Raw genomic sequence first — 288,358 nt, 5'->3', positions numbered from 1 at the left:
TGATCTACCCATCTAATCTTCAGCATTCTTCTGTAGCACCATATTTCGAAAGCTTGTATTCTCTTCTTGTCCAAACTATTTATCGTCCACGTTTCACTTCCATACATGGCTACACTCCATACAAATACTTTCAGAAACGTCTTCCTGACACTTAAATCTATACTCGATGTTAACAAATTTCTCTTCTTCAGAAACGCTTTCCTTGTCATTGCCAGTCTACATTTTATACCTTCTCTACTTCGACCATCATCAGTTATTTTGCTCCCCAAATAGCAAAACTCCTTTACTACTTTAAGTGTCTCATTTCCTAATCTAATTCCCTCAGCTTCACCCGATTTAATTCGACTACATTCCATTATCCTCGTTTTGCTTTTGTTGATGTTCATCTTATACCCTCCTTTCAAGCCACTGTCCATTCCGTTCAACTGCTCTTCCAAGTCCATTGCTGTCTCTGACAGAATTACAGTGTCATCGGCGAAAAAGTTTTTATTTCTTCTCCATGGATTTTAATTCCTAATCCGAATTTTTCTTTTGTTTTCTTTATTGCTTGTTCAATATACAGATTGAATAACATCGGGGATAGGCTACAACCCTGTCTCACTCCCTTCTCAACCACTCCTTCCCTTTCATGCCCCTCGACTCTTATAACTGCCATCTGGTTTCTGTACAAATTGTAAATAGCCTTTCACTCCCTGTATTTTACCCCTGCCACCTTCAGAATTTGAAAGAGAGTATTCCAGTCAATACTGTCAAAAGCTTTCTCTAAGTCTACAAATGCTAGAAACGTAGGTTTGCCTTTCCCACATTGAATGAGTTTACATTTTATAGTCTGTCTGTAAACTCAAGAGCGAGCAGCACTTTTGGTGGGGGGAAGTGGCCTTTCCCAGAAGAAACTTGCCACCGGCCTACAGAGCCACCCAAAATCAGTTGCCCCTTACCTGTCTAGCGGCATAGATCGGAGTGCTGGCAGTGTCAGACAGTTAACTTAGTATACTCACTGATATACTGCGGTACCCAGAAGTGATGGATAATCGCCTAGCATTGCAAGAAAATGTGCAGAATACGAGGAAGTGGAGGTATTTGCGGAGTAACGAGCGTTCGATCGTCTCTAATGTTATTACAGGGTGTGTTAAGGGAACCTGGAACCTAAAAATGATGAAATTTTGGGTTTTCAGTTTACTGTGAAATAAAATGCTACAGATCTTCCTCATTAAAATGACATATTAATCTTACCTGTAGCTCAACTCCAACTATTGAAAATATTATTTTCAATAATGTACTATAGAGGGCATGTCGCGACATTGAATTTCCATGGATACATCACTGAAAACATCGTTTTTCAAAACTTCCGGTCTTTCCAAAGACTTTATATTATGAAACTTCCTGGCAGATTAAAACTGTGTGCCCGACCGAGACTCGAACTCGGGACCTTTGCCTTTCGCGGGCAAGTGCTCTACCAACTGAGCTACCGAAGCACGACTCACGCCCGAGTACTCACAGCTTTACTTCTGCCAGTACCTCGTCTCCTACCTTCCAAACTTTACAGAAGCTCTCCTGCGAAACTTGCAGAACTAGCACTCCTGAAAGAAAGGATATTGCGGAGACATGGCTTAGCCACAGCCTGGGGGATGTTTCCAGAATGAGATTTTCACTCTGCAGCGGAGTGTGCGCTGATATGAAACTTCCTGCCAGGGTGTTTCATATCAGCGCACACTCCGCTGCAGAGTGAAAATCTCATTCTGGCAATTTACCTGTGTCCTAGGGTTAAGTAGATAAAGCTTGCGCTATGGAACACATCTAACAAGAGAGGGCACTAGTGTTTTGCGCGAGAAACTCGCGTAACGTAAACAGTAAAATACATACTAGCGAAAACAGCCAAAATGTTAAAGTAAAAGGAATCCATCTGTCGTTGTGAGTAAAAACATAACAGTCAATTAACCACACAAACACATCGAAAATCACAAACAGCAAACATCAAAAATACGTAAAATCCCAACAAGACAGGAAAAGCGCGTTTCACCGGCATCAACAGGCAATAAGACTAACTTCTAGTCAGCCAGACTATATTACGTTAAAGCAAGGAGGGGTTTGAAACTGTCTAAAGAATTTTTATTTCTAAGCTGCACCTGTTCATTAAGAACAAAACCATCATTTTGAGACATATGTTTGAAAAACTCTAATTCTTAGAGCAGGTCCAGTTTGTAACCCTTACTCGCCTCGTGAAGCAATTCTACGTCATCCAGTTTACGTAGCGTTTGCTGTAAGAGACATAGATGTTCTGGACTTTATATTATGTTGGCATCACGATTTGATAGGCAATTGTTTTGTCTGTGTATTGTAGTCTTTGGATACTGTTGTTTACATTGAGCATTTGGTGATTATTGCACGATTTGTGTTATATTTTTATTGCGTAACTGGAACTTATCAAATATGTCTCGATTTAGTAACAGAGTTTACAAGAGGAAGAAGCCTTCTCCGAGGTACACTAGTGGAACTGTGATAATTTCTCCGACCTTGCGAAATGATTCCGAAAATAGTGAGGTTATTCATGAAGTGAAATATATTCCTGTCTCTAGCACAAGCAAGAAGTTGCATGGATCAACTGAAAAATGCTGCAGTTTATTGGAGAAGTGTAGTGAGGATAATGTGAACGAAATAATTAACATTTCATTGCTCTCAAAGGTGATTGAGAGTTCAGTACTGTGTAAGGAATGTTGCAAATTGACTATGTCAGTAAACGTCAAGCAACACATAGGAATTGCAGCAGAAATCTGTCTCCATTGTACTAGTTGTCATTACAGTGTTTCATTTTGGAACTCAGAATATGTCGAAATAAGCCAAGGTGAAACTGATAGTGAGAAAAGCAAGTACTATGGTGTAAATATGGGATGTGTTTATGCTCTAAGGTCAATCGGTAAGGGATACTCTGCTGGTCAAATGTTTTGTGGTGTAATGAATCTACCACCACCACCAACGAAATTCTCAAAATATAACTCGGTTGTTGGATCCTGTGTTGAAGATATTGCCCAAGAATCCATTAAAGAAGCACTGTAGGAGGCTTTGGCGGTGAATGAAGAAATTCAAGATGTTCAGAATCCTCGGGACCTGACTGTCGCACTAGATGGTACGTGGCAGAAGCGCGGGCACACTTCACATAATGGGGTAATAACGGCAAGTGCTGATACTACAGAAGTTATAGATGTTGTAATTAAATCCAATCACTGTAGGTGTCCTACAAGAGTGAAGGATGAGCATGCAGAAAACTGTCGAAGGAAGTACAGTGGGTCTAGTGGGGCCATGGAAGTTTCCGGTGCTCTCTTCTGTGGTACAAGGTCAGATACCTATAGTTCCTGGGTGATGGTGATTCAAAGTCTTTTGCTGCTGTATCTGAGCTGAAACCTTATGGAAATGATGTTACCATTACCAAACAGAAGTGCATAGATCACGTTCAGAAACGTATGGGAACAAGGCTGCGTCGACTGAAGACCACAATGAAAGGCCAAGTACTCAGTGATGGAAAACCTTTGGGTGGAGCTAAAAGATTGACAGACGAGGTAATCAACAGATTGCAGAGAGACTATGGACTGGCAATAAGACAAAATACAGTGTTGATGCAATGGAAAAGGCTGTAATGGCACTTTACCACCACACATTATCGACTGACGAGGAACCACTACATGGACTATGCCCACAGGGACCCAATTCCTGGTGCAAGTACAACAAATATCAGGGATCTGAAGGTGTATAGAAGCATCATCACAGTCTACCAGAAACTGTCATGAAGGCTATAAAACCAATTTTCAGAGATCTTTCTGCAATTGAACTTTTGAAGAAATGTCTCCATGGACGTACACAAAATCAAAATGAGAGTGTGAATAATGTAATTTGGACCAGAATCCCAAAAAATGTGTTTGTGGAAATTGACTCTCTTCATTTTGGAACATATGGTGCCATTGCTACGTACAACAAATGTAACACTATAAAGTGCAATATGCTGCAGGAGTTGGATGTGATGCCCGGAAAGTACATGGTGAGTGCAATGATGTTGATAGACAATGAGAGGAAACGGGATGCTGAAAGGAAAGAAAAGGAGTGTGAGAGGCAAACAGACAGAGAATGAAAGGTGTGAAAAGAAGGCTAGATGGGGAGATGTCTAGTGGCAGTGAAAACCCCTCTTATGGTGCTGGACTCCACTAAAATGTTAGTGAAACTTTGAAACTCGTTTTCCACAAGTTCCCTTTTTTGCCATATAAAGAACATTTTCTGCTAAACTATTAGAAATAAAGACTTAAAATTTTCAAGGAATGTAAACAGTGCTAATATACACCTTGTATCAAAGCCTTTTTGTGACACATAATTGATAACAGATTTTATTTCAAAGGTACTATGCCAAAAAATGTGCCAATTATTTTCAGTAACAAAATAATTAATATCTTCCCTAAAAACACCAATAAATTAAAATCTATATGGTACATGGTATTAAATATATGTAATATTGTACTGTAAAAGTTTCATCATTCTGATGTTAATAGTTCATAAGAAAATGTTCCTTACATTTAACATTGGAGGTATAGGACGTTCCGGGTCCCCTTAAGGAGGCGGCACAAAAAGAACTGTTGGCTAATATTACCAGTCCAAATCAAACGGCTGCAATTTTATGCAAGGGTAAGCCTCGCCACAATAAGAGGCATAAGGAAGGAACGCGAAAATAAGCTGCTTCGTTTACTGGAATCGTCACGAAATAAAAATAAATAATTTTGGGAGGAAACCCATCGTTATAGAAAGTTTCACAATCACGTAAAACCTTTGATGGTTGTGGAACAGCAGCATTTGAATGTGTTGTCACTAAATCTCTATCTCTGTTACTACTCACCTGATTCTAAGACATATTGCTTAAAACATGTGCGCATTACCTGCTCTAAACACTGCTGAAATTTCCTTCGAAACATGTACACCGATTCTGGACATCTAAGTAAGAGGTTTGACATACGAGTTGCGTTCACACATTAATTTTTATTTTTCGGTAAGAAACAGTTCAAATGGCTGTGTGCACTATGGGACTCAACATCTGAGGTCATCAGTCCCCTAGAACTTAGAACTACTTAAACCTAACTAACCTGAGGACATCACACACATCCATGCCCGAGGCAGGATTCGAACCTGCGACAGTAGCAGTCACGCGGTTCCGGACTGAAGTGCCTAGAACCGCACGGCCACCACGGACGGCTTTTGGTAAGAACTTTGTTTGTTAATCTACAGCAATGTTGTCCACTTCAAAATATTCCCCATTACATACTATACACTTATGCCAGTGCTTTTTCCAACTCCCGAAACACTTAAGGAACAGTTTCCTCGGAATAGTTTATAGTTTTCTTAACTGTGCATTTTTAATCTCATCCACGCTTGTAAAATCGCTGTCCTTTAAGGCCTACTTTGAAATGTTTATACCACTTGTAAGCCCTTGGTTTACTCATAACAGACTCACCAAAAGTAATATTTAACATTTCTAAAATTTTCATACACTTTATTCCATTCTTACAAAAAAAATTAAATACAGATTCTCTAATCTGTTTTTTTACAGAACAAATAATCGATGATGCTACCAAAACACATATAACCTTTTTGACATCTAACAAAAGACTAAATACCCAATACGCATAACATTGTACACATAGCTTTCAGACATGTTTACCAAGACAGTGACAAAAGGTAGTGCAAATCAGACTAACACAAGAAACAAAATTGTAAATTCCTGGTATTTTTTAAACAATCTTCGTCTTGTAAGAAGTGTTGACTTTCAATGCATCCCTTCAAAGCAAACTTCTGCCTTTTACTAGAAACACAAAGTAAGAACAATCAAAATGGTTCAAATGGCTCTGAGCACTGTGGGACTTAACTTCTGCGGTCATCGGCCCCTATACTTAGAACTACTTAAACCTAACTAACCTAAGGACATCACACACATCCATGCCCGAGGCAGAATTCGAACCTGCGATCGTAGCGGTCTCGCAGTTCCAGACTGTAGCGCCTAGAACCGCTCGGCCACTACGGCCGGCTCAAGAACAATCCTTAAATTCTACAGATTGCTTGCATTATAAGGGGTTCGTTTTACAAAGAGCAATAGAGGAACATACATTTACATGAACAGGCATTCGGTTCTATGTTTGTAGTAGAGTCCAGACTTCCGTTCTTATGTTAATATAAATTACTCTATAATGTTGTGTTTCGGAAGAAGGTATCGTTTTTTGTGTTCCTTATGGCCTTAATACATTTGTCGGAAACTGAACGCAGCCGAGACGTATCTGTACACGGCGTCGCCACAGATTTAAAGCGCGCGCCGCGGCAGGAGCGGTATTACGTTGTGAAACAGCCTGTAGAAGCGCCCTGTGACGGGTTGGCAGATTGGGGACTCGCTCGCTCGCTCTTCAGTTTACCAACAGACTATAAGCCCGCTTTACACGAACGACTTTCTGGTCGGAACCGACTACTCAAAGTGCGTGAGCCTCTCGTGCTTGCGTGTAAATCAGCAGTCAACCATGACGCGAGTGTGTCTGTGACGTCGACATGGGGGCTCTCATGGCCGGATTCCGTAAACCGATTTCCCTATACCGCATCTGGATGGTCATGTAAACCAAAATCGATTCTGAAAAATCCGCTTCTGGTTGCCGGTTTTCCAATTCCGCAATCGATTTTTCCCTCCCACGTAAACGCAACCGGTTTTGAAACGTGCTTGGACTGTCAATTTTCTTCTTGTTTTTAAAACTCTTAGACTCTAATGCACGGAGTGGCTTTTTGTACAGTGAAGGATAAGCAGAATTATTACACTGAAGCAGTTTACACCTCGTCTGACTAAAGAGAAATAGCGATTGTGCTGACTAAACTGTAACAGCTATTTTCCAGGCGCTGTATATAACTACAGAGACGGACGGAAGTTCAAATGATTCACATGGCTCTGAGCACTATGGGACCTAGCATCTGAGGTTGTCAGTCTCCTAGAACTTAGAACTACTTAAACCTAACTAAACTAAGGACATCACACAAATCCATGCCCGAGGCAGGATTCGAACCTGCCACCGTAGCGACCACTCGGCCACCGCGGCCGGCAGTTGTAGGGGAAGTAGCAGAAGAAAAGGTTACAGGAGAATATGGAGTTGGGACAAGAAAGATTAATTGAGTTCTGTAAGAAATTTCAGCTGGTAATAGCGAATACTCTATTCAAGAATCAGGAGGAGGTATACTTGGAAAAGGCCAGGAGATGCGCGAAGATTTCAGTTAGATTACATCAGGGTCAGGCAGAGATTCCGAAATCAGATACTAGATTGTAAGGCAGTCAGCAAGAATCAGTATGCAAAGAAGTGGTATACGAAAGTGCTAAGGAACGACGAGACACGCTTGAAGTTCTCTGAGGCCTTAGATGCAGCAATGAGGAATAGCTCAGTAGGCAGTACAGCAGAAGAAGAATGGACATCTCTAAAAAGGGCAATCACAGAAGTTGGAAAGAAAAACATAGGTAAAAAGAAGGTAACTGCGAAGAAACCATGGCTAACACTAGAAGTACTTCAGTTGATAGGTGAAAGAAGGAAGTACAAATATGTTCAGGGAAATTCATGAATACAAAAATAGGAGTCCTTGAAGAATGAAATAAATAGGAAGCGCAGGGAAGCTAAGACGAAATGGCTGCATAAAAAATGTAATGTCGCAATTGTACCAGCAATCCGACGGTCTCGCTATAGGAAGGATAGCTGGTATCTTTGCTGACATTTTCATTAACTCTCTAGAAGAGTTTTTCAACTCTTTCGCAGCTACAATGCTAGGCATTCTCTCCTATTTCAGATGTGTCGATGATATTTCAGTCATCCACAAAGGACCTGTTGATGGTATTGACCGTATTCTCAATCTCTTTAATGAACTTAACGAGAAAATGTCCTTCACCAGCGAACTCGAAAACGATGCCCGTCAATTGAACTTTCTTGACTTGACGCTTACAATAGAAGAAAACAAAATCTCATTTAATGTTTTTCGTAAAGGAACATATACCGATCAGATCGTACCTGCGCGTTCGATGCACCCACAATCTCATAGAAACGCTTTCTTTCACTCTGGTATTCATAGAGCTACTTCTATTCCACTCTCGAAAGAAAAATTCGAGGAAGAAATTAATTTAATCAAAACGATAGCAGTTAATAACGAATACGAACCTGCCATAATGGATGACATCTTTAAAAAGAAAAGTGTTAAAAGAGCTACTACACTCGAGGACATCTGTTATTGAACCCAGCCTAAAGAAGTTTTTTTCTATTCCTTTCTCAGGGCCCATCTCCTATCAGATTCAACAAAGCATTAATAATAATAAATACAATTCTAATGTCGTCTTTTCAACCAATAACAGTTTGAAAAAATTGTATTCACAATTTAAAATCGACCCGTTCCCCTTTGGAAAACTCTAGCGTCTATAAGATTTTTTGCGACACCTGCTCTTCTTACTACATAGGACAAACAGGACGTGCCTTTACAGTCAGACACAAAGAACATGTTTTAAGAAGAAATGGCCCTAGCACCCAAAATTAGTCTTTCACCGACCACCTTCTGATTACAGGTCAGGCGCCTAAAGCTATTCGCGATATCAACATTTTGCACACTGAAAAGAAAGGGCGTAGATTAGAAGTTCTCGAAGAAATGGAAATGTTTAAACATATTTCTCATTCTTAATGAGCAGCTACAATTACGTAATAAAAGCTTCTTCAACAATATAATGCCGTTACTTGATATTTGATTCCGCGTTCCCTCGTGCAGTTACCGAAATATTTTTTCTATCTACGTCGACTCATAATTTTTGTTTATTAACTGGTTTATATTGGCTGCATTTCATGTTATACCCTTTTTCTACTCGCTGAGCTATTCAGCTCCCTTTGTAATTCTATAATGGCTTTTTCAGCCTTTAAACTGTACTTCTAAGGTCTCATGTACACAAAATGTTACCATGTCTGCTGCTGTCAGATGAAAATACTGCCTTTTACTTCATGTACTAAGCAATGTTCGTCATAATACTCATCTGTCTATATTTTGAATGTTAAGTAGGCTGTTTGTATTTGCGACTGCTAGATGGCATTCTTGGTGTAATGTTCACCTGCCCGCAATTGCTAACGCGGGAACCTCAGTCTGATGCCACCTACAGCTCGACATAGGCCATTGTGGCTTGACTTACATGTTTTCCATTTCAAAAATTTTGTGACTAAAGCTTTATCACTTGATATTATTTTATAAGTTACATGTAACGACTGTTTCTTTCTTGTACTGTTAGTCAGTACTAACACTTCAAAAAAATATTCCCTATAATTTTGTACTTACACTATTGGCCATTAAAATTGCTACACCACGAAGATGACGTGCTACAGACGAGAAATTTAAGCGACAGGATGAAGATGCTGTGATATGCAAATGATTAGCTTTTCAGAGCACTCACACAAGGTTGGCGCCGGTGGCGTCACCTACAACGTGCTGACATGAGGAAAGTTTCCAACCGATTTCTCAAACACAAACAGCAGTCGACCGGCGTTGCCTGGTGAAACGTTGTTCAAAAAATGGTTCAAATGGCTCTGAGCACTATGGGACTCAACTGCTGAGGTCATTAGTCCCCTAGAACTTAGAACTAGTTAAACCTAACTAACCTAAGGACATCACAAACATCCATGCCCGAGGCTGAAACGTAGTTGTGATGCCTCGTGTAAGGAGGAGAAATGCGTACCATCACGTTTCCGACTTTGATAAAGGTCGGATTGTAGCATATCGCGATTGCGGTTTATCGTATCGCGACATTGCTGCTCACGTTGGTCGAGATCCGATAACTGTTAGCAGAATATGGAATCGGCGGCTTCAGGAGGGTAATACGGAACGCCGTGCTGGATCCGATCGGTCTCGTATCACTAGCAGTCGAGATGAAAGGCATCTTATCCGTATGGCTGTAACGGATCGTGCAGCCACGTCTCGACCCCTGAGTCAACAGATGGGGACGTTTGCAAGACAACAACCGTCTGCACGAACAGTTCGACGACGTTTGCAGCAGCATGGACTATCAGCTCGGAGACCATGGCTGCGGTTACCCTTGACACTGCATCACAGACAGGAGTGCCTGCGATGGAGTACTCAACGACGAACCTGGGTACACGAATGGCAAAACGTCATTTTTTCGGATCGGGCCAGATTCTGTTTACAGCATCATGATGGTCGCATCCGTGTTTGGCGACATCGCGGTGAACGCTCATTGGAAGCATGTATTCGTCATCGCCATACTGGCGTATCACCCGGCGTGTTGGTATGGGGTGCCTTGGTTACACGTGTCGGTCACCTCTTGTTTGCATCGACAGAACTTTGAACAGCGTACGTTACATTTCAGATGTGTTACGACCCGTGGCTCTACCCTTCATTCGATCCCTGCGAAACCCTACATTTCAGCACGACAATGCACGACCGCATGTTGCAGGTCCTGTACGGGCCATTCTGGATACAGAAAATGTTCGGCTGCTGCCCTGGCCTGCACATTCTCCAGATCTCTCACCAACTGAATACGTGTGGTCAATGGTGGCCGAGCAACTGGCTCGTCACAATACGCCAGTCACTACTCTTGAAGAACTGTGGTATCGTGTTGAAGCTGCATGGGCAGCTGTACCTGTACACGCCATCCAAGCTCTGTTTGACTCACAATCAGTGCCCAGGCGTATCAAGGCCGTTATTACGGCCAGAGGTGGTTGTTTTGGGTACTGATTTCTCAGGACCTATGCACCCAAGTTGCGTGAAAATGTAATCACATATCAGTTCTAGTATAATATATTTGTGCAATGAATACCCATTTATCATCTGCATTTATTCTTCGTGTAGCAATTTTAATGGCCAGTAGTGTATGTTATAGGTCACCGTGAGTGCTTTACTTCTCATGAAGGCACTCATAGTAGTGAGGGAACCTAGGTCAAAAGACTTCTTTGACCGAGTGCTGTTATTGCTTCAATTTTATTTTGCATCAGAAATTGCCGTCGGGGACCATATTTAGCGTAACTAAAGAGACGAAACTGGGGGAGATAGTTATGTTGGACACTGGGGTCTGGAGCGAAATCGACGTTGTAACTCACCCCAGAGGAGTTCAGGTCGGCGATCTGGGAAGGCCAGTTTATTCAAGGAATGTTTCAGCACACCAACCGTTCCCTTAGAGAGGCTGCTTTATGACAGTGTTCTTTGTCCGCCTCTGAATTATCCTCTACTGTACGCAGCACACTATTCCGTAAAATGTATTCATATCCCTCCGGGTTTGGTTGGTTGGTTCATTTGGGGTGGCGGGGGGGGGGGGGGGAGGGGACCAAACAGTGAGGTGATCGGTCCCATCAGATTAGGGAAGGATGGGGAAGGCAGTCGGTCGTGGCCTTTCAAAGGAACCATCCCGGCATTTGCCCTACGCGATTTAGGAAAATCACGGAAAACCTGAATCAGGATGGCCGGCCGCGGGTTTTAACCGTCGTCCTCCCGAATACGAGTCCAGTGTGGTAACCACTGCGCCCCTCACTCAGTCCTCCACGTTTACCGATTTATGAAGAGCAATAAGGAGACCAAACCGCAACCACGAAAGCACTCCCATTCCGTAACACCACCTCCTCCTGTTGACACTATACTTGATGGCGCGTAACGATCTTCAAGCATTCGCCAAACCCAATCCCTTTCATCCTATTGAGACAAGGTATAGCGTCATTCATTTCCAAATCGCTCGTTCCGGGCCATCCACCGTCAAGTGGCGTCGTTTTTTCATCCCCTCAAGGGTCCCTTAGGCTCCTGCTGCTCAGGCTGCTCGACCACTGTATGTCGCCGGCCGGAGTGCCCGTGCGGTTCTAGGTGCTACAGTCTGGAACCGCGAGGCCGCTACGGTCGCAGGTTCGAATCCTGCCTCGGGCATGGATGTGTGTGATGTCCTTGGGTTAGTTAGGTTTTAGTAGTTCTACGTTCTAGGGGACTGATGACCTCAGAAGTTGAGTCCCATAGTGTTCAGAGCCATTTGAACCACTGTATGCCAGTCTTTGTAACTTCCCATGCACAGTCGTTGCACCTGGGCAGCGTTAGAAGCGCTGAAGTGTCCCTGGTACATTAGTTACTCGGGGTGACATCCAGTTACTAGTCTACATTCGAAGTCGTTTACTTCTCCTAATCGACCCACGCTACAGTGCCAGCCATATAAACCGGAATTACGAGGGCAGTTCAATAAGTAATGCAACACATTTTTTTTCTCGGCCAATTTTGGTTGAAAAAACCGGAAATTTCGTGTGGAATATTTTCAAACATTCCCGCTTCGTCTCGTATAGTTTCATTGACTTCCGACAGGTGGCAGCGCTGTACGGAGCTGTTAAAATGGCGTCTGTAACGGATGTGAGTTGCAAACAACGGGCAGTGATCGAGTTTCTTTTGGCGGAAAACCAGGGCATATCAGATATTCATAGGCGCTTGCAGAATGTCTACGGTGATCTGGCAGTGGACAAAAGCACAGTGAGTCGTAGGGCAAAGCGTGTGTCATCATCGCCGCAAGGTCAAGCAAGACTGTCTGATCTCCCGCGTGCGGGCCGGCCGTGTACAGCTGTGACCTCCTGCAATGGCGGAGTGTGCGAACACACTCGTTCGAGATGATCGACGGATCACCATCAAACAACTCAGTGCTCAGCTTGACATCTCTGTGGGTAGTGCTGTCACAATTGTTCACCAGTTGGGATATTCAAAGGTTTGTTCCCGCTGCGTCCCTCGTTGTCTAACCGAACACCATCAAGAGCAAAGGAGAACCATCTGTGCGGAATTGCTTGCTCGTCAAGTGGCTGAGGGTGACAATTTCTTGTCAAAGATTGTTACAGGCGATGAAACATGGGTTCATCACTTCGAACCTGAAACAAAACGGCAATCAATGCAGTGGCGCCACACCCACTCCCCTACCAAGAAAAAGTTTAAAGCCATACCCTCTGCCGGTAAAGTCATGGTTACAGTCTTCTGGGACGCTGAAGGGGTTATTCTGTTCTATGTTCTTCCCCATGGTCAAACGATCAACTCTGAAGTGTATTGTGCTACTCTTCAGAAATTGAAGAAACGACTTCAGCGTTTTCGCAGGCACAAAAATCAGAACGAACTTCTCCTTCTTCATGACAATGCAAGACCTCACACAAGTCTTCGCACCCGAGAGGAGCTCACAAAACTTCAGTGGACTGTTCTTCCTCATGCACCCTACAGCCCCGATCTCGCACCGTCGGATTTCCATATGTTTGGCCCAATGAAGGACGCAATCCGTGGGACGCACTACGCGGATGATGAAGAAGTTATTGATGCAGTACGACGTTGGCTCCGACATCGACCAGTGGAATGGTACCGTGCAGGCATAGAGGCCCTCATTTCAAGGTGGCGTAAGGCCGTAGCATTGAATGGAGATTACGTTGAAAAATAGTGTTGTGTAGCTAAAAGATTGGGGAATAACCTGGTGTATTTCAATGCTGAATAAAACAACCCCTGTTTCAGAAAAAAATGTGTTGCATTACTTATTGAACTGCCCTCGTACTTTGAGTCATAATATCTGAATCAATACTTTGAAATAATGATAACTTTGGAAGATGATAATATCGACTGGGAAATCACATACATACATAATACGAAATCATCACAGAAAATGCTGAAAGTGTCTTCCACCAGCACCGATACACAACTGTACACGTTTCACCACATCTGTGAAGCTTATCCTCGCCACTGTTGCTGATTTTGGTGTGTAATTGCCTCAATTATGCAGTTGTTCGTGGTGTATTGTTGTACACTCTGCTTTTAAGAAACCCCCACAGGAAAAAAATCCAGGGCCGGGGGGGGGGGGGGCGGGGGGGAGGCGAGGGGTTGGTTGGTTTATTTAGGAAACGGGACCAAACAGGAGGTTGTTGACCCCATAGGATGGAGGAGGAAGTCGACCAAGGCATTTCAAAGGAACCATCCCGGCATTTGCCTCAGGCGATTTGGGAAAATCACGGAAAACCAAAATCAGGACGGCTGGGCGCGGGTTCGAACAGTAGTCCTCCTGAATGCGAGTCCAGTGTGCCACCGATTACGCCACCTCGCTCGGCGGGGAGGGGGTTTAGTTCATGTGACCATGGGGGAGGGCATACATTTTTTAGACTATTCAGTCAACACAGAACAGTTGTTCCCAAACTTTCTTAGACCACTTCCCCTGAATCAATCAGATACTAGCTAGTACCCTCACCCTCCCCTCCGTGCCATCTGTTGCCCCACCCCTTCCCGACATTATCGCCAACTTTAGCACCAACTGAACTGTAGAAGGAAAGACCTTTCTTGGAACACTTATTTTTAAAATGATGAAAGATAGTCAATGTGTGTGTGTGTGTGTGTGTGTGTGTGTGTATGTGTGTGTGTGTGTGTGTACAAAAATTAGACAACTTCTGGCTATTAACCAGTCTAATAATAATAATAATAATAATAATAATAATAATACGTACAGCCTTATGTATAAACATCAAAAAAAGTTTTGCATCTCCCCAGTTCCCAGAACTCCTGAAGACAGACGTTGACTGTGGATATTGTATCACAGACACAGCCCCTTTGACTGTTCGGAGTTGTCACTAAACCTGCCCAATGATGTAAACAACCATGCATGAGCAGCGCCTATCAGACGGAGGATGTCCGACAGCCGTTCAGTTCCAGTCATTCCACCAGGAAGGAGGTAGACGGCTCGTGTTGTCTCTAGTTCAACCATGCCTAAACGGTCAATACCGCGGTTCGATCGCGTCCGCATTGTTGTGCCAGGAAGGGCTCAACAAGGGAAGTTCCCAGGCGTCTCGGAGTGAACCAAAGTTATGTTGTTCGGACATGGAGGAGATACAGAGGGACAGGAACTGTCGATGACACGCCTCGCTCAGGCCGCCCAAGGGCTACTACCGCAGTGGATGATCACTGCCTACGGATTATGGCACGGAGGAACCCTGAACGCAACGCCACCATGGTGAATAATGCTTTTCGTGCAGCCACAGGACGTCGTCTTACGACTCAAACTGTGCGCAAAAGGCTGCATGATGCGCAACTTCACTCCCGACGTCCATGGCGAGGTCCATCTTTGTAACCACGACACCATGCAGAGCGGTACAGATGGACCCAACAACATGGCGAATGGACCACTCAGGATTGGCATCACGTTCTCTTCACCGATGAGTGTCGCATATCCCTTCAACCAGACAATCGTCGGAGACGTCTTTGGAGGCAACCCGGACAGGCTGAACACCTAAGACACACTGTCCAGCGAGTACAGCAAGGCGGATGTTTCCTGCTGTTTTGGGGTGCATTATGAGGGACCGAAGTATGCCGCTGGTGGTCATGGAACGCGCCGTAACGGCTGTACGATACGTGAATGTGATCCTCCTACCGCTGGTGTAAGCATATCGGCAGTATATTGGCGAGGCATTCGTTTCATGAACGACAATTCGCGCCCCCATCGTGAACATCTTGTGAATGATGTCCTTCAGGATAACGAAATCGCACGACTAGAATGGCCAGTATATTCTCCAGACATGAAACGTATCGAACATGACTGGAATGTGCTGAAAAGGGCTGTTTATGGACGACGTGACCTGCCAACCTCTCTGAGGGATCTACGCCAAATCGCCGTTGAGGAGTGGGACAATCTGGGAAAACAGTGCCTTGATGAACTTGCGTATAGTATGCCACGACGAATACAGGCATGCATCAATGCAAGAGGACGTGCTCCTGGGTATTAGAGGTACCGGTGTGTACAGCAATCTGGACCACCACCTCTGAAGATCTCTCTGTATGGTGGTACAACATGTGTGGTTCTCATGAGCAATAAAAAGGGCGGAAATGATGTTTATGTTGATCTCTATTCCAATTTCCTGTACAGGTTCCGGAAATCTCGGAACCGAGGTGATGCAAAACTTTATTTGATGTGTGTAGTTACTGCAGTGTCGTGCTCTCAATTAATTCATTTATCTGTTTCGAAGCGAATACTGAGGCAATTTCTTGTACTATCTACAAAGTGGAGAAGACATTTTCTTGAGACACTTAGCATTTAGTATGTTCAAATGGTTCAAATGGCTCTGAGCACTATGGGACAACTGCTGTGGTCATCAGTCCCCTAGAACTTAGAACTACTTAAACCTAACTAACCTAAGGACATCACACACATCCATGCCCGAGGCAGGATTCGAACCTGCGACCGTAGCAGTCGCGCGGTTCCGGACTGAGCGCCTAGAACCGCTAGACCATCGCGGCCGGCATTTAGTATGTATATATGTCACTTTATCATTAGCAATGTACGGGACAATGCACAACATGTGTGTGCAGTGGGTGGACTATGTGACGAACCTGTAACTCCATCGGATTAATGCTGCTAATTGAGAAAAAGTAATTATTGATAACTTCTATAAACAGAATTAGAGTCTCACAGAGATGTGATAATAATAATGATGTGAAAATAATTTAGTTTCGTGCCTGAAACAGAATGGAATAATTTAGTTTTTACGCCACAGAAAATTTCATTTTACCCCTCAAGGGGTTAGTTATCCCCAGGCTGGGAACCACTGCCATAGAAACTGGTTACAAGTTGCATGGAGGCGTTAGACGTGTGATACGTTGCTTCAATAGTTGGAAATTACCTTCTGTAAGTTCGATGTCATTTAGCAGCACCACAAAGGTATTCAAGATGCCCGTATAAACTGTAGTTTCTACTGTCGTATCAAAGAAAATGCGCCTGAGAATCCTGGGAAGTGACACCACGCAACACACTCCAATCTTTTCATCAAGCAGTGGTGCTTCGTGGATGATATGGTGTTTACAACAGTCCGGTACCTGCAGTTTTGTGTGCTCATGTAACATGACAGGTGGGACCATGAAATTATGGACAGACTGACTGGATGCTGAACAAAAAAACCTTGAAACCATCGACAGTACCGCATTATTTTCTCATGATCTGTCTCTTGCAATGCTTGTATTATGTGGATTCCGTCAATGCCGATTTCTTCGCAGCTCTCTAACATTTGCCGTATGGAATGCCTGTCTCCTGGCTCAGTCAATGCAGCGATTTCCTAGGCGAGTTCTCCAAGCCTCTTCGAACATCATCAATAAGCCCTGTGCCCAGTAGTGGTATACTTTTACGACTGTCACTGTTTAGTACACCAGTTGCCTGCAGCTTCCTTACAATCGATAAAATTATTGCCTTTGTTGGAACATTGCGTACATTGAATTCTCTCCACAATGCCCGTTATGTTGTAACCAATGAGTCTGTCTTCCAATACGCTTTCATAATGAAAACCCGCTGTCGAAGTGTGAACTACAAGTTTCTGCCAGCTAAAGACTCCGAACGAATCACTAATTTGCTCGTTATCATCATGCGGCCAAAACTACATACTGTCTTCACAAAACACGATCTACGATGCTACGAACGAACGCGAGCCGAACAAGCGCGGCATTATCCAGGACAAAGGACCTCATGCGCAGAAACAGCAGTCAACTTTTCAATAACTGGAGGTACATCTTGGTAGGAATGGCGGTTGCCTCAGAAACTATCAGTTTTCGGTTCTTTTCGTCTCTACATCTACATCTACATCCATACTCCGCAAGCCACCTGACGGTGTGTGGCAGAGGGTACCTTGAGTATCTCTATCGGTTCTCCCTTCTATTCCAGTCTCGTATTGTTCGTGGAAAGAAGGATTGTCGGTAAGCTTCTGTGTGGGCTGTAATCTCTCTGATTTTATCCTCATGGTCTCTTCGCGAGATATACGTAGGAGGGAGCAATATACTGCTTGACTCTTCGGAGAAGGTATGTTCTCGAAACTTTAACAAAAGCCCGTACCAAGCTACTGAGCGTCTCTCCTGCAGAGTCTTCCACTGGAGTTGATCTATCATCTCCGTAACGCTTTCGCGATTACTAAATGATCCTGTAACGAAGCGTGCTGCTCTCCGTTGGATCTTCTCTATCTCTTCTATCAACCCTATCTGGTACGGATCCCACACTGCTGAGCAGTATTCAAGCAGTGGGCGAACAAGCGTACTGTAACCTACTTCCTTTGTTTTCGGATTGCACTTCCTTAGGATTCTTCCAATGAATCTCAGTCTGGCATCTGCTTTGCCGACGATCAACTTTATATGATCATTCCATTTTAAATCACTCCTAATGCGTACTCCCAGATAATTTATGGAATTAACTGCTTCAAGTTGCTGACCTGCTATTTTGTAGCTAAATGATAAGGGATCTATCTTTCTATGTATTCGCAGCGCACTACACTTGTCTACATTGAGATTCAATTGCCATTCCCTGTCTCTAGTTTAACCTGAGTGTTAAAACCGTCAAAATAACCGGTTTCTGAAATAACCGATTTTCGGTTTTTTACTGCAGTTACTTCCAATAATAAACATACGCTCCCAAAAAAAAATTGAAAAACTCTAATGTAGGTGAAGGAGTAGGATATCTCGATCGATATGGTGTTGAGGCTGCGGCAGAAATCGGTCTCACTGTCTCCAGCAAAGATTGGGAAGGTGAATGGGGTGGTTGCGGTGACCGCGAGATCGGAGGGTCTCAAGGTGACTAATTCCCAAGCCGTCACTTTTGAATGATATAAGTTTTTTGTCCCGCAGCTACTACAAAATAAAGGACTCAGTTATCATTCCAAGTTTATAGCATGTCAGTAAAATTATAGGCATAACAATAAATTTTATCCTTTCTTCGAAGGAACATTGTGGACGTTGTTGATGGTGCTGCAAGTCTGTTGTGCGTCCACCCGATTTTCATCTTTTAAAGTGTACGGAGCGTTGTAGTTTACTGCTATTCCACTTTGCGAGATACTTCCAAACAAGGTTGGTACCATTCGTTAATATTACTGATGCACGAAGACGACATCGAGAAACGATTTTATGGGCCAGGTGGGGGAAAGTCTTGCACTGTACTTAAAAAAAAAAAAAAAAAAGAATTGAGCCCCTCCACGCCCACACCGACGGGGTGATCATCTCAAAAGGTCTGCTGTCATCTCCGTATTTGTTAGTTGCTAATCGGGGCCTTCACGGGATGTGGGGGCCATCATTCCTCTACTCCTTTCAGCCATCTGTCTCTCGGTCTTCCTCTTGGCCTCTTTCCTTCCAGTTTCATCTCGTGTATTCTCCTGGGTATCCTCTTCTCCTCCATTCTGTTAACGTGTCCATATCATCCCAGCCTTGATTTCTCTCTCCCCTCCTGTAATTGTTCCACCTTCATTAACTCTCTGATCCTCTCATTTCTTAACCTGTCTATCTGTCACTCCAGTACTGTTTCTCAAGAATTTCATCTCACTAGCTCGTACTTTGCTTCTCTCTCTTCCTTTCATAACCCAGGTTTCTGATGCATATGTCACGATCGGGACATAGTATGACTGATGTACGAGGTGTGGCTAGAAAAAAACCGGACTAGTACTGGTGGAACAATAAAACGAATGCAATACGGCTGAAAGTCGCGTGGCCTGTCACGTGACTCTCGCTCCGCCTACTGCTCGAGTTTCATCTGCCTCCTGCACTCAGTCTGCTTGTGGCGTCTGTTTTAAGTAGTTGACGTTTTGTCTGTGCGTCGGAAAATGTTGAGTGTACAGAAAGAAGAGCGTGTTAACATCAAATTTTGTTTCAAACTAGGAAAATCTGCAAGTGAAACGTTTGTAATGTTACAACAAGTGTACGGCGATGATTGTTTATCGCGAACACAAGTGTTTGAGTGGTTTAAACGATTTAAAGATGGCCGCGAAGACACCAGTGATGACACTCGCACTGGCAGACCATTGTCATCAAAAACTGATCCAAACATTGAAAAAATCGGTAAACTTGTTCGACAAGATCGCCGTTTAACAATCAGAGCAGTGTCTGAGTTAACAGGAGTTGACAAGGAAAGTGTCGAACAAGTTTACCGATTTTTTCAATGTTTGCATCAGTTTTTGCTGACAATGGTCTGCCAGTGCGAGTGTCATCACTGGTGTCTTCGCGGCCATCTTTAAATCGTTTAAACCACTCAAACACTTGTGTTCGCGATAAACAATCATCGCCGTACACTTGTTGTAACATTACAAACGTTTCACTTGCAGATTTTCCTAGTTTGAAACAAAATTTGATGTTAACACGATGTTCTTTCTGTACACTCAACATTTTCCGACGCACAGACAAAACGTCAACTACTTAAAACAGACGCCACGGGCAGACTGAGTGCAGGAGGCAGATGAAACTCGAGCAGTAGGCGGAGCGAGAGTCACGTGACAGGCCACGCGACTTTCAGCCTTATTGCATTCGTTTTATTGTTTCACCAGTATTAGTCCGGTTTTTTTCTAGCCACACCTCGTATAACCTTGCTCCATATCAGGCTTCTGACACTCTTCCGAAATGCTTCTGCTTTTCTCCCCCGCTCCTTTATTTCTCTGTCGCTTTTTCCGTCTCTTGTATCAGGCTTCCAAGGTACTTGAAACTCTACACTCTCCTCAATCGTTCCCCACCAAATGTTATTCCAGTTGTTCCTCTCTCCTCCTTCCTTGCTGTCATAATCGTCTCACTCTTACTTGTACTAAATTTCATCCCATATTCTTGTACTGTTCGTTCCCATGCGTCCAACTGCTCTTGTACTTCCCCCTCCTTATTCCCCCAAATCATCACATCATCTGCAAACACCAGAGCTTTCATCTTCCTTTCACCAATTACTTGTGTTACTGTACTCATTATATCATCCATCACTACAATGAAAAGTAATGGGGAAAGTGCACATTCCTTGCTCAAGCCATTCCTCTGTTCAATCCAAGCTGATCTCTCTCCTCCCACTTTCACACAGCTCACACTTCCAGGGTACATTTCCCTTATTCTCCAAATAATCTTTTTTGCTACTCCTCTGTTCTCCAGGGCCTTCCGTACTTTGCTTCTATGTACACTGTCATACCCTTTTTCAATGCCCAGTAGATCTATTCCATATTCATAATGCTGTTCCTGCAGTTGTCTTACAGCAAAAATTAGATCCCCAGTGGACCTTCCAGTTCTGAAGCCATGTTGCTCTTCTCTCAGTCTTCCTTCTAATTTTGCCCGAATTGGTGCTTCCAAAATTTTCTCAAAAATCTTTGCACAATGACTCATCAATTGTAAGGTGGCTATAATTTCGCACCTTACAAAGCACTCATCCACATACTTTGCCGTGATCTACAACCACATTAGGTATTATTCGATACGTAGTACATTGTATATATGAATATTTAAAGGAGACTGACGTTGTCACGTACGCCTTGTAAGTAATTGTTAACGCTTATTGCATGAAAGGTGATGGAGTGTCTTTATTATCATACTAGTAGAGCTTGGAACGCCAGTGGAAATGAAACAGCAGACGGAACGCAAGCCCTGGGTGGAAGGCCCACACAGGTGTGTTGGTCCTGCTTAAACACAGGAAGTAGCAAGACGGACGTCGTAGCACCTAAGCGCTGGAGCACAATAAAGTCGCGACGGCCGGTTTTGTAGCCAGATGGGAAGGATTATACTTCAGAAACTACGAAAATCTTGGACGCAGGTGAGAGGAACGAGGAAGTGTCACCTCGGAAACCACGCAGGCTGGGTTATTTCCAAGGATTTTTACTCTGAAGCCTACCATTGAACGAGTAAAGGTTTTTCCTCACAAACTTTCCGCGCTGGACGACAAAAGACTAAAATATGGTTGGTCGGCGTTCGGAAGAATCTGTAGAGAAGAAAAATATTCCGTGGTTTCGGGAAGATGATTCGTTTTCGGAATTACGATGGTGGAGGGCTGAGCCTTGCTGGGAAGCCAACGTTGGAGAGACGAGTTCTTCCGTTGTGAGCGGCCGTGTGTGACGGTCGCTCGATATCAGCTTTTGTTGGTACAGACGGACTTGCTGTCTTTGCTCTCAGTAGAGTTTATAGTTAGAACAGTTACGCACTGTACTGTTGCGAACCTATACGATTCTGGACTTCACCTCCGGGTTGGAAGTCGTCGTTGAGTACGCAGCGTTCGGTTATTGAGAGCACTTCTTCTGCCTATACTTACGTTGAGACGTTATCTGAACTCCGTCCTTGTGGTTGGGAGTTCTGTAGAACACAGAGAGCAGAAGACAGTATTAGAGTATGTTAGTCAGAGGACCGCCTTGTACTGTCCTAGTGTCTGAAAGAGTTTATTTGTGGCTGGAGTTCTTCCATCGTCGCAGGCGAGTACGAGAACCATCACTTCGACGCACCGGACGCAGTACATTCGGTGATATCGAAAATTGCTTCGGCTTATTAGGGCTATAAAAGCTGAACAGCTCTGATCACGTTAGTTTATTTCGACTGAGGTTCCACACCACCGTAGATCATCTTTGAAAGGAGTGTCTTCTAGTGTTTGGTACGTAGATGATGTCAGTCATTTCGCGTTATTGATATTAGACCGCGCAGTCATAATAAGGGGCAGAGTTGGGCAATTTATCAGTAATTTACTTCGGAAATATAAACTTTGTAATATAAAGGTTTTTTTTACTCTACAATAAATATATAAACAGGAACAACTTTTATCACTTAGTAGGATTAGTGCCTTCACTATTCATTTATGTTTAGATTGTAAGTTACAGAATTAAGAGATCCTAAGATCTGCTTCAAGGGGTAGTCAGACAGGGCCAAATCTTCATTTTAGCGTTTATTATTTTCCGTTGCGCACATTCAATTTGCACCCGCCTGGGGTAGCATCTTTGACAATGTTATCCCCCGATAGTTCTTGCACTCTCTTCTGTTTCCCTTCTTAAAGATCGGGACAATTATTCCCTTCTTCCTGTCTTCTGGGATCGTCTCCCAGTCGTGGGAGATGGGCAACGGCCAGAAGTAGGGGATTGCCTGTAGGAGCGAGGTACAGTGGGGACTGTGTGTGACCCGGGACTGCCACGGTAGCTGTGTAGGTCCCAAAGGAACCGTGAAAAGTGACGGCTAACGGGGCTCTGATAAAGCTACGATAGGCCCAGCAAGTCAGTGGTGGATTATGATTTCTGCTTTCAAGAACAGAAGGAAGAGGAGTATTTCTAAAAATGTTAGCACGCGCTTTAGTGTTACCTCAGACGCAACGACGCGCTGTAAACAACACGGGAACTAAGAGCGACAATCGCCCGAGTTCTTGGACCCAACGCACCCGAAGAACAAACACCAGCGCCTGAAGAAGGAAGAGAAAAAACGGCTTATGCCTGTGACGCGCGCAAAAGGTCTATTTGTTTACAATGTGCTACATTTCAATGCAAAAACTGCTGCTGCTGATGTGCTCTTTTAATATTTTTCGCTGTGTGGTCAAAAATTCTATACTATGTGTTAAATTACTCAGATTATCTTATATTTCACTGTTCCAAAGAGCGATTATATGAACAAATTTTGCTGGTTCAAAATGGTTCAAATCGCTCTAAGAACGATGGGACTCAACGTCTGAGGTCATCAGTCCCCTAGAACTTAGAACTACTTAAACCTAACTAACCTAAGGAGATCACACACATCCATGCCCGAGGCAGGATTCGAACCTGCGACCGTCGCGGTCGCGCGGTTCCAAACTGAAGCGCCTAGAACTGCTCGGCCACTCTGGCCGGCAAATTTCGTTAGTTATTTTCGTCACATTGTCTCGCTTCTGCTCAGATTATTTTCGAAATACATTTTATGTAACATAACAAGGAAAGTTTGTAAAAAATGTTTTATAAATAAATTAGTATTTCTCTTAGTTGTTTTATTTGAAGTAGTTATGAATGTAAAATTAAATAACACATATTGATCCTTATGCAACAGATACCATACAGCTTTCTCTCAGACCGGATCTCAGCGTTCGTGCTACAAGATCGGCACGTCGCCAGTTAAAGGTTAAAACAAGTTTCCCATTTCTACAACATTTCGGAGTGAAATTACGACCCATAGAAGTAGTTCAGGTTTATAGAGATCATACAATGAAGGCATTCACTACCGGATGTTTCAGCTGCCGAGAATCCTTCAGGGTTGTATGGCCGTGGTCCATGGAACTCTTCTATACCTGACGTTTCGTCAAAAGCTACGTTGGACATCTTCGAAGGTGCTCCTGATTGTGCTGAGTCTTGCCGACTGACGAGTCGGACGTCGAACAACGACCTAAGTACCCTGGAAAGTGGGCGTGGTCTGGATTTCACATGATAGCAGAGATGAACCTTGTCAAGGATAAAATATAACTATCAATCATAGTGCGTCATAAAAACTTCTTATCGAATCTGTAGCGCCACTGTCCATATATCGCTGAGTTTCATAGCTTCTTCTTTTCTATTAAAATTATCCCCACGTTTATATATTTCGATAGCTTCACTATATAGCCGTCGATAATAGTTCGTCATAGTACATAAAATTTCAGTTTCCGAAAATTTCAATACATGGTCACCCGACTGCAGAGCATGTTCCGCCACGGCTGACTTGTCTGTTTTCCCTAGTCGGCAAAGACTTTTGTGTTCCTTCAACCGTGTATTCACACTTCTCTTTGTAGTTCCAATGTAGACCCTTCCACATGTATACGGAATCTTCTATACACCACCTGCAGACAGAGGGGAACGTTTATCCTTAACTGAACGAAGTGCTTGGCCTATTTTCTTAGTTGGTCTGCCGGCCGAAGTGGCCGTGCGGTTAAAGGCGCTGCAGTCTGGAACCGCAAGACCGCTACGGTCGCAGGTTCGAATCCTGCCTCGGGCATGGATGTTTGTGATGTCCTTAGGTTAGTTAGGTTTAACTAGTTCTAAGTTCTAGGGGACTAATAACCTCAGCAGTTGAGTCCCATAGTGCTCAGAGCCATTTGAACCATTTTTTTTAGTTGGTCTAAAAACCGGTCGAGCGTTATGTTTCCTTAAAATCTCGCCGATTTTGATGAAGGGTAGAGAAACCGTGTTCTTCCATCACTGTGTCCTATCGTTGTCCTTAGGCCTCCTGTTATTAGCTAGCAAAACTCTATTTCCTTACTAGAGTACCCATTCTTCTCAAAAGCCTGCTTTAGATGTTTTAACTTGACGTCCAAGTATTCCGGCACACAAATCCTAGACTTTCTGTGTACTAGACTTTTAGTTACACCTCTTTTCTGTTGTGGATGATTGGAATCCTTATGCAAGTATCTATCGGTATGTGAAACCTGCCGAAAGACTTTATTTTTCAAGCATCCATCAGTCTGCCTCATAACGAAGACATCCAAGAAGGATATTGCACTGTCTTTCTCCATTTCCACGTTAAACTGGATTTTAGGATTTATACTATTTAAATAACAAAACAATTCCTCTAAAGCTTTTTGCCATGTGACCAAACCACAAATGTTGTTGTTGTTGTTGTTGCTGTTACTGTTGTTGTGCTCTTCAGTCCAGAGACTGGTTTGATGCAGCTCTCCATGCTACTCTATTCTGTACAAGCTTCTTCATCTCCCAGTACCTACTACAACCTACATCCGTCTGAATCTGCTTAGTGTATTCATCTCTTGGTCTCCCTCTACGATGTTTACCCTCCACGCTGCCCTCCAATACTAAATTGGTGATCCCTTGATGCCTCAGAATATGCACTACCAACCGATCCCTTCTTCTAGTCAAGTTCTGCCACAAATTTCTCATCTCCAAATCTGTTCAGTACCTCCTCATTAGTTATGTGATCTACCAATCTAATCTTCACCATTCTTCTGTAGCATCACATTTCGAAAGCTTCTATTCTCTTCTTGTCCAAACTATTTATCGTCCACGTTTCACTCCCATACATGGCTACAGTCCATACAAATACTTTCAGAAACGACTTCCTGACACTTAAACCTATACTCGATGTTAACAAATGTATCTTCTTCAGAAACGCTTTCCTTGCCATTGCCAGTCTACATTTTAAATCCTCTCTACTTCGACCATCATCAGTTATTTTACTCCCTAAATAGAGAAACTCATTTACTACTTCAAGCGACTCATTTCGTAATTAATTCCTTTAGCATCACCCGATTTAATTCGACTACATTTTATTATCCTTGTTTTGCTTCTACTGCTCATAAAACTCATCCTCCCACTGGAACTGACTAGAGGTGAGACGGTGTCTGAAAAGAGCAGTCAAATCTGCTGGGAAAACATCCGCTATGTAAACCATAACTTCGTTAGGCGGAATCATCGTAAATAAAGACAGTATGTAAAAACTGACAAGAATATCCTCGGTAGCAAAAGTTAGTCCCTTCAGTTTCTCAATGAAATGATATGAGTCTTTTACTTAAGAATCAGTTCGGCCAATATATGGTAGTAACCAAGATGCTAGATATCTTGCTACTTGGTACGTTGGGGAATTAATAGCACTGACGATGGGTCTCAGAGGAAGGTTAATCTTATGAACCTCAGGTAGGCCATAAAGTCTGGAACACATAGCTACACTCCTCAACAAACCTTTCTTCTCCTCCTTTTGAATTAAAGTAGATATTCAGCGCATTTAATTCCTCAATATAGAGATCGTCGTGTACTACATTAGTGCCCATTAAAATTGCTACACCAAGAAGAAATGCAGATGATAAACGGGTATTCATTGGACAAATATTATACTAGAACTGACATGTGATTACATTTTCACGCAGTTTGGGTGCATAGATCCTGAGAAATCAGTACCCAGAACAACCACCTCTGCCCATAATGACGGCCTTGATACGCCTGGGCATTGAGTCAAACAGAGCTTGCATGGCGTGTACAGGTACAGCTGCCCATGCAGCTTAAACACGATACCACAGTTCATCACGAGTAGCGACTGGTGTATTGTGACGAGCCAGTTGCTCGGCCACCACTGCCCAGACGTTTTCAATTGGTGAGAGATCTGGAGAATGTGTTGGGCAGGCCAGCAGTCGAACATTTTCTGTATCCAGAAAGGACCGTACAGGACCTGCAACATGTGGTCGGCATTATCGTGCTGAAATGTACGGTTTCGCAGGGATCAAATGAAGGGTAGAGCCACGGGTCGTGACACATGTGAAATGTAACGTCCACTGTTCAAAGTGCCGTCAGTGCTAACAAGAGGTGACCGAGACGGGTAACCAATGGCACCCCGTAACATCACGCCAGATGATACGCCAATATGGCGATGACGAATACACGCTTCCAATGTGCGTTCACCGCGATGTCGCCAAACACGGATGCGACCATCATGATGCTGTAAACAGAACCCGGATTCATCCTAAAAAATGACGTTTTGCCATTCGTGCACCAAGGTTTGTCGTCGAGTACACCATCGCAGACACTCCTGTCTGTGATGCAGCGTCATGGGTAACCGCAGCCACGGTCTCCGAGCTGATAGTCCGTGCTGCTGAAACGTCGTCGAACTGTTCGTGGAGATGGTTGTTGTCTTGCAAACGTCCCCATCTGTTGACTCCGGGGTCGAGACGTGGCTGCACGATCCGTTACAGCCATGCGGATAAGATGCCTGTCATCTCGACTGCTAGTGATACGAGGCCGTTGGGATCCAGCACGGCGTTCCTTATTACCCTCCTGAACCCACCTATTCCATATTCTGTTAACAGTCATTGGGTCTCGACCAACGCGAGCAGCAATGTCGCGATACGATAAACCGCAATCGCGATAGGCTACAATCCGACCTTTATCAAAGTCGGAAACGTGATGGTACACATTTCTCCTCCTTACACGAGGCATCACAACAACGTTTCACCAGGCAACGCCGGTCAACTGCTGTTTGTGTATGGGAAATCGGTTGGAAACTTTCCTCTTGTCAGCACGTTGTAGGTGTCGCCACCGGCGTCAACCTTGTGTGAATGCTCTGAAAAGCTAATCATTTGCGTATCACAGCATCTTCTTCCTGTCGGTTAAATTTCGCGTCTGTAGTACGTCATCTCCGTGGTGTAGCAATTTAATGGCCAGTAGTGTAGTACTGCATTTCTAACGACAATACTGCTCTTTTATACTGGCGGGTCCGCCTTCCTGTGTGGTCAACTCCGCATTACACAGGTATGTCCGGACACATTATTTGCCAGATCTCTCTGTGCCTGGGCTGAGGCAGGACAAAAGAGGCTCCCAGGCAGCGCAGGGTGGCGGCCGGCTGCTCACCCCTGCGGCTGGGAGCTCGTTAGACACGCCAAGCCGCCGGGGTGCGCCGACTTCCCCCACTGACTGGGGTTCGCAGCCTATCCCAGAGTGCGGCCCGCCTGCGCCTGTTCTTCGTCGCCTTCTCGTTAGGGGCGGCTCTCCAGATGTGTCTGGCAGTCCCTGTGGCAGCACTCAGCACGTCTGCCTCTGTTTATCTCTGTGTCCCTGTCTCCCGTCGTGGAGTACCACAGGGCTTCATCCGAGGTCCAGCTTTACTGTCCACTTCTATTCTGCGCAAATCAATGCAGCTTTCCCCATTAGATTGAAGTTAAATTACTACGACAATAATATCTACGAGGGTGGTTTGAAAACTTTTCGAAACGAAATAGAAAAAAGTACTTACATCACTGAAACTGTTATTCTTTTTCAATGTAGTCTCCTTGTGGATTAATGCACTTGGTCCAACTATGTTCCAGTGCCTTGATCCCATTTCGAAAATGAGTTTCCTCCAGGCCTGCAAAATACACTGCTGGCCATTAAAATTGCTACACCACGAAGATGACGTGCTACAGAAGCGAAATTTAACCGACAGGTAGAAAATGCTGTGATATGCAAATGATTAGCTTTTCAGAGCATTCACACAAGGTTGGCACCGGTGGCGACACCTACAACGTGCTGACATGACGAAAGTTTCTAACCGATTTCCCACACACAAACAGCAGTTGACCGGCGTTGCAGTACTACACTACTGGCCATTAAATTGCTACACCACGAAGATGACGTGCTACAGAAGCGAAATTTAACCGACAGGTAGAAGATGCTGTGATATGCAAATGATTAGCTTTTCAGAGCATTCACACAAGGTTGGCACCGGTGGCGACACCTACAACGTGCTGACATGACGAAAGTTTCTAACCGATTTCCCACACACAAACAGCAGTTGACCGGCGTTGCAGTACTACACTACTGGCCATTAAATTGCTACACCACGAAGATGACGTGCTACAGAAGCGAAATTTAACCGACAGGTAGAAGATGCTGTGATATGCAAATGATTAACTTTTCAGAGCATTCACACAAGGTTGCCGCCGGTGGCGACACCTACAACGTGCTGCCATGAGGAAAGTTTCTAACCAATTTCCCACACACAAACAGCAGTTGACCGGCGTTGCAGTACTACACTACTGGCCATTAAATTGCTACACCACGAAGATGACGTGCTACAGAAGCGAAATTTAACCGACAGGTAGAAGATGCTGTGATATGCAAATGATTAGCTTTTCAGAGCATTCACACAAGGTTGGCACCGGTGGCGACACCTACAACGTGCTGACATGACGAAAGTTTCTAACCGATTTCCCACACACAAACAGCAGTTGACCGGCGTTGCAGTACTACACTACTGGCCATTAAATTGCTACACCACGAAGATGATGTGCTACAGAAGCGAAATTTAACCGACAGGTAGAAGATGCTGTGATATGCAAATGATTAGCTTTTCAGAGCATTCACACAAGGTTGGCAGCGGTGCCGACACCTACAACGTGCTGACATGACGAAAGTTTCTAACCGATTTCCCACACACAAACAGCAGTTGACCGGCGTTGCAGTACTACACTACTGGCCATTAAATTGCTACACCACGAAGATGACGTGCTACAGAAGCGAAATTTAACCGACAGGTAGAAGATGCTGTGATATGCAAATGATTAGCTTTTCAGAGCATTCACACAAGGTTGGCACCGGTGGCGACACCTACAACGTGCTGACATGACGAAAGTTTCTAACCGATTTCCCACACACAAACAGCAGTTGACCGGCGTTGCAGTACTACACTACTGGCCATTAAATTGCTACACCACGAAGATGATGTGCTACAGAAGCGAAATTTAACCGACAGGTAGAAGATGCTGTGATATGCAAATGATTAGCTTTTCAGAGCATTCACACAAGGTTGGCACCGGTGCCGACACCTACAACGTGCTGACATGACGAAAGTTTCTAACCGATTTCCCACACACAAACAGCAGTTGACCGGCGTTGCAGTACTACACTACTGGCCATTAAATTGCTACACCACGAAGATGACGTGCTACAGAAGCGAAATTTAACCGACAGGTAGAAGATGCTGTGATATGCAAAAGATTAGCTTTTCAGAGCATTCACACAAGGTTGGCACCGGTGGCGACACCTACAAGGTGCTGACATGACGAAAGTTTCTAACCGATTTCCCACACACAAACAGCAGTTGACCGGCGTTGCAGTACTACACTACTGGCCATTAAATTGCTACACCACGAAGATGACGTGTTACAGAAGCGAAATTTAACCGACAGGTAGAAGATGCTGTGATATGCAAATGATTAGCTTTTCAGAGCATTCACACAAGGTTGGCACCGGTGGCGACACCTACAATGTGCTGACATGACGAAAGTTTCTAACCGATTTCCCACACACAAACAGCAGTTGACCGGCGTTGCAGTACTACACTACTGGCCATTAAATTGCTACACCACGAAGATGACGTGCTACAGAAGCGAAATTTAACCGACAGGTAGAAGATGCTGTGATATGCAAATGATTAGCTTTTCAGAGCATTCACACAAGGTTGGCACCGGTGGCGACACCTACAACGTGCTGACATGACGAAAGTTTCTAACCGATTTCCCACACACAAACAGCAGTTGACCGGCGTTGCAGTACTACACTACTGGCCATTAAATTGCTACACCACGAAGATGACGTGCTACAGAAGCGAAATTTAACCGACAGGTAGAAGATGCTGTGATATGCAAATGATTAGCTTTTCAGAGCATTCACACAAGGTTGGCACCGGTGGCGACACCTACAACGTGCTGACATGACGAAAGTTTCTAACCGATTTCCCACACACAAACAGCAGTTGACCGGCGTTGCAGTACTACACTACTGGCCATTAAATTGCTACACCACGAAGATGACGTGCTACAGAAGCGAAATTTAACCGACAGGTAGAAGATGCTGTGATATGCAAATGATTAACTTTTCAGAGCATTCACACAAGGTTGCCGCCGGTGGCGACACCTACAACGTGCTGCCATGAGGAAAGTTTCTAACCAATTTCCCACACACAAACAGCAGTTGACCGGCGTTGCAGTACTACACTACTGGCCATTAAATTGCTACACCACGAAGATGACGTGCTACAGAAGCGAAATTTAACCGACAGGAAGAAGATGCTGTGATATGCAAATGATTAGCTTTTCAGAGCATTCACACAAGGTTGGCACCGGTGGCGACACCTACAACGTGCTGACATGACGAAAGTTTCTAACCGATTTCCCACACACAAACAGCAGTTGACCGGCGTTGCAGTACTACACTACTGGCCATTAAATTGCTACACCACGAAGATGATGTGCTACAGAAGCGAAATTTAACCGACAGGTAGAAGATGCTGTGATATGCAAATGATTAGCTTTTCAGAGCATTCACACAAGGTTGGCACCGGTGCCGACACCTACAACGTGCTGACATGACGAAAGTTTCTAACCGATTTCCCACACACAAACAGCAGTTGACCGGCGTTGCAGTACTACACTACTGGCCATTAAATTGCTACACCACGAAGATGACGTGCTACAGAAGCGAAATTTAACCGACAGGTAGAAGATGCTGTGATATGCAAATGATTAGCTTTTCAGAGCATTCACACAAGGTTGGCACCGGTGGCGACACCTACAACGTGCTGACATGACGAAAGTTTCTAACCGATTTCCCACACACAAACAGCAGTTGACCGGCGTTGCAGTACTACACTACTGGCCATTAAATTGCTACACCACGAAGATGACGTGCTACAGAAGCGAAATTTAACCGACAGGTAGAAGATGCTGTGATATGCAAATGATTAACTTTTCAGAGCATTCACACAAGGTTGCCGCCGGTGGCGACACCTACAACGTGCTGCCATGAGGAAAGTTTCTAACCAATTTCCCACACACAAACAGCAGTTGACCGGCGTTGCAGTACTACACTACTGGCCATTAAATTGCTACACCACGAAGATGACGTGCTACAGAAGCGAAATTTAACCGACAGGTAGAAGATGCTGTGATATGCAAATGATTAGCTTTTCAGAGCATTCACACAAGGTTGGCACCGGTGGCGACACCTACAACGTGCTGACATGACGAAAGTTTCTAACCGATTTCCCACACACAAACAGCAGTTGACCGGCGTTGCAGTACTACACTACTGGCCATTAAATTGCTACACCACGAAGATGATGTGCTACAGAAGCGAAATTTAACCGACAGGTAGAAGATGCTGTGATATGCAAATGATTAGCTTTTCAGAGCATTCACACAAGGTTGGCAGCGGTGCCGACACCTACAACGTGCTGACATGACGAAAGTTTCTAACCGATTTCCCACACACAAACAGCAGTTGACCGGCGTTGCAGTACTACACTACTGGCCATTAAATTGCTACACCACGAAGATGACGTGCTACAGAAGCGAAATTTAACCGACAGGTAGAAGATGCTGTGATATGCAAATGATTAGCTTTTCAGAGCATTCACACAAGGTTGGCACCGGTGGCGACACCTACAACGTGCTGACATGACGAAAGTTTCTAACCGATTTCCCACACACAAACAGCAGTTGACCGGCGTTGCAGTACTACACTACTGGCCATTAAATTGCTACACCACGAAGATGATGTGCTACAGAAGCGAAATTTAACCGACAGGTAGAAGATGCTGTGATATGCAAATGATTAGCTTTTCAGAGCATTCACACAAGGTTGGCACCGGTGCCGACACCTACAACGTGCTGACATGACGAAAGTTTCTAACCGATTTCCCACACACAAACAGCAGTTGACCGGCGTTGCAGTACTACACTACTGGCCATTAAATTGCTACACCACGAAGATGACGTGCTACAGAAGCGAAATTTAACCGACAGGTAGAAGATGCTGTGATATGCAAAAGATTAGCTTTTCAGAGCATTCACACAAGGTTGGCACCGGTGGCGACACCTACAAGGTGCTGACATGACGAAAGTTTCTAACCGATTTCCCACACACAAACAGCAGTTGACCGGCGTTGCAGTACTACACTACTGGCCATTAAATTGCTACACCACGAAGATGACGTGTTACAGAAGCGAAATTTAACCGACAGGTAGAAGATGCTGTGATATGCAAATGATTAGCTTTTCAGAGCATTCACACAAGGTTGGCACCGGTGGCGACACCTACAATGTGCTGACATGACGAAAGTTTCTAACCGATTTCCCACACACAAACAGCAGTTGACCGGCGTTGCAGTACTACACTACTGGCCATTAAATTGCTACACCACGAAGATGACGTGCTACAGAAGCGAAATTTAACCGACAGGTAGAAGATGCTGTGATATGCAAATGATTAGCTTTTCAGAGCATTCACACAAGGTTGGCACCGGTGGCGACACCTACAATGTGCTGACATGACGAAAGTTTCTAACCGATTTCCCACACACAAACAGCAGTTGACCGGCGTTGCAGTACTACACTACTGGCCATTAAATTGCTACACCACGAAGATGACGTGCTACAGAAGCGAAATTTAACCGACAGGTAGAAGATGCTGTGATATGCAAATGATTAGCTTTTCAGAGCATTCACACAAGGTTGGCACCGGTGGCGACACCTACAACGTGCTGACATGACGAAAGTTTCTAACCGATTTCCCACACACAAACAGCAGTTGACCGGCGTTGCAGTACTACACTACTGGCCATTAAATTGCTACACCACGAAGATGACGTGCTACAGAAGCGAAATTTAACCGACAGGTAGAAGATGCTGTGATATGCAAATGATTAGCTTTTCAGAGCATTCACACAAGGTTGGCACCGGTGGCGACACCTACAACGTGCTGACATGACGAAAGTTTCTAACCGATTTCCCACACACAAACAGCAGTTGACCGGCGTTGCAGTACTACACTACTGGCCATTAAATTGCTACACCACGAAGATGACGTGCTACAGAAGCGAAATTTAACCGACAGGTAGAAGATGCTGTGATATGCAAATGATTAACTTTTCAGAGCATTCACACAAGGTTGCCGCCGGTGGCGACACCTACAACGTGCTGCCATGAGGAAAGTTTCTAACCAATTTCCCACACACAAACAGCAGTTGACCGGCGTTGCAGTACTACACTACTGGCCATTAAATTGCTACACCACGAAGATGACGTGCTACAGAAGCGAAATTTAACCGACAGGAAGAAGATGCTGTGATATGCAAATGATTAGCTTTTCAGAGCATTCACACAAGGTTGGCACCGGTGGCGACACCTACAACGTGCTGACATGACGAAAGTTTCTAACCGATTTCCCACACACAAACAGCAGTTGACCGGCGTTGCAGTACTACACTACTGGCCATTAAATTGCTACACCACGAAGATGATGTGCTACAGAAGCGAAATTTAACCGACAGGTAGAAGATGCTGTGATATGCAAATGATTAGCTTTTCAGAGCATTCACACAAGGTTGGCACCGGTGCCGACACCTACAACGTGCTGACATGACGAAAGTTTCTAACCGATTTCCCACACACAAACAGCAGTTGACCGGCGTTGCAGTACTACACTACTGGCCATTAAATTGCTACACCACGAAGATGACGTGCTACAGAAGCGAAATTTAACCGACAGGTAGAAGATGCTGTGATATGCAAATGATTAGCTTTTCAGAGCATTCACACAAGGTTGGCACCGGTGGCGACACCTACAACGTGCTGACATGACGAAAGTTTCTAACCGATTTCCCACACACAAACAGCAGTTGACCGGCGTTGCAGTACTACACTACTGGCCATTAAATTGCTACACCACGAAGATGACGTGCTACAGAAGCGAAATTTAACCGACAGGTAGAAGATGCTGTGATATGCAAATGATTAACTTTTCAGAGCATTCACACAAGGTTGCCGCCGGTGGCGACACCTACAACGTGCTGCCATGAGGAAAGTTTCTAACCAATTTCCCACACACAAACAGCAGTTGACCGGCGTTGCAGTACTACACTACTGGCCATTAAATTGCTACACCACGAAGATGACGTGCTACAGAAGCGAAATTTAACCGACAGGTAGAAGATGCTGTGATATGCAAATGATTAGCTTTTCAGAGCATTCACACAAGGTTGGCACCGGTGGCGACACCTACAACGTGCTGACATGACGAAAGTTTCTAACCGATTTCCCACACACAAACAGCAGTTGACCGGCGTTGCAGTACTACACTACTGGCCATTAAATTGCTACACCACGAAGATGATGTGCTACAGAAGCGAAATTTAACCGACAGGTAGAAGATGCTGTGATATGCAAATGATTAGCTTTTCAGAGCATTCACACAAGGTTGGCAGCGGTGCCGACACCTACAACGTGCTGACATGACGAAAGTTTCTAACCGATTTCCCACACACAAACAGCAGTTGACCGGCGTTGCAGTACTACACTACTGGCCATTAAATTGCTACACCACGAAGATGACGTGCTACAGAAGCGAAATTTAACCGACAGGTAGAAGATGCTGTGATATGCAAATGATTAGCTTTTCAGAGCATTCACACAAGGTTGGCACCGGTGGCGACACCTACAACGTGCTGACATGACGAAAGTTTCTAACCGATTTCCCACACACAAACAGCAGTTGACCGGCGTTGCAGTACTACACTACTGGCCATTAAATTGCTACACCACGAAGATGATGTGCTACAGAAGCGAAATTTAACCGACAGGTAGAAGATGCTGTGATATGCAAATGATTAGCTTTTCAGAGCATTCACACAAGGTTGGCACCGGTGCCGACACCTACAACGTGCTGACATGACGAAAGTTTCTAACCGATTTCCCACACACAAACAGCAGTTGACCGGCGTTGCAGTACTACACTACTGGCCATTAAATTGCTACACCACGAAGATGACGTGCTACAGAAGCGAAATTTAACCGACAGGTAGAAGATGCTGTGATATGCAAAAGATTAGCTTTTCAGAGCATTCACACAAGGTTGGCACCGGTGGCGACACCTACAAGGTGCTGACATGACGAAAGTTTCTAACCGATTTCCCACACACAAACAGCAGTTGACCGGCGTTGCAGTACTACACTACTGGCCATTAAATTGCTACACCACGAAGATGACGTGTTACAGAAGCGAAATTTAACCGACAGGTAGAAGATGCTGTGATATGCAAATGATTAGCTTTTCAGAGCATTCACACAAGGTTGGCACCGGTGGCGACACCTACAATGTGCTGACATGACGAAAGTTTCTAACCGATTTCCCACACACAAACAGCAGTTGACCGGCGTTGCAGTACTACACTACTGGCCATTAAATTGCTACACCACGAAGATGACGTGCTACAGAAGCGAAATTTAACCGACAGGTAGAAGATGCTGTGATATGCAAATGATTAGCTTTTCAGAGCATTCACACAAGGTTGGCACCGGTGGCGACACCTACAATGTGCTGACATGACGAAAGTTTCTAACCGATTTCCCACACACAAACAGCAGTTGACCGGCGTTGCAGTACTACACTACTGGCCATTAAATTGCTACACCACGAAGATGACGTGCTACAGAAGCGAAATTTAACCGACAGGTAGAAGATGCTGTGATATGCAAATGATTAGCTTTTCAGAGCATTCACACAAGGTTGGCACAGGTGCCGACACCTACAACGTGCTGACATGACGAAAGTTTCTAACCGATTTCCCACACACAAACAGCAGTTGACCGGCGTTGCAGTACTACACTACTGGCCATTAAATTGCTACACCACGAAGATGACGTGCTACAGAAGCGAAATTTAACCGACAGGTAGAAGATGCTGTGATATGCAAATGATTAGCTTTTCAGAGCATTCACACAAGGTTGGCACCGGTGGCGACACCTACAATGTGCTGACATGACGAAAGTTTCTAACCGATTTCCCACACACAAACAGCAGTTGACCGGCGTTGCAGTACTACACTACTGGCCATTAAATTGCTACACCACGAAGATGACGTGCTACAGAAGCGAAATTTAACCGACAGGTAGAAGATGCTGTGATATGCAAATGATTAGCTTTTCAGAGCATTCACACAAGGTTGGCACCGGTGGCGACACCTACAACGTGCTGACATGACGAAAGTTTCTAACCGATTTCCCACACACAAACAGCAGTTGACCGGCGTTGCAGTACTACACTACTGGCCATTAAATTGCTACACCACGAAGATGACGTGCTACAGAAGCGAAATTTAACCGACAGGTAGAAGATGCTGTGATATGCAAATGATTAGCTTTTCAGAGCATTCACACAAGGTTGGCACCGGTGGCGACACCTACAACGTGCTGACATGACGAAAGTTTCTAACCGATTTCCCACACACAAACAGCAGTTGACCGGCGTTGCAGTACTACACTACTGGCCATTAAATTGCTACACCACGAAGATGACGTGCTACAGAAGCGAAATTTAACCGACAGGTAGAAGATGCTGTGATATGCAAATGATTAGCTTTTCAGAGCATTCACACAAGGTTGGCACAGGTGCCGACACCTACAACGTGCTGACATGACGAAAGTTTCTAACCGATTTCCCACACACAAACAGCAGTTGACCGGCGTTGCAGTACTACACTACTGGCCATTAAATTGCTACACCACGAAGATGACGTGCTACAGAAGCGAAATTTAACCGACAGGTAGAAGATGCTGTGATATGCAAATGATTAGCTTTTCAGAGCATTCACACAAGGTTGGCACAGGTGGCGACACCTACAACGTGCTGACATGACGAAAGTTTCTAACCGATTTCCCACACACAAACAGCAGTTGACCGGCGTTGCAGTACTACACTACTGGCCATTAAATTGCTACACCACGAAGATGACGTGCTACAGAAGCGAAATTTAACCGACAGGTAGAAGATGCTGTGATATGCAAATGATTAGCTTTTCAGAGCATTCACACAAGGTTGGCGCCGGTGGCGACACCTACAACGTGCTGACATGAGGAAAGTTTCTAACCGATTTCCCACACACAAACAGCAGTTGACCGGCGTTGCCTGGTGAAACTTTGTTGTCACGTCTCGTGTAAGGACGACAAATGCGAACCATCACGTTTCCCACTTTGATAAAGGTCGGATTGCAGCCTATCACGACATTGCTGCTCGCGTTGGTCGATATCCAATGACTGTTAGCATAATATCGAATCGGTGGTTTCAGGAGTGTAACACGGAAAGCCATGCTCGACCCAACGACCGAGTACCACTAGCAGTCGAGATGACAGGCATCTTATCCGCATGGCTGTAACGGATCGTGCAGCCACGTCTCGATCCCTGAGTCAACAGATAGGAACGTTTGCAAGACGACAACCATCTGCACAAACAGTTAGACGATATTTGCAACAGCATGGACTATCAGCTTGGAGACCGTGGCTGCGGTTACCCTTGACGCAGCATCACAGACAGGAGCACCTGAGATGGTGTACTCGACGACGAACTTCGGTGCACGAATGGCAAAACCTCATTTTTTCGGATGACTCCAGGTTCTGATGGTCGCATCCGTGTGAACGCACATTGGAAGCGTGTATTCGTCATCGCCATACCGGCGTATCACCTGGCGTGATGGTATGAGGTGCCATTGGTTACACGTCTCGGTCACCTCTTGTTCGCATTGACGGCACTTTGAACAGTGGACGTTACATTCCAGATGTGTTACGACCTGTGGCTCTACCCTTCATTCGATTCCTGCGAAACCGTACATTTCAGCACGATAATGCACGACAGCATGTTGCAGGTCCTGTACGGGCCTTTCTGGATACAGAAAATGTTCGACTGCTGCCCAGCCCAACACATTCTCCAGATCTCTCACCAATTGAAAACGTCTGGGCAGTGGTGGCCGAGCAACTGGCTCGTCACAATACACCAGTCGCTACTCTTGATGAACTGTGGTATCGTGTTTAAGCTGCATGGGCAGCTGTACCTGTACACGCCATCCAAGCTCTGTTTGACTCAATGCCCAGGCGTATCAAGGCCGTTATTACGGCCAGAGGTGGTTGTTCTGGGTACTGATTTCTCAGGATCTATGCACCCAAATTGCGTGAAAATGTAATCACATGTCAGTTCTAGTATAATATATTTGTCCAATGAATTCCCGTTTATCATCTGCATTTCTTCTTGGTGTAGCAATTTTAATGGCTAGTAGTGTACATACAAACGAGTGGGATGCTGAAAAGTAATGCTTCCGAATGTTTTATGTGGAGACTCATAGAGCCTTTTAATTAAAACCAACTTTATTGACATTCTACATTGTTATTCTTCATGTCTATTTATTTATCAACATAGTCACCCTGGCGACTAATATATTTCTGCCAACGAGAGATTACTTTGAAACTTCCTAGCAGATTAAAACTGTGTGCCAGACCGAGACTCGAACTTGCTTCTGTAAGGTTGGCAAAAGAACTTCTGGAAGGTAGGAGACGAGGTAATGGGAAAATTGAGGCTGTGAGGACGGGGCGTGAGTCGTGCTTCGGTACCTCAGATGGTAGAGCACTTGCCGGTGAAACGCAAAGGTCGCGAGTTCAAGTCTCGTTCCGGTACATTGTTTTAATCTGCTAGAAAGTTTCATATCAGCGCACACTCCGCTGCAGAGTGAAAATGTCATTCTAGAGAGATTGGTTTGTTGCTAACGTCACCGTGGAACGTTTGACGTAGCCAGAACGTAGCCCAGGGCTTCACAACATACGTGCTCGCGGAGCAAGCTGTGAGCAGCAAGGCGTGAGCACGGAGCAGCGCGAGCACGCTACCCCCACTACCGGACCAGAGCGGAGAGTGGGGAAAGTCACGTGGGGCACACAACAGCTGCCGCCAGTCAATGTAAATCCGCGGCCACCTGCAGGGATATCACTCACGAATTATTACTGCCACAAACGAAACAAATAAAGGAGAATGTACACATGCCACATAATTTTATTAGCTTAGTGTATGCCTCTACATTCGCATTAATTTGTGAACTGTTACACAATAAAAGGTGTCACTGAAGTGTGGGATTCTCGGTTATCTTGTACTTTTTGCCATTTACAATTGCGTCTATGTTCGGAGTAATTGTTCTTGTGCATTTTAGGCGCAGCGTGCAGTTAAATTTCGATCAGAGAATGCGTTTCTCATGCGCGTCTTGTTACATTTCATTGCAGAGAACAGTTGTTCACAAATATACCTGGAACCGAACATTGATATTATTGTAGCCGCCAGTTTGTGCAAACGAGGAAATCTATCCTGAGGGAAGTGTCTGTAGAATTCCAAAATGTTTTTCTTGTTTTGAAATTTGTCTCTGTATTCTCTGCCACACTGCAGGTCAATAATTTCTTGCTGCGGCTCAGGACGAATCTCTTAAATATTCGCTGAATATGGAGAGAACAGATCAAAATCACTGTCTAGTGCTGTCAGATCTTGAAAACGCTGATCAACCAAACTATGTGAATAATGTTCACAGTCTTTGTGAACATCTTGCATGGATGATAATTTAGGAAAATGAGCTAGGTTTCCTGTTTCCAGCTGACTCACCCAAAGTGTCAATTTCATTTTAAAAGCTCGTATTCGATCTATGAAATGAGTAATTAGCAGATATTTACCTTGTAGTAAAATGTTCAAAGCATTCAGATGGCTAGTTAAATCTGCTAAGAACGCGAGATCACATTCAAACGTGCGCGCGCTTTTCCCCTCCCTCCCCTCCCTCCCTACTCTGCGACCTTGCACCTGCTCGCGAGCACATGCCTGAGCAGACGCGAGTACTCGCGCTCAAAACCTGCCAGTTGTTGAGCCCTGACCTAGCCTATGCGTGCACTGCTTCATCACTATTAAAGCGATATCCTCGAACGTCTTCTTTACGTTTTGGAAACAGATGAAACTGTGACGGGTCCAAGTCGGCAGTGCATGGAGGATGATCGCTGACAGTGAACCCAAGGCATCCGATTGCTGCGAATTTCACAGCGCTCGTGAGTGCTCTGGCATTTTCATACTGAAGGGGAGAGTGCTCCGTGTGCGACGAACTCTTCTGCAGCCAGAAATTCGATTACTACACCTTGTTTCGCAGGCAAGGACATACACTGAAGCGTCAAAGGCTTGTGTATTCAAATACAGAGATATGTGAACTAGCAGAATACGGCGCTGCGGTCGGCAAATCCTATACAAGACAACAAGTGTCTGGCGCAGTTGTTATATCGGTTACTGCTGCTGCAATAGCATGTTATCAATATACAAGTGAGTTTGAACGAGGTGTTATGGTCGGCGCACGAGAGATGTGACACAGTATCTCCTAGGTAGCGATGAAGAGGGAATTTTCCCGTACGCCCATTTCACGAGTGTACCGAGAATGTCAGGAATCCGGTAAAACATCAAATCTCCGACATCGCTGCGGTCGTACAAAGATCCTGCAAGGACGGGACCAACGACCACTGACGAGAATCGTTCAACGTGAGAGAAGTGCGACGTTTCCCATTGCTGGAGACTTCAATGCTGGGCTATCAACAAGTGACAGCATGCGAACCATTCAACGAAACAACATCGATATGGGCTTTCGGAGCCGAAGGCCCACTCGTGTACTCTTGATGACTGCACGACACAAAGCTTTACACCTCGCCTGGGGTCGTCAACTCCGACAGTGGATTGTTGATGACTGGAAACATGTTGCCCGGTCAGACGAGCCTCGTTTCAAATTGTATCGAGCGGACGGACGTTGTACGCGTATGGAGACAACCTCGTGGATGCATGGACCCTGCAAGTCAGCAGGGGACTGTTCAAGCTGGTGGAGGCTCTGTACTGATGCGGGGTTTGTGCTGTTCGAATAATATGGGACCCCTCATACGTCTAGATAAGACTCTGACAGGTGACACGTACGTAAGCTTCCTGTCTGACCACCTGCATCCATTCATGTCCATTGTGCATTCCGACGGACTGGGGCAATTTCAGCGGGACAATGCGACACCCCACACGTCCAGAATTGCTACAGAGTGGCTCCAGGAACACTTCAGCTGCCCAACAAACTCCCCAGACTTGAACATTATTTAGCATGCTTTGCAATGTGCTGTTCAGAAGAGATCTTCACCCTCTCGTAATCTTACGGATTTATGGACAGCCGTGCACGATTCATGGTGTCACTTTCCTCCAGACTTTAGTCGAGTCTATGCCACTTCATGTTGCGGCACTTTTGTGTGCTCGCTTGGGCCTTACGCGATATTGCACTGGTGTACCAGTTTCTTTGGCTCTCCAGTGTAATACACTGGTGTCTAAAATTAAAGAAACAAACGGAAATGTTGCAAGGTTGCGTTTATTTTGCCACAAAACAGTGTACACGTGTGACAGTAAAGCAGAAACAAATTAAAGAATACAGAACATAAACAACTGCAACATTCCTAACGGCCGGCCGGTGTGGCCGAGCGGTTCTAGACGCTACAGTCTGGAACCGCGGGACCGCTAAGGCCGCAGGTGCGAATCCTGCCTCGGGCATGGATGTGTTTGATGTCCTTACGTTAGTTAGGTTTAAGTAGTTCTAAGTTCTAGGGGACAGATGACCTCAGAAGATAAGGCCCATAGTGCTCAGAGCCATTTGAACTATTCATAACGAGAGACAAAAATGTTCATCGTTTTTTCCAACTTAACAGATTTATACAAATATTCCGACAACTGGTTAATGCGCTCAGTACGGGGTGTGACCCCCTCTGGCAGCAGTATAGGCCTCATAAACGACGGGGTAGGATGTCATCAATCTCATGTTGAGGCAATAGCACCCGTTCTTCCTGCAGAGTTGCTCGCAAGTCTTGGAGAGTGATTGGTGGATGCTGACGTCATGCAACCCATGTCCGTAGTGATCCCACACATGCTCTATTGGATTCAAATTGGGAGAGCGAGCAGACCACGCCATGGGTGCAATCTCTTCCAAGAAAACATTATCCACGCTAGCTCTATGAGGTCGACCATTACCGTCAATCAGTACGAAGTCTGGGCCCACAGCATCTCGCAACAACCGCACAAGAGGTCTCAAGATCTCGTCAGGATACCTGGCAGCAGTTAAACCTCGCCGATTCACCCGTACAATTTCGTGAACACAGGTGTTCGTGTGGTTAACATAATCCCTACCCACACCATTAGCGATCCTCGATATACACTACTGGCCATTAAAATTGCTACACCAAGAAGAAATGCAGATGATTAACGGGTATTCATTCGACAAATATATTATACTAGAACTAACATACTCTCCTGGAAATTGAAATAAGAACACCGTGAATTCATTGTCCCAGGAAGGGGAAACTTTATTGACACATTCCTGGGGTGAGATACATCACATGATCACACTGACAGAACCACAGGCACATAGACACAGGCAACAGAGCATGCACAATGTCGGCACTAGTACAGTGTATATCCACCTTTCGCAGCAATGCAGGCTGCTATTCTCCCATGGAGACGATCGTAGAGATGCTGGATGTAGTCCTGTGGAACGGCTTGCCATGCCATTTCCACCTGGCGCCTCAGTTGGACCAGCGTTCGTGCTGGACGTGCAGACCGCGTGAGACGACGCTTCATCCAGTCCCAAACATCCTCAGTGGGGGACAGATCCGGAGATCTTGCTGGCCAGGGTAGTTGACTTACACCTTCTAGAGCACGTTGGGTGGCACGGGATACATGCGGACGTGCATTGTCCTGTTGGAACAGCAAGTTCCCTTGCCGGTCTAGGAATGGTAGAACGATGGGTTCGATGACGGTTTGGATGTACCGTGCACTATTCAGTGTCCCCTCGACGATCACCAGTGGTGTACGGCCAGTGTAGGAGATCGCTCCCCACACCATGATGCCGGGTGTTGGCCCTGTGTGCCTCGGTCGTATGCAGTCCTGATTGTGGCGCTCACCTGCACGGCGCCAAACACGCATACGACCATCATTGGCACCAAGGCAGAAGCGACTCTCATCGCTGAAGACGACACGTCTCCATTCGTCCCTCCATTCACGCCTGTCGCGACACCACTGGAGGCGGGCTGCACGATGTTGGGGCGTGAGCGGAAGACAGCCTAACGGTGTGCGGGACCGTAGCCCAGCTTCATGGAGACGGTTGCGAATGGTCCTCGCCGATACCCCAGGAGCAACAGTGTCCCTAATTTGCTGGGAAGTGGCGGTGCGGTCCCCTACGGCACTGCGTAGGATCCTACGGTCTTGGCGTGCATCCGTGCGTCGCTGGGGTCCGGTCCCAGGTCGACGGGCACGTGCACCTTCCGCCGACCACTGGCGACAACATCGATGTACTGTGGAGACCTCACGCCCCACGTGTTGAGCAATTCGGCGGTACGTCCACCAGGCCTCCCGCATGCCCACTATACGCCCTCGCTCAAACTCCGTCAGCTGCACATACGGTTCACGTCCACGCTGTCGCGGCATGCTACCAGTGTTAAAGACTGCGATGGAGCTCCGTATGCCACGGCAAACTGGCTGACACTGACGGCGGCGGTGCACAAATGCTGCGCAGCTAGCGCCATTCGACGGCCAACACCGCGGTTCCTGGTGTGTCCGCTGTGCCGTGCGTGTGATCATTGCTTGTACAGCCCTCTCGCAGTGTCCGGAGCAAGTATGGTGGGTCTGACACACCGGTGTCAATGTGTTCTTTTTTCCATTTCCAGGAGTGTATAATTACATTTTCACGCAATTTGGGTTCATAGACCCTGAGAAATCAGTACCCAGAACAACCACCTCTGGCCGTAATAACGGCCTTGACACGTCTGGGCATTGAGTCAAACAGAGCTTGGATGGCGTGTACAGCTACAGCTGCCCATGCAGCTTCAACACGTTACCACAGCTCATCAAGAGTAGTGACTGGCATATTGTGACGAGCCAGTTGCTCGGCCACCATTGACCAGAGCACGAGTCGTAACACGTCTAAAATGTAACGTTCACTGTTCAAAGTGCCGTCAATGCGAAGAAGAGGTGACCGACACGTGTATCCAATGGCACCCCATACCATCACGCCGGGTGATACGCCAGTATGGTGATGACGAATACACGCTTCCAATGTGCGGTCACCGCGATGTCGCCAAACACGGATGCGACCATCATGATGCTGTAAACAGAACCTGGATACATCCGAAAAAATGACGTTTTGCCATTCGTGCACCCGTGCACCGAAGTTCGTCGTTGAGTACACCATCGCAGGCGCTCCTGTCTGTGATGCAGCGTCAAGGGTAACCACAGCTGTGGTCTCCGAGCCGATAGTTCATGCTGCTGCAAACGTCGTCGAACTGTTCGTGCAGATGGTTGTTGTCTTGCAAACGTCCCCATCTGTTGACTCAGGGATCGAGACGCGGCTGCACGGTCCGTTACAACCATGCGGATAAGATGCCTGTCATCTCGACTGCTAGTGATACGAGGCCGTTGGGATCCAGCATAGCATTCCGTATTACCCTCCTGAACCCACCGATTCCATATTCTGCTAACAGTCATTGGATCTCGACCAACGCGAGCAGCAATGTCGCGATACGATAAACCGCAATCGCGACAGGCTACAATCCGACCTTAATCAAAGCCCGTAACGTGATGGTACGCATTTCTCCTCCTTACACGAGGCATCACAACAACGTTTCACCAGGCAAAGCCGGTCGACTGCTGTTTGTGTATGAGAAATCGGTTGGAAACTTTCCTCATGTCAGCACGTTGTAGATGTCGCCACCGGCACCATTCTTGCGTGAATGCTCTGAAAAGCTAATCATTTGCATATCACAGCATCTTCTTCCTTTCCGTTAAATTTCGCGTCATTTTCGTGGTGTAGCAATTTTAATGGCCAGTAGTGTAGGTCTCTTTCCACAATGTTCGGCACCCGAAATCGAGTTCCACGTTCCCTCCAGATGCGAATCCGTGGAGAAGCACTCTCCAGACCAAATCGGGACTCATCTGTGAAAAGAACATTGGCCCACTGTTCCACTGTCCAGGTTACATGTTGACGACTCCACTCTAGAAATTCCACTCTGTGAAGGCGCGTCAGAGGTACACTTATAGGAAGTCTACGACAATAAAGGCCCCTCTGCCGAGGTCTTCTGTACACCGCTTGCCCTGACACAACATGTCCACTGGATGCTGCATTGTCAGGTGCCAGTTACCGTGTAGTACTAAGGCGGTACCGTCCTGCCCTTAACAGTCCTGTCTTTGTGATGTCACAAATGGTTAGCCCTGGCCTGGTCTTTGGGACGCAGTTTCAGTTTCTATAAACTGTTGCCATGTCCGGGAGACAACAGAACGATTCACATTAAGCTGTCGGGCCACATCAGTTTGCAAACGCCACCTAGACTATGTCATCACAGTGTATTCTTTCTTTCTTTCACTGGGACCTTTGTTCCGCAACGGTCGTAGGTTACAACGGAATTGGCAAGGTTAATTGAAAGGGGTGCCGCCACTCCATACCTCTCAGGATGGAATCAATGTACCTCAGCTGTCGCGTCTAGTGTAAACCATGAAATAGTGTGGAAGTATTAGAAACGTCTGCATGTCGTGTAACTGCGGCGGGATGTGGGGACCAGCCCGGTATTCACCTAGTGGGATGTGGAAAATCGCCTAAAAACCCCATCCAGGCTGGCCGACATACCGGCCCACGTCGTTAATCCGCCGGGCGGATTCGATTCGGGGCCGGCGCTCCTACTCGAGTCCAGGAAGCAGCACATTAGCGCTCTCGGCTAACCTGTCGAGTACTATGTGATCAAAGTGTAACATCGCAATAGGTGTCATTACATGAATAAAGAAATGAGTGATGCAACTAATTAACTCAGCCCCAAACACCGCATGCCCGTAGAAGCAATATGGGTCTGCACATTCCTTTTTTCATTCTTATGTGCATGTCCTGTGACCTGATTTCCATTTTTCACCCTTCCTGAAAGTGTGTGGTCAAGAGTGAATCGAATCCGCCCGGTGGATTAACGACGTGGGCTGGTGTGTCGGCCAGCATGGAAGTGGTTTTTAGGCGGTTTTCCACATCCCACTAGGTGAATACTGGGCCGGTCCCCACATCCCGCCTCAGTTACCAGAGAAGTGGTGCGTTTCTTAATCTTCTTCCAACCTAAACGGTGTCGGTGGAAGGCAGAGAGCAGGAACAGGAGGGCTTAGCCAAAGATGAGTAATGCAAAACGTTTTCCTGGCAGAGGTTGGTCATGGGCCTCCCCCACCACCTGGGGCTGTTCGGAGAGAGCTCCGCGCGACGGTTACAGGTGGAGTTGTTCTGAAGACAGGTAAGCGACCAGACGTTCCCTCAGAACGTCTATGTCGAACAAGGGACAAAAGGTATTTGAATCTGTTAATAATAATTTGTTTGTTGTTGTTGTTGTCTTCAGTCCTGAGACTGATTTGATGCAGCTCTCCATGCAATGATTTGTTAATCTCAACAATTTCTTCTCCTAGCCATTCTTTGAAATACCATTTAGGATCTGGTTACAATTTTTTTTTTTTTTTTGTTCAGATAATCAGTGTCATAAGAGTGTGATTTCCGTTAGGCGCGACCACACGGTCTACAGATTCAAAGCGCAGCCCAAGCCTTAAAAGTTACTGTCTGCCATTTTATTTTATTTGTGAGGGACATTTTAAATTATCAATAAAACTGTACCAAGCGTATATTCGGCAAGATGAATCGATTTGATTCCAAGCGGTTCACGCAAAGATATGCAGCCACCAAAATCTTGCTCGATGCCAGCCACGAGGTTCATACAATTCTCCCCACTAATAAATGCTGTCGACATTTTGTTTGCCGTGTGAATTAGTGCATGTGAATGTCTGTGTTAGAAACTTGAGCAGTGACCACGTGCTCCCCAGATTTTCCCACCCCACAGGACTCTACATATTAGGGCCAACGTGGCGTGTTATTCTCGTATGAGAAAGCCGTAGGATCGTATATAAATCTACCAGGAATGTTTTGTCCATCTATTACAAACAAGAAGATTACTTTTAACATCCGAAATATTAGTCAAAAAATGGATATTTTATCATTTGAAGCTATTTCCGTGATGGTTAATTTATTTTCAATACATCTGAAAATAGTGTCACATTTGTAGTATCGACGATTACGCTCCTAAAATCCAAAGTGCTTGGCTCAAGTTTAGCTAACGGTACGTAGCTTTCTCTGACTGCCCCATAGGATAACCTTGCGTTATCCGTTGCGACCTTAATAAATTCAATCAGTGAAGGAATTTTTCCTAAAATTTAGATGGGCCTAAATCTATTTCAAATAACGGGCAAAACTATTGAGGTGACGTCACCAAAGAAAAATAAGAGCGAATATGGACTAAAAATGTCACCATAGCAGGCTGGAACAAAAGAAATGATAATAACACTCAATGGACTGACTAGATTTAGACTCTATGATGTGCCGGGTGATCAAAAAGTCAGTATAAATTTGAAAACTGAATAAATCACGGAATAATATAGACAGAGAAGTACAAATTGACACACATGCTTGGAATGACATGGGGTTTTAAGAGAACCAAAAAATACAAAAGTTCAAAAAATGACCGACAGATGGCGCTTCATCTTATCAGAATAGCAATAATTAGCATAAGAAAGTAAGACCAAGAAAAGATTATGTTCTTTACAGGAAATGCTCAATATGTCCACCACCATTACTCAACAATAGCTGTAGTCGAGGAATAATGTTGTGAACAGCACTGTAAAGCATGTCCGGAGTTATGGTGAGGCATTGGCGTCGGATGTTGTCTTTCAGTATACCTAGAGATGTCGGTCGATCACGATACACTTGCGACTTCAGGTAACCCCAAAGCCAATAATCTCACGGACTGAGGTCTGGGGACCTGGGAGGCCAAGCAGGACGAAAGTGGCGGCTGAGCACACGATCATCACCAAACGACGCGCGCAAGAGATCTTTCACGCGTCTAGCAATATGGGGTGGAGCGCCATCCTCCATAAACATCGTACGTTCCAGCAGGTGTTTATCAGACAGGCTGGGGATGATGCGATTCTGTAACATATCGGCGTACCTCTCACCCGTCAGGGTAGCAGTTACAAAACCATAATCACGCATTTCCTCGAAGAAAAAATGCCCGTTAGCGGTAGATGTTTTTATGTTGGCTTTAAGAAAAATGGTACCGATGTTTTTAGTGGTATAGTCGCCATTTGGAGTGGCAGGACGGTCCGCTAGTTTCACCGTCAGATGGGGACTCTGCTGGGCTTCGAACGGACATCTCCCTAACCGGGCTTCCGCCGCGGTCGGATGTCAACGCGCTTACGAGCCGCGTCGCAGCCACCGCCCCGGCGACGCAGATATCGACGTCCGACGCAGCGGCGCCTGTGCGAGGCGACGCCTGGCGCCGGCTTCGATCCCACCGTGTGACGTCACGGTGGCCCCATTCAACGCTTCGCCCCCTCCTCTGTTCACCTTATTTACATCTCGCTCCCCGTGGCGCTCCATTAAACAGCACTTTTCTGCATATCTGCTTTGTAAATGCGCCAATTGTACATCGCTCGCTGCCGTGAATATTTGCGATACAACACACACACGCACACATACATACATACATACATACACACACACACACACACACACACACACACACACACACACAAACACACACACACGACACACAACGAATACAAGTAACAGATAAATCAAAGCCGTTTATTTACCTCCGGCTTCCGCAAATCAGAATATATTTCCCTTCTCTCTCCTTTTTTTAGCTCCCAAACATTCAAAATTCGCGCGTCACTAGATAGAAAAAACAATAAACAAATAAGCGGCATCAGTAATATTACGTTTCTTGATGAATGCTCCGACATGTCTTTTTCCAAAAGTTGTTTTTCCGCATGAAAACTCACGAAAGCAAATGAGAGCGAGGTGAAAAGACAGTGAAAAACAGCTAACCCAGAAAACAGACCAGAAGCGTGCAACATGAAGGCAAGCGTAAGCACACATCATCCGCTGTCATAAGCCGTTGGGGAGAGAATATTAAAAATAATTAACTTTGAACAAAGATAGGTGTTCTTCAGACTATTTCGCAGATTTTATTTATCCGAGTCCAAAAAGAGCTCAAACACAATTCTGTTCCTCTTTTTCTGCACTTTCTGTATTTTGCCTATACTGGCCTCTCACGTTTCCCATCTTTTTCTCGGTCTGCCACGATCTTTTTCCCCTTTTGGTTTAAAATTCTGTAACTAATCTGGAAGTATCTCTGGACTCAACTTTGTAGATGTTCATTCCTTTACTATTTCTTCCATCAAATTTCTCTTCCACAGTCCAGGTTGACGCTTCAGTGTATATTTACCTGGTGCGCCAACGTCCAAGGTCTTCTCCGCTGTCGTTTCCGGTGTGGTTCTCCTCTTGCTACCAGCAAACGGTCATTCGCTGCAGCACAGAAATCCAGGATCCTTCACGTTTTGTTCTTTGTTGTTGAAGCTATTCTCTTGTTTGTGTATTTCTATAGTGTCTCTGGATAATCAGGTGTTATAGCTCTTCTCTACAGCCGTAACTCCAGTGTTGGCGAATTTTACTATGTGGTCGGTCTCACACAATGCGTGCTCTGCCATAGCCGATTTGTCCACCTGCCCCAACCTACAATGCAGCTTATATTCTGTGATCCTGGTGTTGGTTGATCATCCAGTCATTCCAACATAACCTTTGCCCATGTGCATGGTATGCGGTTGTAAAGTGGCAGAATAAATGAAGGTCAGATTCGCACCTTACATGAGAGCTTTTTACATGGCAATGGGAAAGTGAATATGGTACATTACTTAATTCGGTGGTAATGCGAAAATTTGCCTAGCAGTATGTAATGCAAAAAGGAATGACAATCAATTGACGGTAATTAACAGCCCACATCTCGTGGTCGTGCGGTAGCGTTCTCGCTTCCCACGCCCGGGTTCCCGGGTTCGATTCCCGGCGGGGTCAGGGATTTTCTCTGCCTCGTGATGGCTGGGTGTTGTGTGCTGTCCTTAGGTTGGTTTGGTTTAAGTAGTTCTAAGTTCTAGGGGACTTATGACCACAGCAGTTGAGTCCCATAGTGCTCAGAGCCATTTGAACCATTTTTTTGGTAATTAACACACCGTTCCTATAATGCATGTTTGAGCAGGAGGTGAAACCAGCAGCGAGAGGCGTTTCACTCTGGAATTCAGAGGGATGACGCAGAGGCAAGTCCGCACTACAGGGGGTACCACGGAAACCACTTAAAGGGGTGTCCCAGGCGGAAAGTCAGCGACCGACCAGGTGACTCAGACTGGGAGAGCGGGTGCAACGGCCCATCTGAGAGAGGACAGGAAAGAAAGCTTTTAGAAAACTGCATTTCGGAATTCCAAATGGATCACGTCTCCAGCGAGTGGTACACACATGAGTCAATGTATGTATTTAGGGGTCTGGAACAGACACAAAACGTCCGATTGGCGGAAACGCGCTAGGAAGGAGAAAAGGACCAAAGTTTCGATACAGTTTAGTGGTAGGGACCTTGCGATTGGTAGAGAGAGTTTCCACAAAGTAAGAGGAACGCTCCTATTGGTCGAAAAAAGCAGTGACTTGAAGAACAAAATAACCCAGATGGGGAGACAGTTCGGCTATGAGTAAGACAAAGCGGAAATTTTTGTGGGACTCTTCTCTGAACTGGCGTCAAGTGTAGGACAGAGTGTGTAACGCTCTGTACGACGCAGAGGAGTAATTGGTGCGAACACTGCGTTCACAGCAGCTGACATCCAGATAGAAATTAGCTGTAGCATCGTTTAGCTCCAACTGTGGAGAAACGAACTAGCCAATTAGTTAATTGTTCTTGCGAGAGCTGAGACTGCATTATAATATGCATGCTGCTCCAACCATGCACGTGTATATCACCACATTCTAGGACTAGGGATGAGTACAAGTTATATCGCATAATGAGAAAAATAGGGAAAGTTTCTGCTGGAAAATTCAGCAAAGGTGTAATTAGTTTTATAAGAATTTCAGCGGAAGAGAGCGGCCAAGCCGACGACAGCTCATCGCAGCTTAAGGTAAATACCGCGTGCAGAGGCGTAAACTTGTTGGTTCACCAGCTTGCGTCCACTCGAGCGACTTTGGGTAATCTTTTGCTCAATTTGTCACATAACTAACCATCCACCACAGACTTGATTGTCATCCTAAAAATAGTACCAAAATTTGAAACGGAATCGGACGATTTTCATAGTATGCCAACATCATAACGTAAGTGTGGGAACAGTTTTGTAAAGAAACTTAAACATGAATATTTTCATGTTAGGAAAATTTAACATTCTGAGAGTTAATATTTAATTAATTTATAATTTTGATGTTGACGAGATGCGTTATCCTGACAACTGTTTTTTTGCTGTCACATTGAAAACTGTGTAACAGCGTGTATTTTTGTGCTAATATTGCGACATTAAACATGGTATAACAGGTGTAGGATTCGTTATGAATAGGAAGGTAGGGCAGAGGGTGTGTTACTGTGAACAGTTCAGTGACCGGGTTGTTCTAATGAGAATCGACAGCAGACCAACACCGACAACTCTAGTTCAGGTATACATGACGACGTTGCAAGCTGAAGATGAACAGACAGAGAAAGTGTATGACGATATTGAAAGGGTAATGCAGTATGTAAAGGGGGACGAAAATCTAATAGTCATGGGCGACTGGAATGCAGTTGTAGGGGAAGGAGTAGAAGAAAAGGTTACAGGAGAATATGGGCTTGGGATAAGGAATGAAAGAGGAGAAAGACTAATTGAGTTGTGTAACAAGTTTCAGCTAGTAATAGTGAATACCCTGTTCATGAATCACAAGAGGAGGAGGTATACTTGGAAAAGGCCGGGAGATACGGGAAGATTTCAATTAGATTACATCATGGTCGGACAGAGATTCCGAAATCAGATACTGGATTGTAAGGCGTACCCAGGAGCAGATATAGACTCAGATCACAATATAGTAGTGATGAAGAGTAGGCTGAAGTTCAAGACATTAGTAAGGAAGAATCAATACGCAAAGAAGTGGGATACGGAAGTACTAAGGAATGACGAGATACGTTTGAAGTTCTCTAACGCTATAGATACAGCAATAAGGAATAGCGCAGTAGGCAGTACAGTTGAAGAGGAATGGACATCTCTAAAAAGGGCCGTCACAGAAGTTGGGAAGGAAAACATAGGTACAAAGAAGGTAGCTGCGAAGGAACCATGGGTAACAGAAGAAATACTTCAGTTGATTGATGAAAGGAGGAAGTTCAAACACGTTCCGGGAAAATCAGGAATACAGAAATACAAGTTGCTGAGGAATGAAATAAATAGGAAGTGCAGGGAAGCTAAGACGAAATGGCTGCAGGAAAAATGTGAAGACATCGAAAAAGATACGATTGTCGGAAGGACAGACTCAGCATACAAGAAAGTCAAAACAACCATTGGTGACATTAAAAGCAACGGTGGTAACATTAAAGAGTGCAACGGGAATTCCACTGTTAAATGCAGAGGAGAGAGCAGATAGGTGGAAAGAATACATTGAAAGCCTCTATGAGGGTGAAGATTTGTCTGATGTGATAGAAGAAGAAACAGGAGTCGATTTAGAAGAGATAGGGGATCCAGTATCAGAATCGGAATTTAAAAGAGCTTTGTAAGACTTACGGTCAAATAAGGCAGAAGGGATAGATAACATTCCATCAGAATTTCTAAAATCATTGGGGGAAGTGGCAACAAAACGACTATTCACGTTGGTGTGTAGAATATATGAGTCTGGCGACATACCATCTGACTTTCGGAAAAGCATCATCCACACAATTCCGAAGACGGCAAGAGCTGACAAGTGCGAGAATTATCGCACAATCAGCTTAACAGCTCATGCATCTAAGTTGCTTACAAGAATAATATACAGAAGAATGGAAAAGAAAATTGAGAATGCGCTAGGTGACGATCAGTTTGGCTTTAGGAAAAGTAAAGGGACGAGAGAGGCAATTCTGACTTTACTGCTAATAATGGAAGCAAGACTAAAGAAAAATCAGGACACTTTCATAGGATTTGTCGACCTGGAAAACGCGTTCGACAATATAAAATGGTGCAAGCTGTTCGAGATTCTGAAAAAAGTAGGGGTAAGTTATAGGGAGAGACGGGTCATATACAATATGTACAACAACCAAGAGGGAATAATAAGAGTGGACGATCAAGAACGAAGTGCTCGTATTAAGAAGGGTGTAAGACAAGGCTGTAGCCTTTCGCCCCTACTCTTCAATCTGTACATCGAGGAAGCAATGATGGAAATAAAACAAAGGTTCAGGAGTGGAATTAAAATACAAGGTGAAAGGATATCAATGATACGATTCGCTGATGACATCGCTATCCTGAGTGAAAGTGAAGAAGAATTAAATGATCTGCTGAACGGAATGAACAGTCTAATGAGTACACAGTATGGTTTGAGAGTAAATCGGAGAAAGACGAAGGTAATGAGAAGTAGTAGAAATGAGAACAACGAGAAACTTAACATCAGGATTGATGGTCACGAAGTCAATGAAGTTAAGGAATTCTGCTACCTAGGCAGTAAAATAACCAATGACGGACGGAGCAAGGAGGACATCAAAAGCAGACTCGCTATGGCAAAAAAGGCATTTCTGGCCAAGAGAAGTCTACTAATATCGAATACCGGCCTTAATTTGAGGAAGAAATTTCTGAGGATGTACGTCTGGAGTACAGCATTGTATGGTAGTGAAACATGGACTGTGGAAAAACCGGAACAGAAGAGAATCGAAGCATTTGCGATGTGGTGCTATAGACGAATGTTGAAAATTAGGTGGACTGATAAGGTAAGGAATGAGGAGGTTCTACGCAGAATCGGAGAGGAAAGGAATATGTGGAAAACACTGATAAGGAGAAGGGACAGGATGATAGGACATCTGCTAAGACATGAGGGAATGACTTCCATGGTACTACAGGGAGCTGTAGAGGGCAAAAACTGTAGAGGAAGACAGAGATTGGAATACGTCAAGCAAATAATTGAGGACGTAGGTTGCAAGTGCTACTCTGAGATGAAGAGGTTAGCACAGGAAAGGAATTCGTGGCGGGCCGCATCAAACCGGTCAGTAGACTGATTGGGAAAATAAAAAAAAAAAAATGTCATTTCAACTTACACAATTGTCGTCAGTCCTAGAATATGTAAACCCAAAATATTCCACCTTACACGGTATATTCCCGCCATTGATGGTGCGTCCGTTTTCTCCTTTGCCGACCTGAGACACCCATCTATGTCGGTTTGTAAACAGCCTATACGCCGTGTTTGCCCAATGTACTGCCGATTCTGGCCGATTCTCTGGGAATGTTTGGCAAATGTATCACTTCGCCGAGTGTTTGACTCCGTTGTACTTCTAACATAACTGGTGGAGTACCCATTGCTCATCAGAACAATTTCCAGGTGTTGCATTTCTCGTCTGAGGTGCTGCGGCTCACATATTCGTCTTGCTAGCATTACGAGCGTATTAATCATGCCTCTTTCATGGCTCAGGTGCTGATTTGAAGGTTTGTGCAGGTATCGGTCCGTGTGCGTCGGTTTTCGATATACGCTATGTCCCAGGTTTTCGCCATCCCTTGTGACCAGCGCATCTAGAAAGGTTAGCTGTCTGTCCGTTTCTACTTCCATGGTAAATTTTACGTTACCACTGAGGCTGATCAAGTGTCTTAGGAAGTCACCGAGCCGTTCCTCACCATGGCTCCACACAACGAAGGAATCATCGATGTATCTGTACCAGCCTTAGTTTTACAAGGTGAAAAATCCAGTGCCTGTACTTCGAAATGTTCCATGAAGAAGTTGGCCACCATTGGACTAACCCATGGCGACGCCTTCCAGCTGTTTGAAGAAGATGCCGTTCCATGCGAAATAGCTCGTGGTAAGACATGCATAAAAGAACTTGGTGATGTCTTGCGGCAAAATGGAACCGATGTGCTCTAGAGTGTCACTGAATGGCTCTTTCGTAAACAAAGAAACAACATCTGAGCTGACCGGGATGTCGTTTGGTACAAGTTTTAGTTTCTTCAGCTTCTCAGTGAAGTGCTCTGAGTCCTTTACGTATGTGCCAGTCTTCCCCACCTGCGGCTGAAGCAGAGAGGCCAAGTGTTTTGCCAATTTATACGCGAGACAGTACTGACCCTACGACTTCTCATTGAAGATGGGTTAAAGAAAGGCATTTGTAGACTTAGAGAAAGCTTTTGATAACGTTGACTCTTTAAAATTCCAAAGGTGGCATGGGTAAAATGCAGGGAGCGAAAGGCTATTTACAGTTTGTACAGAAACTAGAAGGCAGTTATAAGAGTCGAGGGGCATGAAAGGGAAGCAGTGGTTGAGAAGGAAATGAGACAGGGTTGCAGCCTATCCCCAATGTTATTCAATCTGTGTATTCAGCAAGCGGTAAAGCAAACAAACGAAACATTGGGAGTAGGAATTAACGTCCATGAAGAAGAAATAAAATATTTGAGGTTTGCCGATGACATTACAATTTTGTCAGAGACAGCAGAGAACTTGGAAAAACAGTTGAACGGAATGGACAGTATCTTGAATGGAGGTTGTAAGATGAACATGAACAAAAAAAAAAAAAATGAGTATACTGGAATGTAGTCGAATTAAATCAGGTTATCACCTGAAGGAATTAGATTAGGAAATGAGACACAAAGTAGTAAATGAGTTTTGTTATTTGGTAAGTAAAATAACTGATGATGGCAGGATAAAATGTAGACTGGCAACGGCAAGAAAAGCGTTTCTGAAGAAGAGAAATTTGTTAACATTGAGTACAGATTTAAGTGTCAGGAAGTCCTTTCTGAAAGTATTTGTTTGGAGTGTAGCCATGTATGGAAGTGAAACACAGGCGATAAACACTTTAGACAAAAAGAGAACAGAAGTTTTTTGGTAGGCGGAATGGGGAGTTTCCCTTGTAAGCAGTGTATATTCTTCCCAGTATTTTACACTGAACATTCTTTAGGCACAAGCGAATTCAGTAGGCGACGTAGGAGGCCTAAAGCTACGTACCTCTTCTTTACAACCCAGTTGAAAAAAAGAAATGCCGTAGGCACTAATATTAATCCCTGTGGAACACTTCTTCTGTTTCTGGGCTTGTGTAACACATAATTCCCAGGAGTAATTTGGCACTTGAGGAGTCTATTTTTCATAGTGATTTTTCTGCAGTATTATGAAATATTATAAGAAAATCAGCGAGTGGCTCTTCCAGCTTGCCGTTTTCCTCTGGCTACTACCGGAGGGTCACTGGAGCGAACCTCGGCGCTCTTTGCCGCTGGAGTGGCGGGAGAGAGACTCTCGGTCGTAAAACTGAACGTCGTCCTCCGTCGAGGGTACTGGCAGGTCCTCGCAGGGCCAGCCGGCCCTTATCCCCCTTTCCCCCACACAGCCCCCCCCCCTCCTTCCCACGCTCACGGTCTGGTCCTCTCCCTGGACCTCCTCGACCGGCCGAAGGGCTTTTTACAGCCCCGAGAAGGATTTTACAGGCAATCTCCGCCCCTGGGGGTCCCCGAAAGCGATCACGATTTTTCCCGACGGCAGTAATGGATCTTTATAGCTGACAAGAACTGAGGTAAAAGGCGCTATAAAGCGGAAGAGCAGGAGAAGCGGGCAGCATCCGGCTGTTCCGTGCTGGAGGTGAGCGCTCTGTTTCCAGGATGACATCGTAATTATCACAAAGTGTGGAGCACCTTTGTTTGTGACTGTCTGTGTCCGTAGTGTAGCTTTCAGCAGCAGTGGAGGAAAAACGCTTATGTTTTTTTCTGTACACAGGGCCTGTTCCAGAATGTTTTGTTACACCACTGACGTGAAGTTTACTCCCCACTCTTACCCCCCTCTCACCCCTAGAGATCTTAGCTGCCTTTCCTCGGGTCCTCTGTAAGGTTTTTAAAAATAAATTTAAATTCAGTAATGTGGAAATGCATTTTTTCTTTTAACTTAAATTCTGAATAGATACTCCTCTGTAACAAAAATAAACTGCTGAATCTTATTCCAGCGCAGAAAGGACTAAATAAAAATGTGCTGTCTATTAAACTGTGTGGCAATAATCAAAATATATACATATGAGAGATTTTTTTCACCGTGTACAAACTCACCACGACCGATCTGAAAGGTAACCAGCGCTCAAGACTGTCACAGCGTGTGTTTAAAGCGAACCTGATTTGTGTTCTCTTCGTGGCGCTACTAGTGCCACTCTTAGGCGACTGGCGCGGAATTTGAATAGATTTCATGTTTCAGATGCGGTAACAAGCCTGCCAACTTTTTGTACAGGGTGGTCCATTGATCGTGACCGGGCCAAATATCTCACGAAATAAGCGTCAAACGAAAAAAACTACAAAGAACGAAACTCGTCTAGCTTGAAGGGGGAAACCAGATGGCGCTATGGTTGGCCCGCTAGATGGCGCTGCCATAGGTCAACCGGATATCAACTGCGTTTTTTAAAATAGGGAACCCCATTTTTATTACATATTCGTGTAGTACGTAAAGAAATATGAATGTTTTAGTTGGACCACTTTTTTCACTTTGTGATAGATGGCGCTGTAATAGTCACAGACATATGGCTCACAATTTTAGACGAACGGTTGGCAACAGGTAGGTTTTGTAAATTAAAATACAGAACGTAGGTACGTTTGAACATTTTATTTCGGTTGTTCCAATGTGAAACATGTACCTATGTGCACTTATCATTTCTGAGATCGCATGCTGTTACAGCGTCATTACCTGTAAATACCACATTAATGCAATAAATGCTCAAAATCATGTCCGTCAACCTCAATGCATTTGGCAATACGTGTAACGACATTCCTCTCAATAGCGAGTAGTTTGCCTACCGTAAAGTTCGCACATGTATTGACAATGCGCTGATGCATGTTGTCAGGCGTTGTCGGTGGAACACGATAGCAAATATCCTTCAACTTTCCCCACAGAAAGAAATCCGGGGACGTCGGATACGGTGAACGTACGGGCCACGGGTATGATGCTTCGACGACCAATCCACCTCTCATTAAATATGCTATTCAATGCCGCTTCAACCGCACGCGAGTTATGTGCCGGACATCCATCATGTTGGAAGTACATCGCCATTGTGTCATGCTGTGAAACATCTTGTAGTAACATCGGTAGAACATTACGTAGGAAATCGGCATACATTGCCCCATTAAGACTGTCATCGATAAAATGGGAGCCAATTATCCTTCCTCCCATAATGCCGCACCATACATTAACCCGCCAAGGTCGCTGATGTTCCACTTGTCGCAGCCATCGTGGATTTTCCGTTGCCCAATAGTGCATATTATGCCGGTTTACGTTACCGGTGTTGGTGAATGACGCTTCGTCGCTAAATAGAACGCGTGCAAAAAATCTGCCATCGTCCCGTAATTTCTCTTGTGCCCAGTGGCAGAACTCTACACCACGTTCTCTAAGTCGTCGCCATGCAATTGCTGGTGCATAGAAATATGGTACGGGTGCAATCGATGTTGATGTAGCATTCTCAACACCGACGTTTTCGAGATTCCCGATTCTCGCGCAGTTTGTCTGCTACTGATGGGCGGATTAGCCGCGACAGCAGCTGAAACACCAACGTGGGCGTCATCATTTGTTACAGGTCGTGGTTGACGTTTTACATGTGGCTGAACACTTCCTGTTTCCTTAAATAACGTAACTATCCGGCGAACGGTCCGGACACTTGGATGATGTCGTCCAGGATACCGAGCAGCATACATAGACCACGCCCGTTGGGCATTTTGATCACAATAGCCATACATCAACACGATATCGACCTTTTCCGCAACTGGTAAACGGTCCATTTTAACACGGGTAATGTATCACGAAGCAAATACCGTCCGCATTGGCGGAATGTTACGTGATACCACGTACTTATACGTTTGTGACTATTACAGCGCCATCTATCACAAAGCGAAAAAAGTGGTCCAACTGAAACATTCATATTTCTTTACGTACTACACGAATATGTAATAAAAATGGGGGTTCCTATTTTTTAAAAAACCCAGTTGATATCCGTCTGACCTATGGCAGCGCCATCTAGCGGGCCAACCATAGCGCCATCTGGTTTCCCCCTTCAAGCTACACAAGTTTCGTTCTTTGTAGTGTTTTCGTTTGATGCTTATTTCGTGAGATATTTGGCCCAGTCAGTAAAAATGGACCACCCTGAATAAAGTGGTGTGGCTTCTGCGGACATGGCTTACTTTGTCTCGCGCACCAGATGACAGGAACCTTTCATTATGAACGCGGTTCAGATATGGGCGGAGGAGCCGAGCGAAAAGGTCTTCAGGGCCTGTCTCTCTCTCTCTCTCTCTCTCTCTCTCTCTCTCTCTCTCCCCTAGAGTTGCTACAACCGCCAGAGTGGAGTGCTCGAGTCCACACGATGAAGCACGCGAGGTGAGGCCAAAGTGTGTACCACAGGCGTAAGCCGCTAGTCGTGTTGGGGAAGGAAACTTGCGGTGTACTGCAGCTAAACCCGGGCAAAACTTGGCAGCACGTGTCGGCTGGGGGAACAATGCGGCGGGCGGAGGGCTTCTAAGTGCGCGTCGTCAGTGTCGGAAGGCGGCCCCCGTCCTGAGCAGACCACAACACGTCAAAGCCTTGGAGGAGGACCTTAAGAGCCTAACCCTTTTAGGGACACAACAGGGAACCGCCCAGTGTGCTTGTGAAGCAACGTGTGAAAAGCTGTGGGGCTTGGAAACGAATAAAACCCTACTAACCTGCCCTGATCGTACCTAAAGCGTCAACTTTATCTCCTACTCCAGGTATGATTCGACGTTGTCTTCACAGTCACAGCTGAGTAAATAAGCAAGACGGAAGGGGGTTGCACAACAGACAGTACGCACATATGAGGTCTGTTCAACAAATTCCGAAACACAGTCCACAATTTTTTTTCCACGCTTGCCTTTTACTTATTGTGCATGGTATACTTCGAAATCCGCGTATAGGCTTGCTCCATTTGTGAAGCTCTTTCTCTTGAATGAATCAGTCGATTTTTCTGAAATTGTAATCATTTGCTTGTCTGTACATGTACATTACATCTACCGATTTCCGGCTCATTGTGATTATTCCTTCGAGTGCGTCGTTTTTTGTCTGAGAGTGTACAGGAAAAGATGTACGGGCCCTAAGGGGGAACGTTTCGGAACACCACATGCAATTAGTTGCTCTGTACAGAGGTTCGTAAATAATTTAGATGAATATGTAGATGCATGGCGAAATACATTTGAGGTCGCAGCGTTCTGTGTTTCTCACGACGTCTCCCATGTAACAGCAAACGGCACGTGTCCTCTATAGCACGGAGCACTGCTTGCTTATCGCAGCGGTCCCCTGAACCGTAGGCATCCCCGCACAGCATGACTCCTTTCTCTGGCTCCGCCTGTGCAGTAGCTTAGCACCACACCAGCCTCACCCCACAACCCACTTCCCGCAGCTCCCTGTGCATTACTAGCCTCTGTTCCTCCAACTCCCCCAACTCTTCTCCCTCACCCACCGCCCAGCATTTCCATTTCCCGTCCCCCTTCCCACCACATCGCGCGTTCCTCCCACTGCGTGCGCTTCGACCTCCGTGCAGAATTGAGTCTGTGGGACAACACAGTGCAGTGGGGTGAGAGGAAGTGGAAGGGGAGAAAGAGAACAGATAACGTCTCTGAGCGGTAAATAATGGCAGGAAATTAGCACGCCGCCTCGCCGGTAACTAACAAGCGGCTCCAGTGTAGTGATACAGGCAACGCACTGCGCCACAGAACAAATGTCAGTATTGACCAAAATAGTATCCCACACTTTATCCACGACTAGACGATTACCTGGAATTTGACACTTACTTTTCGTAGTCTAATATTACATAGAAAAAGGAATTGTCATCATCTCTTATAAGTACTCTACAGTACTCAAAATCTCAGAGATCGGCGGTCTTTCACAGGAGCTCGAAATTTAGCTCGGATATCAATGTGATATGCTTGTAATAGTTTCCACAACGAAACTATATTTCGAAACGTGGCAGAATACCCGAAGAGATTCTGATCATATGTAAAGTACGCTATCGGCAAGACACAGTCAGTGCCTTCTCTGCAAGAGAACAATGGAAAGACTGTCAAATGGTTCAAATGGCTCTGAGCACTATGGGACTTAACATCTATGGTCATCAGTCCCCTAGAACTTAGAACTACTTAAACCTAACTAACCTAAGGACAGCACACAACACCCAGCCATCACGAGGCAGAGAAAATCCCTGACCCCGCCGGGAATCGAACCCGGGAACCCGGGCGTGGGAAGCGAGAGGAAAGACTGTCGACGACAGTGCTGCGAAAGCAGAATTACTAAACACGGCCTTCTGAAATTCAATCTATTTTTTTAAATTGCATTTTTGGATCCATAAAAGTGTTTAGAATCCACCCCTGAAACAGTTTTTCCGAATACGGAACGGAAATGTTTGTTATTCGCGGTTGAACAAAAAAAGTACCTGCCTGAAATCGGCCTTTTCCACGCACCAGTTTTTCTTCTTCGGAGGACGAGTTATTGTACCGGTGCTTGAGAGTAAACACACAAAATTCAAATGAAAGTTTGAACGCATGTGTTTGGAAGATAGCCCCCAAGCATTTGCATTCTGGTGCGAAGACTGTGGATACTGCGACTTTGCTGGCAGTGAGCAGCTTCAACGAAGGGTATTCTGCAATTCTGATGATCAAGACAACGATGGATGTCACCCTGTGACTCTATTCGACGCAGTTCGCCAAGCATTCGGACGACCACCGGATTCGAGCGGCCGGAAACCGCTTGTCACTGGCCGTACGAGCGGCCCTGGAGCAGCGCAGGATGGCCCAGATCGAGCAGAACTCCCTCTATGAGGAAAAGGAAGAACTAGTTTATGGACCCGGAATAGCATATTGAACGTACGTTCCATAAATTGCATTTATATGTAGTCAAAACTTCAAACGCGTTTTTCTCGAAATGACTGTTTTTATCGCGCGGTATGGTAACTTCAAATCTACTGAACCTATTGGCATGATTCTTTGTTTCCGACTAAGCTAACTAAATTGTGTAGGAGTTGTACCACTTTTACTCCGATCCGTCAACAAAGACGAAAAATCATTGAAAAAACCTATTTGTTTTCAAATGGTCGCCATTTTGTTTCCTATGGTCCAAATAACTTAAGCGAAGTACAACTCCTAAAGAATCGTATATTCTTCGCTAACGTCAACTTAATTTTGATTTCAGACGAGTCGGCTGACCTGCGACATACCGCGCGTGGAGGTCTAAATCGAAATTTTGTTTCGTTCCGACGGCACTTCCGCCTTTGCTTTTCGACATTTTCTGTCGAAAAAATTCCAGTTTGTAGAGGAAATATCAATAAACATTTTGACCATATTTGACACTGATATATATAACACACCCCGATAAAAAAATTCTCAAAGAACATGCTTTTTCGGGTCAAAGATAGTAAACCTCCCCTTAAATCACTTAATAAAAGCAAGTCTTCTGGTCCAGACTGTATACCAATTAGGTACCTTTCAGAGTACGCTGATGCAATAGCTCCACACTTAACAATGGTATACAATAGCTCGCTCCACAAAGATCCATACCCAAAGACTAGAAAGTTGCACAGGCCACACTAATATTGAAAAAAGGTAGTAGGAGTAATCCACTAAATGACAGGCCCAAATCATTAACATCCATGTGCAGCAGGATTTTGGAACATATACACTCCTGGAAATTGAAATAAGAACACCGTGAATTCATTGTCCCAGGAAGGGGAAACTTTATTGACACATTCCTGGGGTCAGATACATCACATGATCACACTGACAGAACCACAGGCACATAGACACAGGCAACAGAGCATGCACAATGTCGGCACTAGTACAGTGTACATCCACCTTTCGCAGCAATGCAGGCTGCTATTCTCCCATGGAGACGATCGTAGAGATGCTGGATGTAGTCCTGTGGAACGGATTGCCATGCCATTTCCACCTGGCGCCTCAGTTGGACCAGCGTTCGTGCTGGACGTGCACACCGCGTGAGACGACGCTTCATCCAGTCCCAAACATGCTCAATGGGGGACAGATCCGGAGATCTTGCTGGCCAGGGTAGTTGACTTACACCTTCTAGAGCACGTTGGGTGGCACGGGATACATGCGGACGTGCATTGTCCTGTTGGAACAGCAAGTTCCCTTGCCGGTCTAGGAATGGTAGAACGATGGGTTCGATGACGGTTTGGATGTACCGTGCACTATTCAGTGTCCCCTCGACGATCACCAGTGGTGTACGGCCAGTGTAGGAGATCGCTCCCCACACCATGATGCCAGGTGTTGGCCCTGTGTGCCTCGGTCGTATGCAGTCCTGATTGTGGCGCTCACCTGCACGGCGCCAAACACGCATACGACCATCATTGGCACCAAGGCAGAAGCGACTCTCATCGCTGAAGACGACACGTCTCCATTCGTCCCTCCATTCACGCCTGTCGCGACACCACTGGAGGCGGGCTGCACGATGTTGGGGCGTGAGCGGAAGACGGCCTAACGGTGTGCGGGACCGTAGCCCAGCTTCATGGAGACGGTTGCGAATGGTCCTCGCCGATACTCCAGGAGCAACAGTGTCCCTAATTTGCTGGGAAGTGGCGGTGCGGTCCCCTACGGCACTGCGTAGGATCCTACGGTCTTGGCGTGCATCCGTGCGTCGCTGCGGTCCGGTCCCAGGTCGACGGGCACGTGCACCTTCCGCCGACCACTGGCGACAACATCGATGTACTGTGGAGACCTCACGCCCCACGTGTTGAGCAATTCGGCGGTACGTCCACCCGGCCTCCCGCATGCCCACTATACGCCCTCGCTCAAAGTCCGTCAACTGCACATACGGTTCACGTCCACGCTGTCGCGGCATGCTACCAGTGTTAAAGACTGCGATGGAGCTCCGTATGCCACGGCAAACTGGCTGACACTGACGGCGGCGGTGCACAAATGCTGCGCAGCTAGCGCCATTCGACGGCCAACACCGCGGTTCCTGGTGTGTCCGCTGTGCCGTGCGTGTGATCATTGCTTGTACAGCCCTCTCGCAGTGTCCGGAGCAAGTGTGGTGGGTCTGACACACCGGTGTCAATGTGTTCTTTTTTCCTTTTCCAGGAGTGTATTTTGTTCTAACATTATGAATTACCTCGAAAAGAACGGTCTATTGACACACAGTCAACACGCATTTAGAAAACATCGTTCTTGTGAAACAAAACTAGCTCTTTACACACACGAAGAGTTGAGTGCTATCGACAAGGGATTTCCAATTGATTCCGTATTTCTAGGTTTCCAAAAAGCTTTTGACACTGTACTACACAAGCAGTTGCAGTGAAATTGTGTGCTTATGGAATATCGTCTCAGTTATGTGACTGGATTCGTGATTTCCTGTCAGAAAGGTCACAGTTCGTAGTAATTGACGGAAAGTCATCGAGTAAAACAGAAGTGATTTCTGGCGTTCCCCAAGGTAGTATTATAGGCCCTCTGCTGTCCCTTATCCTTAAAAACGATTTAGGAGACAACCTGAGCAGCCGTCTTCGGTTGTTTGCAGATGATAATGTCGTCTAGTAACGTCATCAGAAGATCAAAACAAATTGCAAAACGATTTAGAAAAGATATCTGAATGGTGCGAAAAGTGGCAGTTGACCCTAAATAACGAAAAGTGTGAGGTCGTCAACATGAATGCTAAAACGAATTCGTTGAACTTCGGTTATACGATAAATCAGTCTAATCGAAAGGCCGTAAATTCAACTAAATACCTAGGAATTACAATTACGAACAACTTAAATGGGAAGGAACACACAGAAAACGTTGTGGGAAAGGCTAACCAAAGACTGCGTTTTATTGACAGGACACTTAGAAAATGTAACAGACCTACTAAGGAGACTGCCTACACTACACTTGTCCGTTCTCTTTTAGAATACTGCAGCGCTGTGTGGGATACTTGATCCTTACCAGATAGGACTGGCGGAGTACATCGAAAAAGTTTAAAGAAAGACGTTTTATGATTCAGGATCTGGGATGGACACCATTAAAACAAATGCGTTTGTCGCTGCGCCGGAATCTTCTCACGAAATTTCAATAACCAACTTTCTCCGCCGAATGCGAAAGCATTTTATTGACGCCGACCTAAAGAGCGAGAAACGATCATCGTAATAAAATGAGGGAAAACCAGAGTTCACACAGAAAGATATACGTGTTCGTTTATTCCACGCGCTGTTCGAGAGTGAAATAATAGATAATTATTGTGAAGGTGGTTCGATGAACCCTCTGCCAGGCACCTAAATGTGGCTTGCAGAGAATCCATGTAGATGTAGATGAACAGTGACGTATTCTCTGCGAATTGATTACTTTATTGAAACGTTATGTAAAAAATCCAGGTAGCTGCTGTAGTAGTGTAACGTTCTCTATAAAAGTGTTTGTAGACCGAATGCTTCAGTTTGAAAATTGTATTCAAAATAAAGTTTCTCCTTCACAAAATCTAATATGAAACATTTTACATTAAGTTCGAAATCAGTGAACTTCTCAACTGTTCTACAATTCTCACTTACTGTCGTAATTAAAAATATTTGGACTGTTACATGACAAAAAGTCTGACATAGTTTGACAAAATAGATTCCAAAATGCAACTCCTCTCTATCAGGATGACAAAACCAAGAAGTATTACAAATCGGGTGTACCTAATCAACCTATACGTTAAATCCGAAGGAAAATATTTGGTTCCAACATTCAAGGGTCAGCACTGTAAAAATTAGCGAAATCCACACTGCGTTGCTGCATACTTTAAAATAAATAAACAAAATTTTATTACCTTACAGATTTGTGCCAGTTGCTTTCCCCTTGAGTTACAGTATCAATCCATTACCCTTCTCTAATTGCCATGGGCAATGGTCAATATTTGTTAACGGTCAGTATCACTTCAATTCTTGATAATCTTACAGCCTCACAAATTAATAACACACTTTACGCTTTTATATAAATAACTACGACTTAACTTTTACTTGCTCTGTGTGAGTACAAACAGTATCATTCGTCAATAGACCAACAACTAAATTTTCCCGGTTTGCCACTTACTTTAAGTCTCACATCCTACCTATAACAGAGTGCCACGGCAACTGCTACTGCGCTCTGTGCGCACATATTTACAATCTTTTCTGGCACTCAGGCAACATCTTTGGTTCAGTGGTGTCAAAAAATACAGTCTCTTCTACCGATGACAATCGTTTCTGGTCATTTTTCAGGAGTTATACTACAAAATCGGGCTCCACGTACAAGTGGACCCCTCACAGTAGTTTAATGTTTTTATTATGGTGGGTCCATTTCGGGTAGATTGCCATCTTCAGACTATCTCCATATATCATCAGTGGTTGCTATCACTGTGTTGTATTGCAAGTACATTTAGCATTCTTATGGTGAAAGTTACAAGGCTGCTGAGTCAAAAACTGCTATAAGCTGTTTTGTGGTTTTCTGAGAAAAACGTACCTGAATAATGAAAATGATAATTCTGAAGAAATACTCTTTAAAGTTGAACTTACTTTTTCCTTGCCATGCTCCAGAACTGCTCGAAGCATCCTCCTTTCCTTTAACACTTCTATTCTGGCTTCTTCTTTTCTGTCTTTTGTGTGTGTTCTCTTCAAGATGTCTCGAGTTCCTGCTCCAGTCTTCAAGCCCATTCTCTGCAATACTTTCATTCTCTCCTTGCCACCATTAATGCAATCATTGCGTCATAAACTGCAATTTTAACTATCTTAGCTGAGCAGAACGTTGTTTTGGGGCTGCGTTTCCAAATAAGGGCGTTTAGAGAGTCATTAGGATTCTGCGTTTTGCCATGAACTCACTTTTTCAGATGCTCGAGGCTGGACAGAAACCTGAATGTTGGCTTGATGACGTCCAAATCGATTCAAGAAGTCTTTCCTTGTGATTGTAAGGAATGCCATCCCTCTGTGCATGCCAAAAATACTGAAGAATCTCTTCGCCAAGTGGTCGTGGCAGGATGAACACATTTCTTTTTTTGTGTGGCATTTACACTACTGCCCATTACAATAGCTACACCACGAAGATGACGTGATACAGACGCGAAATTTAACCGATAGGACGAAGATGCTGCGATATGCAAATGATTAGCTTTTCAGAGCATACACACAAGGTTGGCGCCGGTGGTGACACATACAACGTGCTGACATGAGGAAAGTTTCCAACCGATTTCTCATACACAAACAGCAGTTGACCGGCGTTGCCTGGTGAAACGTTGTTGTGATGCCTCGTGTAAGGACGAGAAATGCCTACCATTACGTTTCCGACTTTGATAAAGGTCGGATTGTAGCTTATCGCGATTGCGGTTTATCGTATCACGACATTGCTGCTCGTGTTGGTCGAGATCTAATGACTGTTAGCAGAATATGGAATCGGTTGTTTCAGGAGGGTAATACGGAACGCCGTGCTGGATCCCAACGACCTCGTATCACTAGCAGTCGAGATGACAGGCATCTTATCCGCATGGCTGTAACGGATCGTGCAGCCACGTCTCGATCTCCGAGTCAACAGATGGGGACGTTTGCAAGACAATAACCACTGCACGAACAGTTCGACAAGGTTCGCAGCAGCATGGACTTTCAGCTCGGAGACCATGGCTACGGTTACCCTTGACGCTGCATCACAGACAGGAGCGCCTGCGATGGTGTACTCAACGACGAACCTGGGTGCACGAGTGGCAAAACGTAATTTTTTTGGATGAATCCAGGTTCTTTTTACAGCATCATGATGGTCGCATCCGTGTTTGGCGACATCGCGGTGAACGCACATTGGAAGCGTGTATTCGTCATCGCCATACTGGCGTATCACCCGGCATGATGGTATGGGGTGCCATTGGTTACACGTCTCGGCCACCTCTTGTTCACATTGACGGCACTTTGAACAGTGGACGTTACATTTCAGATGTGTTACGACCGGTGGCTCCACCCTACATTTCAGCGGGATAATGCACGACCGCATGCTGCAGGTCTTGTATGGTCCTTTCTGGATACAGAAAATGTTCGACTGCTGCCCTGGCCAGCACATTCTCCAGATCTCTCACCAATTGAAACCGTGTGGTCAATGGCAGCCGAGCATCTGGCTCGTTACAATACGCCAGTCACTACTCTTGATGAACTGTGGTATCTTGTTGAAGCTGCCTGGGCAGCACGCCATCCAAGGTCTGTTTGACTCAATGCCCAGGCGTATAAAGGCCGTTATTACGCCCAGAGGTGGTTGTTCTGGGTACTGATTTCTCAGGATGTATGCACCCAAACTGCGTGAAAATGTAATCACATGTCAGTTTTAGTATAATATATCTGTCCAATGAATGTCCGTTTATCATCTGCATTTCTTCTTGGTGCAGCAATTTTAATGGCCAGTAGTGTAGTATGTGATTTGGATTATGATACTTCAGGGCGTATTGCCAATGAGTTGTACCAGCGAATAAAAAATAACTCTGTTTGGCATTTTTTCCACATTTTCATGCACGTCCCCCCTTAAGGAAGGAGCTGCAGCAGGTTGCTTTGCTTCATCGCGGGTGGAAGAATTCCTACGCGCACCCACCGTCTGTCACTCCAGTTATCCAACGAACGAAAATCGAACGCCTGCCTCCTCGGGCGCTGTCGGTGTCTTAATTAAAGCAATCTTCCCTTTCACCCTCCCTAATTTACCCCCTCTCCACCCCCCCCCCCTCACCCCACACCCCACACACACAAACAGCCGAGGCATCTCGACTTGGCCCCTCCCGCTAATTCAGCCGGCACCCGAACAATTTTCTGTCGTGTCAGTCAACAGCCAGCTCTGATAACTCCCGGGTTCTCTCTCCCATAACAGAACTGTCCGCCCCTAACAAAGACTTGCTGTCTACCGTCTTCATTAAGACAGTCAAGACTTCTTTCTTAAGCTCCTTCCTTAAGCTACGTTCCTCAAGGGATTAAATAGTGATGCTACAGAGTGACAATTACTGAACTACGTGGTGCACACACTTTATTCAAGATCTCAACGTCACTACAGATTTTCGGATTTAGATTGTGACATGTTCGATATGCCTGGCACAACGGACTCATACGCAAGCTAAGCGAAGCTGGTTTCCCGGACGGACTCGTACGTCTCATACACTCATATCACACGAACAGATGTTTCAACACTAACGTGCAGGATAAACAATCAACACAACACGGTATCCAAGCTGGAGTACCCCAAGGAAGCATCCTAGGGCCCATCTTGTTTAACCTGTACATTAATGACTTCCCAGCGACACGAAACACGACGTTAGCCGTCTACGCGGATGACACAGCCATCCTCGCGCAAGACTGGAAACCGTCGAACATCAACTCACGAATACAGACAGCACTCAGAACAGCTGAGCCTTGGCTGGAGCGATGGCGTATTAAAGTAAACGTCGATAAGTGCGAAGCCTGTTCACACGCAGACCGAAACTACTGCGCAAACACCAACACTGTAGACCGATAACACTACACACACGCCCAATACGTTTCCGAGAGAAAGTCAGATACCTTGGTGTCTGGCTGGACCGGAAACTTACATGGGGGGACCACATCGAATACGTTGCCAACCGAGCGCACGCGAGGCTCAAACAGCTCTACCCAATGCTCAACAGGGAAAGCACACTGAATAGGAGGGTGTCGAGGTCCTTATACATGACACTGATTAGACCTCTGATGACGTACGCAGCTCCCGTCTGGGGATATACAGCTCCCACACGACTGCGCCGCCTGCAGATCATACAGAACAAGGTGCTACGAATCATTAGCAATGTTCCACGCTACACACGCACCGTGGATCTTCACCATGAATACCGCCTCGATACCCTCAAGGAAGTATTCAAGAAACACGCCACACGACTATACAGGAACTCGAGACACTCGAACAATCCTTTCATCCTCACTCTGGGAAACTACGATCACAACCACAGGTGGAAACACAAGCGGCCAAAGACACTGCTAGCTAGGGCATAACCACCTATGGTAAACTAACATACGCAAACAGCGACAAACGTCGGTAAGCCCCTGCATATCAGCAACACTGACTGGCAACTACCAGCTGCTATTAGAGCCGACCAACAGGCCACAGCAGGGACACCGACGAGCTCGCCCACAGACGCACGAACAATCTGCCAACACTCCCTCACACTGTGCCTCCGGTATATGACCTATCGGACACAAGACCGATAACAAACCTAACTGTTGCAGGTTGCTGACGCTGAACGAGGACTCTGTACCAGCACCCAGCGCCAGCCGCCGAGCAGCACAAACGCACAACGTCAGAGGTATCGACATGCATGATACCCACTACTAACAAAGCCTATCCTTGCACGACCTATCGCAGGCAGCAAGACAACCGCTACTGCTCTTGCCGCCCGACCTAACTTTCGCAGAGGTTTTTTTCCCTTGGCTCTTGCTTTGGCACTTTTTTTCCTCTGCCCTTCAAACCGCTACCCTTCGTCAGATTTCGACCAATCTATCTCCAGATGACCGCGTATTAATGGTTAATGCTAACCAGACGTACGCAAACATCGCAGTACCCACATCCTGCGACACCTCACTTTAGTGAATACTAACCCTTATGCAGAGATGGCAGTAGACCTTTTGTGTTGGCCATCATGCCGGTGTGGGCGTGGAGGGGCTCCACCTCTATAAAAAGATATGGCTGACATCATTGGTGATGAAGTGGCGCAGACGGATAGCGGAATCCTGCATGACTCGCTGACGTGTCGGAACATCGATGCTGTCGATGACGTGCTGAATGGCTGTTTTCAGCTCAGCAATGGTTTTGGGGTTATTGCTGTACACCTTGTCTTTAATATGGCAACGGCCTTGCCGCAGTGGATACACGGGTTCCCGTGAGATGACCGAAGTTAAGCGCTGTCGGGCGTGGCCGGCACTTGGATGGGTGACCATCCGGGCCGCCATGCGCTGCTGCCATTTTTCGGGGTGCACTCAGCCTCGTGATGCCAATTGAGGAGCTAATCGACCGAATAGTAGCGGCTTCGGTCAAAGAAAACCATCATAACGACCGGGAGAGCAGTGTGCTGACCACGCGCCCCTCCTATCCGCATGCTCAACTGAGGGTGACACGGCGGTTGGATGGTTCCGATGGGCCACTTGTGGCCTGAAGACGGAGTGCTTGTCTTTAATATAGCCCCACAAAAAGGAGTCTTATGTGTTCAGACCTGGAGAACATGGCGGCCAATCGAGGCCCATGCCAATGACCTCTGGGTACCCCAGAGCCAGAATGCGGTTCCCAAAGTGCTCCTCCAGGACATCAAACACTCTCCTGCTTCGACAGGGTCGAGCTCCGTCTTGTATGAACCACATCTTGTCGAATTTATGATCACTTTGGATAACAGAGATGAAATTATCTTCCAAAATCTTCACGTACCATTTGGTAGTCACTGTGCCATCAAGGAATACCGCACCGACTATTCCGTGACTGGACATTGCACACCACACAGTCACCAGTTCATCGCCAAATGCAGATTCTCAGTTCCCCCAAATGCACCAGTTTTGCATATTGGGGCAATTCACATGGGTTTCCCTTTGTAAACGAACATTTGCTTTGCTACCCTCAATTTCAGTTCCTATCGTATTCACCATGGACTGTACACTAACTTTGGTGCCACTAACAGCCTTTACATTCGACCAGAATTTCTTTGGGTCCTGCGAAAGATCACTCGACAATATTCTGCTACGGTAGTCACTGAAGGCAGCAAGCATTGCTCTCTTGACAGGCAAATGCCTTTCATTCAGTGTCTCTCTACCTATAGCTCTACGCTTCGTTTTACGCCTATGTCCGTGGCGTACCTTTGTCCATCAGAGTCGCCTGCTGCAACCTAAGTCATACAAGATGGATCCCCACACTGTAACCCCAGAATTGGAAGACTGAGACCATAGATGGGCATGCGGGGTTCTGCAAAACCGCGATTCATCGCTGAACAGCATACCACGCCATTCATCAACTGCAGGTTACGCATAGGATGGCTATTCCCTAGGCTGGTTGCTGTTTCTCTCTGACCAACGTTGTGAGACGACACAGAATGTTGCAGGGAGTCTATTACTTTTTCTCGAATTGCAGACGCAGCTGTCAAGGCATTAAAACGTGCCTGGTTCATGAGAATGTGATGCTTCCTTGAGGTGGTTGTACATGGTCGACCAGAACCTTGACAACGAGCTTGTCTGCCCTCATGCCCCCATGCGGCCCAACATCTGGCCACTGTCACACCCAAATGCCCAACAAATCCGGATACTACAATATTCGACCAGCCGACCAAATGGAGGCCCTTTCAAACTCTGTCTGGTGCTGATGATGCTGCCTCACACAATTATGGAGCATCTGTGTCCTGCACAGTGATCATTCAACAACTGATGATGTTCATGCCCTTGTATCCAATCAGGTCCAAACTGTGAACAACACTAACGCACTCTGGTGGCCATACTACCTGTGACAGAGAATTGCAACTTTAATCATTGCCATACATGCTGATGGTGTGTACATGCATGAAGTTATGCGGTATGTGACCATGCCTCCTGCATCCTTCAATTTTTTTGTCAGGCTGTGTGAAACGTAGCCAATGAATGCCCTTGCCACAGTGGTAACACCGGTTCCCGTCAGGTCAGCGAAGTTAAGCACTGTCGGGTTTGGATAGCATTTGGATGGGTCAATGTCCAGGTCTGCTGCGTACTGTTGGCAAGCAGAGCGCACTCAGATCCTTATGAGGCAAATTGAGGAACTATTTGACTGAAAAGTAACAGCACCAATAACGAAAACTGACAATGGCTGGGAGAACCCCATGCCCCGCCGTATGCATATCCGATGACACTTAAGGTCTGAGGATGACACGGCGGTCGGTCGGTAGCGTTGGACGTTCAAGGTGTGTTTGGCCTGTACTTGTTTTTGTTTGTGTGTGTGTGAAACATATCTGCTACTATTAAAATGTGGAAGTGAACAATGTAATAAAATAATTTCAATTTAGAGAGAGCTCCTTTCCCTTATGGGGCTCCGGAACGCCCTATACTTGCAATGTTAAGATAACGCTTATAAATTACATCTTTCCTCACAAAATATTTGAGGTAGGAAGGTGAACTTTTTACAGATTATTTATTGGAATATGGGCTACAACTTAACACAGGGATTTTACAAAATTTTAGTTCAGTTATTAAAGATGATTTTTTTTCAATTGTAATGAAAATTCACATTTTTTTGCAATTTTTTATTTATATATTCAAAAATATACAGTTTTTTGGAAAAAGGCTGTGTTAAATTATGCAGAAGGTACTGTGTAACATTTACTGAAAGTTTGAAACAAATATGTTTGGAAGATCCTTAGAAAACATGTAATTAGTATGAGAAAATAAAAGTTTTGGGAATCGAGCGACAAAGATTGGATTAACTTTTTAGTGCATTCCAGGTCCATAGGATGGATTATCTTCATCCTCTGCAAACTCCTCCTCCAGCTTCCTCTTGTTCCTCCTCCTGTTTACTCTTGCTTGTATTTCTAGACTCTTTACAGCCCTGTCTGCAGCCCGAAGGCGTTCCTTGTCTAAAGCAAGCATCGCTCGTACCATGTTAGAACCTATCTTCATTCCCATATTTCTAAATACCTTGCATCTTACAATGTTGCCATCATTGAAAGTCGCAACAGCATCATACACACCAAAGTGAAGTGTTTCTATTCCAACAAATACAGTCTTGGGGATTCTCAACCATATAACACTATTTACACTTTCATTGGGGTTTTGAGTTTTTCCGTGAATACACTTTTTCAACAGTTCAGGTGCTGCTAAGTCGCTGAAAACAGGTTTTATCACCTCCATTATTGCATGAGGCAGACTATGCTTATGAGTGTACACTTCACCACTTAGCAATCCTTTGTTATATTTACACCAGCTGTCTTCTTCTTTGGAACACAAGCTATGTTGGGGATTTTCATCGTCTTTATTGTTTACATTAATAACACATGCCTTTGGCTTTCCAACATTTCTCCTTTTCTTAAAAGCCTTCAGAGGATTTCTAATAACTTTACTTTTACTCATTATTATACTTCAACAAAACAGAGACTCAAGAAACAGAATTAATTACGAATATTTTCGAGATAACGACAGAGTAAATAAACATGAAACAATCGACAATCACACCAGCGATATATATTGAACCATCACAGGTTAGCCACAACACATACTTTATCTCACGTCACTAAAATGTACCTGATGAACACGGACGTTAATAATAACACCATTTGACAGCAGTTTAACAACGCCACAGTGGGTCACGCCCATGTAGAACACATTTCAAAAAAAAATTTAAAAATAGTTGTAGTCTTCGGAATTGAATAAATTATATATCTATTAAAAGGTAATAGTCTGCAGATTCAGAAAACGCAAAAAAGTAAAAATTGAACTTTTCATGATTTTGAGCCTTTCCGGAGCCCCTTAAGATTTAACTTTAGATCCACTCACTGTCAGAATATGATAATCATTTAAAGGAAGCGCAATGAATAACTATCTTTTACGTCTAACATGTCAACCATGGAGACAGAGCAGGACTTCTGATTTATTAATGAGACTTCCATCTTATTCTTCCCCAAGTACACTAGAGAAAAGGGATGGGACTGCAATATAGAAATCGTGAGTTACTGTTCAACATATGGTCTGAATGATTTATTAAACAATTTGATTGAATACGGACCAAGTACAGGCAAAACAGCAGCATTCACAAAATGATAAGTAGGTGTGGTCCCCTACTTTACACGCAGATTGAGTGAAATGCATCAAGGCACCAAATCGAACAATAATGTGGTTTGTTTGGGAATAGGAAAACGAAACCTAGCACTTGTACACCCGCTTATGCCACGACACACCAACATACCGAAATAAATATTGCATTTTTGTTATCAAAACTACCGCAAAACACAATGACTACTCAGCAGAGAGTATCTTGGCTAGAGATGAGACAGAACGTGTGCTGATGAACACATGGTAGCACATGGCACAAAACATAGGAAGAAAAGACCCTGTTGTAGCTTCGGCAAAACATACAGATATGTAGTAAAGCCAAAGATGCAGACGTCTTATCTGCCTACCTAACGCTTTCATGTGCTATTGTACCAGCTCCGCTGACCAAAGCTGACATCTCTGCCTTTCTGCTTTTCCCTAAAGCTGTTGGCAAAACTGGAGGAGCAGACGAAACTACATTAGCAGACAGCTGCTGGCTACTCTCACGAAATCTCACAGTCATTCGTTTCAGTCACGCATCTCAGATAATGGAACAAGGATGTGGGGTAATTCTAGTGGTCACTTATTTGTAACATAATAAAAAAAAAGAGAAGACATATCCATGTAAGCGACACACTTCCTTCTGAGAGAGTAGTGGCGCACAAGCAACAGATACCATTATATAGGCAGAGAGACGAAAACAGTGTTGTGGGTGTAGCGTAATGAGTAGCGTCACTATTAAAAATTGAATTGTTTGTTGGGGGTGGTGGTTCGTGTCTTGACCCTTCCAAAATTTTTTTCCTAGCATTCGCGTTTTTATTAGGGCCTGATACTTTATTATTAGTTTAATGTAAGTATATACTATAATATTTGATATTATGTAAATATAAGCTTACCTTTTTTGAGGGTAACTTTGTTCGATTGGCTTAATCTACAGGACAGCTCGTGCTACTTGTATGAAGATGTTTGCTCCTTATTCTTTTACGCTTCGTAATTCACGTGTTGCAAAGGTTCTGGGTAAGAACAGTGATCAAGTAAGACTGACCTTGGGGTTTTACTAAAATGTTGTTGTTGTTGTTGTTGTTGTTGTGGTCTTCAGTTCTGAGACTGGTTTGATGCAGCTCTCCATGCTACTCTATCCTGTGCAAGCTTCTTCATCTCCCAGTACCTACTGCAACCTACATCCTTCTGAATCTGCTTAGTGTATTCATCTCTTGGTCTCCCTCTACGATTTTTACCCTCCACGCTGCCCTCCAATGCTAAATTTGTGATCCCTTGATGCCTCAGAACATGTCCTACCAACCGATCCCTTCTTCTGGTCAAGCTGTGCCACAGACTTCTCTTCCCCCCCAATCCTATTCAATACTTCCTCATTAGTTATGTGATCTACCCATCTAATCTTCAGCATTCTTCTGTAGCACCACATTTCGAAAGCTTCTATTCTCTTCTTGTCCAAACTATTTATCGTCCATGTTTCACTTCCATGCATGGCTACACACCATACAAATACTTTCAGAAACGACTTCCTGTCACTTAAATCAACACCCGATGTTAACAAATTTCTCTTCTTCAGAAACGCTTTCCTTGCAATTGCCTGTCTACATTTTATATTCTCTCTACTTCGACCGTCATTAGTTATTTTGCTCCCCAAATAGCAAAACTCCTTTACTACTTTGTCTCATTTCCTAATCTAATTCCCTCAGCATCACCCAACTTAATTCGACTACATTCCATTACCCTCGTTTTGCTTTTGTTGATGTTCATCTTATATCCTCCTTTCAAGACGCTATCCATTCCATTCAACTGCTCTTCCAAGTCCTTTTCTGTCTCTGACAGAATTACAATGTCATCGGCGAACCTTAAAGTTTTTATTTCTTCTCCGTGGATTTTAATACCTACTCCGAATTTTTCTTTTATTTCCTTTACTGCTTGCTCAATATACAGATTGAATAACATCGGGGATAGGCTACAACCCTGTCTCACTCCCTTCCCAACCACCTTTCATGTTCCTCGACTCTCATAACTGCCATCTGATTTCTGTACAAATTGCAAATAGCCTTTCGCTCCCTGTATTTTACCCCTGCCACCTTTAGAATTTGAAAGAGAGTATTCCAGTCAACATTGTCAAAAGCTTTCTCTAAGTCTACAAATGCTAGAAACGTAGGTTTGCCTTTCCTTAATCTTTCTTCTAAGATAAATCGTAAGGTCAGTATTGCCTCACGTGTTCCGTTATATCTACGGAATCCAAACTGATCTTCCCCGAGGTCAGCTTCTACCAGTTTTTCCATTCGTCTGTAAAGAATTCGTGTTAGTATTTTGCAGCTGTGGCTTATTAAACTAATTGTTCGGTAATTTTCACATCTGTCAACACCTGCTTTCTTTGGGATTGGGAGTATTATATTCTTCTTGAAGTCTGAGGGTTTTTCGCCTGTCTCATACATCTTGCTCACCAGATGGTAGAGTTTTGTCAGGAGTTACTCTCTCAAGGCCGTCAGTAGTTCCAATGGAATGTTGTCTACTCCGGGGGCCTTGTTTCGACTCAGGTCTTTCAGTGCTCTGTCAAACTCTTCACGCAGTATCGTATCTCCCATTTCATCTTCATCTACATCCTCTTCCATTTCCATAATATTGCCATCTGAGCTCTTGATGTTCATACAAGTGGTTCTCTTATCTCCAAAGGTCTCTTTAATTTTCCTGTAGGCAGTATCTATCTTACCCCTAGTGAGATACGCCTCTACATCTTTACATTTGTCCTCTAGCCATCCCTGCTTAGCCATTTTGCACTTCCTGTCGATCTCATGTTTGAGACGTTTGTATTCCTTTTTGCCTGCTTCATTTACTGCGTTTTTATATTTTCTCCTTTCATCAATTAAGTTCAATATTTCTTCTGTTACCCAAGGATTTCTACTAGCCCTCGTCTTTTTTCCTACTTGATCCTCTGTTGCCTTCACTACTTCATCTCTCAAAGCTACCCATTCTTCTTCTACTGTATGTCTTTCTCCCATTCCTGTCAGTTGTTCCCTTATGCTCTCCCTGAAACTTTGTACAACCTCTGGTTCTTTCAGTTTATCCAGGTCCCATCTCCTTAAATTCCCACCTTTTTGCAGTTTCTTCAGTTTCAATCTGCAGTTCATAACCAATAGATTGTGGTCAGAATCCACATCTGCCCCTGGAAATGTCTTACAATTTAAAACCTGGTTCCTAAATCTCTGTCTTACCATTATATAATCTATCTGATACCTTTTAGTATCTCCAGGGTTCTTCCATGTATACAACCTTCTTTCATGATTCTTAAACCAAGTGTTAGCTATGATTAAGTTGTGCTCTGTGCAAAATTCTACCAGGCGGCTTTCTCTTTCATTTCTTAGCCCCAATCCATATCCACCTACTACGTTTCCTTCTTTCCCTTTTCCTACACTCGAATTCCAGTCACCCATGACTATTAAATTTTCATCTCCCTTCACTATCTGAATAATTTCTTTTATTTCATCATACATTTCTTCAATTTCTTCGTCATCTGCAGAGCTAGTTGGCATATAAACTTGTACTACTGTAGTAGGTGTGGGCATCGTATCTATCTTGGCCACAATAATGCGTTCACTATGCTGTTTGTAGTAGCTTACCCGCATTCCTATTTTCCTATTCATTATTAAACCTACTCCTGCATTACCCCTATTTGATTTTGTGTTTATAACCCTGTAGTCACTTGACCAGAAGTCTTGTTCCTCCTGCCACCGAACTTCACTAATTCCCACTATATCTAACTTTAACCTATCGATTTCCCTTTTTAAATTTTCTAACCTACCTGCCCGATTAAGGGATCTGACATTCCACGCTCCGATCCGTAGAACGCCAGTTTTCTTTCTCCTGATAACGACATCCTCTTGAGTAGTTCTCGCCCGGAGATCCGAATGGGGGCTATTTTACCTCCGGAATATTTTACGCAAGAGGACGCCATCATCATTTAATCATACTGTAAAGCTGCATGCCCTCGGGAAAAATTACGGCCGTAGTTTCCCCTTGCTTTCAGCCGTTCGCAGTACCAGCACAGCAAGGCCGTTTTGGTTATTGTTACAAGGCCAGTCAGACTGTTGCCCCTGCAACTACTGAAAAGGCTGCTGCCCCTTTTCAGGAACCACATGTTTGTCTGGCCTCTCAACAGATACCTCTCCGTTGTGGTTGCACCTACGGTACGGCAATCTGTATCGCTGAGGCACGCAAGCCTCCCCACCAACGGCAACGTCCATGGTTCATGGGGGGAGGTAGTAAAATGTGGGAATGATGAAATAATGTTTGTCTCATGCGGAGAAGTATTCCAAATTTGAACCGCACTGTTTGGAATGGAACGTTTATAAGCCTGTGTCCTTATTGATTGGACATGGTACTTTCCTTTTCGTGGACAATGGAGGAAATGTGCGTTTTAATAGAGCTAATGTGGGAATTTTACGCGCGCCCGTTGAGTAAACAGTGTGATTTACGAACTAGAAACATCCCTCAACTGCCTCTGGAGTGCGTTGCGATCACGTATCCACGTTGGCGCCCACGTACCGTACGCACAAGGCGAATCGTTCCTGAGCGTTCAGCAGCACGTTGACCTTGGCACGCTCAACGTTCACGTTCGACAGCACGGTCCGTGTGACGACGGCTTAAGGGCAATTGAGGAGCTGATTCATTGAGAAGTATAGTCTGTCTGTAAACTCAAGAGCGAGCAACGCTTTTGGTGGGGAAAGTGGTCTTTCCCGGAAGAACGTTGCCACCGGCCTACAGGGGGACCCAAAATCTGTTGCCTGTTACCTGTCTAGCGGTGTAGATCGGCGTGCGGTGATGTACGTCGTTTCTGTTCGTGGGATCTTAGTTGCCAGTGTCAATCAATTAACTTTGTATACTTACTGATATGCTTCGATATCCGGAGGTGATGGATAATCGTCTAGCATTTCAAGAAAATGTGCAGAATACGAAGAGGAGGAGGTATTTGGGGAATAACGAGCGTTCGATCGTCTGTAATGTCATTGCAGCGCGTATTGAAGAGGCGACTCAAAAAGAACTACAACTATAGTAACATTACCAGTCCCAATCAAAGGGCGGCAATTTATGCTAACGTCAGCCTCGCGCAATCGGAAGGAAAGTGAAAATAAGCTGCATGGTTTACTGGAATCGCCACGAAGGAAAACTAATTATTTTGGGAGGAAACCCATCGTTATAGACAGTTTCAAAATCATGTAAAACCTTTGATGCTTATGGAACACTAAATCTCTATCTCTGTCACAATTCAACTGATTCTAAGACAAATTGCTTAAAACATGTGCCCAATAGCTATTCCAAACACTATTGAAATTTTCTTCGGAACATGTACACCGATTCTGGACTTCCAAGCAAAAAGCTTGACCTACGAGGTGCACTTTATTTGTTAATCTACAGCAATGTTATCCTCTTCAAAATATTCCTCATTACATACTGTACACTTATGCTAGTGCTTTTTCCAATTCCCGAAACACTTTACGAACTGTTTCTTCGGGATAGTTTATAGGTCTCTTTAACTGTGCATTTTTAATCTCATCCATGCTTGTAAAACCGCTGTCCTTTAAAGCCTGCTTTGAAATTTTTGTTCCAATTGTATGCCCTTTGGTTTACTCAGAACAGGTTCACCAAAAGCAATATTTAACATTTCTAAAAATTTCATACATTTTATTCCATTCTTCTAACAAAATTTAATGGAGGTTCTCTAATGTATTTTTATACAAAACAAATATTCGTTGCCGGCCGCGGTGGCCGTGCGGTTCTGGCGCTGCAGTCCGGAACCGCGGGACTGCTACGGTCGCAGGTTCGAATCCTGCCTCGGGCATGGGTGTGTGTTATGTCCTTAGGTTAGTTAGGTTTAAGTAGTTCTAAGTTCTAGGGGACTTATGACCTAAGATGTTGAGTCCCATAGTGCTCAGAGCCATTTTGAACCAAATATTCGTTGATGCTACCACAACACATGTAACCTTTTTGACAACTGACAACAGAGTAAATACCCAATACGCATAATATTGTACACATACTTTTGAGACATGTTTACGAAGACAGCGATAAAAAAGTAGTGCCAATCGAACTAATAGAACACACAAAATCATAAATTTCTGCTTACTTTTTAAACACTCTTCGAGTTGCAAGAATTGTTAAGTTTAAATGCAGTTGGGTCGGGGTTGGGTTGTTTGGGGGAGGAGACCAGACAGCGAGGTCATCGGTCTCATTGCATTAGGGAAGGACGGGGAAGGAAGTCGGCCGTGCCTTTTCACAGGAACCATCTCGGCATTTGCCTGGAGCGATTTAGGGGAAATCATGGAAAACCAAATCAGGATGGGCGGACGCGGGATTGAACCGTCGTCCTCCCGAATGCGAGTCCACTGTGCTAGCCACTGCACTACCTCGCTCCGTTTCAATGCAGTCCTTCAAAGAAAACTTCTACCTTTTAGTAGAAACACAAAGAAGGAACAAGCCTTAAATTCTAAATATTGATTGCATTGTATGGGGTTCGTTTTACGAATAGCAATAGGGGAACATACATTCAATTCACATGAACAGCCGTTCAGTCCTATGTTTGTAGTAGAATCCTGACTTCCGTTCTTATGTTAATATTATTTGCTCTATAATGTGTTTCGAAAGAAGCTATCGTTTTTTGTATTGCTTATGGTCTTAATTCATTTGTCTAAAAATAAACGCAGCCGCGGTGTATCTGTACACGGCGTCGCCACAGATTTCAAGCACGCGCCGCGGCAGGGTCGGTAGTACGTTGTGAAACAGCATGTAGAAGCGCTTTGTGACGTAGCTGAGTTGACGGAGTGGGGACTCGCTAGTTCGCTCTTCAGTTTACCGACAGACTATAGCAGCTCCGGTAATGAAAATTGACAACGGCCGGGAGAGCAGTGTGCTAACCACGTGTCCCACCACATCCATTGAGGACGACACGGCGGTTGGTCGGTACCGTCGGGGCTTCCGAGGCCTGTTCTGATGGAGTGTGGTCTATACTCGTGCAGGTGAAATCACAGTCCCGCAGACTGGTGACCTAAATTCGGACGAGAGGCTGAAATTACGACCTCTCGTCCTCGCTGTTCGCAGAGATTCGGCGTTTCTCCCCGGTCTCGCAGGACTGGCGCGTGATAAGTCTGGCGGGCTCTGCAGACAGCGCTGCTCGGCTCCCTCCTACCTCCCGCAGGAGGTCCCGGGACTTCCGGCTGACGACGTCTTCTCTCGGCGGGATCCGCTACGTCCCCGGGGACCCCTCTTCCGCCTCCTCGCCACCTCGGCGGCCGTGATTAATGGTCCTGCGGGAAGCGGGCCCGAGTCCCGGATTCTCTGCCCCCTCTTGTGTGTGTGTGTGTGTTGGCTGGGAGGGAAGCAGTGTGTGGAGTAGCAGAACCAGGCGGGAAGTGTCGCCGCGCCGACAAAGGCGGTGGGTAGGAGAGAAGGCTGTCGATATGGCGCTGAGATGCGGAAACGCCGACGGAAGCAGCTCTAGCCTCGCCACCCAGCTATTGATCTTCCTTTTCCGTGGTTCCCCTAAATTACTTCAAGCCAATGCCGGTATGGTTCCCCCTGTAAGGCCACGGCCGACTGCCTGTCCTTTCCTAATCAGTCTAGCGACGTGTGTAAAATCTTCTAGGTGTCGAAATGTACGAGGGCAGTTCAATAAGTAATGCAACACATTTTTTTTCTGAAACAGGGGTTGTTTTATTCAGCATTGAAATACACCAGGTTATTCCCCAATCTTTTAGCTACACAACACTATTTTTCAACGTAATCTCCATTCAATGCTACGGCCTTACGCCACCTTGAAATGAGGGCCTGTATGCCTGCACGGTACCATTCCACTGGTCGATGTCGGAGCCAACGTCGTACTGCATCAATAACTTCTTCATCATCCGCGTAGTGCCTCCCACGGATTGCGTCCTTCATTGGGCCAAACATATGGAAATCCGACGGTGCGAGATCGGGGCTGTAGGGTGCATGAGGAAGAGCAGTCCACTGAAGTTTTGTGAGCTCCTCTCGGGTGCGAAGACTTGTGTGAGGTCTTGCGTTGTCATGAAGAAGGAGAAGTTCGTTCAGATTTTTGTGCCTACGAACACGCTGAAGTCGTTTCTTCAATTTCTGAAGAGTAGCACAATACACTTCAGAGTTGATCGTTTGACCATAGGGAAGGACATCGAACAGAATAACCCCTTCAGTGTCCCAGAAGACTGTAACCATGACTTTACCGGCTGAGGGTATGGCTTTAAACTTTTTCTTGGTAGGGGAGTGGGTGTGGCGCCACTCCATTGATTGCCGTTTTGTTTCAGGTTCGAAGTGATGAACCCATGTTTCATCGCCTGTAACAATCTTTGACAAGAAATTGTCACCCTCAGCCACATGACGAGCAAGCAATTCCGCACAGATGGTTCTCCTTTGCTCTTGCGAGGTGCCGGGGCTAGTAGTGTATTTATCACTAAATTCTACTAGAATCCACATGTGTAAATCATGCTCTAAGCCCCCCCTATTCTAACTCCGACTTTTGCTGTTGCACAAGGATAAAACAAATACGCGAACTGACTCTAATCAACCCTGCTAGTGGAGTAGAAGAGAGTTTGGCACCTGCAATAATTTAATTTGATAAATAAGTTAAATAAACAAAGGTTTCATTAGCATAGTGAGGAATGATAGGGTTGCTCTATTGATTAACAGAAAGAAAGTTCTGTCCAAAATAACAATATGATTTATTAAGATTAAACGCAGAATAGTAAAAGAGACACAGGAAATATAAAACATCAAATTGGCTAAAATTGGAGATTCATACAAACACAGTAAAGGTGAAGTTGTCCCTAACTTAGATCGTGAGGTTTAAGACGAAGTGGTATGTGGAGCCAATTCCTTTCCACTCAAATCTCAAGAGAGACACACAGCTAACCCAATAGTAATTGCTGCTACTCGAAACTGAACAAAGTTAGAAAAGGATGAACAGGCGCGCTCTGCTGAGCTCTGATTATCACCTAGGAAAATCCCTATCTGCCGGTGCTGCGGACGTACATTACCAACAGTCTTCTTATCTCCCAGAACACGATCTGGCGTACCGCAGGCGAGGGCTGGTTGCTCCGACGTCCTCGACCGAAAGGCGACTGCCGACTACCCAGAGCACCCGCACAGGCCGAACACCGAACATTCCCGCCCCCACGACAGTGGCCGTGGTTACGTTCCAATCAGCAACTCGAAAACCGGCGGAAATTCCACTCCATTGCCGGAGCACTACCATTCCACCAATGGAGATTCTTGGCGCCAATTTCTGTGCTGATTTTGCAGAAAGTGCGGGAATTTTCCCGCCACAACTGCGTGGGTACACAAGTCATTCCCACGCCTCGCTGGTAGCCCGCCAGAAAGTGTTTTCGCCAAGTTTCTCTGAAGTAACGGAACCTCTAGCCCAGCCGCTACTTCACACCCCAGCGGGCGTGTCTCTTGACAATGTCGGCGTCTGAAAAGCATTCACTCGACTGCCTCACACACGTCGGCTTAACTCTCTCCAGTTCCACAGAGCCCGCCTGTCACCGGCCCACCCGGGTGACGAGAGACGCTGCGTGGGAAGTACGCGTGTTAAGGAAAAGCAACCCTCCACCGCATGCAACTAGAGAGGAGAATCGTAAGATAGAAATATGAGAGGGGGCTCATGCCACCTCTCACTCTTTATGGCGTTCGGTTAGACAACGAGGGACCCAGCGGGAACAAACCTTTGAATATCCCAACTGGTGAACAATTGTGACAGCACTACCAACAGAGATGTCAAGTTGAGCACTGAGTTGTTTGATGGTGATCCGTCAATCATCTCGAACGAGTGTGTTCGCACGCTCCGCCATTGCAGGAGTCACAGCTGTGCACGGCCGGCCCGCACGCGGGAGATCAGACAGTCTCGCTTGACCTTGCGGCGATGATGACACACGCTTTGCCCAACGACTCACCGTGCTTTTGTCCACTGCCAGATCACCGTAGACATTCTGCAAGCGCCCATGAATATCTCAGATGCCCTGGTTTTCCGCCAAAAGAAACTCGATCACTGCCCGTTGTTTGCAACGCACATCCGTTACAGACGCCATTTTAACAGCTCCGTACAGCGCTGCCACCTGTCGGAAGTCAATGAAACTATACGAGACGAAGCGGGAATGTTTGAAAATATTCCACAAGAAATTTCCGGTTTTTTCAACCAAAAATGTGTTGCATTACTTATTGAACTGCCCTCGTATCTCGTGATAGGTAAATTTGAAACCTCCCCTTAGAAAAATTTATGAATAATTGTGCTGATAAACCCCTTACGTTATTTGATTTTCAAACAGCTGAGCAAAACTGAACGTAATCAGACATTTCTCTCTTTACTTATTCTGATCATCACTAAACTGACACACAATATTTTTAGCGCAACGCAATCTCACTTGCGATAATCCCTACAAAAGAATGGGCCTGACTAACAATAACCTATATCTTTCATGAATCACTTACCTCACAAAAATCTTCGTTACGGGATCTACTGCAATATAGCGAGCGCCACTACTGCCAGCTAAATAAAAGATTCTAACTACTGAAGGCACTAACTACTGATAGGCATAGTTAGCAAATGAATGATTTTGGTAGAGAACAAACAATGTAGTCATTATATATATTACAACAATGCCAACCAGCCACAACTGCACACAGCACAGCCAGTGATTTTCATACAGAGCGCTACGTGGCGTTACCAATATAAAAACCTAAACAGCCCACTTCCGAATTTCTATTACTGCAGTAACCGAAACCACTCTTTAAAATTTCTCTATACTAACTTCTACGTGTCTAAATTACTTCAAGCAAATGCTGGGATGGTTCCTTGCGTAAGGCCACGCGCAACTACCTGCTCCAGCCCAGTCACACCAGACCTGTAAATTGTGTAAAATCTCCTAGGCACTGAAATGTTGAAAGGTGGCTACACTGAGCTACAGCGCCAGAGATCGCTAGAGAACATTGTTCCGCCGCCTCCACTGGCAGTGATTATTGAGATGTCGTAGTGGGCAGTGCTTGTCGAGGACTCGTAGTAGTCAGTTCGTGTTCAGATGTGCTAGTAGGGAGTGCTTGCTGAGATGTGATACTGAAAAGTTCTTGTTGAGATGTGGTAATAGCGAGTCGGTGTGGAGATATATTGTAATGATTAGAGTGATTTTGGTCAATATATGAAGGTAACGAAACTTGATTTATTTTTCATTATTTCCATGTTTTAAATAATGCGTCATTATAGGTTCAGTCAACAAAGCATCTGGCTTGTGTTCTTGTATTAGAGTGTAATTCTGGTTTTCTTGAGTAATTATGGTATTTTTATTTTCTTTAATTAATTCAGTATAAATGATATTTAAAATTTCTTGTGTTATTGAAGAAGAACCGTGCCAGATGCGTACGTTGAGTCATACTTCCACACACAGAACAGTTACACTTGTGCTTTGATTTCGTAGGTTTTTATAGTTGCTGGGGACTTAATTAATTAATTGTGTTAATGAAAATTTCCATTTCATTCTTTGTTATTGTTCTATGCAGTCAGATGGCGTAATAATACTAGTCAGGGCCAACCGTTACGAGACTTCGTAACCGAACAGACAGCTACTGAAGCAAAAAATTAAAATTATTTGCATTTTATTTTAATTAAGCCCCCATGCACGTGGCGACCGCTGCTTCGGATCGTCCCTTGGAATTCTTCTGATTGTAGAAATAGTAGACAGTAGGATTGTTGTAGTAATTTGTAGTTTAGTAATTGTAGTCTATATTACATGTGTAGATTTGGTAATTGTCATTCTTCTAATGGTATTTTTTTTTTTTTTGCAAAATTTCATTTCTGTTGTCTTGTCTACGGGTTTGACAATTAGTGCAATTATTTCAATTGTTCGATGATCGTGTTTGAGGGAAACATCTCGTGTGAATGATATTGTTGATGATAAAGTGTTATTGTGTGTAATTTTTTTATAGTGACGAGTTTTGTATATTTTGTAAATGATCACGCGATCAATGAAAAAGGCAAAAATGATGGATAGTGAGAATGACGAAATTGTTAACATGGCGAACTCGCCAACAGAGGAAAACAGTATGATGGATAATGAAGTGGAAAACAATGTAATAAGTCGGGAAAATAGTCCGGAACCATTTCAAAATTTTTCTCAATCAGAAAATTCACAGAATAAGAGATTAACGACAGAAGATTCTGTAATAGTATCGAACACAGATAGCTTTACAGCTATGACGAAGGAAACTGGTTTTGCGAGAAATGTTAGGGGCGAAAAGAATTTCGAACCAGATCATACGGAGCAGTTGATGAGTGCAATATTAAATTTGGGATCACAGTTACGATCTGAATTAAAAACAGAGATGGGAACTTTGGCAACACGGTTAGACTCACAAATGGAAACACGGATGGGAACAATGGAAACTCGGTTAGGATCTGAATTAAAAACAGTGGCAACACGTTTAGAAACAGAGTTGGAAACAATGGAAACACGGTTAGACTCACGAATAGGGACATGTTTCAAAAATATGAAAGATGAGTTAAAGAAAGAAATCAGAGAAGAAGTACAACCGATTTTGAATTCTCACAATAATAGATTAATTACAGTAGAGATTAGACAAAGGGAACAGGATAGAGAACAGGAAGAAAGAGATCGCGTGATAGTACAAAAATTTTCAGAGTTAAATTTACAACGTGCACACGATAAGAAAGAAATATTTGAGAGAATCGAGGAATCCGTACCAAATGACAGAATAAATAATCTAACACAACAATATGAACAGTTAACTACCAAATGTGTCAACACTGAAACCCGAGTCGCGACACTTACGGAAGACGTAAATAAACAGAAAGAAAAAATAGGTGACTTATCGGAAAGAGTTGAGGAGATTTCAGATAAATTGACAAATCTTAGTTTACATGGGGACAGAGATTCAGATGATACAGCACCATTGCCATTTGCAGAAACCGAAGAGTATCAGAACATAAATAAGCATGTTGAAAATCAGGGAAAATTTAATGAACGCGTGAAAAGGGAATTTGAGGCATTAAAAAAGCAAGTCAAACAAATTGAAGGCGAAATCGTAGGAAAAGACGGCAAAGGAAATTTAGAATCGCAGATACCAGAGGGGTTTGAAGAAAATAATTTGTTTCATTTACGGGACGCAACAAGAGAGCGCCAGGCGCGCGAACTTGACAATAATCGTCATTGTGACTGGGACAGACGCGGTAGGTCTTTGTCGCCGCGAGGCGGAAGCTTTGACTATAAACACTTTTTGACTGTTCGGAAATTTAAGATCTTTTGCAATTCTAGGAATGACATATGTCCATGTTCATGGTTGGATCGATTTACGTGAGCACTTCCGCCAGATTTGCCACTGAGTCACAAACTGAAATTTATGTGCAGTTATTAAAGTCCTCAGGGGATTCACTATACTAAGTGAATATGTGCCGTAGCGATCACAGGGCCCCGAGCTGTAGTGGTGCTATTTCCCTTTTAGTTTTCTGCACCGCTGCCTACTCTTTCACTATTCTTTGCATCTATAAAAACAAATCTTCTACTATCCATCTATCTAGACAGTAGGTAAAAAATAACCGGATATGACGATTTTACCCAAAAGTGACTTTGGAAATTACCGTTTGGACTTACTATATTTTCTGCAGCATTCATTCGTAGTTTAAACGAAATTTTACCTGTTTATCTTCGTGACAATATTACTTCAAATGTTGACGACATTCTTATTGCTAAACGTTCTTGGAGTGAGCACAACAAAATTTTGGATTCATTATTACGTATTTTTGCAAGAGTTGGCATTACAGTGAACTTGGAAAAATCTGAATTTGGTCGTTCTCAGGTGAAATTTCTCGGTCACATTATTTCTACAGAAGGTATTCTTCCTGATCCAGAAAAATTAGACGCTATTCGTAATTATGCGGTTCCTTCCACAAAACGTGCTGTTCGTAGTTTTCTTGGTGTTTGTAATTTTCTTAGACGCCTTGTTAAATTGGATGATTTGGCCACACCTCGTTTACACATTTCAGTTATGCACACTTTGGTCCCAGAAAATGCTTTCATAAATTACGAGAAAATTGCTACTTCAGTAATATGGAAAAACGTATTCGATCTATTCTTGCCAAATGCAAATTATGTCAACAGGCTAAGCCGCCAACTGTTTCTCACAGAGCACCGTTGTTTCCTATCATTCCAGCGAAATTAAAGGACATGGCTGCAGTCGATTTGTTCGGTCCAGTGGTTCGTTCTACTAATGGTTTTGCGTACATTTTCGTAGCAGTGGAGTTGACATCAAAATATGTGTGTTTTACACCTTTACGCAAAGCAACAGCTCGTTCAGTATCTAACGCTTTCATCAAACATTTTCTTAAAGAAGTTGGTCATGTTGATAAGGTTATATCAGATAACGGATCACAGTTTCGCTCTAAAATTTGGCTTCGTACTCTACGGCATCGTAAAATTAAACCAATTTTCATTTCACTTTTTCACCCCCAGTCTAACGCTTCAGAAAGATGGATGAAGGAAATCAATAAATTGTGCCGTCTTTATTGTCATCAGAATCACAGAACGTGGGATCAGTATCTTCATATTTTTCAAAACATTCTGAATGAACTTCCTAATGACTCAACTTCTTTACCGCCTCTATTGATATTAAAAAACAAAACACCGACTAATCGCATTTCTGAAATTGTTCCTTTTCCGCCTTCACGGAAACTGCGGCATTCTGAAGTTGTCAACCTGGCTCTACGAAATATTGCATCTGCGGCTGCTAGAAGAGAAAAATCAGCGAAGCGTCCTGGTCGTTTAAAAACTTTGTCAGTTGGTCAGAAGGTGTTAATTAAGTCTCATCGTTTGTCTCACAAAGGAAAAGGCTTACGTCGCAAATTTTTTCTGCTTTATAACGGTCCATATAGAGTTCGCAAAATTATTCATGATAACACTATTGAAGTAGAAACTCTTAAATCTCGGCGCTCTAAGGAAATACATCATATATCGAACGTAAAAATTTTTGTGGAATGACATACTTTTGAGAAACCAACAGTTATAAGTAAACATGCGGAGAATGCAAGGATACCGCGCCGTGTTCCGGCGGCGGCAGATACTCAAAGCAACAGTGAAGTCGGCGCGCCGCACAAGGCTGTCGTTGACCGCAAACGATCACCTTCTACGTCACGCACGCGTCTACAGCTGATCGAGCGCTCAGTGCGAACGCACTGACAGACGTAAATAAATACACAGTCTAATTTCTCCGACTAAATTCTGTATAAAGCTATGGTGACTTTATAAATTATGTTATTAACGTTCAGTATTTTTCAGGATACGGTTGTGTAAAATATTTAAGAGCTTAAGGTAAATTCTGTGTGTGTCCGACGTTAAGAGGACTTGCTATTGAGAAAATTTCAGGAAGAATGTCATTTCGAAGAAGAAAGTAATAAACAAAAAAGGTAACGATTAATTGAGTTTATTTTTCAGGTAACATATTTCCACTTAGGTACGTACTTTAGACGTAATTTGCTGCTTGCGATTACGTGACTCATACTTTGTGCTAAATTTCATGTTCTATGAATTTACTTGTGAAGTGACGTGCTTACGCACATTAACTGATTTTGACGATGATTGATTAATGAACAGGCTTGTTATTTGTATATATTATGCATCGCTTGGCTGCACTGCTTTTTCACTGATGTCATATTTTTCTATTATGTGCCTGCTGTGCTTATTTATTTAAATTATAATTGTCACCTGATTAATTGTGCTGACTGTAGTTAGGTATGTAGGTTACACTTTGTGATTTATCTGCTTGCGCCTTCATGTTTACTTATTAAGATTACATATGAACATTTATTTGCTTATGCTGAATGATGCTAATGACTTGTTTATTACGTAAGATATATGTTTGCTGCTGTGCGTATGGATTGCATATTTACACACTTCTGTTTTGTTGTCATAACTACTCTTTAATTTAGAATATAGAAATGCTGATATACTGAGTACGAACATAGAGTTTAGGTTACACTGTGGTATTAATTATAGATTGTTCACTTGGCAGAGCCTCGTTGTAGGGATTGTGCTGCATCCACTTGTTGACATTCTGTTCTCTACTGGTATATTTACTCGCTATTGCATGTTTTGCTTACGCTCAGTGCTTTATATTTTTAAGATAAGAAAATGAACTGCTATAATTCGACGAACATTAGTACGAGAAACTTCATAGAAGTCACATGAGCTGGAGGTTTTATGGAAGCTGTATAAATTTATGCTAATAGGAAGGAAGATAACGACATGACATACCAACACTAGGTTTAGACCATCGATAGTTATTACACTGCATTTTTCGTGAGTAATTGCAATAGGAAGTGACACTTGACACAAGAAATACTCCACATGTTTGCTTCTGCCATGATTCTTGAAGTGGTGTACACACTGTGAAATATTATGATCATTCACACTCCGTAATCGTAATTAATTACTGAGAGTTATTCGAACTAAGTCTGTTAGAGGTCATGTACGCATTTCTTTTATTTAATGATGGACAAGGTAAACAAAATGTATCTTATAATTTATAATGAGTAGCAGATTTGGATCAGATGGATTACACGAGAGGTTGTGTGTTGACATTGTGTCTTCGGATTGTATGGGATGCTGAATTGAAGTTGCACTAGGATTTTGTCTGTACTTGTTCGAGGAGACTGACTAGAGGAAAGAGTTGTTATGGAAGTGAAATGATATTGGTGCTGAGGTTTATATATATCGACGTAGTGAAGAGGTATTATTGAAGTATTAAGATTAAGTGATGATTATTGGAGTTTTCGTGGACAAGAGGTAAGGTAAATGATATTGATGATAAGGTTTATATGTATCGACGTATTGAAGAGGTATTAGTGAAGCATTGAGATTATGCTGATGATTATTGGAGTTTTGGTGGATAAGAGGTAAAGTAAGTGAGGAGCATATTTTTTTTGTTGGTCCATATGGAACAAGGAGGATGAAGATGGCGGACTAGAACACTCAAGTAGAAGGAAGATTGTCTACACACACACTTTGTCAAATCACAAAGCAGTATATACTTTTTTTTGAGAGAGGAAGCATTTGCATATCTTGGTACACTGGCAGTTGTTCAGCAACCGTACATTTTGATCTGGCTTGGCAAACATTGGTCTTGACATGATGACTATGACGTTGACTTAACTATTATTGACTGTTGTACATTGCTGCCACTACTATTTGGTACACATGATGAACATCAAATCTTGGACAGAGTTACATTTACACAGTTAACACTATTCAATTACACAGTAGTACTTAATGTGGATGAAAGATGAGTGAGTGTGTTTTGTGTGTTTTCCTTTCCTAATCCTACCCACCTATCTCCTAAATATTATTTTATTTGTTGGTAGTGGCTTGCACTGACACCCATAAATATTATAGGTTTACTGGTATTTGTGTATTGTAATAGTTAATAGGACAATTATCTGATATCATTTGTGTGTTTGTTATGATTTGTATGTTTAGTGTAAAAGCATTGTATGTGTATTCAAACTATTGTTCATGCCTGAACTGTCTGATTAGTGATGGTGCTGCACTTTTCAACATGATGTGTGACATTTAGTCATGTTTAATTTCTGCTGATGAACTGTGTGATCAGTGATTGTAAAAATTATGGACTGTTACTTGTACCTTTTCTACATGATTGGTGCCACTAGGACATGTTTAATTTCTGCTTATAAACTCTGATGAACAGTGTGATCAGTGAAAGTGAATTTAATGGAACTGCTTCTGCTGAGAAATGTGACTTGTTGCTGTGTGTACCTGCTCAACATTGCTGGGTACCACTGATGGACTGCTTCTACTGAAATGGTGTTACTTGTTGATGTCTGCACCTGCTCAACATTGCTGGGTGCCACTGATGGACTGTTTCTACTGAAAAGATGTCACCTGTCGCTGTCTGCACCTGCTCAACATTGCTGGGTGCCACTGATGGACTGCTTCTACTGAAAAGATGTCACCTGTTGCTGTGAGCACCTGCTCAACATTGCTGGTGCCACTAATGGAACTGCTTATACTGAAATGGTGTTACTTGTTGGTGTCTGCACCTATTCAACATTACTGGGTGCCACTGATGGACTGCTTCTACTGAAATGGTGTTACTTATTGATGTCTGCACCTGCTCAACATTGCTGGGTGCCACTGATGGACTGTTTCTACTGAAAAGAAGTCACCTGTTGGTGTCTGCACCTGTTTAACATTGCTGGGTGCCACTGATGGATTGCTTCTACTGAAAAGATGTCACCTGTTGCTGTGTGCACCTGCTCAACATTGCTGGTGCCACTAATGGAACTGCTTATACTGAAATGGTGTTACTTGTTGGTGTCTGCACCTATTCAACATTACTGGGTGCCACTGATGGACTGTTTCTACTGAAAAAATGTCATTTGTTGGTTTTTGCACCTGTTGACCATTGCTGGGTGCTACTGCTGGAACTGTCAACTACTTGTTTCTTGGGCTATGGAAAGCATTTATGTGAATATTTGTAGAAACTGATTCTTTGTGTATTACTGTTTGTGAAAAGTTATGAGACTCTTACCTGCACATATTCGTCATTGCTGACGCTATTGATTGAACTGTTTAACCACATAATACTTGTGTAAACTGTTATGTAAAGTCACATGTATGAAAGAATTTGTATTGCTTACTGTATTTTATATATTAGGTTATTGAAAGGTCAGTGCAAAGCCAAAATTTTATCTAGTTATATGATATTTACGTATTAATATTATCTTTTATTTTTGTCTGTATTTTTTTGACGAATTTGGTGGTATTTTCACCACCAATGCTGGCAAAAATACCATCAAATTCTAGCCGTGGAGGAAGGGCATATGAAAGGTGGCTACACTGAGCTACAGCGCCAGAGATCGCTAGAGAACATTGTTCCGCCGCCTCCACTGGCAGTGATTATTGAGATGTCGTAGTGGGCAGTGCTTGTCGAGGACTCGTAGTAGTCAGTTCGTGTTCAGATGTGCTAGTAGGGAGTGCTTGCTGAGATGTGATACTGAAAAGTTCTTGTTGAGATGTGGTAATAGCGAGTCGGTGTGGAGATATATTGTAATGATTAGAGTGATTTTGGTCAATATATGAAGGTAACGAAACTTGATTTATTTTTCATTATTTCCATGTTTTAAATAATGCGTCATTATAGGTTCAGTCAACAAAGCATCTGGCTTGTGTTCTTGTATTAGAGTGTAATTCTGGTTTTCTTGAGTAATTATGGTATTTTTATTTTCTTTAATTAATTCAGTATAAATGATATTTAAAATTTCTTGTGTTATTGAAGAAGAACCGTGCCAGATGCGTACGTTGAGTCATACTTCCACACACAGAACAGTTACACTTGTGCTTTGATTTCGTAGGTTTTTATAGTTGCTGGGGACTTAATTAATTAATTGTGTTAATGAAAATTTCCATTTCATTCTTTGTTATTGTTCTATGCAGTCAGATGGCGTAATAATACTAGTCAGGGCCAACCGTTACGAGACTTCGTAACCGAACAGACAGCTACTGAAGCAAAAAATTAAAATTATTTGCATTTTATTTTAATTAAGCCCCCATGCAATGTATCTCAAGGGGTAGGTTAATTTCCATTACTGTAGTAGTCGACACCATTGTTTACAAAAGGTCTCAATACTAACTTGCATTTCCCGAAATTACGTCAGACAAACGTCCGGGTTGATTACACTACAATGCACCAGCTGACTATCTGTCCAATGCTAGTCACACTACACCTGATGTTCGTGTAAAGTGTCGTATGTGTTGAACTGCATCTGGAGAGGAGGAGGCAGTACAGGTAAAGTTTGATTACTGTACTAGTTGACACGGGTGTTCCTAAACGCTCTCGATACGAACTTGTGCACTAAGATGACGGACGTCGTAGGATAGGGATATGCATATATACACTACTCGCCACTAACATTGCTACACCACGAAGATTTCGTGCTACAGACGCTAAATTTAACCGGCAGGAAGAAGATGCTGTATTTCGCAAATGATTAGCTTTTCAGAGCATTCACACAAGGTTGGCGCCGGTGGCGACACCTACAACGTACTGACATGAGGAAAGATTCCAACCGATTTCTCATACACAAACAGCAGTTGACCGGCGTTGCCTGGTGAAACTTTGTTGTGATGCCTCGTGTAAGGAGGAGAAATGCGTACCATCACGTTTCCGACTTTGATAAAGGTCGGATTGTAGCCTATCGCGATTGTGGTTTATCGTGACATTGCTGCTCGCGTTGGTCGAGATGCAATGACTGTTACAGAATTTGGAATCGGTGGGTTCAGGAGGGTAATACGGAACGCCGTGCTGGATCCCAACGGCCTCGTATCACTAGCAGTCGAGATGACAGGCATCTTATCCGCATGGTTGTAACGGATCGTGCAGCCACGTCTCGATCTCTGAGTCAAGAGATGGGGACGTTTCCAAGACAACAACCATCTGCACGAACAGTTCGATGACGTTTGCCGCAGCATGGACTATCATCTCGGAGACCATGGCTGCGGTTCCCCTTGACGTTGCATCACAGACAGCAGTGCCTGCGATGGTGTACTCAACGACGAACCTGGGTGCACGAATGGCAAAAGTCATTTTTTCTGATGATTCCAGGTTCTGTTTACAGCATCATCATGATGGTCGCATCCCTGTTTGGCGACATGGCGGTGAACGCACATTGGAAGCGTGTATTCGTCATCACCATACTGGCGTATCACCCGGCGTGATTTCTCAGGATCTATGCACCCAATTTGCGTGAAAATGTAATCACATGTCAGTTCTAGTATAATATATTTGTCCAATGAATACCCGTTTATCATCTGCATTTCTTCTTGGTGTAGCAATTTTAATGGCCAGTAGTGTACATATGGCGGTAGTATTGTGTGCACGAGGTATAAAAGGGCAGTGGATTGTTGGAGCTGTTGTTTGTACTCAGGTGATTCATGTGAAAACACGACGTGATTATGGCCTCACGACGGGAATTAACTGGCTCTGAACGCAGCATGATAGTTGAAGCTGGACACCCATTTCTGAATTCGATATTCCGAGATCTACAACGTCAAGAGTGTGCTGAGAATACCAAATTTCAGGCATTAGCTCTCACAGCAGACAATGCAGTGGAGGACGGCCTTCACTTAACGACCGATAGCAGCGGCGCTTGCGAACAGTTGTCGGTGCCAACAGACAAGCAACACTGCGTGGGAAAAAAAACCGCACAAATCAATGTGGAACGTATGACGAAAGTATCCGGTAGGAGAGTGCGGCGAACTTAATGGCCTATGGCAGCAGCCGACCGACGCGAATGTCTCTGCTAACCGCACGATATCACCAGCAGTGCCTCTCTCGGACTCGTGACCGTGTCGGTTGAAACGTAGACGACAGGAAAACCGCGGGATAGTCAGATGAGTCCCAATTTCATTTGGAAGAGATGATGGTAAGGTTCCAGTGTGCAGCAGAACCCACGAAACCATGGAACCGAGTCATCAACAAGGCATTGTGCGAGCTGACCGTGGCTCCATAATGGTGTCGGCTTTGTTTACATGGAATGGACTGGGCCATCTCGTCCAGCTGAACCGATCATTGACTGGAAATGGCTATGTTCGGCTTCTTGAAGACCATTTGCTGTCATTCATGGACAAATTTTTTTTTTTTTTTTTACGACAGTGCACCATGTCATCAGGACGCAGTGGTTAACGATTGGTGCCGGCCGCTGGTGGCCGAGCGGTTCTAGGCGCTTCAGTCTGGAACCGCGCGACCGCTGCGGTCGCCGGTTCGAATCCTGCCTGGGGCATGGATGTGTGTGATGTCCTTAGTTTAGTTAGGTTTAAGTAGTTCTAAGTTCTAGGGCACTGATGACCTGAGATGTTAAGTCCCATAGTGCTCAGAGCCATTTGAACCATTTTTTTCACGATTGGTTTGAATGAGATTCTGGACAATTCGGACGAATGATTTCGCCTTACAGATCGCCCGACATGAATCCCATCACACGTTTATAGGATGTAATCGAGACGTCAGTTCGTGAACAAAATCCTGCACCGGCAACACTTTCGCAGTTGTGGACCGCTGTAGAGGCAACATGGTTCAGTGTTTCTGCAAGGACTTCCAACGACTTGTTGAGTCCGTGCCACGTCGAATTTCTGCGGATAAGCCAGGCAAGAAGAGGTGGGACACGATATTAGGAGGTATCTCTTAACGTTTGTCACCTCATTGTACGAGGGCAGTTCAATAAGTAATGCAACACATTTTTTTCTGAAACAGGGGTTGTTTTATTCAGCATTGAAATACACCAGGTTATTCCCCAATCTTTTAGCTACACAACACTATTTTTCAACGTAATCTCCATTCAATGCTACGGCCTTACGCCACCCTGAAATGAGGGCCTGTATGCCTGCACGGTACCATTCCACTGGTCGACGTCGGAGCCAACGTCGTACTGCATCAATAACTTCTTCATCATCCGCGTAGTGCCTCCCACGGATTGCGTCCTTCATTGGGCCAAACATACAGAAATCCGACGGTGCGAGAGCGGGGCTGTAGGGTGCATGAGGAAGAACAGTCCACTGAAGTTTTGTGAGCTTCTCTCGGGTGCGAAGACTTGTGTGAGGTCTTGCGTTGTCATGAAAAAGGAGAAGTTCATTCTGATTTTTGTGCCTACGAACATGCTGAAGTCGTTTCTTCAGTTTCTGAAGAGTAGCACAATACACTTCAGAGTTGATCGTTTGACCATGGGGAAGGACATCGAACAGAATAGCCCCTTCAGCGTCCCAGAAGACTGTAACCATGACTTTACCGGCTGAGGGTATGGCTTTAAACTTTTTCTTGGTAGGGGAGTGGGTGTGGCGCCACTCCATTGATTGCCGTTTTGTTTCAGGTTCGAAGTGATGAAGCCATGTTTCATCGCCTGCAACAATCTTTGACAAGAAATTGTCACCATCAGCCACATGACGAGCAAGCAATTCTGCACAGATGGTTCTCCTTTGCTCTTTATGGTGTTCGGTTAGACAACGAGGGACCCAGCGGGAACAAACCTTTGAATATCTCAACTGGTGAACAATTGTGACAGCAGTACCAACAGAGATGTCAAGTTGAGCACTGAGTTGTTTGATGGTGATCCGTCGGTCATCTCGAACGAGTGTGTTCGCACGCTCCGCCATTGCAGGAGTCACAGCTGTGCAAGGCCGGCCCGCACGCGGGAGATCAGACAGTCTTGCTTGACCTTGCGGCGATGATGACACACGCTTTGCCCAACGACTCACCGTGCTTTTGTCCACTGCCAGATCACCGTAGACATTCTGCAAGCGCCTATGAATATCTGAGATGCCCTGGTTTTCCGCCAAAAGAAACTCGATCACTGCCCGTTGTTTGCAACGCACATCCGTTACAGACGCCATTTTAACAGCTCCGTACAGCGCTGCCACCTGTCGGGAGTCAATGAAACTGTACGAGACGAAGCGGGAATGTTTGAAAATATTCCACAAAAAATTTCCGGTTTTTTCAACCAAAATTGGCCGAGAAAAAAAATGTGTTGCATTACTTGTTGAACTGCCCTCGTATATCCCTCAGTTACTTCACGCAAATGTTGGAGCTGTCTACACTATAAGCTCTCCACCAACTGTCTACCCCGTCCTAGTCAAACTACGCCTGAGATTTGTATAAAATCTTCTACGTGTTGAAATGAAGGGCAAGTAAATTTCCATTACTGTAGCAGTCGATACCAAGATTTATAAATGTTCTCAGTACTAATCTAAATCTGAATTATGTGATACATGTGATCCCATTTAAGTAAATACTTGGATTGGCTTTGAGATAATCATCTTGCTTGGTTTGGAAGCTCCTGTTGATGTTTGTTACCCATGTTTGTGAACTAAATTTGAGTTTATATCCATACATGTTTCGACACCTGTGTGTCATCTTCTGTGGATCTCGATTTATTTTTTTTTCTATTATTCTATTATTTCTATAAAGTATCGATGCAGAAGTAATGGTTGTTTTTCTGTTTTAGTCCTAAAAACTCTAACATATCCATTTTATTTATCTTGTTCCGATTTCTGATGTGCAACTACATTACTAATGAAGGTTAATGTACACTAGTCGGCTTGTTTTTATGCCTTTCACAGTTTGACAGCATGTCATCAGCAAAGTAGTTGTAAAAAATTTGCTTATTTTAAAAAAAATACTTTATCGTGAGTACTGGTTGTGGCTGTCCTATGCTTACGTTTTCTGTCCCGTTCTGCAAAATTTTTTGTGGTGTGTCTGATGGAGTAGAACTCATTTGGTGTGTGTGTGTGGGGGGGGGGGGGGGGCGAGAGAGAGAGAGAGAGAGTTCTGGGGATCGGAGTGGTCATGGTATCGAGAAGCAGGTGCTTTTGGATGTTCAAGGGCAACTGTCTTCGTATAATTCGTTAAGTTTTCCAAACAAATAAAATATAAAATTGGAATATCGTAAAATAACGGAAAACACCCCCTATGGTCGTGCTTAGATTTTGTAAAGTGTCTCCAAGATTTGATCCATGGCATCTCACTGCAGAACTGAAAGAGCAATGCGTTGGCAACTGTGAAGAACCTCTTTGGCTCTTCGAAGCGGAATGTACTGGCTTCCTTGCGAGAATCGATATAGGAGGAGAAATATGCGTCCACTATCGACAAGATGAAAGCAAGAGAGCAAGCCACTGCTTATCACCAACACCTAATGATCTAGGCGCAGCTATCTGCATGGAAAGTTACTGTGACAACCATCTTCAGCCTGCTGTCAGGTCTCAGCAATGTCGATATCTGTAACTTTGTTACGACGAAGAGATACATCTAGCGGTGCGCGAATGGCTGTGGTAACAACCACGAGATATTTTTTGTAATTTTTGTTCAGGAGAATCCGTGCACTTGCTCTGCGCTGGAGGAGATTTGTTGAATGTCAGGGTAACTACGTCGAAAAAAATAAACTTATGTTCTTCTTTTGTTCAACAAAACACTCTTAAAAACATTTAAGGTTTTCATTTTACACACTCTGGTATAGATATGGAGGGCAAGAGGGGGTAGACAAATACCGCTGCAGAAAATGGCTCTGAGCATCTTAACATCTGAGGTCATCAGTCCCCTATACTTAGAACTACTTAAACCTAAATAACCTAAGGACATCACACACATCCATGCCCGAGACAGGATTCGAACCTGCAACCGCAGCAACTGCGCGGTTCCGGACTGAAGAGCCTAAAACCGCTCGGCCACGGCGGCCGGTTTTATCGCTGCAGAATTGTCGCGCATTTATAGAAATGTTTAAGATTCTTAGTATTGCTCAGCGCGTCGGGAAGTACTACTACTGTAACAATCACTGTATAATGTGATGTTTGATTGCTCTTCAGACTACCCCCGGGCTATTATACTGTTTCCTTGAGGCCGTAGCGGCTTTGGCACTGTCCTGCACTCGGGGTAATCCTTTGCAGAGCATTGCCAAAACAGAGTTCTCAATCTTTTCCCTGCTTCTTTCTCGTAAAACTCGTACTGGCCTGCGGAAAAGGGTCGTTCCGACACCATGACGCACCAATTCCAGCGCCAACTTCCAGCGCGAAGTAAACATGGCTGAAGTACACTGCCTTACATCTGTCCCTAATTGACGGTCCACACCTCACAAGGGAACCTCCCCATCGCACCCCCCTCAGATTTGGTTATAAATTGACACAGTGGATAGGTCTTGAAAAACTGAACACAGATCAATCGAGAAAACAGGAAGAAGTTGTGTGGAACTATGAAAAAATAAGCAAAATATACAAACTGAGTAGTCCATGTGCAAGATAGGCACCCCTGCGGAGCGAAAGGTCCTCGGTTCGAATCCTCCCTCGAGTGAAAATTTTACTTTCTTTATTTTCGCAAAGTTACGATCTGTCCGTTCATTCATTGACGTCTCTGTTCACTGTAATAAGTTTAGTGTCTGTGTTTTGCGACCGCACCGCAAAACCGTGCGATTAGTAGACGAAAGGACGTACCTCTCCAATAGGAACCGAGAACATTTGATCGCAAGGTCATAGGTCAACCGATTCCTCCACAGGAAAACACGTCTGATATATTCTTTACGACACTGGTGACGGCATGTGCGTCACTTGACACGAATATGTTGTCGACCCACCTAACTTGCACACTTGGCGAATGGGTAAAAAGGTTCTTCTACCTTGCCCGATTTAGGTTTTCTTGTGGATGTGATAATCACTCCAAAAAAAGTGATGGAAACATAAGAGTTTGTCACATAAACTGCATCAAATGAATGCAACAGTTTCAGAGTCGCACAGTTTTCCCTGTGCTCTGTCAAAACATATGTTTTTTACTTTCTCAAATGTTTCCGTGCGTAGACCGTCTAATTCTGTATATGTCCAAGCAAATCTGAACATGTCCTGGAATTTTGGAGAGCGAAGTTTATTATGTGTGAGTGCCTGAACTTTGATAATTATCTGAAAATAAAAAATTAAAACTTTCACCCGAGAGAAGATTTGAACCAAGGACCTCTCGTTCCGCAGCTGCTCACGCTAATCACGGGACCACGGCGCTCGTCAGCTCACACTCTCCTTTGTTGACTATCTTGCGCATGGACTACTCAGTTTGTATATGTTGCTTATTTCTTTCATAGTTCCACACAACTTCTTCCTGTTTTCTCGATTGATCTGTGTTCAGTTTTTCAAGGCCTATCCCTGTGCCAACTTATAACTAAATCTGAGGGGGGTGCGATGGGGAGGTTCCCTTGTCAGTCTGTAAAATCGGATCTCTTACAGGATCACTTCGTTGTCCGCCTGCCTGTCCGAGTGTTCAAAACCTTTTTTCTCAGGAACGGGTAAACGTGTCAAGTTGAAATTTATGTCACGTACTAAGGTCTAGGAACGGGTAAACGTGTCAAGTTGAAATTTATGTCACGTACTAAGGTCTATGTTTCCTTTGCGGTATAGCAAACGTCTCCATCTACATGGATACTCTGCAAATCACATTTAAGTGCCTGGCAGAGGGTTTATCGAACCACCTTCACAATTCTCTATTATTCCAATCTCGTATAGCGCGCGGAAAGAGTGAACACCTATATCTTTCCGTATGAGCTCTTATTTCCCTTATTTTATCGTGGTCATCGTTCCTCCCTTTGTAGGTCTGTGTCAACAAAATATTTTCGCATTCGGAGGAGAAAGTTGGTGATTGGAATATCGTGAGAAGATTCCGTCGCAACGAAAAACGCCTTACTTTTAATGATGTCCAGCCCAAATCCTGTATCATTTCTGTGACACTCTCTCCCATATTTCGCGATAATACAAAACGTGCTGCCTTTCCTTGAACTTTTTCGATGTACTCAGTCAGTCCTAGATGGTAAGGATCCCACATCCCGCAGCAGTATTCTAAAAGAGGACGGACAAGCGTAGTGTAGTCAGTCTCCTTAATAGGTCTGTTACATTTTCTAAGTGTCCTGCCAATAAAACGCAGTCTTTCGTTAGCCTTCCCCACAAAGGGCCTATAACACTACCTTGGGGAACGCCAGAAATCACTTCTGTTTTACTCGATGACTTTCCGTCAGTTACTACGAACCGTGACCTCTCTGACAGGAAATCACAAATCCAGTCACATAACTGAGACAATATTCCATAAGCACGCAATTTCACTACGAGCCGCTTGTTTGGTACAGTGTCAAAAGCCTTCCGGAAATCCAGAAATACGGAATCGATCTGAAATCCCTTGTCAATAGCAATCAACACTTCATGTGAATAAAGAGCTAGTTGTGTTTCACAGGAACGGTGTTTTCTAAACCCATGTTGACTGTGTGTCAATAGACCGTTTTCTTTTCGAGGTAATTCATAATATTCGAACACAATATATGTTCTAAAATCCTGCTGCATATCGAGTTTAACGATATGGGCCTGTAATTTAGTAGATTACTCCTACTACCTTTCTTGAATATTGGTGTGACCTGCGCAACTTTCCAGTCTTTGGGTACGGATCTTTCGTCGAGCGAACGGTTGTATACGATTTTAAGTATGCAGGCAATGCATCAGCATACTCCAAAAGGAACCTAACCGGTATACAGTCTGTACCAGAAGATTTGCTTTTATTAAGTGATTTAAGTTGTTTCACTGCTCCGAGGATATTTGCTTCTACGTTATTCATCTTGGCAGTTGTTCTCGATTCCAATTCTGGAATATTTACTTCGTCTTCTTTTGTGAAGGCATTTCGGAAGGCTGTGTTTAGTAACTCTGCTTTGGCAGCACTGTCTTCGATAGTATCTCCATTGATATCGCGCAGAGAAGGCATTAATTGTTTCTTGCCGCTAACATACTTCACATACGACCAGAATCTCTTTGGATTTTCTGCCAGGTTTCGAGACAAAGTGTCGTTGCATCTCGCATTGAAGTCCGGGCTAAATTCCGAGCTTCTGTAAAATATCGCCAATCTTGTGGATTTTGCGTCTGTTTAAATTTTACATGTTTGTTTCGTTGTTTCTGCAACAGTGTTCTAAACCGTTTTGTGTACCAAGGAGGATCAGCTCCGTCGTTTGTTAATTCGTTTGGTGTAAATCTCTCAATTTCTGTCGATACTATTTCTCTGAATTTAAGGCACATCTGGTCTACACTTATATTATTAATTTGGAATGAGTGGAGGCTGTCTCTCAGGAAGGCGTCAAATAAATTTTTATCTACTTTTTTGAAGAGAGATATTTTTCGCTTTCAAGGATTTGGGGATTACAATTAGCTTCTAACGCAGTTGAGTCAAAAGATGTGGCCATTTATGTCACACACTCGCAAAGCCACTCATTAAATCCTAGATGGCTCTCCCCCTTGGCACAGAATCATAAAATTTGGCAGCAAGAAAGGTTTCACAGTACAAGGAAAAGAATTAGAAAATTGTTAATCTCTAACTGTATCACACGAAAGAAATACTTGCTTTACAAAATTGTTGAGGCTTTCGTGGCCACTTGTTGACAAACTGCCTATTGGCTTCTGTCTCGGGTTCTTCGGCCGGCAATGTCAAAGCTTCACCCTCCATTGCCGGTGGTGAACTGTCAGATGTTATCCCACTTCAAACTTGAAATAAAAAGTTCTCGAAAGTCTTGGAATTCCTTGGACCGATATCTTGCCAGTATCGATGTCGACAAATTACGCAGATATCCTCGATTCCCGGAATGGATGAACTCTCTATATACATAACTAAGTTTCTGCGAAACCCTCAATGCCCGAGTATTAATCGCACCTGGACAACTTTTTTCTCACAAGGACACCCTCCTCCTACCCTCTACTGCAAATTTAGCATTTGTCTAGAGGGTAGGGAAAGAAGTGGGTAATTTCGAAATCAAACATATGTCCTCCCCAGGAGTTGCAGACTTTTCATACTCTATAGTGTGGAACACAGGGCAACAGTTATAGAAGTCCAGTTGTCAGATTTTCAAAATAAAATGTGTCTACAGAGACAGGTATTATGTTTGTACTGTCATCGTCACCACTGTAGAGTCTTGTACCGTAGGGAAGCAACGGAGAGGATGTTGATATGGGTGGCCAGCATCCTCTTTCTACAACACAACAAACACACCATTCTTTATTTACAGGAATTGGCACATTTACTTATCCTGCATAGAGTCCATGTGGTACAAGCTCATCACCAACAGTCCTCTTGCAGACAATATTGGCAATTCTGCTATTACAAACTGTAGTCTCACTGTTAGTCTCGATCTGGTAGTTATGCACTATCGTAGCCTGAATGAGTTAGTGAGTTAGTGACTGAGGCCCTCCGGTCAGCGGCGGTGTCCTAAATACTTGCTGTCGAGAGGGCGTTGGCGGCATGTTGCTTGCGAGTCTGTCTCTGGTCCCTCTCATGATGGGTGCACTTCATCCAGCGCCTATTATCGATATTCTCGCTACATCTTTGCCGACAGGTGTTCTGGCGACAGTGTACGCCAGCACAATCTTGGTTAAGTTGTAAGCTATTAAGAGCTAATTTGACATTTCTTTTGGGAGGTTCTAATACCCACAAATAATCACAACTTACTCAAGTAACAGAAAAATTAGCGTCCAATTGTACTAGTCAACATAAAACAATAGATGGCCTAAAAAAAGCCCAGTGATTCCATTAACTAATCAGGCACAAAATTTTGCAAGCAAGATAAATTATAGATGGCATCAAAGTTGAATAAAAGTTTTTTTCAAAAAAATATTACTTCCTGCTTCTTCTCTATGAGCAATATTAATCAATGGCATTTTCACTCTTTGTTTTTGATGATATACAACAGGATTTTCTCATTCAGTCTTCTGGTTTCTTTCAGTTTCAGATTCTTAATGGTCTGTCTCAGAAAACCTTACCGTAAATGAATCAAATCCGATTAATGAATATTTTCTAGGTTCATTTACCAACTCCTCGAATTCGCTGGACTTAATCATATGAATATATTATTTCAGCTCGTTAGATCAAGGAGATAGGACCCATATTCGTATTAATAGTACAGAAAGCTCTACTTTTCATATGCTAATAAAATATGCTTACCTTTTACACACACCTCAACAAAAGTTTGGAATATCATAGAGCATGTTTGTATGTATGTATGTATGTAACTGGGGACCTAGAAACGAAGGCTTTGTCCTTGCTGTAGCCCCCACAACAGACTACAGCAAGCAGTCCACTCACCCCACCGCCGCCCCACACCAAACCTAGGGTTATTGTACTGTTCGGCCCCCAGTGCCCCCCCCCCCCAAACCTAGGGTTATTGTACTGTTCGGCCCCCAGTGCCCCCCCCCCCCCCCAGGAACGTCTCACTCCAGATGAGTGTAACCCCAATGTTTGCGTGGTAGGGTAATTATGGTGTATGCGTACGTGGAGACAGTGCTTGCGCAGCAATCGCCGACATAGTGTAACTGAGGCAGAATAAGGGGAACCAGCCCACATTCGCCGAGGCAGATGGAAAACCGCCTTAAAAACCATTCACAGGCTGGCAAGCACACCGGACCTCGACACTAATCCGTCAGGCCGATTTTTACTGGGGACCAGTACACCTTCCTGCTCGGGAAGTAGTGCGCTGGCCGCTGTGGCCGAGCGGTTCTAGGCACTTTAGTCCGGAACTGCGCTCCTGCTGCGGTCGCAGGTTCGAATCCTGCCTAGGACATGGATGCGTTTGATGTCCTTAGGTTAGTTAGGTTTAAGTAGTTCTAAGTTCTAGGGGACTGATGACCTCAGATGTTAAGCGCCATACTGCTTAGAGCCATTTGCATTTTTTTTGAAGCAGTGCGTTAGACTGCACAGTTAGCCGGGCGGATCATAGAGTATACTACAATGACTTCTTATAGTACACCCACTGACGTTTGTACAACAGCTTATTAACCAAATAAACATAATTCCTTCTGAAAACAGGAACTGTTTTATTTAGTTTAAAAAAATCATTACAGACCAAAGCAGGCTGTCTCCTAAATGTAAGGCCCTGAAAACATCAACAGCGGAAATCTTTATCTTATGACGATGATTACCAGACTTTAGTAGTGAGTATGTCATCCCCGTACCTGGGCGAGTTCCTCCATTCTGTGAGGCATGCTCTGGATGAGATATCAAGTTCATCTTGGGGTGTGAGGTCCCACTCCCCAACGGCAGCTTCAGTGAGGTTCTGAAGATTGTCAGGTGGATTTGGACGCTGTACAAAGGCCACCTTCAACAGGTCTCACGCATGCTCAGTTGCATTTATGTCTGGGGACTGTGCTGGACAATGCATTCGGTTCATGTTGCATCTTTGAAGATATCGAGACACTGCTAGAGTACGGTGTGGTCTTGCACTGTCATCGACTAGGATGAAGTTGTCACCTACTTCAAGTCTGTAGGGCCTTACAGTCGTTTGTAGGACCGGTTGGAGGTAGTGGGGACCAGAAAAATTGCCATTGATGTGAATTAGAGGGATCCGCCGTCCCATAGCTATTGCCGTCCAAAACATTGCACTTCCAACTGCAAACGGATGGACTTCCCGAACATATCGGCGTTCTAGGTGTCGTCTATCGCTTCTCCAAACCCTTACACGTCTAGTGTTCGGTCGCAGACCAGTCCTGGTCTCGTCAGCAACCGCGACATTACTCCACTCTGCAATGGTTCAAAGCCGATGTGCAAGAGCCCAGGTTCTTCGAATACGTCGGTGCTGCTGGTTCAGTGCGAAACTTCTCATTAATCTTCTGGGATAAAAACAACCCTAATGAAATATTCCAAGCACTGTTTGCTACGACATATGAATCCCTGTTGCCTGGAAGAAGTCATTTCCAGTATTTCTGGCAGATGATGTTGCGAGACGACAGTTGGAGGAAACGATCCTGCATCGATGTTGTCATACGAGGACGACCACTGCGAGGTCTATCGATCACATTTCCCATCTCTCTGTACTTTCTCCACACCTTAGGCACAGCATTTCCAGTGACGTGTAACCGATCTGCAACATCTTGCTGTGTATGCCCTGCTGAAAGTGAAGCCACTATCCTGACTCTATCAAAGTGTTGTATGCCTCTACGTTTCCGGGCGGGCAGGAGCGTCTGGTCCCCGGCACGAATCCGCCCGGCGGATTTGTGTCGACGTCCGGTGACCCGGCCAGTCCGTGGATGGTTTTTAGGCGGTTTTCCATCTGCCTCGGCGAATGCTGGCTGGTTCCCCTTATTCCGCCTCAGTTACACTATGTCGGCGATTGCTGCGCAAACAGGTTCTCCACGTACGCGTACACCACCATTACGCTACCACGCAAACATAGGGGTTACACTCGTATGGTGTGAGACGTTCCCTGGGGGGTCCACCGGGGGCGAACAGCACAATAACCCTGGGTTCGGAGTGGGGCGGCGGAGGGGTGAAGTGGACTGCGGTAGTCGTCGTGGGGTTGTGGACCACTGCGGCTGCGGCGGGGACGGAGCCTCTCCGTCGTTTCTAGGTCTCCGGTTAACATACAATACAATACAATACAATACATACAATGCCTCTACGTGGCATGTTACTGCTGTGCTGAACACAAACTGAATGAAGCTGTTGTTGATAGTGGAATGCTCGCGGTGTGCCGCTGCGGCAGTGGTATATTTACAAGACTGGATGACTGGGAAATGGCCACAAAGCATGCCAGTAATAAACACCGTCCAATATTGAGCTCTTTCGCGATAACGCGTGAAGTGTCTGTGTCAATGGGATCTCTAGCATTGTGGACTACATTTTACGAAACTATTTCAATTTTTTGTTGAGCAGTGTATGTCAAAATAATACAACAAAAAAAAAACGCACTCGTCGTGCAGGCCGCCACGTTACCCTACGTCTTGCGGCGTCATGCGAATACGGTATGGAGAGGCATGTGGGTGATCACATCTCTCTCCCGGCCGGTTTGCAGACTTGTCACACCGTTGAGCCGCTACTATTCGGTCAAGCAGCTCCTCAGTTGGCGGCACGAGGCTGAGTGCACCCCGTATCAAGGAAAAATCCTCGGCAGTGCCGGGAATCGAATCCGGATCCTCCGCATGGCAGCCATCCGCTGACCACTCAGTTACGGGGGGGGGGGGGGGGGGGGGGACTTCGAAGTAACGTAGCTTCCAAAAAATATTTTTGGTGGACAACTCTGAATCCTTTGGGATAAAATTTCTTTGTGTGTGTCAGAATTTAGTCGCGGGGCATGACATTTTCTCCACTCTTCCAAAGAGCTATATATGGTCACAGTTCCAAAAGCCTTGAGACTGGATTTATAAAAAACAGAGAAAAGTTCAGATGGTGATTTTAAAGCTTCAGGAGCTGTACATATCCCCCACCCCACTTGATCGCAACGCACAGAACGTTGATACAAACATACGAAACTTTCAGTAAAGTCCTTCTTTGAGACATGCGGAAAAGTTTATGTTGGAATGACTGGACGATCAGTCAACACCAAGATCAAAGAGCATAAGCGACATTGCAGGTTGGGGCAGGTGGAGAAATCGGCCGTGGCAGAGCACGCACTGAGTGAGACAGACCACGTAATAAAATTCGCCGACACGGAACTTCTGGCTGTAGAGCAGCACTATCACACCCGCTTGTTCAGAGAAGCTGTAGAAATACAAAAACACGCGAACAGCTTCAACAAGAAAGAGGAAGGCCTTAAGGTAAACGGATCCTGGCTTCCCGTACTGCAGCGAACGACCGTCGCAGGTAGCAAGAGGTGAACCGCACGGGAAATGACCGCGGAGAAGCCCTCGGACGTTGGCGCGCCAGGTACATATAGTCTGCGGCCGCGAGCTCGGTTCCAGTTCACTAAAGGCAATGGAGGGTGAAGCTTTGACAATGACAGCCACTCGTGCTGGCGAAACGTCAGTAAAATCATCAGATGAACGTCGGCCGAAGAACCCGAGACAGAAGCCAATAGGCAGTTTTTCAGTAATGAGACGGTTAACACAGTGAGCAATCTGACAACGCTGTGCTGTTCTGTATTTGTAAACCGGTGTCTTCATTCCTTCCGGATGCTCAGTCCGAGTTTATGCTCTGTACGGCCATCGCATGAGTTTTGAGAGCGCCGTCAACGAAGATGTGTTTTTGTTGTGTGTTACGAAAACGGAACAGCGAAATTTAGAGCACCGTTATGCCATCAGGTTTTGTGTTATTTAAACTGGGAGAATCCGCGAGTGTGACCTTTGAAAAGTTGAAGCAGGCCTATGTGGAATTTTACTCACCAAGAGCACGAGTTTTTCGCTGGCACAAATCATTTGTGATACGCCGCAAACACGCTCACGATGAACTCGCTCAGGGAGACCAAAAACCTACGGAAACGTAGAAAGCGTGAATGCGCTTTTGAGATCAGACCACCGTTTAATAATATACTTACAAACTTTCAATGTACTTCAAATTTTGACCGAAGTTTTGCACATGCGAAAGGTTTGTGCCAGAATGGTGCCGAAAAAACTCACGACTGAACACAGGAACAAACGAAGAAACGTCTGCGGTGGTCATCATGAGAGGAGTGCCAATGATCACGAATGACTCATTCCTGTCACCGCAGGTGATGAATCTTGGATTTCTGTGTACGATCCTGAGAGAAAGCGGCAATGTTAGGTGTGGCACACTGAGACATCATCTCGATCGAAAAAAGCTCGAATGAACACATCAAAGATCAAAGCAATACTGATTTACACTACTGGCCATTAAAATTGCTACACCACGAAGATGCCGTGCTACAAACGCGAAATTTAACCGACAGGAAGAAGATGCTGTGATATGCAAATGATTAGCTTTTCAGAGCATTTACACAAGGTTAACGCCGGTGGCGACACCTACAACGTGCTGATATGAGGAAAGTTTCCAACCGATTTCTCATACATAAACAGCAGTTGACCGGCGTTGCCTGGTGAAACATTGTTGTGATGCCTCGTGTAAGGAGGAGAAATGCGTACCATCACGTTTCCAACTTTGATAAAGGCCTATCGAGATTGCGGTTTATCGTATCGCGACATTGCTGCTCGCGTTCGTCGAGATACAATGACTGTTTGCAGAATATGGGATCGGTGGATTCAGGACGGTAATACGTAACGCCGTGCTGGATCCCAACGGCCTCGTATCACTAGCAGTCGAGATGATAGGCATCTTATCCGCATGGCTGTAACGGATCGTGCAGGAACGCCTCGATCCCTGAGTCAACAGATGAGGACGTTTGCAAGACAACAACCATCTGCACGAACAGTTCGACGACGTTTGCAGCAGCATGGACTATCAGCTCGGAGACCATGGCTGCGGTTACCCTTGACGCTGCATCACAGACAGCAGCGCCTGCGATGGTGCATTCAACGACGAACCTCGGTGCACCAATGGCAAAACGTCATTTTTTCGGATGAATCCAGGTTCTGTTTACAGCATCATGATGGTCGCATCCGTGTTTGGCGACATCTCGGTGAACGCACATTGGAAGCGTGTATTCGTCATCGCCATACTGGCGTATCACCCGGTGTGATGGTATGGGGTGCCATTCGTTACACGTCTCGGTCACCTCTTGTTCGCATTGAACAGTGGACGTTACATTTCATGTGTGTTACGACCCGTGGCTCTACCCTTCATTCGATCCCTGCGAAACCCTACATTTCAGCAGGATAATGCACGACCGCATGTTGCAGGTCCTGTACGGGCGTTTCTGGATACAGAAAATGTTCGACTGCTGCCCTGGCCATCACATTCTCCACATCTCTCATCAATTGAAAACGTCTGGTCAATGGTGGCCGAGCAACTTGCTCGTCACAATACGCCAGTCACTGCTCTTGATGAACTGTGGTATCGTGTTGAAGCTGCATGGGCAGCTGTACCTGTACACGCCATCCAAGCTCTGTTTGACTCAATGCCCAGGAGTATCAAGGCCGTTATTACGGTCAGAGGTGGTTGTTCTGGATACTGATTTCTCAGAATCTATGCACCCAAATTGCGTGAAAATGTAATCACATGTCAATTCTAGAATGTATATTTGTCCAATGAATAGACGTTTATCATCTGCATTTCTTCTTGGTGTAGCAATTTTAATGGCCAGTAGTGTACTTTCTTGACAATAGGGGTACTATGCATAGAGAATTTGTTGCTCGAGTACTATCAACCAAGTGTTTTACGAAGATGTCCTTGAGAAGTTCATAAAAAGGGTGAATCGCGTGAAACTGGACATACAGACAAGTGGTTGCTCCATCATGACAACGCCCCATGTCACATGGCCACTTCTATCATGGAATTTTTGATCTCAAAAGGCATACCTGTTGTTCGATAGACCCCCCCCCCATATGCACGTGACCTGAGTCCTTGTAACTTTTCTTTTAGTGAAATTGAAAAAGTCTTAAAAACGATGTCGTTATGGTACTCTGGAGAACATTGAGACGAATTTGATAGACATGTTAAAGGCTTTATCAGCTGAAGCCTTTCAGCGCTGCTACCAAAACTGAGTACAACTGCAGAGTATAGCTACAGAAGGGAACTACTTTGAAGGGGACAATGTTGTTGAAGCTTCTTGGCAGATGAAAACCGTGTGCCAGACCGAGACTCGAATGCTCGGCCTTTGCCTATCGCGGTCTCTACTGACTGAGCTACCCAAGCGCGACCCTCAACCCGTTCTCACAGCTTTACTTCCGCCAGCACCTCCCCATGTTGTAGCTAAGCCATGTCTCTGCAATATCCTTTCTTCCTGGAGTGCCAGTCTTGCTTGTTCCACAGGAGAGATTGTATGAAGTTTGGAAGGTAGGAGACGAGGTACTGGCGGAATTAAAGCTGTGAGGACAGGTCGTGAGCAGTGCTCTGGGTAGCTCAGTCGGTAAAATAAAAAATAAACAAATAACAAAAAATGAAAAATGTCGGTAGAGCACTTGCCCGCAAAAAGCGAAGGTCCTGAATTCAAGTCTTGGTCCAACACACGGAGTTAATCTGTCAGAAAGTTACATATCAGCGCACACTCCGCTGCAGAGCGAAAATTTCATCCTGGAAAATACTGTTGATTGAAAAAAAAATGAAAACTTTGGTAGACAAAAATCAGTATCATTACTTTTCTCACACGCCTCGTGCGTAATCAAAAAACATTGAGGCGCTGAAGAAACTAGTATAGACATGCGTATTCAAATACAGTGATACGTAAAAAGGTACGAGTAAAACAGGGCACTGCGGTCGGCAACGTCTGTATAAGACAATACGTCTCTGGCGTACATTTTAGATCGGTTACTGCTGCTACAATGGCAGGTTATCAAGATTTAAGTGAGTCTGAAGGAGTGGTGTCACGGTCGGCGAGCAATGGGGACACAGCATCACCGAGGTAAAGATGAAGAGGGGATCTTCCCGTACGACCATTTCACGAGTACCGTGAATATCAGGAATCCGGTAAAACATCAAATTTTCGACATCGCTACAAGCGCAAAATGATCATGCAAGACCGGGACCAACGACGACTGAAGAGAATCGACCAGCGTGACAGAAGTGCAAAACTTCTGCAAATTGCTGCCGATTTCAATGTAGGCCATAAATCATCCAACGAAACATTACTGATACAGGCTTTCGGAGCCGAAGTCCTACTCATGTACCCTTAATGACCGCACGACACAGAACTTAACACTACGTCTGGGCCCATCAGCACCGACATTGGACTGTTGATGACTGGAAACATGTTACCTGATCGGACGAGTCTCGTTTGAAGTTGAATCGAGCAGATGAACGTGTATTGGTATGTGTTGTGTTGGCAGAAGAGCCAACACCGTGTTACTAGTTGAGGCCGAAATGCACGCGTTTTAGCTCACGCAGGCTTGCGTGAGGAGGCTAGGACTATACTGACGTGAGGTCTGGAACATGACAAGGAATTAGAATTCAGAAGGCGGACGAAATTAGTTTGATACTTAACTTTAATCCATTCATGATGAACGTCGCTCTTGACGGTACATGATTCACAATATTATCTGTTTAGAATACATTCATAGTAACTGAATATGGCGCCTTGCTAGGTCGTAGCAAATGACGTAGCTGAAGGCTATGCTAAACTGTCGTCTCTGCAAATGCGAGAGTATGTAGCCAGTGAACCATCGCTAGTAAAGTCGGCTGTACAACTGGGGCGAGGGCTAGGGAGTCTCTCTAGACTAGACCTGCCGTGTGGCGGCGCTCGGTCTGCAATCACTGATAGTGGCGACACGCGGGTCCCACGTATACTAACGGATCGCGGCCGATTTAAAGGCTACCACCTAGCAAGTGTGGTGTCTGGCGGTGATACCACAGTATGGAGACAACTTCATGAATACGTGGACCTTGCATGTCAGCGGAGGACTGTTAAAGCTGGTGGAGGTTCTGTAAAGCTGTGGGGCGTGTGCAGTTGGAGCGATATGGGACCCCTGATACGTCTAAATACGACTCTGACAGGTGACACGTACGTAAGCATCCTGTCTGACCACCTGCATCCATTCATGTCCAGTGTGCATTTCGACGGACTTAGCCAGCTCCAGCAAAACAATGCGACACCCCACACGTCCAGAATTGCTACAGATTGGCTCCAGGAACTCTCTCCTGAGTTTAAACACTTCCGCTGGCCACCAAACTTCCCCCCCCCCCCCTCCAACTCCCCCCCCCCCCACAGATAAAGACATTATTAAGCATATCGGGGATGCCTTGCAACGTGCTGTTCAGAAGAAATCTGCACTCCCTCGTATTCTTACGGATTTATGGACAGCCCTGCAGGATTGATTATGTCAGTTCCCTCCAGCACTACATCTACATTTATACTCCGCAAGCCACCCAACGGTGTGTGGCGGAGGGCACTTTACGTCCACTGTCATTACCTCCCTTTCCTGTTCCAGTTGCGTATGGTTCTTGGGAAGAACGACTGCCGGAAAGCCTCTGTGCGCGCTCTAATCTCTCTAATTTTACATTCGTGATCTCCTCGGGAGGTATAAGTAGGGGGAAGCAACATATTCGATGCCTCATCCAGAAACGCACCCTCCCGAAACCTGGACAGCAAGCTACACCACGATGCAGAGCGCCTCTCTTGCAGAGTCTGCCACTTGAGTTTGCTAAACATCTCCGTAACGCTATCACGCTTACCAAACAACCCTGTGACGAAACGCGCCGCTCTTCTTTGGATCTTCTCTATCCCCTCTATCAACCCGGCCTGGTACGGATCCCACACTGATGAGCAATACTCAAGTATAGGTCGAACGAGTGTTTTGTAAGCCACCTCCTTTGTTGATGGACTACATTTTCTAAGGACTCTCCCAATGAATCTCAACCTCGCACCCGCCTTACCAACAATTAATTTTATATGATCATTCCACTTCAAATCGTTCCGTACGCATACTCCCAGATATTTTACAGAAGTAACTGCTACCAGTGTTTGTTCCGCTATCATATAATCATACAATAAAGGATCCTTCTTTCTGTGTATTCGCAATACATTACATTTGTCTATGTTAAGGGCCAGTTGCCACTCCCTGCACCAAGTGCCTATCCGCTGCAGGCCTTCCTGCATTTCGCTGCAATTTTCTAATGCTGCAACTTCTCTGTATACTACAGCATCATCCGCGAAAAGCCGCATGGAACTTCCGACACTATCTACTAGGTCATTTATATATATTGTGAAAAGCAATGGTCCCATAACACTCCCCTGTGGCACGCCAGAGGTTACCTTATCGTCTGTAGACGTCTCTCCATTGAGAACAACATGCTGTGTTCTGTTCGCTAAAAACTCTTCAATCCAGCCACACAGCTGGTCTGCTGTTCCGTAGGCTCTTACTTTGTTTATCAGGCGACAGTGCGGAACTGTATCGAACGCCTTCCGGAAGTCAAGGGAAATGGCATCTACCTGGGAGCCTGTATCTAATATTTTCTGGGTCTCATGAAGAAATAAAGCGAGTTGGGTTTCACACGATCGCTGTTTCCGGAATCCATGTTGATTCCCACTGAGCAGATTCTGGGTTTCCAGAAATGACATGATACGCGAGCAAAAAACGTGTTGCTACCATGGCGATGGACTGTTTCTATCGCCATCAGTAAGCGTGAAAGGAAGCTACCATACAGAGAGAGAGAGATCTATGTTATAAATATTTTGATTTCGGAAAAGAAGCTCTGTATTTGGCCAAGATATCTAAGAAGAAGGTCCCTTACGTACTGGTTGTATCGAGTAAGATGTAGAGACGGCGGTTTGAAACCGGACAAAGTAGTACGAGGAAGGGCGTCCCTTACCTGAGGGATCGCTACTCAAGCTACCTGGCGAAGGGGTAAGTGTGGCAAATTTCCGGCGTGGCATGTGTCCGGCATTCTGAGAACGAGGCCTGGGATTGAACACCGAAGGAGGAGCCACCGCAATGTCAAGGTACCAGAGATAGGACGGAACCACGCTGAGAATCGAGTTATTAATGGCCTTCCCAGTGCAGGGGACGCAAGACGCGCGTATCTGCCGTGCGACTCGACTGCCCTGGGATAGGTGGGACCACCGGCGAAGGCGCGGTGCTGCGTGTCGAAACGGGCAACCCAAAGGAGAAGTGGCGCGTCTTCCTTTATCTCAGACCTGGCGGCGTGCGCCTCTGATGTCGCCGACAACGCATGCGCACTCACGCACTGTTTGCGTGGGCGGCGTGTCGCGTCCCCACGTATCAGTGTTTCCACTTCTAGGGTTTCCACCCTGAAGGGCTAAAAGTCTTACGTTATAGGTTTAGGGCTACTTTATTTTACATCTACTTCTGGACTCTGCTACCGCCGTGAGGTGCATGGCAGAGAGTACGTCACATTCACCAGTTTCACTCACGTATGGAACGTTGTTCTTGAGGACAATATTATAGAAATAGGAGAGAATGTAGAGAAGATGAAATCGGAGATATGATCCTGCGTGAAGAGTTTGACAGAGCACTGAAAAACCTAAGTCGAAACAAGGCCCCGGGAGTAGACAACATTCCATTAGAACTACTGACAAATGGTTCAAATGGCTCTGAGCACTATGGGACTTAACATCTGTGCACATCAGTCCCCTAGAACTTAGAACTACTTAAACCCAACTAACCTAAGGACATCACACACATCCACGCCCGAGGCAGGATTCGAACCTGCGACCGTAGCGGTCACGCGGTTCCAGACTGAAGCGCCTAGAACCGCACGGCTACACATGCAGGCAACTACTGACAGCCTTGAGAGAGCCAGGCCTAACAAAACTCTACCATCTAGTGAACAAGATGTATGAGACAGGTGAAATACCCTCACACTTCAAGAAAAATATAGTAATTCCAATCCCAAAGAAAGCACGTGTCGACAGATGTGAAAATTACCGAACTATCAGTTTAATAAGTCACGGCTGCAAAATACTAACGTGAATTCTTTACAGACGAATGGAAAAACTGGTAGAAGCCGACCTCGGGCAAGAACAGTTTGGATTCCGTAGAAATGTTGGAACACGTGAGGCAATACTGACCCTACGATTTATCTTAGAACATAGATTAAGGAAAGACAAACCTACGTTTCTAGCATTTGTAGACTTAGAGAAAGCTTTTGACAAAATGGTTCAAATGGCTCTGAGCACTATGGGACTCAACTGCTGAGGTCATTAGTCCCCTAGAACTTAGAACTAGTTAAACCTAACTAACCTAAGGACATCACAAACATCCATGCCCGAGGCAGGAATCGAGCCTGCGACCGTAGCGGTCTTGCGGTTCCAGACTGCAGCGCCTTTAACCGCACGGCCACTTCGGCCGGCCAAAGCTTTTGACAATGTTGACTGGAATACTCTCTTTCAAATTCTGAAGGTGGCACGGGTAAAATACACGGAGCGAAAGGCTATTTACGATTTGTACAGAAACCAGATGGCAGTTATAAGAGTCGAGGGGCATGAAAGGGAAGCAGTGGTTGGGAAGGGAGTGAGACAGGGTTGTAGCCTATCCCCGATGTTATTCTATCTGTATAGTGATCAAGCAGTAAAGGAAACAAAAGAAAATTTCGGAGTAGGAATTACAATCCATCGAGAAGAAATAAAAACTTTGAGGTTCGCCGATGACATTGTAATTCTGTCAGAGACAGCAAAGGACTTGGAAGAGCAGTTGAACGGAATGAACAGTGTCTCGAAAGGAGGATACACGATGAACATCAACAAAAGCAAAACGAAGATAATGGAATGAAGTCCAATTAAATCGGGTGATGCTGCGGGAATTAGATTAGGAAATGAGACACTTAAAGTAGTAAATGAGTTTTGCTATTTGGGGAGCAAAATAACAGATGGTTCAAATGGCTCTGAGCACTATGCGACTTAACTTCTGAGGTCATCAGTCGCCTAATTAAACCTAACTGACCTAAGGACATCACACACATCCATGCCCGCGGCAGGATTCGAACCTGCGGCCTTAGCTGTCGCTCGGTTCCACAATGTAGCGCCTAGAACCGCACGGCCACTCCGGCCGGCAAAAAATAACTGATGATGGTCGAAGTAGAGAGGATATAAAATGTAGACTGGCAATGGCAAGGAAAGCGTTTCTGAAGAAGAAAAATTTGTTAACATCGAGTATAGATTTAAGTGTCAAGAAGTCGTTCCTGAAAGTATTTGTATGGAGTATAGCCATGTATGGAAGTGAAACGTGGACGATAAATAGTATAGACAAGAAGAGAATAGAAGCTTTCGAAATGTGGTGCTACAGAAGAATGCTGAAGATTAGATTGGTAGATCAAATAACTAATGAGGAGATTTTGAATAGAACTGGAGAGAAGAGAAATTTGTGGCACAACTTGACTAGAAGAAGGGATCGGTTGGTAGGGCAATTTATGAGGTATCAAGGGATCACCAATTTAGTATTGGAGGGCAGCGTGGAGGGTAAAACACGTAGAGCGAGACCAAGAGATGAACACACTAAGCAGATTCAGAACGATGCAGGTTGCAGTAGGTACTGGGAGATGATGAAGCTTACACGGGATAGAGTAGCATGGAGAGCTGCATCAAACCAGTCTCTGGACTGAAGACCACAACGACAACAACAACAACAACAAGAAGAACAACGTGGAGCGTGGAAAGATTGATTGTTTGAATGCTTCTGGGCGTGGAGTAATTATTCTGATCTTATCCTCAAGATCCCAATGTGAGCCATACGTAGGCGGTTGCACTATATTCCTTGAGTCATCATTTAAAGCCGGTTCTTGAAACTTTGTTAACAGACTTTCTCCTGATAGTCTACGTCTATCTTCAAGAGTCTTGCAGTTCATTTCCTTCAGTATGTGTGACACCCTCCCACGGATTAAATAGACCTGTGACCATTCGTGCCGCCTTTCTCTGCATACGTTCAATATCTCCTGCTAGTACTATTTTGTATAGGTCCCACACATTTGAACAATATTCTAGAACGGGTCGCACGAGTGATCTGTACGCAATTCCTTTGTAGACTGATTGTACTTCCCCAGTATTGTACCCATAAACCAAAGTCTTACCACCTACTTCACTCACGACTGAATCTGTTTGATCATTCCATTTCATATGTCTACAAACTCTTACACCCAGATATTTGTATGAGTTGGCGTATTCCAACAGCGGTTCATTGACATAGGATACTACACTTTTTCGTTTTGTGAAGTGCACAGTTTTACATTTCTGAAAATTTAAAGCAAGCTTCCAGTCTTTGTACCATTTTGATATCTCGTCAAGATCTGACTGAATATTTATGCAACTTCCTTCAGACGGTACTTCATCATAGATAACTGCATCATCTGCAAAAAATCTGAGGTTACTATTAATATTGTCTGCAGGGCCACTGATATTCGACATGAACAGCAAGAGTCCCAACACACTTCACTGGGACTCATCTGTACTTAAATGGCTCTAAGCTCTATGGGACTTAACATCTGAGGTCATCAGTCCCCTAGACTTAAAACTACTTAAACCTAAGGACACCACACACATCATGCCCGAGGCAGGATTCGAACCTGCGACCGTAGCAGCAGCGCGGTTCCGGACTGAAGCGCCTAGAACCGCTCGGTCACAGCGGACGGCCATCTGTACTTACTTCTACATCTTACGATGATTCTCCATCCAAGATAACATACTGCCTCCTCCGTACCAAAAAGTCCTCAATCCAGTCACATCGCTTGATACCCATTACGATCGTACTTTTGACGATACGGCACTGAGTCAAATACTTTTCGGAAATCAAGATATATAGCATCTGCCTGATTGCCTTGATCCAAAGCTTTCATTTTGTCACCTGAGATATGTGCGAGTTGGGTTTCACATGATCAATGTTTCCGAAATCCATACTAGTTGCCATTCAGGAGGTCATTCTGTTCAAGATACCTCATTGTGTTTGTGCTCAGAATGTGTTTTAATATTCTACAAAAAATCGATGTCAAGGGTACTAGACGATAGTTTTGTAGATCACTTCTGCTACCCTTCTTGTAGTCAGCTTTTTGTCAGGGATTTAGGGAAATTTGGGGTGCAGTCGAACTGAAGGTGGTAACCAAGAAACACTCGATAGCCTCATCTACTTATTAAAGGAGATTGCCTCGAACTGTTATTGAATGTAATCCGTCTAATTTTAGCTTTTATCATTGTTAATGGCGTCTTCAAAACTTAATCGTATTTACTTGCAGTAATCGCACGAAAAGTTGACCGATTACACTGGAAAAAGTCTGTGATAGATGCGTTTAGCCATTGTCACTTTCTTATGACAAAACTCAACATGCAAAACGCAAATAATGAATGGAGACATCAAGCTCTCATTGAAGCCAAGAATTTTGGGGTTGAAGATGAGGAAGAAATAAAGAAATTGCCAGTGAAATGTACTCGAATAAGTTACTTAGCTTGAAAAATCGTCATGGCTATTTTACTCACGAAAACCACAAACTTGTCATTTCACTAATACTAGCGGTTCCATCGTCAAATATTGAGGTAGAAAGTTTATTTAATGTTCTCAAAAATGTAAAAGCAGACAAATGAGATAGACATAACAGAGAGAAACCGTTAACGGGTTGCTTCATAGAAAACTGAGAACGCTGGCAAACAATTGCTCTGTTTCAGAATCTAACAGTGCCACGCTAAATGCAAAAATGGTTCAAATGGCTCTTAACACTATGGGACTTAACATCTGAGGTCATCAGTCCCCTAGACTTAGAACTAAGTAAACCTAACTAACCTAAGGACATCACATACATCCATGCCCGAGGCAGGATTCGAACCTGCGACCGTAGCGGTCGCGCGGTTCCAGACTGAAGCACCTAGAACCGCTCGGTCACAACGGTCGACGCTAAATGCAGTGAAAGGTGTAAGAGTAATACGGTTATTTTCTGACCCTATAAATCTATGAATATTTTATATACAGTACTGTAGGTATTTTATATTACTACCTTCATGAAATACTATGTAACTTATTATAACTGTTGTTGTTGTCTTCAGTCCAGAGACTGGTTTGATGCAGCTCTCCATGCTACTCTAACCTGTGCAAGCTTCTTCATCTCTCAGTACATACTGCAACCTGCATCCTTCTGAATCTGTTTAGTCTATTCATCTCTTGGTCTCCCTGTACGATTTTTACTCTCCACGCTACCCTCCGATACTAAACTGGTGATTCATGGGAGTCTCACATTGTGAGACATCTCCTGGTCAATTCCTGTAGTCAGGTTATGCCACAAATTCCTCGTCTCCCCAGTTTTATTTAGTACCTCCTCAATAGTTACAAGATCTACCCACCCGGTTTTCACCATTCTTCTGTAGCACCACATTTCGAAAGCTTCTATTCTCTTCTTGCCTAAACTATTTATCGTCCATGTTTCACTTCCATACATGGTTACACTCCATACAAATACTTTCAGAGAAGACTTACTGACGCTTAAATCTATACTCGATGTTAACAAATTTCTCTTCTTCAGAAACGCTTTCCTTGCCATGCCCAGTCTACGTTTTATATCTACTCCGACCATCATCAGTTATTTTGCTCCGCAAATAGCAAAACTCATCTACTACTGTAAGTGTCTCACTTCCTAATCTAATTCCCTCAAGATCACCTGATTGAAGTCGACTACAATCCGTTATTCTTGTTTTGCTTTTGTTGATGTTCGTCTCATATCCTCCTTTCAAGACAATGTCCATTCCATCAACTGCTCTTGCAAGTCCTTTTTGTCTGTGAGAGAATTACAATGGCATCGGCAAACCTCAAAGTTTTTATTTCGTCTCAGTGACCTTTAATTCCTACTCCAAATTTTTCTTTTGTTTCCTTTTCTGCTTGCTCAATCTATAGATCGAATAACATCAGGGATAGGCTATAACCCTGTCTCACTTCCTTAACAATCACTGCTTTTCTTTCATGCCCCTCGACTCTTTATAACTGCCGCGTGGTTTCTGTACAGTCATTATAATTATATGCCCTGAACCTAGGCATTTTTAAAGTTTTCAGGATATTTTATGGATAGTCCCGAAAGAACTTCGGGTAAAACCAAAATCGTAAGTGGAAACACTGGCACATAAGGCAGCACGGTACGCACCCGAGGAGGTGAGTCACTAACTTTACACCGAGCGAAGTGGCGCAGTGTTTAGACACTGGACTCGCATTCGGGAGGACGACGGTTTAATCCCGCGTCCGGCCATCCTGATTTACGTTTTCCGTGATTTCCCTAAATCACTCCAGGCAAATGCCGGGATGGTTCCTCTGAAAGGGCACGGTCGACTTCCTTCCCCATCCTTCCCTAATCCGACGAGACCGATGACCTCGCTGTCTGGTCTCCTTCCCCAAACAACCCCAACCAACAAAACCGGATTTCGTAACCCGACTTCACAGTACCGCTCCTGGTTGGTCGTGTAAGCACTCCAGAATCGATTCTGGTCATGCGGTTTTAGCTGTCGGATTTCCTCTTCCATAATCGATTTTCCCACCCGTGTAAACGCCCTATCATTTTTTGAAATGTGCTTTAGCTGTCACGTTACGTCTTGTTTTTAAAAATTTTTGGTTAGTCTGAACAGAGTGGCAATTTGTGCAGTGAAAGAGAAGGAGAATTAGACATAAGATTGAGCACGAAGTTATCTATCTCCGACATTTAATCGAAGAGAAACAGTCATTGTGCTGAATAAATCAGGAACCGGAGCAGCTGATCTCTAGAGGCCACTTGTGTAAAATAACTAGCGATAAGAAAAACTATATTCGACCGGTCTAGCAAACTTGTTTCAGGCCTTAACATGTAAACACGACAGCTAAAACCAGTACCCGAAATTCGGTTTTCGTTTTCCAGAATTTGTGTTTGGTATACACGTAGCACATGTGGTGTCCTGAAAACAGCGCCCAGTGAAATTCCAGAAAAGATCGAGGAAAGGCCCACTAATCCTCTTGCCCGAACTCCAGAACTTGTACTGACGAACAAAGACTGTAGATGCTCAAACAAGAATTGGAACGCCACATATTTTTACAATCGGAAATGATTGGAATTTAGTCAGACGCAACCACAGAAATTTTACGCTAAAATACTAAATTAAAAGTACGCACTTCAAAAATGTTTTAGTGCCAGAAGCAGACATTACACGTGAAACACACTGTGCAAAATTCCTTCGTGTCCACACTGATAAGTTAAAATGTAGTTAACACACAAAAAAAAAAAAAACACAAGAAGCTCAGTTTAGCCCTACGAAGCACTCCCACTGGGTTGACCTAAAGACAAGAGTATTGATTCAAATGGGCGAAGAGTCTCTGTTGCAACTGTGTAATTGTTTTATTAATTGCAGAAACGCGTTTCACATATTTAGTACTTCATCAGACGGGAACAATAAGGAAATAAGTCTCAAACACGTGAACCTAGTGAGCAACAGATTCATATCTCTAAAAGTGAGTAAATTTTAAAAACTATAAAAATTTGCTTGTTTTAATGCTCAAAGTTTTAAGTACGGGGCGCGCTAGTCATGCAAAGCAGCAGTGGAAAACACGCTTGTCATGAACTACAAGTTAACGAAACGGAACTCTAAAAAAAGGTAAAACGATATACATGGCGCAAATTTTAAGTTGACAAACCAGAATAACTCGAAAAATAAGCTTCACACGAAAAAATGTGTAGAGTCCAAAGTTCATTATTTTCGAGGGGGACATCTGTTGGTGCTAAAATTAGCCCGCCACCCCAGCTCCCTGGGCGTGGGGCAACTTTAAAATTTCAAATGGAGAACCCCCATTTTTTATTGCAGAATCAGATTCTACGTGAAAAACTACGTGCATATTGTCTTAAACATTTGGTTTGATTCTTGGTAGTTGGCGCTGTAATTCAAGAAAATCCGTGTCCTCATTTTTGCATAGAAAATGTTTACGGATAAATAAAAAATACTAATTTACTTCGCAAATTTTTATTCGCTAAAACTAAATCTCACCCTCTCTCGCCATAGGGTGAGGTTTGAGAGAGAGGAATTTACAAATGTTGACCCAAATCGTAATTTTTTTCCGCAGATTCGGATAAGTTTTGTTTGTTTCGCGGTCATGAGGCCACACAGCTTTTAATTATCTAACAATTCATCTGACTAGCTAACAAGTACCCAAACATCCTACTTACTAAAGAGTGAGCTCATTAACTCACGAAACAAAGTAAAAGACTGAGGAAAAGACTAACCCACTCGCTAACTAAAGATGAACGTATTCCCGTTTAAGATTTGCTGGTCGTGAAAAGGAACGATTGGTTCAAAAATGGCTCTGAGCGCTATGGGACTTAACATCTGAGGTCATCAGTCCCCTAGAACTTAGAACTACTTAAACCTAACTAACCTAAGGATATCACACACATTCATACCCGAGGCAGGATTCGAACCTGCGACGTAGCGATCGCGCGGTTCCAGACTGAAGCGCCTAGAACCGCTAGGCTACAGCGGCCGGCGGAACGACTGGTTTCGTTTTATTGTTGATTATTTGCAGATACTTGCAAGTAAATAAATTACGAAGTAAATAAGTATTTTTTATTTACCCGTAACCATTTTCCGCGCAAAAATGAGATCATGGATTTTCTTGAATTACAGCGCGAACTCCCAAGAATCAAAACAAATGTTTACGACAAAATGTACGTAGTTTTTTATGTATAATCTGATTCTGCAGTTCTGGCGGGATACTTTTAGCACCAGCATATGTCCCCCTCGAAAATAATAAACTTTGGATTCTACACATTTTTTTCGTGTGGAGCTTATTTTTCGAGTTATTGTGGTCTGTCAACTTAAAATTTACACCCTGTATAGTAAAAACGATGAGTATAACGTGTTGGGCGAGTGGGAGACTGATAAAGTATAAAAGTAATGAAAAAAAAGAGATGTCGTGTAATTAAAACTCACCATAGCAGAAGGAAGAGCCCGTGCAGCGGTAGGTACACGTTTACTAGCATTAAACTGAATGAGGTGGAACTGCAATGCCCTCAGCGACCGTAAACACGGAACTGGTGCAGCGGGCTTAAGGAATGCAAACTGCGTGAGTTGAGGGCTAGCCAGCTGGCAGTGCTGCACGTGAATTATATTACCGCTACTTCAGCTCTTAACGTAAAGCAAGAAAATGGGAATTACCATCAATTCAATAGAAAATTAAAAGTATATCTATATTCTGGAATAGAAAAGTTTTGTTAACTACACGGTATGTAGTACAGCGTGGGGCAGATAAAAGTATCACGTGTATAAGTATAAAGGAAATGCTGTGAAATTACAAAAAATGGTTCAAATGGCTCTGAGCACTATGGGACGTAACATCTGATGTCATCAGTCCCCTAGACTTAGAACTACTTAAACCTAACTAACCTAAGGACATCTCACACACCCGTGCCCGAGGCAGGATTCGAACCTGCGACCGTAGCGGCAGCGCGGTTCCAGACTGGAACGCTTAGAACCGCTCGGCCACTTTCTTTGGCTACAGCTATACAAAACATTTTGAAAGGTTACCCAGTAATAATTTGCTATTTCATGTCGATTGGTAATGAATGTCCTAAAGCCATTAAGACATTGTTATCCATTACAACAGACGATGAAAGCAACGTGGAATCGCATATATTTAGTAGGACGTCTTAATACTTGCATTTTTGTGCCAATGTATGTATAATGTTGAGAAAAGAAAAAAGGAAAAAAAAAAAAAAACAGCGTGGCGTTGCAGGACTGACAACCGCTTCGACCCAATTAAACAGAATTTTAGGAAATGTGGCAGAAGGTCTGCAGACAAGAATTTATGAAAATTTTTTGGGTCGTATTTATATGAAGAGAAAACTTATGAAGGATGTGTTTTGGATTTTAAATCATTTTATCAAAATGCACTTGCTTATCTCCAAAGCCACTTTGATATTGATGAATCAAATCCATTAAAAAAAACTGGAACCATTATCACTCACATGTGAGTTGACGTTTACAGATCTTTGTGATGCTGCTTCTGTTTTAGGATTCGATTCAGATGAAGGATTTTCAATCGATGAACTATTTGAAGAATATAGAATTTTAAAGAAAATGTTGACGCGCATCGATCAAAATCAAAGGGTAGCTTAAAATGGGTACAAATATTTAAGACAAAAGATCATACGATAAATATGTTACTCGCTTTGAGCATACCGCTTTCAGCATACCGCTCTCAAATCCATATATGGAACGGGTTTCTTCTTTAATGATCATGAAATGAACAAATATCCGTAATCGCTGTTTTGTGGACTTAATAAAAGCAGAGTTACAAATTTCTCTGAATATTTCATGTTCGTAGTTTATTAGTATCTTCGAAAATGACGCCACATTGTTGAAAGAGATTACTAGTAACAAAAAATATTCATGGAAAAATAATAAGTAAATATGTTTATGTAATAATAGTAATAATAAAATAACACATAAGTATAAACGCGTTTTTATTTATTTTCCTGCACTCGATGGTCCATATTTTGCTGAATGTCTAATTTCGCTGAGGAAATATATTGAAATGGTGAAGGTAGAGCGGTGTAATTGGTTACTGCATAAAAATGTCCATTGTTGTAGCTGTTTACTTCAGAAGTCGAAGTATTCGCGTTCAAAGGGGAGGCGGCTACTTTTAACTGCGCCGTACTGATATTTTTGAGGAACTAAACATTCTTAACACTTCACGGTAATCAGGCAACTGTATTATCTTGGAATGAAAAGGTGAAGGCGTTCATAAAGAAATTAGAGCTGTGGCAAAACCGAATGGAGAGTGGCATACTAGATATGTTCCCTACTATAGTGCCACTGTTAGAGGACACAGACAATCTGATACTTCCAATGGCGATTAAAGTGTGCTTTCTTCATCATCCTGCAGCATTAAAAGTTCACTTCGAGAAATATTTCAGCAACGATTTTGATAAATTTAATTGGATTAAAAATCCATTCATAAATGCTCCTGGACCGTCGTTTCTAAATATAGAAGAGCAAGAACAAGTTATTGAACTCACTTGTGATTCTTCACTGAAGAGTAACTTTAATGAAGTGTCTTCGTTGGAGTTTTGGATACATATTAGCAATGACTTCCCAACACTAAGCCAAAATGTAATGAAGATCCTGATTCCTTTTGTAACAAAATACTTGTGCGAGACAAGCAGCTTTGTCAGCTATAAAGTCGAACTACCGTTCAAAGCCAAATGTAAACAAAGAACTTCTAGTGGCTCTTTCTGCTAGTCCTCCACGTCTTGAGAAACTTTGTTCTCATAACCAGGCTCATCCATCACACTGAAATTTTTAATTTAAATTTTTATTGCTCTTGTAATTCTTATTTGCTGAATTGTTAATAATATTCATTTCATAGTTTTTGAGTAAATGAAAATGAGATAAAGATAAAAAATTTGTTCTGCATATTTATTATAATAAGTCATGCTATTTTTTTGGTTTCTGCTGCGTAAAATCCTTTTAAATTGAGTTTGGTAAACCTAATAAGGAAAAAATATAAAATACGACTATTTTTGTTAACAACAATAGGCTGGGGGAGTGGCATGATACTATTTTTCCTAGTGATGGGGGCCCCGAGGAAAAGTTAGAGAACCACTGAGTTAGAAAAACTACTTTTCACCCGACTCCAGTGTCCAACATCACTACCTTCTCTGGTTTCTGGCCCTGAGGAACAATGGGCTGCCATTCCTCCACAGACATTCAGACAACCAGCAGAATCCAAGCCATCATAAAGGCAAAGGGTGGACACAGTCCTTATTAATGTGCAATAAATATGCTGTGGTTCTTTGGATCACATAGTGTGTATAATAAGATTGGTGTTCATAAGAAAAGGTACAAAACAGCATTGTGGATATACCTGAAGGTTTTATTCGAAAGTAATCACTAGAGGTCTGAGCACAACTATCCCACTGTTTCACGAGCTGAAGCATTCCCTGCCCCAGAATTCCTGCATTTGCGTCAGGAGCCAGTCCTCCATTGTGTCTTTAGGTTCATCGTCTGAGTTGAAATAAATCCCTTTGAGATGTTTTTTAGCTAACCAAACACATGGAAGTCACAGGATGACATGTTCAGGCTGTAGAGCAGATGCCCCTGCTACTCCTACTTGAACTTGGCCATTGTACTTCATGTGACCATGGAAAAATGTGGATTAATGTTATCAGGGAACAGAATCACTCCCTCCATTAGCAGCCCAGGCTGTTTGCTCTTGATGGAATTGTGAAGGCTACTGAGTGTCTCACAATACATGTCACTGTTAATGGTTTTCCCATGCTTAAGGAATTCAATGAGTATCAGACAGTGAAAACGAACATCATCACTTTGCCTGCTGAGGGCACAGGATTGAATTTTTTCGGAGGAGGTGACAACACATGCTTCCACTGCATGCTGTCTCCCTTCTCTCTGGCTTGAACTGATAACACGAGCACTCATTACTGGTGATCATCTGCTCCAGGAAAGAGGGGTCTTCATCATAAATAAATGTCGTGTGACTAGGGCCTCCTTTCAGTTAGACCGTTCGCCGGGTGCAAGTCTTTCAATTTGACGCCACTACGGTGACTTGCGCATTGATGGGGATGAAATGATGATGATTAGGACAACACAATACCCAGCCCCTCAGCGGAGAAAATCTCCGACCCAGTCGGGAATTGAACCCGGGCCCTTAGGATTGACATTCTGTCATGCTGACCACTCAGCTACCGGGGTCAGATGTCTTCATGATACCAGAACAGGTGTTGCAGTGCTGTCCCCATATGCAGTTCCTTTTGCAGTTCACTGTGTTTCTTTGGAACCCACTGTTCACCCACCTACCGGTAACCCAATCTGTCATGCACAATCGTCTACAGTCTACACTGTTCCAAGACAGGCCACCACCATCAGAGCCAACATTCGCATTGTGACATGCACACCACTTCTCACTAGGTCGTTCACCTTATCAATGAGTTCAACTGTGAGTACTGCATTTGTCTGGTCTGGTCCCAGGTCATCACTCAAACACTCCTGGCCTTCACAAAAATGGACACTCCACTTTCTTACTGGACACACTAGCTCACACTAGCTCACTGGTACACAGTTACCATCCAGTGATGAATATCACTTTGGTTTGACACCTTCCACAATCAAGAATTCGATAACACCTTGCTGCTCTTCAATCGTCAAATTTTGTCATGTGGACACAGCAATGTCCTCACATACACTGCCACATCAAACAGACTGAATGCACAGCTACCTGACTCTCTCCTGCTTCGTGTCCCTGCACATTTGCACAACTGTGTTAGACTCTACATTTGCATCCCTAGATGTCTCATTATGTTATCCCAGAGGAGCATATGTCATATCAACCTGTCTGATTTAGTTGTACCTTTTCATTTCAACACTCCTCAGAAAGGAGGCATCAGTCCCCCCCCTCCAGCTTTTTTTCCAAAGTAGCCATTTTCTTTTTAATTTACTCGGTTAAGTTTTACTATCATAAGTTTGAACAGCTTTAACAGCATTTGATAGTGTGCTGCTAATATAGATACATATCAACTTTCTATGATTTCCTTGTGTTTTGTTAATGTATGCCATGACTCTCCTTAATGGAACCAACAGGATACAGTTAATCAAGGAATGAATGTAATAATATCTAGGTCTGATAACATATGGGGGTTTGAAATGGAAAGATCGCAAAGACTCAGTTGTAGGAGAAGCACCTGGCAGGATTTGGTTCATTGGAAGAACACCTAGAAATTGCAATCAGAGTACAAAATAAACTATTTACAAAAAACTTGGGCATCTCATCTTATAATATTGATGATGTGTGTCAGACCCATACCAGGTAGTTCTAAAGGGATATTGGATATATGCAGAACAGTCACAGGTTTACTTGGCTCATGGGATTGCACAAAAAATATTCTGAAAAATGTGCCTTGAAATATGCTTGAAGACAGATGCCAGTTATCCTAAGAAAGCCTATTGGGGATATCAACCTCAACAACCAGTATGGGAATCTCTTTGGTGAAGCAGATAGCCAGGTCGTTGACCACCATTGAAGAGTCAGTGCATAGTAGATGATGCTATTGTATGGACATGTTAAAGGTAGCTCATGCTAGTAAAGTTTTATATCACATAATGTACCATGTACTACTGGTGGTATTCTGCCAACCCATAATTCAATACTTCTTACATTGGTAACACCAAAAATGACATGAACAAGCAACATTCTGATCTAGACATGCTACCATTGTGCCACGAGGTCTGGTGACTCTCTTGAGTAATCTGGACAATTCTGCTATTGGTACAGTACTGCAATGATTACTATGTGGTGAACCTCTCGCCCTGCCAGCAGACTTTGCACAACCTTCAACTGATCGCATTCAGGTTGCCCTCCCATCACTGGTTTGTCAGGTACACCTGCATATTCACACAGTTTGCGTCCCACTGTCAACGTCTTTCTCCCAAGGATCTGGAGCACTGAAATTACATCGTATTGTGGGATGATTCCATATATGCCACCTTGCAGCCTCCATACTCAGGCCTGCTCAAAGTCATCAGCCGAGGGCCACAAAGCTTCATCATGCTACCATATGGTACACTGAAGACCACTCCCATCACCTGCTTGAAACAAGAATGGAAACTACATGATGACCACACCATGTCCCAGGTAGCTGATCAGGCTTTGGTGGGGGGTTCCTGGATGACTCATTCGAGCCCTCTCCACTCCATTCCATTACGGATTCCTCCCATGATGAAGCAATGTCTTTTGCACAAACTGCACCTGTCACACCCTAGGAATTGTGATATGGTTGCCTTCATCATCTTCCTGCAAACTTGGCTCAGTACCAACTATGTGGCATTTGGGTGACACCCACATTTCATCGAGAAGTGGTCTGGTCGCATCCCGCGTTCCCTCCAATCACAACGAGGCTGGTCACGTGCATCTGTGTGCACTCACTGCCATCATCTACATCTCACCGAGAAATGGTCAGGCCACATCACAGATTTGCACAAGCCATGAACAGTGCAATATCTCTTTATATTCTACTAATTATCCCTGCACAATTCTATGAGTGAATTACGTTTCCTACTTGACCATCTACATACTCGCAGAATCGATGCGCAAAGTAGTAGAGTACTATTACTATTCCATGAGCACATAATTACTCTTTGTAATATTCTCTCTGGTGTGTTGAGGGAACTTCTAGGATCTTCACCATGCCGAATAGCCGCACGGAATATTTTTATTTTTGCTATCGAGATTATTGGAAGAAAGAGATTGAAAATATATTGTATGCTACTCAAGAAAATATGTACTGAGCATTTACATCAAAGATGTGTAAGGAATTTCATTATATATGTATTCTCTAATTGGAAATTTGCATGGAGGTGTCATTTTGTTGGTAATCAAAAGGAAATTCCAATGAATTGGAAACAAACCTGCAATTATTAGATCCAAGAGCTCCATTATTTCATCAGATAATTAAACACTATCAAAGCAAACTTTCCACTTGATCTGAGGTTTCTCGACTGACTACGCAATGCAAGAAAAACAAGACATTTTATTTACACAGGATTGCAGATCGCTTCGAATCATCGAGACTACGGACAAGGAGACTCATCGTCCGATTCTGATTAAACAAGTAAAGCTTAATTATAACTTTCTTGAGCAACTGTGATATGGCTGCTTATGAATGAGATCATTAATAAAATACTAATAACTAACTTTCCTCCTCACCAGCAACCAGTATAAACACAATATTAATTAAAATTATAACAGCTGGTCATGTGCACCTGCGCACGTTGGCACGGTCTCTTATGACCCACCACAGTACTCCATACTCCTGCCTGGGGCTATGTGGGTATATCAACCTCAACCATTATGGAAACTTCTCTGATGAGGCAGCCAGGGAGGTCTTTGATAAACAGTGAGGAGGCAGTGCATAATACAGGATCCTATTATACAGGTGCGTTAGAGGTAGCTCATGCCAATAAAGTGTTATACCACATAACCTAGCATGTATTATTGGTAACATCCAACCGATCTGAAGTTTGATATTTCCTACACCTATTAACAAAGACTCAAGAACCAGTATGAACTGAAGAATATAGGAACATATTACAGCCCCCAACACTCAGTTTCTTAAGAATGTCAAGTACATGATTAAACTAATTACAGTGTGCACAGGGGGCATGTAAGCCATAGTTCTTTCCAGGCTCCATACACAGATGGAACCGGAAGAAAATAGAAACCCTTATATCTAATACAATGGACAGTATCCTCTGCCACGCACTGCAGTGTGATTTGCAGAGTAGATGTAGAAACTGTAGATATAGATAAAATATACACAGCACCACAACAATATCTATACATTTCATCTGAGAGTTGAAACGTTACTTATAATTCTGCAGAGTTCAGTAATCCATATCATTAAAGGCAACAGCACTTCTTTTTGTCCAGTTGTGCCACAAATTTATTTTTCCTTAATTCAATTCAGTATCTCTTCATTAGTTATTCAGCCTAATCTATCCATCTAATCTTCAGCATTTTCCTGTAGTACCACATTTCAAAAACTTCTATTTTCTTCTTGTATGGCTTTTTACCATCTATCTTTCACTTCTAAACAAACACCTTCAGAAAATAATCCCTTAACACTTAATTTATATTTGATCTCTAGTGCTACATTAACAAAGTTCCCTTTTTTTTAAGAAAGCGCGTTTCTTGCTACAGTAGCAGAGATCAGTATAAAGGCATGGGTATTTGTAAGAAAATTAACATTGTCAGCTGGGACAGTTGTGCAATAGTAGAAGATGCACAACAGTAACAAATGCAGTCACCTGTTATTGCATTTGATGTCAGTAGTACAGCGTATAGCAAGACATCAACGATTCAGGTGGTAGAGGGCGGAGTCGGTATAAATGCAGTCAGCTCTGTGTGATGTTACTGTGTGTGTATGTGCCTTTACTGCAGATAGGAAATGGACACCATTAGTGACATTTAATGAAAAAGCAAAAATTGGTGTGTACAAGGAAATGGGACACACTAATCACTGAATTGATGAGAAGTTGAACCTTTCAATAACAGTGATTGATAATTTTGTTATATTGGGTGCACGATATGGACAGAATGGAAACATGGGCAAAGCAGAAAATTATCTGAGGCTTCAAAATGGTTACTTTTGCACAAATCAACATTACTCTTCTCAGCTTGTTGCTGATTTACAGTTGCCAGTAACATATACGACAAATTTTATCACATGAAAAACATCTTGTGTTCAAGAAGCAACAGCAGATATCTGCCCTGTCAACAAACATAAACAGGCTAGATAGAAGTTTGCTGAAAAACATATGTCATGGATGGCAGAATGGGATAAAATGATCTTCAGTGATAAGAAGAAGTTAAATTCAGAAGGGTTGCATCGATTTCAATATTATTGTCGATCTGAGAACACACCAGCAGATAAGAAACATAAATTTTGTGATGATAGTGTTATGAATTTGGCAGACTTCTGCACTAAGGGGTAATCCTGCATTGCTTTGCTCAACACTAGAATGAACTATAACATGTGCACTGAGATGCTGGAGACAGAACTGATCAGAATGTGTGAGGACCTAGGAGACAAAAGTCTAATGTTTCAACAAGATAATACATATATGTATGTTTCTGCTGCAACCAAACACCGGTTTGAAGACAAAGGTTTGTAGCCAGGACATTAACCCACGGAAAACATTTGGGTAATACTTGCAAGGCATGTTCACTGCAATGGAAGGCAATTTGAGACCATGTATGAGCTGAAAAGTGCAGTACAACACGAGTGGGTGACAATTTGACTGCAAAAACTACCAACCCAACAATATCAACACCGAAGAGAATTCTTGAGGTAATTAGAAAGATTGGATGTTGGACAAAGTACTAACAATGCAATAATGCAACAGGACAGTGAGTGCCTTTGTATCAGTTTCGATCCAGAAAATGCAAATGCCTTATTTTGTTACTCAAACTATGAAAGAATCTACATAATTCCGTCATGACTGTTATGCCTTATATGTATATATTACTTTCATAATAAATTCGATACACCTATGCTTCAGTCATTGCACTATTACTTTCACAGGAACCCTGCCTTTGTTCTGATTTACACAATTCTATCGCAGTCTATATCCTCTCTACTTTGGGCATCATCATATTTTCCCCCTACCCAAACAGCAAAACTCATCGGCTGCTTTTAGTGTCTTATTTCAAAAACTAATTTCTTCAGCATTGCCTAATTTAATTTGATTACATTCTATTACCCTTGTTTTACTTTCTTAATGTTTGTTCATCTTATAACCTCTATTCAAGGTACTATCCATTTCATTCAACTGCTCATCCAAGTCTCTTCTCCCTGACCTTTAATTCTGTTTCCAGTTTTCGTCTTGGTTTCCTTCTCAGCTTGCTCATTGTATCAATAGAATAACATCAGAAAGAGGTTTCAGCCCTTTTCAACTACTGGTTCTCCTTCATGCCATTTGGCTCTCATAACTGTAGTCTGGTCTCTGTACAATTGTGAAAGATCTTTCAGTCCCTGTGTATTATCCTGCTCTCTTCAGAATCAACTTTGATTCCATAAGGAACTGCTGGGCGTAGCAACTGTGGTTTAGTATAAGGAAGGATAAGCACATAGCAATCAGTCGCAATCCCAATGATTTCTTATTATTCTTGCGTATCCAGACTTCAGTTGTAAATAGCCATCTTCAGTGCATTTGAATGAGTTATAATCCAACCAATTTGCAGGAGTGAATGTCACCATATGACAACCTATAGACCAGCAAAGTCATATGGTGACATGTACTGCTGTGAATTTGTTGCATCATAACTCACTCAAATGCACTGAAGATGGCTATTTATTGCTGAAATCTAGATATGAAATAATAATAATAATAATAATAATAATAATAATAATAAACAATAGGATTGCAATTGGTTGCTATGTTCCTGTCCTTCCTAATCTCTTCAGAATGTCAGAGGGTGCATTCTACTCAAAATTGTCAAAAGCTTCTCTAAATCTACAAATGTTATGAATATGGATTTGCCTTCCTTCAGTCTACAAAAAGTTGTATGATTACTATTGCCACACATGTTGCTATCTTTCTCCAGAACACAAACTTATCTTCCCCAAAGTCATCTGCTACCAGTCTTCTGTAAATAATTTGTGTTAGTATGTAAACTGATGGCCTCAATTGACTAAAAAGTAGCATTACTAACATAGTTGTTTAGCAAGTTCTAATAAGGTGCTCATCGTCGTATACCAATGCTATCACAAAGTAGTGAGTAATTTGCTAATAACTAATGTTATTTATACCATAAATCACAGACAAAATTAGAGAAAACTGTGTGTTAAATGTGATAATGCACATATAATATGTATGAGAATGTAACATCATACAAATAAAATATGAAAATTTAGTCCTAAATATACAGTGTGAGTACCTTGAGCATCAATATAGTGGTGTGTGATGCAAATGATGGTCCACAGGCTCTATCAGAAATGAATGGAATTATTCTTGCAAAATTCGGCAAGGGGCTGGGGAGACTACTAGCAGCAACAAACCATCCAGATTTTCTCTGTTGGATTCAAGTTAAGAAGTGGAGATAGACGCTCAATTCATGCAATTACATATGTTACTGTTTAAGATACAAGGGCTGTTTAAAAAGTATACAACTTTTATTTAGGAACTAAAACTTTATTGACATATGACTGTCTGACACTATATAGGGTTAGTTTTCGTTGTTTGATAGGGTTGGTTAATTGTGAATATAATTTTTTTGATTTGGTTGTCTTGTTAATGTATACCTTCACTCATTACACAACCTTGACATTTCTCCTTGTTGGTATTATCTATGGAACACGATGAACAAATGAATTCCTCATCAAGCTGCAAGTGTGATTGAGTGACAGTTTCTTTATGTTGGCAATATTGATTTTCACCATACTGAACTGTTAGACAGTATCAGTGTTTATTAAAACCATCTCAGATCTGTAAATAAGCAGAAAAAGAAATCGCCTTAGAAAAATTCTGTACAAAGTAATATACAGTTTAAAAAATGTTACTCCATGAGTAAAATGAACATACATCACAATCGAATTTACAGCATTTTATGTATAGCAACTTCCTGGTTTTAAAGTAACCCACCATGCAAACTGTAAATGTAGATTGAACAGTACCTAACCATCATCCAGAAACATTCATTCATTTTAAGAAGCAACCTGACTAAGGCACTTTTAACAAGATAATAATAAGTTGTTGTCCCTTCCTCTACGAATAGATGATGAAAGCAGCTAGCCACTAACTTTGTGTAATGTCTTGTCTGTATAGACGTGTATCTGTTGCCTTTAAGATCCCTTCACCTTCACACATAAATCTATACAGTAAAGTAAGGGCCTCCCATTTGTTGGCTGCCTTGCTGTAAGAGATCTTTACATTTATTATTACTGTTAAACACTGTATTCAGTCGGGAGAATCAATCGTGTGGATAATTTGTTCCTTTTACGAAAGATTGCGAATTCCAGATGTGTACGAAGCCTTTTTGGATGATTTAACACAGACTCAGTGATTGCAGGCTCTCTTCGACACAGCTGAAACTTCCCCACTAATTACAGGGCCAACGTGATCATCAAATGGTTCAGAAAAAACTCATTCATTCATTCACTCCGGAACAAAAAGTCACAAACCTTATTTATGAAGGAAATTGTGTATTAAATCCATCTCCGTTACATGTCCAGATCTCCGGTGATTCCACATCTTAATTATTTTCCGTTTACACTCTCTTTCTATTCAAACAAACCGCTAGTGGCACAAAAGTTAATTCGCTCGATTTAGCGAGAAGAAAATCAGAATATGTAATTCTCAGAAATACGTCAATCCCTCAATCCCTACTCCAGAAACTGTCCTAGTTTCCACTCTAACAACCATGGAGAATGCATATATGCATCTCTGTTATTTCAAAGAATAAACGCGCTAGAAAATACTTTGGCGTCATCTAGCTGTCGCCGCATATGTTACGAGAAAATCAGATCAGATACTTTTCCAAAGTGAATGAATGTGGATGGTTTGATTGACAATGATTAATTGGTGCGTGGTATAGGGTATTTTCTGTGGGGACATTACACACTGATGTCAAAAGCATCATGAAGAGTCAGTCAGGTCATAATCCTGCAGAAATAAACAACTAATTTAACAAGGAAATATACTGTACATGAATCCAAATAATCTTGGAATAGGATAAGGAGACACAATTATAAGACTGGGAACCCATCCTATATGATAAAATGAGAACATGCCACATGGCAATATAGAGTCTTTTAAACCTCATTAAGGAAAAAAAGTGGCAGGATGTTTATGTTGTTGTTGTTGTGGTCTTCAGTCCTGAGACTGGTTTGATGCAGCTCTCCATGCTACTCTATCCTGTGCAAGCTTCTTCATCTCCCAGTACCTACTGCAACCTACATCCTTCTGAATCTGCTTAGTGTATTGATCTCTTGGTCTCCCTCTATGATTTTTACCCTCCACGCTGCCCTCCAATGCTAAATTTGTGATCCCTTGATGCCTCAAAACATGTCCTACCAACCGATCCCTTCTTCTAGTCAAGTTGTGCCACAAACTTCTCTTCTCCCCAATCCTATTCAATACCTCCTCATTAGATACGTGATCTACCCACCTTATCTTCAGCATTCTTCTGTAGCACCACATTTCGAAAGCTTCTATTCTCTTCTTGTCCAAACTGGTTATCATCCATGTTTCACTTTCATACATGGCTACACTCCATACAAATACTTTCAGAAACGACTTCCTGACACTTAAATCTATACTCGATGTTAACAAATTTCTCTTCTTCAGAAACGATTTCCTTGCCATTGCCAGTCTACATTTTATATCCTCTCTACTTCGACCATCATCAGTTATTTTACTCCCTAAATAGCAAAACTCCTTTACTACTTTAAGTGTCTCATTTCCTAATCTAATCCCCTCAGCATCACCCGATTTAATTTGACTACATTCAATTATCCTCGTTTTGCTTTTGTTGATGTTCATCTTATATCCTCCTTTCAAGACACTGTCCATTCCGTTCAACTGCTCTTCCAAGGATGTTTATAGTGCTGATAACATAGGTGACAAATATAATGCTTTCCTTAACACAGTTCTCATGCTCTTTGAGATTTGCTTTCCTTTAGAACACTCTAAGCAGGGTACTAGCAGTAAAAGGCAGCCTGGATAGCTGACTAGTGGGATAAGATTATTATCTAGAACGAAGTGGGAATTATATTAAAATGTTGGAAGTGACCACAATTAAGTTACAGTAGGCCATTACAAACAGTACTGTAAAGTGCTTAAAAATATTATTAGGAAGATAAAGAGCATATGAAACGCAAAAAATACCTAATTCACAGGATAAAATTAAAACCATATGGTCAGTTGTGAAGGAAGTATCTGGTCAGCAGTATTAGGTCGACGATATAAATCATTTTCTGAGCACTGTTAAAGTGCGCGTCATTTATGACGGCGGCCGATTTTAGGTTCATTCTGCGCATCTGACATCACAAAACACAGTCAGCCAATGAACAGAGAACGACGTTGCCAGAGTTCGACTGCAGTGCAGAGCATGGACAAGTGTCTTCAGTTTTAGAAACGTTCAGTCATAAATAAAGTAATAGAACAAAAGCAATGTCTTGATAGCAGACTTTCTTTTATAGAAAGTTTGGAAAAAGCATTCTTTAGACCAATTGCTTCATATTCTATTAATTAATTAAACCAAACAAGCAATAAGCCTCCTAATTCAGGCGATAGCAAGGAAAGGTGTTTGTATCATTCTCACTAACCGCTTTTTCGCAATAAAGAACAGTGGTAATTGTTTATTTCCTGTTGTACTTCGACGAAACGTGAGTAATTCATAATCATACCAACAGTGTTTGTCGGTATTTTGCGTGATATTTAAAGTCCTCCAGGAGGTATATTGAATGACGAGCTGCGTTAGTGTAATCATTAAAGTGTATGGCTGCTAATTGAAAGGATCTGAGTTCAAACCTAGATCAGCACTTCATATTTTCTTTATTTAAAAACAATATAGAAGTGTCTTACTTCATGAATTTCATTTGTTTGAATGTAATTTTTTGAAATTTCTAGTGGCAACTAAAATCAACCATACGGAAAGTACACTCTATGGACTTTTACCCCTGCAAACTCTTCAAAATTTCGTGCAATGGTTTACTACATCTAGTGCTGCACAATAACTGCGTTGAACATCGAAACAAAATTAAGTCATTTATGGGGGGACGGTATCAGTCAAGATGATGTGTAAAAATCAAATTTTTGGGTCAAATAGTTTTTGTGAAATCGAATGATAAAGTGTGTCAAAGCAGTGGAAACACCATGTGTCTGCACAGGCGAGCAGTGCAATGATGACAAAATCACGCACATCGTGGAATGCGGGGAGCACGTCTCTGTAGCAGCAAAGGGTTAATCTGGCCGTGGTGGCTCTACTTCATAACCTGCGCGCTCCCCCTCTAAACGTAAGTTTGCGAACTAGATTATGGTGCTGCTTCTCTTGGCGCGTACAACTGGCAACGCAGCAATCTCCCGCGTCTGGGCGGGCATGCGCGAACCTCCAAGATAAAAGAATTGAACAATAGTGAATTAAATAAAAACGCAGTTTCTAGAGGGGATCATATAATTCTTTTGAAAGATGCTTTTCCAAGACTGATGTCTGAAATACTCTTGTGTGACACTGACAAGGGTGAGATTGAGTCAATAATTAAGTCACTTAAGACTAAAGATTCTCAAGGACATGATGGAGTGAAGTACTGTGCTGCTCAGTGACTCAGTGAGGAGTGAACCACATTGAGGTAGGCCCTCAACATCTGCAAATGAGGTTGTTATTGATCACGTAAGGATCCTGGTGATGCAAATCACTAGCAGAGGACTTTCAGATAAGGTTAAAATTAGTATTGGATCCATTCACTCCATTTTAATGGAATATTTGGACCTCAGGAGTATCTCAGCAAAATGGTGCCAAAGTTGGTAAAAACTGAGCAGAAGCAACTCAATTTGAAGATTGTACAGGACATGCTGGATACTGTGAACAGTTATCTCAACATTCTTAACACAGTGATCACTGGCTACAACCCAGAAAGAAAGTTGCATTCATTGCGGTGGAATCATTCGTCATTTCCGAGACCCAAAAAATGAGGCAGATCTGCAGCAACATGAAAATCATGCTGACTCTTCTTTGACTCCAATGGCATGGTCCATAACAAATATGCCCCAGAAGGTACTAATGAAAATGAGGATTACTACCAAGTGGTTCTAATCATCTTCATGAAACTGTGAGATGCAGGCAGCCTGATTTGGACTTGTCGGCTCCGGGCAGTTCACCATGATAACTTGGAGACAGGACTGAGATTTTTTGGGCCACTGCTGCAGTTAAGACAACTTAATCAATTCAAAGAGCTATTTATTTCTAACAAGTCTCCACCATCAGGTGGTATCTTGGAATAAACTATTGGAAGCTGTAACCCATAACATTTATTTCTCATCAGGAATAAAAGGTCACTCGATAAATATTAATAACAAGAAAATGTTCAAATGCGAGTGAAATCTTATGGGACTTAACTGCTAAGGTCATCAGTCCCTAAGCTTACACACTACTTAATGTAAATTATCCTAAGGACAAACACACACACCCATGCCCGAGGGAGGACTCGAACCTCCGCCGAGGCCAGCCGCACAGTCCATGACTGCAGTGCCTTAGACTGCTTGGCTAATCCCACGCGGCCATTAATAACATTTGGCCTAATTTCTAAATAATGAAATCAAAAGCAAAATGATGATTCACCTGATGACAGCTAATCGAATAAACACATGTCAAATGATTGGAGTCGCACCACACCTATGTCTTGTTAATAATAATAATATTATGATTTATTTACAGTGAAACACAATTTTGCTTTAAAGGAAGAGAACTTGTGTATGAGTACCTGAAGCATCTCCATAATACTTCCACATTGTTCAAACCTACTGGTAACAAACTTACTGGTAACAAATTTAGTGGCCCACTTCTGAATTGCAGCTACATTTTCCTGGTGGGCATCCCAAACACTAGAATAGTACTCAACAATAGTTTGCAGTCAAGTCCTATATGCTGTCTCCTTTACAGATAAGCCACACTTTTCTAAAATTCTCCCAATAAACCTAAGTCAACCATTCACCTTCCCTACTACAATCCTTAAATTCTCATTCCATTTCATATCAAATTGTACCATTTTGCCTAGGTATCTAATCAGTGTTACTGTGACAAGCAGCAAATGTTGTATTTGAACATCATTGTGTTATTTTTCCTATTCATCTGCATTAACTTACATTTTTCCACATTTAGAGCTAGCCATGCCAACTAGAAATTTTATATAAGCCACCTTATATCCTCCTACAATCACTCAACCAACACCTTCTCGTACACCACAGCATCATCAGGAAATAGCCACAGATTGCTTCTCACCCTGTCTACTGATCATTTGGGTATATAGATGATAGTAGTAGTCCTGTCACACTTCCCTGTGGCACTCCCGGTGATACCTTTGTCTTTGATGAACACTAGCCACTGAGGAATACATACTGGATCATATTACTTAAGAAGCCCACTTTTAATCTTGCTGTAGTAAGTTATTTTTTAGTTGCTGAAATTACTACAGCTAGACAATACAGTGCCATCAAAAAAACAGTATTCATTCAAATATGTGCATTTAATATGTTTCTTCATTGTTTTCTCCCTTTAATTACCTGAAAAGTTCATTTAGGGCTGAAGAGAACACTTCTGATGGAACTGAACCTTCCTGCTGGATTCCTCTTTTGATACTGAATGTCTCACTATCCAGATGAAGTCTAATGATGCTTACAGCTGGGTATTCCTTAGTTATTAACACAGTTTGAGCCAAGGCCTTTCTTTTCAAGGGTATTTGGTATAGATTTTGTGGACCCCATGTTAAAATTATTTCAAAATCTATGAATCTCAGAGAAAGCGGAAATTTATGCTCAGTGTTAAATTCTATAATTCTGTTAATGACTTGAACCTTCTGTGGTATACAGTCAGTATAAGAAACTTCTAAAGGAACAGAGACTAGAGCATAAAGTCTGTAAATAGACAGTGAGATGGTACACAAAACATGTTTACATGGTTATTACAAATGATTGAAGCGATTTCACGGCTCTACAATAACTTTATTATTTGAGATATTTTCACAATGCTTTGCACACACATACAAAAACTCAAAAAGTTTTTTTTAGGCATTCACAAATGTTCGATATGTGCCCCTTTAGTGATTCGGCAGACATCAAGCTGATAATCAAGTTCCTCCCACACTCGGTGCAGCATGTCCCCATCAATGAGTTCGAAAGCATCGTTGATGCGAGCTCGCAGTTCTGGCACGTTTCTTGGTAGAGGGGGTTTAAACACTGAATCTTTCACATAACCCCACAGAAAGAAATCGCATGGGGTTAAGTCGGGAGAGCGTGGAGGCCATGACATGAATTGCTGATCATGATCTCCACCATGACCGATCCATCGGTTTTCCAATCTCCTGTTTAAGAAATGCCAAACATCATGATGGAAGTGTGGTGGAGCACCATCCTGTTGAAAGATGAAGTCATTGCTGTCGGTCTCCAGTTACGGCATGAGCCAATTTTCCAGCATGTCCAGATACACGTGTCCTGTAACCGTTTTTTTTCGCAGCAGAAAAAGGGGCCGTAAACTTTAAACTGTGGGATTGCACAAAACACGTTAACTTTTGGTGAATTGCGAATTTGCTGCACGAATGTGTGAGGATTCTCTACCGCCCAGATTCGCACATTGTGTCTGTTCACTTCACCATTAAGAAAAAATGTTGCTTCATCACTGAAAACAAGTTTCGCACTGAACGCATCGTCTTCCATGAGCTGTTGCAACCGCACCGAAACTTCAAAGCATTTGACTTTGTCATCGGGTGTCAGGGCTTGTAGCAATTGTAAACGGTAAGGCTTCTGCTTTAGCCTTTTCCGTAAGATTTTCCAAACCGTCGGCTGTGGTACGTTTAGCTCCCTGCTTGCTTTATTCGTCGACTTCCGCGGGCTACGCGTGAAACTTGCCCGCACGCGTTCAACCGTTTCTTCGCTCACTGCAGGCCGACCCGTTGATTTCCCCTTACAGAGGCATCCAGAAGCTTTAAACTGCGCATACCATCGCCGAATGGAGTTAGCAGTTGGTGGATCTTTGTTGAACTTCGTCCTGAAGTGTCGTTGCACTGTTATGACTGACTGATGTGAGTGCATTTCAAGCACGACATATGGTTTCTCTGCTTCTGTCGCCATTTTGTCTCACTGCGCTCTCGAGCACTCTGGTGGCAGAAACCTGAAGTGCGGCTTCAGCCAAACAAAACTTTATGAGTTTTTCTACGTATCTGTAGTGTGTCGTGACCATATGTCAATGAATGGAGTGACAGTGAATTTATGAAATCGCTTCAATCATTTGTAATAGCCCTGTAGTTGTCAAGAGGGCAATGCAGAAGCCTTCAATGCCTGCCAGAGCAGAATATTGTTGAAAAATGTTTCACAGAACTCAAATAAATTCTGGTTATATGTAAAGGCTGTTAGCACCAAAGTCAGAATCTAGTCACACAGGGGCAAGACAGGAACTAAAATTGAGAGTAGCAATATAAAAGTAGAAATGCTTAACTCTGTTTTCAAATGTTCCTTCACAAATTAAAACATGGGAGTATTGTCCCAATTTTATTTATGAACCAATGAAAAGATTAATTAAAGAGATATTAGTGTCAGTGGCACTGAGAAACAGCAAAAACAGTTGAAACTGAACAGAGCTCCAGGTGTTTATGGAATCCCTTTTAGATTCTACTAGTGGCAGAGTTAATTATAATCTTTCATAGAGCCCTGAAGCAAAGAAGTGTGCCCAGTATGTGGTAGGAAGCAAAAATCACATGAATGCACACGAAGGGTGGCAGAATTGATCTACAAAACTAACATTCAGTACTGTTGACACCCAGTTATTGTAGAATTGTAGAACATATTCTGTGTGGAAATATAATGAGGTATCTCCAAGAGTATGCCATCCAGCATGTATTCAAAAAAAAAAGTGACCATACGAAATTCACCTGCACTTTTCTCACAAGGAATACTGAAAGCCACGGATCAAAGCAGCTAGGTCAACGTAGTATGTCTTGGTTTCCAAAAAGCATTTGATTCAATACCACACACGTTTAGTGTAAAAAGTATGACCATATGGGTTGCAAACAAAATTTATAACTGGATTAAGGATTTTTTGGCTAGGAAAATGTAACAAGTTATCTGAGATGGAGTGTCATCGGCAGATGTAGAAGTAACTTTGGGTATGTCCCAGTGAGCCGTGTTAGGACCCTTGCTGTTAGACAATTCAATTCAAGCTGTTGAATGCTCATTCTCCATCTGTATATAAAAATGTGCGTATGGATATCCTGTGAAATGTGTAATTATATTTTAGTTTATGATAATAGTAGCTGTTACCCGCAGCTGCACTTGCATATCAGTAGTTTTGTTATGATGAGTGGAAGTGAGTAAGTAAGCTACTGTACATGCAATAACATTAGCTGCCCTCATGGCATGCACCGTCACACCTCCACCATAACTGCCCCGATACACGACACAGTGTAGAGGCAGTTTTGCTCCTGAGCAGCGATTTGGGTAGGAACATACATCTATTCATCGTGCTGTTGCAGTAGGTATACCTTATACAATCCATACATTATACAACAAAATTATCTGCCAGGTTAGCCGAGGGCACTAATGTGCTTCTTCCTGGGCTCGGATAGGCGCACTGGCCCCAGATTGAATCCACCAGCTGATTAACGACGAGGGCTGGTGTGCCGGCGAGCCTGGATGTGGTTTTCAGGTGGTTTTCCACATCCCACTAGGTGAATACCAGGCTGTTCCCCACGTCCCACCACAGTTCCAGGTCTTCCAGACATTTGAAAATGTTCACACTCTCTCATGGCTTACACTGGATGCAAACAGCTGGGATACACCAATTCTGTCCCAGGGGGGTGCGGGGTGGTGACAGGAAGGGCGTCCTGCCACCGCTGACACTACCATTGCCAAACCCATTATAACACAGCCAACCCCATGTTGCAGTGGTGGGACAAAGGCCCAAACAAAATGATGATGGCATTATACAAAAACGTAGGTTATGTTTACTGACCCAAAAAAGCATGTTCATTCTCTACTTCACACTCTTAGGGGGCCTTTCTTTTTACTTTCTAAAGTAACCCATTGCCTTCCTCAGGATTCAAGCTATCTCCATACGAAATTTCATCAAAATATGTTCAGTGGTTTAGCTGTAAAAACGTAACAGGCGGAGCTACTTTTGCATTATAATATTAGTATGGATAAGGAACAAAATTAGTTGGAATGTCATTATGTTGTATCATGTAGTATTTTTGTTTGACTGTATGCAAAAAAATGGATTATCTGGTTCAGAAAAATTAGGGTACCAGCAATAAAAGTGTAATAGCAAATCTGGGAAATAAATAAGCTTACGGGGGTCAAATGATGAAAGTGTTTTTGAATGAGGCAAAACTTTAACTATCAATAATTAATTACTTAGCAAGTTTTCAAAATAAATAAACTAGTTACTGAAAAGCAGAAAATGAGGCCTATCCACTGATTTAGGTCTATTGTGAATAAACTGTTATTAGTTCACATCATTCTGATGATTACCTGATAATGGAAAAATTTCAATTACTGATTTATCCTAATGGAAAATGTTCTATGGAAATCTAACAATTCCACTGGAATCAACAGATAGTAAACTACAGTTTACTGTGAATTAATCAGAACATGGAAAGTAATGCATGAACACTAAACTGATAATTTTGTGTAAGCATGGTATGTGCATTATGTGTATACATGGAGTCAGTTGACAGACAAGAAATAAAATGTTATTTAAGGAGTAGAAATGTGGCTTATTGAATGAATCCACATTTTTGAACGACTATAATATCAAAGAAATCAAACAATGGAAAATCCAGGATGGAATGTGTGTGTGTGTGTGTGTGTGTGTGTGTGTGTGTGTGTGTGTGTGTGTGTGTTGACGAAGGCCTTAATGGCCAAAAGCTTTACTTGTGAGAGTCTTTTTGTTGTGCGTATCTGCGACTCAGAATCTCCGCTATATGGTGAGTAGCAACTTTCCTTCTCATAGTATTATAGTATCAATGAATCACAAACGAAACTGGTCAACTCACACAAATACCTAGCTGTAGCATTTTGTAGCGAGATGAAATGAATTTTCTTCATCCCTCTAATAACTTCATACACCTCATCTAGCTTAATACTTAAATGTAATTAGCTTCATTATTAACTACTTATGTTTGTGATTTATCCTTTGAACTATAAACATTTACAGAAGCATTGCATAGTAGTAAAATTTTCTCTCTGTAATTAGTTACTGTGCCATCTTCCAGCTTAGTTTCTGTTTTTCTACATACTTTTAATTGTTTCCGGTTGTTACTCTTACAATATTTTCACCGTATGTTCTCACATTCTCCCTATGACATTTCTGAACAGATCTGTTTATTTTGTCACATTGTATCATATTCCTATTGTTGTTTGCCATGAAATCTCACTTTCCTACTTAATAGTTCTCTTCTTCCAGGAGAGATTTTCTTCCCTTCTGTTCTTTTCAAACATCAAAAGATGAAAACAAGATACCTATATACCAGGTAAACAAAAACTCATCCGACAAACTCTCTAAGGTTGTTTGGGGATACCTTCTGAGTATTTTGGTATAACGGATGGAGCTTTCTATATGCCGAGCAGTGTAGAACAGGGGTTAGCACAATGGACTCGCATTCAGGAGGACAGTCTTTGAAACCAGATTATGGCCATCCACGTTTAAGTTTTACATGATTTCCATAAATCATTTAAGACAAATGAAAGGATGGTTCCTTTGAAAGAGCACAGCTGCTTTCCTTCTCCATCCTTATCCAATGACTTCATTGTCAAGCGCCTCCTCCAAATCGATGCTGATTTGTGGACAGAAAGTCTTCAGTCTCAAAGAAACTTATTGTACTTGAACTCAGAACAAGCTCAAGAATTCTGCACCAAACCGATGTTAAGCGCATCAGTCTATAATTTTGCAGTGCCTTTCTTTTTCACTTCTCATAGAAAGCAGTCATTTGCTCATTTTTCTAGCCACTTGGGACTTTTCACAGGGGGACAGCTGTGTGATAGACACAAGCTAAGTAAGATGCCAATGCCGAAGCATTCTTTCTGTAAAAGCAAACTGGGATCCCATCTGAACCTGGCAACTTATGTTTTCATCTTTTTCACCTCTCAGTAGTTTTGCAGAGTATGGATGTATATGTACGTGACAGACAGCCTTTGTAGTGGCATATATTATTAGCAATATTAACAAGTGCAGCTTGTCACTAGCCCACCTGGTCCATTTCGACACACTCTTTTAGCCAGTTCAACATTCACTGAGCCAGGCAGACAATCACAGTCTACAGCCTGGAAGACCATAATTTTGGTCACCACTGAAGAATGTCAAGTATGGTGAATGCTGGTGATTGTTCTAGTTCTGTGGGAAAAGTATTGGTAGCAGAGGTGGTCCCCCTGCAGGCAGCTGTAACATGACTTACCTTGAGTTGCTTGTCACGAACATTGTTAACAGCTCACATTGACAAGTCTTATGACTACATACTAAACTTCCAAGAAATCCTCATCCCAAATGTGTGGCTCAATCCAAGTATATCCTCTGACTCTGTTCTTCTCTTAGGTAATCTGATTTTAAAGATTGATCATGTAACTCATTGTGGGGGTAGCATAGGTGCATTTGTTTGCTGTAAATTAAAACTGAAGATCAGATGCTAATGGCAAAAGAGAAGCAGAGTTCTTGTTTCTCAAAATAAGTAGATCGTATCAGAAAATTTTCTTTAGAATAGACTATATAAAGCACTAAAAGTTTGCAAGATATTACCCTTCCAATGAGCATTGTCCATGCTCATGTCACAGTATGAATATGTTACTGTTGTGGAAGAGACAAATGTAGATCTGCAGCTAAGATCTCACTCCACAGAGAGTTGAAGGAGATTGTTTCATTCCAACAGTATGGGTATTATATTTATGGATCCAGTGTCATACACCCTACAGAAACAATGCCAGTCAGACTTCAGATCCAGGCCTTTCTGCCTGCGATATGATAATCTTAATATACTTCATGTGACTGCCAGAAGATAATTTGCAGTTATAATGTACAGAAACTTAAAGCAGAGCAATCATGACACCCTATGAAAGGACTGTTTAGATACTCTGGAAGAGGGTACAAGCAATAAACTAACATTAGACAATGAAGTCCAGGAATTCAGTCACAGATTTATTGCAGTTTGTGAAAAACGTGCTCCTCAACATACAGTCAAAGTAAAGCTGCATATCTGACTAGGAAATTCAACCAAACAACAAATAAACAGGACACTGTACATAGAAGATGAAAGCAAAATACAACAAATGTACTTTATGTGGCACGAAAACTGTGTTAACAGTGTTAAGCAAAATCTTTGCAACACCACAATCAGCCATGCCCAGTCTTTTGTAATGTAATATAACAGCCTTAGATTCATATAGGGGCAGATGATATACTGTCTTTAGCAAATTACTCAATATATAGTATCTTTTATTATATTATCTTACATTTATTACTGTCTTTATTACTTTCACATTTATTATTCATTATCTAATACTACTTGGAATAAGTGAATGTCCTGTAAATAACAAAGCTAGTAACACTGCTTCATTTGCAACTTTATGATAACTTGGGATTTCATGTTCACACATTTCAAATTTGTTGAAACAATAATTTCTAATCCAGATAGATAATAATTCACTCACACAATACAGTTTGTGTGCAAGATATGCAAAATTACAGAAGTTGTAGAACAACAATGCTTAATGCCATGACCAATTATTCAAGACGTAAATAGTTCAATAGATAATAATCTTTAACATGGTTTACAAAAGTTGGTTGCATCACATAATATATAGTAGCTTTAACATTGAAACCTCTGTAAATGTTAGTAATCAGAGACATTAAGATACATAACAGGAATTTGCATATTTTAAAAGCAACTGTACAAAATCAATACTTTATGAAATTTTGTATAGAAAAGAAATTGTACAAGAAAACAAATTGTGTCAAGTATTTTCTTCATTACTGTAATGTTTTTGTGTGTACGTAATTTTTATTAAAATACTACAAAAGTTTTAACCCTTATGATGAATCCATCATTATGAATTATTACTTTTCTATACATGGACCAGTGTTAGGCCAAAGCAGGAAGTAGTTGTGATTAGCAGTTGGTGTAAGAAAATTAACAAGATATAAATGTTAATTTTTTTTTTTCACAGGCTACAGTGTGCAGCTTATAAAATCTTGCACCATTATGGAAAAAACTGTGCTTATGAAAGGTAAAATTTGACATTTTAAAAAATCTTTGAAGATGAATAAAATGACTTTTCTTCAGATGTAGTCAGTTCTCAATTTATGATAAATTATATATTAGTTACAAGATAGACCCTTAGGAACAGATGCATAAAACATATTTACACAACAGCATGGAAGAAAATCATGTGGATCTCTTCTGAGATTAGAAGTAAAGATGGAGTGAGCATAATTATGATTACCAATGATGTTGGTAACACAATAGCATTTCTTACAGATATTTTCAGTCTCTCTCTCCTAAGTAAAAGCAAAGCTTGATTAAACCAAAACCCAAGTACAGTAACAAGAAATCACCAAAACCATATATACCAATCAGCATGTACCTGCAGCCTTGGAGTACATGTATAGCTGCAATCTCAAAACTTACAACATTCATGCTCAATATTAATCAGGTTTCCAGAAAACCATAGCACAGCAATGCATTAATCAAAGTGACTAGAAACATACAAAACACCACAGATGAGCATGACGTGGCCACTTTACACAGCCTGATTTTGGCCAGGTTTCTGATAAGTGTTAATTTCAGTATATTACTTACTGGTCTGACGCAGCTCTGAATTTCTCAAACAGTGTAATTACCATCATTTGATATCTACCTTAAAAACAGATGTAAATGAATTGTCTATGGGTTGGAGGAATCGCCATTGAAACTATCTCACTAGAGTGCACTAGGGGTCAGCTCTTGGCTCACTGCTTTTCTTGTTGTTGTTGTTGGTATTGTCTTCAGCCCAAAGACTGGTCTGATGCAGCTCTACATGCTAGCCTATCCTGTGCTAACTTCTGTATCTTTAAATAACTATTGCACGCTGCATCCATTAGAATGTGCTAGTGTATTCTTACCTTGGTCTTGCTACATAAGTTATACCACCCTGTCCCTTCCCACCTTTGTTAAAGTAATGATTCCCTGATGCCTCAGCATGTGTCATGTCTTGACTGATTCTCTCAGGAAAAATTTCATTTTTCCCCAATTTCATTCAGTACCACTTCTTAGTTATTCAACCTACTCAAATAATCTTCAGCATTCTTCTGTAGCATCATGTTTCAAAAGCTTCTTTCATTCTCTTCTTACCTACACTCTTCACTGTCTACTTTTTACTTTCGTACAAGGTTACACTTCTGACAAATGCCTTCAAAAAAGCCTCCAAAACACTTAAACTTTTAATCAGTGTTCGATGTCTCTCCTTTTTCAGACTTGCTTTCCTTGCTATTACCAGCATCAGTTTTATATCCACACTACTTTTTCTATTATCAGTTATGTCATAGCCGAAACAGCAAGACTCATCTACTGCTTTTAGTATCTCATTTCTTAGTCTAATTCCTTCAACAATGATTAATTTCATTTGATAACATTCCATTATCCTTTTTTTACTCTCTTTGATAGTGACCTCACTACTTCGATTTTCATCTGGCAATTATCACTTCTTTCACCTCTTCCAATAATACAAGGTTACAAGATGACAAAATTTCTAGTTGTTGTGATGAATGGCATCAGCATCAGTTTTCTGCTACATTAGCAGGTCCTTTGCCACTCCATTTTCCCCAATCCATTGCTTTCTTCTTAATGATGCTGTATGTTGTACTGTCCATCACGTCATCCAGTAAATGAAATGAGCGTATGGCATCTTGGCTGGGAGGCCCCATCCGGGGAAGTTCGGTCACCAAGTGCAAGTCTTATTTCAGTCAATGCCACATTAGGCGACTTGCACGCCGGTGATGAGGATGAAATGATAATGAGGACAACACAACATCCAGTCCCTGTGTGGAGAAAATCTCCAATCCGGCCAGGAAACGAACCCTGGTCCGCTTGCATGGGAGGCGAGCATGTTACCACCCAGCTAAGGAGGCGAACACATCATCCAGTATCTGAAATCTCTTTCTTCCTCGCTTCCTTTTCCCTTCTACATAACCTTCTAAAACTGTTTTTATCAGTCCATCATTCTTTCTTAATATATGTTCAATCCAATTTCTTTTTCTTCTTTTTATTACATCTAGCAACTGTCTTTTCTCTCCCACTCTTCTCAGCACCTCTTCGTTTTTTACTCTGTGCTTCCAACTTATTCTTTCCATCCTCTCCCACATCCACATCTCAAAAGCCTCCAGCCTTTCTCTGTCTTTCTTCTTCAAAGTCCATGTTTCAGTGCCATACAGAAGAACTTCTTCTTCTTTCTTGGCTCTACAGCTCACGATGAGCCTTGGCCTCTTCTACAATTTCCTTCCATTTCTCTTGGTCCTTTGCCAATACTCTCCAGTTTCTATAGCCCATCGCCCTAAGATCTTCAGTTACTCCATCTTCCCATCTAGCTCTTGGCTGATCACGTCCTTTCTGCCCTACTGGCTTTCCTTGTAATATTCTTTTTGGTACTTCTGTATCATTCATGTGAGCCACATGTCCCATGCACCTCAGTCTGGATGTTTTCACTATCCTTCTGATGGGTTGGTCTTTGTACACGATACACAACTCAAGGTTGTATCTCCTCCTCCATCTTCTTCTTTCACACATTGGGCTGATAACTTGTCTGAGTACCTTTTTTTCAAATGCATCCAGTATTTCAATATCTTTAGTTGTTAATGTCCAGGTTTCAGAGGCATATGCAAGCACTGGTCATATAAGTGATTTAAAGATAGTTAATTTAGTGGTATGAGTCAGGAGCCTCGAGGATAGCAGTCTTGTTGGGGCAAAATAGACTAGTATTAATCTCTGCTTAATGTCATAGGAGGTATCATTTAGTTGGGTAACTGTCGAGCCCAGGTACTTGAAATGTTCAACTTTCTCAAACATATAATTGTCCATTGTTATTGCATTTGGCATATTTTCTCTATGTGCTTTTCCAGCTGCCATATATATATATATATATATATATATATATATATATATATATATATTTTTGTTCATTAATAACTAACCCCATGTTCCTACTAGCCTGTTCGAGAGTCATAAATGCCTCTTCCATTGCTTTTTGGGTTCTTGCTACTATATCTATGTCATACGTGTAGGCCAGAATCTGCACTGATTTATAGAAGATCGTTCCCCTATTCAGAAGGTTTGCATTTCTCATCACCCTCTCCAGGGTGCCATTAAAGAGAAGAAATGCCAATGCATCCCCTTATCACACTCTGTTTTTAATACTCAATGTATTGTACTTCATTCCTCCTATTCTTATACTACCTCGTGTTTCGCTCATTGTCACTCTCACCAGTCTTACCAATTTTCTCGAGATTCCCAGTTCATATAGAGCTTGATATAACTGTTCCGTATTTATGCTATCATAAGCTGCTTTGAAATCTATATAGAGACGATGCGTGCCAACCCCGCATTCATTTGTTTTTTTCCAGGATTTGTCTTCAGGTGAATATTTAATCTATAGTTGATGACCCGAGAAGAAATCCACATTGATACGGCCCATCTCCCTCTGTATGATTGTGAGGAGTCTGTTGAATAATATATTAGAGAATATTTTATATCCCAGATTTAGTAGTGTGATCCCTCTGTAATTGCTACACTCCATCTGACCTCCTTTCTTATACAGGGTGTTTCACTAAATGTGTTTACCTCTGTAAGTTATGAAGTAATAGGCGATTGAAATATTTATTGTGGCAGGTAACCGTAAGAAACATTACACTGTCTGCGGAGCTATGAACATAGTTTATTGTGTTATTATTCAAAGAGTTACAGCAAAAAGATAATTTTTTTTAAATGGAACAATACTTGTTTCTATCATGCACTGGACTCAGTAACACGAGCTGTGTATACATCAGTTTAAATTACATTCCTATCACTTTTAGTTTGGGAGCTAGAACCCTTCAAAGTTTCAGGGGCAGATACCACACACTGTACATAATACATGGCTGTGTGATGGGTGATGGATGTTCTGGTGGTGGGAAGTTGATTTAAATGAGATGTTCAAATGTGTCTCCATGTTCTTGAATGCACAATGCAATGAACTTTCTAAAGGATCTACATCTACATACATACTTCGCAATCCACTATACGGTGCATGGCAGAGGGTACCTCGTACCACAACTAGCATCTTCTCTCCCTGTTCCACTCCCAAACAGAACAAGGGAAAAATGACTGCCTATATGCCTCTGTACGAGCCCTAATCTCTCTTATCTTATCTTTGTGGTCTTTCCGTGAAATGTAAGTTGGCAGCAGTAAAATTGTACTGCAGTCAGCCTCAAATGCTGGTTCTCTAAATTTCCTCAGTAGCGATTCACGAAAAGAACGCCTCCTTTACTCTAGAGACTCCCACCCGAGTTCCTGAAGCTTTTCCGTAACACTCGCGTGATGATCAAACCTACCAGAAACAAATCTAGCAGCCCGCCTCTTGAATTGTCCTCCCTCAATCCGACCTGATAGGGACCCCAAACGCTCGAGCAGTACTCAAGAATAGGTTGTATTAGTGTTTTATAAGATGAACCACTTTACAGATGAACCACATCTTCCCAAAATTCTACCAATCAACCAAAGACGACTATCCGCCTTCCCCACAACTGCCATTACATGCTTGTCCCACTTCATATCGTTCTGCAATGTTACGCCCAAATATTTAATCGACGTGACTGTGTCAAGTGCTACACTACTAATGGAGTATTCAAACATTACAGGATTCTTTTTCCTATTCATCTGCATTAATTTACATTTATCTCTATTTAGAGTTAGCTGCCATTCTTTACACCAATCATAGATCCTGTCCAAGTCATCTTGTATCCTCCTACAGTCACTCAACGACGACACCTTCCCGTACACCACAGCATCATCAGCAAACAGTCACACATTGCTATCCACCCTACCCAAAAGATCATTTATGTAGATATGTAACATTGCTGGTGTCACGGAGCAACATGTGTCCTCGATGTGCCATTTTAGATCATCTGGGGATGTGGGCTCAGTGACATAAACATGATCCTTTAGATATCCCCACAAAAAGAAATCTAATGGTGTTAAATCAGGCAATCTTGTGGGCCATGAATGAGGACCATGACGCCCCAACCACCTTCCTGCAAACTTGTTGTTTAGTTCTTGCACAACAGCACACACAGAATGGGCTGGGTGACCATCATGCTGCATTCACATATGGACTCTTGTGTGTAGACCCACATGTTCAAGGAGACAACCCAAACTGTCACCTATAAACACGCTATATAACTCACCTGTCCTTGTACCTGGGATGTAGTGTGGACCGACGATTTCATACCCAAGGATTCCACACCATACATTAATAGACCACCTATGTTGATGTTCGACAAGTTGTACCCACCGCGCAACCCAGTAGTGCATGTTATGGCGATTCACTGCACCATAACTTGTAAACGTGGACTTATCAGAGAACATAACACCTTGTAAAAGACTCCAACATGAAATTATGCATGGCCCATTCACAGAATGTAACTCTTGCACGGAAATTGTTCCCATGCAGCTCCTGGGTCACTGATAGGCAGTACTGGTGAAACCTGTGGCCGTGTAGTACATGCCACACAGATGTGAGACTGACACCAGCGACTGCAGCAACGGCTCGTAAGCTGACATGAGGATCGTGGTGTACTGCAGCTAAAACAAACACCTCCATCTCCTCACTTCTTGCAGTTCTTCATCTGTTACTGCGGCGCATTACCAAGCTGCCTGTTTCCCAAAGTCGTCGTTCGGTGCGCAAGAACGTAATGGCTGCCAGAGCTCTTCACCTAGGATATCTCACGGCGTACGTCATGGCTGCTGGAATGGCATCATGTCGGCACTCGCCGAGCATCAGCAACATGTCAACGTACTCGTTGTTCGAGTATGCCATCTTCATCCGATGTCAGTAACTGTGGAATATTGAGCCCCGTTTGTTTGTGTGGCTTGAACTGTCAGGTATACAGCTGTGTGTGGCGACAGTTGGCAGTCTGACAGTGCATCGAGGAAGCTTCTCACTCCGTGACACTGGCGACGTTACAAATTGGCATTTAGAAGCTGCATTGCATTATGCGCATCATGTGTGGTATCTGCCTCTGAAACTTTTAAGAGTTGTAGCTCCCCAACTAAAGGTGATAGGAATATAATTTAAATTGGTGTATACAAGGCTGGTATTACTGATTTCAGTGCTTGATAGAAACAACTATTGTTCCATTTAAAAAATTGTATCTTTTTGCTGTAGCTCTTTAGATAATAACACAATAAACTATGTTCATAGCTCTGCAGACAGTGTAATGTTTCTTATGGTGACCTACCGCAATAAATATTTTAGTCGCCTATTACTTTGTAACTTACAGAGGCAAGCACATTTAGTGGAACACCCTGTATATGGGACATATGATACCCTCTTTCCATTTTCTCCTCTTTCCTCACTCTGGTGACCAGTTTAAGAAGGCTCCATTCCAGCTCTCTGCTTCCTTGCTTAAACAGTTCTGCTGTACCGTCTGTCCCTGCCGCCTTGCTGTTTTTCAGTTTCTTTGTGGCAGTTTTCACTTCTTCTATATTTGGTGGGTCAGTGCTGTTGCCTGGGTCCTCTTCCCCATTCGTTTCTATTAGATTCCCTGGTATAGTTATTCTAGGGTTGAGGAGATTATCAAAATGCCTGCACCATCTTTCGCGTATTCCTTTCTCTTCACTTATTATATTCCGTCTCATCTTTTGTTAAGCTTGTTTTACTACCAAAAGGCTTCTGTGCCACATTCACCTCTCTCTAGAATTTTCTAATTTCATTTTTGCTTCTCATGAGCTCCATTTCTTTGACAGTTGCTTTCATCCATTCTCTCTTCTTTCTTTGGTGAGTCCTCTTTTCAATCCTCCATTTATCTTTGTATTCTTCTACTATCCTCCTCGTACAGTGTGATCGCAATGTCCTTCTATATGCTTCATTCTTTTCTTCAGTTGCTATTTCGCATTCAGTATCAAACCATGATGGTCTTACTTGTTTTGCCCCAATTCCAAGTATCTCTCTTGCCGATGTCTACACCGTCTTGTTTATCGCTTCCCACTAATCTTCGATGTTGTTATATTCTCCAACATTTTTTAGAATCCAAGCTATCTTCTCCTTATACTGTTCTCTAACTTCCACTGATTCTAAAGTTGTTGTGTTATATTTTTGTGCCCTGGGTCAGTGTCCTTTCGCTGCATTAGATATCCTTGCCCTCACCCGTTCCATACCAGAAAATGATCTGTATCTATGTTTGGGCCTCTGAGACTCCTCACATCCAATAGGTCCGATTTGTGTTTCACATCTAACAACACATGGTCGATCTGATTTACTGTGTTTCCATCCAGTGAGGTCCATGTTCCCTTATGTATTTCTTTATGCAGGAACAGTGTGGATCCTATTACCAAATTTCTAGATTCTGCAAACAGTATAAGCCTTGATCTGTTCTCATTACTTGCTGCAAGTTTGCTGTGGAGGACAATTATCAGTCTATAAATCTGTTCTTTCCCCTACTCTTTAGTACTGCTTGAATGTTTGAGATGTGTATCAGGTTGAATTAAAGGAAGCCATCAAAGCAATTAGAAGGCAACCTGTTAGACTTAATAGCAGTAGGTTTCAACAATACGCAAGTGTCTCAGAGAGCTTTCAGGAACTCAAATGGGAATCCCTTGAGGGAAGGCGATGTTCTTTTTGAGGAACACAGTTTAAAAAATTTACCAGCATTCAAAGCAGGCAGCAGAATGATTCTGCTGATGCCAGCATACATTTCACATAAAAGACCATGAAGATAAGATACGAGAAACTAGGGCACATATGGTGGCATACAGACAGTCTTTTTCCCTTGTTCTATTTCTGAGTGGAACAGGAAAGGAAATGACTAGCAGTGGCACAGGGTACCTTCCACTGCACAATGTATAGTTGCTTGCAGAATACATGTGCAGATGTAGATTGCTAATGTGAAAGATGCCAAGTTACACCACGGTTCGGAGTTCATGTAGAACAGTAGGTCCCCCCATAATTGGCTGGGTAAGTCAGTTTAAAGATCGGAGGAAGGCAATGGGGCATATCACCTACAAAGAGACTGTGCCTCATAAAGCACTGTGGTGTTCAACCCGGTCTTCAGCTTGATGACCAAAAGAAGAGATCAACAATATTTCCATCTGCACTGCATTTTTGTAGCTGCCACTGATACGCTGATGACATCCCGCTGCATATAAGTGCCAGCCCTGAGCATTTTGCTCCTCCCTTGTCGGGTATGAGTCATGATCTGCTCGGTATCACAATGAACACAAAACCTGGGTCTTAAATTAAACCTTAAGAAGTCACAGTCCATCCTCATATCAACCAATTTGTTCTTGAAACAGTTTCTCCCTGGTCAAGTCCAATTTCCCTATTCAATAAAAAGTTTAAAAAATATGAGTATAAGAAAAAGATCTTGGCATAATTTTGTATAAGCATTAAAATACTGAAAAACAAGCTCTCATAGAATGCAGTAAATCCCTCTCTTGGTTACATGGAATACAAAAACATATTTGTGTATTGAAGAAAATCAATAATGTTACAGTTCTGTGTAAAGTGATTTTGAATATTTCACAAATACAAAAATGCATGGAAGTGCAGGGCAACCATTTTTAATGTATGTTGTGCTTTATTTATGATTTGAAATAAAAGTATATTTTCCTGTGACTGAATGTGTGTACCACTGATATCAAAGCCCATTTATTTAGGACAGACTTTATTTTCAGTATCTTGTTGTTGCAGTATCTACCGTTAAAAAATTACCAGAAATGGAATAACTGCATATGTATTTAGTATTTATAAATCAAATCTGTTAACTGTGATCTCATTCTCATGACAGATATTTACACTAATTTATCTTTACTTTATTAATGCATAATGAAGTCTCATCTTAGATGACTGATAAGAGCAAAGTGGAATGCTGAGAATGAAAACCAATGTGCAGATTCAAAGCAATTGTTTAACTTTTTGTGTGTGTATATATTTAAGTTTCAGACTAAGATTCTTTATTTTTTTCCACTTATTCGTATTACAGTTGTCATGGTAAAAGCAAAGTTTTCCTTAGAAAAATGAAAGCCATCACCCAGTTACAAAATTTTGAATTTTTTCAGGGCAAAATTCAAGATTTTTCTACTCATCGTACAATACTTTACCACTATTTAACAATTTATTTATGCTTTTCAGGTAGAAGCTCATAAAACATGAATCTAACACATACGGAAAAATGTAACAGGGGTCTATGCTATAACAAAAAACAATCACAAAACGACAGTTAAAAAACAGCTCATAAAACACGAATGGAACATACATGGAAAAATGTAACAGTGGTCTATGCTGTAACAAAATAACAACAATCACAAATTTAGAACTAAGTAAATTAAATATAGGAGGTCGGTCTCAAAGGTACGAAATGCTATCCATTAATGTTCAACAAATATCTTCATATAAAACCTCATTCTGTCATTAATATCTTTATCATGATCACAGATCAAGTGAGGGTTTACAGGTGCAGAAATTCATATTTGTGGGAAACCCTATTTACTGAATCACTGTATCAATTGGTTCGTCTGTTAGAGCACAATCAGAGAACTTGCAGTTTGTAATGAAATTGATCAATGTTACATTCTCATTATCTACTGAAGAACGTGATATAATGGAATATTTCTTGTGGGTGCTGTTCTGCAGTCTCAACAAATTGTGTAAAATGCATACTGTTGATAACAGTAATCTACTATAGCTACTTTACAGTATGCAATTCTTACAATACACTAGATTAGCATACAAAACAACCCAATAAAACTTCACATAGAATATATACAACTATATTTATAACTTACATTAAATTTAAAGCATGCTAACATTAGAATCAATGCCAAATGCATATGCAAATCATGTTTTGCACTTAAGTTAAACTGCTTCAAAATTGGCATGCATAGTTTGTATTTTTATATGTAATTGGTTAAATTTATACTTATTATTGTTATTGTCATTTTTATCATCATCATCATTATCATCATTGAAATCTTTGAGAATGGTACATCAGAATTGTGCTGTAAGTGAAATTCTTTTCTGTTAAATTGTTACCAATGAAATTAGTGAAATAGCTTTGTATTGCACTATCTTTGGTAAACAGTACTGGCAGGAGACGTCGTATTATGTGGAGCATGTTCATAGAGTAGTGTATTCTGGACCTTTTATCACTTGGATGTGATTAGCAGAAAAGATTATTTGCAAACAAGCAGTCTGTGATATTTCATTTAGTGAAGTAATTTTTGAGAACATTTCTCTTTGAGAACAATGGTCTGGTAAAAAGTGCTTTAAAAATGAACACAATCTTGACAACAAAAACATTTGTTTTGATAGTAACTGGTTTCAGTCAGTTTTTCACCATCATCAGACCCTCATATGATGACCGTAGTTGGTGATGGTCAATGGAACAAGTCTTGTAACTGTAACAGCTGATGTTTGCAGAGTTAAAACACCCGTCCCACCTATCATCACAATAAATGTGTTTGTGATGGAGACTGTGTGTGTCCGTTTTTAAATCTACTGAAGTGCACAGATGTATACAAAACTGTGGAAGCGATTCTGCAATCCGAAACATAATTCTATCCGATGAAACCAGAACAAGTATTCAAGATAAGTAAAATGCAAATATCGTGTGACTAGGGCCTCCCGTTGGGTAGACCATTCGCCGGATGCAAGTCTTTCAATTTGATGCCACTTCAGCAACTTGCGCGTTGTTGGGGATGAAATGATGATGATTAGGAGAACACAACACCCAGTCCCTGAATGGAAAAAAATCTTGAACCCAGCCGGGAATCAAACCCGGGCCCTTAGAACTGACATTCTGTCATGCTGACCACTCAGCTACCGGGGTCGGACTTCAAGACAAGTGAAAGGATATTTCAATAATTTGAACTTAAATTAATGAAAATTCTAACCTTTATCTATTAAGTCTTCTCAAGTTAACAGAAAAATAAACTCAAAATGGATCACACTTGGACTTAGAGAGATGTAGCTGAGCATTATTAACTCAATAACAAAATTGCTTGAAAATTACCGAACTATCAGTTTAATATGTCACAGCTGCAAAACACTAACACAAATTCTTTACGGATGAATGAAAAAACAGGTAGAAGCCGACCTCAGGGAAGATCAGCTTGGATTCTGTAGAAATGTTGGAACAAGTGAAGCAGTACTGACCCTATGACTTAATTAGAAGATAGATTAAGGAAAGAGAAACCTACATTTCTAGCATTTGTAGAAGGTGTTTGACAATGCTGACTGGAATACTCTCTTTCAAATTCTGAAGGTGGCAGGGGTAAAATACAGGGAATGAAAGGCTATTTACAATTTGTACAGAAACCAGATGGCAGTTATAAGAGTTGAAGGGCATGATAGAGAAGCAGTGGTCGGAAAGGGAGTGAGACAGGATTGTAGCCTATCCCCAGTGTTATTCAATCTGTATATTGAGCAAGCAGTAAAGGAAACAAAAGAAAAATTTGGGGTAGAGATTAAAATCAATGGAGAAGAAATAAAATCTTTGAGGTCTGCCGATGACATTGTAATTCTGTCAGAGGCAGCAAAGGACCTGGAAGAGCAGTTGAATGGAATGGACAGTGTCTTGAAAGGAGGATATAAGATGAACATCAACAAAAGCAAAACGAGGATAATGGAATGTAGTCAAATTAAATCAGGTGATGCTGACGGAATTAGATTAGGAAATGAGACACTTAAAGTAGTAAAGGAGTTTTGCTATTTGGGGAGCAAAATAACTGATGATGGTCGAAGTAGAGAGGATATAAAATATAGACTGGCAATGGCAAGGAAAGCGTTTCTGAGGAAGAGAAATTTGTTAGCATCGAGTAAAGATTTAAACGTCAGGAAGTCTTTTCAGCAAGTATTTGTACAGAGTGTAGCCATGTATGGAAGTGAAACATGGACAATAAACAGTGGCTTTCGAAATGTGGTGCTACAGAAGAATGCTGAAGATTAGATGGGTAGATCACATAACTAATGAGGAGGTACTGAATAGAATTGGGGAGAAGAGGAATTTGTGGGACAACTTGACTAGAAGAAGGGACTGGTTGGTAAGACATGTTCTGAGGCATCAAGGGATCATCAATTTAGTATTGGAGGGCAGTGTGGAGGGTAAAAATCGTAGAGGGAGACCAAGAGATGAACACACTAAACAGATTCAGAAGGATGTAGGTTGCAGTAGGTACATCGAGATGAAGAAGCTTGCACAAGATAGGGTAGCATGGACAGCTGCATAAAACCAGTCTCTGGACTGAAGACCACAACAACAACAACAACAACAACAACAACAAAATCAGTAAACACTCCCGGGCTAAGTTGCCTTGGTCAATCTGTAGAACTTCTTCTCCCTGACATTTCGTTCTCAACTACAGAGAACATCTTCCGAGGTGAGTCGATGACTCACCTCGGAAGATGTTCTCCGTAGTTGAGAACGAAACGTCAGGGAGAAGAAGTTCTACAGATCGACCACGGCAACTTAGCCCGGAAGTGTTTACTGATGAAGACGCCGGTCATGAAAGCCTACATGGAATGAAAAGGTAGTACAACTGAATAAATAAAAAAAATCTACTCGCCAAATGGCAGTGAGGGAACACACATAAAAGTTAATGAAATGTGCAAGATTTCAGAGCCAGTGCCTCCATTTTCTGGCATTAGGCGACGAAAGAGTGATGAAGGAAGATGACTGGTGAGGTTTAGGAAACGGGAAGAGTTATGGAATAGTCAACCAGAAACATGGATCAGGCGAGATTTGCTGAATGGCACAGTTTTCCTTCTCATACCATCTGCTAAGTCTCCCTTGACCCAGGGTTATGGGTAATTTTTTGGTAACTTCCCCATTTGCTAACCTCCCCAGTCATTTCTTCATCCTTCCTCTTCAACGACTCTGTCAGAAAAAGGAGCCACTGTCTGACAGCTTGCACATTTCCTTAACTTTCATATGTGATATGTATTTCCTCCAGCTGCTGCTTGGCGTGTTGATTTTTATACATACACTTATAATATAGTTTCAAAAACTGATTATTGTCACTAATACAAAATAAAGGATAGGCTAAATTTCCATTATAAAACACTTATTACCCAATCTTTTCAATACATTAGGCTTCACACTAAGCATTTGCAAATGGAACTGTACATTCTGTAATATTTTTGTTAAAAAAAATGGTGTTCCCCATAAACCAGACTTTGTACAATCAATCATGAGTACCCATATGCCTATTAAAATTGTATACGCGAGGAAACTGTTTCGAGCAAATAGGACATATAAATGGATTTAACTTTTTACATGCACGCAAGTGTGTTCGCAAACGGTATTCGTAATTAAAGGTTTTTGAACAATGTGGACATGAAAATGATTGCGCATCCTTATGTCTCAATATATGAGCTCCAAGTTGTTGCTTACGGGAAAATGCTTTTGAACAAATATCACAAACAAATTCTTTTATCCTATTATGTATCAGCATATGCCTCCTCAAATTGTTTGCATCAGTAAAAGGCCTTGAACACACAGCACATATATGTTGCTTCTCCTTCATGTGACAAAGCATGTGTAATTGTAAACTCTGCTTCAATGTGAAACTTTTTTCACATACAGCACAGGTGTAGTCTTTCTCTTTCCTATGAACAAGCAGATGTCTTACGAAGTTGCTGCGGTTATTAAAATGCTTCAAGCATTTGGGACAAGCAAACTCTTGCTCTGATTGTGTAATGAATGAAGATTTCTGCAATAATCGAGCCAAATAGATAATCTTACTCTCTTTGTCATTTTTCTCATTGATATGTGAACTGTTGTTCTCTGTGCAGATATTCTGGTTTTCTTCATTATTACTTTCTTGTTCTACTCCACTGGAGGTCACTGGCAATTCATATGATGTCACACTGTCTCTAGTATTAATCTTACCCTTTTTGTCATTGTGCTCTTTATGCTGCCATTGAAAACTGTCTTTCTGTGTGCACTGATTCTTGTTTACTTCATTACTACTTTCTGGTTCTTCCCCCTTTGCAGTCACTGGTATTTCAGACGACATCATACTGTCTCCAATATTAACTGCAGTCTCTTTCCGCTTATTCCTTTTCTGTTTCGGGTGAGAACTGTCTTTCTTTGGGCAAAGATTCTTGTTTTCTTCATTACTACTTTCCGGTTCTCCTCCGCATGAAGCGACTGGTATTTCATGCAATGCCATTCTGTCTCCTATATTAACCTCAGTTTCTTTGTGTTTATGCTTTCTCCGTTTTGGGTGTGAGCTGTCTTTTGTTGTGCACAGATTCTTGCTTCCTTTATTACTACTTTCTGGTTCTTTTCCAATGGAAGTTACTGATATTACATGTGATGCTGTACTGCCTACAGTATTAACCTCGGTGTCTTTGTGTTTATTCTTTTTCCTTTTCAGGTGTGAACTGTCTTTCTTTGTACACAGACTTTTGTTTTTTTCATTACTACTCTCTGACTCTCTCCCATCTGCAGTCACTGGAATTTCATGTGATACCATACTGTCTCCAATATTAACTCCGGTCTCTTTGTGTTTATGCTTTTTCCATTTCAGATGTGAACTGTCTCTCTTTGTGCACACATTCTTACTTTCTTCTTTACCATTTTCTATTTTTTCTCCATTAGAAGTCACTGGTACTTCATACGACACTATACTGTCTCCAGTATTAACCTCAGCGTCTCTGTGTTTATTCTTTTTCCATTCTGGGTGCGAACTGTCTTTCTTTGTGCACAGATTATTGTTTTCTTCATTACTGTTCTCTGGTTCTCCTCCATCCGCAGTCAGTGAAATTTTATGTGATGACATACTGTCTCCGATATTAGCCTTAGTCTCTTTGTGCTTATGCTTTTTCCATTCTGGATGTGAACTATATTTCTCTGAGCACAGATTCTTTTTTTCTTCATTGCTACTTTCTGCTTCTTCTCTGTTTGCACTCATTGGTATTTCATAAGAGACCATACTGGTTCCAGTATTAATCTTGCTTTCTTTGCATTTATTCTTTTTCTGTTTCAATTGTGAACTGTGTTTCTTAGTGTGCACATTCTTGTTTTCTTCATTACTACTTTCTGGTTCTTCTCCACTTGCAGTCACTGGTATTTGACGTGATGCCATACTGCCTCCAATACTAACCTCAGTCTCTTTGGGTTTATGCTTTTTTAGTTTTGGATGTGAACTGTGTTTCTCTAAGCACAGATTCTTGTTTTCTTCATTACTTCCTTTTTCTTCTTCTCCGTTTGCACTCACTGGTATTTCATACAAGACCATACTGTTTCCAGTATTAACCTTATTCTCTTTGTGTTTATTCTTTCCCTGTTTCAGTTTTGAACTATCTTTCTTTGTGCACAGATTTTTATTTTCTTCATTACTACTTTCTAGTGCTTCTCCATCCGCAATTGCTAGTATTTTGTAAGAGATTATGCTGTGCCCAGCAATAACTTCAGTATCTTTGTGTTTCTTCTTTTTCCGTTTCTGGTGTAAACTGTCTTTCTTTGTGCGCATATTCTTGTTTTCATCATTACTACTCTCTGGTTCTTCTCCATCTACAATCACTAGTATTTTATGTGATTCCATACTGTCTCCAATACTAGCACCAGTCTCTCCGTGTTTTTGCTTCTTCTGTTTTAGATGTAAATTGCCTCTCTTTGTGCACAGATTCTTACTTTCATCATTATTATTGTCTGTTTGTTCTCCATGAGAGGTTACTGGTTTTTCATATGACAAGATACTGTTTCCAGTATTAACCTTAGTCTCTTTGTATTTCTTCTTTTCCTGTTTCGGATGTGAGCTGTCTTTCTTTGTGCACAGATTCTGGTTTTCATCATTACTACTCTCTGGTTCTTCTCCATTTGCAGTCACTGGTATTTCATGTGCTGCCATTCTGTCTCCAATATTAACCTCAGTCTCTTTGTGTTTATCCCTTTTCCGTTTCAAAAGTGACTTGCCTTTCTTTTCCTCATTTTCTTTATTATTACCTTCTGGGTCTTCTCCACTAGAAGTCACTGGCATTTCACAGGGCACCATGTTGTCTCCAGTATTAATCTCAGTCTCTTTGTGCTTATGCTTTTTCCTTTTTGAATGTGACTTGTCTTTCTTTCTCTCATTTTCTAAATTATTACTTTCTGGATCTTCTCCAATAGAAGTCACTGGCATTTCACATGATGCTATACTCTCTCCAGTATTACCCTTACCCTCCTTGTGTTTATGCTTTTTTCGTTTCAGGTGTGAACCGCCTTTCTTTGTGCACAAACTATTGTTTCCTTCTTTACTACTTTCTGGTTCTTCTCTATTTGCAGTTACTGGTGTTTCATACGACACCACACTGTCTTCAGTGTTAACCTCAGTCTCTTTGTGTTTACGCTTTTTCCGCTTTCTATGTGAACTGCCTTTCTTTGTACACTGATTCTTACCTTCTTCATTACTACTTCCTGGTTCTTCTCCATTCGCAGTCACTGGTATGTCATATGACACCACATTGTCTTCAGTGTTCACCTCAGTCTCTTTGTGTTTACGCTTTTTCCGTTTCGTATGTGAACTGCCTTTGTTTGTGCACCGATTCTTACTTTCTTCATTACTACTTCCTGGTTCTTCTCCATCTGCAGTTACTGGTATTTCATATGACACCACATTGTCTCCATTATTAACTTCAGTCTCTTTTTGTGTATACTTTTTCCATTTTGAATGTGAACTGTATTTATTTATGCACAGATTCTTGTTTGCTTTTTTACTACTTCCTCGTTCTTCTCCATCTGCACTCACTGGTATTTCACGTGCTGTCATACTGTCCCCAGTATTATCCTCAGTCTCTCTGTGTTTATGCTTTTTCCATTTCGAATGTGACTTGCCTTTCTTTTTCTCATTTTCTTTATTATTACTTTCTGGATCTTCTCCACTAGAAGTCACTGGTATTTCACATGATACCATACTGTCTCCATTATTGCCCCCAGTCTCTTTGTGTTTATGCTTTTTTCGTTTCGGGTGTGAACTGTCCTCCTTTGCGCACAAATTCTTGTTTTCTTCTTTGCTACTTTCTAGTTCTTCTCCATTTGCAGTCACTGGTATTTCATATGACACGACACCGTCTTCAGTGTTAACCTCAGTCTCTTTGTGTTTACGCTTTTTCCACTTTCTATGTGAACTGCCTTTGTTTGTACACTGATTCTTACCTTCTTCAGTACTACTTCCTGGTTCTTCTCCATTCGCAGTCACTGGTATTTCATATGACACCACATTGTCTTCAGTGTTCACCTCAGTCTCTTTGTGTTTACGCTTTTTCCATTTTGTATGTGAACTGCCTTTCTTTATACACCGATTCTTACTTTCTTCATTACTACTTCCTGGTTCTTCTCCATTTGCAGTCACTGGTATTTCATATGACACCACATTGTCTCCAGTATTAACCTCAGCCTCTTTGTGTTTATGTTTTTTCTGTTTCGGATGTGAACTATCTTTGCACATATTCTTACTTTCTTCATTACTACTTCCTGATTCTTCTCCATTTGCAGTCACTGGTATTTCATACGCCATCTTACTGTCTCCAGTATTAACCTTACTCTCTTTGTGTTTATTCTTGTTCTGTCTTGGATGTGAACTGTCTTTCTTTGCACAAAGATATTTGTTTTCATTACTACTTTCTGGTTTGTCTTCATTTGCAGTCACTGGTATTTCATGTGGTGCCATACTGTCTCCAATATTAACCTCAGTCTCTTTGTGCTTATATTTTTTCCCTTTCAGGTGCAAATTGTCTTTCTGTGAGTGCAGAATATTGTTTTCATTGTTACTACTTTCCAGTTCTTCTCTGTTTCCTGTCACTGGTGTTTCACGTGATGCCACAGTGCTTGCTATAATATTCTTACTGTCTTTGTATTTATGCTTTATATTCTTGTTTTCTTCTTCCTTCAAATTATACAAGTGATCAGCATTTTCTGATTCTTCACCATTTGTATTTGTAGTCTCTGGTATTTCATTTAACCATCTGTTGCTTCTAGAATAAAATTCTGACTCCATACTGTGCCTGGAAAATAACAAAATATACTGCTTTCAGTCATAAAATAATACAAATGCATTATTTTGTTATGGTTTCTTATATTCAGTTGGATAACAAATACAGTTTGTAAGTATACAGTGACCAGTTTCAACAGAAAGCTGCCATCACACTCAAATCTATAAACATGATCAAACGTTAAGCACCAGACTACAGATCCAAATGTCTGTAGATTGATCCCCTGTGAGTCCATGGATTTATATCTGTCTCCTATCACTTATTTTGCCTTTGACAACATTTGTTAGTCTGAAAAATGCTGCATAGTGCTGTAGGCCTACCTGTAACTCTGTGGTTAACTCTGAGCGCAGGTAAAAGGAAGGTGTATGCATACCATCTCCCCATGCAATGCCAAACAAAGCACTTAGCTGCTCAAACCAACCTTCAAACTGAACACTGCTTTTTTGAACCAGGAATAACCAAACTAAGCAAGCCTAAGAAATGAACTATAATTAGCTATATAAAAATTATTGAAGGTATCACTCTCATTGGTACTGTATAAAAAAGATAATGCTGTTTCTTAAGAATGAAAAGTACAAGACAAACTTTAGCCTAAGGCAGTTGAACCAAAATATCATTATGCATTCAGTGAGTGTTTGCTTACAGTACAGTTACGTAAAATAATATAAACTGTGGACTACAAACATATATGAGCAATTGCTTTTGATAAAATTAAATCAAAGAAAGGATTAACAAACCATGTCATCAATCACTGGTAGTGAGAGTTCTGCAGGAAACAGCTAAACATAACACTAAAATGTCTATTTAGAATAAGCAGACAATACGAAAACATGTCACCAATTTAATATAAATATATATTCACCCAGTGGAAAGTAGTAACTTCTGGTGGATCAACACTACTGTCTTACAGCAGTTCGTTTGACAAAGTCTATGCTTATTATATGCAGTCCCATAGATTATACCAGTTTTGTAAAATAGGTTGTGCTGAAATCTTGATTTCTTACTGTTTGTCTCTTCTAGAGAAAAATTTATAAGTCACGTTAACATATTACCCACGACACTCATTGCTAGCAATAACTTATGACATATTTCTTCAAAATGTCCTTTGATTCACTGTATAGAAAGATATGGTTGATTTCCATTAGTTTTTCTCTTTTTATATGTTATGTAAAATTTTGTAAAAAGAAACAACACAATGAATGAGTTTATGGTTTTATTGTTAGGAGGCATAATTTGTAATGCAGGCTTCTTTCCCATCTACATACATAGTCTTTTTTTTGTTATCTTAAACTGTATCACAACATATGCACCTCAGGTTGTATGAAGCTCTTGGTATGCTATTTTTGATCTTTTTATTTTACAATGTGGTTGTTAATTTGTTGGTCTTGCTAACTTTTTTACCCTTGTTTGTAGATCTGAAGAAGACAGCAGAATATAGTCAAAACCAATCACTGCATGACAATAAACTGTGATAGTTGTATGGACAACTAAACAAACAGAACAGTTGTATCAATGATATCTGAAATTTTTATCTTGAACTTCGTTGACATTCAGCAACTGTAAGCTTTAATGAAGGATAAAAATAGCGAACATGCTGCAGAAATTTTATTGCATTGGCCTTGGTTTCTATACTGATTTATCTTCATCAGAATGAGTAATAATTGTTTAAATTATTTTAATCAAGATAGAAAAATAACAGCTGTCTCAAAAACCACAAGTACCATAAGAAGTATTAAAAACAGAACAGGTATTACTTACATATGTTCACATTGTACAGGGAGATGATAAAACAATTTGAGCTAAAGTGCTTAAGTCAACATTAAATGGCTCAAATGGCTCTGAGCACTATGCGACTTAACTTCTGAGGTCATCAGTTGCCCAGAACTTAGAACTAATTAAACCTAACTAACCTAAGGACATCACACACATCCATGCCCGAGGCAGGATTCGAACCTGCGACCGTAGCGGTCGCTCGGCTCCAGACTGTAGCGCGTAGAACCGCACGGCCACTCTGGCCGGCAAGTCAACATTAAAACCACAAGCATAGCAAGCCACTATGACTGACAACAGGCTGAAGTTTTTGTCATCTGATTACACCATTACATAAAAACAGTGCAGTACGTGCCACCTATGGGGCACAAATAGTGTGTAGCAGTACAAATTAAGGGAACAGTTATATTATAAACGAGAATAGTTATAACAATAGACCAAGCTTAAGAACAGGAGTATAGAAATAGATAATAAATGAAATACACAGGACATGCTGCAACAATAAAACAGCAGTTCATAGTCTAGCGTAGATAGCATTGAAGTGCTTAAAATGAATAGAATTAACAGAATAGGAATAATAGACATGGAATACAATAAAAACAATTAAAAGAGGAGAAAAATAATGATTGGTAACTGTGCATAAAGATCTTCGGCCAAAGAAAGACAATATGTCAAAAAGCTGGGACTAGCATTAAGAATGAGGCCAACTGACAGACATAAGTTTAAAAACTTCCAGTTCTTGAAGAATATCTTTATGGGCAATAATAAATTCATCAACTCCCTTTAGTTTGTGGACTGTAATAAGTAAATTATCAGCAATGGATGAATTAAAAAACATTATTACTCTCCATTCTTAATAAATGCTCTTTATCTCTTTTTGGCCTAAAGTTTACTTGTTTGACAGTCTTTTTGTTGTCCCTATCTGCAACTCAACATCTCTGCTACATGGTGAGTGGCAATCTGTCCTTTTCATAATACTGTCTTTATATCTGATAGCTCTTCTGGCCTGTAATAAACTGAACAAGTGTCACAGGTTATTTTATAGACCTCTGAATTACACAAATTGTGCAATTAATCAGTGATTTCAAATTGTGAATTAAGTTTTTCTGTAAACTGTTACTAGTGGAAAAAGTGAATTTTTCTAGCAGATGACAAATTATGTAGGAAATGGTCCCTTGTTACGGTGCTGAGCAAAATCTTTTGCTTTTACATTGCCATTATTGGCAGTATTGCCTAAAGTTATCAAAAGTTATCATGCTGTTATTTTTTGATTAGAAAATATTATTTACTATGGAATGTTGATAACTATTATCAACTGTTATAGTTTTTATTAAATTCATTTCAACTTCTAGTTGTTCTGGAGATAAAGATATTGAAAAAACCTGATGAACAGCTGAGGGAAGAAAGACTTTTTTTTAGGAGATTGGGGACGTGTTGAGATGGAGGGTAAAACTTGGTCTGTACTATTTTCTTTTTGAAAAATGTCAAAAAAGATATTTTCATTAATTGTAGCTAGAGTAAGATCTAAGCAATTAAAGGTTCTATCAAACAGGGACAGGGAGCAGCTAGCGCTCGCAGGCACCTGCTGCGGTCTGTGTGTCACAATGTTCTGCACACATAGGAGGCGGGCACCCGTGCCTGACTGCCCTCAGTCCAAGGGAACGTCTGGCAGGTTGTTATTTGATACAGAGACTGAGACGGGCAAGTGCTGTCATGATGGTGGGAGAAGCACAAAGACTGACTGACTTGGTGCATGCAAATGTATTTTTGAATGATACACAACACGTGACATAAAAACATGTTATAAAAGGCTGAAACACGGAAGCAAAAACTAACAGCATCATAACTTTAGGCAATACTGCTAATAATGACAGTAAGAAAGTAAAAAATTTTACTCATTACCATACTTAGGGGCCATTTCTAACAGAGTTCGTCATATGCCGATGTATACAAATGGATATTATATGGATACAAAAGTAGTTTTTTCCACTAATAACAGCTTACAAAAATTTGAAATCATCGAATACTCTTCTGTATAATTCATGGGTTTGTAAAATAATACGAGAAGCTTGTCCTGTTTATTACGTAGGACAGACTGGAAGTTCACTGTTTTCTTATCTTGTGCTGCTCTATGTTGTTTGCACCCCATAGTTGGTGCACAACGCACTGTTTTTGCATAGCTGAGTAATCAGCTGACAAACCTTTCACATGGATATCAGTCCTACTGCCTTGCTATGCTTGCGATTTTAATGTTGACTTCACAAGATACCTTTTACTTATTTGACTTGAGTATTTCAGTTCAAATAGTTTCATTATCTCTCCATACACTGTGGAAGCATGTACGTAATACCTGTTTCATTTAATACTTCTTGTGTTACTTTTGAGATGGCTGTTATTTTCTTATGCTGATTAAAAAATGTTTATACGTAAATGTAACTCTTCTGATGAACATGGCCCTCATACCCTTAGTCGGTATCAAAATCACGGTCAGTGCAATAAAATTTGTGCAATTGGTTAGCTGCTTTTATCCTGAATTGAAACGATTACGTTTTATTTTGCCCTACTATATTAGCAAACACACACAAAACTAAATACATAACATTTTTTTGTAGATATATAGTAGTTGTACCACAACTGTGGTGCAGAAATTGTGGAAGAGCTTTCTACATAATGCAGAGCAGCAGGCCAAATCAAGACTTGAAGGGGCACTATCAGCAGTGTTACAAAATTCATCATTGTGTCATCAAAAAGGCAAAAACCATGTACATAAAAGAAAGTAATCTATTTTTGAAAATATAATGTAATTGGATAGACAAAAAAATTACTCACCAAGCAGTGGCAGGAAAACACAAATACAAAGGTATTCAAATTAGCAAGCTTTTGGAACCAATGGGTCCTTGTTCTGGCAGAAGGGTTCAAGGGGAAGGAGGAGGGTTGAAGAAAAACGACTAGTGAGTTTTAGGAAATGGGGAGAGTTCAGTAAAGTCGCCCAGAACCCCAAGTCAAGGGAGACTTACTGAACAGGATGAGAAGGGAAGACTACTTGTTGGGGACAGCTCCAGATGAGATTTCAAAACCTGAGAACTTAAAGGTTGAAGACAGGATAATACCCAAGACACAGATTACTGCCAAAACATCATCGCTGAGTTAACAAGAACCGGAAAGCTAAGTGCACTATATGTGATAGGGTAGGTGTGGGGAGTGGATAAAACAAAATATATAGAAAACTAAAAGGGAGAGAAAAAAGGAGTAGTTACTGTGAAGAAATGCTGAGGGTAAAGGAATTAATGTAAATTAAGGTCAGGTAGGTGATGAGAACCTAGGACATGTTGTAACACCACTTCTTACCTGTGATGTTCTGAGAAACTGGCATCTGTGGGAAAAATTCAGGTGCCAGGTGTGGTGAACCAGGCACTGAGATCATGACTGTTATATTGTAGAACATTCCATGCAACAGGATATTGTGTGCTGCCAGTATACATCCTCTGATTATGCCCATTCATCGTTACTAATAACTTGGTGGTAGTCATGTTGATGTAAAACACCAAACAGTGTTTACATAACAGCTGGTATACGACGGGTCATTTCGTACATGTCTATCCTTTTTATATATATATGTTTCACCATTAAACAGGGCTGGTATAGGTGGTGGTAGGGCATAGTGCAAGTCTTACAGCAGGGAGGGTAACAAACATAGGAGCTGTACGGGAGGGAAATGGATGCATGAGGAGCACAAGGTCTGACAAGGACACTGTGGACGGCAACAAAAGCTATTCTAGGGCAAACAGTCAGACAGAATGGACCTCATTTAAGAGCACGAATTTAGGAAGTCATAGCCTTGTTGAAGTGACTGATTAATAGATTCAAGAACAGGACAATACTGAGTGACAAGAGATGTACCCCTAAGTTGTGTTTTGGAGGAATCAGCAGTACCAGGATGAGATGTGATTGCCTGGGAAATCTGCTTTTGAACTAGGCGAGTGGGCTACCTATGTCCAGTGAAGGCTGCAGTAAAAATGGTGGTGTACTGCTGTAAAGAGCCCTTGTATGAATAAATATGTTTGCCTTGAATGCCAAGGCTGTATAAAAGGGAACATTTGACATGGGCCGACCGCTGTGGCCGTGCGGTTCTAGGCGCTTCAGTCCGGAACTGCGTGACTGCTACGGTCGCAGGTTCGAATCCTGCCTCGGGCATGGATGTGTGTGATGTGCTTAGGTTAGTTAGGTTTAAGTAGTTCTAAGTTCTAGAGGACTGATGACCTAAGATGTTAAGTCCCATAGTGCTCAGAGCCATTTGAACCATTTTTGATTTGACATGGGAAGCATGGCAACTGTCAAAATGTAAGTACTGTTGTTTGTTAATAGGTTTCATGTGAACAGAAGTGTGTACCTGACTTTTAATGAAGATGATGCCAACATCAAGGAAAGTGGCATTGGATTCCAAAAGAACCATGTGAAATTTAACTGAGAGAATGTCTTTAGAGATTCCAAGAATTTTTACAGGTCGGCCTCACTGTGAGTCTACATGGCAAAGATGTCATTGATGTAAGTAAACCAAAGCAGAGATTGCAGGCGTATGGATTTCAGGAAAGTTCCCGCCAAGAGAAGCATGAAGAGGTTAGCATAGGAAGGAGCCGTCCTCGTTCCTTTGGCTGTGCCCCTGATCTGTCTGTATGTCTGCCCCTCAAAGGTAAAATAGTTATTGGTAAGAATATAGATGATTAAGGTGAGCGGGAAGGACTTCATAGGTTTGGATTCAGATTGGTGCTGACTGAGATTATGTTCAGCAGCAGACAGATCATATGCAGAGGGGTGTAGGTGTAGAGGGAGGGAGTATCAATGGTGACCAGCAAGGTGTGTGGTGGGAGCAGCAAGGGCATGGATTTCTAATTATCTAGGAACTAATTGGTTTCTTTAATATAGGAGGGATGCCTTTGTACTATAGGCTTCATGTGTATACTAGCAGCATACAACTAAGGCAAATACAAGTTCAGTGAGTGCTTTGAAGCCAGAAACAATGTGACGACCAGGCTGATTGGGTTCGTCAAACTTAGGAAGAAGGTAAAAGGTGTGGGGGGCATAATTTGGGCTGGGTAAGAAGTTCTATGGATTGAGGTGCTAGACCTTGTGAGGGGCTTGAGGCTTTAAGGAGGGACTAGAGGTCAATTGGAATCACAGGGATAGGATCTTGATGGCAAATTCTGTACGTAGAAGTGTCAGACAGCTGGCACTGACTCGAGTCAGTAAAGTACCACAGTGGTAGATCCCTTGTCCACTAGGAGAACAATTATTTATTTATTTATTTAGCGTATGTGGTTTTCAAGTACAAATGGTTTCATGTTTAAATACATACAGACAGATAAAGATAAAATCAACATACATTATAACACATAAATAATGTCTCGTCTTATGGACATTCGATTAAGGATAAAGTAGGCATACACAGGTTGTTACAAGGAGAACAGTGATGGGTTGTCAGTTTTTAGGGAATGAAGAGTCAGGAGTTTTGCAGAGGACACATTAGGGTCATGTTGTAGAGACATGAGGAAGGTCCTTGGCCAATCTTCTTAACATGCCCCAGCCTTCACCACTGCCTCTCAGACCAATATCTTTGTCAGACCCTACGCTTCTTCTGCGTCCATTTCCATGCTTATGGCTCTTATCCCTGTGATCGCCCCTTCTGCAAGACTTGCCCTATGCACCCTTACCGCATATAAGAGCCCTGTTAACTGGTAAAGCCACCTGTGAAATGACACATGTCGTATGCCAACTTTTATGTAGACACTGTTCGGTATTTACATTGGCATGACTACCACCAAGTTATTAGTAACAATGAATGGTCATGGGCAGAGGATGTATACTAACAACACACAATATCGCGTTACAGAGCATGCTCTATGACACGATAGTCGGGACATTGGTGCCTGTTTCAACACACATGCAACCTGAATTATTCCCTCAGACACCAGTTTCTCAGAACTCCAAATGTGGGAACTGGCAATACATGTTCTTAGTTCCCACCACCCATCTGGCCATACTTTATGTTTATTTCTTTGGTCTCAGTTTTTCCTCATAGTAACTACTCCTTTTTTCAGCCCCTTTTAGTTTACTATATCTTTCATTTTCAAACCTGTCTATTTTTCCCTGCCCTCTCCCATTTGTATTACATAAATGCACTTACCTTTCTGCTCTTATTAACTCAGGCATGATTGTTTTGGTAGTAATCTCTGTCTTCAGTGTTACTCTATCTTCCACCTATAAGCTCTCAGGTTTTCAAATGTAGTCTGGTGCAGTCCCCAACAATCAGTCTTCCCTTCTCATTCCATTCAGTAGGTCTCCCCTGACTTAGGGTTCCGGTTGACTTTTCCAAACTCTGTTCATTTCCTAACCCTCAACCAGTCCTTTTCCTTCACCCCTCTTTCTTCCCCTTCATCCCTTCTGGCAGAAGAAGGAGCCATTGGCTCCGAAACCTTGCAGATTTAAATATCTTTATATGTGTGCTCCTGCTGCTCCTTGGTGAGTATATTTTTTTATCTATGCATTTACAAAAAACATGCATTACACACAAAAAAATTCAAAAAGCTCTGAAGAAAGCAATAGGGGGCATTATTAGACACGAAAAGATTAAACCTGTTAGCACAAATGGTATTCTGCTTCCTGATGACAGCACGGAGACAGATAAATGTTAAATTCAAGTCATTGGCCACTAAATTAAATTTATTCTTTATAACAAAAACTAAAATCACAGAAACAACAAAAGGGCCATTAAAAACATATATACTAGATTTATTTGGACAGGAACTGCATACTCTACCACCAGGCATCAGTTCTTCCAAATCACCTATTAAAGTGGTGACAAAAACCACCAGGTCACTAAAAAGCAGTAACCCTTCTGGCTATGATGTATTCCAGACAAAATTCTAAAATCTTGTGTGTACTTGGTAATCAGGTGATAGTCAAAATGTATGAGGTGCAAGTAAGCAATGGACCTTTAATTATAGAATCATCTCCATCCTTCCTGTGTTCTCAAGAAATATTTGAGAGCATAACTTACAACAAAATATCGAAGCACCTTTATGGCAACAATCTCTTAACAGCAGCTCATTTTGGCTTCTGTACAGGCTCTCCTATTTCGAAAGAAATGTACAATCACACAAACTCAGCTCAGGCAAAAGTACACAACAAACTTTACCCTGTTGCCAAGCCCTTTAACTGTGGAGATCATAAAATTATAGAAGGAAAATTAAATCAGTATGGCATTAGTGGGATTCCCGTTGCAAGAGTGGAGACATATCTTAACAATGGAAAAAAGGTCACAAAACATGTTACACAACAAGGTGACAACTGAACTTGGACAGCAGCAAAAATGACCAAGACGATAAAACCAGAGACATTTAAGTTCAAGCTGAACTTCACAAGGAATTATTCTTCCCAAGTGCCATTTGTGAATGGAACATTTAAATGGGTATTAATAGTGGTATCAAAAACATCCTCCGTCACAAACTATAAGATGGTTTGCCGAATACAGATGTAGATGTGAATATGAGAAGTTATGGTAACAGGAGAATGAAGACAACATTGATTTACTTCAACCTTACTCAGACTTGGATTGTATCTTATCTTTCACTTCTAAGTTAAAGTTTTCAAACCTTGTCGAGTACCAACAACCTACTTTCTTGTATTCCTCTCCAGCAAGTCTTCCACACCCAAGAACCATGTGGGATTTTTCCTACATCCTTATATACTATCCGTTTCTTTCTTATCTTCTGCCAGAAGGAGACCTGGATTTCAAAATCTAGCATTCGTTCTATTTTTATGTGTTTCTAAATGACAATTGTATTTTTCTCAACACATACACAAATACCTCCAGTTTTTTTCCATGTCAAACATTTATTCGGTCCTTTGGACATACATACAACATTTCACACAGTTTTGGATGCAGTGTACCCAGTCTTGCTAGGCAATACAAGCAAACACATCAACAGCATATGGAAGTATTATAAACTATATTATTGTATAAAAAACAAAGATGCTGTGACTTACCAAACGAGAAAGTGCTGGTAGATAGACACAATAAAAAACACACAAATTTCAAGCTTCAGGAAAGAGGGAAGGGGAAGGAAAGACGAAAGGATGTGGGTTTTAAGAAAGAGGGTAAGGAGTCATTCCAATCCCGGGAGCAGAAAGACTTACCTTAGACTCCTTACCCTCTCCCTTAAAACCCACATCCTTTCATCTTTCCCTCCCCTTCCCTCTTTCCTGATGAAGCAACCTTGGACTGCGAAAGCTTGAAATTTGTGTGTGTTTGTGTGTTTTTTATTGTGTCTATCTACCAGCACTTTCTCGTTTGGTAAGTCACAGCATCTTTGTTTTTTATATATATATTTCCCTAGTGGAATGTTTCCCTCTATTATATTCAAGCTATATTATTGTCTATTTTGCATGCAAAATGTAACCATATTGCACAGTTTCATTTTTTGCAACTGTTTTTTTTATCTCTAGTGAAAACACCCCCCCCCCCCCACACACACACACAGACAAGTGGAGAGATAGAAAACACAAATTAAGGTAACAAGTCACTTACGTTATAGCAGCCTTCAATGCCAAATGGTCCTTGTGATGATGCTTCCTGCGTCTCTGAAAATACAGAAGTCAGTTAAAATTCAGTTACCTTTAACTTACCAAGCAATGACAAAGCAGGTAATACAAAAGGGTGCCTCCATATTTGCAAAATTATGAACCAAATTTTGAATGTTAAAACATGGAGAACTAAAATGCCAAAACAAGAATAACAGAAAAAAATTAAGGGCACATAGATGGATGTACATGATTGTTAATTCTTTTTCAGTTTACACAGACAGGTGGAGAGGGTTAAAAAAGATGAGTATGTTGCACTGTATAGCATAATAGTAAGTTTCAGCATAGGCAAAAACCACATGTCCAAATTAAGTTATACAGTTGCCTGACATATCGCCATCCCCTCTCCTAGGTCAGTGGTTTCCAACTTTTTGGTGACAAATCACCCCACGAGTACAATGATGTATTAACTAGTAAACCCTCCCGCCCCCCTCCCCACATCATCATTTGTGCCATTACAATGGAAAACAATTTTCGTTGAGCACTTTTATTTTTAAAATGACAAAAAATAAATGACATTTAGTTTTGTAGATATTTTATTAAACTAGGAACTAACGAGTGAATTAGACAACTAGTGCTGTATATTTCTAATGACCTCCTCTTACAGAATGATGAAGCCGTTCTCTGGGTATAACAAGTATAAATGCTACCACAACTACCTGCCAGAAAAGAGTGCATGTCTACATTGTGATTAAGGATAGACAGTTTGTACGAAACTCCACTCCCTGGTGACACTTGCTCCACCCACACCTTCACCCCCATTTATAATCAACCAAATTAAAATGTCTGTACTATACTTAGTTTGTAAATCACTTGATTACTGGACTCCTTGCTTCTGAACTGGCAGAAACTGAAAGACTTCGGGCTGCCAATCCTTTTTTTTATGACCACTGTCACTAATAACAACAACAATAATAATAATAATAATAATAAACCCCGTGGAGGCCCGGGAAAAGAATAGGCCTCCGGTATGTTCTGCCAGTCGTAAAAGGCGACGAAAAGAACAAACCACTAATAGGGCTAACCCCCCTTTTAGTGTGATTAGTTGGTTCAGGACAGAACTAAAGAAGCCTCGGACAAGCGCCGTCATGGTCGGGGATGACGCTTGAACCCTATGCCCGCCCACAATGGTAACGACACTGCTAGCCAACTGGAAAATGATTTAAATCCAAATAGAGGTGTTTTGCAGGATATGCTTCCTGCAACCACCCTAGAAGGAAAACAAAGACAGAGGATGAGATGGTCAGATGAAGTTAATCGACACCTCATGTTCTGTTATTACCAAGTAACAAACCTAGGAACCAACACAACTGGATACAGATCACAAGTATACACAACATTTATTACCAGATACCCAGAATTAAAATTTTTAACAGAACAACGACTAGCTGATCAGATCCGTGTAATAATAAAAGATAACAGGATACCCCAGTCAGAATTAGAAAACATCAAACAACAAGTACAACAAATACTGGAACAAAATAATGTGCAATCAGAAGAAGAAGAAAATACAGTAATGGACTCAAAACATCCCAGAGCAAACAAACAAAGAACAATACGCACCAATTAAACAATCAGAGGAAAACGAAATCTTAAGACAGCCACCAGAACAAGCACAAATAGAACACGAAGTGACACAGATGTTAGATACAGAAGAAAAATTTCAGCTGACATATATAGAATACAAAGACACAAATACAGGGGACCGACGACCTCTGCAGTTTGGTCCCTTTCATCCTTAAACCAACCAACCAACCACAAATACAGACATTAGACCATTCTTGCATAGACCACCAAATAACCCACAAGTCGAAACAACAATAAAAACTATCAACACAATCATACACAACAAAATAAATGAAAACACAACTATGGAAGAGTTACAACTACTGGTTTATATAGGAGCACTCACTACACTAAATATACACACTAGACAGAGATCAGAACCAACCAACACACAGAAGAAACCCACAAAACCAGCATGGCAACACAGGCTACAGATCAGAATAGAAAAACTGAGAAAAGACATCGGACAGCTAACACAATTTATAAGAAATGAAATCTCGGAAAAAAAACGAAAAAGGTTAGGTAAAATCTCACAACGAGAAGCGACAGAGCAATTAGCCGAAAAGAAGCAGAAATTACAAGCATTAGCCAAACGACTCAGAAGATACAAAAAAAAAGTGAAAATAGAAGGAAACAAAACCAAACATTCAACACAAACCAAAAGAAATTTTACCAGACAATAGACAACACACACATTAAAATAAACAATCCACCAAACATAACAGACATGGAACACTTCTGGAGCAACATATGGTCAAACCCGGTACAACATAACAGGCATGCACGGTGGATACAAGCAGAAACAGACACATACAAGATGATACCACAAATGCCTGAAGTGATAATTTTGCAACATGCAGTCACCCAAGCTATTAATTCTACTCACAATTGGAAAGCCCCTGGAAATGATAAAATAGCAAATTTCTGGTTAAAGAAGTTCACCTCAACACATTCACATCTAACTAAATTATTTTAACAGTTACATTGCAGACCCATACACATTCCCTGATACACTTACACATGGAATAACTTATCTGAAACCTAAAGATCAAGCAGACACAGCGAACCCAGCTAAATATCGCCCCATAACATGCCTACCAACAATATACAAAATATTAACTTCAGTCATTAAACAGAAATTAATGACACATACAACACAGAACAAAATTATAAATGAAGAACAAAAAGGCTGTTGCAAAGGAGCACGAGGATGTAAAGAGCAACTGATAATAGATGCAGAGGTGACATATCAAGCTAAAACTAAACAAAGGTCGCTACACTACGCATACATTGATTACCAAAAAGCTTTTGATAGTGTACCCCACTCCTGGTTACTACAAATATTGGAAATATACAAAGTAGATCCTAAATTGATACAGTTCCTAAACATAGTAATGAAAAATTGGAAAACCACACTTAATATCCAAACAAATTCAAATAATATCACATCACAGCCAATACAGATTAAGCGTGGAATATACCAAGGAGACTCATTAAGTCCTTTCTGGTTCTGCCTTGCTCTGAACCCACTATCCAACATGCTAAATAATACAAATTATGGATACAATATTACTGGAACATACCTACACAAAATCACACATTTGCTATACATGGATGATCTAAAACTACTGGCAGCAACAAATCAACAACTCAACCAATTACTAAAGATAACAGAAGTATTCAGCAATGATATAAGTATGGCTTTTGGAACAGACAAATGTAAGAAAAATAGCATAGTCAAGGGAAAACACACTAAACAAGAAGATTACATATTGGATAACCACAGCGACTGCATAGAAGCGATGGAAAAAACGGATGCCTATAAATATCTAGGATACAGACAAAAAATAGGAATAGATAATACAAATATTAAAGAAGAACTGAAAGAAAAATATAGACAGAGACTAACAAAAATACTGAAAACAGAATTGACAGCAAGAAACAAGACAAAAGCTATAAATACTTATGCTATACCAATATTGACCTACTCATTTGGAGTAGTGAAATGGAGTAACACAGACCTAGAAGCACTCAATACACTTACACGATCACAATGCCACAAATATAGAATACATCACATACATTCAGCAACAGAAAGATTCACATTAAGCAGAAAGGAAGGAGGAAGGGGATTTATCGACATAAAAAACCTACATTATGGACAGGTAGACAATTTAAGAAAATTCTTTCTAGAACGAGCAGAAACTAGCAAAATACACAAGGCAATCACTCATATAAATACATCGGCTACATCACTGCAATTTCATAACCACTTCTACAACCATTTAGATCACATAACATCAACAGATGCAAAGAAAGTAAATTGGAAAAAGAAAACACTTCATGGCAAGCACCCGTATCATCTAACACAGCCACACATCGATCAAGACGCATCCAACACATGGCTAAGAAAAGGCAATATATACAGTGAGACAGAAGGATTCATGATTGCAATACAGGATCAAACAATAAACACCAGGTATTACAGCAAGCATATTATTAAAGATCCCAATACCACAACAGATAAATGCAGACTTTGTAAACAACAAATAGAAACAGTAGATCACATCACAAGCGGATGTACAATACTAGCAAATACAGAATACCCCAGAAGACTTGACAATGTCGCAAAAATAATACATCAACAGCTTGCCTTACAACATAAACTTTTAAAACAACAAGTTCCTACATACAAGTATGCACCACAAAATGTACTGGAGAATGATGAATACAAATTATACTGGAACAGAGCCATTATAACAGATAAAACAACGCCACATAACAAACCTGACATCATACTCACCAATAAAAAGAAGAAATTAACACAACTAATCGAAATATCCATACCCAATACAACAAATATACAAAAGAAAACAGGAGAAAAAATTGAAAAATACATCCAACTGGCTGAGGAAATCAAAGACATGTGGCATCAGGATAAAGTTGACATCATACCAATTATAGTATCAACTACAGGAGTCATACCACACAATATCCACCAGTACATCAATGCAATACAGCTACATCCAAACATATATATACAACTACAGAAATCCGTAATTATTGATACATGTTCAATTACCCGAAAGTTCCTAAATGCAATATAACACATACCGTACAGTTAATAGGAAGTGACACTTGATCAAGGTCCGCGTCACTTTCCATTCTTAACCAGACTTAACGTCTGAGAAAGTAAAGAAATAATAATAATAATCTCAGGGCCTCATCTCACAAGCGATGAGGAAGGAGGAGGGGGAGGGGTAACACCTCGTAAAAAAACCTGGGTCCATCTGGCTCCGGATGGTAGCACCCTGTGAGGGCCCCTGCCTAGGGTTACAGGTGAAGCCCAGTCAATGGTCTCAAAGGCGGTAGAGGAATCCTAACTCCTAACGGCAGAGAGAGCGGAAGAACCTAATGGAGAAACCATGAAAAATAACCATTTCGGACTAACAATCCAATCTTACCTCGGAATTTATTTTCTACCATGTACAATGTACAATTTCAATTGCAGAATGGAAAGTCTGCTATAAGAAAGCACTACCCCAGGTGGTAACTCGAAAGAGGAATCCACCATTGCTTTATGCAATGCATCAGGACCTAGGGTTCTGGGGAGTCCCAACATCTGCATTAAGGATGAGTTGGAGCATCCTTGGTATCCTTCCAAACGCAAGTTCAAAAGGAAATTATTTGCAGGCACCTTGAACGTAAACTCATTACTAAAAACTGGTAAACAAAAAGAACTTGATATTCTCTTAGATATGTATAAAATACAAATTTTAGCACTTCAAGAAACAAGATTTTGGATGAAAATGTTACAGAAACCAAAAACCATAGAATTTTTAAGGGTAAACCAGCAATAAAAATCACGAAAGACATGCCAATACTTGGTTCCACTTTCTATGTTCAATAAAAATTTAGCGGGTAACATTACAGAATTCAAATCCAGTTCAGAAAGACTATCTCTTCTCACAGTTAAATGCAAAAATAAACAGTATACCTTTGATAATCATGATGCTCTACACAATGATGACAATAAGAAAAATTGGCTCAACAGAAGCGTCCGATCCCACGCGTCGGCTTTGACCCGTGACGTAAGGGTGTTGTCGTGTGTGACGTCATGACGGCGCGGAGTTTGGTTTGAGTGTGGCTGTCTCCAGTTCTGTTTTATCTTATTTTATTTACTTTTCTGATCTGTTCGTTCTATCTCGTGAGATTTTTTTTTTAATTTAAAAACACCTATTACTTATTTTAATTATCTGTTTCCTCCAATTTCTGTTTTAGTTTATTATGTTTATCTTTCTGATCTGTTCGTTCTATCCCGTGAGATTTTTTTTTTTAAAAAAGACAAAAAACACTAATCAGCTACTGAAGCATCTTTATCTTCTATGGGTTGCAGGGGTTACGACCCCTGGGGAGGTGGGTGGGTATTCATGCATGGCTGTCTTCACTTACACGTTGTAGCTACGCAAGGCGTCTAAATTTGTTTATATTTAGTTTGCCCCCCACCCAAAACACCCCATTTCCGCGCTTGTCCCGTTAGTGTCATTAGGCTTCTTGTGGAAAGTGTGTGTCTTTGTTTTTGTTTCCGCCATATTTGTGACGTCATGGGACAAAGCAGACGGGCGGGATCGGACGCTTCCGTATTTCCGAAAAATTCAAGTAAAGCAAAAGCATTCTGGGAACTTCTAGAAGAAGAAATATCAAAAATTCCAAAATCAAATGATGTTATGGGGGATTTTAATGCACAAATAGGAAGGGAAAAATCATTTCAAAAAATAGTAGGATATTATCCAGCTCATAAAAGAACAAACAAAAATGGCACTAGACTAATCAGTCTTTGTAGAACATTTCAGTTGAATGTCAACCTTCTTCAAAAAATTACCAAAAAAGGCAAAACATGGATCTCTCCGAATCCAATGCTAGGGAAGTTCCAGTTAGATCATGTGGCTATTTGTAAATACAGTTTTAAAGAAATCATGAATGTAAAAGTAGCAGGAAACAGGGAATTTGATTCTGATCATTACCTGACTAAGATTAATGTAGTAGCCACCACAAAGATCGCGGGAGGCGCACATTGGCACGGCGCGTCACGGGCGGTAGTTGATTAGATTAGATTAGATTAGATTAGATTAGATTAATACTAGTTCCATGGATCATGAATACGATATTTCGTAATGATGTGGAACGAGTCGAATTTTCCAATACATGACATAATTAGGTTAATTTAACAACATACTTAAGTTAATATAACAACTTTATTTTTTTGTGTTTTTTTGTTTTTCTTTATTTTTTATTTTTATTTTTTTAATATTTTTTTCTTTTTTTTCTTAATTTATATCTAAAAATTCCTCTATGGAGTAGAAGGAGTTGTCATTCAGGAATTCTTTTAATTTCATCTTAAATACTTGTTGGTTATCTGTCAGACTTTTGATACTATTTGGTAAGTGACCAAAGACTTTAGTGCCAGTATAATTCACCCCTTTCTGTGCCAAAGTTAGATTTAATCTTGAATAGTGAAGATCATCCTTTCTCCTAGTATTGTAGTTATGCACACTGCTATTACTTTTGAATTGGGTTTGGTTGTTAATAACAAATTTCATAAGAGAGTATATATACTGAGAAGCTACTGTGAATATCCCTAGATCCTTAAATAAATGTCTGCAGGATGATCTTGGGTGGACTCCAGCTATTATTCTGATTACACGCTTTTGTGCAATAAATACTTTATTCCTCAGTGATGAATTACCCCAAAATATGATGCCATATGAAAGCAATGAGTGAAAGTAGGCGTAGTAAGCTAATTTACTAAGATGTTTATCACCAAAATTTGCAATGACCCTTATTGCATAAGTAGCTGAACTCAAACGTTTCAGCAGATCATCAATGTGTTTCTTCCAATTTAATCTCTCATCAATGGACACACCTAAAAATTTGGAATATTCTACCTTAGCTATATGCTTCTGATTAAGGTCTATATTTATTAATGGCGTCATACCATTCACTGTACGGAACTGTATGTACTGTGTCTTATCAAAATTCAGTGAGAGTCCGTTTACAAGGAACCACTTAGTAATTTTCTGAAAGACAGTATTGACAATTTCATCAGTTAATTCTTGTTTGTCAGGTGTGATTACTATACTTGTATCATCAGCAAAGAGAACTAACTTTGCCTCTTCATGAATATAGAATGGCAAGTCATTAATATATAATAAGAACAACAAAGGACCCAAGACTGACCCTTGTGGAACCCCATTCTTGATAGTTCCCCAGTTTGAGGAATGTGCTGATCTTTGCATGTTACGAGAACTACTTATTTCAACTTTCTGCACTCTTCCAGTTAGGTACGAATTAAACCATTTGTGCACTGTCCCACTCATGCCACAATACTTGAGCTTGTCTAGCAGAATTTCATGATTTACACAATCAAAAGCCTTTGAGAGATCACAAAAAATCCCAATGGGTGGTGTTCGGTTATTCAGATCATTCAAAATTTTACTGGTGAAAGCATATATGGCATTTTCTGTTGAAAAACCTTTCTGAAAACCAAACTGACATTTTGTTAGTACTTCATTTTTACAGATATGTGAAGCTACTCTTGAATACATTACTTTCTCAAAAATTTTGGATAAAGCTGTTAGAAGGGAGATTGGACGGTAATTGTTGACATCAGATGTATCCCCCTTTTTGTGCAAAGGTATAACAATAGCATATTTCAGTCTATCAGGGAAAATGCCCTGTTCCAGAGAGCTATTACACAGGTGGCTGAGAATCTTACTTATCTGTTGAGAACAAGCTTTTAGTATTTTGCTGGAAATGCCATCAATTCCATGTGAGTTTTTGCTTTTAAGCAAGTTTATTATTTTCCTAATTTCAGAGGCAGAAGTGGGTGAGATTTCAATTGTATCAAATTGCATAGGTATGGCCTCTTCCATTAACAGCCTAGCATCTTGTAATGAACACCTGGATCCTACTATATCCACAACATTTAGAAAATGATTGCCGCAAGTAGAGTCCCGTCCACCAGAGGGCACGCGAGAATTCGGACGCGACCTCTGCCGGTGTAACAACAAGAACAACAACAACTCCAGCAGCACGGGCCGTGCCCAGTCAGTCAACATCGGGCATGCCTAGGACACAGTCCCGGTCTACGCTAAGTGAAGTGCGACGTAAACGTGAACAGTGTTACTACACAATTGACGACGAGTAGGGTCGTTCTTTCGCGTGTTGCGTCGTTGTTCCGGTTTCGCAGTTTCTCCACGGCATGGAGGATTTGGTGCGAGTTTTGGTTGCGCAGCAGACGGAGCTCATGGCCACCATGAAACAAGTGCTTCCGGCGTTGCTCTCCACGCCGTCTGCTCCGGCGCAGTTCCCTCCTCCCTTTCCCCCGTATGACGAGACGGCGGAGGATTGGGACGCATATGAACATCGCCTTCGGCAGCATTTCCAGGCGTTTCATGTTGCCGATGCGGAGGTATGTCGTGCTCTCTTCTTGTCTTGGATATCTCCCTCGCTGTATCAAGTTTTGCGGCAGCTAGCGCCGTTGCAGGAACCCTCGTCCTTGTCTTTTGACGCATTGTGTTCGTTGCTGTCTTCATATTATTGCCGCCGCACGCATGTTGTGGCGGCTAGGGTCGAGTTCTATCGATGCAAGAAACAGCCCCATCAGTCTTACCGGGCGTGGGCCGCTACCCTGCACGGTCTTAGTCGCAAGTGTCCTTTTGTCACGGAGCAGTCGCGAGAGTCGTATGCCCACGTTATGGTACGCGACGTCATTGTTCGTTCGGCCCCTGATAGGGAGGTCCGGGAACGGGCCCTGCAGTTAGAAGACCCTTCCCTCGAGGAAGTCCTGTCCATCGCTCAATCGTATGAAGTCTCTCACGCGGCAGGTCAACAGCTGGAAGCGTGGTGCGACGTCGCGGGGGTCCAGGGTGGCGCGGCCGCGTCCACTGTGTCCGGGGTGGACGACGTGCGAGCGGTACAATCCGGCCGTTACGGCCGCTCCCGCACGGCGCGTAAACAGAATTCCGGCCGCCGGCCCCTGTTGCCGTCCTGTGCGTCGTGGTATATACATCACGATCGGTCAGAGTGCCCCCAGCGTTGGGCCATTTGTCGCAAATGTAATAAAAAAGGTCACATTGCTAAAGTTTGCCGCTCAGCCTCAAAAGCATCGAAGGAAGCAAGTACAGAGGACATGGACGTTGACATTAAGGAAGTTTCATCGGGCCAGGCTCCCGACGCATCGGCCCACAAACTCTTTATCGAGGTGTCGGTTCGGTCGCGCCGGTTACAACTGCGGTAGATACGGGGGCGGCAGTTTCGTTGTTGAATGCACAAACGTATTCCGACCTTGGATCGCCCCCGTTGGCGCCAGTTTACCGGCGTCTACGCGGTTATGGTAAACAGTTCATTCCCCTACTGGGTCAATTCACTACCGACGTGACTTACAAATCAGTCACTCGGCCTATTACTTTTATTGTTGTCAGTGATGCGAGCTCCGCTAACCTTTTTGGCCTGGATGCCTTTCAAGCTTTCGGTTTTTCTATTGCTGACACCATACAGTTGGTCTCCGAAGACGTTCCCTATCACTCATTGGAATCTTCGATCTCAGACTTTCCAGATATTTTTGAGGAGGGCCTGGGGCGTGTTTCCGATTTTGAAGCTCACTTAACGTTGAAGGCGTCGGCTCGCCCGCGTTTTCTACGCGCGAGACAGATCCCCTTGGCTCTCCGCCCTCAGGTAAAGGAAGAGCTAGACCGGCTGACAGCCCTAGGGGTCGTTCTTCCCGTTTCTTCCAGTGAGTGGGCTTCGCCCCTCGTTATTGTCAAGAAGCCCTCAGGAAACTTACGTCTTTGTGGCGATTTCAAGGCCACCATTAATTCCCAATTGGTGGTGGACACCTATCCTTTGCCTCGTGCTGATGAATTGTTCTCCGCCGTGGCGGGTGGCCAATATTTTTCGAAAATCGATCTGTCGGAGGCTTATCAGATACCTCTTGATGAGGACTCCAAACGGCTGGCGGTCGTCAACACCCCGTTTGGCCTTTACCAATACCAGCGGTTGGCTTTTGGAATATCCAGTGCCCCGGCGATATTCCAGCGTTATCTTGAGCATGTCACGTCGACAATCCCTCATTGTATTAATTACCTGGATGACATAATTGTCACAGGCCGCAGCACGAAGGAACACTTGCACAACCTTCGCACCCTCTTTCTCAAATTCAGGTCTGTGGGCTTGCGTTGCAACCTGCATAAGTCAACCTTCTTCCAACCGTCCATTGAGTATGTGGGCTACACCATATCTCGGCAGCCCGCATCTCGTGGTCGTGCGGTAGCGTTCTCGCTTCCCACGCCCGGGTTCCCGGGTTCGATTCCCGGCGGGGTCAGGGATTTTCTCTGCCTCGTGATGGCTGGGTGTTGTGTGCTGTCCTTAGGTTAGTTAGGTTTAAGTAGTTCTAAGTTCTAGGGGACTGATGACCATAGATGTTAAGTCCCATAGTGCTCAGAGCCATTTGAACCATATCTCGGCATGGCATACAGCCACTAGGAAGTTTGGTCCAAGGTATCGTCAACCTTCCTCGGCCCACTTCGCTGAAAGAGTTACAAGCTTTTTTAGGCAAGATAGCCTATTACCACCAGTTCATTCCCAGGGCTTCCACTATAGCCAACCCCCTGTACTGCCTTCTGCACAAGGGTGTTCCTTTTGATTGGTCGCCTGCATGCGAGCGAGCGTTCACCTCGTTGAAGGGCCTCCTCACTTCAGCCCCTTGTTTGGCTACTTTTGATCCCCATAAGCCGTTGGTCCTGGCTACAGATGCTTCGCAGTATAGGGTGGGGGCGGTCCTGGCCCACCGCAACGCAGACTGTTCCGAGCAACCACTGGCGTTTGCGTCTAAAACGCTTAGTCCCGCGCAGGCCCATTACTCCCAGGTGGAAAAAGGGGGCTTTGGCCATTGTCTACGCTGTTAACAAGTTTCACCTTTTCTTGTACGGCACGAAGTTTCAGTTAATCACTGACCATAAGCCGTTAAAATCGTTATTTGACCCCACCTCTCAGATTCCAGATAGGGCGGCCCACAGACTACAGCGCTGGGCCTTGTTCCTCTCTAAGTACCATTATGACATTCATTTTCGCCCTACAGGACAGCATGCCAACGCCGACGCTCTTTGCCATCTTCCGGTGGGCCCGGATCCTACGTTCGATCGAGAGGAGGTTATGTGTTTTCATTTGGATGTGGCATCCCGCCAAGCAGTTGATGGCTTTCCGATCACTAGTTCTCGAGTCGCCAGGGAAACGGCGGCTGACCCGGTTCTCCGGCAAGTAGTTCGCCTCATTCAGCAGGGGTGGTCCTCCCGCCCTCCGGGCCGGGCCTCGGACCCTCTTCGTAATTATTTTCTTCTACGAGACCGCCTCTCGGTCTTGGAAGGAGTTCTCCTTCTGGCTACCGATGATACAGCTCCTCGCGTGGTTGTTCCTGCAGGTTTACGAAGGGAGGTCCTCACGTTATTACATGCGGGGCACTGGGGTGTTTCCCGTACTAAAACCTTGGCACGCAGACATGTGTACTGGCCCGGTATTGACAGAGAAATTGAGCACTTGGTGGCCGCCTGTTCCCAGTGTGCGAGCCAACAAGCATCTCCCAGGGCAGCGTTCTCTTCATGGCCGCCGGCAACCCAAGCATGGGAACGTGTTCACATCGATTTTGCGGGCCCGTTTCTCAATGGCTTTTGGCTCATTGTCATTGATGCTTATTCCCGATTCCCATATGTGGTTCGCTGCTCCTCAACCACTTCCGAAGTTGCAATCCAGGCACTAGCAAAAATCTTTTCTGTGGAAGGTCTGCCAATCACCCTGGTCTCAGACAATGGACCGCAGTTTATTTCGCAGACCTTCCAGGATTTTTGTAGGCGCTTCGGTATTCGGCATGTTTGCTCTCCCCCCTTCCATCCACAATCGAATGGGGAAGCCGAGCGCATGGTGCGCACATTTAAGACGCAGATGAAAAAGTATGTGCACGAATTTCCTGCAGAGGAAGCCTTGACGTTTTTCTTGACGGCATACCGGACCACACCAATGGGCGACCGCAGCCCCGCAGAGCTCCTCCATGGGCGTCAACCTAGGACTCTGCTGCACCTCCTCCGGCCTGGTCCTCGCCAGTCTTCACAAAACGAAGTACCTGGCTTTCCACTGGGTATGTCGGTCTGGGCCTGTGGGTTTGGTCGCAATCCACGTTGGATACCGGCGGTGGTCCTGCGCCGAAATGGCCGCCGGCTCTATACCTTGCAGGCAGGGGATCGGGTGGTACGTCGTCACCAAAATCAGCTACGTCCACGTTCGGGCACCCACCCTCCGACCTCTCGGACACCGGCTTCCCCATTGCCGGCACCTGTATTGGTTTCAAAGGGAACGTCACCTCCTCTCCCCGCTGTGACTCTGCTGCACTGCGATGGTTCTCGGCCTTGGCAGCCTCCAGTAGCTCCAGCACCGGCATCGCCATCATTCGAGATGCCCCAGCGAGAGCCGGCCCCCCTAGCAGGTTCGGTTTCTCAGGGGGCTAGTTCACCTGTGGTTGTCTCTTCCCCTTCGTCCCCACCACTGGGTCTTGCCCCTCCCCAGGTGGAACAGGATCCGGAGTTCGACAGCTTGTCACCCGTTCTGTCCCGAGCTCCGGTTGTGGGACGACGGGGGGCCTCTTCGTGTGGGTCACTTCCAGCCGTATTCGAAGGTTCCAGCTCGAGGGTTGGCAGATCCCCTCGACTCCGGCCATCCAATGGATGTGGAGGTCATCACTCCTGCCTGACGCTCCACCTTCCGACGCAGTGGATCACAGTGGCTTCACCCCCCGAAGGAGGAGGAGTGTAGTAGCCACCAGAAAGATCACGGGAGGCGCACACTGGCACGGCGCGTCACGGGCGGTAGTTGCCGCAAGTAGAGTTCCGTCCACCAGAGGGCACGCGAGAATTTGGACGCGACCTCTGCCGGTGTAACAACAAGAACAACAACAACAACAACAACAACTCCAGCAGCACGGGCCGTGCCCAGTCAGTCAACATCGGGCATGCCTAGGACACAGTCCCGGTCTACGCTAAGTGAAGTGCGACGTAAACGTGAACAGTGTTACTACAATTAAACTGAAACTTCTCCCCAATAAAAATCAAAAGAAAAAGCAAAAATTAATTACATGTAATACAAACAGGCTCAACATCACCAAAGCTGTAATAAAAAATTTTCGGGAAGAAATTAAAGGAACTAAATTAGGGAAATGGGAAGAAATATCGAAAGAAATGAACAGGGCAGCGAAAAATATTTTTGGAACAACAAAAATGAAGAAGAAAGTCTGGAGGAATGAAATCTGTGAAGAAGCAGTAACAGAAAGAACAAAGCAGTGAAAGAAATGGAAATGTTCTGGAAAGCCTGAACACCCTGATGCATTTAGAATGCAAAGGAAAGAAACAGCAAGAATAATTAAGAGTGCTAAAAGATCTTTTGAGAAATCACAACTTCTTAACATACAAAACAACTTTGTAAAAAATAACTCTCGGAATTTCTATCAAATGTTTAAAAGTCATCTAAAGGCCTAACAAGCTCCAAGTATTTGCTTCACAGATGAAAATGGTACAGTAGGCCTAAGCAACAGCCAGAATTGTGAAATACTGAGAAAGTACTTTGAAAAATTATTGAACTGTGAAGAACCAAACTGCAAACTAGAATTGCCAGATCTCCATGAAAATACAGACCCCCCCATTCCACAACATCCTGACACTGCACCTGTTGGCACTCTAGTCCCTGCACACACCACCAGACAGTGTTCGTCACTCTCCCCACCCCTACACTACTATGCCTTCTCCTTCCCCACTGCCTCCAGATTGCTTCTTGCATCCCACACGATAGTTGCATTCTGACCTGAGATGCCAGAGTTGGCGGTCGTGGGTGTGTGGAGTTTGCTTGTTTGTGTGTGAATGGTGTAGGTGTCTCTTTTACTGATGAATGCTGTGGCCGAAAGCTTTATCTAAGTGTCTTTTAATTGTGCCTGTCTGCAATAATGTGTCTTCTGTATGGTAAGTAGCAGTCCGTCTTTTCCTACACTGTTGATATTCCTACCTAGAGTTTCCATTGTTTCGATTATGTATCAATACAAAATACATATACAAACTGGTTCAGTTAATAATAATAATAATAATAATAATAATAATCATTATCATTATTATTATAACTGATTATAGAAACTTATGAAAATGAAGTGGTGGTGGTGGTTAGTGTTTAACGTCCCGTCGACAACGAAGTCATTAGAGACGGAGCGCAAGCTCGGGTTAGGGAAAGATTGGGAAGGAAATCGGCCGTGCCCTTTCAAAGGAACCATCCCGGCATTTGCCTGAAATGATTTAGGGAAATCACGGAAAACCTAAATCAGGATGGCCGGAGACGGGATTGAACCGTCGTCCTCCCGAATGCGAGTCCAGAGTACTAACCACTGCGCCACCTCGCTCGGTGAAAACGAAGTACTAGTGGGAATTGTAGTTACTATGCTGACCATGTTCACATGTTATTGTTGTGGTCTTCAGTCCTGAGACTGGTTTGATGCAGCTCTCCATGCTACTCTATCCTGTGCAAGCTTCTTCATCTCCCAGTACCTAGGGCAGCCTACATCCTTCTGAATATGCTTAGTGTATTCATCTCTTGGTCTCCCTCTACGATTTTTACCCTCCACGCTGCCCTCCAGTACTAAATTGGTGATCCCTTGATGCCTCAGAATATGCCCTACCAACTGATCCCTTCTTCTAGTCAAGTTGTGCCACAAATTTCTCTTCTCTCCAATCCTATTCAATACCTCCTCATTAGTTATGTGATCTACCCATCTAATCTCCAGCATTCTTCTGAAGCACCACATTTCGAAAGCTATTCTCTTCTTGTCCAAACTATTTATCGTCCATGTTTCACTTCCACACATGGATACACTCCAAACAAATACTTTCAGAAACGACTTCCTGACACTTAAATCTATACTCGATGTTAACAAATTTCTCTTCTTCAGAAATGCTTTCCTTGCCATTGCCTGTCTACATTTTATATCCTCTCTACTTCGGCCATCATCAGTTATTTTGGTCCCCAAATAGCAAAACTCCTTTACTACTTTGTCTCATTTCCTAATCTAATTCCCTCAGTATCACCCGACTTAATTAGACTACATTCCATTATCCTCATTTTGCTTTTGTTGATGTTCATCTTATACCCCCCTTTCAAGACACTGTCCATACCATTCAACTGCTCTTCCAAGTCCTTTGCCATCTCTGACAGAATTACAATGTCATCGACGAACCTCATAGTTTTTATTTCTTCTCCATGGATTTTAATACCTACTCCGAATTTTTTTGTTTCCTTCACTGCTTGCTCAATATACAGATTGAATAACATTGGGGAGAGACTACAACCCTGTCTCACTCCCTTCCCAACCACTGCTTCCCTTCCATGCCCCTCGACTCTTATAACTGCCATCTGGTTTCTGTACAAATTGTAAATAGCCTTTCGCTCCCTGTATTTTACCCCTGCCACCTTCAGAATTTGAAAGAGCGTATTCCAGTCAACATTGTCAAAAGCTTTCTGTAAGTCTACAAATGCTAGAAATGTACGTTTGCCTTTCCTTAATCTAGCTTCCAAGATAAGTTGTAGGGTCAGTATTGCCTCACGTGTCCCAACATTTCTACGGAATCCAAACTGATCTTCCCCGAGGTTGGCTTCTACTAGTTTTTCCATTCGTCTGTAAAGAATCCACGTTAGTATTTTGCAGCCGTGACTTATTAAACTGATTGTTTGGTAATTTTCACATCTGTCAGCACCTGCTTTCTTTGGGATTGGAATTATTATATTCTTCTTGAAGTCAGAGGGTATTTCGCCTGTTTCATACATCTTGCTCACCAGATGGTAGAGTTTTGTCAGGACTGGCTCTCCCAAGGCTGTCAGTAGTTCTAATGGAATTTTGTCTACTCCTGGGGCCTTGTTTCGACTCAGGTCTTTCAGTGCTCTGTCAAACTCTTCACGCAGTATTATATCTCCCATTTCATCTTCATCTATATCCTCTTCCATTTCCATAATATTGACCTCAAGTACATCGCCCTTGTATAGACCCTCTATATACTCCTTCCACCTTTCTGCTTTCCCTTCTTTGCTTAGAACTGGGTTTCCATCAAAGTTCTTAATATTCATGCAAGTGGTTCTCCTTTCTCCTAAGGTCTCTTTAATTTTCCTGTAGACAGTATCTATCTAACCCCTAGTGAGATAAACCTCTACATCCTTACATTTTTCCTGTAGCCATCCCTGCTTAGCCATTTTGCAATTCCTGTCAATCTCATTTTTGAGACGTTTGTATTTCTTTTTGCCTGCTTCATTTACTGCATTTTTATATTTTCTCCTTTCATCAATTAAATTCAATATTTCTTCTGTTACCCATGGGTTTCTACTAGCCCTCGTCTTTTTACCTACTTGATCCTCTGCTGCCTTCACTATTTCATCCCTCAAAGCTACCCATTCTTCTTCTACTGTATTTCTTTCCCCCATTCCTGTCAATTGTTCCCTTATGCTCTCCCTCAAACTCTGTACAACCTCTGGTTCTTTCAGTTTATCCAGGTCCCATCTCCTTAAATTCCCACCTTTTTGCAGTTTCTTCAGTTTTAATCTACAGGTCATAACCAATAGATTGTGGTCAGAGTCCACATCTGCCCCTGGAAATGTCTTACAATTTAAAACCTGGTTCCTAAATCTCTGTCTTACCATTATATAATCTATCTGATACCTTTTAGTATCTCCAGGGTTCTTCCATGTATACAACCTTCTTTCATGATTCTTGAACCAAGTGTCACCTATGATTAAGTTATGCTCTGTGAAAAATTCTACCAAGCAGCTTCCTCTTTCATTTCTTAGCCTAAGTCCATATTCACCTACTACGTTTCCTTCTCTCCCTTTTCCTACACTCGAATTCCAGTCACCCATGACTATTAAATTTTCGTCTCCCTTCACTATCTGAATAATATCTTTCATCTCATCATACATTTCATCAATTTCTTCATCATCTGCAGAGCTAGTTGGCATATAAACTTGTACTACTGTAGTAGGCGTGGGCTTCATGTCTATCTTGGCCACAATAATGCTTTCACTATGCTGTTTGTAGTAGCTTACCCGGATCTCCGGGCGGGGACTACTCAAGAGGACGTCGTTATCAGGAGAAAGAAAACTGGCATTCTGCGGATCGGAGCGTGGAATGTCAGATCCCTTAATCGGGCAGGTAGGTTAGAAAATTTAAAAAGGGAAATGGATAGGTTAAAGTTAGATATAGTGGGAATTAGTGAAGTTCGGTGGCAGGAGGAACAAGACTTTTGGTCAGGTGAGTACAGGGTTATAAATACAAAATCAAATAGGGGTAATGCAGGAGTAGGTTTAATAATGAATAAAAAACTAGGAGTGCGGGTTAGCTACTACAAACAGCATAGTGAACGCATTATTGTGGCCAAGATAGACACAAAGCCCATGCCTACTACAGTAGTACAAGTTTATATGCCAACTAGCTCTGCAGATGATGAAGAAATTGATGAAATGTATGACGAGATAAAAGAAATTATTCAGGTAGTGAAGGGAGACGAAAATTTAATAGTCATGGGTGACTGGAATTCGTCAGTAGGAAAAGGGAGAGAAGGAAACATAGTAGGTGAATATGGATTGGGGGGAAGAAATGAGAGAGGAAGCCGCCTTGTAGAATTTTGCACAGAGCATAACTTAATCATAGCTAACACTTGGTTCAAGAATCATGATAGAAGGTTGTATACCTGGAAGAATCCTGGAGATACTAATAGGTATCAGATAGATTATATAATGGTAAGACAGAGATTTAGGAACCAGGTTTTAAATTGTAAGACATTTCCAGGGGAAGATGTGGATTCTGACCACAATCTATTGGTTATGAACTGCAGATTGAAACTGAAGAAACTGCAAAAAGGTGGGAATTTAAGGAGATGGGACCTGGATAAACTGAAAGAACCAGAGGTTGTACAGAGTTTCATGGAGAGCATAAGGGAACAATTGACAGGAATGGGGGAAAGAAATACAGTAGAAGAAGAATGGGTAGCTCTGAGGGATGCAGTAGTGAAGGCAGCAGAGGATCAAGTAGGTAAGAAGACGAGGGCTAATAGAAATCCTTGGGTAACAGAAGAAATATTGAATTTAATTGATGAAAGGAGAAAATATAAAAATGCAGTAAATGAAGCAGGCAAAAGGGAATACAAACGTCTCAAAAATGAGATTGACAGAAAGTGCAAAATGGCTAAGCAGGGATGGCTAGAGGACAAATGTAAGGATGTGGAGGCTTGTCTCACTAGGGGTAAGATAGATACTGCCTACAGGAAAATTAAAGAGACCTTTGGAGAGAAGAAAACCACTTGTATGAATATCAAGAGCTCAGATGGCAACCCAGTTCTAAGCAAAGAAGGGAAGGCAGAAAGGTGGAAGGAGTATATAGAGGGTTTATACAAGGGCGATGTACTTGAGGACAATATTATGGAAATGGAAGAGGATGTAGATGAAGATGAAATGGGAGATAAGATACTGCGTGAAGAGTTTGACAGAGCACTGAAAGACCTGAGTCGAAACAAGGCCCCCGGAGTAGACAACATTCCATTGGAACTACTGACGGCGTTGGGAGAGCCAGTCCTGACAAAACTCTACCATGTGGTGAGCAAGATGTATGAGACAGGCGAAATACCCACAGACTTCAAGAAGAATATAATCATTCCAATACCAAAGAAAGCAGGTGTTGACAGATGTGAAAATTACCGAACTATCAGTTTAATAAGTCACAGCTGCAAAATACTAACGCGAATTCTTTACAGACGAATGGAAAAACTGGTAGAAGCGGACCTCGGGGAAGATCAGTTTGGATTCCGTAGAAATGTTGGAACACGTGAGGCAATACTAACCTTACGACTTATCTTAGAAGAAAGATTAAGAAAAGGCAAACCTACGTTTCTAGCATTTGTAGACTTAGAGAAAGCTTTTGACAACGTTAACTGGAATACTCTCTTTCAAATTCTGAAGGTGGCAGGGGTAAAATACAGGGAGCGAAAGGCTATTTACAATTTGTACAGAAACCAGATGGCAGTTATAAGAGTCGAGGGGCATGAAAGGGAAGCAGTGGTTGGGAAAGGAGTGAGACAGGGTTGTAGCCTCTCCCCGATGTTATTCAATCTGTATATTGAGCAAGCAGTAAAGGAAACAAAAGAAAAATTCGGAGTAGGTATTAAAATTCATGGAGAAGAAGTAAAAACTTTGAGGTTCGCCGATGACATTGTAATTCTGTCAGAGACAGCAAAGGACTTGGAAGAGCAGTTGAACGGAATGGACAGTGTCTTGAAAGGAGGATATAAGATGAACATCAACAAAAGCAAAACGAGGATAATGGAATGTAGTCAAATTAAATCGGGTGATGCTGAGGGGATTAGATTAGGAAATGAGACACTTAAAGTAGTAAAGGAGTTTTGCTATTTAGGGAGTAAAATAACTGATGATAGTCGAAGTAGAGAGGATATAAAATGTAGACTGGCAATGGCAAGGAAAGCGTTTCTCAACAAGAGAAATTTGTTAACATCGAGTATAGATTTAAGTGTCAGGAAGTCGTTTCTGAAAGTATTTGTATGGAGTGTAGCCATGTATGGAAGTGAAACATGGACGATAACCAGTTTGGACAAGAAGAGAATAGAAGCTTTCGAAATGTGGTGCTACAGAAGAATGCTGAAGATAAGGTGGGTAGATCACGTAACTAATGAGGAGGTATTGAATAGGATTGGGGAGAAGAGAAGTTTGTGGCACAACTTGACTAGAAGAAGGGATCGGTTGGTAGGACATGTTTTGAGGCATCAAGGGATCACAAATTTAGCATTGGAGGGCAGCGTGGAGGGTAAAAATCGTAGAGGGAGACCAAGAGATCAATACACTAAGCAGATTCAGAAGGATGTAGGTTGCAGTAGGTACTCGGAGATGAAGAAGCTTGCACAGGATAGAGTAGCATGGAGAGCTGCATCAAACCAGTCTCAGGACTGAAGACCACAACAACAACAACCCGTACTCCTATTTTTTTATTCATTATTAAACCTACTCCAGCATTACCCCTATTTGATTTTGTACTTATAACCCTGTATTCACCTGACCAAAAGTCTTGTTCCTCCTGCCACTGAACTTTACTAATTCCCACCATATCTAACTTTAACCTATCCATTTCCATTTCTAAATTTTCTAACCTACCTGCCCGATTAAGGGATCTGACATTCCACGCTCAGGAGAAAGAAAACTGGCGTGGAGGGCATGATCATATAGCAGAGTTATATTCTGGATCTCGTGCCGATCAGATGGGATTAGCGCAGAAGTTTATTAATAAGACATGAAATATGGAAGCAAGTAGACTGTGAAATATCATTTACTGAAGTGAATAAATAAATACAAAACCCTGGAAGCGCTTTTGCAACCATGAACATCATTCCTTCGGACAAACAGCTAGAGCGAGTAGTAATGGACAATGAAGAGAAGGTAAGTAAAAGAAAGATTGAATTATCTAAACTTAAATTCTATACTTTATCTTTTATTTTTCTCAAGTTAATAGAAAAATGAATGCAAAACAGAACACCTTAGAGCATTGTTAGATTTGCTAAGCATTACTGATTCAACAGAGAAATAACTACATTATAAAACAGTTATGGTCTGGTCTTTTGAATACATTCGTCTCATGCTTTGCATCTGTTAATGGAAGTGTATATTCCGAAACAAGTTGTGTGGTAACAGAAGAGACAGGACAGGTATTGGTGTTTCCCATACATCCAACTTTGTACAGTCATTCATGAGTATGTATGCCCCTTTTCAATGTGCATACACAAGGAAAATATTTCTATCAAACTGAGCTGTTAACAGATTTAACTTCATAAACGTATAAAAGTGTATTCTTGAACACTATTCGTAATGAAAGATACTTAACAACATGGGCAGGGAAACAATTTCCCATCCTCATGCCTCAACATAATGAGCTTCAAGGTGATGCTTCAGGGGAAATTCTGTTGAACAAGCATCACAGAAAAACTCTTTTACCTCATTATGTACCAGCATATGTCTCCTCAAACTGTTTAAATGTGAAAAAGGCTTTTTAACACTAAGCACATGTAAATCGATTTTCTTCAGAGTGCCTATGCATAAGTACCTGTTCTGCACTGGAGAAGACTTTCTCTTCCCTGTGAGCAAGTAGATGTGTTACAAAGTTGTTGTGGTCACTGAAAGTCTTTACGCAAGTGGGACATGCAAACTCTTTCTCTGGTTGTGCCAAACACATGGTCTCACTCTCTTTGTTTTTGCGCCTTTTCTGATTCAGATGTTGCCTGTCTTTCTGTGTGCACGTATTCTTGCTTTCTCCATTACTACTTCCTGATTCTTCTCTGTTTGTAGTCTCTGGTGTTTCATGTGACCAGCTGTTGCTTCTACTATTGACCTTGGGCTCCACACTGCACATAGAAAATAATGAGATCTATTACTGACAGTCATATAATTACACAAATGCACTATGTTAGTAATATGTCAACAGTCCGCCACATTTACAAAATGTTAATGGTCTTAACTGAGGCTTCAGCTAGAGTAATTTAGCCTTCTTCAGAAGCATAACATAAACTAATACATGCCAGAATAAGGCACAGTCAAACATAAAAAGCTAAAGTACTGTGGTACTACGTCAAGCTATGTTACTTAGCTGAGGAACAGCTCCGGCCCCACTTCGTGGAAAGTAGTCGGTTAGCCGCGGACACTATGTTGGAACTGACTGTGGCATGCAGATATGTACCGAGCAAGAGGGCGGATCACACGCATGCACACACAGAAAGTCAAAGGTGCCTGTCATTAACTGTCTTTGTTATGTACCGGGAAATTACCTATAATGTTAAACCGTAAATTTTTGGGAGAACAGGGCACTAAGTAAATAGAATCCCGATGAATGTTAACTGTAAACCGAGACCTTATAAACTGATAAGAAATTTACTTAGATGTTAATATTAAACTTGTCTTAAATTGGTGTCAAGATCTCATCAAATAGTTTTGGTCAGCTTGAATTAAAGGCGGGCATAAGGCTTAATGCCTATGGGTAGAAAGAAAAGGCAATGTGTGCCAGCATCATTAGTAGGTTCGACTACCATATTGTCAGTTATGTTGGAACTAGAACTATATTTACCGTAAAGAATATTAATTAAATCGTGGTATTGAACATTACCAAATGTCATGGTGAATTTCTAAGTCTTAAGCATCGAAGTATCAGGAATGGATATGCAGTGACAAGGCACGAAAGTTAGTGTGATTCTCGAGCTACGTGCCATTCTTAACTGTTAGTCGTAAACTAATCATTCACGGTAAATATAGTTCTAGTTCCATGATCCACCTGAACGTCATTTCGACACTGTGAGGTCTCCGAGTTGCAATTATCATCTGTTAGTAATAGACTTCCTCAGCTTATAAATGTCACAGTGCATTCACATTCCTGCAAAATTTTCATTATTTTTTGTTGCAAACTGTAAACAAAAAAGTGAACTTTCACTGACATCATAAGTAAGACAAATGCAAACATTAGCTAGATACTTGCAACAAAAAGAACAGAGACAGAGTTTTGGAACTCATAAACATAATTAAGAAAATGATGTATGTTCCACATAACCTCACAGAGGCTTAGTCTGATCCACAGTGCATGCTGGAGAGTCACAAAAGCAACTCAGCACAGGAATGATTAGTATATCTTCTGACAGGTTATGCCTTAAGTATTTGTGCCCTTTAAGTTGGAATTTGTCTATATGTCACTCTTTGCTTATGCCTATTAGAGGTTACAGCTCCTCTACAGGAAAGACATTGCTCACATACCCATCAAAGGGCAACTTCAGTGTTCTTATGCAATTGGAAAACATCGTCATCACAAAACTCCGTGTCAACATTTTATGGGATGACATTTCTTTTACAAACATCTAAATAGTTTGGATCACATTAGTGTTGCAATATCCAACACTGGATGCTGTGAAGGTCATATGATGGGCAATATTCCGAAGCTGATTCTCCGTTACATGAAATGCCAGTTTTACACGGACATTAAATAGGTTCAGAAGGAACTAAAGTCTTCAAAAATTTCAAAGACTGCCTGGAAACTAAACTTCCTGACAATTCATGTCCATTAAGGCACATTAATTGCATCTACATACTTTCCATTGAATTTTCATTTCATTACATAAATTTCACAAACGAGTAATTCGTGTGCTGCATTTGCCATAGTAACATGTACTTCCGTAGGTCACCTGCGGATCAACTGACATCTCAAGGTGGAACTGCTGAACTACAGCAGTTGTGACATAGAAGATGGATCCTCGCCATCTGTTATGTTTCTCTGTTCCCATAAAGAAACTAATTTTTTTGCTAATTTTCGGTACACTTATCCACTGTCATGTAACATCTATTCAAAAAATCTCAAAATCCAATTCAGACTGATTTTCACTTAAAGGTATTATTCAGATGCTCATTTAAAGAGTCTGATTCAGTTAGCGTAATTAGTTTTCATTAGGGCACCACTAATTAAAAGGTATGTTTAATTATAGTTACCACTACGGGTTGCTACATGCAAAACACCTAAGAGCTAATAATGATATCTGAGGAAGATGACCTACACCATTTGAAAGTTAAGCATTCCGACTTGTAATAAAACTGGTTATGGTGAGACAAATGTACTAACTGATCTTGGATCATATGAAATGACTGATTCCAAAGTTGAAGAATCAAAACCCAGAAATCCACTACCATACAGCTATACAAACATGTATAAACGTCAAAAACACACACACTCTTATTGTAACTACAGTGATGATTATGGACTTCTTAAAAAGATAATCCCCCCCAGGGGATCCACAACTCTTTTGTGGATACGTGCGTAGCGAGCACGGGACCCCGAGCTGATGTGGCCTTCCTTCCTTTCCGGGCTGCATACCTTCCCTTTCCGCATCCTTCCCCATCCCCCATCTTCGCCACCCCCCCCCCCCTTTCACCTCTGGCTCTTTCTTTCCCTTTCTCTGGGGTTATGGTTTGTGCCTACGTCCGGAGACGGACGCTTGTACATATACTACATTCTTCACCTTCCTTCCTTGCTTGTAAGTCTTCATCCTTCCTTTGTCCTTCTCTTTTCCTTACCTCTTCTCTCTACCTTCTCCGCTGCGGCGTTTGAGACCTCTCTTCTTTCCTTTCCCTTTCTCTTTCTTCCTCCCTGTGCGTGTCTGAAGGCCAACCCATGCACTTCCATGCGTAGCCGGTGACGGGGTAACGCGTAATTCCCCGCCCCGGGTAGACAGGTAGGACACGTACGTACCCCCTGGTAACGGCCAGGCCCAGGGAGGGGTGATTACCCGAGCTGATACCTTCCGAAAGTGCCGATTGGTCCCTCCGTCCGTTTGTCGGGAGGTGTGACCTGAGGTGTGAACAATCACCTAAGGCGGGAGTGCCCTCAGAGAGGGCCCCCACAAGGGAGGAGCGCGCCATCGGAGACGCCGGTAATCATGGGGGATTCTTCCGCAATGGTTTCCTCACCTTCCACTATGTCTGCTCACAAACGTAAGTTCACTGAGTCTCAGCCACAGTCTGTTCTTCCATCGTTGCCACAGTTCCTTGTTGTTTCTCGGTCTGACGAAGGTCACGACTTCTCCACGGTCAACCCTTTCATTATTCAGAAAGGTGTCGACGCAACTGCAGGTCCTGTAAAGTCTTGTTCCAGATTACGGAATGGCACCCTGTTGTTAGAAACAGTCAGTGCCCTCCAGGCACAAAAATTGCTGCGTACGTCACTCCTACACACCTTCCCTGTCCGGGTGGAACCGCACCGTACCTTAAATTCCTCGCGTGGAGTCGTTTATACACGCTCCCTCGATGGACTGTCTGACGAAGAAATTCAGCACTACCTGTCTGACCAGGGCGTAACGGCTGTTCATAGGGTTATGAAAAGGGTTGACACGAACATCATTCCAACCCGCACTGTCTTCTTGACATTTGACAAAGTTCAACTACCATCGAAAATCAAAGCCGGCTATGAGATAATTTCCGTTCGCCCTTACGTCCCGAACCCTACGCGTTGCTATCGGTGCCAGCGGTTCAATCACACCAGCCAGTCCTGTTCCAATCCGGCCAAATGTGTTACGTGTGGCAGGGATGCCCATGAGGGTGCTTGTCCACCTCCATCCCCTCGCTGCATCAACTGTATGGGTGACCACGCCGCTTCCTCTCGAGATTGTCCCGTTTTTAAGGACGAAAAGCTCATCCAGGAAGTTAGAGTAAAGGAAAAGGTGTCGACCTTTGCTGCTCGAAAATTATTCGCCAGTCGACAGCCCACCGTGCCTCAGAAAGGAAAATACAGCGCTGTCCTTGCTTCTCATCGGCCAACAAAGGAGGCGGCCACGCAGACTTGCGACCTCACCTTTAGTGCCACGGTCGTCAGATCGGCCAGCGCAAAGATCGCCCGTTCAACCTCACCACTTTCGCCTGCCCACTCTCTGGCTCACCCTTCGTCGAGTTCTGCTAAATCTCGAGCCCAAAAGTCAGACACCAAGACTTCGAAAAAAGAGCATACTCGTGAAGAGTTTTTACGTACGGCAACTTCCCAACCATCGGTTCCTCCTTCCTCTAAACATCACACTTCCAAGAAGGCTACAAAGAAACCCAGTTCCTCTCCTTCTCCGCCAAGGCGTGTCCCATCTACAGTACCACCTGGCGGAAGTCGCCCTCGGCCGTCTTCTGTGTCGCCGAGGCGCACTGCTGGCGGCCGGTCGCTGGTGGCAGGAGCTGCTCCTGACCAACCTATGGATCAGGATCTTCTGCCTTCGGCTGAATGCTATTCCATGCTGTCGGTCGCAAGCTCAGAGCAGTCGTTGAGTTGACAGCGACCTTGGTCACATTCCTCCATTTACTGTTCACCCTATGTCCATTATCCACTGGAATATCCGTGGTATTCGAGCCAATCGGGATGAATTGTCGATCCTCTTACAATCCTACTCGCCGGTCATCTTCTGTCTTCAGGAAACAAAGCTGTGTCCCCATGACCGCTTTGTTCTCCCTCATTTTCAGTCCGTCCGATATGATCTCCCCTCTGTTGAAGGCACTCCAGCACATGGAGGACTCATGATTCTTCTCCATGAAACTGTCCATTATCACCCAATCCATTTAAACACTTCCTTCCAAGCTGTCGCCGTCCGTCTTTCCCTTTCCGGATACACGTTCTCTCTTTGTACTGTATACATTCCATCGTCCACACCAATGGCACGAGCTGATCTCCTTCATCTTCTTGGTCAGCTTCCACCCCCATATTTGCTGGTTGGGGACTTCAATGCCCACCACCCGCTTTGGGGATCTCCACATCCTTGTCCACGTGGCTCACTATTGCTAGACGTCTTCCACCAAGCAGATCTAGTTTGCCTCAACACTGGGGTCCCTACATTTTTGTCTGCCTCCACGGCAAATTTATCTCATTTGGACCTTGCGGTCGGTACTGTTCCGCTAGCTCGGCGCTTCGAATGGTTCGCCCTTGATGATACACACTCGAGTGACCACTTTCCATGTGTCCTTAGACTGCAGCCTCAACGGCCATATATGCGCCCGCGACGCTGGAAGTTTGCTCAAGCCGACTGGACACTTTTTTCGTCTCTAGCGACATTCGATGACCGTCACTTTCCCAGCGTCGACGATGAGGTCACACATATTACCGACGTTATTCTTACAGCTGCGGAACATTCAATACCACGCACCTCCGAATTGCCCCGGCGCCCCCCAGTTCCTTGGTGGAACGAGGCATGCCGTGATGCACTACGTGAGCGGCGACGTGCTCTCCGCGTTTTCCGCCACCATCCTACTTTGGCCAACTGTATCCGCTATAAGCAGCTACGAGCGCGATGCCGTCGTGTCATCCGCGATAGCAAGAAGGCAAGCTGGAAATTCTTTATTAGCTCATTTAACACCTTCACTCCCTCCTCGGAAGTTTGGAGTCGGCTTCGACGGTTCTCAGGCGCGCCTAGTTTCTCCCCGGTCTCTGGGCTCACTGTCGTGCATGACACATTAGTGGACCCCGTCGCAATTTCTAACTCATTGGGTCAGCACTTTGCCGAGATTTCAAGCTCTTCAAATTACCCGCCAGCGTTTCTCCCAAAGAAACGTGCAGCGGAAGTGCGACCTCTTGCTTTCTCCTCTCAAAATCGCGAAAGCTACAATACTGTTTTCTCCTTGCGGGAACTCCAACATGTACTCTCTTCTTCTCGCTCCTCCGCCCCAGGACCAGATGGTATCCACGTCCAAATGTTGCTGCATTTATCAACCCATAGTCTGCGTTACCTCCTTCGCCTTTATAATCGAATTTGGACCGACAGTACTTTTCCCAGACGATGGCGGGAAGCTATCGTCATTCCTGTTCCGAAACCTGGAAAGGACAAACATCTCCCCTCTAGCTATCGCCCCATTTCTCTCACGAGTAGTGTCTGTAAGGTTTTGGAGCGTATGGTGAATTACCGATTAGCGTGGTGGCTGGAATCCCGCAGTCTTTTAACACCTGCCCAATGCGGATTCCGAAAGCATCGTTCTGCAGTTGACCATCTTGTTGCTCTCTCCACTTATATCATGAACAATTTTCTCCGGAAACGCCAAACGGTAGCAATATTTTTTGATCTGGAGAGAGCATACGATACCTGTTGGAGGACAGGCATCCTCCGCACACTGTTCTCTTGGGGCTTTCGAGGCCGGCTGCCCCTTTTTCTTCGCGAATTTATGGCAGAGCGCACATTTAGGGTGCGGGTGAACACTACTCTCTCCCGCACTTTCTCCCAAGAAAACGGGGTACCCCAGGGCTCGGTGCTGAGTGTTGTACTGTTTGCCATCGCTATAAATCCAATTATGGATTGTCTCCTTCCCGATGTCTCGGGCTCCCTCTTTGTGGATGATTTTGCGATCTACTACAGCTCTCAACGGACCAGCCTTCTTGAACGACGTCTTCAAGGATGTCTCGATCGCCTCCACTCTTGGAGCATCGAAACAGGCTTCCGTTTCTCTCCCAGTAAGACCGTTTGTGTTAATTTTTGGCGACGTAAGGAGTTTCTTACGCCCTCCTTACATCTAGGACCTGTCAACCTTCCGTTTTCAGACGTCGCTAAATTCTTGGGTCTTATGTTTGACAGAAAACTGTGCTGGTCCTCCCACGTTTCCTATCTTTCGGCTCGCTGTCTGCGATCGCTTAACACCCTCCGTGTCCTGAATGGTACCTCCTGGGGAGCGGACCGAGTGGTCCTTCTCCGCCTCTATCGCGCCTTAGTGCGCTCGAAATTGGATTATGGAAGCATAGTCTACTCCTCTGCTCGGCCGTCTATTCTTCGGCGTCTCGACTCTATCCACCACCGTGGATTACGTTTAGTGTCTGGAGCTTTTTACACTAGCCCTGTGGAAAGCCTTTATGCTGAGACTGCTGAACCTCCGTTGTCCAATCGGCGAGCGGTCCTTCTAAGTCGTTATGCTAGCCATCTGTCTTCCATGCCTGCTAATCCAGCCCATGCCCTTTTTTTCGACGCCTCATTTGATGTAGGGTATGCTGGCCGCTCCTCCTCCCTACTACCCCCGGGAGTCCGCTTCCGTCAACTGCTCCATTCTCTTTCCTTCCGCTTTCCTAAAACCTTCTTGACAACTTGGGGTACAGCACCGCCTTGGCTCCGTCCCCGGATCTGCCTGCTCCGTGACCTTTGTCGATTTCCCAAGGATGGTACCCCTACACTTGTTTATCGTCGGGCATTTGCTGCTCTATGTGCACAAATGACGGACGCCACATTTATTTACACCGACGGCTCGAAAACATCGTTAGGTGTAGGGAGTGCCTATATTGTTGGCGACTCGCCAAATCAATTTCGGCTTCCCGACCAGTGTTCGGTGTATACTGCGGAGCTTTACGCTGTTCTCCAGGCTGTCCACTACATCCGCCGCCATCGGCGGATACAGTACGTTATCTGCTCAGATTCTCTCAGCTCTCTCTTCAGTCTCCAAGCTCTTTACCCTGTGCACCCTCTGGTCCACCGGATTCAGGACTGTCTGTGCTTGCTCCATCTGGAGGGCGTCTCGGTGGCGTTCCTCTGGCTCTCGGGACACGCTGGTATCTGTGGGAATGTGGCGGCCGATATAGCGGCCAAGGCTGCAGTCTCTCTTCCTCGGCCAGCTATTCCGTCGCTTCCCTTCACCGATCTACGGAGCGGTTTATGTCGCAAAGTTGCTCATTTATGGCATGCGCATTGGTCAACACTTCCCAATAATAAATTGCGGGAAGTGAAAGCTCTTCCTTGCGCTTGGACTTCTTCCTCCCGAACGCGTCGTCGGGAGGAGGTAATTTTAACTCGACTCTGGATAGGGCACTGTCTTTTTAGCCATCGACATCTTTTAAGCGGCGATCCTCCCCCACTCTGTCCCCACTGCTCTCAGCTGTGGACGGTAAGACACCTTTTAATTGAATGCCCCTATTTTAATCCGTTACGCGCCCGTCTACAGCTATCGCCTGATCTCTCGTCGATTTTAGCAGATGACACGCGCTCAGCCGACCGCGTTCTCCAGTTTATTAGTGACAGTGAAATGACGTCAGTCATTTGAAGCTTTTTTTGGGGACAACCACCCCCTTTCTGTAGTGGATTTTTAAGCCTTCCTTCTGCTTTTAGTTTCTCCAATTTTATGACTTTGTTCCCATTGCTGCTGATTTTCAGTTTCGTTTTTTTTTTACTGTTTCCTAAGTCACAGGCTGGGCGCTAATGACCATAGCAGTTTTGCGCCCTAAAACCAAACCAAAAAATAAATAAAAAAAAATAAAAAAATTAAAAAGATAATCAATGATAAACAATTATTTGTACCTATTTTGGAAATATGTGTTTCAAAGATGAGTTTGCATAGATAGATCAATATTTTATAGTATTTTCTTTGCTACATGTTGTTAGAGGTAAATGTTTGTCTTTGGATAGATTGAGTTTGAAGTGCAAGGATGGAGTAAAAGTTGTGCGTGTTGTGTCAGTGTCGTGGTTGGTGTTGATTTGTACTGTGAAGTGAAATGACTTAAAATATGTGTGTCCAACACCAGAAAGTCCACCAGCGTTCATATTATTTAACAAAATCCAGCCGAGCATCCTCTAGACCATTATACAAAGTTTCATTTCAGAATGGACTATGAGTCTACAACTTACAACAAAAAGCAAGAATAAAAGATGAGTATTATGAAAACTGTTTATTCAAATTCTACTGTTGCTACCTGTCTCTGAAGTGCATCACTATTTCTGCATGCCAAATGCTGTGAAAATGTGATGAGCCACCCAAATTATTGGCTTATTTCAAAACTAATAAATCAACTTTGGGCTACAAGAGGGTGATGACAGCCAGAGACTTTTCAGCAAAGTGTTTTAAATTAACTAACACTAATTATCCTCCACAGTAATTAACATTGAAGTTCATAGCCAGTACCATTTTCTACCGCAGCTTTTGTAATAACCACAGTTACATTCCGGACTTCGACTACATACTTTGTTACCATATGTTTTTTGTACAGTATGACATACAGCATTAATTGATTAACTCAGTAATTAACAATTTCATAAAATTTGCTTTAATTTGAAATATGGTGCATGTATATATAAACAAGGGGATTTACACAACTGAAGAAAAATAGTGTCCATTTATTTTTCTAAAATTTTAATCAACAACACTCTCTGTAATCCAAAATTCTACAGTAGTTCATCAAAAACAGGAATTCCAACCTACCCAAATTTTGAAGTACCAAGTACTTTTCAAAATAATGGCTTGTTCCTACACTAGTCTTTATAAGAGCATGTCAGTCATGAAATAATCAGTTAATGGTTTGAAAGCTAACGAGTAACATCCATGTTGGATTCACACGGATTTTTGAATCATACCGCCACAGTTATGTGTATTATACATGCGAAAATTAGCACATTGGCAACTGCAAGATTCAAGAACTTCAATGTATAAATATTTCCAAGTGATTCCTCTTACCCAAATGAAATGGCAAATTGATTAATTTGTGTTTTAATTAACATGGCTGTGAAATGTTATCAATTATGATATAGCTAACACAGTTAGAGGCAGAGCTGATTGAACTATCATGGGGTGATCTTCTTCAATGAAAAGTGTGAACTGTGCCAATTTTATGTTGTGCACTGTTTATTTGGTGGTATCACAGAAAAATTAATTTTAAAAACTAACATTGTGATTGTCGATACAGGCCTGAAGACCTAAACTAATCATTTATTGTAGGAAGTGAAGTGGTCACCATTCCTATTTTTCACGTTTGAAAAGAATAAAATGTGTGTGTTAATGTCATTTGAAACGTGCTGTTGTGTACAATATTGAGCAAACACCAATTCCACACTCATTTAAAATTTCAGCTTTGAGGTGAACAAAACTCACACTACTGAGGATCAGAGTATCAATCAATTCCGCCACAGAGTCAGTGCACATTCTCTACTACTTGCTATGCTGTGTTCTTAAAAATGTTTGAGAAGATAACTTACAACAGAATACTGAAGTATCTTTCTGAAAATAGCCTCTTTACGACTCAATTTCTCTTCTGTACAGGCTTCTCATCAGAGAAAGCATTGTATGATCTCAGTTCAGTTAAACTTCAGTTGTTAGATTAAAAAATTACAGAAGGGAATTAGAAAGGTATCACATTAAAGGCACATTTCATGCAAGGATGGATGGACACGCATCTTAAGAACTGAAAACATATCACATTAACAAATTATATAGTGTCTCTGTCCTAACAGTTGTCAGGCACATTTTCTGGTATTTTGGCAGATATTTCCAATTTCATTTTTGTAATGTGTAGCTGTAGTCAGCCCATAAAATTCTGCTCATCATGTCTTTCATGCAATGCCCAGTATTAATTTGTTTCATGTTACATACAAAATGATTTTTAAAGTTGAATTTTATGTGCCCAATTGACAGGGCGGCCCCATATCAGTGCAGTGCAATATTAATTTTATCAGAGGCAGTACATCAGCAGTACCAGCACTAACCTGGCCCATGCTGACTGCAGAATCACTGGCAAGTCACTGCTGGGGTACTGATTATTCTTCATGTTTTATTGTTCCTGTTAATGCATGATGGTAAAATGAATAATGCACTAAGCTAATATGGGCCCACTCTATTGAATGGGTATTTTTTGGTTGGTTCCAGCTACACATTACAGAAATGAAATCGGAATTATCTGTGGAAATAATAGACAAAATGTGCCACAGGAAAGACACCTAGTAGAACAAGAAGATCAAATTTGGACAGCACAAAAGCTGACCATGACAAGAAAATCAGAGTAATTAGTGCTCATATTGAGCTTCATCAGCGATCATTCTTCCTGCATGCCCTTTGTGAATGGAACAGGTAAGTGTGTGAAAGTAATTTTCACAAATGTACCTTCCACCACATATTTTAAAATGGCTTGCAGATTATAGTTGTAGACATGAATATGAGAAACTATGGTTACAGGCAATTGACGACAATACTGATTTTCATTATGCTTTGATTTCCTTCAAATTTTCTCCTTCCATACTATCCTAGCTATCACTTCTAAGATAAATTGAAGCTCTCAAGTCTTGTAAAGTGCAAACAAGCCATTTTCTGTACTCCTCTTCAGTACATCTCCCATACCCGAGAACTAAGAGAAATTTACCTTCACACCTTATTGGTCTGTTTCCTCTCTTCAGCCAGGAGGAATCTCTGATTCCAAAAACTAGCTTCTTGATGTGTTTTCGTACATTTATGATTGCCAACTGTATTTTCTTCAATACATAGATGATTATATTTAGTTCTTTGTTCACTTTCAAACATATAAAAGCACTTTTGGACATACAATGTTTTACACAATTAAGCAATACAAACAAACACATCAGCAGCATATGCAAAGCTCATTCTCTATGTGTGTGTGTGTGTGTGTGTGTGTGTGTGTGTGTGTGTGTGTGTCAGAGAGAGAGAGAGAGAGAGAGAGAGAGAGAGAGAGAGAGAGAAAGCACAAATTAAGGTAACAACCACTTACACTATAGCAGCCTTCGATGCCAAATTATCCTTGCGATGATGCTTCCTTTCACTCTGAAAATACAAAAGTCAGTCATAATTCAGTTATCTTTAAGCTGCCAAGTAATGACAAAGCAGATAACATGAAATGGGTGCTTCCATATTTGGAAAATTATCAAATAAACAAAAAATAAATTTTTATGTTGAAGTACTAAAATACCAAAATGAGAAGAACCGAAATAATAAAAATAAAATGAGGGAACAAAAATGGATGAAGATGATTGTTAAGTTTTCTCCAGTCCATATAGACAACTGGTTAGGGGTAGTAAAAGGCAAGTGCACTGCATCCTCCCCCTCCCCCCCCCCCCCAACGAACCATGGACCTTGCCGTTCGTGGGGAGGGTTGTGTGCCTCAGCGATACAGATAGCCATACTGTAGGTGCAATCACAACAGAGGGGTTTCTGTTGAGAGACCAGACAAACATGTGGTTCCTGTAGAGGGGCAGCAGCCTTTTCAGTAGTTGCAGAAGCAACAGTCTAGATAATTGACTAATCTGGTCTTGTAACATCAACCAAAACGGATTTGCTGTGCTGGTATTGCGAACAGCTGAAAGCAAGGGGAAACTACAGCCATAATTTTTCTCAAGGGCATGCAGCTTTACCGTATGGTCAAATGAGGATGGCGCCCTCTTGGGTAAAATATTCCAGAGGTAAAATAGTCCCCCATTCAGATCTCCGGATGGGGACCACTCAGGATGATGTCATTATCATGAGAAACAAAACTGGCGTTCTACACATCGGAGTGTGGAATGTCAGATCCCTTAGTCGGGCAGGTAGGTCAGAAAATTTAAAAGGGGCAATGGATAGGTTAAAGTTACGTATAGTGGAAATTAGTGATGTTCGGTGGCAGGAGGAACAAGACTTTTGGTCAGGTGAATACAGGGTTATAAACACAAAATGAAATATGGTTAATGCAGGAGTAGGTTTAATAATGCATAACAAATATAAATGCGGATAAGTTACTATCAACAGCATAGTGAATGCACTACTGTAGCCAAAACAGACACAATGTCCACGCCTACCACAGCAGTAAAAGTTTGTACACCAACTAGCTCCGCAGATGATGAAGAGATTAAAGAAATGTATGATGTGATACAAGAAATTATTTAGATAGTAAGGGAGACAAAAACTTGACAGTCATGGGGAACTGGAATTCGACAGTAAGAAAAGGAAGAGAAGGGAAAGTAGTAGGTTAATATGGACTGGGTGTAAGGAATAGAAGAGGAAGTCGCCTGGAGGAATTTTGCACATTGTTGTAGAATCATGAAAAAAGGCTGTATATGTGGAAGAGGCCTGGAGACACTGGAAGGTACCAGATTGACTATATAATGGTAAGACAGAGATTTAGGAACCAGATTTTAAATTGCAAGACATTTCCAGGGGCAGATGAGGACTCTGAGCACAATTTATTGGTTATGAACTGTAGACCAAACTGAAGACATGACAAAAAGGTAGGAATTTAAGGAGATGGGAGCTGGATAAACTGAAAGAACCAGAGGTTGCAAGGAGTTTCACAGAGAGTATTAGGCAATGATTGACAAGAGTAAGGGAAAGGAATACAGTAGAAGAAGAATCGGTAGAGTTGCGATATGAAATAGTGAAGACAGCAGAGAATCAAGTGCGTAAAAAGATGAGGGCTAGTAGAAATCCTTGGGTAACAGAAGAGGTACTGAATTTAATTGATGAAAGGAGAAAATATAAAAATGCCATAAATAAAGCAGGCAAAAATGAATACAAATATCTCAAAAATGAGATCATCAGAAAGTGCAAAATAGCTAATCAGAGATGGCTAGAGGACAAATGTAAGGATGTAGAAACATATATCACTGGGGGTAACAAAGATACTGCCTACAGGAAAATTAGAGAGACCTTTGTAGAAAAGAGAACCACCTGTATGAATATCAAGAGCTCAGCTGGAAAACCAGTCATAAGCAAAGAAGAGAAAGCCGAAAGGTGGAATGAATATGTAGAGGGTCTATACAAGGGCAATGGAGGGCAATATTATGGAAATGTAAGAGGATGAAGATGAAATGGGAGATATGGTATTGCGTGAAGAATCTGACAGAGCACTGAAAGACCTAAGTTGAAACTAGGCCCCAGGAGTAGATAACATACCATTACAGCTACTGATAGCCTTGGGAGAGCCAGCCATGACAAAACTGTTCCATCGGGAGAGCAAGATGTATGAGGCAGGCAAAATACCATCGGACTTTAAGAAGACTTTAATATTCCAGTCACAAAGAAAATTACAGAATATCAGTTTAATAAGTCATGGCTGCAAAATACTGACACGAATTCTATATAGACGAATGAAAAAACTGGTATAAGGCGACCTCGGTGAAAATAAATTTGGATTCCATAGAAATGTTGGAACACGTGAGGCAATACTGACCCTACGACTTACCTTAGAAGATAGATTAAGGAAAGGCAAACATTCGTAGACTTAGAGAAAGCTTTTGACTATGTTGACTGGAAAACTCTTTTTCAAGTTCTGAAGGTGGCAGGGGTAAAATACAGGGAGCAAAAGGCTATTTACAATTTGTACAGAAACTAGATGGCTGTTATAAGAGTTGAGGGGCACAAAAGGCAAGCAGTGATTGAGAGGGAAGTGAAACAGGGTTGTAGCCGATCCCTGATGTTATTCAATCTGTATATTGAGCAAGCAGTAAAGGAAACAAAAGAAAATTTGGAGTAGGAATTAAAATCCATGGAGAAGAAATAAAAACTTTGTTGTTTGCCGAAGACAATGTAATTCTGTCAGAGCAGCATAGGACATGGAAGAGCAGTTGACTGGAATGGACAGTGTCTTGAAGGGAGGATATGAGATGAACATCAACAAAAGCAAAACCAAGGTAATGAAATGTAGTTGAATTAAATCTGGTGATGCTGATGGAATTAAGAGTAGGAAATGAGAAAATGTTTCTGAAGAAGAGAAATTTGTTAATATTGAGTATAGGTTTAAGTGTCAGGGAGTCATTTCTGAAAGTGTTTGTATGATGGACTGTAGTCATGTATGGAAGTGAAACATGGCTCCTAAATAGTTTAGACAAGAAGAGAATAGAGGCTTTCAAAATCTGGTGCTACATAAGAATGTTGAAGGTTAGATGGGTAGATAGTGTAACTAATGAGGAAGTACTGAATAGAATTGGGGAGAAGAAGAATTTGTGGCAGAACTTGACTAGAAGAATGGATCGGTTGGTAGGACACATTCGGAGGCATCAAGGGATAACCAATTTTTAGTATTGCAGGGAAGCTTGGAGGGTAAAAATCGTACAGGGAGACCAAGAGATGAATATACTAAGCAGATTCAGAAGGATATAGGTTGGAGTAGTTAGTCGGAAATGAAGAGGCTTGCGCAGGATAGAGTAGCACGGAAAGCTGCATCAAACAAGTCTCTGGACTGAAGACCACAACAAAAACATTGCACTGTGCAGTATAATGATAAGTTCCAGCTTATGCACAAACAAAGATCCACACTAAGCCCTACAGATTTCTTTATACTACCAATGAAGTTGTCACCAACAAAAACAAATGTAATGGTATTTGCAGGGTAAGGAATAATAATAGTACAAAGTGGAACTTCTAGAAAAGTTTTACACTTTAAACACATACACATCCAAAAGCGCAAAGAGAGCCATTTTCAGACTAAAAGTTCAAAGGTCTGGAATTCAGTCTTCATCTTGTGCTAGGACTTTTTACTGTCACTGCTTCTTTTACCACTTCAAGGCTTTGTTAATGTGAATTGCCTAGTCACATTGTAATTTGGAGGCCATGTTAAATTATAGGCCCCCTATAGTGGCCGTTTAAGTCACTTCAAGGGCTGGACGAAGACAATGGCACACCAGCTAAAATAGGACCACGCACAATAGCACTGCGGTTTTTATACACCAGCTTCAGATTAAGGTTTACTCAGTATACATACATACGTACATAATATGCTCATTAGTGGCAAACATTTTAATTTATGTTGTGATTTTTAAAAATATTTTCTGATTGCAAATAAAATGATGTTCCTATGTGACTGTATTTACTTATTATTGACATAAGAACCTATTTATTTTGGCCACACTTTATTTTCAGTATCTGGCTGCTATGCTGTCAAAAAATTGGCAGAATTGGTAGAATGTTTACAGTGTGTGTGTGTGTGTGTGCGCGCGTGCGCGTGCGATATCTTTCTGGGGTTGCACTACAAACCGAGGTTTCGAATTCACTAGCACAGTGCTTATTTGCTATAGTTTTGTCTTGAAAATGAGTGTTGTCACCTGTTGAAATATTGGTAGTTGCAACTGGCTGCATCCCTGCAAGTTATTTGAACAAGTTATATAATGGGAGAAACTCAGGTCTCATTCGTAGCAAGACTTCTCGATGACACACTGCAGTATGTCAAACTATTGTGCTGCTCTTGTAGTACAAATTGTGTGGCTTTTAGAATTGCTGTAACAGATGTTGCCCAAAAGTTTACTGATTCACTATTGATGTTCTGAATTGACTCACAAGAAGCTAACACTGACTGCTTGCTTATCTAGTCATTTCAGGTAAATCCTCAGAGAATAGCTAAAATGGGCACTGCAACAAGAAAGGGGCAATACATTGGTAATAATAGCTGGAAAGTATGATAGAACTGGGACTGTCAGATTGACATAGCAAAGAGTACTCATTCCTCAATTGAAAGAAAAAAAAAAAAAAAAAAAAAAAAAAAAAAATAAAAATAAAAATATTTAAAGACACGGTAGTAAGGTAAAGAGTAAAAAAGCCAGGTGCATAAACAAACTGCAATAGCATACATTGGGAGCTGCCCACCTGCATCCTACAGATACACCAATGACTGTGGATGACCCAATAGTGTAACAAATCGTGTCACTGGAGAACTGTCCCCACTCGTCCTTATTTACTATCGGTAAGAAAAGACCGTTCTACAAAGAATTGTTAGTTGGCTGTCAGGTTATGGGTGCTATATTATAGTGTAGTTTCCACTTGCTGAAATCGCCACAAAACATTGACTTATGATAAAACAGGTCTTTGTCTTGTTTCTGCACCAAACTCACTAAGTAACTTTCAAGATGTAGCCACTTTTAGGACAACTGTTGATGATACAGATAGCCAAAGCCAGGTCTTGATAGGAACAGAAAGGATGTCTGCACTGCCTAAGAATGATCCATTGCTCAGATCCGGTAGCGGTAAATAAAATGTAAAATAAGCAGCTCTCGTGGATTACTACTACTACTACTACTACTACTACTATAATTATTATTACTATTATTAATAACAGTAAGGATTCCATACAATACACTGGATTAGTATACAAAATGCCCCAATGAAATTCAAGATTTGATATTACATTTTTTACATCTGTATTCATAAGTTACATTACATTGTCATAATTTTCACATATGTATCAACATGAAATGAATATACAAATTGTGTCTGCACTCAAGAGATCATGATCAGAAACCAACATGCATATTGTGTGTTTACTTCTGCAATTGGTTCACTTTGTAATAATAATAATAATAATAATAATAATAATAATAATGACACACTGCAGTATGTCAAACTATTGTGCTGCTCTTGTAGTACAAATTGTGTGGCTTTTAGAATTGCTGTAACAGATGTTGCCCAAAAGTTTACTGATTCACTATTGATGTTCTGAATTGTAATAATAATGTAACCCGTGGAGGCCCGGGAAAAGAATAGGCCTCCGGTATGTTCTGCCAGTCGTAAAAGGCGACGAAAAGAACAAACCACTAATAGGGCTAACCCCCCTTTAGTATGATTAGTTGGTTCAGGACAGAACTAAAGAAGCCTCGGACAAGCGCCGTCGTGGTCGGGGACGACGCTTGAACCCTATGCCCGCCCACAATGGTAACGACACTGCTAGCCAACTGGAAAATGATTTAAATCCAAATAGAGGTGTTTTGCAGGATATGCTTCCTGCAACCACCCTAGAAGGAAAACAAAGACAGAGGATGAGATGGTCAGATGAAGTTAATCGACACCTCATGTTCTGTTATTACCAAGCAACAAACCTAGGAACCAACACAACTGGATACAGATCACAAGTATACACAACATTTATTACCAGATACCCAGAATTAAAATTTTTAACAGAACAACGACTAGCTGATCAGATCCGTGTAATAATCAAAAATAACAGGATACCCCAGTCAGAATTAGAAAACATCAAACAACAAGTACAACAAATACTTGAACAAAATAATGTGCAATCAGAAGAAGAAGAAAATACAGTAATGGACTCAAACATCCCAGAGCAAACAAACAAAGAACAACACGCACCAATTAAACAATCAGAGGAAAACGAAATCTTAAGACAGCCACCAGAACAAGCACAAATAGAACACGAAGTGACACACATGTTAGATATAGAAGAAAAATTTCAGCTGACATATATAGAATACAAAGACACAAATACAGACATAAGACCATTCTTGCATAGACCACCAAATAACCCACAAGTCGAAACAACAATAAAAACTATCAACACAATCATACACAACAAAATAAATGAAAACACAACTATGGAAGAGTTACAACTACTGGTTTATATAGGAGCACTCACTACACTAAATATACACACTAGGCAGAGATCAGAACCAACCAACACACAGAAGAAACCCACAAAACCAGCATGGAAACACAGGTTACAGATCAGAATAGAAAAACTGAGAAAAGACATCGGACAGCTAACACAATTTATAAGAAATGAAATCTCGGAAAAAAAACGAAAAAGGTTAGGTAAAATCTCACAACAAGAAGCGACAGAGCAATTAGACGAAAAGAAGCAGAAATTACAAGCATTAGCCAAACGACTCAGAAGATACAAAAAAAAGTGAAAATAGAAGGAAACAAAACCAAACATTCAACACAAACCAAAAGAAATTTTACCAGACAATAGATAACACACACATTAAAATAAACAATCCACCAAACATAACAGACATGGAACACTTCTGGAGCAACATATGGTCTAACCCGGTACAACATAACAGGCATGCACGGTGGATACAAGCAGAAACAGACACATACAAGATGATACCACAAATGCCTGAAGTGATAATTTTGCAACATGAAGTCACCCAAGCAATTAATTCTATTCACAATTGGAAAGCCGCTGGAAATGATAAAATAGCAAATTTATGGTTAAAGTAGTTCACCTCGACACATTCACATCTAACTAAATTATTTAACAGTTACATTGCAGACCCACACACATTCCCTGATACACTTACACATGGAATAACTTATCTGAAACCTAAAGATCAAGCAGACACAGCGAACCCAGCTAAATATCGCCCCATAACATGCCTACCAACAATATACAAAATATTAACTTCAATCATTAAACAGAAATTAATGACACATACAACACAGAACAAAATTATAAATGAAGAACAAAAAGGCTGTTGCAAAGGAGCACGAGGATGTAAAGAGCAACTGATAATAGATGCAGAGGTGACATATCAAGCTAAAACTAAACAAAGGTCGCTACACTACGCATACATTGATTACCAAAAAGCTTTTGATAGTGCACCCCACTCATGGTTACTACAAATATTGGAAATATACAAAGTAGATCCTAAATTGATACAGTTCCTAAACATAGTAATGAAAAATTGGAAAACCACACTTAATATCCAAACAAATTCAAATAATATCACATCACAGCCAATACAGATTAAGTGTGGAATATACCAAGAAGACTCATTAAGTCCTTTCTGGTTCTGCCTAGCTCTGAACCCACTATCCAACATGCTAAGTAATACAAATTATGGATACAATATTACTGGAACATACCCACACAAAATCACACATTTGCTATACATGGATGATCTAAAACTACTGGCAGCAACAAATCAACAACTCAACCAATTACTAAAGATAACAGAAGTATTCAGCAATGATGTAAGTATGGCTTTTGGAACAGACAAATGTAAGAAAAATAGCATAGTCAAGGGAAAACACACTAAACAAGAAGCTTACATATTGGATAACCACAGCGACTGCATAGAAGCGATGGAAAAAACGGATGCCTATAAATATCTAGGATACAGACAAAAAATAGGAATAGATAATACAAATATTAAAGAAGAACTAAAAGAAAAATATAGACAAAGACTAACAAAAATACTGAAAACAGAATTGACAGCAGGAAACAAGACCAAAGCTATAAATACTTATGCCATACCAATATTGACCTACTCATTTGGAGTAGTGAAATGGAGTAACACAGACCTAGAAGCACTCAATACACTTACACGATCACAATGCCATAAATATAGAATACATCACATACATTCAGCAACAGAAAGATTCACATTAAGCAGAAAGGAAGGAGGAAGGGGTTTATCGATATAAAAAACCTACATTATGGACAGGTAGACAATTTAAGAAAATTCTTTATAGAACGAGCAGAAACTAGCAAAATACACAAAGCAATCACTCATATAAATACATCGGCTACACCACTACAATTTCATAACCACCTCTACAACCCTTTAGACCACATAACATCAACAGATACGAAGAAAGTAAATTGGAAAAAGAAAACACTTCATGGCAAGCACCCGTATCATCTAACACAGCCACACATCGATCAAGACGCATCCAACACATGGCTAAGAAAAGGCAATATATACAGTGAGACAGAAGGATTCATGATTGCAATACAGGATCAAACAATAAACACCAGGTATTACAGCAAGCATATTATTAAAGATCCCAATACCACAACAGATAAATGCAGACTTTGTAAACAACAAATAGAAACAGTAGATCACATCACAAGCGGATGTACAATACTAGCAAATACAGAATACCCCAGAAGACTTGACAATGTCGCAAAAATAATACATCAACAGCTTGCCTTACAACATAAACTTTTAAAACAACAAGTTCCTACATACAAGTATGCACCACAAAATGTACTGGAGAATGATGAATACAAATTATACTGGAACAGAACCATTATAACAGATAAAACAACGCCACATAACAAACATGACATCATACTCACCAATAAAAAGAAGAAATTAACACAACTAATCGAAATATCCATACCCAATACAACAAATATACAAAAGAAAACAGGAGAAAAAATTGAATAATACATCCAACTGGCTGAGGAAGTCAAAGACATGTGGCATCAGGATAAAGTTGACATCATACCAATTATAGTATCAACTACAGAAGTCATACCACACAATATCCACCAGTATATCAATGCAATACAGCTACATCCAAACACATATATACAACTACAGAAATCCGTAATTATTGATACATGTTCAATTACCCGAAAGTTCCTAAATGCAATATAACACATACCGTACAGTTAATAGGAAGTGACGCTTGATCAAGGTCCGCGTCACTTTCCATTCTCAACCAGACTTAACGTCTGAGAAAGTAAAGAAATAATAATAATGTTATTACTATAACTAGAAACTTTTTGAAATGGTAAATCAAAATTGTGTTGTAAAAGAAATTCTTTTCTATTAAAAGGTTAGCATTGAAACAACTGGAATAACTTTAAATTGTAAGATCTAGGGTAAAAAGTATTGGTGGGAATTGTAGTTACTATGCTCAGCATGTTCACATAGTAGTGTTGCATTCTGGACCTCCCGCCTATTGGCTGAGACTAGCAGAGAAGATTATATACAGGGTGTCCCATTTATCTTGACTATCCTAAATAACTGTTTGTCCAGATGCAAATTACAAAATGTTTCAAGCAAATGTTCTTTATCCATCAGGGGGACATCAAACAGCATGATTACCTTTGTTGTAGCTTTGTTTTTTACACAGATATCAACGGCTATATGACTTTCTTTAAATGGCGCCCTGTATTTTTTATTCGGTATATCATTTCCTCTCCTAAAGACATATTCAAAAATGTATCACAGTGTACTATTCACTGAAACACAACATAATTAATTACATAACACAACATTGACATTGACGCTCCCAGAGCTTAGTGCAGGTACTCGGGGTAATGGAACACATCCGTGTGCTGATGATGACAGAGGACAAATGTAAACACCGTCATTGCATCAACCATCGTCAGTTGCAGAGTTGTGTGAGTAGAATGTACACCAACGAAGAGAAGGTAGAAGTGCTACTCATCTATGGGGAATGTAAGTTAGCAGAACAGTAATTGCAATACTGTTTTCTTATGTATGGGTACATTTAGCACAGTAGTTTAGTCCTTTTTAATGCTGTTGTATACAGTAGGCATACAGTAAAGGCTGTCGTTCCTACAAAATGCATTGACATAAAGTTTCTTTTATTGTTGTTGTTGTTGTTGTTGTTGAAGGTAGGCGAAATGCTACGCAGGCAGCGGAACTGTACAGATAGCGATGTCCTGACAAGAACCCACCTTCCCGACGGATGTTTTCTCATCTTGCTGCAACTTTTCAGGAAACGGGAAGTTTCAACCCACGACAACGCAGTCATCATAGCATTCGCATAGACAAAGCTGCCGAAGCTACTGTTCTCGCTTCTGTTGCTATGAATCCACATGTGAGCACACGATAGCTTGAACATGAGATTGGCATTCCTAAAACCAGTGTACATCGTGTTCTTACACGTCACAGGTTCCATCCTTACCACGTACACCTACATCAATAATTGCATGGGAACAATTTCCAGAATCGTGTACAGTTTTTTCAGTGGGCACAGTGGCAAATCCTCGCCAACCCAAACTTGTTCTCCAATGTTCTATTTACATATGAATGTTCCTTCTCAAACAAAGGACAGGTAAATACAAGAAACATGCATTATTGGTCCAGTAATAACACACAATGGCTTAGACAGGTGGAACATCAGCTTCAATGGAGAGTTAACGTTATTTCATTAATGGTAGTCTAAACGCCACAGCATATGCCAACTTCCTCAGATGAATTCTTTCTCTTCTTCTGGATGAAGTGCCGCTAAGAACAACAACGCTTATGTGGCATCAACACAATGAATGCCCAGCACATAAAGCCTTGTGTGCATGTCAAGTTCTGAACCGGAGGTATTCTGTCTGATGGATTGGTCGAGGAGGAACCGTTACTTGGCCTGCTAGGTCTCCTGATTTAAATCCTTTGGACTTTTTTCTTTGGGGATGCATTAAAGCCACTGTCTATCGCGATATTCCAACAACTCCAGAGGCAATGGAGGAACATACTGTGCTTGCTTGTAATTCTCTTCAGCAGGCAACACTGGATGCAGTAAATAATTCTTTCATTCAATGAGTGCACCAGTGTAGCGGTGTCCAGGGTCACCACTTTGAGCACTTTGAATGTTTTACTCCTAGGCAATGGTACAGGAGAGTCAAAGTCAATTATGTGTTATGTTTTTAATGGGTTTTCATTTGTTTTCAGACAACTCCAGCAAGTGGACGAGTTTGTGATCCTGGGCTCAAAGTCAATGTTATGTTATGTAATTAATAATGTTGTGTTTGAGTGAATGGTACACTGTGATACAATTTTGAATAGGTCTTTGGGAGGGGAGATGAATTACCAAACAATAAATACAGGGTGCCATTTAAAAAAGTCATACTGCTGTTCATATCTTTGTATAAAACAAAGGTACAATGAGGGCAATCATGCTGATTGACGTCCCCCTGAGGGCTAAAGAACATTTACTTGAAACATTTTGTAATTTGCAGCTGGACAAACAGTTATTTTGGGGGGTCAAGATAAATGGGACACCCTGTTATAATGTGGAATATGAAATCAAGTAGATCGTGAAGTTTCATTTAATGTACTGCACAAGTATACACAACGGGAACAATAATAAAGCTGACAATCCGCAGCGACAGATTCCTGACTGTAAATGGAGGAAGAAGGGTAATATGAACATGTATCCGGAAATGCATGTGTCCAGAAATGCATTGTTGCCACAATAGATGGCACTGACAAATGACAGTTCCTCTGATCATCTGCCGTGTGTTCATTGTGTGTTGCAGGCTGTGTAATTGTCGTAGCGTACTGCAAGCAGCAGAATGGTTCAGTATTCATATCAGGAACAAGCTGATGGAAAAGGGCAAGGGGCAAGACGGCTATACCAAAACGAGTACCCTCACAGACACTAACCACATCACACATTTCAAGGCTTTCTTGAGTGTTTGTGTGCTCATGGATCCTTTCTGACTGATGAACGGACTGTGCGTACACCAGATTTGGATGAGTGGGTGCTACAGGATATTGAGATGAACCCCAGTAAAAGCTGCAGGCAAGTGGCCCACCAACATGGTGTACGACAGAGTACGATAATGTGTATCCTGCATGATAACCACTACTATTCCTGTCAACTACAATCCCATGGAGGCCACTTTGAACATCTGTTGTGACATGGATGTGGTGCAGCTCTGTGCTGTGTTCCAGGATGATTTCTTGTTGTTGCATGCATACTATGCATTTCCGAACCCACGTTCATAGGACCTGTCTTTCACCATTTCCAGTCAGGAATTCATCTCTGCAGTTTTCCAGTTTCATTAATTTTCACCTTACATACAAAAAAATTTTAAAACAATTTGCTAGCAGCAACCTCATCAATATGGACAAAACTGTACCAACAGACAGAGCAAGTAGTAATGGACAATAGATAGAAGACAAGTGAAAAAAATATTTTAATCAGCTGAACTTAATTTCACAAAAATTCTAATTTTTATCTTTCACTTCTTCTCGAGTTAACAGAAAATGAATGCAAAACAGATAACTGTAGACCTTATTGAGATTTGCAAAGCATTATTAATTCAATAGCAAAATAAAAGGTAAGTGAGAAGTTCCATTATGAAACACTTTATGATCCAATCTTTTAAATAAATTAAGCCTCACCTTTTGAAACAAGTTCTGTACTAAAATAAGATGCATTACAGGCAGTTATTCAAAAAATAGTGTTACCAATAATCCAACAATCTTGAGTATGCATATACCTTTAAAAATTGTATACACAAGGAAAACATTTCAACCAAACTGAGTGTATTCAGGGATTTAATGTCTAACATGTATCAAAGTGTATTCGCAAATACTATTTGCAAGTAAACATTTTTTAACAATGGGGGCAAGGAAACAATATCACACCCTCATGGTTCATCATATAAGCTTCAAGGTAATGATTCAGGGGAAATGGTTTTGAACATGTACCACAGACAAACTCTTTTACTTTATTGTGCAACAGCATATGCCTCCTGAAATTGTTTAAGTCCAAAAAAGACTTTAAAGACTCAGCACATTCAAATGGTTTCTCTACGGTGTGATGATGGCGTCCTCTTGGGTAAAATATTCCGGAGGTAAAATAGTCCCCCATTTGGATCTCCGGGCGGGGACTACTCAAGAGGACGTCGTTATCAGGAGAAAGAAAACTGGCATTCTGTGGATCAGAGCGTGGAATGTCAGATCCCTTAACTGGGCAGGTAGGTTAGAAAACTTGAAAGGGGAAATGGATAGGTTAAAGTTAGATATAGTGGGAATTAGTGAAGTTCGGTGGCAGGAGGAACAAGACTTTTGGTCAGGTAAATACAGGGTTATAAATACAAAATCAAATAGGGGTAATGCAGGAGTAGGTTTAATAATGAATTAAAAAAATAGGAGTGCGGGTAAGCTACTACAAACAGCATAGTGAACGCATTATTGTGGCCAAGATAGACACGAAAGCCCACACCTACTACAGTAGTACAAGTTTATATGCCAACTAGCTCTGCAGATGATGAAGAAATTGATGAAATGTATGATGAGATAAAAGAAATTATTCAGGTAGTGAAGGGAGACGAAAATTTAATAGTCATGGGTGACTGGAATTCGAGAGTAGGAAAAGGGAGAGAAGGAAACATAGTAGGTGAATATGGATTGGGGGAAAGAAATGAAAGAGGAAGTCGCCTGGTAGAATATTGCACAGAGCATAACTTAATCATAGCTAACACTTGGTTCAAGAATCATAAAAGAAGGTTGTACACATGGAAGAATCCTGGAAATACTAGAAGGTATCAGATAGATTATATAATGGTAAGACAGAGATTTAGGAACCAAGTATTAAATTGTAAGACATTTCCAGGGGCACAATCTATTGGTTATGATCTGTAGATTAAAACTGAAGAAACTGCAAAAAGGTGGGAATTTAAGGAGATGGGACCTGGATAAACTGAAAGAACCAGAGGTTGTACAGAGTTTCAGGGAGAGCATAAGGGAACAATTGACAGGAACGGGGGAAAGAAATACAGTAGAAGAAGAATGGGCAGCTCTGAGGGATGAAGTAGTGAAGGCAGCAGAGAATCAAGTAGGTAAAAAGACGAGGGCTAGTAGAAACCCTTGGGTAACAGAAGAAATATTGAATTTAATTGATGAAAGGAGAAAATATAAAAATGCAGTAAATGAAGCAGGCAAAAAGGAATACAAACGTCTCAAAAATGAGATCAACAGGAAGTGCAAAATGGCTAAGCAGGGATGACTAGAGGACAAATGTAAGGATGTAGAGGCTTATCTCACTAGGGGTAAGATAGATACTGCCTACAGGAAAATTAAAGAGACCTTTGGAGAAAAGAGAACCACTTATATGAATATCAAGAGCTCAGATGGAAACCCAGTTCTAAGCAAAGAAGGGAAAGCAGAAAGGTGGAAGGAGTATATAGAGGGTCTATACAACGGCAATGTACTTGAGGACAATATTATGGAAATGGAAGAGTATGTAGATGAAGATGAAATGGGAGATACGATACTGCGTGAAGAGTTTGATAGAGCACTGAAAGACCTGAGTCGAAACAAGGCCCCCGGAGTAGACAACATTCCATTGGAACTACTGACGGCCTTGAGAGAGTCACTCCTGACAAAACTCTACCATCTGGTGAGCAAGATGCATGAGACAGGCGAAATACCCTCAGACTTCAAGAAGAATATAATAATTCCAATCCCAAAGAAAGCAGGTGTTGACAGATGTGAAAATTACCGAACAATCAGTTTAATAAGCCACAGCTGCAAAATACTAACGTGAATTCTTTACAGACGAATGGAAAAACTAGTAGAAGCTGACCTTGGGGAAGATCAGTTTGGATTCCGTAGAAATATTGGAACACGTGAGGCAATACTGACCTTACGACTTATCTTAGAAGAAAGATTAAGGAAAGGCAAATCTACATTTCTAGCATTTGTAGACTTAGAGAAAGCTTTTGACAATGTTGACTGGAATACTCTCTTTCAAATTCTAAAGGTGGCAGGGGTAAAATACAGGGAGTGAAAGGCTATTTACAATTTGTACAGAAACCAGACGGCAGTTATACGAGTCGAGGGGCATGAAAGGAAAGCAGCGGTTGGGAAGGGAGTGAGACAGGGTTGTAGCCTCTCCCCGATGTTATTCAATCTGTATATTGAGCAAGCAGTAAATGAAACAAAAGAAAAATTCGGAGTAGGTGGCTCTGAGCACTATGGGACTTAACATCTATGGTCATCAGTCCCCTCGGAGTAGGTATTAAAATCCGTGGAGAAGAAATAAAGACATTGAGGTTCGCCAATGACATTGTAATTCTGTCAGAGACAGCAAAGGACTTGGAAGAGCAGTTGAACGGAACGGACAGTGTCTTGAAAGGAGGATATAAAATGAACATCAACAAAAGCAAAACAAGGATAATGGAATGTAGTCGAATTAAGTCGGGTGATGCTGAGGGAATTAGATTAGGAAATGAGACAAAGTAGTAAAGGAGTTTTGCTATTTGGGGAGCAAAATAACTGATGATGGTCGAAGTAGAGAGGATATAAAATGTGTACTGGCAATGGCAAGGAAAGCGTTTCTGAAGAAGAGAAATTTGTTAACATTGAGTATGGATTTAAGTGTCAGGAAGTGGTTTCTGAAAGTATTTGTATGGAGTGTATCCATGTATGGAAGTGAAACATGGACGATAAATAGTTTAGACAAGAAGAGTATAGAAGCTTTAGAAATGTGGTGCTACAGAATAATGCTGAATATTAGATGGGTAGATCACTTAACTAATGAGGAGGTATTGAATAGAATTGGGGAGAAGAGGAGTTTGTGGCACAACTTGACAAGAAGAAGGGACCGGTTGGTAGGACATGTTCTGAGGCATCAAGGGATCACAAATTTAGCATTGGAAGGCAGCGTGGAGGGTGAAAATCGTAGAGGGAGACCAAGAGATGAATACACTAAGCAAATTCAGAAGGATGTAGGTTGCAGTAAGTACTGGGAGATGAAGAAGCTTGCACAGGATAGAGGAGCATGGAGAGCTGCATCAAACCAGTCTCAGGACTGAAGACCACAACCAACCAACCATGGTGTGACTACACATACGTACCTGCAAACTTTGTTTCGAAGTGATACTTTTTTCATATACTGCACAGGAGAAGAGTTTCTCTTCCCTATGAAAGAGCAGATGTGTTATGAAGCTGCTGTGGTCACTGAAAGTTTTTAAGCATGTGGGACATGAAAACTCATGCTCTGATTGTGCCACATGGATTGTCTCAGTCTCTTTGTTTTTGTGCTTGTGCTTCTTCCTATTCTGATGTGACTTGTCTTTCTGTGTACATATATTTTTGTTTTCTTTATTACTACTATCTGATTCTTCTTCATTTGTAGTCTCTGGTATTTCATGTGACCAGTTGTTACTTCTACTATTAACCTCTGACACCATGCCACATCTGAAAAATAACAGTATACATTACTGTCAGTCATAAAATTATACAAATGCACTATGTTAGGTATGTTTCATTTTATTCATCCAAATGACAGTTTACAGTCACACCATGACTGGTTCCAACAGTTAGCAAAATCTAGATTCTTTACATCTTTTTATGTACACTCCTGGAAATGGAAAAAAGAACACATTGACACCGGTGTGTCAGACCCACCATACTTGCTCCGGACACTGCGAGAGGGCTGTACAAGCAATGATCACACGCACGGCACAGCGGACACACCAGGAACCGTGGTGTTGGCCGTCGAATGGCGCTAGCTGCGCAGCATTTGTGCACCGCCGCCGTCAGTGTCAGCCAGTTTGCCGTGGCATACGGAGCTCCATCGCAGTCTTTAACACTGATAGCATGCCGCGACAGCGTGGACGTGAACCGTATGTGCAGTTGACGGACTTTGAGCGAGGGCGTATAGTGGGCATGCGGGAGGCCGGGTGGACGTACCGCCGAATTGCTCAACACGTGGGGCGTGAGGTCTCCACAGTACATCGATGTTGTCGCCAGTGGTCGGCGGAAGGTTCACGTGCCCGTCGACCTGGGACCGGACCACAGCGACTCATGGATGCACGCCAAGACCGTAGGATCCTACGCAGTGCCGTAGGGGACCGCACCGCCACTTCCCAGCAAATTAGGGACACTGTTGCTCCTGGGGTATCGGCGAGGACCATTCGCAACCGTCTCCATGAAGCTGGGCTACGGTCCCGCACACCATTAGGTCGTCTTCCGCTCACGCCCCAACATCGTGCAGCCCGCCTCCAGTGGTGTCGCGACAGGCGTGAATGGAGGGACGAATGGAGACGTGTCGTCTTCAGCGATGAGAGTCGCTTCTGCCTTGGTGCCAATGATGGTCGTATGCGTGTTTGGCGCCGTGCAGGTGAGCGCCACAATCAGGATTGCATACGACCGAGGCACACAGGGCCAACACCCGGCATCATGGTGTGGGGAGCGATCTCCTACACTGGCCGTACACCACTGGTGATCGTCGAGGGGACACTGAATAGTGCACGGTACATCCAAACCATCATCGAACCCATCGTTCTACCATTCCTAGACCGGCAAGGGAACTTGCTGTTCCAACAGGACAATGCACGTCCGCATGTATCCCGTGCCACCCAACGTGCTCTAGAAGGTGTAAGTCAACTACCCTGGCCAGCAAGATCTCCGGATCTGTCCCCCATTGAGCATGTTTGGGACTGGATGAAGCGTCGTCTCACGCGGTCTGCACGTCCAGCACGAACGCTGGTCCAACTGAGGCGCCAGGTGGAAATGGCATGGCAAGCCGTTCCACAGGACTACATCCAGCATCTCTACGATCGTCTCCATGGGAGAATAGCAGCCTGCATTGCTGCGAAAGGTGGATATACACTGTACTAGTGCCGACATTGTGCATGCTCTGTTGCCTGTGTCTATGTGCCTGTGGTTCTGTCAGTGTGATCATGTGATGTATCTGACCCCAGGAATGTGTCAATAAAGTTTCCCCTTCCTGGGACAATGAATTCACGGTGTTCTTATTTCAATTTCCAGGAGTGTATTTGTGGTTGACAACTGCATTTCCTTCAATTCATACAAAAATACATTCAGTTCTTTATTCACATTCAAACATGTATCAGCTTCTTTTGACATCTATAAAGTCTTTCACACAGATCTGGTTGAAATGTAATCACTCTTATCAGGCAATACACGCAAACACATCAACAGCTTATTCCAGTTCTAAAGATGACATTATTTTGCATACGTATAGTTCCATTATTGCACTGTTCCATTTTTTAAAAATATTTTCTCCACGGTAAAATGAAGGATTCTTTATTTCTTAAAAAACTATGCCTCTCTCTCTCTCTCTCTCTCTCTCTCTCTCTCTCTCTCTCTCTCTCTGTGTGTGTGTGTGTGTGTGTGTGTGTGTGTGTGTGTGTGTGTGTCAGAGAGAGGGAGGAGGGGGAGGAGAGTGACAAGTGGCGTGAGAGAGAGAGAGAGAGAGAGAGAGAGAGAGGGGGGGGGGGGGAAGAGCAGGAGAAGGAGAGGGAAGGAGAGCACAAATTAAGTTAACAATAACTTACACTATAGCAGCCTTCGATGGTAAATGATCCTTGTGATGATGGTTCCTTTGACTCTGAAAGTACAAAAATTAGTTATAATTAAATTACCTTTAACTTATCAAGTAAAGACAAAATACATAACATGAAATGGATGCTTCCATATTTGGAAAATTATGAAATAAACAAAATATAAATTTTGTATGTCAAAACAATGTGTACTAAAATACCAAAATGAGAACAACAGAAATAATAAAAATAAACTGAAGACACACACATAGATGTAGATGACTGTTAAATTTTTTTCAGTCTATGTACACAACTGTTTCAGGGTAATAAAAGGCAAGTACATTGCAGTGTGCACCATAATGATAAGTTCAAGCATAGGCAAAACCAAAGATCCAAATTAAGATCAACAGATTTTTTACACTAGTAATAAAGTTTCCAGCCCATAAAAACAAATGTAATGGTATTTCAAGGCAAGGAATAATAATAGTACAAAGTGGAACTTCTTGAAAGGTTTTACACTTTAAACACATACATATCCATAAGTGTAAAGAGAGCTACTTTCAGACTTAAAGTTCAAAGGTCTAGAATTCAGTCTACAACTAGTTGTTGGATTTTTTTCTGTCACTTGCGGCTTCTTTCACCTCTTTAAAGATTTGTTAATGTGAACTGCTTAGTCTCATTGTGGTTTGGAGGCCACATTAAATTACAGGCCCCATATAAAGAGCTGTTTAAGTCAGACCAAAGGCTGGAGGACGACAATGGCACACTAGCTAAAATAGGGCCATGCATAATACAGCACTGTGGTTTTCATACACCAAGCTTCAGGATACGGACTGGTTTAGTCAGTAAACATACACACATACATATATAATATGCTCATTAGCGGGGGACAAAGAATGTTACCATCACTGTGGAATACTCATCATGATACTGGACTGGCATGTTCTGGTACCTTGTACTGGCTGTCAGTACGACATCTGAGTGCAGCATGGACGAGATACAGGGTATCAGTGCATTTGTTAATGGACAGGCTATGATGCCCGACACGCTGACATTTCACCTCCTAGGTCGTGCAAGTCCTGAGGTTGTCCAAATAACTTACAGGAATGCAGCCAGGTGATGACGTAAACAATTATTTATTTTTCAACAGGTGCACACCTCATCATTTTCAGCATACAAATGCAATGTGCGAGTGCTGTACAAATTAAAAAATTCTGTAACTGCCACACAATCGAAGGTGTCCAGTGTCAGAAGTTATCAACAGTGCATATTATTTACTGGTGGGTGAACAAGCAGCATTGCCTTTATTCCTCTGTTGTTTGACCAGTGAGAGAGAGCGCGATTCCGAGCAGAATTTAAGCAAAAATGTCCATCCCACTTTATAAGTTCACTTTTTGATTTATTTTTGACTGCTTCCTTAATAATACAATTCCGATACTTGGCGGGGTACACTAAAATCTCTGTAAGCTTGTGTGATGCTTATGCTCAATACACTAGTCCTTCATAGCCCTAATGATCAGAGCAATGTAAGAGATGTCACAACTGCAAGGAATACACTACACCTTTCTTTCACCTTACGCTAACCAAGAACTCCTTTTACATACAATAAAATGGCCATAATCTTAGATGGTGGTTGAAAAACACACTTCACGCCATGTTTCCGCTGAATACGACAAATCCTGTTGGTAGTAAGACTTTAAACAGTTTTCCAGAACATCTAAATTCAATCCACACAAATATTTCTTTTACGGAGGACAATATTATGGAAATGGAAGAGGATGTAGATGAAGACGAAATGGGAGATAAGATACTGCGTGAAGAGTTTGACAGAGCACTGAAAGACCTGAGTCGAAACAAGGCCCCGGGAGTAGACAACATTCCACTAGAACTACTGATGGCCTCGGGAGAGCCAGTCATGACAAAACTCTACCATCTAGTGAGCACGATGTATGAGACAGGTGAAATACCCTCAGACTTCAAGAAGAATATAATAATTCCAATCCCAAAGAAAGCAGGTGTTGACAGATGTGAAAATTACCGAACTATCAGTTTAATAAGTCACAGCTGCAAAATACTAACGCGAATTCTTTACAGACGAATGGAAAAACTGGTAGAAGCCGACCTCGGGGAAGATCAGTTTGGATTCCGTAGAAATGTTGGAACACGTGAGGCAATACTGACCTTACGACTTATCTTGGAAGAAAGATTAAGAAAAGGCAAACCTACGTTTCTAGCATTTGTAGACTTAGAGAAAGCTTTTGACAATGTTGACTGGAATACTCTCTTTCAAATTCTGAAGGTGGCAGGGGTAAAACACAGGGAGCGAAAGGCTATTTACAATTTGTACAGAAACCAGATGGCAGTTATAAGAGTCGAGGGACATGAAAGGGAAGCAGTGGTCGGGAAAGGAGTGAGACAGGGTTGTAGCCTCTCCCCGATGTTATTCAATCTGTATATTGAGCAAGCAGTAAAGGAAACAAAAGAAAAGTTCGGAGTAGGTATTAAAATTCATGGAGAAGAAGTAAAAACTTTGAGGTTCGCCGATGACATTGTAATTCTGTCAGAGACAGCAAAGGACTTGGAAGAGCAGTTGAACGGAATGGACAATGTCTTGAAAGGAGGATATAAGATGAACATCAACAAAAGCAAAACGAGGATAATGGAATGTAGTCAAATTAAGTCGGGTGATGCTGAGGGAATTAGATTAGGAAATGAGACACTTAAAGTAGTAAAGGAGTTTTGCTATTTAGGGAGTAAAATAACCGATGATGGTCGAAGTAGAGAGGATATAAAATGTAGACTGGCAATGGCAAGGAAAGCGTTTCTCAACAAGAGAAATTTGTTAACATCGAGTATAGATTTAAGTGTCAGGAAGTCATTTCTGAAAGTATTTGTATGGAGTGTAGCCATGTATGGAAGTGAGACATGGACGATAACTAGTTTGGACAAGAAGAGAATAGAAGCTTTCGAAATGTGGTGCTACAGAAGAATGCTGAAGATAAGGTGGGTAGATCACGTAACTAATGAGGAGGTATTGAATAGGATTGGGGAGAAGAGAAGTTTGTGGCACAACTTGACTAAAAGAAGGGATCGGTTGGTAGGACATGTTTTGAGGCATCAAGGGATCACAACTTTAGCATTGGAGGGCAGCGTGGAGGGTAAAAATCGTAGAGGGAGACCAAGAGATCAATACACTAAGCAGATTCAGAAGGATGTAGGTTGCAGTAGGTACTGGGAGATGAAGAAGCTTGCACAGGATAGAGTAGCATGGAGAGCTGCATCAAACCAGTCTCAGGACTGAAGACCACAACAACAACAACAGCTGCCTTCCCTTCCTTCACATGTTGATTGGCAAGAAAGTTCATTAGTATGTTGTGACATGTCTATAGGACACATTATGAAGTTCAAGCCAACCTCTGGTTTCATGACAAAAAGAAATAATCAATGATATTTCCAACTGCACTGCATTCATGTAGGTGGCACTTCTACACTGATGAAAACGTTCCTGCTATGGTATTAGGACTGAATGATGAACTGTTCAGTATCACAAGCACAAGATCTGAGTCTTACACTAAACCGCAAGAAGTCACACGTCATCCTCATATCAAGCCAAATGTTCAGTAGCATGTTTTTTTTCTTCAAATAGTTCCTTCTATAGTCCTTGGTGGAATCCAATTATTGCCCGCATCTCGTGGTCGTGCGGTAGCGTTCTCGCTTCCCACGCCCGGGTTCCCGGGTTCGATTCCCGGCGGGGTCAGGGATTTTCTCTGCCTCGTGATGGCTGGGTGTTGTGTGCTGTCCTTAGGTTAGTTAGGTTTAAGTAGTTCTAAGTTCTAGGGGACTGATGACCATAGATGTTAAGTCCCATAGTGCTCAGAGCCATTAGAACCATTAGAATCCAATTATTCTATCAAATAATAACTTAAATAAAATGACACAACGACAAGATCTTGGTTTAATTTTGTATGACAGTTGATACACTGAAGAACAACCTGTCACAGAATGCAGTAAATCTCTCTCTTGGCTACATGTAAACCAAAAACAAGCTGATATATATTGAAACACTCAATGTTACAGTTCTGTGTAAAGGGAGTTTGAATATTTCTCTAGTAAAAAACTGCAAGGAGTTGCAGGGAAAACATTTTAATGGATGTTGTGATTTTTAAAAAATTTTGTGATTTCAGATAAAATGATGTTCTTCTGTGACTGACTGTACTTATTATTTACATAAGAACCTATTTATTTTGGCCCTACTTTATTTTCAATATCTGGCTGCTTTGCTGTCAAAAAATTGGCAGAATTGGAAGAACTGAACTTGTATTTAGTATACTACAAGAAGTCAAATTTTTGATCTCATTCTAATGACTAGTATTTACAGTAATTTATCTTCACTCATTTAATTCATAATGTAAGTTGACCTAAATGTCTGATATGAGGAGAGTGAATTGCTGAGAATGGGAACCAATGTGCTGATTTAAAGCAATTGTTTACTTTAATATGTGTATATACTTAACTTTCAAACCAATGTTTTGTATTTTTTTCACTTTTTTGTTTTTAGTTGTCATGATATCAGCATTTTTTTTTTTAATAGAAAAATGAATGGGACGAACCAAGTAGGCAATGTCCAATATTTTCACGACAAAATTTGATTTCTTTCTACTCAGCATGCAATATTTTACTACCATTCAACAATTCATTTGTGATTTGCAGGTAGAATGTCTTACAACATGAATGGAACATATACAGAGAAATTTGAGGGTGGTCTATCCTACAATGAAATAATAACAATCACAAAATGGCAGTGCAAATTTAGATTTATGTAATCACATATGTAACTGCTCAACAAAGGCTAAATTATCCATCGGTGATTGGCAGCACATAACAATAATATTAACACGGAAAATGACCAGGCGTTTACACAGGAAAATAATATAGTAATTACATTAACTAAGAAAGGGGGTAAAGAAAGTTTTATGTAGAGATCCATTTAAAAAATGATGAGAAATAAGATGAATTTACAGTCTGAATCTAGTATTTATAGTGAAAACTTAATCTAACAAAGGGGAACATGGAAATTGAGTCTGATCATTCAATACTAGGCTAGCATTCTGTGTCATGTGCTTGTTGATTTCCAGTACTTTCAGTAGGGTCAGTTTTCTCCTTTTCTTGACACACACTGTAAAACTTTACATTCTACATCATATGAATGGTGTTCTGATAAAATAGGATCAGGAAAAGTTGAAACTTTCTTCTTTAATTGCTAGTTTCTTTCATGTTCATGTAGCCTAATTGCCACAGTTCTGCATGACTGACTAATATACACTTTTTCACAATGCCTGCAAGTAATTTTATATACACCACTTTATGCCAAGGGTTACAATTTGTCTTTACAACTGAACAAAAATTTTGATATGTGAGTGGTATTACAAAATACATGTCTATAGTTGGGAGACTAACTTTTCGCACAAGACTGACTGAGATGTTGCCAGTAGATGGGATTTTGCGTGAGGCTTTGTAACTACTGAGCGACTGCTGTTGGCCAGAATACAGAAGTGGTATTATGCAACAAGTTCTGTACTAAAATAAGAGACATTACAGGCAGTTATTCAAAAAATAGTGTTTCCCATAATCCAACAATCTTGAGTATGCATATATGTTTTCAATTTGTATACACAAGGGAAATATTTCAAGCAAACTGAGTGTATTAAGGGATTTAATGTCTTACATTTATCAAAGTGTATTTGCAAATACTATTTACAAGTAAACATTTTTTAACAATGAGGGCAAGGAAACAATTTTACATCCTCATGGCTCAACATATAAGCTTCAAGGTGATGATTCAGGGAAAATGGTTTTGAACAAGTACACAGACAAACTGTTTTACCATATTATGCAACAGCATATGCCTCCTCAAATTGTTTAAGCCTGAAAAAGACTTTGAAGACTCAGCACTTTCAAATGGTTTCTCTATGGTGCGACAACACATACATACCTGCAAACTTTGTTTCGATGTGATACTTTTTTCATGTACTGCACAGGAGAAGAGTTTCTCTTCCCTGTGAAAGAGCAGATGACTTATGAAGCTGCTGTGGTCACTGAAAGTCTTTAAGCATGTGGGGCATGCAAACTCATGCTCTGATAGTCCCAAGTGGATTTTCTCAGTATCATTGTGTTTGCGCTTCTTCCTATTCTGATGTGACTTGTCTTTCTGTGTGCACAAATTTTTGTTTTCTTTATTACTACTATCTGATTCTTCTTCATTTGCAGTCTCTGGTATTTCTTGTGACCAGTTGTTACTTCTACTATTAACCTCTGACATCATGCCATATCTGAAAAATAACAGTATATATTACTGTCAGTCATAAAATTATACAAATGCACTGTGTTAGGTATGTTTCATTTTATTCATCCATATGACAATCATAGTTTACGTGACACCATGACTGATTCCAACAGTAAGCAAAATCTAAATTCTTTACATCTTTTTATGTATTTGTGGTTGACAATTACATTTTCTTCAATGCAGCCAAAAATATATTCATTTCTTCATTCACATTCAAACATGTATCAGCTCCTTTCGACAAATATAAAGTTTTTCACACAGATTTGGTTGAAATGTAATCACTCTTGTTAGGCAATCCAAGCAAAGACATCAACAGCATATTCAAGTACTATAGATGACATTATTTGGCATGGGTAATGTGCCATTATTGAACTGTTTCATTTTTTGAAACTATTTTCTCTACGGTCAAATGAAGGAAGCTTTATTTCATGAAAAACTATGTCTTGTGAGTAAGTGAGTGCGTGAGAGAGAGAGAGAGAGAGAGAGAGAGAGAGAGAGAGAGAGAGAGAGAGAGATAGGGGGGAGGGGGGAGGAAGAGCAGGAGAAGCAGAGGGAAGGAGCTGATGAATTAAGTTAACAATAACTTACACTACAGCAGCCTTCGATGCCAAATGATCCTTGTGATGATGGTTCCTTCGACTCTGAAAATACAAAAGTCAGTTATTATTATATTACCTTTAATTTACTAAGTACAGACAAAACATATAACATGAAATGGGTGCTTCCATATTTGGGAAATTATCAAATAAACAAAATATAAATTTTGTATGTCAAAACATTGTGCACTGAAATACCAAAATGAGAAGAACAGAAACAACAGAAATAAACTGAGGGCACGCACATGGATGAAGATGACTGTTAAGTTTCTTTCAGTCTATATATACAACTGGTTTGGGGTAATAAAAGGCAAGTACATTGCAGTGTGCATCATAATGATAAGTTCAAGCATAGGCAAAACGAAAGATCCAAATTAAGTTCTACATATTTTTTACACTAGTAATAAAGTTTCCAACCCTTTCAAGGTAAGGAATAATAATAGTACAAAGTGGAACTTCTTGAAAGGTTTTACACTTTAAACACATACATATCCACAAGTGTACAGAGAGCTACTTCCAGACAAAAAGTTCAAAGATCTAGAATTCAGGCTCCAACTAGTTGTAGGGCTTTTTTTCTGTCACCTTCGGCTTCTTTCACCTCTTCACACATTTGTTAATGTGAATTGCTTAGTCACATTTTGGTTTGGAGACCACATCAAATTACAGTAGCTGTTTAAGTCATTTCAAAGGCTGGAGGAAGACTATGGCACACTAGCTAAAAGAAGGCCATGCATAATACAGCACTGTGGTTTCCATAGACCGAGCTTCAGGTTGAGGACTGCTTTACTCAGTATACATACATACTTACATACATACATATATAGTATGCTCATTAGCGGGAGACAAAGAATGTTACCATCACTGTGGAATACTTAGCATGACACTGGACTGGGATGTTCTTATAACTTGTACTGGCTGTCAGAATGGCATCTGAGTGCAAATGGGCAAGATACGGGATATCAGTGCATTTGATAATGGGCAGACTATGATGCCTGACATGCTGACATTTCACCTCTCAGGTAGTGCAAGTCCCAAGGTTGTCCAAACAACTTACAGGAATGCAGCCAGGTGATGACTTAATCAATTATTGATTTTTCAACAGTTGCACACCTCATCATTTTCAGTACACAAATGCAATGTGGGAGTTCTGTACAAATTAAAAATCCTTTAACTGCCACACAATCAAAGGTGTCCAGTGTCAGAAGTTATAAGTAGTGCATATTATTTACCGACGGGTGAACAAGTAGCATTGACTCTACTCCTCTGTTGTTTGACCAGTGAGAGAGAACACAATTCCAAGCAGAATTTAAGCAAAGGTCTCCACCCCTACTTATCAGGTCACTTGCTAATTTAATTTCCTTTGCTTCCTTAATAATACAATTCCAATAGCTGCCAGTGCACACCAAAATCTCTGTAAGCATGTGTGATACTTCTGCTCTGTCCACTGGTCCTCTATGGTCCTGATGGTCTGACCAATGTAAGATGTGTCGCAACTGCAACGAATAGGGTAGGCCCTCACCTTACACGAACGAAAAACATCTTTTACATACAATAAAATGGCCCCAATCTCAGGTAGTGGCTGAAAAAACACTTCACACTGTGTTTCCACAGAATACAACCAGTCCTGTTGGTAGTAATAATTTAAACAGCTTTCTAGAACATCTAAATTCAATCCACACAAATACTCGTTTTACAATGGAGGTATAGAAGGATATCTGCCTTCCCTTCCTGCATGTGTTGATCTGGAAGAAAGTTGATTAGTATGTTGAAGTATGTCTATAGGACGCATTGTGCTGTTCGAGCCAACCTGCAGGTTCATGACAAGAAGAAGAGATCAATGATATTTCCAACTGCACTGCATTCTTGTAAGTGGCACTTCTACACTGATGTTATCCAGCTCTATGTAAGCACCAACACTAAAAATGTTCCTGCTAAGGTATCAGGACTGAACAATGAACTGTTCAGTATCACTCGCACAAAACCTGGATCCTGAACTAAACCCTAAGAAGTTATGGGTCATCCTCACATCGAGCCAAATGTTGAGTAGCACATTTTTTTCCTGAAACCATTCCCCCTATGCTCCTTGATGGAATCCAATTATCCTATAAAATAACAACTTAAATAAAAGGACACGAGAAAAAGATCTTTGCGTGATTTTGCACGACAGTTGATACACTGATGAACAACCTCTCACAGAATGCACTAAATCTCTCTTTTGGCTCCATGTAATCCAAAAACATTTTGATATATATTGAACCAATCAATGTTATAATTCTATGTAAAGTAAGTTTGAATATTTCACAAGTAAAAATATGCAAGGAGACGCAGGCAACCATTTTTAATGTATGTAGTTATTTGTAAAGCATTTTCTGATTTCAAATAAAATGATGTCCTTCTGTGACTGGAATGTGTGTACTTGACATAAGAACGCATTTATTTTGGCCACATTTAATTTTCAATATCTAGCAGCTACCTGCTGTGATAAAATTAGCAGAACTGGAATAACTGCATGTGTATTTAATATAAATGTGATCTCATTCTCATGGTTGGTATTTAGAGTAATTTATCTTCACATTTTCATAGGGTATACATGCAGACATGGAAAAAGAATTCCTGGATTTCCCAGTTAAAAATATACTTTCCCAGGGTGAAAATATACCTTTTCCATATTAACTGACAGTATACTTTCGCTCGGAACTGTAAAACTCATCAATCCTTTGGATGGTTAACATTGTATACACCACCATAGAACTTCCTGGCACTTTGGAAAATGAACCCCAGAAAAAAAGTGTTTTGGAAAGATCTTTGATGTGCACGAACAAGTATGCTGCATATTTTCGTACCACGATATGCTGCATATTTTCATATTATGAAAGTACATATTTAGTTTCCGAAGCACTGAAATCGACATTGTGATGCGCTTTAGTAAGTGAATCATAGCTCATGTCATATGATCTTGGCAGCCAATGATAGTAGATATACAGAGCATAGGAAATGTGATGTAGACATCCAATAGCAACATCACTCTTAAGTAGCACCAACACACAAATAGGAAAAGTTAATGGTTTAAATTAATGCACACACTGTAGCTTTCACATACAATATTGGTCTTGTTTGGCATGTGCTACACTTTTAAATACATCGCGCACGTGTGCCAGTAAACTTTTAAATAATGACAGAAATGTCAGTTGTTCTGGGCTCTAAATTCTTCTAAGTGGCTGGCCCTCAAAGCATTAAGCTTTAAACAAGAATCAAACACACTGTGATTTAAGAAATTCAAAGCATATTTGCACATGTGACGTAATTCATCCTGTGTAAATTGAAATTTACTTTTGAAAGTAACACTTTTCAAACTACCATTTGCAATATTTTCCTGCGACCTGTTAGAGTTCATTTCAGTTGTTGTCAGACAGTGCCAGTAAATGGCGTTATTGGGCATGGACAGTTATGATCACATAGCAAGGTCATATGTTTGTACATATATAGCATCAAGAGGTCTTACATTATGTCATACACGAAACAGGACATCAGAGGATACTCCAGAGGCATCAGAATTTTATAAACCATACTAAAATGCATAACTTGGCTTAAAGTACACATCAAGAGGTCTTACATTATGTCATACATGAAACAGGACATCAGAGGATACTCCAGAAGCATCAGAATTTTATAAACCATACTAAAATGCATAACTTGGCTTAAAGTACACATTCATATGACAAGATTCACAAAGAAGTTGGCCATAACAGATATTAAGCTTTTCTGTGAGGTTTCTGGGATGCAAATTATATTGGAGCACCAGTACTATATTATCTCATGTTTGGTTCTTTATTATAGCATAATGCCATATGTCCCAGAAGATAAATATGTCCACTTGTAATCCAGTAAACAGTTGACACTAGCCAACAGTGTGGAATGACTCATTCCAAATAAATTGTTGCTTCTGTGGAAAAAATTAGTAAAATTCAAATTTCTTTAGCAAATCGACAAACATAACTTCATTGTTCTGCAAGGCAATTAATGCTTGACTGCCAAAAACCCAGAAATAAAATAAAAGCAGAAAATTGAAACTAATAACACATTTTAGACTCTCATAATTATGTGAATGTATTTTAATTCCCTTTTGACAGCTACCAGCCACAGAAATCTGTTTTGTTTTCATTTGACGTGAGAGCTACAAATGAAGAGGAAACAGCAAAATTGCTAAATGTAAACACTAGTCATATGGAGACTATCATCCTTCCCACTACAACTCGGACTGCTCTGCCTGTCCACGAATACGGCAGCTTGGGTGTGCCAGAAATTTTTTTTAGGGTAGCATCTGGCTGGTTGTTGCTATTACTGATGCAGCTAACAGCCGCACTTTAAGTAGCCATAAGCAGGAGAAGGTACTGCTGATACGTGTCTCAACTACACATGCGCATAAGCCCACTAACAATTCCTCACACGAACCTAATGTAAACCATTGTGACGTCACACTCATTGGCAACAATTTGTTGTTATGAAGTATTGCGTAGTTCTTCGTCTTAAAGCCTTTGACACATTTTACGTTAGCAGATGCTTGTGTGTGCACTGGGTTCTGTTGTTGTAAATGGCACATTTCCTTTGCAACTTAAGTTTTATTATTATTATTTTTTCCTTATTTATGTTTTATTGCTGTAGTATTATCCTGCAGTAACAGGCTAAAGTAAAATTCTTCTTCAGGGTATAGTTCTTACCAGTCAAAATTACATAAATTTAACTGAAAACTAAAGCAAAGAAAAATTTCTAGAATTGGTAAAAATTCCAGACTTTTTCCCAGTTTTCTCCCACATGAAAAAATTCCTGGGTTTTTCCGATTTCCCTGATGGCCCGGGGGTTGTACATCCTGCTTTCATTTCATAATGGAAACTTATCTTAAATGTATGATAAGAACAAAGTAAAATACAGAGAATGAAAACAATGTGCAACTTAAACCAAGTGTTTACTGAAATTGTCTACTTTTTTGTGTGTGTATGTGTCTAATTTTCAAACCAAGGTTCTGTATTTCTTTCACTTATTAGTAACATAGTTGTCATATGAGTAAAGTTTTCTTTAGAAAAGTAAATGAGATCAACCAAGCACACAATTCTGAATATTTTCAGGATAAAATTGGAGTTTTTTCTCTCATCAAGCAGTATTTTATCATCGTTCAACAATTCATTTATGCTTTTTATGTAGCATCTCACACAACACAAATGGAACATACAAGAGAAAATGTAGCAGTGGTCTAAGCTACAATGAAACTACCATCACAAAATGGAAATTCAACTTTAGAGCTATTTTTATTATATTTATTGCATACAAGGTCAGCCACAAATATACAAAATGATATCCATTAATGTTCAATAAAGGCCTTCACAAAATATCTTGTTGTATCATTAATTTCTTCATCATGACCATGCAACCAATGAGAGTTTACAATTATGTAAATTCAGATATATCAGTAACACTATTTTCCAAACCACTGTGTTTATTGTCTCACCCATTAGAGCACAATCAGTCTCAGAACTCATAATTTTTAATGAAACTTGTCAATGTTCTACACTCACTCTTTACTGAAAAACACTAGAGACAGGATAGTTCTTGTGTATGGTACTCTGCAGCCTCAATATGCTATTTCATATACACATGACCCCCCCCCCCCCCCCACACACCACCAATGTATGTATCAGAGATTTACTTCGTTATTAAATATTAATATCTTTCACAAAAACTGATTTTAATCATATGTAAAATTTATTATAGTGGTAACAGCTAGTTTGTACACACAGAATGATTCATTGCTCAAAAATGGAAACAGCAAACAAAATATGAAGTGAACCGTTCTGGTGAATTCCTACAATTAACAGTATGCATTTCGCACAATACACTGAATTAGTACACAAAATGTATAAAAAAAAATTTCATAGACAATTATTTTTTACATCTATATTTATAACTTACATTCCATTTACATCATGATCATATATCTATTAACACAAAATGCATATACAAATTGTGTTTGCACTTAAGTGATAATGATCCAAAATTTACATGCATATTTTGTGTTTATTTCTGTAAATGGTTTGATTTATAATAATAATAACAATGATACTACTACTAATAATAATAATAATAATAAACATCATTATCATCATTATTATAATAATAAACATCACCCGTGTGAGGTTGATAGATCCTCCATCGGGCGCCTCCCCAGGTGGCGGATAGGGGAAAGCCTCCCAGATATGGGTGGCACCGAGGAAATCAAATACTCGGGGTGGACCAAAACTATCACATCCTCGAGGATAAGTACCCAGAGTAAAAACCGGCGAAACGAAGAAATCTAACACAAAAGCCCAGACACGTCTGTGTGGTAACCACCGGTACTCTGGCCAGCGTCTGTCACCAATGGTGCGGCTGATACGAGCTCCAGGAACTGAAAATCCCTGGTTCTACCAAACTGGCGCAAGCCAGACGAATTACAAGCATAATGGCAAGTACACCTAAAAACAACATTACCCCAGGTGGACGATCCACCCGTCGCAAGACGGCAACTAGGCACTCGGATTCTGGGGGACCTGAAGATGTACTAAAGGGCGAGTCGGAGCGCTCTGGCAAACTACCCAAGAAAACACACACATACTTTGGCACCTTCAACATACAGACACTAATACAAACGGGAAAATTACACAATCTAACAACGGAACTCACCAGTCAAAAGATCTCGATCCTAGCGCTACAAGAAACAAGATACACGGATTCAGACACAATAGACTACGGAAACTACAGATTCTTCAAGAGTGGAACCAACAGGAAAATCGGCAAAGGAGGAGCACTCCTCGGCATGGCCTTCGCAGTAAACAAAAACATCCTAGACTCAACAACAGGCTCATGACCATGCGAATCAAACACGCCAACAAGAACTACACCCTCATCAACGTACATGCCCCCACGAACGCAGACAACAAGGACAAACCAGAAGAAACAGACAAATTCTGGGACAAACTCGAAACCACCCTGGCAAAAATACCCCAAGACAACGCGAAAATTCTACTAGGTGATTTCAACGCACAAATCGGCAGAGAAAAACGCTACAGAAAAACAGTAGGAAATTTCCCTGCACACAAATTCACCAACAAAAACAGCACCAGACTGATCGAACTCTGCCAGCAAAACAACCTCAAAATCATGTCAACCTCCCTGATGAAAAAGCCCAAGAAACAAAAGACGTGACGATCACCAGTCCACTCACTAGGCGAATTCCAGATAGATCACGTGGCAATCTCCTATGAATACCAGAAAGAAATCCACGACGTCCAAGTGAGAAAAGGCGCCAACATAGATTCGGACCACTACCTAACAAGAATCAAAATCAAACTCACACCAAGAAGACAACACAAAAAGAAATTGACCTCACCGAAATTTGATACAAGAAAGATCAGAGAATCGAACATCACACGACACTGGGAAAAACAAGAGGCGAAAGATTGGACCAGCTTTAAACAAAAAATTGTGAACACAGCCAAAGAACTGATCCTGCTGACTAGAAAACCCAGGCACCCTTGGTGGAACACTACCTGCGAAATCGCCCTACAAAATCGAAGAACAGCTTTCACATACTACAACAGCAACAAAACACAAGAAACACAGGACAACTTCTATGAAATTCGAAGACAAAAATCGATAACAATAAGACAAGAGAAACGCAAATACATAAACGATCAGCTAAACTCCATCGAAGAAGACTTCAGAAATTTCAACACACGGGATTTCTACAGGACGTTCGCCAACCAAGTCAAAGGATACTCACCACAGAACCTCTGCTTCAGAAAAGAAGACGGAAAACTGTGAAGAGCTCGCGAAGTACTTTTCAAAATTACTAAATTGCACGGAACCTAACTCAACCTTCGAACCCCGAGAACCGGCCAACACACCGGAAGACTCACCATCACCAACAAAAGAAGAAATCCTCCACTGCATAAAGAAACTGAAAAACAACAAGGCAGCCGGTGAAGACGGAATAACGGCAGAACTGCTGAAGAACCTAGGACCAAACTCGCTAAACGAAATCACACAAATCATACAGAACACCTGGACAACCGAAATCATACCTGACGACTGGAAGACCGCACTCATTCACCCGCTACACAAGAAAGGTGACAGGACAGACACAAACAATTATAAAGGAATTTCCCTGCTACCGGTCATCTACAAAATTCTGTCAACCTGCCTTCTCACCAGAACGCAAGGACAACTGGAACCCGCCATCTCGGAATACCAAGCGGGTTTCAGACCCAACAGAGCCTGCCCCGAACAAATCTTCAACCTGAAATCAATCATAAAATCCCACATGACAAGCCCCAAAAAAATCATCTGCACTTTCGTCGACTTCAAAAAGGCTTACGACTCGATCAACAGAAAGTCCCTCTTCCAAATCCTCAGAGAAAAAGGCCTAGACCAAAATACCCGAAGACTAATCGAACAGACACTAACCAATACAAAATCCAAAGTCAAATTCATGGGCGAAATCTCGGACCCCTTTGAAATCCACACTGGCCTAAGACAAGGAGATGGACTATCCCCGCTATTGTTCAACATCGTCCTGGACAAAGAAATGAGCGAATGGGAAGCAGAAGTCAGGAGACAAAGCACCTGGAGACCAATCACATTAGAAAGGAAAAGACTGGAAATCCCTTACCTAGCATTCGCAGACGACCTAGCGATACTGACCTATGACCCAACATCAGCAAAAACACAGATCGAAATCCTGAAAGAATGCGCCGAGAAAGTCGGCCTACAAATCTCTTTTGAAAAAACGCAAGTCCTAACAAGAGAAGGCGACGACATCACAACCAATTACGGCAAAATTAAAGGGGTCACACACTTCAGATACCTAGGCGAAATCATCGAACTGACTGGAACAGAGAAACTGGCTTACGAAGACAGACAACAGAAGACACGGAAATCACTAGGCATGGTACGAAACGTCTACAACAAACAATGCATTTCCAGAAACACCAAGATCAGACACTATAACACAGTAATCAAACACGCCGTACTGTATGCCAGCGAAACACTAGCACTCAACAGGAAAATCAAAATTGAAGAAATCAAAAAAGAAGAACACAAAATCATGAGGAAAATTTTAGGAGGAAGACCCACACCAGATGGCTACAGACTACAGAAGAACTCAACAGTAGAAGCATATTCGAACATCGAGAACGATATGAGAAAAAGGCGCCTTAAATTCTACGGACATTTAGATAGACTCCCTGAAACAAGACTCACCAAGAAAATTCTAGAACACATCAAGACACTTAAAGTCTCGACACCCTGGATGGAAGGAGTCCGAAAAGACCTACAAGCAATTGGCACCACAAACACCACAGACAGAAGCACCTTCCGAAAACACATAGACAATTGGGAAGTAAAGTCAGAAGCGCTAAAACAGCGGACCAAACAAGAATGGTCTGAGGAGAGAAAAGAGGCCCTCTCCAAGAGAATGAAGGAGTACTGGAAGGACAAGAAGAACAAGCCTTCAAAGTCATAAGCTTAACGATTTCCTTTTAGGGAAAATTCGCCAACAATAATAATAATAATAAACATCAATAACAGAAACTTTTGGAAATGGTAATTCAAAATTGTGTTGCAAGTTAAAGTCCTTTCCGTTACAATGTTAATAATGGAACTGCTGGAATAACTTTAAACTGTAATATCTTTAGAAAAAAAAATATTGTTGGGAATCATGGTTATTATGCTGAGCATGTTCTTGCAGCAGTGTTGTATTCTGAACGTTGTGTTGATTCGATGTGATTAGTGGAGAAGGTTATTACTAAGACGTGGAATACGGAAACAAGTAGACTATGAAGTTTATTTGCTGAAGTGCACTAATATATGCAAAACTCTGGAAGTGACTTTGCAAGCAAGAGCTTCATCCCTTCAGACAAAACTACGCCAACAGCTAGAGCAAATAATAATGGACAACAAGCAGAAGATTAGAAACATAACATTTTTATAATTTGAACTTTATTTTTTCTGAAGTTCACAGAAAAATGAACTCAAAACATACCACCATAGAAATTGCTAAGCATTATTAATTCAATAGCAAATTAAAAGACAAGTTAGAAGTTTCATTATAAAACACTTATGATCCAATCTTTTGAATACATTAGGCCTAACATTCTGAAACTGGTGGTATAATAACGGAAGAGACAATACAAGTAGGTGTTAAATAATGATGTTTGCCATATGTAAAACTTCATACGAGTCGCATCCAGAAAGTAAGTTTCCCTTTTTTTTTTAAACAATGGCAACATAGTTACATGAAAACTTTATTGGTAACAGGTACAGTAATGTTTGAGCTATTTTTCGACATAATCACGAAGAGAATTGATACACTTGTCATAGTGTGGGATCAACTTTTGTATTCCTGTGTTGTAGAAGCCTACCACCTGTGAATGGAACCAGTGTGTGATAGCTGTCTTCAGCTCTTTGTCCTTGTCGAAATGCTGGCCGGCGGGCAGGAATTTCTTGAGGTGCAAGAAAAGATGGAAATTGCTCGGAGCAAGATTAGGACTGTATGTTGGATGATCAAACACCTCCCAGTCAAACTTATGCAAAACAGTTACTGTACACTGAGCCGTATGAGGATGAGCATTGTCATTGGGCAGTGCAACACCTTGTATAAGCATTCCACACCTCTTGTTCTGATTGCCATGACACAGTTTCCGCATTGTTTCACAGTAACGGTCAGCATTCACTGTTTTGCCTCTGGGCAGGAAATCAATGAGCAGAATGCCCTTCCAGTCCCAAAACACTGTGCACATCACTTTCTGCACCGACACAGTCTGTTGGAATTTTGTATTGACTGCTGCTCGATTTCCTGGGTCAAGTGAGAAATCCACATCTCATCACCCATGATGATCCTGCCGAGAAACTCATCAATGTCACCATGATACCGCTGCAAAAATGTCAGTGCTGCTCCAAAGCATTTTATTTTGTGCTCAGGCATCAGAAATGGAACACATTTTGTTGAACAACAGGGACTTAGTGACAACTTCATGCAACAAGGATCGTGATACCTGCAGAAAGTGATCACTAATGAGGAACAGTCACCTATTGTGCTCTTCATCATGGACACATTGACAACCTTTGGAAAAAAGCCTTCACCAGTGTGTAACAACAATGACTCTGCTCTATTGTACATATAAGAAATTCTTTTCATCTGATTTTATGATAAACTTGTGTAATTGATGTTCTGATTTCATTTCTTTTTGTTTCATGCCATTATGTTAAGAAAACTGTAAATAAGTTTCAATGTGAATATTAATGTTTATGTCAAATGTCAAGTAATATTGTAATAGAATTGAAATGTAACAAATGTTGAAACTTTTTGTTGAAACTGTTGTAAGATGTTTAAAACTGTAACTGTGCGTCTGGTCCATACGTAGGCAATGTATTACGATATGTAGAATGCAAAACCTTGGGTGAATACCCGGTCTGTCAGGGAGCAGTAAAAGGTGGATGGCAGGCGAGCGCGGGAAAATGCGCGCGGGCACTGCATGGCACAACGGGCACAGTAGTAGTTGGAGTTTGGCACTGGTTTGAGCAACACCTTCTGCAGTGAGGACGCTCTCCTGGAAGACATAGCTTCACTGAGCCTCGGGTATGCCGTTCCAATGCCCACACAGCATGGCAAAATTCCATAGGCACTAAATGAAAAAGTATTGCGACGTTAAGAAGAATTAAAGTGCCGATACGTCAAGAGCCATAGCTGTGGTTGTATGTGTGCTCTGTGCCTCGCCATCTTGCTGCCCGCCAACTGCCGCATCAATACTAGCAGGTTGAAACTTTTAGTACTGTATTCATATGAATCGGAGAGTGTTTGTTTGATGCAATAATAACCTAAATTTTACCAGAACTTTTCCATCATTTAATTATCCTCACAACTAACCTAGACAGGGTCCTTTCCAAACATTGGGCAATCCGAGTGTCCCAAAATGAAAATTAAAAATTGTGTTAATAATAATAGCTATATCAGAATGGTGTTTAAAGAAATGTTTTGTTAATTAACCAGTAAATGAATAGCGAAGGTCTAACGAAGTCGAAAGATAACTTTAGTATTGATGTAGTAATGAAGTTTATTATTTCGAGACAGATTTAAAGGCATTTAAATGAGCAGTAAATAAGATGAAAAGAGTAGTAACTTATATACTATAAATCTTGAATGAATAAGAAATTCAGTAATCATTTTTTTTTAAACACAGCAATCATAACAGTTTCAGGGTCCCCCCCTTCATTCATTTGAATTCTGAAGTGTTCTAAATTGGTTTGACCAGCAAAAGTTAAAGTCAATATAAAAGTCAAAATTTATCAGAGTTTTATCTTTATCGAAATTGACATTTTGTGTGTGGCATGAAAGTACAATTTCTAGGGTAACCTAGGCCTGATTTTAATCAGATTAATAGACAGTATAAAGTTTTGTAGTAAACATTATAGTGCAGTGTTATGTATTCATGATTTTCCATATCAGTACAGAACGTGAAACTATCAGTTCAATAGATTTTCTGGTTATAAAATTCTACTATATTATGCAGTGTTACAACTTGTTGTTTTGCATGAATATATACCAACTTGTACAGGGAAGAAACTCAGTTAATGCCTAATTAGGCTGACAACCGCATTATTGTCACATTGGTAGCATCTTCTGGTTTGCTTTTGATCCATCCTGACGTTTGATTGCATTTCGAACTTACTTGACAGATCACTGTCATTACAGAGTGGATATAAGTCTGATTTGCCACCATTCAGGTACACGAGGTCGATATCTATGCGAAAATCCTTTCTCATAAGGTAAATCCTTCTCACTTACCATAGCACAGGCTTCAATGAGTAATGTGTCAGGGATTACAAGTGGCTTCCCGGTGACAGGACATCCAGTTGTTTTCGGTCACAAATTATTGTGAATACCGAACAGTGGATGTTCAATGGCACGGATTGCAATAATATTCAGTGAAGTAAATAGCAGTGAACGTCAAGTACGGTATGTTGTTGTTGTTGTTGTTGTTGTGGTCTTCAGTCCTGAGACTGGTTTGATGCAGCTCTCCATGCTACTCTATCCTGTGCAAGCTTCTTCATCTCCCAGTACCTACTGCAACCTACATCCCTCTCAATCTGCTTAGTGTATTCATCTCTTGGTCTCCCTCTACGGTAGTGAGGTGTATTTTGCATTCAGTATGGACAAGAACGTAAACACAGTAGATGCGATGAGCATAATGGAAGATGCGGCTGGCAATGACAGGAGTTTACACGGCCAGATAACAGATGACGTTAGCGGTAGACAATTGGCATACGTACAATACCACGAGCATGTTAATGAACAGATTGAAATGTCGAGATCGCCTCGAACACAGCAAGGAACAAAACCGGAAGTAGAGGATGACTTTGTAGATGATAGTGGGTACGTGAACAAATCCACTGACATGTTTGATTCACCACAGATAAAGAAAGAACAGAAAGAAAATTTTGAAGTACGATTGGAACACACCGATTCCGTAGAACAAGACAGTGTGAAAATTTTAAGCATGAATGACTTATTTGAACGATTAACCAAACAAATTGCAGGACAGAATGATCAGCTTCAAACACAAGTCAGTGATCAGGTTAGTCAGCTTAAAACACATGTTGACAAGCAGCTTAAAACAGAAAGTAATCATCTCAGAAAACATGTCGATGTTCAGCTCAAAACACAGGTTGGTCAGCTTAAAGCATAGGTCGAAGAACAAGGAATTAAAATTAGTAAACAAATCGAAAAGGTAGAACAAAAAGTGGGTAATTTAAGATCTGCAATAAATACTATGAAATCTGAAATTGACACAATTAATAAAAATAGTAGGTTTGATGTTGAAATTCTCAACATCCAAGAGAAAGTAGAGCCTCTAGTTGAAACAAACGAAGACGAAAAAGTTTTCGGTCTTAAAACTGAGGTCGTAAACGAATGCCAACATGGAATCTCACAGCTGAAAAAGGCAGTTTCAGATACTGAAAGAAATTTAGGCGAAAAAGTTACCGGATGTGTACAAAAGTGTGAACAAAATGCATCAAAAATTCAAGGCAAAATTTGCTATCTCGAGAGTAAAATCAAAAATAGGCCTGGTGTTGTCTGTAATGGGTTTGCCACTTACGAAGCTGTTGGAAGGTGAGGAACACTTTGATCCCACCAAGAAACATAACGGATGGCACCCATTGGATTTCATCGAAAATTGCGAGAGGATGTTTCCTAAACACTTATCCGGTAAGGAGAAGATAAACGTAGTAATTAGCGCCTTAGCAGGTGACACTAAGTGCTGGGTAATTAACTTGAATACCGAACCAATGACGCTCGAAGAGTTTAAACAAAAGTTTACGGAAGAATACTGGTCTGAAGAAAAACAAGATCATGTGTGGCACGAGTTTATCGTGGCCAAACTTCATGATAACAGGGGCAGGAATTCTTTGAAAGATTTCTGCGGATATTGGTACCGAAAGTTGACACACTTAAGAGGGAGAAGATCTGATTCTGAAATCATGTAGGAACTATATAAAATGCTTCCAGAAGATATGAAGAGATATGTGGGAAGCAATCATCGCAGCTTCCAAGCATTTCTCGAAAGGTTCGAAGACGAAGACCAGTGGCGTGAAAGTCATGCCAATTATAGGAATTTTAGTAACAGGAATAACTGCAATAATGACGAGAGGAATGACAGCGATGGTTTTCGCGTCAACATGATAGAGACAGGTGGAGGTAGAGGAAGAGGAAGTTATCCAGGTTGCGGTAGAGGGTACACCATTCAAAATAATAACGCAGGAAACTGATTTCCGTGAACGTTGCAGGCCAAACGGAAGCGGACAGAACATACCAGCCCTGATTTAAGAAACAATACCGGACTAACAGTAAAGTTATGAGACAGGTTAGGGACAGGCGTGGAACGACACAGCGTGTTGTTGCGAAACAAGTGTCAGGTGCGTGCGCAGATGATTCACCTTCTCCGCGCAGTGAGTTACATGTGAACAGGTGAGTGGAGCATCAGAGAGCAACGGCCCAGCCTACCAGATCAGCTGTTCAGAGAGAAGCCACTAGCAAGGCAGCAGAATTAGGTACAAACATTGCCATAAGAGCTGGCGAATACATTACAAGTGGTAATTCCGTGGCGAAGGAAATAGTGGACAGAACAGTGGATACACAGAGAGATGCGGTTAGCAGTGTTAGCAATGAAGTAAAAGGCGAGAATGAATTAGCAGAAGTAACTGATTGGCGTGTGCAGATCGACGATCTGTACAAGGGCCTCAAGCAATGTGAGTGGGAGGATTTTAAGAAGGAATATGAGGCAAGGAGGTTAATTAATGAAAAAGGAAATAGTAGGGATGTCAATAAGGTGATGTGGCCCATATTTAAGGAGGAGAGAGTAAAAAGCGCCGCGCAAAGTACGCGTGCTGCCGATAGGACAATGGTTCAAGATAGGAAGCAATTGGAGGATGAAATCCTAAGCATTGATGAGGAAGTAACTTCTGTCAACGATCCGCCAACAGTACAAGCTGTTACCGAAAGGCACCATGGGGAAGGGGCAGGTAATTACCTACGAGTAACTGAAGTTCACAAGGACTACACTAAATATGAAGTAACAGTGGATGTGAGTAAAGCTGATAATGAGGTCGTTTTGCCAAAAGAGGATACTGAGTTAAAAACCAAGCCTGACGAAAATGCAGAGGAAGAACTTAGTGCCTGTCTCAGAAAATTTTTTATGTTAGAACCTGAAAGTGATCTAGAATGGTCGGATTCTGATGATAGTTCAGATGACGAGTATTTCGGTACTACTGAAAATAATGGGAATACAGCTAATTGCGATATTGTACCTACTGATGACGAAGTTTCAAAAAAAAAAAAAAAAAAAAAAAAAAAAGGAGCCACCGGACGACTCAGTGTCAATGTTACAAAGAGTTCCAGTATTTAATGACTTTGAACTCCGGGAACCAAAGAAACCGCCAGATATAGGTGATGTGCAGGTCAAAAGCACATCTTGGGACGATGTTATTGTCGATCCGGATTTGCTTAGGGAAGAACACAACAATGAAAAGTATTTGACGGTTAAACAAACTGTAATACCAGTTGAAATTTATAATGTAAAATTGCAAGTACTTCTTGATACTGGATCGCAGATAAGTGCTATCTCCCAATCGTTTTTTGAACACATCTGTGATAAGCCTAGACTAGTAATTATGTCAGTGACTAGTGTAAAAATTGTTGGTGCTACTGGCAAGACTAGCAAGCCAGTAAAGAACCAGATATAGGTTGAATTTAGTATAAAAGGACGAAAGTTTGAACATGATTTTTTGGTTGTGCCAGACTTGAGTACTGAAATGATTCTGGGTGTAGATTGGCTAGATAAAGAAAAAGTTATTATTGATTGTAGCCAGGAAGTGGTCAAAATTAACAATGCTTCTACGAATTTGGAAATAAAATTTGAGGAAAATGGGAAATAAAATTTAAGGAAAATGGGAAGGTGTTCGATTCAGAAATTGGTTCTTTATTGTTGGAGATTGACCAAGGGAATGATGGTTTGACAAACATGTATGAAATGTACCATGTCAAGAGGTTAATAGATGAAAGTGACAGGCAAGGGCATTATTTTAAAGAAATTGTGGAAAATTTGAAGGAGATATCTCCTGATCAGAAAATAGAATTGCTTGATCTTTTAGAAAGTAATAGCACCGTATTTTCAGACAAACCTGGCCTAGTTAAGAACTTTGAATACCAGATTGAGACATTAGAGCATAAACCCTTCTTTGTAAGACCGTTTTCGGCACCCATATCAAAGAGGCAGGCCGTTCAAGTGGAAATAGATAAAGTGATAGAATAGGATGTAATTGAACGGAGCAACAGTGGTACATGCGAGAAATTGGGAGATTGTGTAGAACATACTGCAGTCACAACCATAGAGCCTGGGGCAGATTTATATCGGACTTTGAGAATGTCATGAACACCGTACATCATGAGTCTACCGGAAGAAATTTTGTTAACCAGCAGAAGTAAAAGTTACATTGAGGAAAAACTAGAGTTTCCGCCTTGTACAAGCTTGGGATTGAGCCAAAAGAAAGAATTAGTCAGAAAAAGGGCAAAGTAAAAAGCTGAATCTAGATCTAAAAGACATGACAAAAACCTGAAAGTTTCAAAATTTAATATGGGGGACTATGTTCTTTTAAAAACCTACGAAAAATCTAGTGAACTGAACCATGAAATTTCCAAATTTAAATATATTTATAATGGACCCTATATAATACAGAACATTCCACACGATAATGCTTACTACCTGATCTACCCAAAATCCAAGAGACCTTTAGGTGTAAGAAACGTTGTGGACCTGAAACTGTATGTTCCTAGGAGCGAGTGACCTAAGTAAGCACAGAAAGCAATCTGCAGTAAAGGTGCTGTATCATACGATGAAACTATTTTATTCTAAATGTAACCAATCTTTTTAAATGTATGTATACCAATGTCAGTGTGCTAATGTACTTATGTAAGTTTCAGATTACCAAATTTACTATAAATATAAAGGTGTATGGAAAAAAGGGCTAAAAAGAAAAAGCAAATGCTGCAAGCCAAATAAAAGATGGGACTGCCAAAAATCAAAGTGGGCAGCATGTGAGTCGTGATATAAAGGACTGCCAAACACCAAAGAGGGGAGATAAATAGTCAAATGAGAATTGTAAGTGTGGTACAGGTGGTGTGATAAAATGATGCAAAATGGACTGCCCAAATCTGAATAGCAGGCAGCAAATATAAGTAGTGATTTTTCTAAATACTATTGTGTGTTTATTAGTAAATATGGAAATGGACTGCCATTCAATGCAAGCAGCAACAAAATTGTTTTATAGTGTATATAGGTATTTGAATATGCTTTGTAGTTAAGTGTTAGTGTTCCAAATTTTGATTTTATTTTTCTGAGAAATTTAATAATAATAAGTAATTTGCTACTTAAATCATGTTGTGATAGGAGGATGGACTGTGCCAAAGGCACTTAAGTAAATGATAGATAAATTTTCTCAATATCTTAAAAGGTATAGATATATATAATGTGAGTGAAAGGAAGTTTTCTGATATAAAATTTTATGATGGTACATTCACACAAAGATTCAGAACCCCTATATAAAAATAAAGTTTAGTGTTCCCATCATTGAGTCCCATAGTGCTCAGAGCCATTTTTGTTCCCATCAAATTTGCACTTAGTGTAATTTACTGGAAACAGGGGCATGTGTAACAACGACTCTTTTCATCTGATCTACATCTACATCCATACTCCACAAGCCACCTGACGGTGTGTGGCGAAGGGTACCTTGAGTACCTCTATCGGTTCTCCCTTCTATTCCAGACTCGTATTGTTCGTGGAAAGGATTGTCGGTATGCTTCTGTGTGGGCTCTAATCTCTCTGATTTTATCCTCACGGTCTCTTCGCGAAATATACATAGGAGGGAGCAATATACTGCTTGATTCTTCGGTGAAGGTATGTTCTCGAAACTTTAACAAAAGCCCATACTGAGCTACTGAGAGTCTCTCCTGCAGAGTCTTCCACTGGAGTTTATCTATCGTCTCTGTAACGCTTTCGCGATTACTAAATGATCCTGTAACGAAGTGCGCTACTCTCCATTGGATCTTCTCTATCTCTTCTATCAACCCTATCTGGTACGGATCCCACACTAATGAGCAGTATTCAAGCAATGGGCGAACAAGCGTACTGTAACCTATTTCCTTTGTTTTCGGATTGCATTTCCTTAGGATTCTTCCAATGAATCTCAGTCTGGCATCTGCTTTACCGACGATCAACTTTACATGATCATTCCATTTTAAATCACTCCTAATGCCTACTCCCAGATAATTTATGGAATTAACTGCTTCCAGTTGCTGACCAGCTATTTTGTAGCTAAATGACATGGGATCTATCTTTCTATGTATTCACAGCACATTACAGTTGTCTACATTGAGATTCAATTGCCATTCCCTGCACCATGCGTCAATTCCCTGCAGATCCTCCTGCATTTCAGTACAATTTTCCATTGTTACAACCTCTCGATTTTATGATAAACTTGTGTAATTGATGTTCCGACTTCATTTCTTTTTGTTTCATGCCATTATGTTAAGAAAACTGTAAATAAGTTTCAATGTGAATATTAATGTTTATGTCAAATGTCAAGTAATATTGTAATAGAATTGAAATGTAACAAATGTTGAAACTTTTTGTTGAAACTGTTGTAAGATGTTTAAAACTGTAACTGTGCGTCTGGTCCATACGTAGGCAATGTATTACGATATGTAGAATGCAAAACCTTGGGTGAATACCCGGTCTGTCAGGGAGCAGTAAAAGGTGGATGACAGGCGAGCGCGGGAAAATTCGCGCGGGCACTGCACGGCACAACGGGCACAGTAGTAGTTGGAGTTTGGCACTGGTTTGAGCAACACCTTCTGCAGTGAGGACGCTCTCCTGGAAGACATAGCTTCACTGAGCCTCGGGTATGCCATTCCAACGGCCACACAGCATGGCAAAATTCCATAGGCACTAAATGGATAAATATTGCAACGCTAAGAAGAATTAAAGTGCCGATACGTCAAGAGCCATAGCTGTGGTTGTATGTGTGCTCTGTGCCTCGCCATCTTGCCGCCTGCCAACTGCCGCATCAATACTAGCAGGTTGAAACTTTTAGTACTGTATTCATATGAATCAGAGAGGGTATGTTTGGTGCAATAATAACCTAAATTTTACCAGAACTTTTCCATCATTTAATTATCCTCACAACTAACCTAAGCAGGGTCCTTTCCAAACATTGGGCAATCCGAGTGTCCCAAAATGAAAATTAAAAATTGTGTTAATAATAATAGCTATATCAGAATGGTGTTTAAAGAAATGTTTTGTTAATGAACCAGTAAATGTATAGCGAAAGTCTAATGAAGTCGAGAGATAACTTTAGTATTGATATAGTAATGAAGTTTATTATTTCGAGACAGATTTAAAGGCATTTAAATGAGCAGTAAATAAGATGAAAAGAGTAGTGACTTATATACTAGAAATCTTGAATGAATAAGAAATTCAGTAATCATTTTTTTTAAACACAGCGATCATAACAGTTTCAGGGTCCCCCCTTCATTCATTTGAATTCTGAAGTGTTCTAAATTGGTTTGACCAGCAAAAGTTAAAGTCAATATAAAAGTCAAAATTTATCAGAGTTTTATCTTTATCAAAACTGACATTTTGTGTGTGGCATGAAAGTACAATTTCTAGGGTAACCTAGGCCTGATTTTAATCAGATTAATAGACAGTATAAAGTTTTGTAGTAAACATTATAGTGCAGTGTTATGTATTCATGATTTTCCATATCAGTACAGAACGTGAAACTACCAGTTCAATAGATTTTCTGGTTCTAAAATTCTACTATATTATGCAGTGTTACAACTTGTTGTTTGAATTCCAATGGGCACTATGTTTTGTGCATTAAGGAACTCTATCACTGACTGAGCTTTGCAGGAGGCACGAGAATGAATAAGAGATGTCATCTCGGGATACAGGTGCTGTGGTACTGGTGCCAGGCGGGACCTGTCCAGCTGGCATTTAATTGTCACATTGCAAATCTGTCACAAATGCAAAATTTTCCCAGCTCAGTACACCTTCTTTAAATGGAACATCAGAAAACTTACTTTCTGGATGCATCTCATATAATCATTCATGAGTACACACATGCCTTTTCAAATTTTACACACGAGCAAAATGTTTCGAGCGAATTAAGTATATTAACAGATCTAACTTTTTCATGTATCCAAGTGTATTCACAAACTGTATTCGTTACGTAAAAATTTTTAACAATGTGGACACAGACACTTTCACATCCTTATGATTTAGCAATGAGATTTATAATAATGCCTCACAGAAAATGCTTTTGAATAAGTACCACAGACAAACCCTTTTACATTATTATCCATCTGCATATGCCTTCTCAAACTGTCTATGCCTGAAAAAGACTTTGAAAACTCAGCACATTCTAAAGGTTTCTCTTTGATGTGACTATGCATATGTACCTGTAAACCCTGGTTCGATGTGATACTTTTTTCACGTACTTCACAGGAGAAGAGTTTCTCTTTGCTGTGAAAGAGCAGATGAGTTATGAAACTGCTGTGGTCACTGAAAGTCTTTAAGCATGTGGGACATGCAAACTCATGCTCTGATTGTGCCACATAGATTGACTCACTCTCTTTGTGTTTGTGCTTCTTCCAATTTGGATGTGACCTGTCTTTCTGTGTGCACATATTCTTGTTTTCTTTATCACTACTTCCTGATTCTTCTTCACTCATAGTCTCTGCTTGCGCTTGTACCATTAACCTTGGACTCCATACCATACCTGGAAAACAAAAAAAAAAAAATGTATTACTGTCAATCAAAAAATTACACAAATGTACTGTGTCAGCATGTTTCCTTATATTCATCCAGATGACAATCATAGTTTAGACAGACAATAACTAGTTTAAACTGCAGCCTACCATCATAATCGAATCTATGAATAGGCTCAAATGTTAAGCACCAAACTATGGATCCTAAGCTCTGTAGTTCGATCCCCTCTCAGTCCATGGATTTTTGTGTGTCACTTCTTTCACCTCTGGCAATATTTATTAATGTGAAAAATGCTGAGAGACTCTATGGCTACCTGCAACTTTCTGGGTCAGTCAGTTCAAAGGTCAGAGGAAAATGAAAGCACACCACCTCCTAGAACCATGAAGCACTTGGCTATTCAAAATAACTTTCAGATTCTAATATGAATTTTACTGTCTCATTTGCTAATCTTCAGATTGTTGACTGTTTTCTAAAACATGACAAAAAATCTAACTAAGAAAGCTTTCCATATTAATATATTTATATTAAAAATGAGAAAGTATCACACAAGACAGCATTGCATATAAAGCCTCATTTAATCTGATGTCCTTGCTTTAGGTAGTGTGTGTGTGTGTGTGTGTGTGTGTGTGTGTGTGTAAAAGAGCTTATGTTCATGCTTAGGAAAGAATAGTGCAAGAAAAACAATGAGATCATTATACATTCAATAAGTGTTTTCTTACAGTAAAGTTATATAAAATAATAAAAAATGTGAATCACTGACACATACCAGCCTTAACTTCTGATAAAATTAAATCAAAAGATGAATTGACAAACTATGTCATCATTCATTGCAAATGAGAATGTGAAGGAAACAGCTTAACATGACACTAAAATGTCAATTTGGAAGCAGCAGACAGTAAGAAAACATGTTGCCAACTTATTATATATACATTTTCGCCCAATATAAAGTGGTAATTCATTTAGTAAAGGCTATGTTAATTATCTGCAGTCTCATATTTTACCTAACAGGTTGTATTGAAATACTGATTTATTACCATTTGCCATTTCTAGACAAATATTTTAATGCCACATTATCCTTTCATCCACAACATTCCTGAATAGCAATGATCAGTGACATTTTGTCAAGATGTCTTTCGATTCATTCTATCACGAGCAAGGGCTAATGTGTGTGTGTGTGTGTGTGTGTGTGTGTGTGTACATAACCCCTTTCATACATTGTCTTAATACACTTTATGCTGCAACATCCGGTATGATACTTGAATTGTAACAAACCAGTTTAGTAATTATACTGTACTGATCCATACCATAACTCTTAGTTCTTTAAGGGCAAGTGATCACCTACATTATGATGTCAGTACCAGCAATCTCTTCCTTGTGGATGATACTGAAAATGAATTATTATGAAACATCAACACATCAAACATAAAGAACTCATTCAGTTGGTAGGATTGTCTGAAATTGTCACATTCTGTTCTAATTACCACATAATAAAATTATGTAATGCAATGCTAATCATTTTCATCTGTTAGCCAAAAAACCTGAAACAAAGTTTGGAATATCATCTGAACTACTATTATCCATCTGTATAAGAAACGTATGTAGCAAAAGTCACCAATTTTTAAAGTAATTAAGACAATTTTGAGAATTATGCAATCCAAAACAAGACGACAAATCATTAAAAGACACTTCCTGTATAAAAGACAGAACTACTGTTAATATTTTAAAAAGCCTTTTTTTTTTTTTTGCTGAATTTTATGTCTAAAACTGATACGAGTCCTTGAAGCAATTTTAAATGTTAAATTAACTTGACTATCTAAAAATTGTTCTCTTAACAATCAGGCAAGTCTCTATAAGAGCAGGTGTTGAGTCGCTAGAGAACACTGTTGATTAGAGGTTTTGTGAGGGCCCATCTATGTCACTTTGAGCAATAAAAATGCAATGAAAAGTATCAAGGCACATCTGTTACTTAATCCACATAGCACGCTGAACGGACTTTAGATCAAATCCTGTTCTCAGGAAGAATTCCGGGACAACCTACCATATAAATTACACCAAACATATGAACTATTCACATTTCACGAGTTTAAAACTGCGGCAAGTTTATACCATTTTGACTTTCAAGAACGATAATACATTTCCTTGAGAAAAAGATGAGATTGTGTCACATACTTTCAGTGTTTTTGTATTAACATGTCACTGTTAATTTGTTAGCCCTGCTTAATTTTTTTACCCTCCTTTATACATCTGAAGAAGACTATAGCATATGGTCAAAACCAATCATTGCTTCACATCCAGTACACAGGAAATCCGGGCTCAAGTTTTGGTCCAGCACAAATTTTCTCATGTCACTGATGGTTAGAACAGCTATATCCGATATGCCAAAGAATTCACTAACATCTTTTTTTTTTTTTACAACCGTATTGACCAACTAGGATCACATTAACAACTTCAGTTCCTCTTCTTCCTTTGTTGTTGTTGTTTCATATTTTTCCAGTATTACCTCATTTTCACCCCATGAAGTCTCCTCTTTTCTTCCGTCCATTTTTTTCCTCATTTTTTATTTCTTCTGCTTTGAAAGCCTTCCAAATTTAAATTAGTATTTTATTTTTAAAATGGTTTCTTTCTGCTATTTCTGATTCTTTGATGATGTTTCTTTCTAGATCTTTCCTTACATCTGTAATCCATGCTATTGTCGATTTCTTCTTCCAGCAATATAGGAGTATTTGTTTTGTTAGTCTACCTCCATCCATTTGATAAAGGTGTCTGAAAAAGGTTAATCTTAATTTGGCCATTACTTGAGATATTTTCTCCGTATTTTTGTAATCTCCTAATTACTTCTTATTTTTCAACCATCTGCAGTTTTTATTGCACCCATTATTTTTCTAATAATCCTTCCTTCCAGTACCTCCAGTTTGTCCATCTTACAGTTCATTGTTAGGCATTCAGATCCACTTAAACGTTCTAGTCATACCACTGTGGTGTAGTTGTTTTTCTAGATATACGTTTCTTGTTGCAAATATTTTTGGTCCAACTATATGCCCTTTCCATTTTGTTAATTCTTACATCTACTGCAGATTTTTCTAGTCCATTCTGTTGTACAGTTTTTCCAAGACATTTAAGTTTATTTACTTGCTCTGTTTTACCTATTTGTGTTTCTATGAATTTTGGTGTGGGCAATATGCATGTTCACTGTTTTGCAAAAACTTTACTATTTGTATGAATGTGATTTATTTTGCAATAACTATAAACAGCTTTGGTGTACATAAAACTACTATTTGCAAACAGCACATTTTATGAGGCTTTTGAGGCAAAGAGAGGGCAATCCGTAGTTTAAAAAGTTGATGTGATAGATAAAAACTGTGCTTTTTTTTCTTTGCATCAAGGTGCCAAAAGTTAATCAAAAATATGTCACAGAACCAAGACAATCAAATTCCAATATACAAGTAAGGTATGTAAAATTCTCGACTGTTAACATTGCAATGGGAAATCTCTCTCACTGTGTTGACCTGAAGTGGTATCACTGGCATACTTTCACTCAATATAGCTGAGGTAAAAAACTACAGCTTTAAGTGTAAAGGTACAAACGAGAGTAATGGACATGGAATCAGACTCGGTTGCAGCCTATTCTGGTGTTATTCCATCTGAGCAGCAGAAGAAAACAAGAAGATATTTAGGAAAGGAACTCAAGGCCAGTCAGAAGAAATGCAAGAGGCATTCAATAAGTAATGCAACACAATTTACTGCTCAGGCAATTTCAGTTGCAGAAATGCACAATCTGTTGCGGGACATCTTGGGATATTCCTGCTTCAGCTCCTAAAGTTTCATGACGTTCCAATATGTGACAGCACTATATGTAACATTCAAAATGGCATCTGTAACGGAACTGTGTTCCAAGCTTAGAGCTGTCACTGAGTTTCTTTTGGCGGAAAACACGAGAATCAAAGATATTCACAGGCACTTGCATGATATCTACGAAGAACTGGCAGTGAACAAAAGCATGGTGAGTCATTTGAAAAGGCACCTGTTATAACTGCAACAAGGTCATGACACCTGTCCGAGCTCCCATGTGCTGGCCACACACAACTGTGGCTCCTGCAATGTTGGAACATGCAGACACTCTCATTCAAGGTGATCAACAGATCACAATCAAACATATCGCTCCACAGCTGGAAGTCTCTGCTGGTCTCCCTCACAGTGCAATGATCAGCTATGCTACCCTCAGGAAACTGAAGATACAACTCCAGTGCATACGTTGCCACAAAAATGCAAACAAACTTTTCTTTCTCCATGACAATGTAAAGCCTCACCCAAGCCTGCGTACCCGAAGATAGCTCACAAAACTTCATTCAATTGTACTTCCTCATCCACCTTACAGCCTGGATCTCATATCTTTCGACTTCCATCTCTTTGACCCAAAGAAGGACCCACTATTTGGGAAGAAGTCTGTGGATGATGGTGAGGTTATTGAATCACCAAGATATTGGCTCCGACGTTGACCAGCAGACTGGTACCATGTAGGCATACAGTTCCTCCCACTAATGTGGGGTAAAGCTGTCCACTGAATGGAGATTATATTGAAAACTAGGGTTTTGTAGACAAAAGGGTGGGTAATAATATGGTGTATTGGAATCCTGAATGAAACCAACCTGCCTTCAGAAAAAAAGAGTGTTGCATTACTTATTGAACACCCCTCATAAAACTTCCAACATTTGCCAATTATACTGTAATAATGTTAGAGAAGGCAAATGACTTGGAAGATCAGTTGAATGGATATCGTTGTGAGGGAAAGAGAGAGAGAGAGAGAGAGAGAGAGAGAGAGAGAGAGAGAGAGAGAGCAAGCTTACGAATACAAAGCACTGAAAGCAGTACACGAGTTTTGCTATTTCAGGGGTAAAATATCAGATGATGGTGTAAGTGTGCAGGATATAAAAGGCACACTGGCAACAGCAAGAAACACTCACTGAGAAGATATTCATACAAAATATAAATTTGTGCGATAGAAACTATTTTCTGAAGGTATCTCTCTGGAGTGCAGCCTGATACTGAAGTAAAACATGGCCACTGAACATTTACCGACAAGAAGTGATTTAGTTTGTGTTCTGTAACTGCAACCACTCACTACGATATGGAACAAGTCAGTTTTACAATTATAGTAAAAATTCTCAGCAAAAAATATACCAACACACTACAATTTACACGATTTCTTGTTGTGGTAATTTTTTTTCTTTACTCACATCTCCCCTTCATAACACCCCCCCCCCCCTCCACCCCCCCCCCCCAACCAACACACCATAATACTATGCATTAGGAAATTCTACGGAGTAGAAGCAGCTGCCAGGCAGGTATGATTTCAAGTTAGTTTTATTATCTATTAAGTTCTTCACATTGCTATCACAGATTTTTATAGCTAAATGCCTCATCACTTTTTGTGCTGTACTAAGGCTGAATAAAGGACAGTGAAAGTAATTTTTCTTCTTAATATTATATCCATGATTGTTACTGCTGTTTTCATCGAAGTTAAGGACTTCAGAGCAGTGAGAATTTTTTGTCATTGTATTCAGAAAAAGTGGGTAGCTAGTGCTTCTTCCTGAGAGACATAGACCAGTCAGAATTTGGCAACAGCAGTTCCACTACCTGTCTCTATACGTAACCCATAAGTAATAGCAGAGGTTGAGAATACTGCTTCAGTTGTAAATTACTTTATTTTCACACGGCGCAAAGTGCATTACGCATAATGCACTTTTAACTAATAACGTGTATTTTTCATGTAATTTTTTTGTTTTTTATTCCTTATACATAATGCACTTTTAACTTATATCATGTATTTTTTATGTAATTTTTTTTTTATTTTATTAATTTTAAATGTAAACCACTAAATTCAAATTGTGAATGGCCGGGCTAGTAGCCCCGTGTTGTACTCTCTGTCACTTTGCCACTCTGGTTAACCGATTTCCCTCCTCATTTGCATCCGCTACTCCCTGTTCTGCACTCATAGGCAGCACACTGCACCTGGTACATGCAGTGCTCGGGGACCACAGCACAGTGTAAGTGTCATGATATCATTTATATATATTCCCTACCCAAGCAATCACCGTAGTGCTGTCTGGTGCCACTTGCATATTGACGTAGGTTTTAAAAATTTGTTTTTATGTGTGTTGCAGCAGGTGAAAATTATCTCCCGTCTTTTGCTATTTCCAGTACGACACCTGAGGATGGGCTTATAACAGTCCGAAATTGGTCGTGTGGTTAAAAAGTAATTTACAACTGAAGCGGTATTCTCAACCTCTGCTATAATGCTCAGTTGTGGATGTTCTTCCAACAGGACTGTTTGCCATAAGTAATAGCAGTGGTTGCTCTGAGAAGTCGAGAAACAAAGAATACTGAATTAAAAGCTTGTGAACCCATTTGGTAGCAAAGTTTCCTCTCATTACCTAATAAAATCCTGCTTTCAATGAAACAGGAGATTGTTCCCGACTTCTTTTCTCTAAAGACTTTACCGAAACACTGTGGTCAAGTCCTACTGCTTAAACTTATCTCTATTTTAAGGCACGGCTTACATGTAGTGATCTGCAAACGTAGTAGGTCACTACACATAGAAAACAATAAGACTGGAGGAAATATATGAAACATTTATGAGGACTGTGCAATGGACTGATGTTTTAGATCAGTTACAATAATGCTGTCATCCACATGACAGTCACTTTACCAATGAAAATGTTAATGCTCTATGAAAAACATAATTGGGGAAACATTATGCAGCACCTTACCATACATTTATTGACAATAATGGACAACATATTTAAAATCTACCGAGGTCGTCACATCACTTCAAAAAATATAGACATGACAATACATCTGATATGATGTTTGGCAACCTGAGGCTGCTCCCACATTCCCAATTCCTCTTTTTAAAGTATTTTCTATGTACTGCATTAGCACAGATAACACACTTCATTTTACATACATCTACAAACACGCTCACCTAAACAGCATGGAGTAACTCATGTTATGAAAGAACTGTACAGTGAGATGTCGCAACCTGCATCAATGAAAAAAGGAATGCATGTTGTTTCAATGTTCACAGGAACTGAGTTTCTTTTAAACCTTTCGAACAAGATCTGTGAGTCAGACTTTCATTCCTAGCTATTTAAAAGCTTGTCCTCACATCTCATGAACTGACATTTACACATATATTTCACATTTTCTTTAACTTTATATGGCCAAGTCTGATTACACCAATACACTATTATCAAAATGGAGTTTTCTTTTAAGATTTTAATTGAGTTTGCAAAGGTCTTTATTGTCTTGACAGATAAAGATTACTTTCAGTGTATGCAAGATTATGAAAAAATATATTTTATATACTGCCAACATTCAAATCAAGAGATTAGTAACTTGTTTTACAAGTACAGAAATGTAAAACTGGGCATTTCACAAAGCCTAGAAACATTGTATCTTATGACTATAGTACAAATGAGCCAGTCAATTTCCAGTTCCAGGAAAATATGACCAGTTTGTCGACCTAGTGAAAACCATATCATGGAAACATATCCCTAGGGGCTGTAGAAATACATACATCCAAGGACCTGATGAACTTTCAAAAGCACTGATAGAGAAAAACAAACAGCCATTGAATGAAGACACTTTCTCTGAAGAAACAATTCAAACAGGTGAACAACTGATGTCTATCATATTCTGCCTCCAGAAGGAAATGTGTTGCAACCAAGTAACACAGTTAGACATTAAGCATAGCAGTCAAAGCATGAAAACTCTAGAAAAACATCAAAACACATTCCAGGAACTCTTCTGATGAAATTATGATGCTCACCTGATCTTCTACTAATTAGAAATTGTAGCAAAATTGTTCTGACTATTGCATTCCTCCAATAGCCCAAGTAGCGATCCTTCAATACTTTTCAGCCCAAGATGACACCAAGTCGCCAAATTTGTAGAAGTGACTCTCCTGTATGAAAAACAGACTTTCTATGAGACTGCAAAAGATTTCAGTCTTGTGCTTTCTTTATAATTATAATACAGTTTTAATTCCCTCGCTCATTTAATTTCTATTATTAATCACACTGCAAAATTTATGCCACTAGAAGGTAAGAAAATGATTCAATGTGCAATAATTTCAAATCAATAAATGGCAAGGAAATGAGAAGATGTATAATAAAACCTTATGATCATTTTTACAATAAACCTTTTAAAAAGTGTGAGTTAGTGTGCAAACACACTTCTAAAGACTTTATACACTTTCAAATTATCAAACTGTTCTCGAAATTCCCCTTCTGTTTACTCAACTGATTTGTTTACATCGAAGCTTGTATCGGGCTCTTTTATCTCTATGCATACTGGCAATTTATGAAATCAACAGGTATGCTCAGTTCCCATGCAAAGAAATTACAAAAATGGAGAATTTTTTATATTTTCAGATTTTAAATGAGGCTACGAAAATATATGGAAGACGTCATCTAGCAGACTATAGCAAATCAATTAAAATAACTTCATGATTAATGTTTCAGTGACTTGAGTCGTAGGAGCCAGTAGTCAGCCAATCTCAATTATTCTTGGAGCACTACATGAAAGCTGTGTTCCCTGTCTTGCACGTACATTCACTGTATCCAATCTGGATGGCTGCATGCAACTTTGCCCCTAACCACAGCAATATGTCAATGAGGTAACAACTCACAGAACTGTTCAGGCACAGATAGGCACGTAAAGAACTTCACTAATTTTTGAGGGAGTGGGACAAGGGGGTGGAAAGGAAGGGAGAATAGGGGAGGAGGAGACTGTCTGGCTACACTGTTCCTGTTGATTGAAGATGGGAAGGAGAAGCATCAGATGCATGTGTTAAAAAGATGGCAGTTGTGAGCTCAATCTGCAAGCACATATGGGATACTGTGTGTGGCACACAATTAGATGATTGAAGGACAAGTCATAAGGACAACTCCTATCTGTGTAATTCAGAGAATATGGTGATGTGGGGACTGATCCATATGCCACAGGTTGCGAAGCAGACACTGAATCGAGCATGTTTTATTCACCAGTACCATCTGCTACCAAGTGGTTATCTCTGCTTTTTACGAAAGTTTAGTGGAGGGCATTCTGGTGAACAGCTGACTGGTGGTTGTGCCCACATGAAATGCTGTGCAGAAATTACACCTGAACTGGTACACAAAATGACTGCTTTCACATGTGGCCTTGCCTCTGGATAGGATAACCCTGTGACTGCAGTGGAGTACGAAGTACCGGTCAGTGTATTGGACAATTTTTGCTTCTGAGTACTGCACAGCACCAATGTGGCATGGCGTTGGGAGTTGTGGTGGTATACGAATTGACTAGGAATTTTATAGATTGGGTGGGCAACAGAATACCTTTTTGGGAGAGGTGGAAAGAATTCTGCATAGGATTTCCTTGTTTCTAGGCACAGTGATAAATATTCAAAGTCCCGGCAATGGATTTGGTTCAGTTGTTCCAATATAGGAACATCATCACACAAAAGAGAAGGTATGAAACAATAATGGGGTATAACTGAAGTCTTTGTTCAAAAGTAATCACCAAAGGCCTGAGCACAAATATCCCACTGTTTGACAAGCCAAAGGATTCCCTGTTCCCAGAATTGGTGTTTCTGAAACAGGAGCTAGTCCTCCACTGCATCCTTCAGTTCATCATCTGAGTTGAAGCATATTCCACGAGATGTTTTAGCAGACCAAACACAAGCCCACAAAAACATGTGGGCAGCAGAGTGCATATTTCTAGATTTCCAGAAGGCATTTGACACGGTGCCCCACTGCAGACTGTTAACAAAGGTACAGGCATATGGAATAGGTTTCCAGATACCTGAATGGATCACAGACTTCTTAAGCATCAGAACCCAATTTGTTGTCCTCGTTGGCGACTGATCATCAGAGACAAGAGTATTACAAAATTGTTGAGGCTTTCGTGGCCACTTGTTGACAAACTGCCTATTGGCTTCTGTCTCGGGTTCTTCGGCCGACGTTCATCTAATGATTTTTCTGACGTTTCGCCAGCACGAGTGGCTGGCATTGTCAAAGCTTCACCCTCCATTGCCGGTGGTGAACTGGAGCCGAGCTCGCGGGCGCAGGCTATATGTACCTGGCGCGCCAACGTCCGAGGGAGAACCGCACCAGAAATGACCGCGGAGAAGCCCTCGGACGTTGGCGTGCCAGGTACATATAGCCTGCGCCCGCGAGCTCGGCTCCAGTTCACCACCGGCAATGGAGGGTGAAGCTTTGACAATGCCAGCCACTCGTGCTGGCGAAACGTCAGAAAAATCATTAGATGAACGTCGGCCGAAGAACCCGAGACAGAAGCCAATAGGCAGTTTGTCGACAAGAGTATTGTTTGGAGTGTCCCATCAAAGTGTGATAGGATCATTATTATTTCCTGTGTACAGAAATGACATGGTGGAGAGGATGGGCAGCAGTCTGCAATCATCTGCTGTAGTGTATGAGAAAATGTCGAAGTTGAACACCTGTACAAGGACACAACATGACAGACAAAATTTTCTTGTTGGCATGATGAACGGCAGTTAGCTCTAAATGTAGAAAAATGTAAGTTAATGTGGATGAGCAGGAAAAACAAATTGACAATGTTCGGATACAACATTGGTAGTGTCCTGCTTGACACAGTGAAGTCATTTAAATATCTGGGCACAACGTTGCAAAGTGATAGCAAAAGGAACAAGCATGAGAGAATTGTGATAGGGAAGGCAAATAGTCAACTTCGGTTAATTGGGAGAATTTTGGGGAAGTGTGGTTCATCTGTAAAGTAGTGTGACCTATTCTCAAATACTATTAAGTGCTTGGGATTTGTACCAGGCCAGATTAAAGGAAGACATCAAAGCAATTCAGAGGCGGGACACTAGGTTTGTTACTGGCAGGTTTGAACAACAGGCACGAGTTACGCAGATGCTTCGGGAGTGCAAATGGGATTCCCCTGAGGGAAGTCAAAGTTCTTTTTGAGGTACATTATTGTGAAAATTTAGAGGACCAGCATTTGAAGCTGATTGCAGAATGATTCTACTGCTGCCAACATACATTTCACATAGACCCACAAAGATATGAGAAATAAGGGCTCATACGAAGGCATACAGACAAACATTTTTCCCTCTCACTATTTGTGAGTGGAAAAGAAAAGGAAATGACTAGTAGTGGTATACAGTACTCTCTGCCACACACCATACAGTGGCTTCCAGGGTATGTAGGCCTATGTAGTCATACATCTCGCAACGCGATACGTCTGGGCTGTACAACGGATGCTGAAGCTGCTCCCACTTGAACTTGGCCACTGCACTTTGCGTGAGTTCAGAGATGTGTGGACGTGCATGATCATGGAGCAGAAAGACTTCCTCTGTGAGCAGCACAGGCTGTTTGCTCTTGACGTACTTAGGCAGGCTACAGAGAGTCTCACAGCACATGTCACTGGTGATGTTTTTCTGTGCTCAAGGAATTTAATGAGTATCAGACCTCGGACATTGAAAAAGACAATGACCATCACCTTACCTGCTGAGGGCACAGCTTTGAACTTTTCAGGGGAAGGTAACAATGCATTGTTTCCATTCCCTAGATGTTTCACTATGTTAAACCAAAGCAGCAAATGCAAATTTCAATGGCTGTTTCATGTCCTGTGTCACCTCGATGTTCACGTGTACATATTTCCAGATTTTCAGCACAATAGCAGCCGCTAATACTAGCACTGCCGGTGTTGTGCGTTCAGAGCATAACAATATGCTGCTGTCACCTCTACTTGCAATAACACCGCCATCACATGGTCAATTCAAATTTCCTTAAATATAATAATAAGCACTCACTTCCTGTGAAAGAAAAATACTAATTCTGATTTGCATTACCTTTTTGAATAGAAGAGCTATTTACAGTGATTTTTCTGCTTATATTGCCTGTAATCACAATAGCGTTTGGCCTGTACTGAATTAAAGACAGAAAAATGCACAACAGAAATTTCCCCTCATGAAAATACTCACTGTCCAGAATTACTGACAGAAAGTTATTAAATTCACAGATATGGTCTCAAAAGGGAAGAATAATTCTTCACTTCCTGCTTATCGCACTTCCACAATTTAATACTGATATTTGATATTAGTTTTAAGATTTTAATCATTTAATCATGTTTATTCAGAATAAGTGAGCTGTAAGAACACTGTGTAAAGTAAATAACCATATATCTTGCACATGCCGGTTAATGTGCACTTACAGTGCTGGCAATTCCTCAGCTGCAGGCTGTTGTTGACAGTTAGTTTCCACTAGTCATAGCCAATCAGGTGATAGTGTGCAGCAGCCAATGAGAATCACTGAATCCATTGACTTGTTTTGGCGGGAGATACAAATTCATTACTTTTGTCTTTGATGTGGATACTGAGAGACTGGCAGCTATTCAAGGTTGAAAAAAAAATCAGGGTATTTTTAAAAACCTATATAGGGTTTAAAACTGAGTTTTTATGGGTTTTTGTTGTGACACACAACATATAAACTTACTGTCACTTCTAGACTACTTATATTTTCTGATCACAAGTACCAGGCTTAACAACAAGTACAACGTCCGGGGTGCAATGTGGCAAGACAGTTATAAACAGTTCAATAAGAGAACTGCACACAGAACCAGAGCAGACACAGGGTGAGTGCCAGGTTGCAATCGCCTGTATCGACTCTTGCTGCAAGTAGTGCTAAATGTGCCTGTACAACCGCCACGAGCTGTCGCTTGGCCGCTGTGACTCTTCCTAGCAGCCACTGTCATAGACGTCAGCCAGTGCCCGATGCCTTTGTGGTAGTCTGATAGCTTACCACAGTTTTATTGATTTTATTTTCCCTGTACTGACCATTCAACAGTTCATTTTAAATTTCTAAAATCAATTTATTCAAAGCACTAACCCATTCTTACAACTTCTTTGTCAGAGCCTCAGTTCTTGTCTTGCCAGCACTGAGAGAATCTTCTCCACCAATGAGCAAGAAATAATTTAGGAAAGAAAAGACCCTAGAAACTAGAGAAGTTCTATAATTTTCTGCATGCTTCCAAAAATGACTAAATTGTACTTTACAGTCATTATGATTCTACATCAAGTTAAAGTTTTTTTGTGCCAGTGTTAATGTTTATTTAACTGTGTTCCTTATATTCCAAGAAAAGTTAAAACACAATATTACTAAAATGAAATGCTCTGACACCAATTTTGCATTCAATGATTATGATGGCTGTTTTTAATTTATGTAAAGCTAACTATTTAACACTTTGTAGGCTAATTACATTTTTTTAGTTAAATATATCTCTTTTTTTAAACCGCATGGTATTTTTTTGGATGGGATTAAAGTAGAACAACCCTGCACCTATTATGGTTTTTGTATATATTTCTTGCATTTTATTTTTCTCAGAATATGGCATGATTCCTTAGGCCACTGTTTTGTATTCCAATGTTACAGATGGGTTGTGAGTTAGCAATGTCAACAAACGTGATTGGAAGAAAAGTGGCTGTGTTGACAGACTGCTCTGTTTCAGAAACTGTGTGGGGTATTTTCGAAATGTCTCGATTTCTTTGGGTATGATTATGCAGGAACCAAAGGGTATAGTTTAAATTTTACAGAATATTCTGTTGTATATGACAACATTCTGTGCAATGAAATCCATTATGCTGCCACGTAATTTCATACATTTATTGAACTTTACTTTCTCACTGGTTCCAACCTCTTGTCTTCTGGTCCTACTCATCATTTGTCTTGTTCACTTCCCATCATTCACTGTGCAAACAGTTACCAACTGTAGCACGCAATGCAAAAGTCACTGGCACCTTAACCGCACTTTTACTGCATAAGCCTTTTAAGGATATTGGAGTGGTTTCACTCACTTTCTAGTGGTTTTGTTGCTGACAATAAAAATAAATTTAAGCTGAAATGTGATTTACACAGGCACAATATGAGACACAAAAATTACTTTCATGTAACTTTGCCTCCTTGTCTAGAATTCAGAGTGGAGTTATGTGCAGTGGTGGGACAATATAAAACAAATGCCCATACAACAAAGCAAGAAATTGGAAATTCAAAAGTAAATTAAAAAACATATCATTAGCAACTCTTTCTACAAATTATTTGAATATCTAGAGAAGGTATTGAAAACACATGTTCACTAAATAACAAGTAGCAGTGCTTGTTGTAGAACTGAATGACAGATTGTAATGTTCTGTAAATAGAACTCAATAATTAGAAATGTACGTAAATATCTTCTTTGAAAAATGCCACGGCAATAAAGTAAAATTAAGTTAACAAACTGATAGAGAGCAGTTACATAGTATAACTTAGGTGGTTTTTTCCAAAATAACTTTCTTTCTACTTTACTCAATTAAAATTAGATGGCATAATATTGTGCAGCACTAAGCATTATGGTGGTAGTTTATTGTTACTACACCATAGAGATTAAGCTCACACCAATTCCTTGTCTCTTCACATGTTCTATATCCTTGAAGGTTCTCCTCCTCAACTTAATTATGGAATGTGATGAATGAACGAACAAATTAATGTCGACACATGCATGCCTCTCATGCTAAACTGTGGATATTTACTCTAATTAAAATAAGAACACATTTCGCACAAAAGGAGCAATTTAATATAGTATTCCATCATGAGAGTGTTGAATAAAGAGTCCTGAATGATGCCAATTTTCATCCAACTATAATGTTATGTTCAATGGCCATACCACAGATGGGACACTGAAATCTTCAGAAACTGAGAACTTCTACTACCTAGGTGCATGATAGCCACAGTCACGGTACTTTATCACATGGCTAAATGCAAGTTGTCGGCTTTGATCAAAGAAAACATGCGACAAATATCTTAAACAATACGTTGACTATGACATGGTATCAGTGGCAATTTTTACAAACTGGTTAAGCTCCAGATGACTGTCACCACAACCAGGTATTTTTTATTTTACACATGTTGGCTTTGCCAACTAATGACGAAACAGAGAAAATACAGACTAAAAGACAACATCACAGTAGCCATTAACATTATGTCATTGGTCAAAGCCAACAACTATTATGGAATACTCCTCTTGATCCCGTCACATCACAATATATACTGCAACAAGAAAACTGATTTACCTATGGGAAGGGGACACCATTCATCATCCCCACCAGATATACTACGTGAAATAGAAGGGGTCGACCGAAGCGTCCGATCCCACCTGTCGGCTTTGACCCGTGACGTAAGGCTGTTGTCGTGTGTGACGTCACGGAATTTAGTTTGGAGAGTGGCGTGTTTGTAGGTGTCATTTTGATGCGATTGGTGGTGCTCCCTGGTGCTGTGTTAGGCGATGTTTTTGGTTTAGTTAGCGAGTGTGGCGTCGTGTGTGAATTTTGGTAAATTGCTTTTTTTATGTCTGGTAGGTATGGATATGACTGACAGGGTCAACAGTTTTTGGTTGTCAGCTATGACGGGGGACAGTGTGTTGTCTCTAACAAAATTTCTTCAACTATTCGGATTTTTGGATGAAGTCATGAAGTGTTCAGTATGTCGTGAAGAAATGAGGCTTACTTAAAGTTCCGGCATCTCGGACCATGAATGGCTGTATGTGGAGATGTCGTAAGGATAACAGGTCAAGGGAAGTGTTCGATCCCAATGTGTGGCTGCAAATGTTGGTATTGGTATCGGGAGATGTTTTTGAGCTATATAGGTCAAGGGAAGTGTTAGGTACTAATTTATGGGATCGGGAGCTGCTGTTGAGCTATATAGGTCAAGGGAAGTGTCCGATTCCAGATGATATTGTCTTTAGTGGTATTTGGGGAGTTTTGTGATGTCGATTTTTTTCGTCGTTTTGTGTGGGGGTGGATGTCTAAATTTGTTTATATTTAGTTTGTCCCCACCCAAAAAACCACTATTTACCACGCTTGTCCCGTTAGTGTCATTAGGCTTTTTGTGGAATGTGTGTGTGTGTGTTTTTCGATGTATTTTCATCCTCATAATTTGTACGTAACGACTTTATATGCGTCACATTGAAATCGTGGTTTATGGTCGTTTCCACCATACTTGTGACGTCATGGGTCAAAGCAGACGGGTGGGATCGGACACTTCCGTATTTCCAATAGAAGGGCAAGACATTAAACAACAGGAACATTACAACTTTTCTTACAATTTTAATACAGTAAGTATATGTGCATTATTTTTCCATGTCCTCTTCCTTAGCAACGCAGCTTTGCCAACTTGCCCCTACATTTGAAAATATACTCCCGAAAAAAAAAAAAAAAAAAAAAAAAAAAACGCCAGTGATATTGTTAATAAGTAAAGGTGAAATCCTCTCACTGCAGTATTGGCCTGACTAGTGGCAGAATGCGGCCCTTCTATCTCCTGCAGCTCTAGGTGGAGGATAGGTGGCGAATTCCTCAGCCTGGCTGCCATTCCATCCGTGGAAAGAACCACAGCATTCATTCTGACAGCAGGCTAAGTGCACCTGGTGTAATCTCGGAGGGACTGAACAAGGAAAAATCTCCACCTGTACTCGGGTTAAAATTTGGGACCCGAAGGGCCAAACCCTACTGCTCTACCCACTTGACCTCCTTGGCCCTGACATGGTCCTAGTAGCCTCCAAACCATATCATCATTTAAAAACTTATGATTCTGCAAATATTCTTTCCAGGTCTATGCAAACAAAATCATGATGGTATCAAGTTTGTGCTGTATGATGGGCATGTCAACATCTTACATTTTAGATCATGTATGCAGACTTGGAGTGTTATGGAGCACAGTATCTACTGAGAGGGATTTGACTGTACACAAGCTTCAAATGCTTTTCTGACCAGTCACTGTAGAAATTCCTAGTCACAGTTTAGCCTCTTTTCAGGAAGTGCACCAGCATAATAGGATTACTGGTTTCACAAAGTATCTGTAGTATGACATTTTGGCTAAAGTTTACATCTTGCCCAGTGGCATTCACGGCAGTGCTTATCTACTGCTCATATGTTGACAATGTATCAGTTTATGTAGCCAATGAGATTATTCTTTGACATAACCAACGAGAGACAAAGAGACAGACAATGTATTTTTAGCATCAAAATTGAAGCCATTGCCTGTCTTGTCTCCTATTTTCCACTGTATTAGTGAGTTTTGAGAAAAATATTTTGTGATTATGGCAGTGAGTGGTTATAAAGTGGACTGATAAACGTGATTTAGTTCTGCCATCAATGTTGTCTGTTGGTGCATGTCTCACGGATTAATTGCAGAGATACAAAAATGATCAAATGTGGTGGTGAAATGACTATGCAATCAATCTGTGTGAGCACACTGAGGAAGTGGATCAATGTTTTTAAATTAAATCATGGGAGAAGGTAGGTGGATCAATGTCTTATTAATAATACACTCACTTGATATGTTAATAAACGTTGATCCATCTACCTTCACCCATCATTTAACTAAAAAACGCTAATCCTCTTAGCCTGCTCACACAGATCAACTGTGTAGTCATTTCCCCACCACATTTGATATATTTTCATGTCTGTAATTAATCCACAAGACATGCAGAAATGGATGTTGTCACGTGCAGAACAAAATCACATTTATCAGTCCACCTGATAGCATTTGCTGCCATAACCGAAACATATTTTTCTCAGAACTCACAAATATACCAAAAACAAGCACACAAGGCAATGGTTTGTATCAATTTCAGAGCTAGAAACACATTGTCTCTTCTCACCTCTCAGTGGTTGCATCAAAGAATGATCCCACTGACTAACCGAACAGACACGTTGTGAACTTATGAGCAGCAGATAAGCACCACTGTGACTGCTTCTGGTCTTGAGCTAGACTTTAGCCTGTCACTGAGTCTTTCATTTCGGAACTTTTCGACGCCACTCACACTTCCCTCTTTATACAAATAGTAGTCTTCATACTGAACATTCTACTGTAGATTCACCCAGTTTAACTTTCACTCCTAACCACAAAAAATGAATAACACCCTATTGTCCTTATATGGTAGAACAGTGATACTGAACATTGTAAAATCATTTAATTGGACAGATAAAAAAATCTACCCACCAAGCGGCAGCAGAACACACACATAAAAGACGGTTGTAATTGGCAAGCTTTTGGAGACAGTGGCTGCCTCTTCAAGCAGAAGGGTTGAAGGGGAACGAAGAGGGCTGAAGGAAAAGGTCTGGAGAGGTTTAGGAAAAGGGGTAGATTTCAGGAAGTCACCCAGAACTGTGGGTCATGGGAGACTTACTGTACAGGATGAAAAGGAAAGACTTACTGTTGGGGACTGTATCCAATGCAATGCAGTTCTTTTTTGTTCTGTAGTATACTTAAAATTAATGACATTATGACTCATCAGCCTGTTGTGAGTCTTTCAATAAGGTACTACTTTAGCAACCAGTGCATTAGGTGCTAATGCTGATGATGGTGGGGGGAAAAAGGCAGGGGTGCTGGTTCATATGAGATTGTACTCTGAGGTAATGGTCCCAAAGGTTGGGATCCACTGCTGAAGAGGAAGAGATTCGTGTTTCCACCGCTCTAGTCGGACACAATACAGTGCAACGACTTATACTGCTCAATGGAATGACACATTTGTATTCTGTTAAGCTGATGTTAGCAGTCCTTTAACTTTCACATTACACATGTCTTGAGCATATTTCTCGCATTAAATCCTTAAAGGCATGGGACAACAAAGTCAGCTCGAGGCTGTACTTCTTGACATCTAAGTAGCATTTGAATTAGTACTGCACAAACATTTACTTGTGTAAGTACAATCACATGCCGAATTAAACAAAACATGCAACTGATTGACTGATCTGGCCTTGTAACACTAACCAAAATGGCCTTGCTGTGCTGGTACTGCGAACATCTGAAAGCAAGGGGACACTACAGCCATAATTTTTCCCGAGGGCATGCAGCTTTACTGGATGATTAAATGATGATGGCTTCCTCATGGGTAAAATAATCCAGAGGTAAAATAGTCCCCCATTCGGATCTCCGGGCGGGGACTACTCAAGAGGACGGCGTTATCAGGAGAAAGAAAACTGGTGTTCTACAGATCGGAGCGTGGAATGTCAGATCCCTTAATCGGGCAGGTAGGTTAGAAAATTTAAAAATGGAAATGGATAGGTTAAAGTTAGGTATAGTGGGAATTAGTGAAGTTCGGTGGCAGGAGGAACAAAACTTTTGGTCAGGTTAATACAGGGTTATAAATACAAAATCAAATAGGGGTAATGCAGGAGTAGGTTTAATAATGAATAAAAAATAGGAGTACGGGTAAGCTACTACATACAGCATAGTGAACGCATTATTGTGGCCAAGATAGACACGAAGCCCACGCCTGCTACAGTAGTACAAGTTTATATGCCAACTAGCTCTGCAGATGACGAAGAAATTGAAGAAATGTATGATGAAATAAAAGAAATTATTCAGATAGTGAAGGGAGATGAAAATTTAATAGTCATGGGTGACTGGAATTCGAGAGTAGGAAAAGGGAGAGAAGGAAACATAGTAGGTGAATATGGATTGGGGCTAAGAAATGAAAGAGAAAGCCGCCTGGTAGAATTTTGCACAGAGCACAACATCATCATAGCTAACACTTGGTTTAAGAATCATGAAAGAAGGTTGTATACATGGAAGAACCCTGGAGATACTAAAAGGTATCAGATAGATTATATAATGGTAAGACAGAGATTTAGGAACCAGGTTTTAAATTGTAAGACATTTGCAAGGGAAGATGTGGACTCTGACCACAATCTATTGGTTATGAACTGTAGATTAAAACTGAAGAAACTGCAAAAAGGTGGCAATTTAAGGAGATGGGACCTGGATAAACTGAAAGAACCAGAGGTTGTACAGAGTTTCAGGGAGAGCATAAGGGAACAATTGACAGGAATGGGGGAAAGAAATACTGTAGAAGAAGAATGGGTAGCTTTGAGGGATGACATAGTGAAGGCAGCAGAGGATCAAATGCGTAAAAAGACGAGGGATAGTAGAAACCCTTGGGTAACTGAAGAAATATTGAATTTAATTGATGAAAGGAGAAAATATAAAAATGCAGTAAATGAAGCTGGCAAAAAGGAATACAAATGTCTCAAAAATGATATCGACAGGAAGTGCAAAATGGCTAAGCAGGGATGGCTAGAGGGCAAATGTAAGGATGTAGAGGTTTATCTCACTAGGGGTTAGATAGATACTGCCTACAGGAAAATTAAAGAGACATTAGGAGAAAGGAGAACCACTTGCATGAATATCAAGAGCTTTGATGGAAACCCAGTTCTCAGCAAAGAAGGGAAAGCAGAAAGGTGGAAGGAGTAACAAACAAAATGGCTCTGAGCACTATAGGACTTAACATCTGTGGTCATCAGTCCCCTAGAACTTAGAACTACTTAAACCTAACTAACCTAAGGACATCACACATATCCATGCCCGAGGCAGGATTCGAACCTGCGACCATAGCAGTCGCGCGGTTCCGGACTGAGCGCCGAGAACCGCTAGACCACCGCGGCCGGCGGTGGAAGGAGTATATAGAGGTTCTTTACAAGGGCGATGTACTTGAGGACAATATTATGGAAATGGAAGAAGATGTAGATGAAGATGAAATGGGAGATATGATATTGCATGAAGAGCTTGACAGAGCACTGAAAGACCTGAGTCGAAACAAGGCCCCCGGAGTAGACAACATTCCATTAGTACTACTGACAGCCTTGGGAGAGCCAGTCCTGACAAAACTCTACCATCTGGTGAGCAAGATGTATGAAACAGGCGAAATACCCTCTGACTTCAAGAAGAATATAATAATTCCAATCCCAAAGAAAGCAGGTGTTGACAGGTGTGAAAATTACCGAACTATCAGTTTAATAAGTCACAGCTGCAAAATACTAACGCGAATTCTTTACAGAAGAATGGAAAAACTGATAGAAGCCAACCTCGGGGAAGATGTTGGAACACGTGAGGCAATACTGACCCTACGATTTATCTTAGAACATAGATTAAGGAAAGGCAAACCTACGTTTCTAGCATTTGTAGACTTAGAGAAAGCTTTTGACAACGTTAACTGGAATACTCTCTTTCAAATTCTGAAGGTGGCAGGGGTAAGATACAGGGAGCGAAACACTATTTACAATTTGTACAGAAACCAGATGGCAGTTATAAGAGTCGAGGGGTATGAAAGGGAAGCAGTAGTTGGGAAGGGAGTGAGACATGGTTGTAGCCTATCTCCGATGTTATTCAATCTGTATATTGAGCAAGAAATAAAGGAAACTAAAGAAAAGTTCGAAGCAGGTATTAAAATCCATGGAGAAGAAATAAAAACTTTGAGGTTCGCCGATGACATTGTAATTCTGTCAGAGACAGCAAAGGACTTGGAAGAGCAGTTGAACGGAATGGACAGTGTCTGGAAAGGAGGGTATAAGATGAACATCAACAAAAGCAAAACAAGGATAATGGAATGTAGTCAAATGAAGTCGGGTGATGCTGAGGGAATTAGATTAGGAAATGAGACACTTAAAGTAGTAAAGGAGTTTTGCTATTTGGGGAGCAAAATAACATGATGGTCGAAGTAGAGAGGATATAAAATGTAGACTGGCAATGGCAAGGAAAGCATTTCTGAAGAAGAAAAATTTGTGAACATTGAGTACAGATTTAAATGTCAGGAAGTCGTTTCTGAAAGTATTTGTATGGAGTGTAACCATGTATGGAAGTGAAATGTGGACGATAAATAGTTTAGACAAGAAGAGCATAGAAGCTTTCAAAATGTGGTGCTACAGAAGAATGCTGAAGATTAGATGGGTAGATCACATAACTAATGATGAGGTATTGAATAGAATTGGGGAGAAGAGGAGCTTGTGGCAGAACTTGACTAGAAGAAGGGACCGGTTGGTAGGACATGTTCTGAGACATCGAGGGATCACCAATTTAGTATTGGAGGGCAGCATGGAGGGTAAAAATCGTAGAGGGAGACCAAGAGATGAATACACGAAGCGGATTCAGAAGGATGTAGGTTGCAGTAGGTACTGGGATATGAAGAAGCTTGCACAAGATAGAGTAGCATGGAGAGCTGCATCAAACCAGTCTCAAGACCGAAGACCACAACAGCAACATGCAACTGCATTGAGAACTTCTTGGTAGGGAGGATGCCAAATGTTATCATGGATGCTGAGTCATCGACAGATTAGAAGTAACTTCAAGTGTGTCCTGGAGAATTGTGTTGGTGTTGTTGTTGTTATTCATGCTGTATATTAATAACATGGCAGACAATGTTAATCATATGATCTGATTTTCACAGATGATGGCATTATCTATAGTGGAGTACTGTCTGATGAAAGTTGCACCAATATTAAGGCTGATCTTGGTAAGATTTATAAATGATACAGTGAGAGGCAACTTGCTTTAAATGTTCAGAAATGTAACAATGTGCACCTCAGAAAAAGAAGAAGAAAGTAGTATCCCACAATTACAATATTAATGCATCACAGTCTGAATAAGTCAGCTCATACAAATACCTGAGTAATAATTTGTTGGGATACAAAATGGATTCGTCACAAAGTCTCATCATTTATCAGTTGTAGGTAAAGCAAATGACAGACTTCACTTCATCAGTACGATCCTGGGAAAATGCAGACTACAAAGGAGATCGATTATGAAACAATCATGCTACCAATACTACAACATTGTTGAAGTGTGTGTAAACCATACCAGATAAGATTAATGGGGATGCTGAACATAGAAAGAAATGCAGCACATAAGGACACAGGTTTGTTGACTCAAAGCGTACTTACAAAGTTTTGAGAATCAGTCTTAAGTGAAGAATCTAACAATATACTAGAAGCCCTTACACACCCCTCCCACATGGATCAAAAAGACAAGATTATACTAATTACAGGACTTTAAGCAATTTTGCTTTCTGTGTTTTATGGAATGGGATGCGGCAAAAATCTAATATGTGATGCAATAGGTAGTTGGCCCTATCCACTACCACACATTTCACAGTGGTTTGTAGAGTATGTTGCAGATTTTCAGGGAAGTTCTAAAACAATTTGGACTTTTACTTAATAACTTACGCATTTAATTAGACACACAATAGTACTACATGAAGGCATCATATATTTCATCAATGAATGGTGATGGACATTACTGAAGATCTTCAGTATTGATCAAAAGTCTTCAATAAAAATAATATGTGATGATGGTAAACATTTGGTTAATTTCTAATTTGTACAGCCTGGATTGTATTGTGTTTACAAATCACTGCTGCAGTGCAGGGTAATCACATTCTAGCCAAGAAAATGATCGCTAACTGCAGAAATGTCAGAACAAATCCTGCTATAATAATGTGTACACTCTCCTGCAATGCTCAATGTTCCAATGATGACTTGTGGAATAGTCAGAGAGGTTAATGGAAACTAATGAACACCCATTTACATAAAACTGGAGGTATAAAATATAGTAAAAACACTAAATACCATATTTGGTCACTATATATGACACTGTGCAAAAGCACTCTTAATTATTGTTAGTGGATGTAGCATAGGCAGCACTTACATTAACGTTAAGGTTTAATTACACATAGAATCTTCAACACTTTGATAGGGAGTGCTATAACAACACTACTCAGAATGAATATTAAACAGGAGCCATGGTGTTCACGAAATATTGATAAATATATCCAATACTGTAATGGAAAATACTAAGTGACATACAAACACTGAAATGAGTAACGAAGGCCACTCACCATATAGTGTTGATGTTAAAGCAACCGAAATCACATTACACAACTCTTTTATATTCCCCCCCCCCCTTTATTGTCGCACCCAAATCAATGTCTTAATTATACAAGGAATGGCTGCTTTTACTCATTCAACTATTTTTAATGACTAAAGCCCATAAAATGTGTAGGTAGATTAAAATAATGGGTGATGCACATAAAATTTAGGCAAGAACTCATAACAGAAAGACATATGAATCAGCTGATCATATCATCTTGCTTTATAACAATATTCGGTCACACATAGAATTAACAAATTAATTCAAAGTGTAGCAAATTACTCCAGATAACTATGCTATCCTTTTTTTACTCCAATCTCGTACAGCATAACATAAATTTTAAAATATCAGCTGACAATTCATTAATTATTTCTTCAAATAACACTTCGTGCAATATTTTAACAACCCACACAAATCTATAGCAAGAAGTTAGCATGCTTTCAATCTTCCTACAGATCACATTGGATTTCCAAGCAGTGCTGTGTTCTGGGTGCACTTCCCAAAAAAGTTTCCTCAGTGCAATGTCCATACCGACTACCCAACTCAGCTCTTTCATAGGTCTGACAGATAGCCATATAGCATTTAAAAGAAAAATAAAAGAATTTCTGAATGGCCAACTCCTTCTACTCATTAGATGAATTTTTGGCTATAGTAAGTAGGTAATTTAACCACCTCCTACAAAAAAAAATTAAAAATATTAAGTGTCATGTAATATTTTGTGTAATGCAATATCTTGTATGGACAGGTTTTATTAACCTGACACGTTCCACATCATTACGAAGTGTCGTATTCATGATCTATGGAACAAGTACTAATCTAATCTGAAGGAAGCTTTCTTAGTGCCAATCTGCTTTCTATGTTTCCTGCTTCTGCCATTCTTTGTGTTGACAACAGTGTCTACGAGCTTTCTCTTGGTCTTAAGTATTCGCTTCGATTGGCAGAACCCTATTTAAGTTAGTAAGACTTAGAAGTATTTACTGGCTTGTACCAGCTGAAATGGTGATGAACGAAATATGAGGTTCTGAGCCTCCGAAGCAAATGAGGGAGGAAACTGCAGACAGCCTAAATGCGTGTAAAACAATTATACTTCATTACCCACTAGTTAAAAAAGACTCTTACATACCTCCAGCATGCTGCTATGATGCATATTTACACATTTCCATTGGCCTTCCAACAAGATGTTTGTAAACAACTTTCAAACAATATGCGCTTAAACGTCATTGGTCAAACAAGAGTGCCACAAAGATGTAACTTTTAATTTACAGCATAGCTTCGACCATAGATAGTATCTAAGTTCGAAGCAGCATTTGGTATAAACATCTATGGAGTGAGCATTCAGATGCATAGAGCGAAAATTTTGTCCGCAAAACCTGCAGCACCTCAAGTCATGTGATTATTTAGGACGGTTTATTTTAGCCCGTTTAGCGTTTCGAGTATTTTCAGTGCTCTGCTGCAGATACATCACCTTCAGAAGTACTGTGAAACTTCGTATACATGTTTCACATACATTTAAACAGTCTGATACTAGGCACTGAAGTTGGCTTAAAGACGCCGAAGAGCAACTGTATTTTGCCTTTTTTGCCCTACAGTATCATAGCTCAGATTCCAATTTATTTACGATTTTCTCGGTAACGAGATAAGAAGAAACAGCCAACAATATTTTTTTGACGTTTTCTTATTCATGCTGTCGAATCTTTGTTCTAATTACACTACTGGCCATTAAAATTGCTACACCAAGAAGAAATGCAGATGGTGAACGGGTATTCATTGGACAAATATATTATACTAGAACTGAGATGTAATTGCATTTTCACGCAATTTGGGTCCATAAATCCTGAGAAATCAGTACCCAGAACAACCACCTCTAGCCGTAATAACGGCCTTGATACGCCTGGGCATTGAGTCAAACAGAGCTTGGATGGCGTGTACAGGTACAGCTAGCTGCCCATGCAGCTTCAACAAGATACCACAGTTCATCAAGGGTAGTGACTGGCGTATTATGACGAGCCAGTTGCTCGGCCACAATTGACCAAACGTTTTCAATTGGTGAGAGATGTGGAGATGTGCTGGCCAGGGCAGCAGTCGAACATTTTCTGTATCCAGAAAGGCCCGAACAGGACCTGCAACATGCGGTCGTGCATTATCCTGCTGAAATGTAGGGTTTCGCAGGGATCCAATGGAGAGCCATGGGTCGTAACACATCTGAAATGTAACATCCACTGTTCAAAGTGCCGTCAATGCGAACAAGAGGTGACCGAGACGTGTAACAAATAGCACCCCATACCATCACGCTGGGTGATACGCCAGTATGGCGATGACGAATACACACTTCCAATGTGCGTTCACCGCCATGTCGCCAAACACGGATGCGACCATCATGATGCTGCAAACAGAACCTAGATTCATCCGAAAAAAGTGACGTTTTGCCATTCGTGTCGTTGAGTACACTATCCCAGGCGCTCCTGCCTGTGATGCAGCGTCAAGGATAACCGCAGGCGTGGCCTCCGAACTGATAGTCCATGCTGCTTCAAACGTCGTCGAACTGTTCGTACCGATGGTTGTTGTCTTGCAAACGTCCCCATCTGTTGTCTCAGGGATCGAGACGTGCTGGCCTTGGTGACCGAGCGGTTCTAGGCGCTGCAGTCTGGAACAGCACGACCGCTACGGTCGCAGGTTCGAATCCTGTCTCGGGCATGGATGTGTGTGATGTCCTTAGGTTAGTTAGGTTTAAGTAGTTCTAAGTCCTAGGGGACTATTGACCGCAGCAGTTAAGTCCCATAGTGCTCAGAGCCATTTGAACCATTTGATCGAGACGTCGCTGCACGATCCGTTACAGCCATGCGCATAAGATGCCTGCCATTTAGACTGCTAGTAATACGAAGCCGTTGGGATCCAGCACAGCGTTCCGTATTACCCTTCTGAATCCACCGATTCCATATTCTGCTAACAGCCATTACATCTCGACCAACGCGAGCAGCAATGTCTCGATACGATAAACCGCAAACGCGATATGCTACAATCTGATCTTTATCAAAGTCGGAAACGTGATGGTACGCATTTCTCCTCCTTACACGAGACATCATAACAACGTTTCATCAGGCAAAGCCGGTCAACTGCTGTTTGTGTATGAGAAATCGGTTGCAAACTTTCCTCATGTCAGCACGTTGTAGGTGTCGCCACCGGCGCCAAACTTGTGTGAATGCTCTGAAAAGCTAATCATTTGCATATCACAGCATCTTCTTCCTGTCGGTTAAATTTCACATCTGTAGCACGTCATCTTCTTGGTGTAGCAATTTTAATGGCCAGTAGTGTCCTTACGGTATGATGATACGGAAGACAGTGCCAAAGTGTCACGAGAAAGAACAAAAAAAATTGTTCAAATGGCTCTGAGCACTATGGGACTTAACAGCTGTGGTCATCAGTCCCCTAGAACTACTTAAACCTAACTAACCTAAGGACATCACACACATCCATGCCCGAGGCAGGATACGAACCTGCGACCGTAGCAGTCGCGCGGTTCCGGACTGGGCGCCTAGAACCGCTAGACCACCGCGGCCGGCCGAAAAAGAACACATTTATAACTATGAGATTGTCACACTAAATACGGTAAGTGATTTGAACAACATGGTTGCCCATTGTTATTTTCAATTTTTCTTTATTTACCCTTCTGCTTCATTGACAAGTAAAATACATATAACATTTTTTTTCGCCATCTCATCACAAAAATAAAAGCGTACACTATTCAGAAAAAAATAAAAAATTCAAGATCAATTCTCGGATATCGGAGTAATAAAAGCAGTGACAACCAACAATATTCTTTATGTTTTCTTTCGCACCGTTTTCAGATTGTCGAGTATATTCTAATTAATTACGTTACAATAACACTGTATAGGAAACTGTCTTCTGCTGAAATACTTAGATACAGGCAAGGGTTTGAGAACCAGTATAAATTGGAGGAAATTAATCATATTATCACGTATATGTTTTATTTTCATTAGAACATAGCACTAATATATATACACTGACTGGCAGTTTGCGCACACTAGCAAATTTATTTAGCACTTGTCTTGTAAATATTCATTACAGGTGGTACAGACAAACCGTCGTGTGAATTACTTTTGAAAACATTATCCGAAAACTGTCTCGAGCAGCTAAATCGACAGCCAACGCGTAATGGAAATATTTTAGATATGGTAGCCTCGAACAGACCAGACCTCATCGACGGTGTCAATGTTGAGACAGGGATTAGTGATCATGATGTTGTCGTTACGACTATGGTTACGAAAGTTAAAAAGTCGGTCAAGAAGGCTAGGAGAGTATTCTTACTAGAAAGAGCAGATAAGCAGTTGTTAGCATCCCACTTAGTAAATGAATCGACTTCATTTACTTCCGGTACGATGGACGTGGAAGAATTATGAGCAAATTTTAAACACATTGTAAATCACGCATTGGACAAGTATGTGCCGAAAAAGTGGGTTACGGACGAAAAAGACCCACCGTGATTTAACAGCGCAATTCGGAGAATGCTCAGGAAGCAAAGACAGTTGCAATCGCTGTACAAGAAAAATCGGGAGAATGAGGACAGGCAAAAGTTAGTAGAGATTAGTGTTGCTGTAAAAAGAGCGATGCACGAAGCATTCAAACACTACCACCGTCATACCTTAGCAAAAGATCTTGCTGAAAACCCAAGGAAGTTCTGGTCTTACGTAAAATCGGTAAGAGGGTCGAAGGCTTCCATCCAGTCACTCACTGATCAGTCTGGCCTGGCAACGGAAAACAGCAAAACAAAAGCTGAAATTTTAAATTTAGCATTTGAGAAATCTTTCACGCAGGAGGATCGTACAAATATACCGCCGTTTGAGTCTCGTACAGATTCCCGTATGGAGGACATAGACATCCCTGGGGTTGTGAAGCAGCTGAATGGGTTGAAAATAAATAAATCGCCAGGTCCTGATGGGATTCCAATTCGGTTTTACAGAGAGTACTCTACTGCATTGGCTCCTTACTTAGCTTGCATTTATCACGAATCTCTTGCCCAACGTAAAGTCCCGAGCGACTGGAAAAAAGCGCAGGTGACGCCTGCATATAAGAAGGGTAAAAGGACGGATCCTCAAAATTACAGACCAATATCCTTAACATCGGTTTGTTGCAGGATTCTCGAACATATTCTCAGTTCGAATATAATGAATTTCCTTGAGACAGAGAAGTTGCTGTCCATGCATCAGCACCGCTTTAGAAAGCATCGTTCCTGCGAAACGCAACTCGCCCTTTTTTCACATGATATCTTGCGAACCATGGATGAAG

At 41.6% G+C, this 288,358-nt stretch overlaps 1 protein-coding gene across 2 annotated transcripts; it reads right to left on the bottom strand.

Annotated features, from left to right (window-relative positions):
- Positions 1-136,352: 136,352 nt before the first annotated feature.
- LOC126215103 (oocyte zinc finger protein XlCOF6-like) lies at positions 136,353-284,311 on the bottom strand. Of its 2 annotated transcripts, XM_049941753.1 has the most exons (11): positions 284,178-284,295; positions 267,133-267,267; positions 258,995-259,314; positions 237,887-237,939; positions 236,948-237,284; positions 230,971-231,023; positions 228,523-228,865; positions 212,191-212,243; positions 200,290-200,587; positions 178,450-178,502; positions 136,353-136,628 (listed from the first exon to the last, which is right to left on the bottom strand). In XM_049941753.1, exons 3-11 carry the CDS (start codon positions 259,310-259,312, stop codon positions 136,592-136,594), a joined length of 1,545 nt encoding a protein of 514 aa, XP_049797710.1. In that variant the 5' UTR covers positions 259,313-259,314; positions 267,133-267,267; positions 284,178-284,295; the 3' UTR covers positions 136,353-136,591. The 2 variants fall into 2 exon arrangements, with proteins under 2 accessions (XP_049797710.1, XP_049797711.1); XM_049941754.1 differs by lacking the exon at positions 267,133-267,267 and having other exon boundaries at positions 284,178-284,311.
- Positions 284,312-288,358: the final 4,047 nt, after the last annotated feature.

Source organism: Schistocerca nitens, chromosome 12 (assembly GCF_023898315.1).
Source record: "Schistocerca nitens isolate TAMUIC-IGC-003100 chromosome 12, iqSchNite1.1, whole genome shotgun sequence".
NCBI classification, from domain to species: domain Eukaryota; kingdom Metazoa; phylum Arthropoda; class Insecta; order Orthoptera; family Acrididae; genus Schistocerca; species Schistocerca nitens.
This window is presented reverse-complemented; position numbering and strand designations above follow the sequence as displayed.

Bases quoted from the DNA above. Each gene is read 5' to 3' on its own strand.
- LOC126215103 (XM_049941754.1), bottom strand. From the start codon at position 259,312: ATGGTATGGAGTCCAAGGTTAATGGTACAAGCGCAAGCAGAGACTATG. The intron at 178,503-200,289 runs GTACTTATGCAT...CTGTATTTTCAG, and splicing joins TCTTCTCCAGTGCAGAACAG to AGACGCAGGAAGCATCATCA. The intron at 136,629-178,449 runs GTAAGTGACTTG...GCTTATTTACAG, and splicing joins GCATTGAAGGCTGCTATAAC to ATCTGAGATGGTTTTAATAA.